The sequence below is a fragment of the Channa argus genome, chromosome 5 (assembly GCF_033026475.1).
Source record: "Channa argus isolate prfri chromosome 5, Channa argus male v1.0, whole genome shotgun sequence".
Classification (NCBI taxonomy): domain Eukaryota; kingdom Metazoa; phylum Chordata; class Actinopteri; order Anabantiformes; family Channidae; genus Channa; species Channa argus.
In genome coordinates, this window is record NC_090201.1 from 14,683,437 (window position 1) to 14,886,716 (window position 203,280).

At 39.0% G+C, this 203,280-nt stretch overlaps 16 protein-coding genes across 29 annotated transcripts; 8 read left to right on the forward strand and 8 right to left on the reverse strand.

The window, feature by feature from the left end:
• Positions 1 to 271: 271 nt before the first annotated feature.
• On the forward strand, positions 272 to 14,673 carry LOC137127795 (sodium-dependent neutral amino acid transporter SLC6A17-like). 2 transcript variants are annotated; one of them, XM_067505203.1, is made up of 12 exons: positions 272 to 662; positions 3,007 to 3,466; positions 5,458 to 5,615; positions 6,332 to 6,458; positions 7,550 to 7,731; positions 7,824 to 7,934; positions 8,039 to 8,280; positions 8,496 to 8,688; positions 8,768 to 8,960; positions 9,167 to 9,326; positions 9,447 to 9,609; positions 10,807 to 14,673. In XM_067505203.1, exons 2-12 carry the CDS (start codon positions 3,184 to 3,186, stop codon positions 11,212 to 11,214), a joined length of 2,220 nt encoding a protein of 739 aa, XP_067361304.1. In that variant the 5' UTR covers positions 272 to 662; positions 3,007 to 3,183; the 3' UTR covers positions 11,215 to 14,673. The 2 variants fall into 2 exon arrangements, with proteins under 2 accessions (XP_067361304.1, XP_067361305.1); XM_067505204.1 differs by having other exon boundaries at positions 3,014 to 3,466.
• Positions 14,674 to 14,950: 277 nt separating this feature from the next.
• On the reverse strand, positions 14,951 to 18,932 carry LOC137127796 (tripartite motif-containing protein 16-like protein). The gene is made up of 6 exons (XM_067505205.1): positions 18,406 to 18,932; positions 17,912 to 18,007; positions 17,590 to 17,823; positions 16,386 to 16,551; positions 16,048 to 16,119; positions 14,951 to 15,957 (listed from the first exon to the last, which is right to left on the reverse strand). The coding sequence occupies exons 1-6, from the start codon at positions 18,880 to 18,882 to the stop codon at positions 15,416 to 15,418; spliced, it is 1,587 nt and encodes a 528-aa protein (XP_067361306.1). The 5' UTR covers positions 18,883 to 18,932; the 3' UTR covers positions 14,951 to 15,415.
• Positions 18,933 to 21,089: 2,157 nt separating this feature from the next.
• On the reverse strand, positions 21,090 to 30,319 carry strip1 (striatin interacting protein 1). The gene is made up of 20 exons (XM_067505428.1): positions 30,186 to 30,319; positions 29,075 to 29,144; positions 28,866 to 28,940; positions 28,602 to 28,736; positions 28,375 to 28,495; positions 27,946 to 28,121; positions 27,729 to 27,856; positions 27,419 to 27,601; positions 26,589 to 26,809; positions 26,278 to 26,343; positions 26,088 to 26,151; positions 25,906 to 25,977; positions 25,603 to 25,677; positions 24,890 to 24,987; positions 24,276 to 24,402; positions 24,023 to 24,123; positions 23,862 to 23,928; positions 23,666 to 23,770; positions 23,379 to 23,583; positions 21,090 to 21,707 (listed from the first exon to the last, which is right to left on the reverse strand). The coding sequence occupies exons 1-20, from the start codon at positions 30,297 to 30,299 to the stop codon at positions 21,460 to 21,462; spliced, it is 2,451 nt and encodes an 816-aa protein (XP_067361529.1). The 5' UTR covers positions 30,300 to 30,319; the 3' UTR covers positions 21,090 to 21,459.
• A 1,473-nt stretch (positions 30,320 to 31,792) lies between these two features.
• On the reverse strand, positions 31,793 to 43,317 carry LOC137127666 (S-adenosylhomocysteine hydrolase-like protein 1). 3 transcript variants are annotated; one of them, XM_067504964.1, is made up of 18 exons: positions 43,198 to 43,317; positions 42,789 to 42,992; positions 40,370 to 40,481; positions 39,974 to 40,117; positions 39,614 to 39,714; positions 39,233 to 39,335; positions 38,183 to 38,277; positions 37,869 to 37,975; positions 37,664 to 37,780; positions 36,990 to 37,053; positions 36,607 to 36,695; positions 36,310 to 36,380; positions 36,030 to 36,124; positions 35,758 to 35,856; positions 35,290 to 35,358; positions 34,822 to 34,900; positions 34,495 to 34,615; positions 31,793 to 34,273 (listed from the first exon to the last, which is right to left on the reverse strand). In XM_067504964.1, the coding sequence occupies exons 2-18, from the start codon at positions 42,966 to 42,968 to the stop codon at positions 34,267 to 34,269; spliced, it is 1,653 nt and encodes a 550-aa protein (XP_067361065.1). In that variant the 5' UTR covers positions 42,969 to 42,992; positions 43,198 to 43,317; the 3' UTR covers positions 31,793 to 34,266. The 3 variants fall into 3 exon arrangements, with proteins under 3 accessions (XP_067361065.1, XP_067361066.1, XP_067361067.1); XM_067504965.1 differs by having other exon boundaries at positions 43,165 to 43,291; XM_067504966.1 differs by having other exon boundaries at positions 39,974 to 40,102; positions 42,789 to 43,273.
• A 4,376-nt stretch (positions 43,318 to 47,693) lies between these two features.
• Positions 47,694 to 51,504, forward strand: srsf3b (serine and arginine rich splicing factor 3b). Of its 2 annotated transcripts, XR_010914462.1 has the most exons (7): positions 47,694 to 47,841; positions 48,535 to 48,745; positions 48,844 to 48,984; positions 49,548 to 50,009; positions 50,804 to 50,842; positions 51,098 to 51,184; positions 51,386 to 51,504. XR_010914462.1 is itself a non-coding variant. In XM_067505214.1 (6 exons), the coding sequence occupies exons 2-6, from the start codon at positions 48,543 to 48,545 to the stop codon at positions 51,411 to 51,413; spliced, it is 498 nt and encodes a 165-aa protein (XP_067361315.1). In that variant the 5' UTR covers positions 47,694 to 47,841; positions 48,535 to 48,542; the 3' UTR covers positions 51,414 to 51,504. The 2 variants fall into 2 exon arrangements, 1 of the variants encoding a protein (XP_067361315.1); XM_067505214.1 differs by lacking the exon at positions 49,548 to 50,009.
• A 5,485-nt stretch (positions 51,505 to 56,989) lies between these two features.
• On the forward strand, positions 56,990 to 62,324 carry cdkn1a (cyclin dependent kinase inhibitor 1A). 2 transcript variants are annotated; one of them, XM_067505562.1, is made up of 3 exons: positions 56,990 to 57,238; positions 59,937 to 60,390; positions 60,476 to 62,324. In XM_067505562.1, the coding sequence occupies exons 2-3, from the start codon at positions 59,946 to 59,948 to the stop codon at positions 60,529 to 60,531; spliced, it is 501 nt and encodes a 166-aa protein (XP_067361663.1). In that variant the 5' UTR covers positions 56,990 to 57,238; positions 59,937 to 59,945; the 3' UTR covers positions 60,532 to 62,324. The 2 variants fall into 2 exon arrangements, with proteins under 2 accessions (XP_067361663.1, XP_067361662.1); XM_067505561.1 differs by lacking the exon at positions 56,990 to 57,238 and adding an exon at positions 57,299 to 59,399.
• A 1,222-nt stretch (positions 62,325 to 63,546) lies between these two features.
• Positions 63,547 to 68,913, forward strand: tmcc2 (transmembrane and coiled-coil domain family 2). Of its 3 annotated transcripts, XM_067505163.1 has the most exons (5): positions 63,547 to 63,853; positions 65,582 to 65,977; positions 66,294 to 66,910; positions 67,246 to 67,381; positions 67,928 to 68,913. In XM_067505163.1, exons 1-5 carry the CDS (start codon positions 63,851 to 63,853, stop codon positions 68,225 to 68,227), a joined length of 1,452 nt encoding a protein of 483 aa, XP_067361264.1. In that variant the 5' UTR covers positions 63,547 to 63,850; the 3' UTR covers positions 68,228 to 68,913. The 3 variants fall into 3 exon arrangements, with proteins under 3 accessions (XP_067361264.1, XP_067361265.1, XP_067361266.1); XM_067505164.1 differs by lacking the exon at positions 63,547 to 63,853 and having other exon boundaries at positions 65,841 to 65,977; positions 66,178 to 66,910; XM_067505165.1 differs by lacking the exon at positions 63,547 to 63,853 and having other exon boundaries at positions 65,850 to 65,977; positions 66,250 to 66,910.
• A 2,071-nt stretch (positions 68,914 to 70,984) lies between these two features.
• On the reverse strand, positions 70,985 to 78,270 carry usp49 (ubiquitin specific peptidase 49). Of its 2 annotated transcripts, none has more exons than XM_067505159.1 (7): positions 77,892 to 78,270; positions 76,278 to 76,392; positions 74,641 to 76,121; positions 74,080 to 74,287; positions 73,380 to 73,488; positions 72,983 to 73,188; positions 70,985 to 72,889 (listed from the first exon to the last, which is right to left on the reverse strand). In XM_067505159.1, the coding sequence occupies exons 3-7, from the start codon at positions 76,054 to 76,056 to the stop codon at positions 72,786 to 72,788; spliced, it is 2,043 nt and encodes a 680-aa protein (XP_067361260.1). In that variant the 5' UTR covers positions 76,057 to 76,121; positions 76,278 to 76,392; positions 77,892 to 78,270; the 3' UTR covers positions 70,985 to 72,785. The 2 variants fall into 2 exon arrangements, with proteins under 2 accessions (XP_067361260.1, XP_067361261.1); XM_067505160.1 differs by having other exon boundaries at positions 76,727 to 78,270.
• A 1,427-nt stretch (positions 78,271 to 79,697) lies between these two features.
• On the reverse strand, positions 79,698 to 82,500 carry med20 (mediator complex subunit 20). Of its 2 annotated transcripts, XM_067505167.1 has the most exons (4): positions 82,342 to 82,500; positions 81,939 to 82,084; positions 80,382 to 80,635; positions 79,711 to 80,297 (listed from the first exon to the last, which is right to left on the reverse strand). In XM_067505167.1, exons 1-4 carry the CDS (start codon positions 82,353 to 82,355, stop codon positions 80,076 to 80,078), a joined length of 636 nt encoding a protein of 211 aa, XP_067361268.1. In that variant the 5' UTR covers positions 82,356 to 82,500; the 3' UTR covers positions 79,711 to 80,075. The 2 variants fall into 2 exon arrangements, with proteins under 2 accessions (XP_067361269.1, XP_067361268.1); XM_067505168.1 differs by lacking the exon at positions 82,342 to 82,500 and having other exon boundaries at positions 79,698 to 80,297; positions 81,926 to 82,079.
• A 96-nt stretch (positions 82,501 to 82,596) lies between these two features.
• Positions 82,597 to 87,173, forward strand: bysl (bystin-like). Its single transcript, XM_067505166.1, has 7 exons — positions 82,597 to 82,979; positions 83,332 to 83,492; positions 83,595 to 83,729; positions 84,499 to 84,632; positions 84,742 to 84,902; positions 86,356 to 86,458; positions 86,621 to 87,173. The coding sequence occupies exons 1-7, from the start codon at positions 82,670 to 82,672 to the stop codon at positions 86,973 to 86,975; spliced, it is 1,359 nt and encodes a 452-aa protein (XP_067361267.1). The 5' UTR covers positions 82,597 to 82,669; the 3' UTR covers positions 86,976 to 87,173.
• Positions 87,174 to 87,319: 146 nt separating this feature from the next.
• ccnd3 (cyclin D3) lies at positions 87,320 to 91,566 on the forward strand. The gene is given in 6 exon segments (XM_067505170.1): positions 87,320 to 88,343; positions 88,421 to 88,636; positions 88,964 to 89,126; positions 90,596 to 90,738; positions 90,844 to 90,902; positions 90,904 to 91,566. Coding segments are annotated over 6 exon segments (921 nt in total). The 5' UTR covers positions 87,320 to 88,145; the 3' UTR covers positions 91,046 to 91,566.
• Positions 91,567 to 92,144: 578 nt separating this feature from the next.
• On the reverse strand, positions 92,145 to 100,798 carry nuak2 (NUAK family, SNF1-like kinase, 2). The gene is made up of 6 exons (XM_067505162.1): positions 100,327 to 100,798; positions 96,937 to 97,057; positions 96,198 to 96,349; positions 95,100 to 95,165; positions 94,509 to 94,761; positions 92,145 to 94,369 (listed from the first exon to the last, which is right to left on the reverse strand). Exons 1-6 carry the CDS (start codon positions 100,540 to 100,542, stop codon positions 93,321 to 93,323), a joined length of 1,857 nt encoding a protein of 618 aa, XP_067361263.1. The 5' UTR covers positions 100,543 to 100,798; the 3' UTR covers positions 92,145 to 93,320.
• Positions 100,799 to 104,576: 3,778 nt separating this feature from the next.
• On the forward strand, positions 104,577 to 126,340 carry dstyk (dual serine/threonine and tyrosine protein kinase). 2 transcript variants are annotated; one of them, XR_010914461.1, is made up of 15 exons: positions 104,577 to 105,672; positions 107,103 to 107,512; positions 112,919 to 113,425; positions 113,579 to 113,774; positions 116,080 to 116,318; positions 117,439 to 117,522; positions 117,622 to 117,798; positions 120,217 to 120,346; positions 120,561 to 120,717; positions 121,810 to 121,942; positions 122,219 to 122,332; positions 123,238 to 123,352; positions 123,664 to 123,798; positions 124,475 to 125,458; positions 125,691 to 126,340. XR_010914461.1 is itself a non-coding variant. In XM_067505158.1 (14 exons), the coding sequence occupies exons 1-14, from the start codon at positions 105,474 to 105,476 to the stop codon at positions 124,660 to 124,662; spliced, it is 2,784 nt and encodes a 927-aa protein (XP_067361259.1). In that variant the 5' UTR covers positions 104,577 to 105,473; the 3' UTR covers positions 124,663 to 126,340. The 2 variants fall into 2 exon arrangements, 1 of the variants encoding a protein (XP_067361259.1); XM_067505158.1 differs by having other exon boundaries at positions 124,475 to 126,340.
• A 2,650-nt stretch (positions 126,341 to 128,990) lies between these two features.
• On the reverse strand, positions 128,991 to 183,661 carry celsr2 (cadherin, EGF LAG seven-pass G-type receptor 2). Of its 4 annotated transcripts, none has more exons than XM_067505171.1 (34): positions 179,562 to 183,661; positions 163,661 to 164,368; positions 155,377 to 155,599; positions 151,070 to 151,185; positions 150,862 to 150,950; positions 145,222 to 145,379; positions 144,724 to 144,887; positions 144,316 to 144,441; positions 142,468 to 142,628; positions 141,866 to 142,045; positions 141,678 to 141,791; positions 141,030 to 141,186; positions 140,767 to 140,908; positions 140,538 to 140,658; positions 139,611 to 139,794; positions 139,412 to 139,513; positions 139,183 to 139,277; positions 138,330 to 138,539; positions 137,919 to 138,102; positions 137,301 to 137,619; positions 136,878 to 137,045; positions 136,659 to 136,782; positions 136,373 to 136,573; positions 136,115 to 136,289; positions 135,672 to 135,784; positions 135,226 to 135,308; positions 134,227 to 134,353; positions 134,026 to 134,136; positions 133,420 to 133,550; positions 133,253 to 133,338; positions 133,006 to 133,170; positions 132,502 to 132,717; positions 131,938 to 132,160; positions 128,991 to 131,010 (listed from the first exon to the last, which is right to left on the reverse strand). In XM_067505171.1, the coding sequence occupies exons 1-34, from the start codon at positions 183,085 to 183,087 to the stop codon at positions 130,983 to 130,985; spliced, it is 9,030 nt and encodes a 3,009-aa protein (XP_067361272.1). In that variant the 5' UTR covers positions 183,088 to 183,661; the 3' UTR covers positions 128,991 to 130,982. The 4 variants fall into 4 exon arrangements, with proteins under 4 accessions (XP_067361272.1, XP_067361274.1, XP_067361275.1 ...); XM_067505173.1 differs by having other exon boundaries at positions 128,991 to 130,754; positions 179,562 to 183,660; XM_067505174.1 differs by having other exon boundaries at positions 128,991 to 130,702; positions 179,562 to 183,659.
• A 1,615-nt stretch (positions 183,662 to 185,276) lies between these two features.
• On the reverse strand, positions 185,277 to 195,348 carry capzb (capping actin protein of muscle Z-line subunit beta). Its single transcript, XM_067504984.1, has 10 exons — positions 195,115 to 195,348; positions 191,215 to 191,304; positions 189,795 to 189,916; positions 188,984 to 189,097; positions 188,755 to 188,896; positions 187,831 to 187,968; positions 187,684 to 187,749; positions 187,389 to 187,465; positions 186,922 to 187,023; positions 185,277 to 186,347 (listed from the first exon to the last, which is right to left on the reverse strand). Exons 1-9 carry the CDS (start codon positions 195,115 to 195,117, stop codon positions 186,930 to 186,932), a joined length of 846 nt encoding a protein of 281 aa, XP_067361085.1. The 5' UTR covers positions 195,118 to 195,348; the 3' UTR covers positions 185,277 to 186,347; positions 186,922 to 186,929.
• Positions 195,349 to 196,627: 1,279 nt separating this feature from the next.
• LOC137128118 (MICOS complex subunit Mic10-like) lies at positions 196,628 to 202,383 on the forward strand. The gene is made up of 4 exons (XM_067505847.1): positions 196,628 to 196,908; positions 201,896 to 201,943; positions 202,037 to 202,146; positions 202,228 to 202,383. Exons 1-4 carry the CDS (start codon positions 196,848 to 196,850, stop codon positions 202,234 to 202,236), a joined length of 228 nt encoding a protein of 75 aa, XP_067361948.1. The 5' UTR covers positions 196,628 to 196,847; the 3' UTR covers positions 202,237 to 202,383.
• The last annotated feature ends 897 nt before the right edge of the window (positions 202,384 to 203,280 follow it).

The window sequence follows — 203,280 nt, forward strand, 5'->3', positions numbered from 1 at the left end:
CCCATACTGGAATTGTGTTTAAGACGATAATTTGCAGCCAGTGGTTATTTACAACATCTTAAACAGCATGTGGGAATTCAGACCTGTCCTTTTATATCAGGATTTAGTCTGTTCGGTTAAATGATACAACCTGTTTCACCTCTACACAATTTTGAGAAGAAAGTTGTTGTTTTTTTAATTAATGAATTGTTGCGTGTTTATCTTCCACTATCCTGATAGGCCTGTGCAGAGTGGCTTCAATTTTTAATCAGTTGAGAAACGAATGACGAAAGTCGCGTCAGACAATCACTTCCTCAGGTAGGAGTGGATGACCTTGACAAATCCGCGCAGTTTTGCTTTCGTTTTTTCCCTCAGTATCCCTCCACCCCGTGCATAGATGCTGTGAGTCTCAAACAACAGTAAGTGAGTGACGAGTGATAATGTGGCGTTGCTGAAAATGAGCAGCACTTTGTGAGTCACGGCGCGCCCGGACTCTCCACCCTGCATGTCAATGGAAGAGAAAGCAGCATGTGATGCTCCGTCCTCCAGTGTCCTGTGAGCGCTCAGCCCGTACCACACCGACAACCAGGAGCTGCCTAGCGGATGTCTCCAGGACTGTCTGCAGATGTTTTCTGACAGCAGACCAAACCGTGGACATCGTTGACCGCCTCTAAAACCTCACGGTGAGAAAGAAATTATTTTAATCATTCCTCCACTTGGCACTTTCTCGTTGGTATCACCTTGAGACTGTTTAGTCCTGCAGAAGTTCACAGCCAGCTTAAAAGAGTTTGGATCGCTCTGTTTTAAGTCTTTAAAACATACATGAGGGTATTTTAAATGATGTAGAATTGACATAATGGACCAAAATGTGCTGTAGCTTACACAGAGGTCAGGAATTAATCACATTTGACCTTGATTGTACGTTAAAAAGCAACATCACTCACCAGAGGCCACATAGTGAACTATCAACATCACTACCAGATGTGTCAGCTGATGTTAATGATGAGTGATCCGTGTTGTGGTGTTGATAATTTAGGTCACTCCAAAGCGTTCATAGCCTGCAACTGCTCTCAACAGCTGTATAGATAGTAAACTGTTGTTTATGATAAAAAGCTTTTAATTTGGTGTGCCAGTGCTTTTAATGCAGTCTAAAATTGAATAAAGTGCTGTTGTCAGTAAAATGAGCAATGATTTAACTGTGAAAGTCCTATGAGCTAATTTGTCGTCATTTCTGTTGTGAAACAATAGATTAAGCACAGACACACAGTCCAAACAGAGCCACAGGCCCAATAACCAATTAATAAAGGAGTTTGGACATTTAAACAAGACTGATTACTGAAGCTTATACTGTACCTGCTGTTTTCTGTCCTTTTAGTTTGCCACATGTTATATTGTGTCACTGGAAAAGTGAAAATCTCTCCAGCTATTCAAATATAACCAACAGAAACATATTAAATGGGGATTCCTGTGTGTTTCTGACCGGACAAACATTGAAGTGTGAACATGTGTGGATCGTTCAAAGTGGATAAGGCCATTTGTGGGCTTGCTTGTGTTAGTAAGTTTATAGTGTGGAATAAGATTGAGTGAATGGGAATTTTTAGTTAAAATATGCATGTATGGCAACAATAATACAAGTGTGATACTTATTTGAGACATAAGCCTTCAGTGTTCTCTTATCCTTTGCTGTGTTGAATGCAGGATCCCTGAATGGTTCTGATTTATAATCAATATAGGAATGTAAGGTAGAATTTTACACAATTTATAGGTTATTAATAAAATGATACCACAATCAAACTGGGAGAAAATGACCACTGAAAGTCTTTTTCCAGTCATGGAAAACATGCCTTTGCAGTTGTATGAAATTGCTCAATACAGTCAGATTTAGCATGGATTATTGCATCACAGGCTCATCTTGACAGGCACAGAGGAGGAAATCTGTTGTAGGATTAGAAATAAATACACAAGAAAAGCAAATGTACATCCTGAGTACCTTTATGAGAATGATAGCTTTCTTGTGACCAGTTAAGTTTGGGTGGTGATGATAGTTGCTGAGATTCTGCTGAGAGTAACCAATTTCCAGGCTGAGGTAAGCAGCAAGTGCTGTGACGATGAAGGCTCGTGTGGATCAGTGCTGTTGCATCACACTCAATTTGCAGCTTCTTTATATAACTCCATTTGTTTCCTCCACCCAAAAATCGTATCCATCTGTTATTACTGGACTTTGGTGACCAATCAACTCTTGTGATAAACACTTTTCTGTTCCTTTTTTCTGCCCTCCAACATTTGCATTTTAGCATTTTAGTGCAAGGCAGATTTTTATAATGGAGTAAAGCATCACTCAATAAGTGATGAGCCTATAAGGGGAGTTCTGACGACACACGACGGCACTTCATCCAAGTTATCATGTTCACTTCCTCCATTAGGTTTGGTAGGAACCAACCACTCACTGAAAGAGGGGTGAGGGTGGATGTTGCTGTAAGGCTTCAGAGGATTAGGGGATTTACATGAAAAAAGCTTCACTGAAGTTAAGCTTTGCAGAACAGGGAAATAAAATAAAACAATTTGCAGGATTGGGATTTTTTTTTTAAATCAAAACATTGCATGAGAGATAAAATATCACAATAGCTTTTCTAGTTAGTTGTCAGTGTGCAAAAAGTCCATGCTCAAGTTTAAACAAAAAAAAACAATTAGTTGTAAACCCACAGTTGTGACAAATGGTCTCCTGTCTTTATGTTAAAATTGTTCATGACTCTGCAGAGGCACAACTGTGTGTTACAATCCAGTGTGTTAGGATCCTAACCAAGCACTAAATTACAAATAAGCGTGTCAGCGATTGTGTGAAGTGTTATTTAAAGCTGCAGCTGGAAAAAGGAATCTTGCTGTACATGAAATAAGAATTCTTAATGACAGATTTTTATTTACCAGATAGACTTCTTTGTGTCAAGTTATAAAGCATTGTTAAATTTTCATGTTGATAACAACCTTGAAATGCATTATTGCGTTTGACCTTTGTTTTTTCTGATGTAGGACTCAGGCCAAGATCTGAAATCCAACTGTCACTCTGCAGTATCCACGTTACAGCTACATCCATCGACCTCTTCTCCACCCTCTGCCTCCATCACTTCTTTGTGTTCCTCCCAGTCTCTTTCGTGCTCTATCTTTCACTCTCCAACCCCGCCCCCTTCCCAACCCTCAGCCTCCCTCATGCCCAAGAACAGCAAGGTGACGCAGCGTGAGCAGAGCCATGAGCACGTCACAGAGTCGGTGGCTGACCTGCTCGCACACGAGGAGCCGCTCGACTACAAGAGCAGCTCCCTGAATGTTGGAGGGGCTGTGGGGAAGAAAGTCCCACAGATAGAGGTGCCTGAAAATGATGGACGCCCTGCCTGGAACAGCAAACTGCAGTACATCTTGGCCCAGGTGGGCTTTTCTGTGGGCCTGGGCAACGTGTGGCGCTTTCCTTACCTGTGCCAAAAGAACGGAGGAGGTGAGTTGGAAACAAAGCCCACAAGTTGAGCTAAAGTCAAACATTGATGCTGTTGCTTAATTTTAACTTGCCCTTAGAGGGAAGATACCTCCATGACTTTATGTCAACAAATACAGAAAGCAAAAACTGAAATTAGTTGTATTTCATCTTTTTCACTCCACATTCTTTTTTCTTTGTCCAAACCTGGCTCCTACATTGATAGTTCAGGCAGAGTTTCAGGCCTGTTAAGCTAGTAGTAATATGTCCTTAAACCACGAACAGAGATGAGTAGCAGGCAGTAGTGGTCCTGCTTTTTTCTGACTCCACACATTAAGCTATTTTTAGTTTTCAAACTTGTAGTCAAAACCTCAGGCAACACAGGAATACATTACAACAGTGATGGCAATTGACCAGAATTCCACTTACATATAGTAGTCATATGCACTACATTTGTTTTAGCATAGCAGAATCAGATCTCAGCCAAAAAAAGGGTAATCTAAGATAAGATTAAAAAAAGAGAAACTACACCTCTTAGATTTAGACTAGTTTACCTAAAGTGGTATGTAAAAGTAATTTTATCCACAATTTTGTCCACTGGCTTAAGAATAACAATCTGCAGTCTGTCCATCATTACAGGCATTTACAGCCTATGACACAAAGGGCAAAACATTAATTCTTTCACTGGAAACGTTGAGAAAGTACGTGTATAATAATATTCCATGTTATTGTTCCTGTTATCAAAATAAACTAATTAAAAACCTTCAAAATTACTTACATCCTACCTCCATTCAGTATAAGCCTACAGAATTGTCAAGAGAGCAGCTGTATTGTGCAGAAAGCAGGCTAGCTAAATATAGCTGCTCTATTGATTACTAGAGGCGGCAGAGCAGGCCAGGTTCAACCGATGCCCTGGTGAAAAGAAAAGAGCTGGATAAAAAGTGAATGTAACTCTATAGTTGTGAGGTTTTGTTTCGTTACAGGTGCATGTAGAAGCTGAGGTGTATGCAGTGTAAAGCTGCACTCACTGTACGATAAAATATCCTTGTCATCGAGGATTAAGACCTGTGAGACCCCTTCTATTGGTCCAAGTGTTTTCAGCTTTACTGCCCAGGTCTGATCACTGCATTTATTTGATTTATTGCCTATAGATGAAACTTACTGACAGGAGACTATACATGATCTGGCGAGTGGCCGTTTATAACTGTAATTTGCAGATACATTAAAAGTGTATGTTGTGTGGGGCTTTTTCCTGTGTCAGCTTCGCTCTCGTTTCTTCTGCCTCACTCACTCATCACGCCTTTGTCTTTTCTCTGTTAACATTCTTTGCAGGTCTTTACTGTTGTTTTTCTGTCGTACGTATCAATCTATCCCTGGCTCCAGTTTAAATACCCAGTGATGGAGTGAAGCTGATTTGAGGATCTTTAAATTTCACTATCGGCTCTATTTCAGGCTTCTTGATGTAGCCATTTGCCCCTCCTGCTCTTTCCGCCTCATTAATCCACCCACCATCAAATGTAGTTTCAGTATGCTGAATGCTTTCAGTATATTAATAGCAGTACATATTTGCCTGCTATAAGTCCTTATATCCTGGATGATGACTCACCCTATGCACATAAAAAACCTCATGATTACCCCTCTATGGATTAAGCTCCAAAGACACAATTTTAGACTTCCATGCAAATAAAATAAAATTCAAAGAATATCAAGGGAGCAGTGATCTTTACATTATCAAAGAGATGAGTGGCTAGTTGGGTAACTATACTCTATCTCACTCAATTAACATATTCCATTTTGCAATGTAAACAGTTTCCAAACTGTTATTATTTCACAGCTGTTGCAAGTATTAAAACAAAAACTGATAAGAAGCCTTTTTAAAACTCATACTTTTTTTTATGTTTTAGCAAACATAAAAATTTGATGTAGGCATCTTTACACATACAGTTCAGAACATAATCTGTACCATCTAATAACATTGTAGTGTAAAAGCTTAACTTTACCTACCTGTTTTTTAGGTGCCTATCTGGTTCCCTACTTCATCCTCCTCCTCCTCATCGGCATCCCCCTCTTCTTCTTGGAGCTGGCGGTGGGTCAGAAAATCAGACGTGGGAGCATTGGGGTGTGGAACTATGTCTGTCCCCGTCTAGGTGGAATAGGGGTTTCCAGTCTGATGGTGAGGAAAATTTGATCCTTTTATTCTTTGCCATCTCTATAGCTGCAAGACTAACATATATATTTACATATATACTTTATGTTGTGCACTGTTAAGGGCTTTAATAGCACCTCAGAAATGTAGTTTGATAGAAGCACAGTGGAGAGCAAAACTGTGGGTCATCTGATAACAATCAGAGGTTGTGCCGGGGGAAAAGCTGTCAAAGCCTGCGGTTAAACAGAAGCACACCCGCTGAATGTGCAGTGGTGTAATGATAAAACAAAAAGTAAGGTCTGTGTAATTTATGAAGGTGTCTTCTTTTCCTCACAAGCAAACATATCCGTGTATTTATTTAGTTATCCTGAACAAAGAAAATATTCCATAATTTCTTGAGAGTTAAATACAATAACTCGAGTTGCCACACTGCCCCAATCTCTGAGAGTATGGAAGGTACACTCCAGTGAGAGGTAGACTTTGTTTAGAGATCCACAGCTGGAACAGAAGTAGCTATAAATATCTCTGTGAAGATCACTGCTGAAAAGAGAGCACTTTAATTATTCATGCTTTCCTCAACCGTATTTAGCTTCTGAATGTCCTGGCTGGCATGATTGCTCACAAGACTGACATGCACAATGAGTACTGCCTCAATGGTCTATGAACTGTATCTATCTATCTATCTATCTATCTATATATCTATATATCTATCTATATATCTATATATCTATCTATCTTTACAGGTGTGTGGCTTTGTGGGGCTGTACTACAATGTGATCATTGGTTGGAGCATCTTTTACTTCTTCCAGTCCTTCCAATATCCTCTGCCATGGAGCGACTGCCCAATCAGGAAGAATGGCACACTTGCTAGTGAGTGACCCTGAAAACTAATCAATAGCTTTCAGTAATACAGGGGATGGTACATAGGTAATTGTTAAAGTCAAAGGGATGTAAATATGTAAAATAATGAATATCGGCATCAGTACAGTTATGTTGCTAATACAGTGATACAGTATTTTTTTCAATAATATTTTTTTCAGTGCAAAACGCACTTGCCCATTGGTTCCAATGGTTTTCACCATACCAGGAAAATCCACTGTCGTAATTTTTATTCAAGCATGTATTTTGTTTCTAGACCATTACAGTAAGTGATTCATGATAAAGAGCAATTTCTGTTTGTTTCTTCACTTCGACTCAACTAGATAATTCAAATATATTCTAATAGACAAATAGTGAAAGTGCACACACTCAAGATTATGATATCTAAAACAGTATCCATATGGTCTGCTATAGCAGAATGTGTAAGGTTCTTGCAGTAATTCCTCGATGGAGCACCATGCTCCAGTATAAGGTTTGCTTTACATAAGGCCGGTAGCCTCCATCTACATTGACACACCTCAGCATATCAATAAAACTGTGTTACAGTTATTTGCTCACAACTTTCTATCATGACTTCACAGACATAATCCAGAATAAAACCCTTTGGTGTTTATTTGATTAGTGGTGATAATGACATAACCCCAGCAGGGTGGGTATGGCTCAGCCATTCTGGGCATGTTGCTGGCAGAAAGATGAGGAGCAAAGATTTAGACTCTCAGACTGAAGGGCACTAATGTTGAAGGACAGCAGCAGTTTGCCTCTTGTAGGTCTTGTAGATCTTGTGTGACAAAGCAATACGATGAAGGCAGACAACAATTTATAAACAATTAAATTAACAGAGGCCATGTCAAATCGGCAGATTTAATTTGTCATACCTCTATGTATCTGGTTTGACTGTAACTCAGATGAAAACTGAGATAGTGACCCTGAGAAAACAGTCTTCATTTTGTTATTTTTCTCCTCCAGTCCTGCACCATCGTCGTCTTTGTGACACTGAAACTTTGCTGCTGCGTCTTCACACACATTTGTTTTCTTTAATTCTCATTACCCACCAATAAAGTCCCATCTCCATCTGTCTGCAGTTGTGGAGCCGGAGTGTGACAAAAGCTCAGCTACAACCTATTTCTGGTACCGTCAGACTTTAAACACAACCAGCACAATTGCAGAGAGCGGCGGCCTTAATGTCAAAATGACCCTGTCCTTGCTAGTGGCCTGGATCATTGTCTGCCTTGCGGTCATTAAGGGAATCACCTCCTCCGGGAAGGTAGTGGAGAGAATGAAACTCAAATGGAAAAATTTCATGAGAGAAAAATATGAAGAAGATGACCAGTGTCCTTTCCCTTCCCTCACTTACAGGTGATGTACTTCAGCTCTCTTTTCCCCTACGTGGTGCTCTTCTGTTTCCTGGTTCGGGGTTTAATGCTAAAGGGATCTGTGGATGGCATTGCTCACATGTTCACTCCCAAGGTGACACTGAAGGATTTTCATTCACCTAGATATTTTCTAATGAAACATCCATGCTGGAAAATACCTAATAAATATGTAATTGTGACTCTAATTGTGTCTCACAGTTGGAGAAGATGTTGGAGCCCCAGGTGTGGAGGGAGGCAGCCACCCAAGTCTTCTTTGCCCTGGGTCTCGGTTTTGGAGGAGTCATAGCTTTCTCCAGTTACAATAAGATAGACAATAACTGTCACTTTGATGCCGTGCTTGTCTCTTTTATCAATTTCTTCACCTCCATTCTGGCCACTCTAGTGGTATTCGCTGTGCTGGGCTTTAAGGCCAACATCATGAATGAAAAGTGTGTTGTAGAGTAAGTTCAACACTTGCAGAACCTGTTTCTCTTAAAGCATAATTTACATTGTGCCACATATGGACTGTAAACTTTTAACAAAAACCAAAATACAAAGTGGCACTTTGTTCTACCAAGAAATGTTTTTTCAGTAATTTCACATCATGCACAATAACACAGTGGTTTCAGTAGCTGAAGCACTCTCACAGTAACATCTTTGGCTTTTTTTGTTCCAGGAATGCTGAAAAGATCCTTGGATACCTCAAGTCAAATGTCCTGAGTCATGATCTCATTCCTCCACATGTGAACTTCTCGCATCTCACCACATCAGACTATGCTGAGATGTATGGGGTCATCAAGGCGGTCAAGGAGGGAAGCTTTGCTCAGCTAGGTCTGGATCCTTGTGTCCTGGAGGACGAGCTCAACAAGGTGAGTTTTCCATCACCTACTCTGTAAATTACACCTCAGTGTGTCACCTAACGCAACTTCCTTGAACGCCTCCTTGCAGGCTGTCCAGGGCACAGGTCTGGCCTTTATCGCCTTCACAGAAGCCATGACCCATTTCCCAGCATCCCCGTTCTGGTCAGTCATGTTCTTCTTCATGCTCATCAACCTCGGTCTGGGCAGTATGATTGGCACCATGACTGGCATCACTACACCCATCCTTGATGCCTACAAGATCCAGAAGGAGCTTTTGACAGGTAATCTCCTCCACTAACTCTTTGGGTCTGGCCACTATGTGCCTGTACAGGTTGAAACTTTTTACTCAGCAATCAAAAAATATCAAAGCACATTGGAAGACAGGCTGAATGAGGCCTATTATATAATACTGCACAAAGCACAAAACAGTGAGAAGAAACAAATCAGCACAGTGGCGATAACATCATTTCCATTTTCTTTTTGTCAGTGTGTTGCTGCATTGTGGCCTTCCTATGTGGCCTGTTGTTTGTTCAGCGCTCAGGGAATTACTTTGTCACCATGTTCGATGACTATTCCGCTGGCCTGCCTCTCACTGTAGTGGTCATCCTGGAAAATCTGTCCGTTGCCTGGATTTACGGCACTAAAAGGTAAATGTATCTGTAGGTCAGCTGTCTGTGTGTGCATGTCTTTGCATATGTGTGGGACTTCAATTCATCATTTTAAAATATATAATGTATTTAATTTTTCTGCTGTTGCTTGTCCATCAGGTTCACGCGGGACCTGGAGGACATGTTGGGTTTCCGACCATGTGTAATCTATTTTTACCTGTGGAAGTACGTGTCCCCTCTCTGTCTCATCATTCTCATCTCAGCTTCTATCATAGAGCTGGCTGTCAGCCCACCAGGATACAACGCCTGGGTTCAAGAGCTGGTTAGTTATTTTCTGTGTGTGCGTGTGTGTGTGTGTGTGCGCGCGCACTTGTATTTGTTACTTAGATAGTGCGAAAATAATTTTTTTCTAACTAACGTTTTGGTAGATTGAGGACATTATGTTGGTCATAACAAATTTGAAGGCCTGTTTGAGGGTATAAGACTTGGTTTTAGGGTTAGAGTTATAACTGGGTTGGTTTGTCTGTGTCAAAATACTGCAATTAACATCTTTCTTAAGTAAAAGTAAAAACATTGATCTAGTATTATTAGCAAAATATCTTAAATAAAGTGCTAACACAGAGTTGCCCCTGTCAGGGTCATATTACAATAGAAAATAATTTATATTACTAATAGGTTAAGATCTAATATGCGTTACAAAGTTACAATGTTATTGCCAGCTTAAAGATTGCTAATTAAATTACTAATTAAACAGAAAGTGTTGCTTTGTCTGACTGGTCAGAAGGATATGTCAAAACATTTGAATATCTCTGCACTGCTACCAGTGCTGATCTGCTGTTCATACTGGCCATGAATTGATCCACAGTCTTCATCCACAGTCTTGTTCTGTTCAAAAAAGTATTCAAATGTGTATTTAATGTTAATCTGAGGCAGCAGCAGTCTAGTTATATGAAGTTAGTTCTGAATCTATGCAATGGTTCACTGCTGAGCTGTAATGAAAGGAAAGTAACCAAAAGAGAGAGCTTTGGAATATATGAATTAAAGGTGAAGAATTAAAATAAATCTATACACCATGTACATTGTAAGCATTATAGGAAGGGTTCTCTTCCCTGTAAGAATTAGTCTGTGTGGGCACAAGACTGGAGTTATAAAGAAGGAAAATTGTGAACCTTTTATTTAAGTACAATACTTGAGTTATATATGATTTTTGAATTTTATTGTCAAAGATTTTTTTTTTTGCATAGAGATAGAAATAAAGTTGTGATTTTAGAATACATAAATCCAGTTGACCCCAATTGCGTGAATTTAATTGACATTTATTCAAATGTTGAAGTATATTTTATCACAGCAAACAAACCCTAAAGAATTATGATTCATGTGTCTCCCTGTACACACAGGAATGTATTCATTTCCATCTCGAAAGATTTTTTAAATCTTTATTTACTTACTTTTTTGGTTGAAATTTTTATTTTCTTCCTAAACCCCACTTTCTCACTACATTCTCTTCATGTATCTGCAGGCTCAGGAACGCTTCCAGAGCTACCCTCCCTGGGCACTTGCTATGTGCTTTGCTCTCATCATAGTGGCCATGCTTCCACTCCCTGTTGTCTTCATCACACGTCACTTCAACCTGATGTCAGACGGCTCCAACAAGCTGTCTGTTTCTTACCGTAAATCCATGATGAAGGACATGTCTAATCTGGAGGAGCAGGACGAGGGCAGATTTATCCTCGGCACCAAGCCCGGGGAGGCCCCGTCATCAGTTCCAGCACGCAGAGCTTACCTCACTCCTGGAGGGAACAAACCCCTGGACCCCAACTCCCTGTCTCCAAACATCTGCTATGGTACAAGCTACCAAAATGCTGCCATCAGTCCCACCACGCCAACTACCCCACCCTCACCTATCACACCAGAGTCTGACTCTTGACTGCTATTCACACACACTCTGATTCCCCCTTATGTAGCACACTTTATTTTTCAGTATTGAATCCACCACCGGGGGTCACTGCAGCACCAAGAATCTACCTGAGCTCAGACTTCCCAATGCAACACCAAGGAACCTTCTGCAAAGATGTCCAAAATGGTTCAGTACCAGTAGGCAACATGGAAAAAAGTGTCAACTGGCAGGAGACAAAAAAATTTACTACTCAAACACTGGAATCAGGGTGAGATAGACAGTTAAACACTGCACATCTGTAACAATTGTGTATTTTAAATCACAGGGTTAAGATCAAGTTCTGTGATCTGCTTTACTTGGCCTTAGTATAAGGATCCTCAGCACACAGAGTCCTCCACAGTATAATGCACATCCCTGTCTGCACGGTGCAGGAGATCCGAACAAAAGATTGTAGTGGAGCCACTGTGGCTCTGCTGTGTGAACAGGAGCGGTGCCCCAGAACTGAACGTGAGATTAATTACTTTAAAACCTGTCTAGTGTCTGTATCGCTGCCCTCCACAACAATACTGTGTGTTAAAATTGTGCAGTTATTACATATTATGCAGTAAATTCAGTGTGTACATGTCAGCACTGAGCAAAGACATGCACCTTGGTTCTGCTGCTCTGAACCACAAATCACTTCTCATCATGTAGACTTGTTTCCATGGGACTCTGTGTGTGTAATATGTAAGGCTGCTCTATAGACACTCATTAATGTTTAGTAGAGACCCAAATCTAAGTCCCCCTGTGTTTTGAGCGTAGGCAGTATTATGTTTGTTCATTCTGTAGTAATGAGCAATATAGTAATATAGAATAATACAGTTTTTGGTACTTAGAAAAGAACAAATCCACAGCATCATCATTCATCAGGCACACTATAAAACTGTGCAGTAGAAATCACTTATTTCAGTTTCTGCACCAAAGAGTAAAGAGAAGACAACAAAGTACTTGAAATCTGCATATTTCTACGACAGAATGATCCACTGGGTTTGTATCAAAAGTGAAACTGTAGTGACAGGAAGCACAGACTGTTCATGTCTTATTTTCTTCTTTTATGCTTCTGACAAGAATGACAATGCTACAAAAGCACAGAAGAGATTTTACACAATTAATGTGCACAAGCAAACACTAATCCAAGTAGGAGACCTATACTTTTTATGCACATATAGAATTGAAACAACACAACAAGTAAGCAGTACATTATTTACATTGAAGCACAAGCTCCAACATTGCACAGTATGTTTACTATAGACCAATTAATATAATAATTATAAAACATAAAATTCAAAAACACAACAAAAGATATGTACAGTAATGGCATTTCAGACTTATCAGCTAAAGTGATAATATCAGCTTCTGTTTGTCTAATGCACAAGTAAAATACGTACAAACACAGGCTTAAGAGCACACACTGTTTCTATATATTTTTGAATTAATTACCTTCTTCAAACAGAAAGTAACACTAACGCAACCGTATGGCATCAGGGTTGATTTGTGATGAAGGCTTCTGACTCCTGGTTAAACTTCGGCAAAAAAAAGCTAGTGGAAATTCTGAACTGTTAGACCTGTTAGATGGACTTTTGTTTAAACTGAATTGTTGTCGTCTACATCTTAAAAGAAGCTTAAGTTCATGTTGCACTGAAGAGGATGCTTTTATTTATTTGTTAACCACATTATACAAAGCCATTGTGTTAAGGCGTAAATGGATCGTATCTATCTTCCTGTACATTTGCCATTTAGGCGCGATAAACAAACATTTGAACATGACCCATACAGTATGTATGTATACTGTAATTTTATCTTTTGTGGTGTTAATTGGAATTGTATGTTCCAAAACCTGTCTACGTTGTAGTTTGTGTGTCTCTTTGCTGGCAGGTGGAGGTAATGTGAGAGCTCGGTTAAGCACTGAACAAGCAGCAGCTGGTTCTCTGTCGTGTTTATGGGAGGAGCTGTGTGTCCTGGCTGCACCTTATGTTAGGTGATGTCCACTTACCCGTCTCCACTTTGGGCTTACTGCTCTAGTTGTTGTTAGCCACACTGGGAGTTTCCCATTTATATTTCTGTATATCCAGCTTTACCCTTTTAAAATAGATTCTTCCATCTCATACTTACTGTAGTTACCAGTATTTCACATTTAGATAGCATAAACATTTAAGTTCATAATTAAGTTGAGTTTTCTGGAGGTCCATATATATCTGACAGGTGTAGCTGTGAGTCTGTTGTTGTTGTAAATTTTATAGTTATACATATTATGTACTAAATAGAACGACACAGTATATTGAGCCCTCACGTCTTTAGCACTGGGAAGGTAAAGCATGGGAATCCCTACTTACAGTCCCTCCTCTCCAGAACTGTAGCTGTCTGTTCAGGTTAAGTGAGGCAATATATATAATATATATGTATTGTTTTACATGCACATTTAAAATCTGGAGTGTTTTTGCATATGCAGCTATTGTTTTTGTGCACAGCTAAGACTTCGATTGACTCAAATTCAACCGAACAGGAACTGCTGTTAGTTTTGAGTGTGGAGGCTTCAGTGAAGAAACTGTAATGTGAAGTGATTACATAGGTTTTATGGGGGCTTCTAAGGTGATATATTTTTGAATATCTTCTGCTGCAATACTTTAACTTGAATTCAGACTTTTCCAATGTTCATGGTGTCCTCACACCTTTACAGTGTAAGAGTAAGCCTGAGAAGCGCATTCATCTGGCGCCACATGTAGGTCAAAATTGATTCTTTCTCATTAATAGTAGATGTAAGAGTAGTAATATTGTTCAAGTTATGCAAAGATTCAGAAATGTTTTCTGCTGTATAAATGATGTCTTCTAGTGTGGCTAAAACATTAGGACTTGTTTTTGTTTCTTGTGTTCGTTACATTTCTGTTTGCCAGGTACGTCCAGCTGAGAGCCTACACATCTCCCTGTTGTATGTCTGTAAATAAAATTGTGTATCCAAATTATTTTAAAGATATTTTATTTATGTAAAATGTTTTAATGTCTTAAACAGTTTTAGCTGCAAATGTAACAACGAAAGTAATAATGAATGTGAACAATGCACTTTTTCACTAGGACAGCAAAAATGTTATTTGTTTACTTCTCATACTAGTAAATGAAATGATATTGAAGCAATATGGTGTAATTTAAACTGCAGACTGTTGGTGGCTGGAAGAAAAGTAGAAAAGCCTCACCTCAATGTCAGTAGCAATGAAACAGCCCCTTTGTAATCAAAGGGACATTATATTTCTTACAAATGCTGGAGTAGGTGTGTGTGTGTGTGTGTGTGTGTATTCCTTCTAACCTGTGGGTGCTGGGCCTTACTGAGCACACATTTAGAAATGTTCCTTTACAGCGTCTCTCCGTCCTCATTGGTAGAATGATTGTATAATACTGAACATTATTGTAAAACATTGTGAACATCACCAAACTATTAATAATAAATAGTAGACAAGATGTTTGTCTGGATTTTTTATAATTATCTCAAATCTGAGACTGGCCAGTTTTAAACTCCACAAAACAGCATTGTTGTACTGAAACTTATTTTTCACAGTATTTTTAGCCATGCTAGAAATATCTGATGATTGCTTGGTTCTTTTAAAACTGAAATATCTCACCTATGTTATTGCTGAGAAATGGGAAACATTCATCATCAAAGCTCAGAACATTATATCACGTCCCTTCAGGTTGATTAGATCAAGCACCATCTTCAGGTCAAAGTGTTATAGATATATTACTCCACAATACATGTGTTTTTTTATTAAAAAATGAACCACAATTATTCATCAAATTTTCTTCAAAATAAAAAAGGTTTCAGTTGTAGCTTTACAGTTTGAACACCCTGTATTATAGCAGTAACATTAAAAAACAGGCAGAAGATGTCCAAAGTAATATCCGGTTTTAAATAATGTGTAGCACATGTACAAATGGTTATCCAAAGGGGCCCCCAGGGGCCTGCAATTGTACTGTATGTTGTTTAGAGGTTCCATTCTCATAAGTCCAGTTTACATGAATAAATTTGTCTTATTAAGTTTTTCAAACACTAAACATCTAAGCAGATGTAGCACCAAAACTGTTGCATTTTATAAACTATTTTGTAACTACACATGTAACTGAGCCTAAAACAGAAGTCTTTATTTTTTCATTTGACTTAAAATATCAACAGCAAAACTCTGTATAGAGGTTGGGCCCTTTATGGTTAATCCTGTCTCAAATCACAAATCCTGATGCAACTTTTCTCTCCGAGCCAGAAGCCTGGATACAGTGACTCTGTGAACTTGGCCTTAACCATGTAAAGAAACTTCATACTGTCTGACACCTCATAGAATGACAGAGTTCCCTCTTTGAACTTCAGGTAGATCCCAATCTTGGGATGACTGGGGGATGTGGTGAGCTGGACACTTGTATTGTTGTTACTCACAGAGTAATTTTTGGACCGATCAAGACTCCAGGAGATAGCATTTCCTCCAAAAGCTGACATTTTATTGCGGGTTTTCCTGTCTATAGTTTTGTAGGCAAGAGCAATCTCTACCTTGTCCCCTTCCACCTCTATCTCATAGTAGCAGCGCTCGGCCTCCAGTCCCTCCCTGCACAGCACCTGCCTTCGATGCACAAACCTCTCCGGGTAACGAATACTTGGACACTTAGACACCTGGGGTCTCATCGTCACCTCTTTGTCTCCTTCAGAAACAACCAAGTCCTCGTGAGCTGTGGCAGGGTTCAGAGTGAGCTCACATGCATCTGAGACCAAAAAGAAAAAAGATAAAAATCTCTGTAGAAAATACAGTTAGTTAAAAGTGCCATTAGTCTGGTGCACGAGATAAAACTCACACTGCAGGAACTGTGCTCTAGTTTCTGGCTCCACATTCTGTTCAGTCACAGCGCAGTTCACTTCAGGGAGACCTAAGAAAAAACATAAGAGCATCTTTAAATGTCAATACTGAAGGATGACGCTGACGCTGAAGGTGCCCATCTGCGTTGGTGATTGATGCTCAGAGCTTTCAGTGTATTTAGTTAGAAACTACAGCGCTTCAGTATTTGTGTCATTCTGTGTGTCCTTTTCTTCTGTGTGTAGCACTCCTCTCCTGCTGATTCCTTCTGCTCTTTGCAGATAGCTATAACACATAACTACAGAGACAAGATTTCTATATATTAGCAAAAATACATACCAGTTTGACAGATTGAAGCAAATTCTTTGTCACAAAATTCCTTCAGCTGATTCCCAAGTTGTTCCACATCTCTCTTTGTTAACTCAAAGGGGAGAAGTGGATCCTCTAAAACTTGAAATTGATGAAGATGGTCTGCTTCACAGGAGACCTGTAATGAAGGCCATTGCTGCGAGGAAAGAGACAGCGGATGGATTTACCAGTCTAAGGTTTTTAAACCATGCCACAGTTCTTCTTACACTATAGTACTCCTAGAGGGACAGGAAGTCATAAAGGGGTCAATGCTGTAATTAGTCACATTGTTTAATCATGCCAAGATCATATCTTCTACTAATACTGGGAGAGTCTCAGCTTTTCTCAAAGGTAATTTCTGTGTGTGCGCACACAGAAAACAGATGCGCCTTCTACTGTTGCGCTCTAACCTACACTAAAAAACCCGTAAGAAAGTTACCGTTTTTCATTCGTGTCCTCACACATCAAGGAAAGTGAAAGCAAACAGGATCCACCTGAACACATTCTGACTTCTACAGCAAAGAGTGTATACTTTGGAAAAATTAAAAAGGTTTTATATTTTTACTTTTCACTTTGTCATAATGTCTTGACTGATGAGCAAAAATGGAAATTTTATGAACATGAAATTATATTTTTAGCACACAGTATTGTGCTAAAAGTTAAGGTCTGATTACTATATATACACAGCGGATCATTGTCCGCATGTTGACTTGGCACAGTTTTTACACCGGATGCCCTTGCGATGCCCTGACGCGACCCTGCCCAATTTCTGCCCAAAACTGATTCAACTTTATCTTGTGGCACAATATCTTCATTCTCCAGATAAGAGAATAGAAATACGAAGGAACTAAATTGCCCCCTATCACACATACTATGCTCCTCCGCAAGAGAGGAAGAAAAGGTCAGTGTGTTCACACACAGGGTGCTCTGATAGTGAGACAGATCAGCCATTAGAAGAAAAACACTTGGGCGTTTGTGTCCTACCCACAGACCATAAAAGCCTTCTCCATGCCACAAACAATACCTGAGAAATACTGTCCACCTAACTGTCTTTTACTTAAAAAATAAAACATATACCATCCATGCTACAGGTGCTGCTGGTGATTCCAACCTTTTTGTATTTAGACAGTTTGGTCAGAGACTGTATTAAATTTCTTTTAAGCAGATTTCACTTTACATTGATTTTATCACTCACTTGCAGGAAATCGACATCGCTCTTAGTCTTTGCTAAACAATCCAGTTCAGCATCTGTCTTCTTCATCACCTTCATCTTGGCCTCCAGAGCCTGAAGAGTGACCTGAACATGAGCTGCAGCAGCCGCCTCCTGGGCTTCAATGAGATTTTTCACTGACAGGTAGTGTTCCTGAAGGGAATCTATGACATTGACCACAACGCTTTCACAGGAGTCCTTTGTTTGTTTGGCCTCTTCCTGTTTTGAGTTGCAGTTTAGAGATCAATGTTGTGTTAATATCTGGGATATTATGTAAAAATAACATGCAGACACAAGTCCTGCTTACCGGAATCTGTTCGAAGATCTTCTCTGCGTTATTCCGTATTTTTTCTTGTTGCTGGAGAATCTCCTTGAATTTTCCCTGCATCTTCTGCAGCTCGACCTTTAGAGTAGTGTGTGGATAGACAATGGTTTCAGTGGTTGTTAGTAAGACAAGCAGCAGTTATCCTGTGTGTACCTACTGAAGTAAAACCTCGGCCTAATTTGGTGGACTCTGTCTGGTATTTTTAAGTTTATCAATGCTAACTGATAAATTATGTTTTCCTGGTAAGAAAAGCTGGAAGTCATGTTCTTGTTGTGTTAGAGCCATGCTGAGAAATGCTTCCATTTTACGTGTATAGGGCAGGTCCCTCTCAGGGCAAATCACAAATTCTGCAGAAGCTGTCCACACCCAGTGAATAATTGCTAACATATGACAGGTTAGCAGCTGACAAAGTTTCCTATCTGAGTGACAAACTTTTGAAAAAATGTCAGAAATTACACTATTTCTGTCTCACATACCTGTTTTCTCTCCCGCTCAATTTCCACACGGGCAGTTCGGTGTCGTTGATGCTTATCTAAAGCACACATTGCACAGATGATCAGCTCATCTGTGCAGCAGTAAACATCCAGGGGCCAGTTGTGCCTCTCACAAATGGTTCCTGGTGTCCCCGTCTTTGTACAACTCCGGAATCTCTTCAAATCCTTCAGGGAGGCTCTTAAATCCTGCTGCTTTCTCTTCTTACTGAGATTCTGTGTGTCTTTTACCAACTGATCCAGAGTTGTGTTCCTGATCAGTGGAGGTTTGAAAGGAAATATAGCAAGACATTCAGGGCAGCTGTACTGAAAGTTACGACTCTCATTTTGATTCCAGGAATCCTCAATACACCTCATGCAGAAGTTGTGTCCACAGGGAACAGTCACAGGAGTCCTGAGGAGCTCGTTGCAGATTCGACAGCAGAGGTGATTAATCGTCACAGGGATAAAAGGCTCTGCCATGTCTGTGTGGAGAAAGATGAGCCAACAGCAGGTTTTGTTTCGTTTCCTGACTTGCAGGTCTGTGTGTGGTTTCTTGATGTCATAGTGGGTGTAACTAAAATATTTGAAAAGGTTTCAAAAATGAGAGGGAACAAAAAGGAAACTATGGTCGAGTGGTACTGTAGTACCGTGTGTATGAAATTACATCCTGCAGTCAGGGTGGGAGTAGGTAGTTGATGTTCATTTGAAAACCAGATTTATTTTGTTACCTGTTGATTTCTCTGAGAGGAGCTCTTAGTTTTTGTCCTTGTACATCATTCTTACAACCTGAAATGTGTCCTTAGCAACAAAAACACATAGTACATTTTGTAATATCTTTTTGACAGGACCTCATAACATTACCATTTTACCATGGTGAGAATTTTTATTAGTACCAAACCTCGATAACTGCATCCTGTAACCCAATACTCTAACTTACTCTCTGGGCAGTGAAAACTGTTTTCAGGTTTCACACCAAACAACAGAACCAGCACTTAATCCAAAATCACCAAAAGACATAAGAAACCACACAGAATGTCTTCTCAGACCTGTAAACACCATGGCACAGAACACAGACCCTGCCACCTTTGGCCTATAGAGACTAACATTAAACTATTCCTAATCCAAGTTTGACCACTGAAACAGCCCTTTAAAGTTCTGAGGACCAGCCAAATTTTCCACAACTGATTCAACTCTTCTTATAAAAATATTTTTTTTAATCCTCACTTAGTACAAATATACAAACAATAATACACCTAGCCAATAACCCCAATCCTCCCAACTGAATACCTAACGTATGACCAAGTCTTAACCTTCTTAAGGCTTACAATAATGTGAGGACTGTCAAACCATTCTTCATACAAACCCACGCAGCAAATGTTCCAAAAACAAAGGAGAACAAAAAAGAAAGTAAATGTAGTTTATACCATTTGATATTAGGCTAACATGTGTATAACATTTCTAGACTCACAGAACTGAGACTGAGAAGAGAAGTCTAAAATGTTGCACACAGACTAGCAGGCCGAGGGATACAAAACATGGAGTTTTAATTTAAAGAAAAAAAAAAAGAAAACAGGCATACAGACAGCTCAAGTTCAAAGTGGGCGATACCAAGCAGGAACTGGAGATAAACTAGAGTCATGAACAATCTCCACATCAGAGTTTAAATAACGAGTCTGGAAGGTAGTATACGGAGGCAGAGTTCCAGAGTATCCCGCAACAGATCCAGGGAACAGGGATGGCAAAATCCAGACGGCTAAGAAAGTCCAGAGAAACAAACAGGATAAAAGTCCAGTCTACAGAAAACCAGGTAAATCAGGAAAACCAGTATACTAGAGACCAAAAGTTATACAACCCACTTACACATACATTAGTATGCACATATACTCTTTATGCACAATGTCATCAAATAGACAAAATTTTACAATGATATATAATGATTATACATAACACAGCGTGCAGCAAAATTGCTATGCTATGCAAAATTGCAATGTGCAAATGCTGTACTCCAGGCAGGGGATATTTGCTGCATGTCAGACCTCTTATTTTCTGTCTGTGTCTCTATTACAACTTTCAAATTTAAAAAATGTAAGGGTAAAAACATCAAGAGAATAATCTTTCATTGCAGTATAATTTTATTACAGTATATAGGTCAATGGAAAACAAAGAAAAAGCTGTGATAAATAAGTTTCACAATTTACATGTATTCTCATCAAAAAAAACAAAAAACAGATAGACAAAAGGTAGAAAAAAAGTCATTTTTTATAAGCTTTAGTTCAAAACAATTTTGATGCAACACAGTTGAACCAACTTTTTCTCACAACAAATGAAGATACTCTTTATGTAGAAATTCAAGTCTGTAGGTTCATGTATGGTTTTCTCAATGGTCCCAGGGCAAAGGTGTACAGGCAGCAATCATGTGAGCAAATGCAAAAAATAAAAAGAAAATCATTTCACTTATAATTAAGAGTGATACATGTCTCCACCCCATTCCTTTCATTCCTCTTAACCCAAGGAATGTCGCATGTGTCTTAAAATGTTGGGACCTTCAATGTATTCTAAATAAATGTCTTTACACTTAAGACTGAACAAACTAAGATTTAGTGCCTCTGGTTTAAAGTGACCGATCTTCCATACAGCTACAGAAGAGCAAACACCTGTAAACGTATAATAAGGGTAAAGTCCATAAATGAAATTAGCAATTTATTATTATTCACATATTTGATTAAAAGTCAGAGAAAAGTCTCAGTGACTCAAATTAAAACAATGCGAAATTTCATAAAGGCAAAAGTTCACCAGATAAAGCATTTAGTTGGAGCCCTGGTCAAACTGTTAAACCACAGCTGCAAATCTGTAGTGATGAAACATCTAACACCTGGAATTGCAGAGTAAAATCCATCCATCATCGTCAGTCTGTGTAAAATATGTAAAATAATGCTTTCATCAGAGTTTCATCAGTGACAGCATGCTTAGCTTTTTTTCTGAGCTCCTGATTCTCAAAGTTTTATCTTAAAAAAACAAAAACAAAACAAAAAAAAACATGACAACAGTTGCTGCTTCTCACTGTAGCAGTTCTTCCCAGGAAATAGGTTTGGAGAAGACCTCCCGCTCTAGCCAAATGTCATAGTTCCTTTGGAAGTCCTCAGGCAGATCAACCCGCTGCCCCAAAACACTTTGCAGACAGTTGTCCACAGGCAGGAAATCTGGGTTGCTGTGGCTCTTATCGTAACGGCGGCCGTTGAAGCGTTCAATGTTGGCACGCAGGGCGCACTCCTCGGCCTGGAAATCCCAGGGACGAGCATCCAGATCTGAGACACACGGGATAATATTTAGTGCACTTTGGTGAGATGATAATACTGATAATGATAAATACTCAGAATACTTAGAATAAATACAATAAATACTTAGAACATAAAGAAAAATCTGGACTTTGTATAGTCTTTCTGTGGAGCTTTACCTCATTCGAAACAGTTTTCAAATCCCATACTGACATTTAATTTGTTCTGTGCAGTGTTTATTCTTTTATTATGTGCAGATGTCTACCATTTGAATTATCAATACAGCGTATGTTCTTTCGATTCAAATCAATTAGTTACTAGGTTCACAGTCTTGCATTGAAAAACATAATTTCATGTAGTCAAAATGTGTTATCAGATGCCCTTTGTCAAAATGAATATACTAGGGAAAAAAATAGTTCCCATACCTTACAGGAAAAGTAAGAGTCTCATTGTCCTACTGACAATGGAGCAAAACATTGAGAACCCTGACTTACACAATGCTAATAGAATGCATTATTGTATCAGGGTAGACTTTTTCATTGACATTAGGATTGTGAGGCACTCTCAGTTTCCCTCGTCTTCTTCTTTTCCTTTCAGCTGTTCCCTTTCAGGGGTCGCCACAGCGAATCATGTGCCTCCATCTAAAACTGTCCTCTGCATCCTCTTCCTACACACCAGCTAACTTCATGTCGTCTCTCACTACATCCATAAATCTCCTCTTTGGTCTTCCTCTAGACCTCCTGCCTGGCAGCTCCAACCTCAGCATCCTTCTAACGATTTCTCAGTGTCCCTCTTGTACTGATTTTTATTTATTTGTCCCGTGAGTTCAGGTTTGCCACAGCGGATCATTGTCCTCATGTTGATTTGGCACAGTTTTTACACCAGATGCACCCCCCAATACAACCATCCCCAATTTCTACCGGGTTGGGACCAACACTGCACAGCTGGGAATGGGCTGTTGGGGGTTCAGTGTCATGCCCAGCAACACTTCGACATATAACCAGGACCGGGGATCGAACCACTGACTCTGTGGTCCGTGGACGACAACTGAGCTACAGCCACACCACATGTGCTATACAAATACATACACTTTGCCTTGACTTTTTTAAACTATAGTGTTTGTATAACCTGTTTAAGGAATTTTTAGATTTAGGAATGCTGGTTAGAGCCAAATCAATTGAGAAATCTTTAAAACCCATCCACTGTACTCTAAATCACTGTAAAATATATTCTTATAAGGGGGATTTTAGTTTTTCCTCTTTTCTTTCTCCAGGCTGACTCTCTACACAGACAAGACTACTTCCCCACCTCACATAAATATTAGTCAACACACTAAATTAAAATTCACTTGTCATGTCCATGTTAACAGGTATGGCAAAGGCACTGTACGAAAACTAAAATTAAAAAATGCTACTGGGATGGTTTCCATCCAACATTTTAATAATGATGTCAAATAAAACAAATATTTTAAGTGAGAGTAGATGACAGAAATAAGAAACAGAAAATAGTTAAAAGGAGCTAAATAAAGGTTTTGCTTGGCTAAGGTGGAAATAATGTATCAATAAAAGCAAAATACAACAAAGGTAACAGAATTTTGGTGTACCTGGAATAATTAATTGATAATTATAAATTTGTAACTCAACAAAATGTTTTTATTAGCATTACTTTTGAAATATGGTAATGTCCAAAGTTAGCACTCACCATTTCCATAAGCCCAGTCATCATTGAGACGGTGACGGACCTTCTGGTAGATGGCAGACATGGTCTTCATGTTGCTCTTTCTCCACTGACGTCCTAGGTATTTGGTCTGCACTTTCAGCAGCTTGAGGACATAGAGCTGCATCATGGCTTGTTTGACTTTCAATGCTCTCTTCAGGATGGGGGCTGACTTAAACACCACCAACATCTAGTAGAGACAAGATCATTTAGAGATATTCCCTTATATTCTATATTTCTTACAGGGTAAATTTAATGTGGCTTGCTATTACCATTGTTCTTGAGTGTTTCCACTTGGTCAGTTTGTTAAGAATCCTCAGCAGGTTAATACAGGAAAAAAGATTCCTCCAACAAAACTGATTGTTGTCTCCTGCTTCCTGTAACAGAGAAATTAAGTTTGACATCAGCGGTCACAGCAGCACTAACTTGTGACTAAAACAATCAATAAACTTCTGACAGAAAACTTACCAAACTCTCTGCAGTTAACTCTGGAAGCTCATGCACCACACAGTATGGAAAGTCAAGCACTGAAATGCTATTTGTGAAAGAAATTGACCAGTAAATAAAGGTAACTGAACTCGCTGTATTGCAGACATAAAGTTTGTTATTCATAAGGGGGCTGACAGTACCTATTTTTAGCTGTAATGTACGACATAATGTTCTGGTTGAAGAACTTCAGAATGAGGGGGATGCAGTTGGCAAACACCAGGTGTTGAGCCATGTATTCAAACTATAACACAAACACAGATCATTGTTTTGTTAAAAAGGAGAAAAAACCCTAAACCAAACTGAAAAATTGTTCCTATATAGTATTTATGGAAATAACTAATACAGTTAGGTATAACACTGAACTTTCAGTTAATAGGTGAGTGATGTGTGTACCTGATAGATGTGGTTAAGTTTGAAATGTTTCAAAAGTAGCAGCAAGATGGCAGAGATGGCCTTCACAATGATCTCTTTGTGTCGATTGACATCTACTCCAAGTTTCATGCTTTGCAACACTGTGGTCCTGCAAGATAAGACAGAGATCAGTACGGCTTCACATTCCTACAGAAACCTCAGGGAACAACTAGGTCAAGTCAGGTCAGACAATCTCTACTTCTAATTAACAATGAATTAAACACCATTTACTGCTTGCAAACCAGAATCTTGGCTTCACAGTATTAGTTTCTGTAGGAGTTCGTGGCTACATCACGAAAGTAGAGGTATGTATTCTTCTCCTGCTGTTTCATTTAAAGGAAAAGTGAAATGTTTTTAGGTAAAAATGATCTGCTGACAAACTACATCAGGATAACCGCACTACTTAAAATTTAACATAATCATATTTGAAACAACTTCCAGTAACAAAACCTGTAGACCTGCTCTCACTGTAAGGCATGTACCAGTAACACTTTTCCAGATCAGATATTAATATAACTGTAACATTGTTACTAAAAATAAAATATTTTCCTGGTTTAAAACAATGTTACACTGGAGGAAGAAGTTGCATCACTTACGGCATCTCCTCTGGCAACACGTCTGCAAGGATATTGATAGAGTCTGTTTTGGCTTTGGATGTGGGAGCTGCAGCGAGCAGGATCTTCAGCAGAGCAATCTGACATTACAAAAGACACACCGTACATCCGTTACCAAAACAGTGTTACAGAGAACTCACATCTAACTTAGGAGGTTACAGTCAGATGTTAAAAAAACAACAAACAAGGCAAAAAATAAAAACACATGACATTATTTATGTTATAGAAATTCCTGTCTTTCTGCCTTTGCTTTTTCAGTAATGATTAGATAATAACAGATCTTTAACCTCTGGAGTGTCAGATGTTTTTTATAATTTTAAAAGTTACCAACATTCAATTGACTTGCATTAAGTTTTTAATATTTAATAGCCAAGGCCACAATGACAATTTTCCAAGGCTTCCAATAGTAGGCTAAACTTAGTATTAAGAGATACTGTATGAACCACACATGTATGAACCACGGCTGGACAATAGACATATTTCATTCTTAGGTCTTTTTCATTTGTTCCTGGTTAGAATGATTATAAGTCACAATGTAAAATGAGACAGTGAATACACTCAAATTTTTTAGTGAAATATGCTAAATGTGACTGTATTTTACAAGTGAGTGAAATATCAAACTGTATGTATTAATCTACATCAGTGTAAAATTAACCATTCTTGACATTATTTAACCCATCCCTGGATGCACTGACCATGTACTGAGGCAAACTGGGCAGAATTCCCTGATAGAGCAACTCAGTGGCACACATCTCCACCTCCTCTTCACCCTAGAGATGAAGAAGCAGAAGAAAAATATTTTTACCAAAGCATCTAAAGATAGTTTTGTAAACCGTCTGGTATACACCATAATAAAGAAATAATTTAGAAACGTGTTCATTTCTACATTTTACAAAATATTACAATAGTCGTATGTGATTCCTAACTTAAAACCATCTAATTTACAACAAACTATTAAATTTAATTATTAAAAGTAGGTGATTTTTGTCTGCACTCACGCCAGATAGAGGGGTTTTCTGGAACTCTTCCTCCTTTGCTATCTGTGTCTCAGCTATGGAGACATATTTGTGCTGAAATAAAATTAATAAAGATTAATCAACTGAAGTCCAGGAGCACAACAGATAAGCAAAATACTGAAGATATTCTCTAGAGTAAAAACAAGATAACTGAAATCCTACACCTGTTTTAAGGTTTTGATGCTCTCATGAATTGGCCTCGGCAATCCAACCACTGTATCTGTATCACTTTAAGACATGCACAAAAGAGCCATTAATTATTTAAGCACACATAAAACATTAATAGGTTTTGTTGTTTAGTGTAAAAAATAGTATCTGTTATGTAAATTTTGCTTACAGCCAGCAAAAACGTACCTCCCAAGCGTGTAACCAATGAATTTACTTCTACTTGATTCCAGAAAATTTTCAATGTCCTTTTCTCTGTTGGAGCAAAATTAAAGTAAAAAACAAAATAGAACCAAACTAAAACGCAATCATCAATCAAAACCTGACATCCCCAAAATGCTTATTGTAGATTTTGGTAGACAAGTAAATAACTATTCAATTATTTTCCCAAAATTTACATTTTCAAGTTCAATAACAAGGTACATAATTACATAAAAAGATACATATTTTTACCAATTTAGAAGTCATTACAATACATATCCAGTCAGTTTAATGGGTACCTGACTTTAGGAGCCCAGGGAAGGCCTTTAGGGAAGGACACCCTCTCGGATGGAGGGTGAGGAATTTGTGGAGGCATCACCTCATCCCTCTCTAGGGGGAATGTCTCTGTTTCTATAGAGTTGTCATTGTCATCATTGTCATCCTCATCCTCACGAGAGTCATCAGCTTTATAAGGATCCTTTTCATTGAAAGCATCTAGGTTGTCCTGCTTTATCAGTGCCTGTATAAGACACAAGAAAATGTCATATTGTGTACTGAGCTTACTATATGTAAGAACTCTAACAATACACTTAAAAAAGTGGAAATACTTAGTCAAAAATAATACAAAAAGGTGAGTCACTGAATTTATTTATTTTTTGTCCTTTCTGCTTATCCCGTGAGTTCAGTGTCGTCACAGCAGATCATTGTCCGCATGTTGATTTGGCATAGTTTTTACACTGGATGCCCTTCCTGACGCAACCCACCCCAATTTCTACCGGGTTTGGACCGGCACTGCACAGCTGGGGATGGGAATGGGCTGTTAGGGGTTCAGTGTCTTTCCCAGAGACACTTCGACATATAGGATCGGCTCACTGACCCTGTGGTCCGTGGACGACTGGCCTTACCAACCGAGCTACAGCCACTCCACTGAGCTACAGCTTCCCGGAGTCACTGAATACTGATGATTCTAATATTGAAATTGACTGCTCAGAGAACTTTTCAATTCCTTTATTCACACTAAGGAAGAAATGATTGGATTGACGTTATTATTTTGCATCTCTAGCAGACAGGGGATGAGCTATAGTCATAGCCAGGGTGATGTGTCTCTGGTAGCTGCACTAATGCCTACCTTATGTTCACGGCGTGCCCGTTTTTGTTGCTGCTCTATGAGGTCAGATGCAGATGCAGGAGGAGAAGCTGCCCTCATACTCCGAATGACTCGTATGCTATCCTCTGGGAGAGGTGGGAGACCCAGTTCCTCACGCTTACAAACCTTTATGCTTTGCAGCTCCTCAAACCCTCCTAGTGTAAACTGAACATAGAACACAGTGGGATAAGTGGGGTTTGTGTCTCATCATCACCAGATATGACTTTTTTGCTGTAGGACAATGTGAGGACAATTAGAGTTCAAACAAATGAAAGATGTAGATTTCTCTCACCATTATGCTTTTCCACAACAGTAATAACACCTTCTTCATTGGAAAATGGGGGGCATGACCACTGCAGAACTTGGTAACCATACCAAAGAGCATCACAGAAACAGGCTCATTGTTTAACAGAGAAGATCCTGTGTTAAAGAATACAGCTAAATTAGATTACGCAGGATGACCATCGTTTGGCTTTATGTCTACTGCATGACAAAAGATGAACATTTACCCAATTCTGTTCTGAAAGTTTCCCTAATTATTTTCCATTCAGGCCTGTCCGCTGGGTCATCCTGCTGTATTGTTTCCACCATCAGGTACATTATGTTAAGCAGCACTCGAAGATCTGTGCTATCCGCAAGGGAGATTGCTGGCTTCCTCACAGCACTGCTACATGCAGCGCTGTTTCTGAAAGACAGAAAATGTACCATTTAATACTTTATTCTTCACAAAGAAAAGATGCCTTGCAAAGCCAACCAACATTTTTTGTTATTTTCTTCACCATAGTTTGGTAAATATAAAGCTGCTCTCAATCAAATCTAGCATTGCCTGTCACGTGTTTAAATTGTAACAATTTTGAACATCAATAAATGGTTTTTATACTACAATTTTCCAATTGCAGTGTACTCCTGCAAGTGGAGAAAGCAGATGAAGTGCATACTCAATCTCCATGTTAAGCAGTTCCACCAGGGCAGAGAATGTCCCCACATCCAACAGCAGAAAAATGTTGTATCTCATCCAGTGCTGCACCTCGGCCTCAGAGCTGCACTCTGCAAACGTGCCTATAGAGAAAAACTAATATAATTAACCTCCTTTTTCAATGCCAGTTCTTGGCCGATTTCTTTCTCTGTGAAGTCATTTAGTTTAGAGCCAGTGATGTAGACTGACCTTGAGCCATGTAAAGAATGGCTCTAGCAACCTTCAGCCTCTTCTCCCGAGCAATCACCTCAAGGCTGTCCAGCAGGCGCATGGCATGAGCTCTGTGCTGAGCTGCATCAAGCTCGGTCCACTTCTTGTCAGAGACTAAAGCAGAGAGGAGTTGAAGATAATAAACACTAAATAGATAGAACGTTCTTTATCTTAACATGTGATAAATTCTTTATGATTAAATAATTAAGATCTCACTTAATGTGAGTTAATTTGGCTACATACCATGTGTTCTGAATTCCTCCTCAAAGCACTTCCTGTTGAGAGCAAACTCTGGTCCTTCAGTATAACTGTACAGCTCTGGAAAAAGCAAACACAATAAATGATCATAACTCAGACTGCCCATTTGTGAATGTCATGCAAAACAAATAGGAACAAATAGGAAGTAGTATCAGTATCCCTGGAACAAAATATGACAAAATATGACTACACACCTGAGAGCTCTGCAGCCCACTTGTCTGTATCAGCATATCCAAACTCTAGATCTGGAGACTCAGATAACCCCTGTCAAAAAGCAGGTATTACGTTAGAATAATAACCTGTCTAAAAAAAACATTTATGGATTACACAAAGATCTACAAAACAAAACCTATTGTATAATGTTTTATACATAGATAAGCTTAATGGGTGAGGTAGCACAACATCCTCAACAAAAAATAAAACCAAACATATTTTCAGACTTGCCCATACACATATAGCCATTAGTAACGATAACAGAGACAATATACACAATAATGTTTACTACAGAATAAATAGTCTATAAGAACGTGTCACAGCAAAGCCTGTGAGTTAACATTTTCCATCTCTTTTCCAATTTTCATTTTTCCCTCATCTGATTTTATTCCTCAGAAGAGGGAATTTCAGCAAACTACCTACTGATTAGTTAATGTCAAGTAGCACTGATAAATCCTTTTGAACCACATTTTGTAGTACAATAATTTTAAGTGAGACTGTAATGTCTTAAGGAAAACGTCTTGTTTTGTGTTTATTTGGGGTTAACGTTATTTACCATTTACATGACTATTTACCATTTACAAAACCTAGAACTGATCTGACAACAATTCAATATTTATCAGTCATTGACATTGATTTCAATGTCGTTGATGAAGGGTCCATGGCACTAATATCTATAGTGAAATACATTACAATACCAGGCAGATACATTATGAAAATATGTTAAATAGGACCTGACAAATTTAGCATTTAGTTTCCTGACAGACAGCTGAGTCTGGCCTGTGACAAGCTAAGCTAGCCACTAGCATGCAACACTGATGTTCCATACTTTACAAGTAAAAGCTAAACTACTGAAAAAACACTGCACAACTTTAGGAGCATTTATATATACGTTAATGTTGGAATTTATATAAAAAAATAAACATTTTTCAAAACCCAAGTTATTGCTGTAGGTTTACGAGTCTTGATAGAAATAATCGCTAGCTAATTACATTAGCTTTAAACCTCTAACAGCAACAGAAAACCTTTATCTGCTGATGGTTCGCTGAAAACTCATGCAGAAAACAAATCGCGGATCTTTTGCTTACATACCTCTGAATCTTTTCTTGGGTTGCGAGCAAACTCGCCCCTGCTTTTGTTCGGTATCATAGCTCTCTGTTTATTGTTTACAGGTAGCCCACTACCGTTTCCACCGACATCCATCATTTTTAGGCGCAGTGAAATCTCGCGAGAGTTAGTCTGTGAGAATTCCTATGCGCTGTCTGCCCATATGAAAAAGTCACATCTATAATCTCACTTTCTGAGTACTACTATCTAGAAAGACAAATTCATGCATGTATTGTTATAACGTATTTTTACTATAACATTTTCATAATCTCTCTTCAATGTTTTAGCAAAGTTGTTTGTTTCCTTCCCTATTTAAAAAAATTTTAAGATTTTTCAAGGTCACCAGGGTCAACCTTTAAATACTTTGTGGTGTCAGATAATGTTATGTCTTGCATAAGATCATCATCGTGCATATTCTCATATTTCCTACTAAAATACTAAAATTACAATATATAGCATAATTACCACAAACTAACCTTAAATCTGAATCTAAAAGCTTGCAATAGTCACCCGCTTTACCCAACTGGTAATTTAGCCATGATTATATGCAATACTTCACTTGTAACATGTAAGTCATAAGCAATGTATTGCATAATTGTGTCTGTCAAAATTAAGGCATTTTCATAGTTAAACAGGAGTTTTTAAAAGTTAAACATGAAATTGTATTCTTTAAATGAAATATAGTGGTTAATATATCAGGTGGCAGATACGTACAATTGCTCATATCACACCAATCCTTAAATTATTGCACTGGCTTCCTGTATGCCTAAGGATAGTTTTTAAAATTTTATAAACGGTTTATAAAGGAGTTAATGTTCTTGGGTCTAAATATATTTCTGACTTACTCTTAAATTATGAAACTCCAAGACATTTGACATCAACTGGGAAGGGCCTTGTTGTTCCCAGGATCAGAACCAAGCAAGGTGCAGCAGCTTTTAGTTTCTTTGCCCTACAACAATGGAATAAGTTGCTTGAATATCTGAAGTCTGCTTGAACTGTTGACAATAACTCCACTGTTTACTATAGTGTTACTTTTTAGCTATTTTATATCTTGGTTTTATTGTAAATCACCTTGAGTTGTCTGTCTGTCTGAAAGGCACTATATAAATAAACCTTACCTTAACTAAGATGTACCCATCTACTAATTTGTGCTACTTTTACATTATTGGAATATTTCAAGATAAAGTCGTTTTGCTTTCATTTTACGCTGAAAATGTACTAAAGGTGATCAAAATATATAAGGTGGTTAGATTACCTCCACCACCAGCAGCTGCTGCTGCTGCTCTTGTTCCACAAGTCACAACAGTAACTTCTGTTTTAATTTCTGTTCATTTTTTTCTTCAACTGAAACATTTCTATTCTGTATTTTTCATCTTTGCTGAACACATCTGGATTTGATTATTCATAATTAATACAGTTAGCTGAACTTGTGCTTCTGCACTTTAAGTTAATTTCACGGTAAACAACTTGAAATAGTACATTACTTGAGTATTGCTTTTGTGTACTTTTCACATCTGGAAAAAAACAGACGTACTTTATATCTAATATATTATTTACAGACAACTCCAATTAATACCAGCAACAGTATAAACTACCAAATGACAGTGGCATGTTTATTAACTTCAATCTGACAAGAGTCCATTTCTTTTCTTTAGTAATAACAAAATCGTAAAAAAGTTAAAACTAGAGTAAAATGGCTGTTATTATTAGATAAACCAAGAGGGATTGCTTACAAAAGCCATTTGCTATAATGGAAGGTCTTTTGAAAGTTATTACAATGTATCATTGTTACAAGAATTACAACTGTAAAGAAATCATACATACAATTCATCTAAATGGTATATTACAACACCATAATGCCTACTATCATTTAAAATGGTAAAACAGTTACAGGATTGCCTACTAGATTAATGTAACAAAGATTTAATTCTCAACCATATTCTCAACCAGAACTAAAATGCTTTTGAAAGAAAACTCAGATTTGCTGCATATCACTGTATATTTCAGAACCACCACGTTGGGCATTACCATACACGGAGAAAAACAGTTGTACATGTGAATATAAATTACCAAGTGAGTCACAAGGCACTTTCAAATGACCAGTCACCATGGTTACAGCACTCATCTTGCTGACACTGATGTCCTCACTGAAAGTCCTTGGCTGTAAAGCCCTTAAAGTTGCTAGCGCAAAAATGAACACACTTCATAGTAGAATACTCGGGTACTCTATGTACCAAAAAAACAAAATAATAATTAAACTCTGTAAAAGCAATAAAAAATTACCTGCAACTGTTGATGGAATTTAAGTTTTGTATAAGTACTGAATACATGATGAGCAACACCTTTAGAAGGTAACAAGATGCCTAACCCTTGGCAGGGACAGTAATACCACCAAATGTTTGTGACAAGATCAGCCTATGGACCACCAAAATAAAATACAGCATGTATAAATGTATTAAAGAATTACGTTCAGAAAGACAAAACAACCACCTGTAAACAATATAGTTTACATTTGAAAAATAATAACTCAGTTCTTCCAATGTGCTCTGTAATTTAAAAAGTCCCACTTTATACTTAATGTATATTGAATTTGTGCATTGAATAAACATAAAAAAGTGTCTTTGCCTTTTGAACAACCACATACATAAAATTAACACATCAGTTTGGAAAATGTATGGACAATAAAGTGTATCCACATCTAGGCACAAAACATTATGGATTTAGTTTTACTCCTCTGTACTCTAGTTTAAAATTTTATATATATATATATATATATATAGACTCATCAAACTCTACATAGGTAAACATAATAGATGGTGGAGATCATAGAAAATTAATATTTTATAACACTAACTTTACACTTCTATTGTAAATAGTAATTTCATGAGAATGACAGTGAGGTGAGACATAGAAACTATGATCAAATAGTGCAGATCTGGTACAAATATATTCAAAAATAATCTAATATATTAGGATGCTCTGAGGGAAAGGTACTGTTTTTAACAGACACAAAAAGGTCATAAAATGAACACATTTAAAAAAAAATAAATACAAAGCTCTCTTCTTATGCTCGCCATTGTCAAAACATACTTAAGATCTTTGCTTCCCATATCTGCTGAATGTTGTAAGTAATGGCAATGGTAGTACAGATGTAATTCTGTGATTTGTGGATGGAATGTATTGGGTGACTGAGTACTGTTACATTAAAACTTAAAATGTAAAATCTGCATTAAGCTATTTTTTCTTATCCCTGGGGGGTAAAAAGTCTCCAAACAATGTCAGAAATACAATCAGCTTAATCAATTTGTTATGGCTCATTTTAAAGCAAACTTAAACATCCAGCAGGTATACAGTGACATTTAATTTGTCAATTTTGGATACCTGAGTAATTCCAAATATAAAACATGTAGTCTAGTATTCCCTGACCTTTTAGTTGTGATTAAGCCCAGCTACTCAGGAGAAAAGCAGTGGGAGACTGACTTCCTTCACCAGCCAAGAGTTTATATCTGTCTAAGCTTCTTTGCTGAAAATGAGTGTTGGAAAGGAAAGCAGTAGACCCAAAGCAATGACTTAGAAGTGTCTATAAAGCTTTGTGGGTTTGGCATTTGAAGTGTTCCTTAATCATTTCACTGAGGATTTTGATCTAATATTTATATCAAGTATTAATTAAGGATGGTTCAACGGATTTCACAACTAACCATTAACATTTAACCATTCCCTCTCACAGTCATTTGGCACAATAAATGGATATATTATTCAATATCTATCTATTCTAATATATCCTAGCAGTCAGCATGTGAGAAAACAGTTGCAACAGGAAATAAAAATCTTATCAGACAACAGGTGTAAGCGCTGACACCAACTTGAAATACTATAGCCAGCTCGGTGTACAATCAGTAGAAAGTAGCAAATGCAAGCAAAACTTGGTGTAATCAGTAAAACATGACTAAATATATACTGTGCAACCTGTAAATACACTATACATAAATCTTTCTTTTGTCTTAGTATCAGATCCAGTTGGGTACCGTCCATGTACAGGTGGTGCTGAGGTGTGGCTTCTTGCAGTCTAATACCTGTGAACACAAATAACAGTGTGTACATGAAAAGGTTTCTGGTTATATGATTGTCGGCCTAAAATAAGCATTGTTAAGATTTATTAACAAGATGTTCAAATGTGTGATCGGCATTGTTTATTTTTAATAGTATAGGTGTAACAATTATTGTTTATTCAACAAATATTCCAGTGATTATTTGCTAATGAATACAATTTATATTAAAAAGCATAGACTTGTACCTGTAGTAGTTGGGTTTAAAAGGACCGTTCTTGTTAAGGCCCAGGTATTTTGCCTGCTCATCAGTAAGCTCTGTCAGGTGGGCATCAAAAGTAGCCAAATGGAGACTGGCAACATATTCATCTGAAATACACAGATGTGATTGCAGTGACTAAGATATCGGAGTGACTGAGATATCAACCTATGTCTGCCAGGCAGAACTAAGCTGTCACCAGAGAACATGAGACAGGTCAGTAAATAAGAGCTTCAATTTCCATCTTACCCTATATTTTCAAAGTTTTGTATAAAAACTACAAATACTACAAATCAAGGAAAAGTCTAATCCTCACCCATCTTCTTGGGAAGCAGGTAAACATCCTGTTTGTAACGCCCCTCAGGAGCATTGTACAGCTCTATAAGGGCCAGGGCCTGAAAACAAACGTTTAACAAATGGATGCACATGATCAATTTCATTAACAGAAATAAATACAAACCCAAACTTCTGATTATAGTGACAATTCATTCTAATTCAATCTATGATCACAATTTTCATGTAGCAAATGCACTGTATACTATGACAACCCATAACATCATCCACATTAAGGTATTAGTTTTATATTATTAAAACAAGCTCAGCTCTGGAACCTTCTGTTATTTATTTTATACTAATGTCATTTCCAGATCAGAGCATAAGCTTATCGGACAGGATGGAAAAGTCATTACAGCAAATAAAAAACCCTATACACTATGTCATCTAAAGTGGCCTACAGAAACTACTGTGTGCCATTAGCTGCTATCAACATGCAACACAATGTTACCTGAGTGGTGGCTGTGATGGACAAAACAAAGGTAGGGACAGTAGAACAGCTGAGGTTAAGGAGACGTCCCTGTGTTTAAAAAGAAAAACCAAACATGTTACGAATAACATGGTAATGTCCAAGCAAACCTTGTATATCAACATGCTGCTGTGTTTTCCACAAGCCAGAGATATTGGTCAGTCATTCAGTTTTGTTAAACTTCAGTGGCCTGAAGGGGATGTTATAGGTTTTTACTAAGCACTGACAAATCAATAGTGGGTTTATAATAAAAATGTAGCTTAAACAAAATGTGTTTTATTTTAGTTGCAAAAAAGCGCATTCACATCAAGCACACCATCACCAAATTGTGTTCCAATAATGACACTGAACAAAGTTATTAAAATGATACTAAAGCACTGAGATCATATTTTATTACACACACATAAAACTGTATTTTGTATTATGATTAAGGTATGTGCACGCAGTCACCTCAGCTAGAAGTATAACTCTCTTGCCATCAGGCCAAATGACATGATCCACCTGAGACCGCACTCTCTCCCAAGTCAGCTCAGGGGTCCGAAGACTTGCCTTGAAGAGAGGAGAATATCAGTTACCCTCGTCATTATGAAATTTTAACAAGATATGACTGGCCTGTCTCTAAGAAGTCTTTAAAATTACTTGAATGTACACTGGTAAGAACTGAAGCTTCATAAATATACAGGAAACCAGCATTAGACGTAACTATTTTAACACTATCTTACCACATCAATTTCAGTATTGGAGTGGCCCATGTTGCAGACAATAGAGCCATTTTTCATTCGGTCCAGCTGGTCTCTGGTCACCACGTTCTTATTCCCTATACAGACATAATAATTTAGCTTTAATCAGTATTATCTACCACACAGTAGGAAAAATGAGTCCAGATTTCACAAAAGCCATGCAAAAGTTTGTGAATAAGACATGAACAGACATGAACAGTATTCTGTAGGTTGTATGGCTATAGAACATAACAGTGTAAAGCATGGATTTTATTTGGGTTACCAGTGCATGTGATGATGACATCAACCTGCCGAATGACCTCATTCAGCTTGACGACCCTGAATCCATCCATGCTGTTTATACAAAAGAGAGAACTTCAGCATTCAGACTCAGCGAGGACAGTGAAAAACAAAAAAAGGTGTGAGTTTCACCTCTTATGTAACAATATTTTGTTAAATAATTCACAAAACATTTTTTCTGGCAAGCTTGAGCAACAAAGAGATGTTGTTATCCCTGCTGCCAATTTACATATGTAAACACATTCAGCAAGGAGATCATCTCAGTTCTTGCTGTCCTCACCAGGCCTGCAGGGCACAGATGGGATCAATCTCTGTAACATAAACAATGGCTCCCAGAGCTTTCAGAGCAGCACAGCAACCTTTTCCAACCTGCAAAGACAAAATAATATGCTGTCTGACTAGCAATGTTACATAACTTGATAACAATGTCCTTCAAATGCTTATGAAGGTCAATGTGTATTTAAACAAACCAACTTAATACAAAACTATGCCTCCTAGTCTAATCTAGTATATCTTAATCTTAACTGTATAGAAACGGTCATACAAAGACATTCCATGGACTCTAAAGCTTGTCAATTGTGTTATGGCTATTAGCATTTCATTATCATTTTATATGTCTTCACAGCTATATGGTTAAGATTAGTGTGGTAAGCAGTATCTCACCTCACCATACCCGCATACAACCACCTGTTTGCCTCCAAACATGACATCTGTAGTTCTCTTCAAACTAGAGAGCGGAGACATAAGATGAGCACAAATTTATGAAAGTGAAGAATTGCCATCTGTTTCTGTACAACTCCCCAATCTGGCATGTGTATGTAACAGAGAAGTAAAATATTTTTGGATGACACATTCAGGAGGAAAGGAGAAGTTGCAAAACTTTTTTTCTGAACCACTAAAATTTGCAAATTGTAATGATTTGCATTTTTAAAAAATGTTTTTAAATGACACAAGTGAGTAAGTGGTGTGCAGACTTCTCAAAATCTACTAGAAGAACAAACAATGATATTCTACTGTTTACCTTGTAGGAAAGTTTAAGGTGAATTCTAGGAACCTAAACAGGAAAGCCTAGTTTGCAGCTAAACCAGTATTTTTTATTTGGAGCGTGTAAATAGGTTTTATTTAATTTTAATCCTCGTGTCAACAGTATCTGAGTGTCTTAACTCCATTTTCATGATACAAGGAATAGCCTTTGTTGGATGTTATAGTCCTTTCAAACCTTTTAAGTTACTGTCCAATAAACAAACCGTTTGTAATCCTAGTTTTGAAAAATAGGATGTACTTTGTTCTTGTTGAGCTTTCCAACAATCAAATATCTCAAGCTTAAACTTACTCACCCATCCAGAATGGATTCTCTGCAACAGTACAGGTTATCAAACTTCTGCTTAGTCACAGAGTCATTTACATTCATTGCTGGCACACACAGTTTTCCAGCTTTTGACAGCTGATACAACCTAAAAAAAAAGGCAAAAACGTTTCACTTCGTGTTGATGTGTAACCAAACATTAATAAGCAGTGTATACTATTTAGGTAATATACTACCTGTGTACCCCAGTGACACTCTCCTCTACAATGCCCCTGATCTTCTTAAAAACATTGGGGTATTTCTTGTACATCCAGTGTGTCAAGTCCCCTCCATCATCAAGGATCTAAAGATACAAGTATAAATTAGATTTATTTAAAGATGGGTCTTATTTCTATTTGAAAAAAAGCCATAAAAATGTATTATGAGATATAATTTGACAGGAATAGTCAGGAATAGTATTATAGGCATTTGTTTGTCTACATTATTCATGTATTCATGTACATTATTCTATTCATGTAGTGCGGCAGATACTGATCCCTGAGAAACATACCATGTTAGGCTGCCAACCTTCAGTGTTCACACAGCGGTCAATACACCACCAGAAGTCATCCTCAGACTCCCCCTTCCAGGCAAAGACAGCCACACCTAAAAACATAACAATTGGGTGATATGTTCACAAATCTTACATCAACAACCAAATGGTTATTTGGTCTATTAGACTAATGAACATGACAGTGTTCTCTTTGTCCCAAAAAACAGAAACTACATTAGAGTTGATATGATGCCATTACATAAACATTTTATATATTCTACATAAACCTAGAGCTTCAGGGTATTCGTACATAATTTAGTAATGTTCATGAGATAATGTGAACATTAGCAGACATTTTTGCTTTTGATAGACTTCAACGAAAACGTATGTTCTTCCTGATAAAATCACTCAGCATGTACCTAACTGTCCACAGCAATAAGTTACTGAACAATAGATAAGAACTAAATCCTCCACAAAAATGCAAGATCTCCACCAAACCACCCTTAAATCTGTTATAAGCCCTTCAGCTTGTCAGATCATTAAACGTTTACTGTGAAGATTTAATACATACTTAGGCCATCACATAGCAACCACATACAAAGGGCTTAAGTTATACTGTTCCTTCACTAAATGGCAAATCTAATGTTCTCATTATCTCTGCAAGACTAGTTTTACATTAATTTATTTGACATTGTATTTCAAATAAACATTTACTAATAGTACCTTTGGTTCTGAAAGACACAACGCTAACCTGGCAAAGTAAAAAACACTATTTTATTGTTTTTAATCATGTGAAACTAAAATACTAATAATTTCCACAGGAAACAAAAAAGTATCAATTCCTATGGGGATAGGTCGAATACAGAGAAAGAATTTCATTGTAACATGTATGTGGAGCATGTATATGTGCTCAATAACTATAAAAGTTGTTCTCCTTCTTCTTCTATTACCTGTATACAACCAAACAAGAAATATCTCCAGGGTTTTACCAGCACATATTGGAAAGCTGGTAAAATCAGTAATGTTCTTTGAGCTCCTAAATTAATGTTGAGCATCTCTATTCCTTACCTGTCTCAGACAATGCAGCAGCCACTTCATTTTGTGTAGAGTATATGTTACAGGCAGTCCAGCGGCACTGAGCCCCAAGAGCCGCCAGCGTCTCAATCAACACCTGAAAACACAAACGTAAGCAACAGGTAAAAAGGAAAATTGGAAGGTAAAAAAAAGTTATTCACATTGGAAGAATTTGCGTATTTATTTTCATATAGGTATGTCTTATTTTAGAATTTATCCTACAGGACGTTGGGTAAAGTTAGACAAAATGCCATAAGCAGTGCCGGCTCTGTAATTAAAATTAACCTAAAATCTTATCTCATCTTGATTAAGAGCCACTACCAAACTGCAGCCTTTGCTTGGGTGTTGAAGCTCAAAGTCAGAGAGAAATCTTACTGCAGTCTGGGCAGTGATATGAGTGCAGCCCACAATTTTGGCACCTGCCAATGGTTTCTCACTCTGTGCTCTCTTCCTGAGTGAGATTAGCGCTGACATATCTGAACACAAGGGAACATAAAAAGGAATGCGTGGGAAGACGACTAAGCAAACGGTGAAAAAGAACCTCACAAAATGTTTTACTTCTTGCTAGAATACAATTACTGAATAAAATCAAAGAGAAAGATTAGCAGATTTCTTATATAAAATAAGATGATAAAATCAGTCTGTATTATTTGGTTTTCTAAATATACCTGCTTAAATTTAAGAAAGCATGACAGATGTATTTTAGACAAACTGAAATAATCCCCTGGGCTTTACCTTGTTCTGCAATTTCAATCTCACGTCTGCCAAATTCTGCCTGTTTGATGTTCTTAACACAGAAGTCACTACTGCCCTTGGAGTTGACCTGTGTTTTATCCCGTGGTGAAGTTTCATCATCAGAGCTATCTGTATAGGAGGCAGCTTTAAAGGGAATAATGTTATCCCCCCAACCCCCCCAAAAAAATAAATCACCAAATTACAAACATTATGATAAAAGATTGACTGAGCTTTTGAACAGATGTACCTCTATGTTACTTCTTTTTAAGACACTACAGTTTGATGAAGACTAGAACTGGTCATATATATATTAGCAGACTACAACCTTTAAAGAACATCAAATTTCTGCAGATAAACTAAACTTCAGCGCACACATTTGCTGCCTGTGCTTCTTACCAGAGCTATAGCTGTCTGTGGATGACTGAGAGATGGAGCGGGACAAGGAACGACGGCCTGCTTTGGTGGGGAACCTGCTGAACTCCTGTTTGTCATCCACAAACTGGATTTGCTAAAGCAAACAAAAGCAGTGTTAAACATTGAGTATATTGAGTACCTTCATTCAACATTTAAAATGAAGTAATTTTAGACTGATACAGGTCTGGCTTTAAAAGTATGTCTGTTGTGTAGCTCATATTGTGATTTAGCTGGAGGATGGATATCGTTTAATTAAAAAAATAACTATTCTTTGCACAAAAATTGAATTTTTCTTGTTTTATCTTACTGATACTGATTTAGCCTTGACTGGATTTCAGTGGGGTGGAAGGAAGAAAAAAGAAGTTCTTTGCTTAAAAACACTTTGGCAACATTCTAATCTTATTGAAACTGGTAAGCATGCTTTAATGTACTGCCATAAAAGGTCCGGCTACAGTCCAACACACATTACGCAATTAAGATTGACGTTCCAAAATTAAGCCGCCCTAGCCAAATTTTAGTTTGGAGGACCATCTGACTTTTATTTGTGTAACAATTGTGAGCATCCTTCAAGTTTACAGTGGCTGTTTTGCTAACTAAAACGACTTATAAGAGCAACTGTGAATCTTGAAGCAGGTAGTTAGCAGTTTTGTTATTCCACAGTACTTAGTTTAATAGATTTAATTTCATTTTGAATTAGCAGTGATAATTAGCAGTAAGCTGTATTACAGCATGGTACTGTAGTGCTGTGTAAGGGGTTTTTACTATTTCTGTCTGCTGCAGTCTCATAACCTACTTATTTTTTATTTTTCATGAGTAGGTAATTCTCAGATAAATCCAAGCCAGATTCTGTATCTGTAAGAGAATTTGTGTTTTTGTTTTGTTGACCAGGCTTTATGTCTCATCAGCTAAATTTTTAACAAGAAACCTTTTGTTAGGATTCTCTATGTGTTAAATTTAGCTGCCTGTCCTCTAAATGCTGTGGACAGGCAGATGTATGAACAGCAGATGTTTTAACACTGATCTTGTTTCTCTTTTTCCAGATTTTGAACTTGGTTTTAACCACTGTTGCTTTTGCTGTCACCATAACCTCACACCCAAGTCCAGTCATTTTAAGCTTGCAACTTGACTTAGCCATCAAAGCCTAAATATTAACTACATGACAAAATTCCTGAACTAAACATCTGTAACCTAGTAGGTTAACATGAGTTAATATTTCTGTTAAAAGAAAACAGTTTATAAATCACATGGACCCAAAATGCAGTTTATTTTCTACCATGAGGAAAGGAAACACGCTGAAGATGCTTTGGTCCTGAATTAAGAGATGAAAGTAGCCCTTACCAGAATTTGTGAGTATTTTTCCTTGTTGTTTCTTAAAAACATTATCACAAATTAAATCATATGTACAGTGTCTGTCTATTGTTCACTAGTGGAGAAGCTCAGGTTGATCAAATTGTGGATCTATTGTTTTGGATTTGCGGTCTGTAAAAACATTAGTGTACATATTGTACTCATAATAGGATCAAACAAAAATAACTGTAAAACTGTATGACAATGACCTGATTGCTGCTGTTAATATTTGGCAATGGCATATCTGTTGATATGTGCCCATGTCAGTACTTCCCAAAAGCCTAGTGAGAACAGCTGATTTTATTCCAGCAATACAACTTTATCTTTACCCACAAAACATTTAAACATTTGTGGGTCATACTGTGCAATCTAATAGCTGTTGATGTGAAACATCTGCTAAGAGTGAAACATTGCATTTGACAGGTGCCTGGCCATGGTGGAGCAGAGGGATTATAATGTAAAAAAGAATTTCAGTATGCCTTTTGTTCAAAACAGGTTTTTTCTTTTGTCCACTCCATCTGTGCAAAAATGTTCCATTCCATGACTTAAGTTGAAACTTTTCCTTGTTCCTTCAGACAGTCCACTGTATTGTGTTAGCTCAGTCAGGGGTTTATCAACTTAAACATATTAAGTAAACTATGTAGTGAGCAGTGAGTATTGTAGGCTTGGAACACGATCTAATTACTATCTGTGATCAGTAAACCTTTGTTGATGTACTGGTATGGTTAGAAGGTGCATTTTGCTTTAAATCTGCAGAATTTTAATTTTTCCTTTAGCTTACATGTTGGCCGTAACATTTTCCTACAGACTGAATTCTGCAAGACACTTCATAAAAATGGATAGTAATAGTATAAGCATAAATCTGCATAAATTCTAGAGGCAACTACATCTGACCCTATGCCACCCAGCGACAAGCAGTAACAAAAATAGTGCATCGAATGATGTGCGTGTGCTACAGTAATGATAAAAAATAAAAGCAGTGTATACATTTTCCAAGGTATCGCCTATAATGTCTTCTACGGTTCCGTTTTGCAGAGACTTTGCGAAGTCCTACCTTTTTAACTGGTTTGTGCGTGGGCACAGCGCTGACGACGGGCGACAGGTCCCCCATGTTCATTTCGCTGTTCTTGCTTACAGTCATCACTGAGTATTTTTCCGCTACGTTTTCGCTGTCTTTCACCTCCTTACTAGCCTGCTTCACCTCCAACTTCGCCTCCACGATCGGGGCTGACATGTTTCCGTGGCTGTCTAACGTTACCTGGACAGAAACAGAACAACCGTTGAGTCTTCTCCGGTTGTCAAGTCAAAGGCTAATTGCTTCGTGCTAGCTAGCTAACGTTAGTGTGCAGCAGCGAGCGGAAAAGATGCTTTGAAATTAAGTACGTGTAAAACAGTCAAGCGCAAAAATTAAGAAGCTGTGTTTGTTCTACTTGTATTTGGCGGTGACGAATGTCGTTATTTGCCTGTTACGCTGCGTAGAGTTCAGCGGTGTTGTTTCCCTGCTGTCTCAGCTGTCACCTGGCTGAGTAACTTTGTGGGCGGTAACTGACAGACTGAGGGGCGGTGAATGATGCGTTCAGGGTAAAACGCGAGAACTATGAAGTATACGGGTTTCAGTCTGTTCTAAAAGCAGACACACAAATGCAAAATTTTCTAGTTGCTAATTGTGTCCACCCTTTTACCACTTTATATCTAAGTAAACTTGCCAGACCAAAATCTAATACAATAAAGGGCACAATTTGTGGATCACTGCTTAATCTGCTGTTTTGGCAGTTATTAATGAATGTGTTTTGTCTTAATAATCTTGCATCAACGATCAATGTGTATTTTTTAAATAGTCCTGGTAATTCCAGTTTGACATTATAAAAAGAGGAAGTAAGGTTTGAATGCTTTTATTTTTATGACACTCTCTTTGCATCATTTTCCTTCAGCTGTGAAAAAGGCTTATTGCGTTGGAAAGTAATTATTGTCTGCTTTTTTTCATACATACATCTTGGAGTGCGATAAAATTAGTCATTATCAAATGTGATTGCTCAAAACCCATGGTTGGATATGACTACTGAGCTTAAAAAAGGAGAGCTCGCAGTTGTTATAAATGCAACAGCAAGTTCATAGAAGCCTCCTTCAGCACACATGATCCTTTTTTAATGGTTCGAGATTGCACAATCAATGCATCTATCATGATCCTCAATGTTTCTTGTAATGATACAGAATGGCTGTGGAAGCAGATAATATATAAGATACAATCTTGACTGTCAATGACGATTTATTATAATTTATTTGTTCCTCTATAAATGTGTAAATGCATTTGTTTCAGTGACAATCTCACATGGTTTCTCCTCAGTGGAATTTAGTATACTCAAAACCGCCTCACCGGCATTTTAAAGGGGCAAAAACCCTGATGCTCAGTAACCTGAACACAAATTCAAAAAAGAGAATAATGCATGCTGGTAAGTTGCATTATCATGTTAGTAGGTATAACATAACAAACATACTCATATAATTATACAACCTCAAACGAAATGGTGTGCACAGATGTGTTTAGTGAGAAATAGGTTCTGAGTTGTGTTTGATGTGTGTGACCGAAAAATATGTTTCAGTTAGTTCAATTGACCAAGATAACCTGGTAAGTGGCACATAGACCATCCATCATTCAGGGTATAACTATATACCCTGTTGACAGCATTTTAATCCTGGGATGCATTCACACTTTCAGAATAAATGTTACCACTATTTACAAACATGAACACATACAGATGTAGAGTAGACAAGAGCTGCAGTAATTAGTCAATTACCCAATAACCCAACTACTGTTAGTTGCAGTCCTAAAGGTCAGTTCTGAGTTAGTTTCAAGCAAAGAGGTACATAAGTCAATTATCCTTTATGTTGATGCTAATTTTTCAGTTCCACAGTCAGGGTGAGTATGTTTATAGAACTCTATAGAGTTGTTGTGATTTTCTGGAAGGACTTATTGAAATGTGGCATATTTGATATCAACAGACATACCTGCTGTACTTGTGAGGCACCAATTGCAATGATTTGATAGCATCACAAACTCTGTCCGTACTGGTGCTCTATGCAAATACAGGGGTTATATCGAGAGCCAGATTTTTAATTCTACATCACATGACTATTCCCCTGGCTGTATCTTTAGGTTACAGTAATATAAGAGTAAATACCCTTAGCCATTCAGACTACCTGTAAACAACAAATATGCTAAGTGAATATGCAACAGTTTAGAAATTAAGTTTACTAATGTAAAATTATAGACTTGGACAGAGCTATGAGCAAACTGCTATGGTTGCTGTGTCAAAAGTAGACAATGGGTCTAAAATGAGTGACCAGAAGACTTTGTCTTGGTAGAATAAAGGTCAATCTCACTATAAGTGTATAATTATGTTTGCTGATGATTCAGTGATCGTGTCACTTTCCAGAAAGTGATCTTGGCCCAGTGGTCGACGATTTTAGTGAATGGTGCCAACGTTCATGTTTAAAAATAAATACTTCAAAAGCTGACCATTGACTTTCAAAGGAAACCTTTACCTGCTTCCATTTGCATCTATGGTCAGGCTGTCGAAGTTGTGCAACAGTACAAATATTTAGGGACAATTATTGATGATACATTTATGAAAAATGTTTTCTTGTTTTATTAAATACATTTTAACATGTTCTTTTATCTCCTGGTATGGGTCTCTTAACTTAAACATTTTTGAAAAAGGTTTGGAGAACATCTTGAGGCTGTGCAATAACATTGCTGGCATTAACCTTAATGAACTTGCCACTTTATACAAAACCGGAGCTTTGAAGAAAGCACAGGCAATAATGGCAAATGATAACTGCATATTTTTTGCAGAACATAAGCTGTTGCCATCTGCTCAAAGACTTTCCTTGCCAGGACAAATATATTTTGTAAACAATTTGTCCTGGCTTACACTGTTCTCTTGAATAGCATTACATGACTCCTTCAAGCTCACCTTGTTTGTGATGTTTTTATTATGGACTATAATTGGTAAATGGCTTATATAGCACTTTTATCCAAAGCACTTTACAATTTTGCTTCTTATTCACCCATTCACACACAAACTCACACAATGATGGCAGTGGCTGACATGCAAGGTGCTCACCTGACCCAATGGGAGCAACTTGGGGTTTAGTGTCTTGCCCAAGGACACTTCGACACATAGCCATCAAGGGCCAGGAATCTACCCACTTACCCTGTGGTCCGTAGATGACTTTCATTACCAACTGAGTTACATCTGCCCTGACTGTTTTCGTGTGTGTGGTTATATGGTTCCTTATATATTGCTTACAGTTGGCTGCAAGATACATTGTCAGATGGCGATTTACCTAGACTTTGACCTTGAAAAAACATGTTTTTAACCTATTTTTTAGCTTGGTAAAGTTTGGGATAAGCACACTTTACAGCATCTAGTGGAAGAATAGTGTAATGCTCCTTTGTTTTTAATGACCTTTTAAGTAATTGAACTGGGTGAAGCTTCTGGTTTTGTCTATTACATTTGTACATTTTTATTACATCACTGATTGATTTGAACTTTGTTAGTTTTACCTTCTTTCCTTTACTGTTGTTCAACAGTTTGTATAAACCAATTAATTGAATAAAGTTTTGGAGGGGTGAGAAAAAACTAAGCTAGTGTGTAGCTTACTTCTGTTTGGTAATTTCCACATTATACTTTCTCCGAGATTGGAGGTCTAAAGTGCACTTTACTCTGTCAATAGTGTAAACAAATTTCTAATAAAGCTATTCTCTTTTTACAGGCTAATTTATCTGGGCACATACATCTCCCCAAACTTTTCATATGGAAAAAAAAATCGCATATTGTACATATTTGTAAATCACATAAATCCAGTAACTTGAATATTAAACAAGTAGGTCAGGTTTAACAGTAAGGGAAATTATCAAATACGTGGTCGTCTTACCCCTAAAGAATATTTTGTTTTTTGGAGTAATCCCTGGAGGATTAAACATGCACTTTACTTACCTATATTTTTTCAAAATTCATACACCCTTTCTCGGAAATAGCAATATGCTTTCTTGGTGTCCTTGACAACAGCAGAAATGACAGAGACCAATTATATCTCTTTTATTTTACTTATGGCCATGTCTCATATTCATAAAAGTAAATTTCCTGACGTTAACCTTTTTTGGTCAGGAAAAAACTACAACCCCAATTCAAACAAATGTTGGGACGATGTGTAAAACGTAAATAAAAACAGAACGCAATGGTTTGCAAATCTCATCAACCCATATATTATTCACAATTATTATTCACAATAGAACATTTGTGTGGCTGAGGACAGTTGAAAATATTATTCCCAACAGTTTTTAACGAATGCAGATACTTCTGAAACTGTTTATTTAAGGTAAGCATGAAAAGATGATTCACATTCACTCATCGTTTTTGCAGCAACTTTACTATAATTTGCAAAGTACACAGCATTACCAGGGAAAGTGCAAACTCTAATGCCGAGAACCGGCAGATCACATGACTGTCTCATTTCTTCCCCCCACTGCTTTATTGAACAAATATCAAAGTACAAACAAAACCGGTGGTTTGTGACAAAGAATATCAGAACATCTCATTTCTTTAAAGTGGAATCCCCTCCGTTCCTCTCTCTTCTGCGCATCGTTTTATCGCAAATATGAGGATAGAGGGTAAACTTTAAGGAAGGACCCACAGACCAGTGTTACTCGATCCGTACTTCCTACCCAAAATGTGTTAAACGCATGTGGTTTTGATCATGCTTCCCGGTTCAGACCTTCAGCCTTTCGTTTGAAGTTATCAGTAAAAATGCTTGAATATTTTAGAAACGTCTTACACCAAATGGTTTGATAGCAACATATCTGCTTTATCAAATCCTCTTAGTAGATTATTACATTTTCTGGGCATAGTGATACGGGATATTTTGGGGGAAATTTTATAAACACACACACAGCAACTTACCCCACCCCCACGGGAGCAGCATCCTGGTTGCCGTACCACGAAATTCATTTACCCTCACGCCATTTTCCATCGAGTATTGAGAGGAACAAACCAAGGAACCTTGAGAAGCACGAATAGATTAAACAGTGGATTCCAAAAAACAAGGTGACTAAATTTTGCATAATTTGTTTTAGTAAAACTCTGTTATGGTCATGCATGTGATGTTTCGCCACATTTACTTAATTTATAGTTTAATCTAGCGATACGTGGTTGCTAACTAAAATGCTACACCCTACTAGGCCTCGGAAGCCGACAGCCATTTTAGCTACCGCTAAATGGCTAACGTTATTGGTTATCATTACTTAGCTTCCAAGCGTTAAAAGTCACACAGCAAACGGCAGTTAAATCTGGCACACAGGTAGCAGTTTAGGACTGGGTAAAACGTTACCATATCACATTTGAGTTAAGGTTCGAACCACCGACCCTGCATTCGCTGCCATGCTAAACAATGTTAAGCTAATGTTAGCGTGGCGCTAACGTCACCCTGTGAATCAGAAAAAAGTAGGCGAGACTTCTTTGCAATAATTTTCTAGAATTTAATGTGGTTGTGCTTCTTAATTAATGGGGTTACGTTATGTCAAACCGATAATGTTTTAACATGGTAACATTTAGTTAGTTTTGTCAAAGAACGTAACTTTGTGTAACACGTGTTGTTGAAAGCCCAGCATTGACCACAATTGGGTAAACATGTTAGCATTAGTTTTACATGTATTCCCAAATACAACTAATATATTTCTCTCTCCTTATTTAATATCTTAACTCTTTTTTTATTTGTTTTTATCTCTGTCAATGTTTCAGGCCCAGTCATGCATCGTGACTGTCCACTTGACTGCAAGGTCTATGTTGGAAACTTGGGCAACAATGGAAACAAAACAGAGTTAGAAAGGGCATTTGGCTACTATGGACCTCTCCGCAGTGTTTGGGTCGCGAGGAATCCCCCAGGCTTTGCTTTTGTAGAATTTGAAGATCCCAGAGATGCAACTGATGCAGTACGTGAGCTCGATGGAAGGTAAGACGAAATAAAATCTTGGGATACATTGACGAAAATTAAATAAGTGGGCTTTGATCTGCACAATATAAAATAGCTAATTATGCTTGTTGTGTTAGAACACTGTGTGGTTGCCGGGTGCGGGTAGAGCTGTCCACTGGTGAGAAGCGCAGCCGTACTCGTGGTGCTCCTCCTTCGTGGAACCGGCGTCCTCGAGACAGAGATGACTACAGGCGTCGTAGCCCACCACCCAGGCGAAGGTGAACTTGATGTTGTTGTTGTTGCTGCTGAACTTCTTTGACAGTGGCCATTTGAGACAAACATGTTACCTATATGGTGCTATATGCCTCCTTTGTGACCTGTTTTATTCCATTCTCCACGGTATATTTCCTTGTAATTATGTTTCTCCAGTGTAGAGCTTTTTTAAAGGTTTTTCGTCTGCTTATCATACTTCCGTCTCTAATATCTAAGACCTTTGGTGTCATCCTCATTGACATTATTGATCATTTTATTTAGGGACCCGCACAAAAACATTTATACCCAAATGACATAATACCTGGAAATACTATATCTACTAGTATAATTAGACTGGGTTATGAAGTGAGGCCTAATCGGTGTTCAAGAATATTTGTGTACCTTTGCCGTGCACTCTATGGGTGTTTCTACATTTGAAGTGCTTTAAAATGGAAAATACAAGTAAAATAATCCTAGGTAATCTTTGTGTCAAAAGTATGATCTGTTTTGGTGGAAAGTACCAAATGTGATGCTTTTTTTTTTCTTTTTGTTTGAGGATGCTTTTTTATTTTTCATCTTTATTAATAAGAATGAACCCGTTGCAGAGCCACCACCATGCCTCTTCTCACCACCCTCTGAGTCAATCAACTAGCCCTCTTTCAGCATCATGTGACTGCTGACCATCGTGCCCCAATCAGCTTGGCTGGTGCTGTCACATGACCCAGGCATGGCCAGTCGACAGGTTGCACCAGCCCATTGGTTCCTCAGCATGCCGTTCTCAACTTCCTCCTTCAACCTTAACCCATACGGCAGCGGCCCACCTCACATTCCCGACCAATCAGCGTATTACGTTCCCAAATGTCTACAACCTACCAGCAGCAGCCTTCGGCTAACCAATTAAAGCAGGAAAAAAGCCACAGCCAGCCCCCATCTGCCTGCCACCTAATCACCTTGCAGCATCTGGCCAGTCCCATTCAGCCAATTCTACCTACCCGACCGACAGTCTGCCTCCCTTTCGTCATATCTAGCTTGTTGAAAACCAAAAATACTAGTAAGTTTTCCTGCTTCATTCAGTACACTGCTGATAACAGTTTTGAAAGTGAAGAGACAGCTGGGTAGGAAAGGGTTTATTTTCTTTCATTATTTAAATTGTAAGGTTGTAATTTTGTTCTCCACCAATACTATAAATCATTGTTTCAAAGGGAAATGGTCAGCATCAAATGTCTGGAACACAATTCCAGAGATTTCGATTAGAGATTATCATCTGGTATATCTTGGGGCTCTAAACAGAAATATGAAGTCGCACGAATTAAAACTCCTCAACCCTCCAAAAAATGTCAAATATTTTTGTTTGCTGTATGGTTGGTTTTAGCACATCTTTCAAGTCTTTACTAGCCTCCATTTCCTTATTCTCTCCCTTGAAGTGCAGTGGACTAGTTGTATACAGATGGTGGCCTGTGTGTTTTTATTTTCACATCAGGGCCAGTTGACAAGTTTTAAGGTTAAATTAAGCGAGTTTAGATGCAACATATTTGTGCTTTACATTTACAAACTGGGATTAAATTCATATTGGTGACTGTATTTAAAGGTTTGAGGTGGTACTGTGGAGAAGGTGAGAGCATCTGACATCTTATGCATTAGTTCAATTGCCTTACATTTTCTGATTGAGAAGTTTTTCTGGAAAAAAAACATCTGTCTTTCATGTCTACTTTGAGTTACAGAGATAGACAAAGGGCTGTGTTGAAGGAGGCCCATGTAAGAAAAGGATTAAAATAGCAAGGCTCTACCGGGGGATAAAGTAAATCAGTCTTCGCCATTAACACTTCTTGTATTTTTGCTGCACAGATCCCCTCGCAGGAGAAGCTTCAGCCGCAGTCGTAGCAGGTATTTTAGCTTTTACCCTTATTTCCACATACTGAAAACAGTTCAACCCCAAAGCTTGGATTAAATTTAATATTTTGGAGAGTATCATAAGTTTTATTACTATCATAAAATGGTTATATGTAGTGCTGAATGTTTACATGCTGTATACTAAGAAATGTTTAAGAATAGATCTTGCATCTGGTTTACAAACAATTGGTGTATTGGTGAATAACATTGAAACACTCATCATTCAGTGGGATGTTTTTGTTTTTCCAGGTCTTTCTCCAGGGACAGGAAGAGAGAGAGGTCCCTCTCCCGGGACAGGAACCACAAACCTTCAAGATCTTTCTCTCGATCAAGGAGGTGCTGTTAACCCCTAGAGCTGTCTTAGAATTATTTGATAACATGTTAAATATAGTTGCTTATGTGATTCATCAGTATTACAACTGTACATTCTTTGTACTTGGGGTTTCGCTTCTGTTTTTAAAACTTATGTGTAGTCTGGGCAGGGTTTGTTTTTTGCAATACTTTCTGACTGTAATCATTTTTTTCCCTTTCCTACAGCCGCTCCAGGTCAAATGAGAGAAGATAAAGGAAACATCTGTCAAGTGTAAAGGGAGCTGAAGATGAACGGTTGCACATATGATAGATTTTTTTTTTTTTTTTTTTTTTTTTTTTTTAAATAATTAACACACAATCAAATGTTTAGTGAACCCCTCTTATGGTAATTTTCAAATACATCTGGTGGATGTGTGCAGGAGTGATTCCTCACCTAAATCACATCCGTTTTGTCAGCCCTGAAAGAATTGTGACACCCAGCATTCCAGTTCACTAGGTAATGTCTTAGGAGCTTTGTTTTTGTCAATGAATGTACTGTGTAGTTTGACATAGTGTGAGTAGTTTTCTTATATTCATTGTGTAAATGCCAGCATTTTTTTAAAAATGAAGTTTTGGGAAGTTGTGTATTAAAGTCCCTCTTTTCAATAGCCTGTAAAGCCAACCAGTTTTCAACATGCAACTTCCTTTATACTGAAGGTGTTTCCATCTGATAATAGTTGATGGTTTGTAATAAAGGCACCCTCATCCAAGATGCAAAACCATAGCGTAGATTTAAAAATAATAATCACATCAGATTTTTTTTTTTTTTTGTCTGTAGAGTTTTCCATTAGTTTTATTTGTTAGATACTATGTGAAATTATCTAAATTAAAAATAATGGTTGGTTAAAAAACTTCTTTGTTTGTATTTTAATCAAGAAATAAAAAGGTTTTGTATTGTCACAAATACCAAGGTTATCCTTGAGGGAACTCCAGACATTGAACCACGTCTTTGGAACTGTTCACATTTAACACAAATCCACCTTTTTAAGTAGTAGTTTACTTTCATTTTACTACTATTTTGACAAGTAGTGCCTTTTTATTAATTTTGCCAATGTAAAAATGGCAATGTCCAGTTTTTAGGCCATGTTAGGTCATAGACTTGTCAGGGTTTAGGGGGGGATGTGAATGTATTAATTTTGGTTATAATGACCAAACTTCGGGTCTACATAGTATTATATTTTGTGTAACATGCAGGCTATTAGTATCAATTTTGGTGTAGACATTAAAAAAAAAAAGCAAAAACGATTGATACAGGCTTTTGGTGTTTAAAAAACAATTGTAATTTTAACAATTTAGAAAGTAGCTATACACAACTTAAATGTCAACATTAATCAAAGTCTTACAGTGGTCAAGGTTATTATTTATATTTTAATTCCTAGTTTTGACTCTTAAGAAACGTAAGAAAAGTCTGATAGATGTCGCTTTATAATGCTAATGTGTCTCACTTGTCGCCCAAGAAAACCTGTCTGCAAACACGTACTGCTGGAAATCAAGGAGTCAGAAAAGTGATTTGGCAAGTTCATGCCTCTGATTATTGAAGAAAATTCCTTCCTATTTTGTCATATGATGTCCGGTATAAGATCGTTATGTAATGCAGTTGACTGAGAGTTTAACCCTTTGACCAGAACAGGTCGGAGATAAGACAAATCAAATAAGTGGGTCCTTGTGCTTCTGATAAAGGTACATAGTGTGAAGCCTTTAGAATCAGTTTTTTTTTTTTTAACTATTATAATTTAGTACGACATTATCCACCTATGTCGCACCAGTTTTTACATTTACAGCTGTAGGTCTTTTTTGTTCCTACAGCAATTTGTAACAGCTACTGCTCTACCGTGGTCCGGTAACTTTCTCGGTCACACCCCGAACAGACTCATGGCTCACGCACACAGTCCACGTGAACCGGCATCAGATGGGAACATGGTGCTCTTAAATCTGCGCGCGCTTTTTCAAGAGTTACTCAAACTCGTCTGACGTCATAGAAGTGATGATTCATGGTGTCCATGGAGACGGGCCTCACTCTGCAGGAACCCGCTGGAATCCACAGAGGGCCCTCCGTTCGTCCACCCACTGGTATGTAACAGGCCCACCGAGATCAGGAGGACGTAAATAATGACAGGGACACACACAGGCGCATTTGGTAATTTTGATTTAAATCTATATAAAGTTTGTGGGTTAGTCCAGAATTAAACTGGTGCTTAAACAGTTAACCCACATACAGTGTATCTAGAGATTATTTGTCTTTTATATTTGTCTTCTTCTCTTACATTATTTGGTGTCTGACTGTGATTATTCATAATATTTAATAAGTAAATTATATATTATTTTTAGATTGTATTGTATATTTGTATATGTATTGTATATTTATATATGTATATTTATATGGCTATTACACAAATTATTAAGTGTGAAAAGTTAGAATAAAGTAAGAAGCTTGGTCAGGTAATATATAGTCTCTCTATAAGTTTGTCCGAGCAAAATACTGAACCCCCAAAAGCCCATCCTCAGAGTCAGAACATATAATGTAAACCGATCAGCCACAACATTAAATCTGTTTTAAAGTGCTGGTGGGCAGAGGTTAGCATGAGATTAAGGTTACATTGGCCACGATCAACAGGTGCCAGAAGAACGCAGTACACTGCAACTTACTCTGTATGGGGCTGCATGCCCATGTTGATCCCTGTCCAGCAGAGTATTTAAACCACCAGGTGATATTAATATAATGACTGATTGTGTGCAAAAAAAGTTATAGATTTGCGTTTTTTAAATATTCCCTTGATGGATTATGTATACCTTTTGCTGGGACTGTGTGTAGAAACCTTTTTTTATAATATAAAAATATGTGTTTTTTATTAAACTATACCACAATTTTTCTAGTCAAGCTTCTAAGGTAAGTAAGGCCTCTGTGATCTTTAGAATATTGTTTTTCCCTTTGATGACTTCTGATTCATACTATATTGTGTACACACTGCCCCAAAATGCCATGTGCTACAGTTATGAGCTGTACCTTATGTAACCATACTTGTGGGTAATAAATCTGTATGAAGATAACTGCTTGATGAAATTTATTTCACTTAATATTTAACTAAGTGGCTGATTAGGGTAGCAGGGTGATGCAGTGGTTAGCGCTGTGGCTTCACAGCCAGAAAATCCCTGGTTAGAGCTGGCTGGGCTTTTCCATGTGGAGCTTGCATGTTCTCCCCATGCTTGTGGGGGTTTCCTCCAGGTACTCTGGCTTCCTCCCACTGTCCAAAGATATGCATGTTAGATTTTGTGACTCCCAATTGCCTGTTGGTGTGAGTGGCTGTCTGTGTATGTCTTTCTCGGTGTTGACCCTGAGATAGACTGGCGACCTATCCAGAGTGCACCCGCCTCTCCTCCAATGACAACTGGCCTCTGTGACCCTACACAGGATAATGAATGGATGGAACTAGCCATTTATTACTTTGCCCCATTAGGCACCATATATGACAAAGTGGATGCAGAAGGGGAGCCTAAATAAGATGAAGCATTTAATGAGTACAAACATTTGATATATTACATTGATGGGAGGCAGAGAGCCTCTGGACTAAGCAGCTGCCTCAGAGCTGAGGTAGATAATAAAGTATCTACTCAACTGTAAAAATGTAGAGCCTTAAATGGTGACTTTATTTCAACTTGCTTTAGTGGCTTTAACTTGAAAATTGGTGAAGTTGCCTTTTAAGTTATAGTCATACAGCTGCTGCTCAGTCAAAAATAGCATGTTTCATTGTACTTTATTAGCTTCAGCATAAATCACTGTGCCATGACATGCTCATTGTAACCAACTTTCAAATCTGAGTATGTTCTCTTCTTTCCTGCTCATCTCCTACTCACAGAAGACTCACTGGTGTCAGATCAGTTGAGCCTTTATGCATTGCATCTTACAGCTGTGGCTCTTGTTGTTGACTTGCTGAGAACTAGGCTGAAGGGCAGAGTGATGGTGTTGGGAAGCATGAGGAGGTGTTTCTTAGCCGACTTTTTGCTGAGATAAATCTCACTGCCCCAAAAACAACAGAAGTGGGTGGAACGGATTGTTGTCCCAGTGTGGAAAGACAGCATTTTAAGAGACTTGTTATAGTGACTTATGGTACGTTTTTCATGTGCAGAGAGTTGGGTTACAATGGCCTTATTGGCAGGTATTGAGGAAATTGCAAGGTGAACTAAATTAGACCCAAATCTGATGTACTGTCATTAGGACTCTATTGATCTCTTTGCAAGTGGCTGAAGTTCTTGCATTTTATTAACATTTTTTGTTTACTTTTTTTCTAGAATATAGGGGGCTTGCTTTAGCTACCCATGCACAATTACCATTGTGAGATATTTGTACTTACAGGAGTATTTGGATTGTAAGTATGTTGTATACTTCCACAATACTACATTTTAGAGGAAATGTTGAAAAACATCAGTGCCTTTATTTAAGACATTTACACTAGTTCCTTTACAAATTAAGTTTGTACAAACAAAACATATTCATCATATTTTTTCTTAAATAAAGGTACATAAGTATCACTTGCAAAATACTAAACCTTTTGTAGCTGCTGGTTAAGGTGAAGCAAGTGTCAACAATTTATTAGATAATCATGTTTTATAATCAGTCATATACTACAATTAACTTTGACACCATGTAAAGTAACAAAATGGACACAAGTACACACTCAATACTGACCTAAAAAGTCAGTACATGCTCTGAAATTTACTTTAAGTACAAAGGTACAAGTACAAGACATTCTGGGCATGACTTCACCTGAGTTTTTGATTAGAAAAATGAGTATTTGATATTAAATGCTGTCAATAACATCTTTGTGCAAGTCTGGTCCAGATGTTTATATACAGATTTGGGTGATTAATCCATAATAACTCATAATTTATTGGTTAATAAAAGTAACTGTACCTAAAGCTGACACATATACATATTACAAATATATTTCCGTCTTTACTGTAGTGTACAAATAAAAGCAAAATATTATATACGATATATAGCTGGCTGCAAGAACTGTATATATATTATATATACCATATACCAATAGTGTTAAAAAAGGTAATTACAATTTTTTTGCCAACATGATATTTAATGTATCCAAATATTCCCTGTAAATGCAATTTCACTTCAAAGGAATGCAACTTCCACCTAACCTAATAACTATGTGCATTCAGCTAGTACAAATATTCTTAAGTAAATAAGATATTCCAAAATATTCTTAAGTAAATATTCAGAAGTAACACAAAATGGGTATTTTTTAAAACGTTATATTAGAATCATGAAAATTACAAAATGCATCCCCCTTAATGAAAATTTCATTTTAATTTCTGATAAACTAACCCTTTTACTAATATTTACTTACATTATATTTAATCAAATATATTCTTAATTTTACTTTTTTAACTTGTCAAAGTAGGGGATACAGACTTTTGCACCAAACTTTACATGTACTTCAGCGCCTTAGTACCTTTACTACCTTTAAAGTAGTAGTTACTTTATCCTCAGTTACAGTTATTTTTCTCCACTGTGTCAAAATAAACAGAAACTGAAATAGTGTCTGGAATTATGAAACCCAGTAGATCTGCTGGAGCTGGCGGCCACTGTGAAGGTGTAACCGGGATACTGCACAGTCATCTCCTGTCGTCTGACATGCGCACTGGCAGCCAGGCGTGGGGAGGGTGGGCCGAGCCGCTCTACACTATGCTAGAATTTCCTATCTACCACAGCCAACCCTCACGTGTGCTCATGTGTTTACCGGGCGAAATCCACGTGTGAGCGTGCAGACCCCGCCCAGAGGAGGATCCCCGCACATCGGAGTTAACAAAAGCCAGTGTTCACGTATGTGGAAAGACTTGAAGAAATTACCAAGGTGTAACCCAATATTTTGTTCTATTTATTCGAAAGGCAGGGTTATATAACATCAGTTTTTACATCCGAGCTGGTGGGAAATCGGAAACAACGAGAGTTCGACCAAACAGACGAACATCCAACAGGTCTATAATAAGGAGGGTTTTATTGGATTGTACTGCTGTCATCTTAATGTAAGTAAAATGAGTCCGAAGTGATGCTTTAAATATATGTATTTTATTCATGTGTTTTGTCTGAGGTAAATGTCTGTAGCCTGTAATAGTAAGTCACTCGTAGAAAAGCTGGCATAACGTTATAGTAGTGTTGTTCTGCCAGTCTAACATGGATGGAGGTGTCTACAGCAGCACCTTCTTTTTCCACCTGATTTGGGATCGTGTTGATCGTTCCTTTCAGTTTTTCTTGTTTCATTTTATCATTCAAACCTTAAACGATCGCACAAGCTTGTTAAGTTGTATTTATCTGCCTGTGTGTTGTGTATGTGTGTGTGGTGACGGTGAGAAAGCAACAAGCAGTGACAGCCCAGTTTGACGGCTCGACACGAGCTCTGGTCTCACGTGTGCTGGGATAGTAAACTGGGCAGGATGTCGGAGCCGGACCCGAAGCACCCGCTGCTCATGTAGGAGTCGCTCTCCCGCCACAGGCTTGAATTTCTCCTCCCTCCCTCCACCTCCCTATGACGTCGTTAAACGCGTGAGGCTGGGGGTGGAAGTCCTTGTTGTGACACTGCAGCGCTTCAAAAACTACTGTACCGATTCACCCCAAAATAGAAGAGTTTTTAAATGTGATTTTCTACAAACTTACTACCAATTAAGACTATCCCCCCATCTGAACTTTATTCAGGTCCATAGTTAGGTAACAGCTCGTAAGGGAGGGGACAGAAAAACTAACTAATGATCATTGTTCAATTTATCTCTGTCACCCATTGTACCTGGTGAAATGACCCTAAAAAAACGTGACCTCAGAGACTCCTTCATCCTTTCAGAACAGTGTCTGTCACACTGTGAAAAGTTGCTAAAGTTTTACTTGACCAAGCTTCTTATTTTTCACACTTAATAATTTGTGTAATAGCCATAAAAAGGAATACATCTAATAATACATCTATATATATAGTCTACCTATTCATTAAATATTATGAATAATCATATTCAGACACCAATAATGTTAAGGAGACAAGACAAAAATTTTGACATCAGTCTAAAAATGAAATAATACAACTTGTTAACAGTTTATCTGTAATTGTTGTTGATGTTTTTTCATTTATTCGCATTACGTTTAAACTTTTAGGTTATGTGTTATTTTCCTTCGGTTTTGTGGAGCTAAGAATTTGTGAACTTAACTCAATCTTTCTGCTCTGTGCTGTATGGCTGCAGCCAAGTTAGATGATGGAGTAAGAGCTCTTTTACCAGACAAGGACCCACATTTACACGTTTATTATTTACTTTAATCTACAGGGGTCCATCTGGAGAATATGTTTTACTGTTGTTTAGAACTATTAGAACCACATTAGAACATTAGAACCACCTCTACATCTTCACCACCCACTCTGACCTCAACAATAAACACTTTCAACTCAAAAACTGATAAATTATAACCTTGTAAAAGTAGGATTCTTGGCAGACCTGCTGTATTAGACTGAATGATGGGGCCAATGTGTGTAGATGTGAGTTTGATATGATTGTTGCCAGAGCTGCTTCACTGTATTCTGTATGGTCCTGCCAAATCCTAATAGAACAGATTCTCCGCAGTTATAAAATGCAACAGAAAACTCCATTATTGACCTTTATTATTACAGTAATTAAAATGGCCTCTCCTCTCCTTCAGCAATTTAGTTGTATATTTAGGGTGGTCTGTTGAATGTTCCCTGAAATGGCAATCCTGCCCCGCCCTTCCTTGATGTCTGTAAGGGCTTATTATTCTCCTGGGACATGGCCTATTCCTTCCTGTAGTATGTACAGTCGTGTGCCACATCTGTGTGACCCTGACAGTAGTTTGGATCATGGTGCATTTTGATGTGATCAATGGATGTATAAATCCTACATCTTTGTTCTGATCTTTGTTAAGGGAATACCTCGTTCTGGGAGGTTTGTGTGTTGCCCTGTTGACCGTCTGTTGTCGGTCTGACAGTGCCACTTAGTGGTCATTTTGTGTGTCTGCATATGTTCAGATGTCCTCTGCTGAAGACTTGTCCTTACATGTCTGCGTAAGATTATGTCCAGGCATGTACCAGTGATTCACATTGTGAGTCACAGACTTGTTATAAAGAGCTCTCCAGTGACACCAGTCTGAGATGTTTTGCTGTGTTCACTGAGGAAGCTTGAACTGGTTAGGACAATGGTAAGCCAAATGCTACTTTTAAACTTGTATGCATGATAGAAGTAAAATCTATCATATTCAGCTTGTGGTGGGTGTTTTTATGGATTGGAATTTAATTATGTTCCAAATATTAGAATTAAATTGGTGATTTCAGAGATTTCAGTGATTAAGTTTAACTGTGTATAATTAAATCATTATTTTATGTCTGAGAATTAGAGCTGCAAAAATGAGTTGACTAATTAATAGGCAAATTAATTGTTTTCTGCTTTAAAGATGTGAGGATTTGCTTGGGATCTGGCACATATGATAATAAAACAAAATATTTTGGGCTTGAAAAAACTAATAGATCTCTTGCCTATGGGAAATTACAAAAAAAGGCTATTTTCTTGTTTCATATGGGTCATTAATCTGTTAGTTAAGGAAATAATTGTCAGATGAATCAGTGAAACAGCTCAGTTGCTTGTGAGAACTGTCACCATCATTGTTTCAGCTGAAAATTATACTCTGAAGAAGCAGTTTTTTAAACTAACCGCCGGTCTCCTCTCTTGTGTCCTACAGAGTAGAACGATGGCTACTCACGGTCGGATCCTGAGTGTCTTGAAGAAGGGCCCTGCTCGACGAAACCTGTTCGGTCCAGTCGACAGAGAGCAGCTGCAGGTGGAGTACCAGAATGCCCTGCAGAAAGACCTGGAGGAGGCTTCACAGCGCTGGGGCTTTGACTTCATCTTGGATAAACCTCTGGAGAGCAGCGATTTCCAGTGGGAGGGTATTTCAGGAACCAAGGTTCCCCTGCTATACAGATCACATGTGCTTTATAGGGGAGATGCAAAAGGTCAGAGGGTGGCAGAGGCAACAGTTAACCCTACGCAAGGAAGGGCTGAGACATCACAGAGTGAGAAGGAGAATGTCCCACATACACCAGAAAGGTGTTTGCTCAACCTGGAGAACCTGGAGAAAACACCAGAGAAAGGAGAGAATGCAGGAGTGAAGAGGAAGCAGACAAATCTGACAGGTACATATTCAAATCGCACAAACAAAAGGAGTGGTAATTTTATGTTTATTAGCACAAGCTGATTCTCCTATTTTTTCCCCAACAGATTTCTATCAGGCTAAAAGAAGAGTAGTTTGGATGCCACGCAAATCTGGAGAGTGATTTTTGGTGCAGTTTACTGCAAAGGTGCAGATGTTCCAAGAGAAACACACAGACAGTACTACACTCAGGAATACTAAGCTATGCACAGACTCTGCCCGATCACTCATCGGGGGTCTCATACTCATTGTGAATCAGATGAAAACAGAAGAGACCTCGCCTATATGTTATTACTTTAAGTTTAATTAGGGTACTGTATTCAATCTGTGGGGGTTGGCAGTTTTCCCATTGGTATAAAGGGAAAATTTGAGCGGAGAAGATTAATATTAATCTCTCAAATCTGTGGATTAATACTTATTTGGATCAAGTGAATGTCAAAGTGTTAACTGACATTTCCTACTGTGTGTTCTACAGTGCTGAAAATGTCTCTACTTTGTAGGGACTGTGTAACTCTTGCAGAATGGAGATAAGATGGACGAACACATTCATGTACATCCTTGATACAGATCTCAAAATGGCTATGACAAAACTGCAGAATGACTGACTATGGTAGGATGAAGCCCTATGGCTCCTTTTGTTCACATCCACCAGTTTTTCTGCAAGGATGATGGCTAGGAGTGTTACACTTTATGAATCCAGCTGCACAGTCATGTTTTTTCTACCATCATGTACGCGCAGGAATTCAGATTTCCTGTACACGCAGTTGCTTTGCTTAGATTATGAATGACAGAAGTGCCATTATGTTCTTTGCTATCAATCTGAAGATTGACTTTCAAACCAAATCCAAACAAGTGCCCTTTCCAGACTCTGAGATGTAAACAGCTCCAGTAATGTATGTTAGGAATGTAGCACCCTGTCTTTGGAACACTTAAAAACACTTATGTTGAGGTTTATTTAGATATATATCGGATATTTATTGATAGAGTTTAATACAGCACTGTTAAGTAGCATAATCCAAAAAAATTTTCAGTATTGCACATACACTACATCTAATCTGTATTAATTATTTGAAGCTCAATAAAGGCAAACTAAAAGAAAGTGGTCTTATAAGCAAATGTTTTATGTTTTAAGCTAAAGCTACATGCTGTATTTTTTTGTTTGTTTTTTTTTTGTTCTGAAGCATAGTGCAATTCAACAATGTGTTTATTGTTTGCCTCAAAAAAAATAGTATGTTCTTTCTTGACACTTATTTATGTCTATGCTGGCAGATTGAGCTGCTATGGGTAATCTGAAAGGTTGTCAAACAGCATCACTGTAATCTCACTGTAATGTCTTTACAAAGGACAGTTTTGAAATGTTAACCCTTGAAAGTACAATGCTATTCAAATAACAGCATTACCCCAAACAATGAATGCACTTCTGTTTATAGATGCTTGTGCACAGGTCCTACGTGTTGTTTAGTGTTAAAAGATGCAAAGATCCTTATTTATTGTCAAATACTACACCTTGTATTAATGTAGTTTTCCATTAATTATTATAAGAATTAAAAATTCCAATAAAATGTTAAAAGAAAAATTCCTCTGGTTGTTTTATTGTGGTCTTTAGTGTTTCACTATTTTTTTAAAATTCTTTTTATTCAGTCATATTTTTGATTACTTTGACTCAAACACAGAGGTGGAAGTATGGTAACTTTTATTTTGAATGGAAACAGGGATGTGCATTTTTAATGGGAATACAGGTCCAGTATATTTATGCATGTGCGTAGCAAAACGGCTAAAAGTTGATTGGAACCATACACACTACTATGTTATAATGTATAGTTGTAGCTGGTCAACATTGATGTAATTTTAACTGTTTTATAGTTTTACATATATATGTATATTATTGTTCTGAAAAGTAAAAGTGCAAGTACATTATACTGTAAATGTATGTATAGAAAAGCTTTGTAATAAGTTACTAATATATATTTACTATGTATAAGTGTAACATATATGTTATGGTAAATGGTCGGCCTTTATATAGCGCTTTTCTACCTATTGGCACTCAAAGCACTTTTCAATGCTTCTTATTCATCTATTCGCACTCACAATCACACACACCGATGCGGGAGCTGCTATGCAGCTGGCCAACACTCACCTGGAGAAACTTTGGGTTCAATGTCTTGCTCAAAAGGACACTTTGAGGAGGAGGTGGGGATTGAACCAACAACTGTGACATTGGTGGCCTACCTCTCTACCTTCCTGCGCCACGGCCGCCCCTGCAGTCCTCTTATGTAGAAACAAATACGATATTTGCCTCTGGGATGTAGCCAAGCTGGAGTATACATTTGTATAAAATGGAAGTAGTCAAGGACAGTACAATCACTCTGCCACCAGCATTTAGGGCTATCACCAATCAACACACAGGAGACCAACAGAGGCAAATCATCAACAGGTAAAGTGCGTTAACAAATGGGTTCAGGCCACCAGTGAGTGAGTATGAATTAAATCAACAACTGAATCACAGGATAATTAATGTGCACGAAATAGATACTTCCACCATCACCATGATCCCTGTAACTTATTTTGGATGGCCATGGATGACACAGTATTGATTTCCTCTCTGAAACATATTTTAGGTTTGTTTTTGAGAAGGTGATGAAAGCTTGTTTTCATCTGTTTAATGGCTATCCCTACACAAACACACACATAAAAACAAGTGCAAAGAGACATGAAGTTGGGTGCACACAACTTTGAGTAGCCCTGAGTAGGTCTAACAATCCTCTGTTGTTGTGACAACATACTCTTTCTTTTGTTGTGAAGAGGAGAAAAAGCAAATTAAGAGAGTGAGTCACTATTCAGACAGACACTGTGTAGTTTGGCAGCACATCTGTGCAGCCGCACATCAGCAAACACTGGATGTATGTGTTCAGGTTTATGGGATAAAGGGCTCAGAGCAGCTCTACCACCGACTCTGCTGTGTTCTCTCCTCCCTCCCTCCCTGGATCTCTTGTGCTCTCAGCAGCACAGAGGTACCTGCACGCCTGCGCTAAGCTAAGCCCCCCCCAGCCCATTTTCGTCCATCATCTGTCCCCTAGCTCCCACGTCCATTATAAGGCTGGACAGCCAGCATTTGCATTTAGACTGAAAGAGAGAGGAAGAGTGGAGGGGAGAGAGAGTAAAACAGAGGGAGGCGGGGGGAGTTTATGACACAAAGAAGAGAGAGAGAGGAATAGATCAGAGCATTAGAGAGAGGGAGTGGGAGGCTGCAGATATCGATAGCATTAACAATGGAGCATTAGGATCCAGAGAGGTGATAGCCAGCCAGACAACGGCTGAGGGTAAAAATATTTGAGGAAAGGGGGTTCCTCCTCTTTGAGCACGGGGGGAGGAGGAGGAGGAGGAGGAAGATGGGCCTCGAACACAGACTTGCAATGGCACTGCAAAAATTGGATTAAAGCAGTATGGTAATGTTTATAATTTAATTTATTGCTGTGCTGCTTGTGTCTTATCCTCATGTGTCCACATCCTTGCTTGTTGACACCCATCAGCCGTCTCTTATGTCACAGTGTGTCTCTTGCCAACGGAGGAAGGTACAGGCATACCCTCCTCATGTTTTGTATGCCATAGACATCTGCCATCTCCATCCTCACCACAGTCCTGCTTCTCTTCCAACCTCCAGTAGCCTTTATTCATCACAGGGCATCACGCGTGCTTTTAAAAAAGTCAGCATTAGATGTGAGCATCATTGTAGCCATCACTCTCTGCTGTTCTCTTGTTTATATCTCTTTTCACTCGTCACTAGAGACTGCATCCATTCCTCGTACGAGCCATTGCCCTGCTACTGCATAAGCACCTCACTTTCTCTAACAGGATGAGGAAATTATTAACCACCAGGGATTGCAGTCATCTGTTTTTCTCTCCGTTACAATGTGTAACCTACTTTGTTTAAAAAAAAAAAAAAACACTGGCTCTTTCGCTTTGCTCTGGATGATATATAATAGAGCTTGTTCTCATTTCACACTGTCACGCAAATAGAATACAAATAAATCCTTGCACTATCCAGTCTAGAGAATTAGAGCAGTGGTATGAGATGTTTGGTGTCATGTGTCTGCCTAAGCTCATGTTAGCAGGGTGTGATTACAGTGTTTGGACGTCAGGCAGAGTCATTAAAAATCCCACCATCTGCCAAGCTTCACATATAGAAATAACACTGACCAGGGAATCCCCTCATGGATCCATGAGATGTCAGCACAGGATTATTGTTTATGTAGATTACAGTGTTGTGCTGTTTATTTTTATAATGAAGAAAATACAGACATTTAGCTGATGTCCAAATCAGATGAAAGGTTCTAGATCATGTATAAACAGACTTAGATAAATGAGGAGCACTTTACTGTTATTATTATCACTTGCTACACACCATCTTTGTTGTAAGTGTCCCACACAGCGTGATATTGCCTCCTATTGGGTTTCATAATGTATTTTCTGAGGAAAGAGGTTTTACAGTAACTTGGTCACAGTGAAGCTTGAGGTTGTGCAGGCCAGGAAGCAGTGTAATTATATATTATCTAATTAATGCATGATGGCCTTTCTGTACACTCTGTTGCCTGCACCAAATCAATTATAATCATTACAACAAAGTAACAAACTGCAAATGCTTTCATTTCATCATCAAGTGTTTACTGTTCCGTGTGATTCTACTTTCACCTAATAAGGTATATGGTTAACTGTGTATCTTAAGGGTCTGTAAGTATCTATTTCTATATCTTCTTTATTTACAAATCCACTAAGTGAACACTTTTTCTACAGTAATTTGGCTGTTGTTTAGATTGAAATTAAAGAGGTTTTCTTCAGGAGAAAAAGTTAAGAGCTACATATATCTGACAAATATAATTTTATGGAAAACAAGTAATCACAGAGGAGCTTGTCTATCATGGCATCATCCATTAACATTAAACCTACATTTACAATTATAATTTTCCTTGAATATTGTAGCCTGCTGATTTCTGAGTATAATGTTTAAAGAAATAAAAGACAAATAATTGCAGTCGGTCAAAGTTACCACGCTGGACAGTTTATGAGTCTCTCAAAATTGCTTGGCTTCAAAAATGATCACAATTCCAAATTTATTTGAAGTAGTTGTAGCATTCTTTCTGCCTGTGACTACATCCCATGTTCTCTCCTCCCATCAGCTGGACAAGAGCGAGGTGGCAACTCTAGGCCTACCCTCCACCACCAGCCATGGAGGCTCTGACAGCAACATCAGTGCCGATGGAGCAGGGGCTGCATCTGGGGTCACGGCAGGGGGTGCTGAGGGTTCGGGGGCAGGCGAGCCACAGCGCACACGTGTTGCACTGGAACACCTGCAGCAGAAGATCCTGAAGGTCACAGAGCAGATCCGCGTGGAGCAAGAGGCCCGCGATGACAACGTTGCAGAGTACCTGAAGTTGGCCCACAATGCAGATAAACAGCAGGCGTCAAGGATCAAGCAGGTGTTTGAGAAGAAGAATCAGAAATCAGCACAGACCATCGCACACTTGCACAAGAAACTAGAGCACTATCACAAGAAGCTAAAAGAGATAGAACAAGTAAGTGAGAAAGTGTGTGTATGTGCATGTGATATCATTAAATGTTGCTGTTTCTGCAGCATGACTGCTTTAAATAACCTGACTCAAACACATGTTCTATATTTGTGAGGGCAGTTGTGTGCAAATAGAGTGGTGATTCTAATATCCTAACACTTACTTAAACCAATGCATCATCCTGTGTCTCACCTAATTCTCTACAGGACCTGCTTTTCATCATCTATCTTCCTACAGTTCTGTCCCTTAAACCTAATCACCTCTCTCCTACCTCTAAGATCCTCCACTTCTCTACTTCCTCATTTCTCTTCCCTCTCTACAGAATGGACCAGCCCGGCAGCCTAAAGATGTCCTGCGGGACATGCAGCAGGGATTAAAAGATGTGGGGGCCAATGTTCGCGCTGGGATAAGTGGTTTTGGCGGTGGAGTGGTTGAAGGGGTGAAAGGTGGTGTATCTGCCCTCACTCACACAGCTGTGGTGTCCAAACCAAGAGAGTTTGCCAGTCTTATCAGGAACAAGTTTGGCAGTGCAGATAACATTGCTCACTTAAAGGACACGCTCGAGGATGGAGTCGGGGGCCACTCTGAAGACACCCCAACACCTCGTGCATTGAGTGGAAGTGCCACTCTGGTGTCCAGTCCCAAGTACGGCAGCGATGACGAGTGTTCCAGTGCCACATCCGGCTCTGGTGCAGGCAGTAATTCTGGTGGGGCAGGGGGAGGATGTGGGATGCTAGGGCCAACAATGGGGAGTCCCAGAATGGACGGGCACCACCACCACCACCATCACATGCACAGCTCTTGGGACTCTCTACTTGAGGGGCTGCAGGAAATTAAAGCCAGCCAGGCACACATGGAGGATGCTATTGAAGACATGAAGGGTCAGCTGCATAGTGACTACTCCTACATGACACAGTGCCTGCAAGAAGAGAGATACAGGTAGAGATCCCAAAAACTATTACTATTCCCGTGAAAGGCTAAAAGTATGTATTCTTTTAGTTAGCCAATCTTTTCTGCCCTCCTGTGACTTTCAGCACCACTCAAGATATAAATCTTTAATATCACAAATGAATTATTTCATTTTTGGAAAGTAGTCTCAGTAATTTATTTCTGAAATAGCTGGACATTGTATGATCACTCAAATAAGAGCAAAAAGAGTTTTTGGTGCCCTAGTGTTAATGCAGTGCTTCAAACAGTGACAAACACACTAACACACAGTTGAGTTTGATTTTATGAGCTTCAGAATATTTTGTATATTTGCACTGTATTTTCAGGTATGAGCGACTTGAAGAGCAGTTGAATGATTTAACAGAGTTGCACCAGAATGAAATGACCAACCTTAAACAGGAGCTTGCCAGCATGGAGGAAAAGGTGGCGTACCAGTCGTATGAAAGAGCGAGGGACATTCAGGTAAAAGTCTTTGAATTTACTTTAAACATTAAAGTGTACCTTCAGGTGTTTGAAAGTTTCAAACCTCTCTCAACTCGGATCACATCACTGATCAGATGCTTTTTGTGCTGCACCTGAAGCCTTACACTTGCAAAAAGGTGAAAGTTAAAACACTGGAAAAATGAAACAAACTATGAACCTTCTCCTAACTGATTACTGTTATTATTGTAACCATGATAACAAGGGTCTAGTAAGGTTCCATGGGCTGAATCTTTAAAACCCCTGACAACCTGGCTTCTGATCATAAGTGTTTCTCTTTAACATGAAATATTCATGACAAAAGAAGAAAAAGTTTTTTTTTTTTTTTAAATCTACTTCAGACCTTAACAGTCGAATCTCTTGGTTGTGACTGTGCAGTTGTAGTTTACCTAAATGTGACTGACAATAACCAAAATGCTGATTCTGAATCCTGACTAGTGCACAGATGTGACACCTAATTGTTCTTGCTTTTCTGGGCGTTTAATACAAGCTTTGAATCACAGTCTTTGTGTGGCTTTGTGTACACAGGAGGCCGTAGAGTCGTGCCTTACCCGCATCACCAAGCTGGAGCTGCAGCAGCAACAGCAGCAGGTTGTACAGTTGGAGGGAGTGGAGAACGCCAACGCTCGAGCTCTGCTGGGTAAACTCATTAATGTCATCCTGGCGCTCATGGCTGTACTGCTGGTCTTCGTCTCCACTTTAGCCAACTTTATCACCCCGCTGATGAAGACCCGAGCTCGGGTGGCCGCCACAATCCTGTTGACCTTGCTGCTGTTCGTCCTGTGGAAGCAGTGGGACTTTGTGGAGCTGTGGTTGCTGCCCAGCTGAATTCCCTGTGAGAAACTCCAGAGGGGACCAGAGCAGAGAGTCACAAGCTGGTTTCAACTCAGTGAGGAACATTAAAGGATTCAGAGCCTGAAATAGAATGAGACCCGCTGCTCTTGTTCCCTCTGAGTGTAAAGTGGGAGTACGAGGACAAAACATGGCACTTTTTGTTAAATACAAAATCGGGCCTGAATAGTTTTAAGAGCTGTTGACAGAGAAAAAAGACAAAAGACATCATCTCATCTCACCCGAATGTTTTGGTGTTGATGACCAATCATGGATTGCATTGCTGTCATCAAAAACTGCTTTTCTTGCAAGACAACTTTGGATGGTCTTCTTTAATTATTTATGATACATGAATTACTAGGACTAGATCAACATATGTCTGTAAAATGCAGATCATGTTTTTCCATAACCTTCACGTTGAAGCTATAGTTTATTTGAGATGAAACATTTTTTTCGGGAATGTGTTCATGCATGTCCTTATGTGTGCACTGAGTTGCATCTAGCTGGCATGAGTTAAAACTTAATTACAAAATGAATCTGATATAACTGTCATTTTGTTGTCAAAAATTCAGTGTGGATATGTTGTATCTCAGCTAATTGTCATCCCTTGTTTGTTTCACATCCCGATGTTAAGGGTTTTAGATGTATTTCTTTCTTTTTTCCTTATCTTGAAGTTAAAAGAAGTTAAAAAAATCTTAAACTCAGCATAATAATTCAATTATGTAAAATCTGTTTAGTCCATAACTGCTATTTCACAACCACTACTTTCAAACTGCTAATATCCAGTGTCCAATTAACTGGCATCTCAAATTGTATCCAAGTTTATATCCAGTTTGCAAAAAATATTGCTGTTTTATTAAACAACGTAAGAAATAAATGATTTCATATAATAGACTGATTTTGAAAACATATCTTTATGATCACTTATTAAGACCAGTGCTGGAATCAGACAGGGGCGAAAAAAATTCTAAAAGGCACCTGACACAAGCAAAGAACGACGATGTTGGATGATTTTTTTGGCCTTTGCTGTTTTACTGTGTTTGCTCTAGTCTTATTGTGGGGAAGCAGTAAAGGGCATGTTATTGTGTTTACTCTGCTATTAGGAACCTTACCTTACCATTTCTACTACAGGGGCACCTTAAAGAACACTTAATTGCATTAGCTTCACTGTGGGTTCACCTTATAGGGCACTTTTGCAGTATTTCTTTGTTCATGTGGGGCTGTCGACGCCCCCTGCTACCCACCAAATAGAAACAAGCATTATTTAAAATGAGTAGAGTTTAGATTATTTCGGGCAGCAGTGGTTAAGAGGTTAACACTGCCGCAACACGGCAAGAATCCAGTTCAAATCTACGTGCTGGCTGCGGCCTTTCTGTGTGAATTTTGTATGTTCTCCCTGTGCTTCCTCCAGGTACTCTGGTTCCCTCCTACAGTCAGAAGACATGTGGGTTAGGTTAACTGGTGACTGTAAAATTAACGTAGCAGTGAATGTGAGTGTGAATGGTTGTCTGTCTGTATGTCTGTGGGTTGGCCCTGAGATAGGCTGGTGACCTATCCAGGGGGTACCCTGCCTCTCATCCAGTGACAGCTGGAATAAGTGGTTAAAGACAACTAGTTGTTTTATTTCATAGCAAACTGAACGTGTATTTAGAATGTTACATTATTGCGTTTTTTCAAATTTTAGTCTAGACTAAAATTTAGTCTGAGCACACAAAGCTATCATTGTGCCTAATAAATGCTATTTTAAACTGAAACTATTGAGCTTGTCTCCAAATCAGCAAATACATTATATTTAAAACATGGGAACATCCTAAATGCAAACCTACTCACTTTGCTTTGCGTAGGTTTCCAACATTTACACATTTATAACCTCCTGCATTTTTAATACATACACTGATCAGCAAAAACATTAATACTGGTGGTCTTAACATTGTGGAGGACAAGGGTCAGTATGGCCGCTCTGAGCAGTCTGCAGCTACACAGCCCTATACACAGCAAAATCTGCAAAGATGGTAGAAGTACTCAAGAAAATGTGCAAATATTGGCCTTAAATTATCCACTACAAATACCACTTTAATAAAAATTTGACTCAATCAGATCAGTGTTGAGCTGCTTTATTATGGTTATCCCATAATATTTTTAATAAAAAAATCATAACATGTTTTTATAATAAAACCACCAGGTGGCATGTTTGGCTGATCCATGTATGTTAATGGGTAAATGAGTGAAGCTACACAAAAAATGCTAATAATTTGTATGAACTCTCTTTTGTATTCAAACTGTTATAGAGAAGCTAAGCACGAGTAACATTTTAAATGTGTTTTGTCTTTTTAATCATTACTGTCAGCCAAAACCCATTAACCATTACATTTATGACAGGTATTCTTACAGTACAAGACAGAACTCAAAGGGATCAGAGCTAGTGGCATGGCCACACCTGACCACTAAAAAGTAAGACATTCATCGTCATTAGATTGTTCCAACTTTTACAGAGTTCACAAATGTAATTTGCATTTGACTCATATCAAATACAGATTTTTCTTTAATAACTAGCAAATTCTAAAGACCTTGATAGAAACAGCAGAGTAGAAAAAAAACATTGTATAACAAGCTGAAGAATTCCTGAATTTATCTTAATTTCCTGTCAAGATGCAAGGTGTACAATATATTGCTTTCAGGTGCTCAACTCAAAATGGGTACCACAAGTCTCCCAAAAAACACATTCTTCAGTAATATAGTCTGCCCTGTCACTCATTTTCCATCCCCTGTAAAAAGGTTCAGTGTCTTAGACCCCGGTTCAGAATAGCCTAACCTTTAAACAACAGGGGGAGCTGCCATTTAAAGAAGGTACAGAGCTAAAAGATGCACAATCACAAAGATTGGACTAACAGCACAGGAGTGCTGTAGGAATGAGTCCTAAAACCCTGAAAATCAGATTGCCCTTTTGGTTACCTCATAGTGAAGTATATGGGTTTTTTTGAATGTGGTTTCGGTTAAATGCCTGAAAATATCTGTAGTAATATCGGTAGTAAACATAAGGTCAAGGATATCCAGGTTTTATTCCCAGATGTAAAATTCATCAGTAAATATCCCAATTGCACTGTTTTTGAGCATTCAAATCTCTTTAAAAAGATGTTTGGTAACAAGGGGGCTAAATGAGACTACAGAGATTGTCAGGAACAAGTCACGCTGAACATGAAGACTCCTCTACTTGGTAGTCTGTCTTTACAGCCTCATTGAGTTTATGACTGGTGCCCGTTAGTTCTGTCAAGTCACTATAAGTAGCAAGAAGTAAGTGCACAAGAGCAAATTACAAATTGGAATTTTAGGACTGGTAAAATAATTAGATCGAGGTATAGTACACTAATAGCCCTCTAACAGTTCTTACTTCTGGCATCATGTTTAAGCTTCAAAAATCCTAATAGTGGTTTTCCCCTGTGAAGGTTAGCTTGCTGAAACATCATAAACTTGTTTGTTTGATACAGAGCTTATTTTCTGCAATAATCCCAACACCAGCACCAAAAAATCCCATTGTCTTTTTATAGAGGGAACCAGGAAGATGCTAACGTACAGTATGGGTTGGCCTTCAAATTTACTTCATCCCTACGGCACTCTATAGCCCCTCCTCAAAAGCTCAGCTTTCCAACAATCATTATCAATCAAGTATCTTGAAGTCACACTTTTTGCTTCTTTTCATGGAAGTGAAACAGAATGGCTACAAAATAAACTAAAACAAAAACTACTCCTGTTTACTGAGAGCACACACCAAGGCCTCGTGCCTAAGACACAGTATCCAGTCACAGCAGTACAATTGAGGAGAGGACATGATGAAGTACAAATGACACAAGGATGAGTATTTAAAGTTTCCATAAGTGACATTTCACAATAATTAAAAAAGCTGAACAGGAGGCAACACAGAGTCTGGACTAGTCTCGTCTGTCACTAGACTCCTTTTTTTTCAATTGGATCTAAGCAACAATGTTTAAAGATGCACCTTTTACAATATTTAGTGCATTCAGATCTAATGTGAAGCGAAACACACATTATCAACATTACTGTGATAAAACACTTCAAACTCCAGAATATGTGTTGCCTGAATGTAAAATGCTGTCTCAGGAGAGCACCTGGTGGTTCCCAAAATCACAACAGACATGAGCCTGATTGTTCATAAAAACATGGACACACAACTTGGTGTTCAGCAGGACAGAGTCAGAGCTGCTCACACAGTCTTCGGGCCATAAACCAATATGCTGGTCCCACAGGCTGAGAAACCTGTGGCCTCATTTATGAAAATGTTTTAGATGTATTTTCCTTTTCGTTAAAATAAACAGCAAAAGTGCAACATGTAATACAACTACTTTCATCTTTCTCATATGGATTACACTGCTACAATTTTCACCTTAACACATGATGTCCTACTGGCCTCATTGCCATCTTTTTTTGGTAAATCATTTTAAAGTGATTATTTAATGATGTCTGGAAAAATATCAGAGAACTTTTTCATAAATGCAGCTTCAGGTTGCCATGTACAGGTCAACATCACAGCAAGAGGTACCTAGGCAGACCTCTGGGTATAGAAGAGAATATAGGCCTGAGTGTTGCACACTTCCTCCACGCTGCAAACCTTCATCTCAGAGTCATTACAATGGACCCAGAAACCTAAGGAGAAAAAAAAAACAGAGTCAAAATGTGTGTTAAAAATGCAACAGGCCATTATATGTTAATGTGAAACACATCTGGCCTCTGCCTCACCTCCTTCTGTATTGTAGCAGTATGCGGTGTAGTGCCCTGAGCCAAAGCCTTTACCATGATGCATAACCACAGCAGATAGATCGTAGGTGTAGCCTCCTCTGTGGACAGAGTGACCTGAGCCTGTGCAGCAGTATGGTTTGATGTTCAGAACCTGGTCAAAGGCCACATGGACGCTTATTTTCTCCCTATGGTTCCGCCCTGACCATCTGCCATATAAAAGCAAATAGTTAATGAACAATTATTTATAATCCTCACAATAAGAAATTTATTTTACGGCCTTAAATGACAGATGCAGATAGAAGACACAAGAATAAATAACACCCAGTTTATCAAATTATTTAAAAGTTATTTCAATACAATTAAACATTTAAAAAAATCTCAATGCAAATAAACTTGCCTGAAGCGTTTGAGGTGCAGCCGTAGAACCTGAGGTAAGCGAAAGATCAGAAGCTGCTTACATGCCTCTGACAGAACTAAGGGTTTATGGGATGATTTCCTTCTTCTCCCTGATAAACCACGAAATAATAAGATGTTAATATAAATAATATTTTAAATATGCTTAAATATGATATGTACGTGTGAATGTACAGAAGGCATTCAGTGCAAAACTATTGTACTATTGTAAGACTATAGAAAGAGAAGCATAGAAGTGAGAGCCCAGGAAGGGAGAAAATTGTTAAGGGTTAGAAACAAACTATTGCTAAGAACAATCTTTATATTTTTACTTTCACTGTACAGTCTGATAAAATACACAAATACATGTTAATGACACCAGCACTGCTCTGCACTGCACTTTTATCTGTGTTACATTTAAGAGCTGAGTATGTAAGTTTTAGGTCCTGTTTAGCTTAGACCGTTCAATTCTGTTTTGAGTAATGATTATATTGTATGTTCTGTCTTCAATAATAATTTTATCTTTAATCATGATACACAGAAATATATAAATCCAATGCTTATATTGGTAACAAACAAATGTGGTCTATATTTTATCCAGAATTGCGCACATCCAATTTAAAGTATTTAAACTGTTAGTGGTCCTGATGAATGGGTTTATAAAGCCTACTCTTTGCTTGCACTATATTAAACATTGCACTGACTGTTGCAGTGGTTGCAGGCATAGATGCTCCCTTCAAGAGCCTCCATCTCTGTAAACTTGGACAGCATCTCAGTCAGGGTGCAGCTGCGATGGTAAGCTGTAGAGCCTGAGCCTTTATCAATGCTGTGATATCGCTCTGGAAACTCCAAAGATAAATCCCAGAATGGCTCAACTGTGTTAGACTTGTGCTTACAGGACAAACACGTCACCTAAAAAACAGCAGCATAAGAAAAAAAAAAAAAATGGTGAGGAATTAGTCTTCATCTTTCACGGCACAGAAAATACTAAGTATTAGATCCAACAACATCAAAGTGCAGTTAATATAGTGTTACAGTGGAAAATTTAGTAGCCATTTGGCTTCACTCTTCATTGTGGTTTAAACACGGAGAAAAAAAACAAAAGCAGATTTAGGCTCTAGTATATATTAATCACAAGTCCAATTTAGAATACTCATAATAAAGATGTTTTTAACTGCACATTTATTATTAAATATTATCATAACTTTATCCAAAGTAATCATTCCAAAATAACTTAATTTTCACACGTATTGTGACTGTCTCACCTGGCTGAGTAGCTGTCCGTGAAAGATGGTGTTAAGAACCTTTAGCACTTGCTTGGATAGTTTCCTCTTTGTGATAGGGATAACAATTCTGCGCTTGGACCCCTCAGTGTCTAGCTCCTGCTGCACCTTGTCCAGGAGCTCACACAGGAACTCCTGGGCATCCTGCTGGTCATACCCACGGAAAGCTGGGATGAGGTTCCACACAGAGTGCAGCATAGCGAAAGGAGATACCAAAGCCCACCGGCCTGACCACATGACCCTGAAAAGTGTGTGTAATTCATGGCACAGAGACATCTGCTGGCGGGGGGAACAGCGAGGCTCATTGGACTGGACCAACTCAGGAGCCTGTGGGGAAGGCGGAACACTTTCTTTTTTGCCCACAGGCAAATTCCAACAGCCTGCCTTCCCCATACGTCCAAGAGGGCATCCTGACAGGGCTGTGTTACCACTGCTAACTACACCTCCAGTCACCCCCTTCATGCCCTGGGAGTGATTGGTTTTGGCCAGCAGCTCCTCAGTCTCACACAGGTCCAAAGTTAGAAAACACTCCCTGAATTTCTGCAGGTGGCTCAGCACTTGCAATATTGAGTTCATGTAGCATGTGTTCCCCAAGTTGCGCAGACCAGTGACACCTGGAGCGAGTCTCCGGCGGGTTACCGCATGTGTTGAGTAGTATCTCCTCAGCTTAGCAGGTCTGCCATTCTGAGGAGCCTTAGGAGACAGGGTTAGCAGGGAAGGCTTCTTGGGAGGAGGAGGAGGAGGAGGTAGGCGTTCTGGAGGGTCGCGAAATTTGCGAGGAATGAGTGTGATGGTTGAACGTGGCGCCTGAGTAAGAAGCCTAGCACTTTTTCTGGGAGGTACATTGCCAAGCTCTTCCATGAGTCTTCTTTTAACCTCTTTTTTTTTCCTTCTAGCTTCCTCAAGTTTCTCCTTGCGCTGATTCTGCAGGTCCTGATGTTTACTAATCCACATCTGAAACATCTTTCCTAGGAGTGCTTTCCTCCTGTGACGCAAGGCCAGCTGCATGGCAGGTTGAGGCCCACCTTCCCCAAACCAGGGGGTACACTCCCCTCCAGTCAAGGAGCGTAGTGAGCGTCTACCTGGGATCCGAACAGTAGAGAGTGCCCCTCTGAGAAGTTTGAGATCGCCCTCTGCATTATCATTGAGTACATAGTCTCCGCAGGCAAAGCAGAAAACATCCAGCTCACGCACCTCCATAGCCAGTGGGTGGTGTGACTCTTGAAAGTGTTTGAGGGAATGCTCCTCCATGAAACGTCCACAGGCCACATGAGAGCATTTGAGGCAGGCCCATACTGAATCGGTGGTGCTGCAGTCCACACAATGCCATTTTTGCGGATTAAGGATGGAATGGTCTTGGCCCAGACGAAGGCGTCCCACGTGTTTACAACGATCCATCTCTGCAGATATACATGTGGCCTCAGTGATAGGACACTTGTCCTGTAGCCAAGAAGAAACTCATCCTGAAGTAAGAGTTACAGAGGAAATTGTAAAGATTAAGATTTGATCACAGAATTAAGTAAAGGGCTAATAAATATGTGCTAGAATTATTATGGTGTAAAGTATACGGACAGTGCACTGTATAGAAAGTGACAGGATATTAAAAGGTATACTTATACCTTAAATGTAGTTTCCTTGATCAGGTTGGGGACAATACATCACAGCATCTGCAGAGACCTCACCACAGCCTGGTCACCCATGCCCACTGTCACCACCAGCACAAACACAACCATTCTGAGATAAAAGGATTTTAATTAATTAATTCATCATTAATCAAATTAATAAAGCATAGTCACATAATATCTCTTTTCTTCCTTACTAACAGGTATGATATTAAATAATGAAACAAGTGCAGCATTGACTGAGAAGACTGAGGATAATTAATTACATTTTTCTCCACACTGACAGTACCAGAATACACACTTTAAAAAGATATCCATTCACTCATGAACTCCTCCAACCTTTGTTTTCACATTTAGACTCGAGATTTAAACTGAATAAAGATAAACTGTACACCATGTGTAAAAATACTTGATGAATGTGAAACCTTGAGCATAACATTTCATACAATGCCTTTCTTCCCCTCTGTTTGTGTGTTAGGAGGGTTTTTCTTGTCTTCACTGAGAGCCTTGATTGAGTGGATGTTGTAAGAGAACAAGAACAAGAGTAGCCATCCTGAGTTCAGATTTTACATGGTGTACTATGAAATACATTTTATTTGTGAGCCCGCAAGATTAAAGTCTAATGTTTTTGTTTTGATTTTTAAATATGCCCCTCTCTTTGAAATACAATATATAGAACATTCACTTCTATATATATTACATACATTTTTTTTTTACTTCTATAGATATTTAACAATTACATCTACTAACACAAATGTGGAGATGAAGAGGAATATCATCCATGTAACTACATAACTCACCAGTGCAAGCCCTGTGCTACACAATTCTTCTTGTTTTCGTCTTTGTATAACTCAACCATTACTTTTACAACAAAATGTTTGTTTGACAGGGCCACTCACTGATGCCACTCGATGCAACAGCTTAGTTACATGCCCAATTCAAGGTGTGTTATTCAAGGTATGTTACTGAGGCGGGACGTTATCAGTGTGCTGATATTCACAAATGTTAGAAATCCCCGCTCTATGTGTCCATGTTTCAAAGGCGGCTCTGTGGCTCAGACCTGCTGGTTGTTATTGCCACGTTAAGCTACTCCACCATCACCATGTTCCGTCGGAACAAAGACCAGTTAGAGAGCCACTCTCTAGGAACATCCAGCAACTTTGTTGGTCTAAGGCAGCCCACCGAGGACCAAGTTCGCTAACCCCGCTACCTTCACCGCTAGCAGCAGAAACTCTGCATTGGGATGGTGGTGCCTAGCATTTCTCGCTGTCTTACCTAATAATGCACTTTATTAAACAAAGATGATTCTCCTGGTGCCAAGTAGCTAACGTTTGTGTTACTAGCTTGTCGTGGTAGCTAACCCTAGCCGTGCGGCTAACGCGTCTACTGAGGACAATCGAAGTTAACCTAACGGTTGTTGTTGGTCGCTAACGTTAACTAACGATGCTCGGCTTAGCTCGCTAGCCAACTGCGCCGTTAATCGGTTAAAAACTCCCTGGTGACATTCACAAAAAAAAGCCGGTTAGTGAAGTGGGCATGAATGCCGGGCCTCCTCTGTGCTCGTCAGTACATTGGTAACATCTGATAATGGGAAAAGCTAGGTAACGTTACCCTCGCCAACATCCATCCATCCGGTACACTCGGAGCTGTTGTTGTCCCCCTCACAGATTGAACAACCCAACTCTCAATCCGAGCCCAGACCCCGCTGCTCTCATTGGACTGGGGCTAAGCGGCAGCCGGGCTCCCATTGGCGGAAAGGCTGAACAACAGGCAGCAGGATGGACCGTCCGTCCGTCCACCCACCCAGGCCACATGGAACAATAACCGACCGCAAAGCAGGCAAAGAAGACAACTTCCCCCAAGCCTGTGACCCCAGTGTCTCTTAAAGCCCCGCCATGTGTCAGCCGATTTGTAATAATCTGTTCAAACACATAAGGGATATGGAGCAAAGTATTGATTCGTGCTGGTCCTGAAGCTGTCATGTGGAAGGTGCTTAATTCAAAATCCAGACTTGAGGTCTCTGCACTGTGATTCGATTAACACAGGCTGAAACTGGCGCCATTGCTGCAGTTTGTAAAATAAATTTTAAAAAATAAATATCTATATACCGATGTAGAAAGTTTTCTGTCTTTGCATTTTCCACAATTAATACTTGAGTTACTCAATATAATATCCCATATTAAAATTTAAAAATGTATTAATGTTATTAAACATGGAGACCATTTTTTTTCTTAACCTACGCAACTGTGCTGCAACTATTTTATCTCAATTTATTGTTTCATTTTTAAGCTTAACATTCGAGATTTTTGCATTTTTCTTCCTGTCTACAACTCTTATTTTGAATTGTTTAAAAATACAGTATTTCCCTCCTACTGTTTACTGTTGATAGTGTATGAAAACATAGTTGTCTTGAGTTTGTATACATACATAGTTTTCCTGTATCTGACAGCTCTTTGCCATTTAGTTCTACGTTCTGTCGAACTAGTTTTTCAAATCGTCTTTTCTTATTTATTCTAACTTGTCAAACTGCAGTTGTAGAATAACTACTCATATTTTGTCTTTGAGTAAATGCAATAACTGAACATAAACATACATTCTAGTAAATGTCCTCTGTTTACAATTGTACTTTTAATTTAATCATATCAGTCAAATATACTCTATGTATAAAACTATGCAGAATGGCTGGTCTTTGGTATATGTTTTGTTAGTGGGTGAATATTGTTGTTAAAATAATGAAAGAAGACTTCTGCATACCCATAATCACCCCCAAATCTGTTTTCACCTATTTTGCCAATTTAGACATTTTCTCAGGACAGTGTGGGTGTGCATAGCATAAACTTGTTTGACATCTTACTCATTCTTTTTCTCAGAAGACATTCTGACATGTCAATATGGGAAAATCAAAGGGGTAAATAATTAAAAAGTTGAATTCAATTTAATCTAAAAATTAATATAACAAAGCCATCATTAATATTACTGGTAAACCCTGTGCATTCCCTACAATAACAAGTTAAATGTTTCATGTGGTGTTGTAGATACTGATTGGTAAAATGGGTTCTCGTAAACGGAGCCTTTCAGGTTTCTGAAGACCTTGTGTACGATTCAGTGAGTTTTTCCTGTTTGAAACATTAAACCTAAAGATTTACTAACAATAAAAATCAATTATGTTTGATTTTACACTCAGGTAAAACTCTGGTTGTTGTAACATCTCTTGAGAAGGCTGTAACACCACCAGGACTGTTTCTTCCCCACTGCGGTCAGCCTGCTCCACAGCACCCATATCCCACCCAGATAACCCCCCAAAAATCACAGGCAGTCACTCTCACTTTTTCAAGTTGCACTACCTCACATTACACTCACTTTCTGTTCATAGCTTCCCATTTTATTTTTATTGTATTTATTCTCTCAGTGTATATACTTATTTGTTTTGCCACACCTTTGCATTTTAACTTTATATTCTAGGTTATGTGTATGCACCTGACACCAAGATAAATTCCTACTACTGTTAAGTGTTCTTAATTGTGCCTGGTTTTCTGATTCTGAAGATGATGATTTACAATGTCTGTACATTATGATTAAACATGCATTGTCACTGCAGATATAAACAGAGAGTCTCTTTATTACAAGATTATTTTATCAAATAGAAGGGTGTAAACCAATGTTCCAAAAGGGTTAAGAAGGCTCCAGGTTTTCAAAAATGCCTGGAGAGTAAAATGATCCATGGGACCAGAATTAAAGCAACATCAATACAAAACACAACAACAACAACCAGACCTCTTCGTTCCCACTGACAATTCAACGTACATTACTTCCGGCAATTTGTTGTTTGCGAAGTTTGTTGAACAACTCCAGGTATTGAGTCATGGTGTCAACACAGTCTGCTGCTGCAAATAGTCCTTCAGGCTTGGCAGCAAACACTGACGGCAGTTCAGGAACACTGGGGCCAAGAAAAGACTGCATGAACTCCTTCATGAGATTCCAGCAGTCCCCTGGCACCACACAGGGACAGTACTCCACCTGATGAAACAAACACACCAAGAGTTGATGCAGTTAAAGAGTGAGTACCTTCACTCCTTCTAAGATCAAAATTTGTTTGCATACCTCAACTGAAATCCCTCTGGCACTGGAGCTCATTGTGACAGTACCAACTTTTATCAAGAAATCACAGTAGCGATATCTTGAACCACGACACTCCACCTTGTGGCTCTTGGCATTCTGGAAGTGGCTTTTTAGCTTCACCATGAGGACGTCAAAGTTTGCATCAGCTATAAGGCAGGGTCCGCCTTCAAACAGAGCCAAGCAGCTCAAAGGAGTTTCAGAGTTGTGCATTACATATAAGAACTTGGAGGGCTGACCTGTAACAGACAGAAAAGGCTGATTATCAAAAGGTTTAATTTATTCCAGTACTGTATTTAAGTACAGTGCTCTCACTTTGGTGAGTAGCTTCACCATCTATAAGCCTTTAATACAATTAACAGCTGTACTTAATGCAGTTACAGTTGAATAGAAATGTTGCATCCCTTTCCTTTGAAACGGCATCAGAAGTAACATACAATATATCCCCCCCCCCCAAAAAAAATCAGCGAGCAATGTTCAACTGTGGGGGTGGTGTTCTTCTCCTTATAGGAAGAGTTTTTTTTCTTGCAACACTGTGTGTTGTATGTATGTTATGTATGAATAATTCAACTTTGGTCTCATCAGTCAACATGATCTTGTTCCAAAACTCACTTAACTTGACCCTTTTTGTTACTTCAGTTGATGAAGGAAAATTTATAGTTGCTGAATGTCCATTAAATAATATGTTAATGAAAAAAAAAAAAACAATCTTTGCTTTACACTTTTTGCTTTTATAAAGTAAGGCATGCAAAACCTTTCACTCAACCATACATTCTTTAAAAGATAATGTTTAGATCAGGGTAGCCCATACAAAACATCTGAGTGAATGTTGAATAGATGGTCATTGTACTATGATTAAGGCTGAAACAATTTTTTTAAATTGTGAAATTTGCCCATGACAATTTTCCAAAGCAAGTAAAATCTTCAAATTGCTAGTTTTGTTGTTTTAATATTCATATATTGCAGTGATAAGACTAGGAAGTGTCACATTCTTACATTTTCCATTTAACACCTGAAGATATGCATTACTGTATGAGCTTTACAAATAATTTGAAAGCTAATCCCAGAGCTAATCCTGTTTTAATAAACAACCTAAACAAGTGTCAGATGCAGACATACTGTATAATGTCCAGCTTGCATAGAATGAGAATGGGCATCAGTGAGGGGGTTACATTTTTAAAATGAGCAACATATTTAGATATTCAGTATTGTTTAATGAGAAGAGAAAATTAAAAACATTTAAAGGTTTTAAATGAGAAAATTTGACTGAGTGAAACCAGGAACACAGTTTATATTTCGAAGCAGAGTATTTTCAAATGTCTTAATGCATAATTTGATAGGCTCTTTAAGCCATGAACTGATCTGATGAACAGGTTATTGCATTCATTTGTTTGAATACATATAAACAGATACTTCTACTTGACATAGTGAAAGTAATAGTGCTGTAACCTAACATTTTTTCCAGTTCTCTCATTTAATATTATTTAATATTCATGTTACATGTTTGGATTCTATAAAAGCAAACTGACACTTAAATATTACCGCTGACATTTCCTGTGGCGTGGTATGTCTCGCAGTCCACACAGAAGCTTCCCTGCTTCACGGCACCCAGCTGCTCCAGCTTCTTGTGCAGGATGTCCACCGTCTGCTGCACACTTTTCCCCTCAGCCACAGGCACCTGGCAAACACTGCAGTGGAAACGAAAAATCGAATCACGTTAGAAAACATCAGCGTAATCGGGGACAGCTGCTTCAAAAGGTTGTTACGGGCATTTTACATGATAAGTGCTGCTGTTAAGAGGGAATCATGTGAATGGAACAGAACGATTCAAGTGGTTTGGGCGGATAACAGACAACAATTAGGCTATTCTTTATTATAGGGAATAGACTTTCAAATATAGTTAAATTTTTAAATATAGCTAAGAACTACAACATAGCCTTCTTACCAAGTGACCCCCATTGATATTTTGCCTCCAGTTGCAGTCGGGGCATTGGATTGAATCCTTCCGGGTGAAATAAATCGTCTTCCGGTAAAGTTAAATCAGCATAGATTAAAATTCAAGTACAGCCACCACACATTCTTGAAAAAAAAATGTGCTGATGGAAATTCATATAGTCCTCAAAGTAAAATAGTCAAATTTCAAATGGTCACCAAAAACGAGTGCGTATTCTCGCTAAAGGTAAAAAGAATAGATGCCAAGCGACGTCATGTACGTCACTTCCCCTGTTATGGCCTTTCACACGTGTTGAGCAAGTGACTGTTTACAAAATTGTATGATTTCAGACAATAACTTTACAAGTAGCTCCAGCTTCTATCAATTTATCGTGATGCCGAAAGTAAAAAAATCCAAAGGAGAAAAGAGCGGAGGAGCAATGCCGCTGGCTGACCAGATCCTGCAGGCGGATACAATCCGAGCCCGAGGCCGAATAAAGAGCAGGGACTCTCGGGCTGAAAACGAAGACACGTATGTAGACGAGCGACTGTCACGGAAGATCTTACAACAGGCCCGAATTCAACAAGAGGAACTGCAGACTGAATATGGCCTGGTACCAGAGAAGAAGAAAGCACCCATCACAGTTCTCGGTAAAAATCGATAGATGGGTGAATAGACTGTGGCAGTTTTTTGTTATAAGTTTCCATCTAGAGTCACGAGTGTTCACGGATAACGTAACACTGTTGTGTGTAGTTTGCATTTTAAAATGTATTATACATATCTAAAAAAATGTCTGAATGGTATGTAGACACTGGATTTTTCATTTTGGGAATTTTGATTTTACAGCCATGTACACCTATTGACCCTCTTGGGTGGCTCTAGGATTCAAAAGCAGCTGTGGGATTCCTGTCAATCTTCCATTGCACCCATATTTGTAGATGTGACCTTACAATGCGAGTGTGAACATTTATGAATCACATTTGCTTTGTGTTTACACTTTAGGCTCTGTTGCTGAGGATGCAGACTCCGATGAGGAATGGCCCGCTCTTGAAGAAGCAGGTACTGGGGACATCGATGTTGAGTGTGACACTGAGGTCGTCGTTGACCCTGAAGACGAGAAGGCCATCGAGATGTTCATGAATAAGAACCCTCCAGTGAGGCAAGTCAAAACACAGCCCTGTTGTCGTTTGAAAATGTTGATACACTGTGAGCTCAGTTTCGAATGCTTTGGTGTTTTGTTTTTTCCTGGTGACTCTTGTAGACAGACTTTGGCTGATATAATCATGGAGAAGATCACAGAGAAGCAGACAGAGGTGGGAACCGTGATGTCAGAGCTGTCAGGTCGTCCCATGCCACAGCTGGACCCAAGAGTAATTGAAGTGTACAGAGGTGTCAGTAAGGTGAGTTTTCAGGAAGCGCGCATATATCTATATCTATATATCTATATATCTATCTATCTATCTATCTATATCTATATATATATATATCAACATGCAACTGAAGGCCTGATTAAGTGGAAAAACATAACTAATTCAGATGACTTAAATAATGTGCTGTGGCCTAAAAGTAGTGTTCATCCCTAATTAGAGTTCAGAGATTTGAGTTGTGATGATTCTGGAAAGACATTTTCTTTTGTTGTTGCTCTTAATGCAGCGCCATATGTAGCTGGCTCGTGATTATTTGTATTTGATTTTACCAACCTGCCTGTTGATGATGTAAAGTGTATGAGCATTACTAGTGCACCAGTAGTTATCCAGGTTAATAGGGGGAACTGTCCTGCACAAATCCACAAATCCACGAATACTTGTAAACTCCACGTAGGCAACTATCAAGCAAGTGTTAGGAGTGTAGGAGAGTAGGTAAATAGTAGTTGTCCTTTCTGCTTCGGCTGTAGCTCAGTTGGTAAAGGCAGTCGTCCACAGACCACAGGATCAGTCGTTCGATCCCCAGCCCTGGCTATATGTCAAAGTGTCTCTGGGCAAGACACTGAACCCCTAACAGCCCATTCCCCTCCCCAGCTGTGCAGTCCAAGCCCGGTAGAAATTGGGGAGGGTAGCGTGAGGAAGGGCATCCGGCGTAAAAACTGTGCCAAATCAACATACGGACATGATCCGCTGTGGTGGGATAAGCCAAAAGGTCAAAAAAAACAATTCTGTTCTTTTGCTTCAGGTTCTTTCAAAATATCGCAGTGGTAAATTGCCAAAGGCTTTTAAAATAATCCCAGCCCTTTCGAACTGGGAGCAGGTTCTGTATTTGACTGAACCTGAGACGTGGACTGCAGCTGCCATGTACCAAGCAACGAGGTGGGCCTCCTTTTGGTTACAGTATTCATTTTTTCACTGACTGAATTATTATAATTTAATGCAGTACCAGATATAATAAATTAAGTGTTTTTTCTTGGATTTGTTATAGAATATTCTCCTCCAATCTCAAAGAACGAATGGCCCAGAGGTTTTACAACTTGGTACTGCTGCCCAGAGTACGGGATGATATTGCAGAGTACAAGCGACTCAACTTTCATCTCTATAGTGCCTTGAAGAAAGCCTTGTTCAAACCAGGAGCATGGTTTAAAGGTGAGACACAGAGTTAACAAAGTTTGGTTTTTCTTTACGGAGGTTAAATGGTAAGATTGATATATTTCCATTTCTGAATTATGTAGAGAGCTGGGGTCAGGGCATGTTTAGCCTAGCTTAGCATAAAGACTGAAGGCAGAAGGAAATGGACAGCTTGGCTTCCTCCAGTTTCCAGAATATTGCTGCAGAGAACTTAAAAGATATCTTATTGAAACTGTATGTCTTCTGCACCCATAGAAACAGACATTAATTTTTATTTCTTGTCATTTTAGTACCATATGAAATCATTATTAGTGTAATGTTTTTCAGAAGCATGGTTTAAGGAACTAGTTGAAATGCATCTTTATACATCTCTCCATTAAATGTTTTACCCACAGGTTATGATCGTTTTGGTTCCTACCTTTGACTGATTCTAACATTCACTTTCTGTGTTATCTACCCTGTTTTTCGCATCTCGCAATCAAGAAGCAAACAGTTCACTGTGCACGTAAATTTCTCATTACCAGTGGTCTAACTTAAGTAAAAGGACAAGAGCATTTGACAATAGAAGAAAACTATGCTTTCTTGGACATTGCAAATTTCAGCTCTATATTTAGAGATTTTACTTTCTGTTGTTACTGAGAGAGGAGTGTTAGTGTTCGATTTTAGTGAGCACAGTAATTAACATACAAAATCATCCCTTATTCAACTTATTATTTTTTCGCCAGTGATTCTTGAGTATCTTTTTTTGTTTAATCCCACCACCCCTCAGACCTTAAAAATTATTCTAGATTGAAGGGACTATTTTCCTCAAATACCTCTTGACCCATATTTTAAAACTACCACCAGTGTGGGGCCAGCTAGTGGCCAATAAGTGGCAGTGTTGCTACAAAATACAATGTGCTGTATACCACATACAGCATGAGTTACAGAGACAATTCTGAATAAGAATTTATTCTTGTATTATTGGGGTCAGTGCAATATACAGAAGAAATCCTTTAATTATATTCAAAAACTGAGTTTATTTAGTTTTTTCCATTTGATCAGTGCATCTGAAGTTTCTGAACTGTGTTTGTCAAAAACTAAAATTTGTCATTAACATTAACATAAAAGCAAGTGTAATAAAGCATTCCTGTTGGTATTTGACTATGCACTTGAATTGCAGAATAGTTTATTATCAAAAACTATCTGTTGGTATGTAAAATAGGTGACATTAAAGGTTTATGTAAAACTGTAATTTGTATTCAATTCAGTGAGAGTAAGATCAAGTATCTTGAGTTCCATATGATGAACACAGCATAACATAAGTGTGTGTGTGTGTGTGTGTTGTGTGTTTATTTTCTCTTAACTTTCACAAAGTCAAGATATGACAGCACCTGCTGGGTCATTTTTTGCTTTTCTTGTAATCCTTTGAAAGTGCTCTTCTGAATTGCTGGGGTAGTTTTTATTATTTTTTTTATCCTCTTTCACACAGGTATACTGCTTCCTCTTTGTGAATCTGGAACATGTACTCTCAGAGAAGCCATAATCATTGGGAGCATACTCACAAAGTGCTCAATCCCTGTGCTTCACTCCAGGTAGCGTTTTACTTCATTAGCACACACCTTATTGCTAAATGCAGGATTCTATAAGTTGTCTTGAAATCTTTATAATGAGAGGTTTTTGGCATATTATTAACGTAGTCAGAGTTGCATAACATGAATGGTTGAATAATATGCTCAATCATTCTTTCCTTTCAGCGCTGCAATGCTTAAGTTGGCAGAGATGGAGTACAATGGCGCCAACAGCATTTTCCTGCGACTCCTGCTTGACAAGAAATATGCCCTGCCTTTCCGTGTCCTAGATGCCTTGGCGGCCCACTTCCTTTCCTTCCGCAATGAAAAACGAGTGCTTCCTGTGTTGTGGCATCAGAGTTTACTCACCCTGGCTCAGCGCTACAAGGCTGACCTGGCTTCTGAACAGAAGGCTACACTGCTGGAGCTGCTCAAGATACAAACACACCCACATATATCAGCAGAGATTCGCAGAGAACTGCAAAACTCAGAGTCAAGGGATATCGAAATTGGGCTTCCTGTTACAGTTGAAATGGACTGAGGATTCAGTCTACTCCAGTACATCCTCCTCTGATTCATGATTTATTCGTCATTAAGGCAGTTTTGCCATTTCCTCATTATTCTTGCAGTGATGTGTATGGACAGTTTCAAAGATCACAGTTACTCCTTACAGTGTTGTAATTATGTTCTTTGCTTGGATGAATTTGCAAATTAAAAAAAACACATCATTATTGATGTAGATGTTGTAACTTCTTTCCAGTAATATTTTCCTGTAGTTGCAATGCAGGGATTGGTTGAGGATACAAAAGCTGGTTTTTGCACATGTGTTGTTTTAAAGGAACAATTTTGATTAAAAACACTGAATCCTTAAAAGTAAGTAGGCATTAATTTACTTCTCTGCTACTTATAAATCATGTTCATAACAATTTAGAACACATAGTAGATGTCACATGAAAAAAACTTTAAAGTAAAAATGTTTAATTAAATGTTAAAATTTATTCAAAGTTGCATGCGCGGCAACAAGAATTGCTGGTTGGCCATGTGACTTGACGTTGTGACTTCCCGTACCCCCAAGCTTTAGGAACTAACGTCCACCTAACTTGCCATTCTTATTTTACAAGGTTATAATTTCTTAGTTTTTAATTTGAAACTATCAGATGATTATTTTTGAGGTCATAGTGGGTGAGTCGTACATTATAATAAGAGCTGATTCTAATGTTTTCGTCTCCCTATTTAACATGAATGAGTGGGCAAAACATTAGAACCACCTCTAATAACTTTGGAACTTAAGAAAAAAAGTGTATAGTTTAAATGTAGTACTAAATGTTGTAGATGTAGTACATGTTATGTGAGCACAATAAGTAACTGCTTCAATAAAATTCAGCTTTACCCAAATATTGATCTTAAAATCTATTCAAAAATTCAAGTTCCAGTTTAGTTAGCGCTAACTTGGACCAAAGTAGGTTGACTGCGTATCGTTAGGTTCACGTTTATTGGTAATATTTAGAGATCTTTTTTGAGAGATCATGATTAAGTAATTTCTGTGGGAAACACGACAGCAGTTTGTGAGGTTCTAGTTAGTCGTTAGCTAGCTGAGGCAGCTAGGGTTAGCTAACGGTGTATCGATGTTTCATTGATATGTTTAAAATATCAAATGTATATGTATTTAGCTTCATCGAATAGATCTTATTGAAGACAGCGCAGCTATAAAATGGACCCAGATGCCACTCAGACGGAATACAATGTGGTTCTCCGGGCGGGTAGTGACCCTGCCGTGATCGGTGACATAAGGACCGTGCAGCACCTGACGGCCCAAGAGAAGAACTGCCAGGTGTCCTATTACTTTGGCACAGTCCAGAAAGAGGTGCAACCGTACATGAGGAGGCTGCTTGCAGTGTGGATGTTCGAGGTATGCAAATTAGAATGGCTGCCCCAAACTAAGTCGATTTTGCAAAGGTTCAGTTACAAAGGATGGCTCTCCTGCAGGTGTGTGAGGAGCAGAAGTGTGAGGAGGAGGTGTTTCCACTGGGTGTCCATTACCTGGACTGTTACCTGAGCCGCTTTACCGTTGACAAGTCCAACCTGCAGCTTTTAGGGACTGTTTGCATGTTCCTGGCCTCCAAAATGAGAGAAACTGTACCATTGACTGCCAACAAGCTTTGCATCTACACAGACAACGCCTTCTCAATCACAGACATTTTGGTACATCTCTTTTTAGCTTTATTTGAAATTGTATGTAACTGCTGGCATAAAAAGTGAAAATTTTAGGAGATTAGTAGATAAAGGGTGTAATTACTGATGATGACACACACACACAGCTAATATTATAGCCCACAGGGGATCACCGAGTCCTGGTTAACAAAGAACTACACTCAGATGTAGGTTAAACATTTATTTATGTTAATTTAATAAAATGTAAGAACATTAGTTTGGGAGGTTTTTCTCAGATGGTTGATATGACTATTTCTTACTGTTCCTGCAGTGAGATTTTGATTATAGATTGGTTTTAGTGGATTGTGTGTGTTACAGCATTGGGAGGTGGCAGTGGTCTCAAGGTTTGACTGGTGTCTGGCCTGTGTGCTACCCTCTGACTACCTGGAGCCAATTCTTCATGCTCTACCATTTGTTGAACCTTTCAAGCTTCAAAACATGCGCAGGCATGTTCACTCCTACATAGCTCTGGCTGCTATGGGTAAGTTGCATAACTTAGTAAGCAACACTCAAACATATTTTTTCAAAATAATATTTACCAGGAAATGACATGCACTGGGAGCAGATAAAACAATAAAAAAATATACAAACCCAATTCCAAAAAAGGTTGGGACATTTTCCTAAGGTCTAATAAAAACTAAAATATGTAATTTGTGTATTTGCTTAATTCTTTATTAGACTAAGGTAATAATTAGCATTTTGTAAATGTAATGAGTTTGGTACCTGCAACACACTCACATAACATTGGGACATAGGCAAAATATGACTGAAAATGTATTAAAATATTCAAGTAACACTATTCTGATTTGAAAATTAGCACATAGTAACAAACAAGGGTAACATTATTGGACATAAAAAGAGCATTCACCAAAGGCTCAGTCTTTACAAGCAAAAATGACTCACGACTTACCATTTTGTGCCAGACATTGTGAGAATAGAATTGTCAAATATCACTGTAGATCGCTGCATCCAGAAATGCAACCTGGAGCATGTTTCTACTGATGGAGAGGCTGTAGAAACATGTGATCAGACAAGTCGACATTTGAGCTTGTTTTGAGAAAAATAGGATGTTTGGAGAGAGATAGGATGTCATTTAAATGAGTTGTTTGGTGATTTTATCATTGCATGCACCTGAACAGAAGCAGCTGTATTATAATCACTTTTAATTAGATAACCTTTAATCTTTTACCAGTCAGTATTAAAACTAACTAGTGGAATTAAATGACCTTTTACAATGTGAAGAGTGGACACAAAGCAGCCATAACTTTGATTACGATGTGTCAGCATTTCATCTTGGAGACAGAGAGCTGTGTTTGTGTAATCCTGTATTGTCTCCTGTGAAAGACCTGCATCTGACTATTCAGCTGGTTGATTTCCCACGAATCTCTGCATTGATGCCCTAGGCAACAGGTCACAGGGATACAGCCATTTAATGCTGTTTTAGACAGACTATGACATAACAAGCCATAAAAATATGATAATTCCTGACTCCCAACATTGTAACCCATTCAAACCCAAAAGGTGTGTTAGCAGGGATTGAATGGCTGGCTTTTTGTCTGAGCATTTCTCCTACCTGAGGCAATTAGGATATTGTATCAGTTATCAGGTTTTGGGAAACGTCTGCTCTTGAGAACTTGCTATTGTCTTTCAGGGCGTGTCTATAGTGAGGACGTTGATCTAAGTGTTTATGATCTAACCTTCCCTGGCTTTCTCACTGTAGCATTAGTTTTTAGGTTACCATATCTCTGAGAGCTCAATACATTACAACTTAAAAAGACACTTGCAAATTAATAAAATACAACTTATAACGTAATTATACAGCACCTAGAAAAATGCTCCCTAGTGAGAAATGACAACAAAATACAGAGTTAGTGTTAGGCATACTAAGGAGATTATGTTTCTTATTTATTTCATTTTAATATAAAAATAATTTTTGTCTCTTATCCCCAGAATGCAGTTTTTCAGTGTTCTTGCCTTCTACTATTGCATGTGCCTGTATAAGCATTGCCATGCAGAAACTACAGTTACTGGACACTGCTGTCTCCTCTGAGACAGTGATAACGTTTTTGGCCACGCATTTAGCAATTGATCTGGTAAGGGTAATGTTTAACTGACACTTTCAGATATCTCTTTTGACTTTGCCCTGATAAAACAATCTGATGAATTTATAGTTGTTTTTTTAATCTGACCCTAAACAGAGCTCCGTCTTCCTCTGCTATGACAAGCTAGTCACTGTGTTGGAGCTCAGTCTGGCCTCCTGTTTGCAGATCCAGAGTGCACAGCTCATAGGTCAGCTACAGTCCTGCTGATGTTCAGGATGTACTGAAACCAGTAAGCCCACCTCAAGAAATTATTCTGGGAATTATTCTGGGATTATTCTGTGGTTTAGATCTAATTTAAAGACAATTTTGAAATTTTTTGCTTCTTGTTTTAATGTATTTTGCTGAAGCAGATTTAAAGAAATTATTCTTTTAAGCAACATTATACACTGCTGTGCTACTAATATTTTACATTTAATCCTATTAGCTAAATTTGAACATATGATTTGTTTAAGTATGTCTTTTGCCCTTATCTGGACTTATTATGATTGTGGTTTCCCTGTTAACTTTAAATTAATACTGGTACTACGACAAACATTTGTAGGTCGGTCAAAACACACATTAGCCAGCACGCTGTTCTTTGTAGATGTTTTTTTTAATAGATTTCTTTGACACAGTAACAACAACATGGCAGATCACGTGGCCAGATCAGTAAGCCAGTTACTTTGGCAAACAAGATTTTTGTTGCAGTCAAACCTGCATACCTACATCTTCTAGAACAAAAGGATGTCTAAAACACTCTAATGCACATTGAATTATACAAAAGATTGAAACAGAAACCATCAGGACCTGTCTTTTCAAAGGCTGAATGTATGTTTTCCCAGTGCCACACTTCACAAATAAAGGATCAGTTATGGTCAACAAGGAGTATGGCCCAGTCCTTGATACAATCTTTCAGATTACAGAAATGACAAGAACTTTCAGTTGAAATTACGGAATTTCTAGGTCACTTTTCTCTATAAACAGACTGTGTACTGTGCACTCACTTGTACAAGTTTTGCCGCACAACCTCTATACTCTAGTGATAGGTGACAAATAAGCTGTATGGATATCAAGATTTCAATGGTCTAAGAAAGTGCTATTACAGCCATTGACCTAATGGTGTAATTAAATGCCAGTGTGCCAATGAAATCAAATGACTACAATGTGCAGTATGAAATTTCATACAGAAACAAACAAAGCTAAAAGTAGAATGTTAACCATGTTTCTAGTTGTAAGCTTGTAGAATTAGTAGCATGCCAAAAAAGTACAGAAGAATCTGGAATAATTATAATTTTTTTTTAAAAAGTGTGAGATTGCTTTCTTGTTGACTGCCTTCTCTCTGACCAACAGGGGGGTATTTCATAAATGGCTCACCTTCTAATCCTACTTTGAGAAATACTATTCTACAAAAAAATTAAGTAGAGAATTATTAAAATCTAAATTTAAAAGATAAGACTTTGGCACCTTGACTGATTCTCAAAATTTTGTTGAAATATGAAACATTATACAGCAGTTAGCTAGCATTCTTCCTTCAAATACACAGCTGTTTTTCAGATTGTGACCTTGGGGGCGAACACAAACTGACTTAATGTGCCCCACCTTTTCTGTGAAACTGCAACCTACATAAAAGAGTCAATAGTGGACACCTGCACTCTTGTATCAGCTTAGGCCTCCATTCAAGAGCAGGTTCTACTGGTTACACTTGTCACTTGTGAGTCATATGATTATCCAAACCATGTGCAAACTTACACCAGGTAATTTCATGAAAAATAAAAAACAAAACAACAACAAAAAAACACCATAAAAATGCTCCAAGTAAAAATAACAACCATTGACACGTTGACATTCTGTGCTTTCAAAAGAAAAGCAAACAATTCCATTAACATTAGTTCTTTGGTATTCATGAAATGTCACTATCCCAACATCCTAAATATATTTAGTATAATGGCACAACATCTCAACTTTGAGCCCATGTGTTATTAGTATTATCTTAGAAAGTTGACAGATGATCAACCACCACAAAGCTAGAATCCAAATGAGCTGTTGTGTCCTTTCAACAATAAGACACTGTTCTAACTTTATAGACATTCTGCAGCTGTAAATTGGGCACTATAACAAAGATTCAAACAACATACCTACTGTGACTGTAAAAAGACTTATTTATAGTCACTGAAGATATATGTTGGAAAAACACTGACCAGTGTTTTGGTTTTAATTTTCTCATTAACTACACTCTTGATACAAAGCTCTCATGTTGAAAGTTGGAGCTCTTTGCTGACCAGTAGCAGCACTCTTTGCCTGAGAATCTTGAAATAGAAAATTTTCAGCTCCACTTAGTTGTACATAATTATTGTAAAACAAGGTTTATTCTCAGCCGGGTTTACATTCTGTACCAATAATCACCATCTAAAATACAATCTGATTTTTAAAAACAACTCTCCCCCTTTTTGGTGCTGTGATTCCTGAAGCTACACAAAATTACATAGTGTGCAGGTAATTCCACCTCCCATAATGCACTTAGGCATATCTTCAGGGGTTTACAATCAATTAAAAATTCTTAAAAAGCAATTCTTTAGTCAATTTCCTCTCTATATCTAGCTTGCTGCGGCGCTGCGAATAACCATGCCCTGTTTGTAAGCTTCTGTTACATTATCACAGTCAGTGATGGAAAAGGCACTATCAGCCACTCCAGACTTATAGCAGCTCCAGGGCCTCATCAACCCATCCCCAAGTATCCCATCTTCATGAATGTCTAGCAAGTTGTCAGCTGACACACATCCTCTCATGCTAGATTTGGATGGTTTATCAATTTGTGTTGTAGGTCCCACACGGTCTGGTAGATCCAGCTGGTCAAAAGACTCAGAAGACAGAATGCTGTCCTCACTGATGGCTCCATTCGGTCTTGAGCTTGCAACCCCATGGGGTAAAGAAGCAGCCAGCTGGTCTAGAGACCCAAATTCATGTAACCTACCCGAGGAGAATTTTCCATTACGTTTCAGGATGCCCTTCTTATAGGTTGGTGCTGAAGGGCACTCTTTAGTTTGTGGTACCCAACCAGAGTCGCTGCTCTCCGGAGAGGAGGAATAGTATCCTGACTCTTGCTCTGAGGGCTTCTTTAAAATACCTTTGCGTGGCAGCAATGTAGCTGTAGGGGGATTAGATGGTGCAGAGAAGCCCAAAATGTTTGAAGGCTCCACTCGGCCAGCAGCTGGGGTTTCACTCATCACTTTCTGTTTCAAACTGGTACGTCGCTTCAAAATACCCTTTGAGGGACGACTGTCTATTTGTCCTTCATGAGCTGTCTGGGAGACATTGTTTTCCTTCTGTGACCTTCGCAGAGAACACTGCCTAACTACCTCCCCTCCACCATTTTGTGACCGGAACAGACAGCGCATCTTTGAGCCGTTCTCAATTAAAGGCCTCGATGTGCGACGCAGCCAACTAGCAACACTTGCCCGCCCAGCAGGCTGTGATGCTGATGGAGAGACGGGTGAAGAGGTCTGTTCTACTGTACTGCTCTTTGCCTCGGATAGTAAAGGCTGCTGGTATCCCCAGTTGAGCCACCAATGTCCTGCAATCTCCTCTATTGTAGCTCTACGCTCTGGATTTACCATCAGCATCCAACGAATAAGGCCACATGCATCTGAGAAAAACAGGAAACAAAATATTATTTTTGTGCTTGTCAGAGTTAATTGACAGCATCACAAAAGAAGGTTTAAAACAAAGCATATAAAAAATAACACATTTCCCTTTAGAGTAAAGTTAAACTAAAGAAAACTCACCAGAGGGTTTACTAGGTTTACGATAGTTTCCAGTGCTAATCTGCTGGACCAATGTCTTGTGGTTGTTTCCATCAAATGGCATAGTGCCATGAACCATAGTGTATAACAACACACCAAGGGACCAAGTGTCCACCTCAGGCCCATGGTATGGACGTCCATTAACTATCTCAGGGGAAGCATACAGAGGGCTGCCACAAAAAGTTTGAAGATACTCATCACCATGGTAGAGGTTTGAAAGGCCAAAGTCTGCAATCTGCAAGAGAAAAGAATATATATCAAATAAAAGAATTCTGATCTCTTCTATCATCATTATTGGATTACCGTTTTCTATGGACTCTATTTTGTTCCCTTTGTTCATTTTAAATATGGTGGCCAAAACATTAAAATCACCTCCTGATATAATGCACTTCAGTACCACTCAGACCTCAAAATTAAACAGTAGAATTGTCACCTTTCTGACAGTTATAACTCAAAAACTGAGAAATTGTAACATTGTAAAAGTAGAATTCATGGCCAAGCTGCTGTATTGGATTGTTTAAGATTGTACAGGTCTACCTAATAAAGTGACTATGCCTGTTCCCTCACACATACCTTAACATTGCCTTTGCCATCTAGTAAAATATTCTCCAGTTTCAGGTCCCGGTGTACTATTCCATTCTAGAGGGGGAAAAACAAAGATATCAGGTTTGCATAACATTATACAGTATTTTACAATTCTAATTCCCAACCCCAGTCAGTATTCATCAGTTTATCCACGGTTGTCTATATTGTGCTAAAGGGTTAGTTTTATTGGGTTAGGACAAATTCTTCTCCCAAGTGTTTTTCCTGGTACGTCAGCTATGCTTCATTGTCCCTCGCTCTGCAGGGGGGCATGCCTTTGACTCAAGCAGGGTACGAATTGCTTTGGAAAGCAGGTCAGCTATGTCTTACTTATCGGCACTTGTTGCAGCAAACAGACACATTCCTTCTAAGGTTGTGTCATCCTGGACTCAGTTTAATGTTTCGTTAGTTGTTAATTTATTAAATAGTCATCAGCACTTAGAAAATGAAAGATTGATGGTTCACAAACTATAACAGGGCAAGTAACTCTTTATAAATGGTTAGTAAACAGTATTTAAAGACACTTTGAAAAGTGCTGAACAGCAAACAGTAAAATATAGTTATACTATATAGTTACATTTTTAAACGCACCATTCTGGACTTTGGGTACAGATGATTGTGTGTGTGTGTGTGTGTGTGTGTGTGTGTGTGTGTGTTTGCAGAGCCCTTCTGTTCCATCACACCCTCATTAAACTGTGAGACCATGCGTGTGTGTCTGTGTTGGGATTGCTGGCCTTTCACCCTGACGCTAGCTCTCTACAGACCAACTGTTCATTTTCCCCTACATCCTTCTCACAGGCTCCCTGTTCAGATCAGCAGGGTGACAGTGAATAATGCACGTTATGCAACTTTGGGGGGTGCCACTGCCATCGAAAAAAAAAAAAACATAGCTGAGCAGCTAGGGTAAGTGGGGCTCTGCATCATCATTTTTGACGTAGCAGCCAATGGTTAAGACTTGTCGGAGCTAATGTACTTTTCCCTATGTCCAGACTTATTAATACACACTGACAATTTCCCAATGGTTATACTTTTTGTGAACAACTTTATATGTTCTGTACAGAAGCCATGTATCAAGAAAGATTGCATTACCTGATGGCAGTAGTGCACAGCTGATACAATTTGTCTGAAGAAGTGCCTGGCCTCCTGATCAGAGATGTGTCTCTTGTCAGAGATATAGTCATACAGGTCCCCCCGGCTGGCATACTCCATCACAATCACAATCTTATCCTTGTTTTCAAACACTGAAAGACCAAATAACAGCAGAATTCATTTTAATAAATGATCGTTCAAAAAAAATAAATAAAAAATCAAAAAAATCAAATACATCATCTAAAATGTATGTCATTAAACCTTCACACTTATAAAAACCTGAAACCAGAACTGTGCAGAGCCTTTCACAGTTTTAAAATACAGTGTGTAACATAAAATAAATGTATCATCATTTAAAACTCATAGCATACACTGATTAACCAATCCCTGTGATAACTGAACTGCAAGCAAAAATGCACAGATATGGAGAAACACCAGCAATGTCCTTTTCATCCAGCATGGAGGGCACTCAAAGACACGAGGCTCTGCACATTATCCTGCAGCACTGGCAGGATACGGCAGGGTACCAATGCTTATGTAATCCAACATCGGTTTTCAGCACAAAGACTTGCGTGACCAAACTGAATCTCAAACAGGGACTTATTGAGACATGTCTTATTTTATGTAACACGTTTGACTCCACATGTGGCTCAGAGATTAAGTCACCTCTAAAAGATAAACAACAAAACTAAACCCAAACACACACAAAACCCCTGGTCAATAAATTTTTATACTGTACCTTCATATATGGTGATGATGTGCGGGTGGCAGAGTGAAGACATAATCTCAATTTCTCTGCGAATATGAACCAGATCTTGCTCATCCTTGATCTTCTCCTTTCTAATGGACTTTATGGCCACCTTAAAAAAAAAATAATAATATCTAAGTATTTGAAAAGTAAGATACATGTGAAAATGTTTCCAGGGAACAATCAGTAAAACAAATAATGGTGTCAAACAATTTACATTAAAGTGACACTGAACAGTTTAATTAAAAGCAGCAACTGTGGCCCCATGTGACAAATGCAGAATGATGGTAAATATTCCCATTGCATAGATTGTTTACACAATTAATATTTATCTAGCGTTTGCCAACATTTGCCACCATGAAGGCAAAACTCTTGAGCCTACTGAAATAAGCAATTGGGCGTTTAACTGCTTATTGATTCTATTTTTCAATCACAAGCGGGGGAATGTCTGAATGACTTTTACAAGTTGGAACAAAAACAGCACCTACACAGCTGTTGCAACTAATACATTTAGCACAACAAGGTAAATGCAAAAGAACTGCCTTTTGAAGCTCACCCTCTTGACAGAAAAAACATTGAGCAGTGAACTGAAAAGTCTGGTGTTTTTAATGATAAGGCAGAGGGAATACCCTAACAATCTAACGTCTGCAGTGATGTTTTTGAGGCCCATAGGATAAGCTATTTAAATGTAAATAGAATCTACTAGCATCACATCTAATCTTTTGACAAGTCTCTATTCATGTCTTTATGTCTATTTGAGGCTCAGATGCTTGGGATTCCTTTTGTGCACTGAGTGCGTCATCAGTCTACCCCAAGGTTGAAGGGTGTCATGAGGAACCAGATGGTACTGGTAGGGGTGTCTTTATTTCCTATCCAACCCTTAAGGAACAGGGAAATGAGTAAAGCATCAACTTATCATATCAGTTTCAACACTAGGCTGCCTTATATCATGAGTCAGTGTCTGGCCTGAATGCTCCCCCATGTCAGCACAGTATTCTCACCACACAGACCTTTTTCCTGATTCTGGTAAATGCGGTTTCCTGTGTTTGTTTGCATATCTGTCAGACGGGCATAAGTCACACTGATGATGACTTCACACCCCTGTGAGGTTAACTGTGTGTGTGTGTGTGTGTGTGTGTGTGTGTGTGTGTGTGTGTGTGTGTGTGTGTGTGTGTGCAGTTCCTGTTACTGTCAGAGTATTCCACGCAATAAGCACGGAGAAGTTGAAATCTTTGACATTTCACACAGACTTCATGAAAAATCCTGCTAAAAGCATATTTTTGCACATGTACCAGTTGCGCTGTCGCAAAACACAAACCTGAGGTGAGTTTGGCACCTAATACCTGCAAAGAATCACTTGTAGGTTATCCATGGTGTAGCAAACTAAACCAGATGGCCAAGCTAACGTTATCATGCTAATATGTGACCTGTCTAAAGTGTGAAGAAAATATTAGCTATATCAAAACTGATCTTCACATCCAACTGGATGCATTGACTGTTTTACCAATAAATCAATCATTTTCCTAGTTGCAATCCAATAATTTATTTTTTTTTTAATCTTTTTGGCCTCTCCTGTGAGTTCAGGGTCGCCACAGTTGATGGGGATGGGGGTTCAGTCTCTTGCCCAGCGACATTTCGACATTTGGTCGGGAAGAGCGGGGCACGAACCTTCGACCCTAACTTAGCCACAATAATAATACTATTAAATAAATAGTCTTGGTAAATACTATAAGCATATACTGCACATATGTTGCACATAATGCATAATATTAACCAATCATTTTTCCCAGATCCCCCCCACCTAAATAGGTTGTGTAATCAAACTTATGACAATGAGAACATCTGTAGTTCCACACCGCATGCAAGTTGAAGCCCTCTTTTGTGCTGTGTCACTCCCTGTTTCAAATTACTTATCTTTGTCCATTATGTTGTCAATACAAAGGTAGGCAGGTGAAAACAAAGCAAGCCTGACTGCCATTTGTTTGGTATGAAATTGCAACATAAATAAATAAAGATTAGCTAAAATGTATTGATTTATTTTTTTAGCATTTGAACATAAGTTAGTCACATGGACATCAGGTAGTTGTATGGGGGGATAAATCTTAGACAGCAACTTATATCCACTAAAAGCAGAGTGCATCAGCAGTAAGTCATGTCAGACAGAGTAGTGAGGAGATGGGTGTGTTGACAGGCCTGAATTAGTATCACAGCCTGTTTACTGCAGGTAAGGGAGGGGAATTCCTGACACTTCCGTGACTTCTAAGCACTTTCACTCATAACAAACATGATCTCTGCTTCACTTCCATGCCAAGTATCTATTATTTTAACAGTGACTTTATCTAAAACTGGTACACTGCTCTCGATGAACTTTTGGATTTTGATCATTTTCATGTTAAATTTCCTCATGAGTAAACCCTTTCCCTTCACACGAGTATCCATTATTTTTCAGATCTTAAAGTGACTGATTTAGAGAGGTGTTGAAGGTAATTTAGTCATCTGTTGTGTTTGGTGCTGATGTGTTGTATAACACAGTGCTTTAGTATTAGTTATATTTGTTTTATCCTTATTGATTGTAACATACAGGCACATAATGTAAAATACTTAAAAGCATTAATGAGATGATTGGATTGGAGTATGATGAAATCCTACAATCTACAAAGGGCACTGTCAGTTGTTTGTCAACTTCTCTACATCCCTTTAAGGAGGTTATCTCTATCTACTGTGCTTTGAATGCCTCCCATTTCCCCTTAGGTCATGGAGGACTGGAATCCACCTGAAAGGCTAGTTGCAATTTCCCCTTCTCTTGTCACCAGGAACAGAGAGAAACTTACCTAACTTTCCTGTCCAAATCTACCTCCTGGGACAAGTTTGCTCAACTTATCCCACGAAACACATTTTCCTTTATGCTTCCTTAACAGTAATAGGAGGTGATACTGTGAAACTAATTATGTAGTGGCACATTTGCAAAAATCAATCTATGCTTTTGTCTTTGTAAGTTTGGATTTATTGTTAACTGATCTTTAATTTTACTTGAGTAAAAATATCTTTTAAGAAATGTGTGAAAACGCAGTATCTTCCTAATTAAGTTTAAACAGGGTTTTATTAACACAAAAATAAGAGGAATAGCTTAAGCAATTCAACACTTCTTTTATTATTTATAATACGGTTCACCATATATACAAGGTGAATTTTATTGTAGCCATTACTAAAATCGAAAGTAGACTACCTGTAAGCAGACAGGAGTCCTCTAAAAATAGCACCTTAACTAAATAACAGGTGGCCAACAGGACAAGCAAACACACAGCCGTAATCAGCGACTGCAGATGTGGACACGGCGGATCACACTTTGATCCAACAGTAAAAGTTAATATTAATACTCACTAGTCCACCCGATCTCTCTCTGGCTTTCTTCACCTTCCCGTATGTTCCTTTGCCGAGCGTCTCCAGAAATTCGTACCTGTGCTTCAGGTTGTGTTTGTGGTGGTGTCTCTTCACGGCTTGCTTTTTTACTGGCACCTGACACGGAGTGTGGTCATCAGTCGAACCCCCTCCAGCAGACGGCCTGCAGCTTGACGAAAGCCGGACCAAGGCATCCATCCTGGCGAAATGACTCGTTGCTTATTTTCGGACACAGCTCCGGTTGATAAAATGCATCGGAGCTCCGGCTGTTGGAGCAAAGTTGCCTTCAAATATGCTCGGGTACAAGTCACATGAAAACAGTAAATAAAAGCCCCCGCGGCTGACTGAGGCTGACTGCTGTTTTTTTTTTTTAAGACAGGGAGCAAACAGTCACCCAGAACCCTGCAGCGTGCTTCTCGATCTCTTCTTGGTGCTGAGCTCAACTAAAATCAGGCGGAGGAGGTGGCACAGAGCGAGGCCGGACACGCTGCATCATCAGGGGGCGTTTCACAGGAGCGTTTGATTTGTAGCACTGGTCCATCACAGAGTGATAGACAGTGTTACGATGTTTGCCTGTGTATCCTATTTACTTTTCTTTAAGTCCAACGACATTTTATGAGGTCAGTAGTGTTTCAGAGCTATGTTGAGCATAGGCGTAAAAGTTAGTCCTTTTTGCTTGTTTAGCACCACAACGACCATTTGATTATCAAACTTTCGCTGACTAATTGTCTGTCCTCTACTGACTAATTTTGGTAGCTGTAACATTAATTGCAGGCCTATTTGTGGTGTGGCACTGGAAGACAGGTAAGTAAGTAAACCAAGTAGAGACACTGAATGCAGCTCCAGTTTTTTTGCTTTCGGTGTGCAAGAAGAAATAGATCAAGTGCAAAGCAAACAAAAAAATTAAAAGATAAAGGGTGGGACATGCAGCCCATCTTTAATATCACCTTGCAATACATATTCTTTATGGTTTCCAGTGAATACAAGTATGCAAATTTATGTCAGTGTATCCTTCTACTCCACCACAATTCAAAGGAAAAGTGGTTGAAACTGAGACATTTTATCATTTCATTGAAAATATTAGATCCTTTTGAATTTAATGCCAGCAACACATATAAAAAAAGTTGGAAGAAGGGCAACAAAAGGCTGGAAAAGTAATTGCTGCATTTTACATCCTCTCTTCTTTTAACAACTGTCTGTAAACATCTGGGGTGGAGGAGACCAGTTGCTGGATTTTTAGGAGAGGAATGTTGCCCCTTTCTTGTCTGGTGCAGGATTCTAGCTGCTAAACAGTCCTGAACCTTTGTAGGCTGATTATGATGTGCGAAATGTTTTCTATTGGTGAAACGTCTGGACTGCAGGCAGGCCAGTTCAGCACCCGGACTCTGGGAAGCCATGCTGTTGTGATGGATCCAGTATGTGATTTAGCATTGTCTTGTAGAAATATGCAAGGCCTTCCTTAAAAGAAGCGTTGTGTGGATGGGAGTATATGTTGCTCTAAAACCACTATGTACTTTTCAGCATTGATGGTGCCTTTCCAGATGTGTAAGCTGCCCACACCATAGACACTAATATGTCTTAGTTGGTAAAATGTCTTAGTTTCAACATCTGATATGTTGTTTATGTTCTATTGTGAATAAAATATGGTTTGATGACAGTAAAATGCAATGTATATGTGCAAGAATACTTGTACATACGTACTTGTACAGTTGTATAGTATTATCATACATACTTGTATGTAAGATAAAACTAGGTCTATAATCCCATCTACCACTTACAACACGTGCACTGTAATATTAATTTTATCATACGCAGCTGATGATGTCCATGACAAGGGGGGGTCATACCATGGTTCGAATGATTAAAGTATGTATTTTGGTAAATATAAAAAAAACATTAATTATTAACCGAAATAAGATCGTCTTTCAGGTTGTCCATTCAGGTGTTGCCACAGCAGAATGTCTTCTGCATGAAGACTTAGCATGAACTTTTACGTCCTGTCACAACCCCCCAATTTTTTTTGGAGTTGGGACCAGAACACCGGCACCAGAGTCCTCCTTGGTGGCTTGGTGGGGCAACACCTGGTGGGGTGGAATTCGAGCCCATGGTTTTCAACATCGTCAACCTAATACTCTACCACTGAGCCACCCGGCGCCCAGACATCTAAACCAAAATGAAAACAGAAAAAAATAGAAGATCAAAATGAAACAAGGGAATCTGCAAAGTGAAAGAGAGAGAAATGAGTCACCATTTCCACCAGACCCATGTAGTAGACCCAGGCAGTAATGAGCTATGTGATAATGAAGGGACTTGTTTTTCCAGCATGACATGATGAGAAAACATCTATTATTTTTAGGAACATTAAGATTTAAGCTTTAAGCCAGTTGGACGCTTCCCACACATTGTGTTTTATTTAACATCTTAAACCACCAGGAACAGCCTTTGTTTCTGCCATGAGATTTTCTGAGTAACATGCCAATAATTTATCACTCATGCATGTAGAGGAACACAAGTTCCAGGGAGCAGAGATATAGAAGGTGCAGGACTTTAAGTACATAGGGTCAACGGTTCAGAGTAATGGAGATTGTAAAAAAAAAAAAAGGTGAAGAGGTGTGTACAAGCAGGTTGAAATGGGTGGAAAAAAGTATCAGTTGTGTTGTGTGATAAAAGAGTATCAGTGAGAATAAAAGGAAAAGTGTTTAAGACGGTAGTGAGACCAGTGATGTTGTTTGGTTTAGAGACTGTGGGACTGAAGAAAAGACAGGAGGCAGAGCTGGAGGTAGCAGAGGTTAAGATGTTGAGGTTCTCTTTGGGAGTGACGAGGATGGACAAGATCAGGAATGAGGACATCAAAGGGACAGCTCATGTTAGTTGTTTCAGTGAGGCCAGATTGAGGTGGTTTGGACATGTTCAGAGTAGAGACTGTGAATATATCAGTAGAAGGATTTGAGGTTGGAGCTGCCAGGCAGGAGGTCTAGAGGAAGACCAAAGAGGAGATTTATGGATGTAGAGAGAGAGGACATGAAGTTAGTTGGTGTGAGAGAAGAAGATGCAGAAGATAAAGTTAGATGGATGCACATGACTCGCTGTGGCGAAACCTGAAAGGGATCAGCCGAAAGGAAAAAAAGAAGAAGAAGCATGGAGAGCAACACTATGCACAAAACAAACAATAAAATTAACAATGTAATTGTATCTGATTACAAACGTTACAATTGGTTAAAAAAATGTTATACAAATGTGTACTGGGAACAGAAGGAAATGCACAAAATCTTAGAAGTAAAGTGTACAAATGTAAAGAATAACATTCAGAAAAAATGCATTATGAAAATGAAATTATTGCAGGCCACATAAAGAAATCCTGATCTGTCTGACTCACTGTATCTGATGTATTGTATAAATATTATAAATGTATTTTATATTTATGAAATCAAACATTTAATTTACCTACAATAAAAATTGGCCAATCACAGTGAATGTAAAATGTGTAATTCTGTATGAATGCCAGGAGAGGGGGCTCAATAGTGGCACAGTGTTCTGACTTAGCGCCTCAAACTGTCTCTTTTTCTACCTCAACATAAGAGTATAGTGCCTGTCTAAAAAGCGTTTGTTATAAATAGGTAGTTGAAATTCAGTAGGTACATTTGCTGCAGTACTTAACTTACAATTTGGAGTTTTGTCTGTCTTTACCTGATTTATTTACAAATGTGGCTTTGTAAATGGAATTATGTCCCTTTGCACTTCTGGTTAAGATGGCAAGTGCATTTAATTGACCAAGCACCTGTACTTTGACCAGGGACAATAAATGTTAATCTAATCTAAATAAAGCTGTTTATAAAGTAATTAAAATGTGCTTCATCTTAACTACACGAAACAATATTTTGTATTGAGACATCAGTAATAACTTTTTTTACTTTAACTATATTTTCTGATTGTATTTAGCATATATACATACTTCTTCAACTCTTAATAAAATTTTGAGTACTTTTCCACCACTTATGAGCAAGAGTATTTAAAAATGCTCATTTTACAGAAAAATCAAGATATACACTAAGCCTGGGATTTGAGTGGTTAAGAAAATGTCTATTGGAAAAAGTATGGATGCATAATCTGTGCAAATCTTCCCGACCAAGCCTATGTCCACATACAATCTAGAAGTATTTGCACCATGTCTGTATAAAAGAGCCAACTGAAGGAATGTTCCTACATTTCCCAGATTGCAGTGCATGGTGACGAACCCCGCCTTCTCCTCTCTCCCAACTTTGGTGGAGTAGAGATTCTGTTTTGCAGCTATGTGATTTGGTTCGGACACACCTCGCCCTGCACCGCAACCACCATCACCAGAAGTAACAGTGACTCTTCTCTCGGTTTTTGTCACCCCTGAAAGGGAAAGCAGAAAGTGTTAGCTCTCTTTAAGCGGTGGTCGCTCTCCGGAGCGGAAGATGTCCGCTGGTTCCTCTGGGCCAGAGCCAGATTAGGAAAATCATAATACAAGGAGCGGCAATAGGAAAACGCGAAAAATTTCTCACGTTCTTGATTTCAACGTGGGCCCCTTCTTTTTAACGCGGATCTTGCCTTGCTGTAAACCTGAGTCCTGGGATGTAAAGATAAAAACTACGTTTTTGCTTGGTTGTTTTTTTGTTTTGTTTTGTTTTGTATTGCCAGGCCACGGCAAGAGGACGGACAGAGATGCCTTCAAGCTAGCAGCGCTAACGTCAGCTGGACCACAGCTAGCGGTTAGGACGCAAAACACCGATTAGCACTTCAGTGGTCCAATAATTCCTGGAAATTACTATTTTTATTTGAGAGGCTCGTCAGTTTACAGTCACTGGGGCGGTTGTAGAAACCCCTCCTAAACAAAATGCCTAAATATTGACGCTAACTTCACTGAAGTTACCCCGACGTTAAGCTAGCTAGCTGTGCTGGTAGGTTCAGTTTCATAAAGCGAAGTGCACGGACCTTAGCCACTGACACTGAAAGGACTGATGTCTGCCCAGCACTAATACACGGTAATGGTAAGGATATGTTAACAGTTAGTACGATTCTCAACTAAGAAGTTCAGATTGGGAGTGTGGCATAGTGTAAATAATAACAACCATAAAAAGGGTAAACACCAGCTGAATCTGACGACCATGGAGGGAAACGCTCAACAACAGAAAATGAGCCATTTAGCTCGTGAACTGACAAGGACATTTAACAGCTATAACAAGCACTCCAAAGAGCTTAACAAGAACCTCAAGGAGACTAATGCATTTTTCCGGGAAATAAGGCAGAATTACAGTAATGCTTGTGCATCAACTATGACCTCGACCTCAGCATCTCTCGAGGCAGGTAGGTTTGAGCGCATGCAACATGTCAGCATCCTTAACACAGCACTTTGATGTCAGTGTTTACGACATCCTAAATGATTTCCAACACGGTAAATACTTTCCACAGTTATACTTCTCCATCCTGTTGCTAAACAAACGAAAGAACTAACAAGTTACTTCTGCCAAGTGATTTCTACATCACACACTGAGAAAAATGCAATAATTAGTGTTATGGAAAGCCAAAGAGCTTAAAGAATTCTCTCAAAATCATGCGCAGAATTAGTGCAAATATGCTGAGATTTCTTTTTATTTGTCCAGTTTGGATTAATTCTACCTTGGGTGTGTGGTAATGACAAGGGGGCTTTCTTTTACACTGTAGATATAGAGTTTTGCTTTAGAGTCCATCTTTAAAATGATGGATCACATTTGTCCAATGCAGCTTCCCCGGAGAAATCCCCATTTTTCACTGCTCCATAAATCTCCACAGTACTGTAAGCTTTTTTCACCACATCATTCAAATACGCTTTTTTTTTGTTTTGTTACTTTTTTTGTTTTAAAACTGAACACTGATTAAACACAGCAGTGATGCTGATAAAATGTAATGCGTCACATGGGAAAAAAAAAAGTGGCTTGCTAGATCAGAGCTGGCCTCTGCACACAGAGGTCAAAATAATTTTCCTTAGTGTTGAATGAACAATCTGACAAACTGACAATTAGTTGACAAAAAATTTAAAACCATAAAAATGCCTTTCATGGACAAAGCCAAAGCATGTTTACTGGCATTTAGTTACCGGCTAACTAAATGCATTTCGCAAATGTCTACAGAAATGCATATAATTTGATGCAGCTGGATTATATACTGGGGTTTGTTCTGTAATCATGAGGTATATGTCAAGCATTAAAACTGCTTGGGCAGATTGATCTGAAGCAGTATGCTTTATTACAACAGATGAGGTCAAGAGGTACATGCTGAGAGAATGTTAGATTAGAGTAACAAGTACAGTAAAACCACATGTATACTTAAAAAAAAAATGCAGTGGTTTATGGTTAAAAAGTAGGCCATTGCTTCTTTCCCTTTTCTTTGTTATATAATTGTTTTAGACTGTGACTCAGCATCTATTATTCCATACGCTTAGTAACAGGGCTGAATTGGTTCTTCTGTGTGCGATCTGGATCTTAGTTCCAGATCAGAAAATAATAGCCCAAGGAATTATATGATAAAAAGTGTGTTAATATTTCTGTCATCGAACAGTGATCTACTTTATATTCTGAGAATGATGCTCACAGGATAACGTGTTCTTCAGTACTTTCTCTGTGTAGAGTCCTGTCCAAGAAATCCTGAAAAGCTCACCAATTCTAGGAGTTTTCAGTATTGCTTAGGGATGGTGATTACGATTTACATTTTCTCCTGTCAACATCATATGCCTTCTTTTGTTCTGTCTTTTCTTCCAGGTCAGCTCAGCTGCATTTCTTTCCCTAGCCATGAGGAAGAATTCCTATCCAATACAGTGGGTGCTGCCCCGTACATCCTCATACTGGGCCAGGACTGTTCTGCCCGCTACCAGCTGCTTAACTGCCTTTTAGGGGAGAGGCTTCTTCCTTTGGGCCCTGAGGCCGGCGAGCCCTGTGAAGGAGTCCAGGGGATTGTTTGCAAGAGGCGAAAACTGTGTTTCACACATGGGAGACAGACACGACTCAGTTTGGCACTGCCCGGCCAGTATGAGCTGGTGCACCAATTGGTTGCAAACTGTGGCCGCTGGGATACGGTGCCCCGGGAGGACTTGGAGATCCATGAGCAATGTGAGGACCCAGCACACAGACTAGCAGAGCTGGAGATCACCCTGCATCACCCACTGCTACAGGTAAGATTTGGATAACAATTGACCCATTTATCAGCATCAGCATTTATTAATGCTGACACTCTTACTCACAGCTTCTGGATAGATATAGTTGGGCCAAGTGACATAACCATCAATCTGTTATTTTACAGAAGATATATTATGAATGTGAGATAAGGCAGAAGCAGAGGCTTTATAGAAAAAGTCCTGTAGGGTTTTCTATTTTTTAGAAAACTCTTCAAACATGGACAGAGTTAGACTATGTTCAGATAAACTGTTCCCTGCATTAAAATAACAAGAGTTAGTGTTGTTTTATGTAATGATTAGACAGAGAAATATCAATGAGGTTTAAGTCTATAGGAGAGACAGTGAGTGTTTAAGTCCATTATACACCAAACCACAGCAGTGTTTCTTTTTTAATTGTGATCATTTTGAGGTAAATAGCAAAAATATAGTGTTCACATTACAGAGTAATCCACCAGGAATGTGAGCTCATGCGTACGTGATTTGGCAAATCACGCAGCACCCTGGTAGATGATTTTGCATTGCAAAAACAGTTTAACCAAATCCAACTTTTTCTCTGCATAAGGCTTCTTCATTTTGGTAAAGAAAACACAATTCTCCATAAAAATAAATTGCGGAAGCATTTGCTTGGATACTTGGTTGTACAGATAATGTGAAGTTAAAGTCACACCAGGTTAACTTTTAGGGCATGTTGTGAGATTTTCTCTGCCTTCCTTTGACCTTCAGTCATCATTTTGAAGGCATTGCCACTGTAGGTGAGTGCCGCTGCTATAGTGAGTAGAGGAGTGCTGCCCTATCTTTGTTAGTATGACAGTGCTTAAGGTAAACAAGTGGCAAAACTCAAAAGGGTGCTTGTGTCCCCCACAGTTAAAATGGTGAAATGTAACTTTACATCTTCTATAGTTAAAACTCTGAGCACGGCCTTATGTTAGTAACATGAAAGGTTGGTGTATTGACCCAGCCTCAGTATTTACACATTGCTTTGCTTCCATACCGATTGCTGAGCAGAGCAGATAATTTCTTGGTCATTGTTTTTCTTCACGTGAAATTCTTTTCAAGAAAACCTTATTTTCCAGTGTGTTTCACCTGCTTTTGTTAAAAACAGACTTGCAGGCTACTGTTGGAGTTATGTGATAAAGGGAATGATATTTGTCATGCTAGTGTTCAGTTATGGGTTGGAAATTGCAGTATCTTGTGGGAGTTAATTGCACTGTGTAAGAATTGTTATTTCTTATCATGTTTGACGCATGGAAATTAACCCCTTATTCTTTAGAACAAGGCCCTTTTGGCGAGCATCATACAGCCGCACAAACTAGGACTAGTTGTGCTTTAGGGCAGCCCACCCGCCCCATCCCCTTATGTAATGCAACTGGTCTGGTGCAATTCACATGACTAGGTCATGTAAAAAACATCCAAACCCTTTGCTCCGAACTTGCCAAGGCTATAAATGACTCTGGGGATATCGTTTAAACAATTTTTTTTTTGTTTTTCAGGGAGCCTAAATTGACATTTTATGTGTGCTGTGCTAATGTAAAATTCCTATTCACAACAGTTTTTTTCCAATTCAATATTAATTTCATCTTTCACGGATACTCTAATAAACATTGATTACATCTTTAGTGTACCGTATGTGTTTGATATGAAAGTCACAACAGTCAAATTGAAATGATGTAAATTCATATATGACTGTTATTATTTTTATGTTATTTCTTTTAAATTTATTATTGACTTTTTCAGCATTCACTAACTTAAAAAAAAACATTTTGTTTCTAGATCCACTAGTGTCTAACCTAAATAAAAAGTTTTTTAGCAAAAGCAAACAAGTAAATAAACAACTGGAAGGAAATCTAGCCAGGATTACTGATGGGAGTAAAGGCATTCATTTAACACCCTTGCTTAATTTCACATGTGACTGAACTTTGTGTGAGCTGCAATCACTTATTTGTGACACTTCAGAGGATCTCAGAGACTTAAATACCTGAGTTATTGTTTGCACTAATACAAAAATGACCACAGGCTAGAGACTAAATCACCCTTGTCATCTTAGATTAAGTTTATTTAAAAGTTAATGTCTTTTTTGTTTTTGTTTTTACTTTTTGCCCATGTGTAATGAAATATCTTCAACTTAAAGTAAACCTCATCAGCTAAGTGGTTAACAATTCTTTCACAAACAAGTTGGTGTTTTTTTTAGGTTTATGCTGAATGGATTAAGAGACTAATATGTTGAAGTAGGAGTAAGTGGTGGCACAGAATCTCTCTTCTTACTGTGGTATTCACACATTCCTGCCATAATCACAGCACCCTGCTCTAGAGGCCAGCAGATGACAACGAACTTACTAATTGGCTTCTTTTCATCCCCACGTTTTTCCACTTTGGATAACCACACAGTAATTATAAGGACATATCACCACATTTCTAAAATTCTTTTGAGGTGCCTATTCTGTTATCTTCATTGTCATGTTATGTTTCTACCAGAACCAATTCAGTTGGGGCAGTTTGCTTGTTAACACAGACCTGTGATGTTAGCTGTGGCCCTTAAAACATGCTAATGAAAAAAAACTCTTAATTGATTAAAATCCTATTTGTTTTGAATGTGCTACTTTGTAGATCTGTATCAGATTGCAGCAGTAATGCTAACTAATACTAATATGTGTACATATATTAAAAAAAACAATAGTATACATAAATTGGTAAATTCAGAATAGCTCACAGACATTTTTTGTTAATGGTTGTTGTTGAAAACAGGCTACGTTAAGGCAATCAAAACATTGTATTGCTTTTTTGGTTGTGAACAAATGCCTTCAGGCTATCTTTGTTCTAGCAAGTCTGCTCAGATGGGCTCTGCTCTTGTTTCTTGGAGACAGGACTGACTGTCTCCTTTGTGTGGCTGTTGGCCATTTCTGCCTCTTTTCTCTAGCTGTCCCTCTATCATGTCACCACCTCAAACTCTCTGAGAGTCTATATTTGTTTGTGCAGTTATTTATGAAAGGTTAAGCAAAGATTTGCACTTATGCTATTTTCTACCCTGTCACAGGCATTCCCAAGACCACCTCAAATATTTATGTGCCATCATGTGTTTAGAAATAGAAAGAGCGTGTGATACATGTGGATTTGGATTTTCTTGCTCTGGAGTTCTACCTTAAATTGATTTGATAAATGTGCTTCAGTTGTCTGAGCACTGGGAAAGGGATTTCTTAGGATATTTTTTCTAAATTACATAAAACACCCAAATGCTCTCAAAATTGAATCTGTTCATGTTGTCTGCTGATATTTTTTTATAAAAGATATATGAATATATCTTAATTGGATAATTTGATTTAGGATATTTTAGACACTATAAACAATCTGCGAACACTGATGTATTATTACATTTTTTTATGTAGGAAGAACTTGTTAGAAAACTGTTCCCTTTTTACACTGCTAGCAGACACTGAGAGAGATTAGTATTGGAGTATATTACAGTGCATCCACAAAGTATTCCCAGCGCTTAACTTTTTCCATGTTTTGTTATGTTACAGCCTTATTCCAAAATGGATTAAATTCATTGTTTTCCTCAAAGTTCTACAAACAATACCCTGTAATGACAACGTGAAAGAAGTTTGTTTGAAATCTTTGCAGATTTATTAAAAATAAAACCTGGAAAAATCCCTTCTACATAAGTATTTGTGCCATACACCTGTCTATATAAGATCCCACAGTTAACCCTGCGAGAGCACAAACCAAGCTATGAAGTCCAAGAATTGTCTGTAGACCTGCGAGACGTGATTGTATCGAGGCACGGATCTGGGGAAGGGTACAGAAACATTTCGGCACTATTGAAGATCCAATGAGCACAGTCCTTAAATAGAAGAAGTTTAGAACCACTAGGGCTCTCTCAAGAGTGCGTGGGCTGGCCAAACTGAGAGTTCAAAAGAGAGAAGGGTCTTAGTCAGGGAAGTGACCAAGAACCTGATGGTCACTCCAGCGTTTCTCTGTGGAGGCAGGAGAACCTTCCAGAAGAAGGGGGGAGGAAAGATTAATGAAGCAAAGTACAGAGACCTCCTTGATCATCACCTGTTTAAGAGTGCTCTCGACCTCAGACTGGGCGACGGTTCATCTTTCAACAGGAATGAAGAACAATGAAGAACACAGCGAAGATAACAAAGGAGTGGCTATGGGACAACTCTGTGAATGTCCTTGAGTGGCCCAGCCAGAGCCTAGACTTGAACCCAATTGGACATCTCTGGAGAGATCTGAAAATGGCTGTGCACAGACACTCCCCATCCAACCTGGTGGAGCTTGAGAGGAACTGTAAAGAAGAAATTGAGAAACTGCCTAAAAAGTGGGGTGCCAAGCTTGTAGCATCTTACTCAAAAATACTTTAGGCTGTAATTGGTGCTAAAGGTGCTTCAACAAAGTATGAAGCAAAGGCTTTGAATACTTATGCGATTTATTTATTTATTTTTTACTTTGCAAAGATTTCAAATAATCTTCTTTCACATTGTCAATATAAGGTATTGTTTTCAGGGACTTTGAGGAAAATAATGAATTTAATCAACTTTAAAATAAGGCTATAACATAACAAAATGTTGAAAAAGATAAGGGCTGGGAATACTTTTTGGATGCACTCTATTTTGAGTTGTGTTCATGGCAACTTGCTATGTGTAAGCCCTGAATTCCCTCTGTCTTCCTTCAGACATTGGCATCTACCATCTCCCTGGGGAAATATCAGGCTCTTTTGCAGCTAAATTATACCTATTTTTACTGCTAAATTTGTCTACTGTTTGGTCCTGAGCAGGTGGTATACAATAGGTTTATCTGAACTTTTTGCTGAACCTGACAAACACTAAGAGCTGTGAGCGTTAGATAAAAGCATAACTCACATCAGTTTTGAGGGGAGCTGCACAGTCGGGTAATTATGTTGCGTGGGTTTGTCACTACAAGCGACACTTTGCACATTGCATCTTATCCATCATACTTCCCTTATTATAAAAATAAAGATTAGTAGAGATAATTTCTTTTATATCATTTATTTTTAGGTAAGTGGCACAAAGCTTAACTAAAAACTGGCAAATACACTCACTGGCCACTTCATTGGGTACACATAATTCTACTATGTATTTTATTATTGAGCTCATAGTAGTTGGTGGAGGTATACTGGAGTACATATAAACATTTTAGAGCCCAATTTCAAATAAATGAGTGGGGGCAAAACTTGCAACTTTTTCTTTTCTTTTTTTTAAGATGTACCTTTCAACAACACCCACTATTCTCTCACCTTTTCGCCTTTCTGACTTGATTGCATTAGATTGTACATGTGTACCCAGTAAAGTGTAACTTATGGTGTATGTAGTATATAACAAGTTCTATATAAACCAGTTTGCTTATTAAAAAAGTAATTTTTTTTTCTTTGTGTTTTATCATCAGGAAACAAAGGTCATGGTGGCGCCTTGTCCCAGTGTCCAGCTAATAGAAGAAGCCCTGGAGGACTGCACTCTCAACGTGGTCCCTTTAATACTTTATAGCATCAACAAGGACACTCTAAGCACAGAGCAGGTAGCTGAGCTCTGGAAGGTCAAAGAAATGCTCTCCTTTCCCATCTGTTTTGTTCGTATTCCTGACACCAAACCAGCAGCCTCCCCAGAACCCAGCCACCGTGCAGAGAAGGAAAAAGATAGGGAGAAGAGCGCCCTTCATAAGCAGCTGCTCTCCCTTGGGTTAATATGTAGCCCGACAGGAAATTGCTCCTGTGGTGCCCCTACACAGATGCCCACCCCAGGTGCCAAGCCACAGAGTATGCTGGGAGAGACTTTTGAAAGACTGCATCGGTTGCTGGTGCCTTTTGCTCGTCAGGTGCTTCAAAACCAGCAAGTTGAGGCTGCCAACTTGCTCAATGGAGTACACTGTCGCTGTCTAGACCTTTTCATCAACCAGGTCAGAAGCTATGTAGCACTGTTCATCTTTATACCTGTTTTATTGCTCCCTACAGTCTTTATTAACTCTGCATGAGCTGCTTGGGCTCACAACCAGTATTTATCAGTTAAATCACCAACAGACTATTGTTCTTTCTGCTTTACTATGCTGCAGGCCTTTGATATGCAGAGGGACTTGCAGATTACGCCACGCAGGCTGGAATACACCCGTGAGAAGGAGGGTGAACTCTTCACCTCTCTTATGGCCATTGCTAACCGTAAACAGGAAGAGATGAAGGAGATGATTGTGGAGACCCTCAGCAGCATGAAAGATCAGTTGCTTGAAGATGCTGCCAACCTGGAGTTCACAGGTTAGTGAGCAAATACTTGTAATTGTGTGTGTGTGTGTGAGTGTGTGTGAGATCTATATCTATTGTGATTTGTGAAAAGCACAAATGTTACATGATAAAACAGAATTGATTCACACAGACAAAACTAGATACTCTTATTAAAACCTGGAAGACACAGCAGCAGACTGGTATTGAGAGAGAAGAATGTAAAGTCTGATCAAGTATTTTTATAACAAAACAGGGGTTTTGTTGTCATCACAACATGTCCTGGCATATGTTACATAAAGGCTGGAAAAACAAGAGTGGGAAGTACACAACAGAGATCAGCACAAAATGATTATTCTGTAAATTGCCCCAACACACATCTCCGTCTGTATATGTCCAATTTAATTAGCCTTTTTCCCCATTTTTTTTATTTGTTATGTCATTCTAATAAACTGATTTGTTTCCAAACTTGTGTTGTGAACTGGCATTGGAAAGCGCATATTGTGACATCAGCAGTAGTAGGTTCATTATGTGCTATATTGTTATGATGTGGTATGTATGATTCTTTATGATACATCTTTACTGCTATATTCTTTTCTTGGTATTCACGTTCCATTAAAAGCAATTAGTCCTCTGCATTAACACATCATTCATGCTACAGGGTTTTTCCCTACCAATGCCATTTGTTTTTGTGGAGCTCCTAAAGGCAAATAATCACAAAAAAGCCATTAGATAACATATCTGAATAATTGGAAAACTTCTTTTAATCAGCTGTGTGCAGCTAACTGTCTGTAGCCTTTGGTTGCCCACATGCACAGTTGGAGAAAGCAGATTTAAAAACTTGGTTATGCGTATACGTGCCAGAGTAATCGACGTTCTCCGACTGAAACCAGGTTTCCTTGATCCCCTACACCAATTTCTGAAACCAGCTTTCCTGTATACATGTCACTTAGGAAATCAGCTTTTCCCAGAAAGCCGACTGTAACCTAGTTACTTAAGTTCATTTAAATGGACTTAATGTAATCAACAGCTCATTGGGTATTTGGGATGGATCATTTTCTCACCTTGTAGTAAGTGGACTGATCAATTGTCTTTGTGCAGGGGATTTATATTAAGTGAGACTGCATATATATCTACGAAATACTTATACAAAAAAAAATAATATCCAGCTCTACTGGACAATCTATGAATTGTAAATATATCAGTTTACTTATTTGTTTACAGTTTACAGTTTTTACATGAACAAAGACTTATTCTAACTACTACTACTTCTACTTCTTCTTTCTTACTTGTTTACTTTCTCATTAGAATAATTAAAAATAAAATTGTCTGCACAACGTATGTGTATAAAACAATTCGTAGTGTGTTCCTTAGATAAATATTATAAGTTTAATTTCTAGGTTGTGCAAAATGTGATTTGCTGATTCAGTGGTTTCACACAAACAAATGTGACTTATTTAGGATGCCCTCACAATGCACTTCCATCTAATTAGAAAGAATTCCCTCCTTATTGAACAATATGGCTGACTCATAGTACCCAGAATCCCCAGCATTTAAATTGTTGGTTCTTAATAATATAGTATATGGTATGGTATGAGAGACTAAAGGGACAGTTGCCTTGACTTTATTGGCCAGGAGTTATACTTTTCTGTCTGAGTTGGTTAAACTCAGTGTTTTTACTATGTGAAACTCCAGTTGGACATGGCTGGACAGAGGCATGGCTGCTGGTTATAATCTGCCCATAAAGTTTGGCTGACAAAAGTCTCTCAAAGTTTTTTGTTTTCTGTTTTCCAGTTCCCCCTCTTGAGCATGCTCTAAGATGCAATTTTACTGTTACCTGGATGTTTACATAGTCAAACCTAACACATTGTTTTCTGATTTGTTTTACATTTTGTATATTGAAAATTATTAGAATTGTGTTTGACCACTGGGAGAAATGTACATCATGTCACAAAACACTGCTTTAAAACACAACATTAAATTCCACATAGTCAGTCCAAGTCTGTTTTATTTATAAAGAAAAACTATTTATCAAGAGCTTTTTTAAAAGAACCCTCTAATATATATTTTTGTGTGTTACAGATTAAAAGATTTTCTGAGAAAGAAAAGTTTGAACAAAATGAAGTTGGACAGCTTAAAGTCTGTAGGACATGTTTATTGTTTGTTAATGTTTTTCTTTCTAATCAAAATTTTCTTAGTAATAGAACAAAAATATGTTAGTAAAAAATCAATAGAATGCACTCTGTTTCCATAACCTTTGCCAAACCATATGCATACAAACACACACTACACATTAACCTAGAAAAACGTAAACATTAACCCTTTTTTTTTTCTTCTGCAGACATCATAGTAACGACTAATGGAGATCCTGTTACGTCGAAGGAGATCAAATCCTGCATCCACCAGATCCAGGAGCTGATAGTGGTTCGTTTGAATCAGGCTGTAGCAAATAAGCTGATAAGTTCTGTGGACTATCTGAGGGAGAGCTTTGTAGGAACTCTGGAGCGATGTCTGAACAGTCTGGAGAAGTCTAACAATGATTCTTCCGTATACAACATCACTTCCAATCACCTCAAACAGGTGGGCAGTCAGTGTGAATGGGTGTTTCTCTATTTGTGTTGGGCTGTGATTCACTTGAGACCTGTTCAGGTGTACCCCTCTCTTCCTGACCCTTAACAGGATAACATGGTTTAGATTTAAATAATTAGTGTGCTTGGTAACAAATGTTAATTCTAAGGGTACTTAAATGTGAGCAGTATGATAAATATTTACATATTTAAATGTATATCAATCTCTTTGCATTTAATATTAGTAAAGAATAAAATAATTGAGTGTTGTTGAACATGTCAGGTGACTTACCAGCTCTGTTCTCTCTCGCTGTTCAAGTGTTTAACCAGAAGTGTTGACTCTTTATGGTGGAAAAGCAAAAACAAAGGGGTCTGAGAAACATTTATTTATTAATAAAAGTAAAAATGGTTCTTTGACAAAAACGAGTGAGCTTCTGGCTACTCCACTTGGCTTTAGTTCTAGCAGCCTTTAGACCAGTAAATGTAGCCATATGGTTTTAGCCTTGTAGAAAGTACAAAGTAGAACACCAGTCAAGATTATATACTTTGTCAAACATTTGTTGTATGTAATTATTTCAGCTACAAGGGATAATGTTTGGAAAAAAAAAACAAATGAGAAAAAAAAACGTTTACATTCGAGTCAATTGGCGTATTAAATATAAATAAACCCTGATTTTTCTCTAAAATTACTTCAGAGAAGTTGTCAGACTATTCACCTCCTGTGTGTATAGTGTTTCAAAACTGGTTACATAGCTAGGGTTGTGCATTGACATAAAAAGTGCACTGTTGACTGAATTCACACATTTTTTTTTTTTTTTTGAGAACTAAACAATTCCATTTGCAAGAACTTGAAAGTGGGTGAACGTAAGCTGCAAATGTGCATTCAGAATGTGCTCTCTACACTCTGGTCACCAACCACCCCTCACTCATCTTACTTTGGAGTCTTCAGGGACTCTAAAGAGCATGGGTGAGCTGTGTTTAGCTACAAACATCCGCACAATTATTTTAAAATTATTTATTTTCTTTTTTCCCCCAATTTTTATAAAATCTGGTGCAGCCCTTGTAGACATCATTTATGTGTATATCAACTGAGTTTTTTTTTTAGATATACTTCCATTTCTCATTTGTTACAGTTATTAAACGCTGCCTATCATGTGGAGGTCACCTTTCATTCAGGATCCTCTGTCACACGACTCGTCTGGGAGCAAATTAAACAGGTTAGTGTCTCCTGTGCAAACACATAATGGTTTCAAATTTGATGAAGAAAGGTTATGTCTGCAGGGTATTTATCATTTAACTTTGTGACTTGCTCATAGATAATCCACAGGATAACATTTGTTAACCCTCCTGCCATCACTCCAGAGTGGAAGCGGAAAGTGGCCCAGGACGCAATAGAAAGTCTCAGTGCTGCCAAACTTGCCCGAAGCATCTGCTCCCAGTTTAGAACTCGCCTCAACAGCTCCCATGAGGCTTTTGCAGCATCGCTGCGCCAGGTTGAATACCCATCTCCTTTATTGCTCTTTTTTTTTTTTTTTTTTTTTTTGTTTTTTTTCTATTTCTTTTAATACAGCATCCTGTTCCAACCATGGTACCTACTTTTAACCAAAAACCTTTAAAGTGAAAATGAAAGTCTTTCACTAATGGTGATGGGAATGGCAACAACATAAAACACCAGACTGGTGCATGTGTTCAGTAGGCAGCTAGGATGAAGGACGTGTGTGAGACATGTTTTGTTACTTGTTACTTGTTTGATTCACTATGGCCATGATTGCCTGCTGATTTACCTCAATAATAGTTTGAAGGTTTCACACCTATTGTATCATTGGCTGGTGTGAACACTGTGGACAGGTATCCAAGAGACCTGGTCCTTTTTTCCCATTTATGATGTTAAGTAACTTTTAAGTAACACTTTCACTGTGTGGCACCTCTGTAATACATGTATTTACATTCCTGTAGACAGCTTTCACTCTTACCCAGGCAGTCTGCAGATCACAGTTTATTACTTGAATTGCTTTAACCTGTAAAACTCAATAAGCAAATAGCCATGACTTGCTCATTCAAGTCCCTGAGAAATCAGTTTCGGTCAAATTATTCTGATAAAAGAGAATTGGCTAGATGATGCCCCATGCAGTGTATGGCACATTTCCCCAACTCCTGACACAGTGTTAATACTGTGTTGGTGTATCCCATCTGCTGGGTTACAAAAAACTTTGCAAGCAATGCGGATAATGCGTGTGGAGATTGAATTTGATTCATCCCTTCTGACATGTGGATAAATGGTCCTGTTTACATAACCAGCTGATAAAGTGCTAAATGAATGAAGGAAGTCTATATATAATCCAATATAACCAAAATAATATGACTATGACGGTAATGGTATGTCATAGTCTAATGGTACTAATGGTATGTCAAAGCAGAATGTACCAAAACATTTTGCAAGGACGTAATAAGTGAAACGACTCTGAAATCAAAGTAAAATTGTTAGTGAAATATAAGTGATTGTGAAAGTTGAAGTGCTTGTCTACCTGCATGAGCGGAAAAAGCGGGGTTTATAATTTATTTATATTTTATGAAGAAAGAAAAGTCTTTTTAACATGTTGGGGCCAAGGCGATTTTGTCTCTTTGAGACCAGTTCTCCTGCTTTGGAAGAAACTCTTACACGTGCGACAGATGAGGCAGGAGTACATTAAAATTTTAAAACAAGCTTGTAGAGGTGCATTGATGAAGTGCTCCTGTTTATGCAAGACACCTCTGTGGAGCAGAGCCGACATTTTACCTGCAAATAAAAGTTCAAGTTAATTCATTCACAAATTAAATTAACACTCTGTCAGAAAAGAATTAGAACATAATTAACTCCGATGAAAAGTCAGTAAAGGGGAAACAGGGAAGGAAACTTTACCTTATTTGGTATAATAAGATTAAATTAATTCCAGACTTGGGAAAATATCCTTTTTCTCGATGGTTCCATAAAGATCAGTGGAGAGAGATATATACGAACGCACAATTTGGCGCTTCACTTCCTGACAACACAGCAGCTATCAGTCACGTGATTTTTCTCAAAGGGGTACACACAACTTTAAGGGGTTTTGCTTTTTGTGCTTGACACATGCACCAACGCTTCGGTGTTGTTTGACCCATCACTACTGACTACTACTTTCATTAACACTTATCCTAAGGCAGGTGATGGTAGTTAATGTTTTTTTTTTTTGTTCGGAAATATCTTCATTATATTTAGTTATTTCACTGACAGTGATTGAATGTAGTACAAACAGGCCATTCAAGTATGTTATTCTCGCACATTCCTTTTGGAAAGGCCAAAATAGTGAAGAGCATCTATAAATAATAGAGATAAAAGCTCTGGCCTGCAGTATGTTTGTATTCAGTTTGATCAGAAGGAGGTGTTTTAAATGTGAATGCAAATTACTTAATAATGCAAATTAATGTAAAGGCCTCCAGAACAAAAAAGTTTTTTTTTTTTTTTTTTTTTTTTTTGTCTTGTCATGAATATACAGCAATGTTTAGTTTTAAGTTAGTTTGGTTTATTATTTTGCACATAAAATACAGCATTAAAAAGACCAAATATGACTGGAGTGGTCAACAAATCAAAGGATTATACCTTGGTTCTCCCTAGACATGTAAGTGAAATTCAAGCAAACAAAACTCAAAAGTTTATCAGTTAGAAAATAAGAACAACAAAAAACGTAAAGATAAAAATCTATTTTAACAACAATCGTGGTCCAGTGCAAATATCTAAGAAAATTAAAAACATGACAACCTTTACACAAAAGGGCTCCTGACAAGACCTTTTAATATTGATGTTATATTTAAAACAAGCAAAATCTCTATTATTAAATCAAAACTTGTAATTTTGCAGCTGTTAATAATGAGATGTTATGTGTTTGTCTTTGTAGTTGGAGGAAGGGCACACAGGGCGTCTGGAGCGCACCGAGGACCTGTGGCTGCGTGTGAGAAAAGATCACGCCCCACGGCTGGCCCGCTTGTCTCTGGAGAGCCGCTCCCTGAGGGATGTTCTGCTGCATGGTGAGTCACTGCATAATCCTCTCACCATTGTTCACTCATTGGGGAACTTACAGGCTGCTCCTACATGTTGTAAAAATGTACTTTTGAATGTGTGAGTGAAACTAAGATTAAAGACCAATTCGCAAACTCTTAAATACAACATCTTCTAACTAGCAACTTCTGTTTTGATGTCTTTTCTTCTTTGTAAGAACTGACTGCATTTTCTTCCTGATAGGCAAGCCTAAGCTTGGGCGAGAGTTGGGTCGTGGCCAGTATGGAGTTGTGTACTTGTGTGACAGTTGGGGAGGACACTACCCATGTGCTTTGAAATCTGTGATACCACCAGATGATAAACACTGGAACGATCTGGCTTTAGAATTTCACTACACAAGGTGAGTTGGCTGCAGTGGTTACAAAAACCATCACAGACACAAATAAGTAAAAACTTTTCTCAACAAGGTGGAAAAGCGCAGGGTGTGTTGGGAAATTTTGAGCTTGAGCAGGTTTAGAAGCTGCTACATTTATCAAGAGCTGCAATCCTTTGACTGGAAATGACAGCTACCTTATAGAGGTCACACTCCACCCAGTTTATAGAAAGTAGTTTAACTAGTCAAGACTGGAGGCTGTTCGTTGGACACAATAACATGCTGTTTCTTCCAACATCGTGTTGATAACACTTGTCTGCAACAACTGTATTAAGTGTGGGGAATGCAGGACTCTATAGATTGGCAATGGCTTCCTTAATGTACACAAAAATTATTCAATTGTGATTTAAAGATATCTTGGTAAATATTTAATGATGTGACCTTTTTTCCCCTCTCTTTCGGTATATCCTGTTACAAGTCGCAACAGTGGATCTTGAACTTGCATCATTTAGATCTAGTTGAGTAATACATGTAAATGAATGCCATTAAACTTCCCTCAGACTTAATTAACATACTTAATCTCTGTTCTTCTAGCTGAAAAATGCCTCCAGATCACATCACTTGGAGGAACCTTCAATTCAGATTATGTCATCTCATTGCTTGTACTATGAAGTTTTAAATCCTGATCCACCTTCTTTTCCAGAGCTCCTCCAGATGACATAATCTGAACTTCTAATGATGAAAAACTCATCAGGGTTATGTCATCTGGAGTTTTTCAGCTAGAAGCAGAGAAATATTTTAATATAGGGAAGTCTGAGGGAAGTTTAAAAGTATTAATGTACATTTACACCTGAAACCAAAGCCGTAGAAAGCAAAACGAAAATTGGTGAAGTTGCCCTTTAATTTGGAACAGGTTTTTAAGCCTAATACCTATCCTAACACAACCATCTCCAGTTTGCTGGGCCTGTGGCCAACACTCAAAGTGAACTGGTTTGTTCCACCTAATGGCTGGGGCTTAGATTAGAAAGAATAGTAAGTTTAGTCTTTTGTCCAGGATTCATCTCCTGATTTTATGACGGTGTGAATGATAAATGATTTACTTTCCCCATGTTGCTTAAGGTCCCTGTCCAAGCATGAGCGGCTGGTTGACCTGCATGGGTCTGTCATTGATCACAACTACGGAGATGGCTCGAGCATCGCTGTGCTGCTCATCATGGAGCGATTGCACAGAGACCTCTATACAGGCTTGAAGGTGACTCAATAACACAGTGGCTGTGGTTTCATGCACTTAAGCAACCAGGGTACCAGGGGCAACCTGCACCTACCCTGATTTCACAAACCAGCTTTACTTTAGCATCCTTTACAGGACACTTCAGAAATCAACTTCCGGTTATTTAAGTCCATGTAAAAGCACAGTGAAAGAACTGTTATTGTCCACCCCCACCCCACCCCTCTAGCTCCAGTTCCAACAAACAGTTTAATCTTTTCTTCTCTCTGTTATGTCTTGTCCTTGTTTCATCTATGCCAGGCCGGTTTATCACTAAGGGAGAGACTTCAGATTGCTCTGGATGTCGTGGAGGGGATCCGCTTCCTGCATAGTCAGGGCCTCTTGCACAGAGATATAAAGCTAAAAAATGTTCTGGTAAGTGCTGGGCAACTAACAGAGTGTGTGGGGGTTTTCTATATGTGTGGTTTTACCAAGAAGCTGTGTATATCATATGCTAGTATAATATATAGTAGGGGTGGGAATCACAGGTTAACTTACGATACAATATAATCATAAGATATATCATTATTTTTCCAAGACAGTTCTTGCAGACTACATAGTGTTTAGCAACCTTCTTTTTTCATCACCATAAAATCCAAACTTTAGATTTAAACGACGCTGATGCGTCAGTGGTTAGCACAGCTCCGGTAAGCCCAAATTGCAAAAGGCCCCACTGTAGGTGTGTCACTTTAGACATTTTATGTGACTAAAACATATCGATAGGTGGCATCATAGTATCGATAACGTCTTGACGGCTGAAATGTTGTGAGAAATCGACAATGATTTTATTTTTTAAATATTATTTTTGTACTTCAACCTTCAAATATGTTAATGTGGCATATTGAATAAAATCAGAGTTTTTTTCTCTTTTATTTCTAATAGGAATCCATTAACTGGTACGAGTCAATAGCTACCTGGAAACAAAATCTAAACTTTACCTACATCCTTATCAACTCCAAACTTGTTTTACTCTTAATTTTAGATCACCATGCAAACAGTGTTTTTACCCAAGCAGCACAGTTCTCATTTGCAAAAAAACAAATTTCCCTTTCATTTTTAGTGATCTTGGCAATTGTAATTTTCACTACAGAAATTGGGGAACACACCTACTGTGCATTGTTAGAGGTTAAAAAAATTATAAAAGTAGGAGTAGCCACAAGACACATTTCAGCAACTGCTATTTTTAATCAATTAAAGCTATATTTTTATGATCTTTCTGTTATGCATTGTTTTTCTTTGCTGTCTTACCAAACAAGCTCTGGACTCTTTATTTTTTCCAGTTGGACAAACAAAATCGTGCAAAGATCACAGACCTCGGCTTCTGTAAACCAGAGGCCATGATGTCTGGTAGTATTGTTGGAACCCCCATCCACATGGCCCCAGAGTTGTTTACAGGTGGGTCATGCTGTCGTTAATTAGCATTTTAAAGAAAGAAACTGGTAGTGTCTAGAAAAAAAATAAACTAGGAGCTGAACAAGTATTTCTTTTATTTATTAATTATATATATATATATATATATATATATATATATATATATATATATATATATATATATATATATATATAAAAGAATGCAGCCTTGTTTAAATGGCCTCTAATGTATAGAATTATATTACAACAGGAATTTCTCCTTCTACCTTCAGTAAAATTCTACATAAATTTGTGGATTGTTCAGTCTTTTGTAATAATTTCTCTTCTCTTAACAGGAAAGTATGATAACTCTGTTGATGTCTATGCCTTTGGGATCCTTTTCTGGTATCTCTGCAGTGGTTCTGTAAAACTCCCAGAAGCCTTTGAGAGATGCTCCAGCAAGGACCAGCTCTGGAATAACGTAAAAAAAGGTATACAACACTATGCCCACATTCCCACCTTTAGTACATTTAATGCACACCAAGGACAAAACACATTGTTCTGTGTTTGCTTTTAGTTTAGGTGCGGTTTGTGTTCAGAGGCTTTTTTACAAACAAACCAATACCTGCACCTGTCAGCAGGCTGACAGTTTGCTCACTGATTGGACAGTTTGGACATATAATTGCACAATTATTAGTGTTTTAGATTTTTTTTTATTTATTTTTTGGCTGCAATACAATTAGTAAGACACAAACAGCACAACATAACATAATTTAACTGCATGTCACTCTCAATGTCAAACTGACCCATCTTACCTTACCATGGTTACGAGATGAGCTAGCATAAACACATTTGTATAAAGCTAAAGTCATGACATCATAACTAGGTTGTCGTCTGTTTAACTACCTTTTGTAACTCCTGTATTCTCTGCTTTCTGAAACCATCTATAGCACTTTAACATTGGGATTTTGAAAAAGATATTTTTACTCCTGGGAACGAACCTGAATGTTCCATCTTGCTTTGTCTCTCTGGGCAGATTTCTCACAAGAGAATGATTTATTACAGTTAAAAATTGAAAGCTAAAATCGGGCGGCAGTGGCTCAGTTGATAGAGTGGCTACCTTCCGACCATAGGGTCAGAGTTTTTTTTTTTTTTTATTTCCTGCAGGTTCCAGACCAGAGCGGCTGCCCAGCTTTGATGAGGAGTGCTGGCAGCTGATGGAGGCCTGCTGGAACGGGGACCCTTCTCAGAGGCCTCTGCTCGGTATTGTAGAGCCCAGCTTGAAAAGCATTATGGTCCGGCTTTGCAACTGTGGCTCCGAACAGAAGAGTGGCAACCTTGAGGACTCAAACTGAAAACACTCCAGACAAACTAACACGCGTGTGATAGGAATTCTAGTATTTTTGTTGTATTTATGAAGAATTAAGCTGAACAAAGAGCTCCTGAAGAACAGGTGAAAGATTTAAAAAAAAAAAAAAAGTCTGAGTTTTCCTTCTCATTTACAATTGTTGAATTTACATTATTTATGAGGAGTCGACCAGAAGTTTGCAAATATGTTTGTGTTTTATTGTTTGTGCTGTGTGTATTTGTATTCATACTCCTAAAAGCTTTTGCTGTGCTAATTGCTACTTGGCCATAGAATTGTTACTAGATGCAAATTGTTTTAAAAAGTTGCCCATTCCCAGTATTATGAAAATATATAAAAGATTAATTTTAGATTGTATTTAAACTGAACATTTCTGCATCTGTACAAATATGTTTTTTTTAATAAAATGATCTGTTACAACAAATTATATAAGCTAATGTAGGGTTATTACTGGGGATCATTTCAGGTAAACTTTTAACCGCATTCACTTTAAAAACTGTTTATCTGTTTCAATTTGGGGATTTAATTTTTCATTAATTTACAGATGAAACTGAATTATTTTTGTTTTCCATACTTTTTAATCATCTTACAACCCTTTTGTGGGGGTCAACTCCTATGTTGGTTATGATTGTCCTAAATTAGAAGAAATGGAAATGTTGCATTTTAGGAAATAATACAGTTTGTTGGTAAAGTAAATTCTGTTTAACTTGATAGTTAAAATGTATAAATGTATTATAACCTTATGATGCTTTGGTGAAGTTGGAGAGTTTCATCAGCTCTGCAGTGTAAGTGTGTTTTTTTTCTTTGTTTTGTTTTTAACATATCTAAATTTAATTATGTTGTTAATTGTTTGAGTAAGATATTTTACAGCTAATGTTTAGTTGTTCAATTCAGTTTGAGTGTTTGGTGAATATGGAAGTAATTATTAGTTGCAGCCCTAGTAGCACTGATGCCGCGGATTCCTTGTAAGACTTGTGTTGGTATAAATTAAGGCTTTTTTATGTGTCTGTCTTTTAGAACCGACTGATGATTAGAGGAAATACAGCAGAAAGTGTTGGGACCTTGTGAACCTGACAGATTGGTGAGAGGGTTAAAAAAAAAAAAAAAAAAAAAAAATCAGGTAAGCAATATTGGCACCACCTAGTGAGTTTTATCTTAAAAATCATTTTTGTGGAATCGGATGTTATTTGAAAAGAAGCTGTAGCTTGGGTTTTATCTTGGTTATCAATGGATATTATGACCACTCATGATGATGTTTGAAGGAATTGTAAAATGTGATAGAATAGTTTTTGATACTTTACACATTTGCATCCATATCTATTTTGGAAAGGATCTACTTCCTTTTGGCTAATGGCACTTTTTAAAATTAAAATTTAGAGTATGTGTAGGAATTTATAATTGACTAATAGTATACACCATAACTATGTAAATAAAATAAATACATTTATTGAAACAGATTTTTGATGAATTTAAAATATCATACATGTTTAACACTCGTTTACTGTGGTTGAATTTTCATCTGTTTTATAAATCTGTTGACTGCAGCCTGTGATTTGAGACTTTTTCTGAAGAATATTTAGACACAGTATCATTTTAATATATTTTAAGCTTTAAACTTCAGATGCCTCTTTGTCAAATCTCATTTGGCTAATAAATGGTAAATGGTCTGCACTTGTATAGCACTATGGGGCGCTGCTATGCAGCTGGCTAAGACTCACCGGGAGCAACTAAGTTGGGGTTCAGTAATAATTAAACAATTTCCAAAATTCTGTTATATTTATAGAAGTGATTACTGTATGCCTTTTGCAAATGTAATTGATTTACTTTTGCTGTAAAAGCCAGTTTCCAGCTTCTTCTTTTCCTTTCAGCTGTTCCCTTTCAGGGGGTCGCCACAGAGAATCATGTGCCTCCATCTAACCCTGTCCTCTGCATCCTGTTCTCTCACACCAACTAACTTCATGTCCTCTCTCTCTACATCCATAAATCTCCTCTTTGGTCTTCCTCTAGACCTCCTGCCTGGAAACTCCAACCTCAGCATCCTTCTACCAATATATTCACAGTGTCTCCGCTGAACATGTCCAAACCACCTCAATCTGGCCTCTCTGACACATCTAACATGAGCTGTCCCTCTGATGTCCTCATTCCTGATCCTGTCCATCCTGGTTACTCCGAAAGAGAACCTCAACATCTTAAACTCTGCTGTCTTTTCTTCAGTGCTACAGTCTCTAAGCCGAACAACATCACTGGTCTCAACACCGTCTTGAACACCTTTCCTTTCATTCTCGCTGATACTCTTTTATCACACAACACACCTGACACTTTTCTCCACCTGCTCCAACCTGCCTGCACTCGCCTCTTCTCCACACTCTGTTGCTCTGAACCGTTGACCCTAATTAAAGTCCTGCACCTTCTTCACCTCTGCTCCCTGTAACCTCACCGTTCCAAGTAGGTCCCTCTCATTCACACACATGTATTCTGTCTTGCTGCGACTAACCTTCATTCCTCTGTTTTCCAGAGCAAAACTCCAAATCTCTAGATTTTCCTCCACCTGCCCCCTGCTCTCACTACAAATCACAATGTCATCCGCAAAATGATAGTCCATGGAGTTTCCTGTCTAACCTCATCTGTCAGCTTGTCCATCACCAGAGCAAACAAGAAGGGGCTCACCTTGAACTCCTCTGTCCCACCTACAGCAAACCTCAGCACTGTCTTACAGCTCTCATACATGTCCTGCACCACTCTAACATTCTTCTCTGCCTCTCCAGACTTCCTCATACAATACCACAGCTCATCTCTCGGCACCCTGTCATACGCTTTCTCTAAATCTAAAAACACACAATGCAACTCCCTCTGTACTTCTCCATCAGCATCCTCAAAGCAAATATTTAGTCTGTTGGACTCTTTCTAGGCATGTAACCATATTGCTGCTCACCTCTGCCCTTAGCCTAGGTTCCACTACTCTTTCCCACAACTGCATTGTGTGGCTCATCAGCTTTATTCCTCTGTAGTTGCCACAGCTCTGCACATCTTCCTTGTTCTTAAAAATGGGCACCAGTACACTTCTCCTCCAGTCCTCAGCATCCTCTCACTCTCCAAGATCTTGTTAAACAAACTAGTCAGAAACTCAACTGCCACCTCTCTTAGACACTTCCAAACCTCCAAAGGTATGTCATCAGGACCAACTGCCTTTCCACTCTTCATCCTCTTCATCCCCCTTCTCCCTTCACCCTTACTAATCTTTGCTATTTCTGCTCCACACCAGTTGCCTCTTCTACTCTTCGTTCCCTTTCATTTTCCTCGTTCATCAACTCTTCAAAGTTCTCCTTCCATCTTCCCATCACACACCTGGCACCTGTCAATACATTTCCATCCTTATCTTTAATCACTCTAACCTGCTGCACATCCTTCCCATCTCTATCGCTTTGTCTGGCCAACCTGTGCAAATCCACGTCTCCCTCTTTAGTGTCCAACCTAACTTACAAGTCCTCATATGCTATTTGTTTGGCCTTTGCCACCTCTACCTTCACCTTACGCTGCATCTCCCTGTACTTCTGTCTACTCTCTTCAGTCCTCTGTCCCACTTCTTCTTAGCTAACCTCTTTCTCTGTACACACTCCTGAACTTCCTCGTTCTACCACCAAGTCTCCTTGTCCACTTTCCATTTTACACACACAGAGTACCCTCCTACCTGTCTCCCTGATCACATTAGCTGCAGTGGTCCAGTCATATAGAAGCACCTCCTGACAACCCATAGCCTGTCTCATCTCTTCCATGAAAACTACACGACATTCTTCCTTTTTCAACTTCCACCACTTCGTTGTCTGCTCTGCCTTTGTCCTCTTCATCTCCCTCACCACCATAGTCATTTTACACACGACCATCCTGTGTTATCTGGCTACAGTCTCCCCTACCAATACTTTGCAGTCACTGATTTCTTTCTGATTACAAGTCGACACAAGATGTAGTCCACCTTAGTGCTTCTACCTCCGGTCTTATGTCACCCTATGTTCCTGCCACTTCTGGAAGACAGTGTTCACTAAAGCCATTTCTATCCTCTCTGCAAAGTCTACCACCATCTGTCCTTCTGCATTTCTGTCCTGAAGACCAAACCTGCCCATCACATTCTCATCACCTCTGTTCCCTTCACCTACATGTCCATTAAAATCTGCACCAATCACCACTCTCTCACCTCTAGGGATGCTCTAAATCACTTCAACAGTCATTTTCCAGCATGGATCCTTAAGGTTGAGTTTGATATTATGTTTTGTAATGGTAGATTAATAGTTGAAAGTAGAAAGATAATTCCACTACTTAAACTACAGATGTCCCCTTTTATTTCCGGCATGGAATTTAGGTTAAAACATTTACAACATTGTTCCACATAAAACGTACCATTAATTTCCAAGACACTAAACCAATTCACTACAGCTTTTGAACTCAATGTATAATTTAAAACTTCATGTAGGAGCAGTGAATAAGGAAGTGTTGAGTTCTGTTGTGTTCAAAAACAGAAATACTAAGAGAACTTCTGGAACTTAAAATGGAGTGGCAGTTATTGCATAAAGTTTTGACATTTACATAATCACCAATATGTAAGTCGCATCATGTGAGGGGTTGCTGTGGAATTTTGTGACAGTGTCTTACATATGCACTTGTCTTTGTGCTGAGAGGAGCTTATCAGCTGCAGGTGTGTACTACTTGTTATAAAGACAAACTAAATTAAATTCATCCAAATCCAGAATAAACACTGAAATCTTGATACTAAATGTTTGCAGCTTTGTCAGGATGCATCTTGAGAGCAACAAATGGCTAAAATAAAAGTAAAGAACTAAAAATAAAGTGATATTTCTTGACTTGGCACAGATAAGAATTTAAGGTACGATAAAAATGGTATAAAATGGTGGTTTAATGAATAAAAACAAGAAGATATCACTGATGATTGACCTGGTAGGGTTGATTATTATGGCATGACATTTGCACATTAAATTCACATGGTTGGTAAAATTGGGTTTCACAAATATTCAGTGAAATCAATGTAATGTTATTTCTACAGTCAGGGATTGAATGTAACAGAAGTCCAAATATTCACTCACATTTAAAGATATTTTCTTGATTTATTTACATGCCACTCGGTACAGTAAAAAAAAATGGATTACAGCTCAAATAGTATTACAGCACAAATGTGCATGTATTTCATTATTTTACAAAAGACAAAACCTCTGTAGCTAATCTATAAAATACAGCTGTTAAGTCACAGAACTTGAATTTGTTCATTCAGATAAAACCATGAGAAACGAGAGCACTTTTAACGTCCATAAAAAAATGTGCTCTCAGTAATTTACAAAAAAAAATGTATCAAAAGTCTTTTGAGTCCTTTTTAGCTCTGTGTGTGTAGGTTTACCCTCTTGAAGGCCGAGCAGTCTCTCTGGAAGCATCCTTCATTAATGAGAAATAGCTTATATGGAGCATCCACAAACAGGCAGATACAGTGATTCTTCCCCGTTTTTGAGCTGTGGAATCTGTAATGAGCGTCTGAACGACCTGCACTCCCATGGCTATTGCCTCCTGGACTTTTTGTTCACCAAATTAACTATAAGTGTGAACTCCTCAAATGTCAGATTGGCAGTAACACAGACATTTACAAAGAAGTTATTCATGAATTTCCCTGAATGTTTACAAGTCTACAGCTAAATGACCCACCCCGAAAAACATTTCAAAACAAATTATATCTCCTGCAACAACAACAAAAAAAAAACTTACAAAAAAGTGCAATGCTTCAAGTATGTAAACAAAAATATTTCTTTAAAGGGAGAGTGAGACTCGTTCTGTTAGTGTGCATGAGCCTGGGCCAGTGCAGTGACTCCTGGGGTTTGGCACACGTATGAACACATCACTCACACAAACAACACACACTCCTTCAGAGGATCATGATGATGACCAGGAATTCCTTCTTTTCTAACTTTTGTTTTTAAAGGGGAAGTCCAGTGCTCCATGTTTGTAGTCAGCGTTGAGAAATTAGGCTTTACAACCTGCAAAGACACACCCTTCCATCAGCGCTGTCACATGGACGTGTTGCAGTGGCTGCTGGGAAAACAGGATGGTGTTTGGAGGAGGGTGAGTACAGGATTGATGGAGGGTAGTGTTTTTGAGACAAATGCAGCACACAAGAACACAAAAAGATATAAAAAAAAAATAAAAAATCATGAGGCAATGGAAAGAACACACTGGCTATGAGAGGTGACCGATGCTAAATGGATGCACCAATCTGAAGACAGTGATCCCGATTGTTTCTGAATGAGGATCAGAGCTTCATGAGATAAAATTAAAGAATAAAAATCTATGATTTTTGAAAAGAGAGAAGGGGCAAAGAAGGTTGATTAGTAAAATTTAGTACAATTTATATATTTTTACTGCTGCATTTAAGATATGGTTTTCAGAGACACATAAATAAACAGGTACATGATCGTGTCCTCACCAGACAGGGAGATCTGTTCCCAAAGCTTCAATTTTAGAGTGAACAATCCCTTTCTTCAAACGTGAATTGCAAACTAATCTACTGTAAAATCCAAACCTTTTACATTTTCTCTTCTAAACCTCTCAGCTTCTCCATTAAATTGCCCATTGTTGAGGCTGAGTACTGAGCATAACTGCTTGTTTTTAGACCCTTTATGTTTTAGAAATTGGGATGGAAGGATATCAGAATGTTTTGGCCGATTGGCTGAATAAATCACTATTTCCCGTTATTGTATAAATAAGTTATAGATCAATTAAAAGAAAAATTAACTACTGTACCATCTTATTATTTTGTTCTGACAGTAGATTTGCCCATTATGTGCTTTAAATGAAACACAGAGATGGGGCTGCATTAGGCACCACAAGGGATGTTAACTAAAACTAAAACGTGCTAAAAGGGTATTAAAAAAGCTCACCATTCATGTTGTGTTATCAAATCTCCAATCTACATTTATGTTCACCAATTGTTCCAAATAAATTATGCGGTTTTCATTAGGGTTGACGATGGGTGCTGTCTTCATTTGGCTTAACGTTAACAAGATAATCAGGTGGAAATGTGCCAGACTACAAACAATGTGAACAACAATCAATTGTACTTGGACACATACAGTCAGATGAAACACTAAATGACAACATACAGTGACAAAACTGGACACGTTCTCACTGATTGTGAGTTCAGTTCTACTCAAAACGTCTTTCCTACTAGTGTCCATTTATCTTTACTTGTGTCTTGGGTTGTGTTGATACTCACTCTGATCCTGACGAGTCTCCATCCACTGTCCCAGCTTTTATGCTCACGGCGACACCATTCAGATGTTCGGACAGGCCGGGTTTAGCCAGGCCGGCTCGACTGTCACTAGAGGAGGATCTTGATAGGGACGCTGTGCCTGGGGCATTTTCAAAGAGTTCGTTGTGGATTCTGCTGTGACAGTTCCTCTCTACGATTGGCGAGAGCTGCTTCTTCTTTAGGATCCCTGAGTTGGAGAAAAACACAATGTGAAAAAAAAAAAAACTAAATATAATTTTATATATATATATATATATATATATATATATATATATATATATATATATATATATATATATATATATATATATATATATATATATATATATATATATATATATATATATATATATATATATATATATATATATATATATATATATATATATATATATATATATATATATATATATGATTTTGTTTTTTGCAGTTTCACTGGTTAAAGGCAATTTTATCTATTTACTATCAAAGACAAATTCAATTTCAACAATATGGTTCTGAGGGTGTGAACTATGGGCTGAACTGCACCTTTGTGAGGGTGGGCAGCGAAGTTCGGTAGACTCGGCTGCAGCACCATCATGGTGTCCTGTGTCCGGCCGTCTGGTAACATCCGCGTGTCACGGCAAAGGCTCAGCTCAGGATTGGCCAGAGATTCCGTTTTCAGCCTGTCTGCACCTGTAAAGTCGCCATCACCATCTCCTCCTGTGTAATCCCCAGGCCAGTACATCTTAGTCAAACTGTTGTCTGAAAAACAATGAAGGGATAAAATGTAGGGATCTAAAGCCGTTTAATGCTATCATGTATTGAATAATTTGATAAAGAATAAACCAAAAACAGTAAAATGACATTGGGCCTCTCCTTTGATTAACAATGGTAAGCATTCAATATTTCTAATCAAATACTGTCCAAATATTTTAGGCACTTTAGATGTTCAGATTTCTATCATCACAAAACACCATCTGGAAGGCGCCTGTTTGCTTCAGAACACATACAAGTTACAAACTGTAGCGAAGTACAGGGGAACTTCAATACCATGTGCTAGTGGTCTCTTGGCGCCATTGGATGCCAGGTTTTCCCAACATTCTTCTGGGGGGAGGGGACCCTCCTCATCCTCGCTGTCAGATGAATGTGTGGAGGCATAAGAACCGCTCTGGTCGTCTTCTAGAGAGAGGTCACTGTCTGAGTCACTATCGTGATCTTCACAGACACAAAAAATAATTTTTAGAATACAAATCACTGCAGTTAAATGTAAAACACAGATATCGAACAAGGTAATTACCATCTAAATGCTCTTCAGTTTCATGGAAGAGGGACACGTGATCGTTCAAAGCAATGTGCGCCTGACTGTTTGTTACACCATCGTCCCTGAGAAGACACAAGAAATAAGTTCACAGCTGTCACTCAGTCACATAATGCAGCATTTTCATTGCTATGTTATTTTCTTACCGGAGGACAAATGGAACGTAGCTCTGCTGGCTCTTGCCGCTCTGCATGGTGCCGTTCAGAGAGACACTGGATTCTCCGAAGGGAAAGTGATACAGCCTATCATCAACGTAGTTTGTGTTGCATTTGTAGCCCTGTGAAAACACAGATGAGTTTGTTATTATACATTGAGTTCAAAAAGATGAGTTGTTACTGAGTTCATGTTCTTTTCTTGGTGTGTTTTTAACAGCTTGGACAAAAACGACTGTCTTTGAACATGAAAACTAAGATTGCTTCATTGTTGGTTTTGGTGTGTTTTCTTGTGCATTTGTTGACAGTTTGGCAGGTAGGTTTTTTTCTCTAGACTTGATAGTTTAGGCTTTTTATTGACATGTAACACCAAGGTTTGTTACATGAAAGTAGACTGCTGAAGTTTTTGGAGAACACCTACAATAATATATAATGTTAACTGACTGGTCTGGAGCATTATAGATGTGATGTGTGCAATTCACTAACAGCAGTATTAGTGTTTTTACAGAAGCACCTGAGATGTGATTGAAGCGGAGCTCTACATCTCAGAGGTGTCAGACTGAAGTGAGTATTTTCTCACAGTTTGCAGTAGGGACTTACTGAGGATTTGGACTTGATCATATGATCTGGACGCTTGCGGCTGCAGCAGTATTTCATGGCATTTGTTGCTTCCTTATTAAAGACGATGCGGAAGAAGAAAATAAAGGGTCCCTGAGGTTGGGCAACAGAAGAGAGACAAATGTCAGGACAAAATACAGAGTTGTCATTTTGGATGATTTCAGGGGGGATGGGAGAGCTCACCTGCACACAGTTGAACCCAGCGAACAGATAGTGGAAGATGATCATGTCACTGTTGACTGAGAGAAGTGCAAGAAAACACGTGACTGAAACCAGGAAGAGAATGCCACCTGCGGTCTTCAGGCCTGAGCTGCAGAATTACATGAGGGAGAACAAAAGAAGTTAAAAAGAAGCTGTCATGACCATTGTTATGCATTCAATGATGTGAGGATGTACGCTGGTGATAAAAGTGACCAGAATACACTGAAAACAACATCAGCAGTTCAATCAGAAACGCAGCTGAAGAGCTGTGACCACAAACCTGAGAACATACCGATCACAGAGAAAACTGGTGGGGTCACTAAACAACTCAGATGCTTTTTACTTTGCTGTGAAATGCACCTCACCAATAACTTGTTACTCTATACCTGCAGCTCTACACAGTCATCTACATTTAAAAAGCGCTGTTTTTCTATGTTGCCATGCATTGTGGGACAACAGTCTTAAAATTAGAAACTACTTTTGCCATTTTCTGTTACAAAATCAGTTCTTTTAATTTCCTCTGGCTGTCCTAGATATAACTGTATTTTGGTATATTAGAAAGGAATTAGACAGCAGCTCTTTCAGCAGCGCTGTGTCATGTTTTTCAGAAATTAGTCAGTTCAGCGGGATTACAAAAGTAAAAATGTACCGCTGTGGGGTACAGTACCATTCACTCCAGTCTAATTACCTATTTCGTATGTTATTCAGAGTCTTATTTAACACAATGATGTGTTTAGAGTCAAACTAACTATATGCCCTTGTGTTTATTAACCTGAGATTCTATATAATGCAATTCTGTCTCTCCAACTGGAATCAACAGGAGTGATTTCTGGATCAGACCAAGATGTTCTGATGTCACTATTATTAAATGCCGAAGGAAATGACTTCACCAACATCTTATAAATGGCTGAATTTTACTGGTATGTTTAGAAAACCACAGCATTTATGTTTAGGTTTGGATTTACATGTTGGGACACTCACACGCGAGCCTCTTTCTTTTCAATACTGTGGTGCCTCAGTGAGCAGGAGGCTCGGGATGACAGGATGTACAGGAAGATGTTCATCTGTGTAAAAAACATCAAACTGCATTATTACATGGCGTGAATTTGTGAAGAAGACATTAATCTTACTGTCAGAATATTTTCGGACTTTTATTCAGCTGCACCATCACAGTAAAGTGTGTTAAACCTGAAACAGTGATGTCATTCTCATTCTATTTTATTTATATAGCGCCAATTCACAACAAAGTCATTTAAAGGCACTTTACATAATGGCTGTACTGGTGTTTAACATACGGTACCACTCTGTTATGAGTTTAAAGGATTACCACATTACTATTTTGTGTTCAGAAGTGTTTAGAAAAGTAAAGTTGATGCTTTCTGTAGATGCTTGCATCATGTAAACCAGAAAGATTTGCAGCGACTCACCGATGCCACCATGGCGATGGGTCCAGCAAAGCTCCAGATGAGTGTGTCATACATTGACAGCCAACAAAAGTCTGGGTTTCCGTACCCTTCAGGATCCAGTCCAACTGCCAAACCTGGAGACCGACCCAGAAAGACAGACAGTAGCACCAAACTCGTCATGTTTCCAGTATATACAACGGGTCTTTTTTCCTTTTGTTGGCCAGTCAGGTGGCATAAAACAGCATGATTTGTAAAATCAATAACATTAAGTCTTCACTTTGACTTTTTCGTTATCAGACCAAAGGCTAACTGGACATAATTTTACTGGAAGTTGTTTCACACGTGTCGAGGTGCCAACAGCTCAAGTGTAACTAAACAATATGTAAGAATCTGATCAAAGTATTGGTTGTCAAAGTTAAGCCTTAATGTACTTTAGGTAACTGTTATAAAATGAGGGTTCAGACCTGTTATAAAGGCAGGCACTCCCCAACCAATCAGGTAGTAAAATCTCATAGGTCCATAGTTGATGTCTCTCACTTCACTGATCATGCGGTAGATATGCAGCCCCTCCAGGAAGAGCCAGGAGAATGTGCAAAGGTAGAAAAAGTGCAGCAGGATGGCAATGACTGTGCACAAAAACTACAGAGAGAGGGAACAGAGGGAAGGTTATGATGTATATAATGTTAGAATATAGGTAGAATATACAGGAAAAAATTGATTACCGGGTTGTCGGCCTGGTTAATGCCAAGGGTGAAGACGAGCTCAGAGAAGAAGAGAGCAGTGACTCCATTGTTGATTATACTTGTTTTGTTGCACTGCATGGCTCTCAGACAGAGGAGGAAGATCGTGGTAAGCAGGAGAAAGCCCAGCGTCACACCCACTGTGCTCCATGTTAGAATTTTAATCGGCAGGATCTCCCCGTTCTAATACAAACATTATTGGGTGACAGAAGTTTGAGTTATAATAATAAGTGACAACATCAGTGATGTCAGTGAATTTATCACTCACTTCTCTCCTGGAGATGTCCATGAGCACAGCAAAGCTGGTCATGTGATAACACTGACAGCTGATGTGGGTGCTGTTTCTAAAAACCACCTCGCAGCCCTTCGCTGACCAACCGCCAATGCCAGCCCTGATGTGAAACACAAGGACCAGAGCAGACAATGTGATGAGCATAGTGCAACTTCTTCAGTTTCATCACTACCTTGTGTGTGTTGTTATACTCACAGTATCGTGTGGTTCCAGAAGACACAGATGGGTTTGGAGCGCTCCTCAGTGGTGACCAGGCGGAACTGCACAGTGATAGGCTTGTCCAGTGTGTGCTGCAGCAGCTCGTCGTTGTCGTGCACTGTGATGCTCACCACAGGAGTGTTAATTACGGGACGCTTTGGAACTCTGAGAAAATCATATGTATCATTTTATAAAAATTAGTCTGAAGTTGAAACCAGCAATGAAATGTGGCCCTACAGTGTTCAGTCTGTCATCACCTCTTAGTTGGACCTAAAAGGGAAGATTGTCAGGGAAAATTAAACACCCCTGGTTCACAAGTGGCTCAGATATTTATTTCATATAATTTCTTCTCAGTTCTCAACAATGGCCCAAAACAATTGTTAAACAATTATCAGCAGTTTGCAGTTTGATTTTTCTCACCGCAGACTCCTCTTGTCAGGATCGTAGCTCTCTGGTAGCAGTGAGGCCAGGCTGTGGAAGATGATCACACTGGCGATGGCCTCCTCCTGGCTGACATCAGGGTGGCGTCTCTTCCGGTTAGCTGAACGATTCCTCAGCGATGACTCTGGGAAGACATCCAAGTGTCTGTGGCCTTTGGTGTCCACAGGTGGGTGGAAGACCGAATCAGGCAGCGTGACAGCCGTCTCCAGGTCCACAGGACGAGGGCCCCTCAGTGACTGGTACCGCGGGAGCTTGGCTCCAGCGAAATTCATTTTTTTCAGACGGTCAACAGAGATGACTGAGGAGAGCAATACACATGCAGAGTAAGAGCTTTGCTGAAAATGTGAACCTCCTGCACAACGAGCCCTGTAGCAGGAGTGGCAACGACCACTCACTTGTTACCGTTTCTATGAGTAAAACACAGAATCTCTAGGTACTGTTTTTAATATTATGTATCACTGTTTGTTATTTAATTATCTTTAAGGATTTACTGTACAATTTTGCAGCTATAAACATAATTTCAATATTTAACATTTAATTTTTACATTTCTGTGTCTTGTTCGTTTAAAAAGAGACCTCTGCTTTCTGTCCACTCACCTATATTTGGTGTGACAATGGTGAAGGGGCTCAGATACGTCTTCCTCATGTTCTGTGCCAGCGTATTTGCGTATTCTTCATAGTGGCGCAGCAGTGCTGCCGTGCCACCCTCCGTGTGCTGGATCAGCTCCCATTGGGGCCGAGTGTCTGGAGATAGGATGGCGCTGCCCACACGGACCAGATTCTGTTGGAAAACAGTGAGAGTTCCGTGTGACAGGATGCCACAGTGGAGAGTGAAATGAAGTGTGATGTGTTCCCCGCAGATACAACACGAAGGGCTGCGATGTCCCACCAGGCAAGATTGCCATAATGGTTCTGGACCAGTACTGTTTACTGCAGGAACTTAAACAATACATTGTTTTTATTTTCATGCTGTGTTCTGAATGTCAGAATCTGAAAGCGAGTGTTCACCTCAGTGAAATGGACGTCCTGCGTAGCTGTGAGGTTGAAGCCCTGCTGGTTGCACTCATGAAGCAGCAGACTCTGTGTGAGCCGATAAACTACTTTCACATCGCTGCCGTAGTATTTTTCTGTGTGCGAGGTGGCGTTGGCCAACATGGCTGTCGTCTGCTGAACCAGTCCAGAGTCCAGGAGGGATGTGTTACGGGACAACTTGTCAGACTGGAGGAAGAAAAAGGAAAAATAATAAATTTAGCAACTTCCAGATGCTTTATTAGCAAGACATAGCTTAGTCACTCAGTGGCAATATAATGCTTTATTTTACATGGCCAGTTATTTCTCAGAAACCTTCCCCATACTTTTTAAAAGTTAGCTTTTAAAGACTGCAAGAGTCAGAATACAAACCTCACTCAGCAGCAACACATTTTACTTAATTTCATTTTTTGTATTTGTCAATCATGGATGTACATAAGAAATAAGAAATGAAATGGCAACTATTTTCTGTGAAATTTATGGGAATACTTTTAGAAAATTAACTTTTAAATTAAGTGTTATCAAAATGTCTGCCTGTCCTGACAAAAATAACTCAATGCTTATTCAATGTTTTGCAATCTAAATATGTAAAGGCATTATTTTTTCCTAGAGGATGAGGATTGGCATGCTCACATGCTAAACCAAGATAAACAATATGCCTTCATGTAATTTACACCTTTGCACCATTGCATTAGCATTTAGTTCAACGTGTCCTCTCCCCACTCTAGATTTAACTCCTCATGTTTCCATCTTCCTGAATAAGGATGTTATTTTTGGAAATTGCAAAAATAACATGGTTACATTTTTAAACTCAGAGAGAGATGCTACACACCAGAGCTTTCAGCCTGCTGAAGATAACAGAGGTACAGTTGAAGAGATTGGGAAGAAGCCAGCCCTTGTGCTCATCGCAGTGTCGGATCGCTGTGCCTGAGCAGGAGGAGAGAGAGCTAGTGAGACAGAGGTAAGGAATTGACTGAAGGAGGAGAAAGAGCTTGAGGCAAGTTTTATAAATTTGCCATTATTATATGGTAATTTGATGAACTGCTGGAAAACCATCATACCGAGCGTTCCCTTGGGACAGGGAACTGCTGCAGGGAGACCAAACTTAGTCCTAGGCCACCAGATCCCAGCCTCAATGGCCTGAGGGCAGCTGTCATAGATTACTGAGGGAGATAATTAGTTAATATATCTGAAGCTATAATGAAGAGAGTTATATATTAAGCATTGCTGTAATGTGACAGTGAAATTAGGTATCCCTGCCTTCACAGCCATTAGGAGAAACTTCAGCAAACGGGTTGTCACAGCGGTCACACTGGCGTCCAATCACGCCGGGTTTACACTGACACTGGCCGCTCTCTCTGTCACACGCTCGGGAGAAAGAACCGACTGGGTAGCAGTCGCACAGCAGGCAGGTGTCGCTGCCTTCTGGACGGTAGTGGTTGTCCTGGAAACGTGATTAGAGAGAGCAAGTGCTGATCAGCTATTTTAAAATCTATTTTATACACTCAGGTGCATATTTCCATCCAAGAGCCACGAGAAGAAGCAGATGCTGGTTTAGAAACATCTGGAGTTTTTCAGTAATGCTCCCCACCAACACTGTCCTAGTCAGCAGTTGCCTCATCCTGTACTGCAGTAGATACTGACTGTAGGTAAGTCTCACAGTACAATCAATAAAGGAATGGCTAATAACTGTAAAATAATTAAGCTGTGGATTGTTAAAATGTTTGTAAAATCTACTTAAAGAAAAGGCTTAAAAAAGTAGATATCATCCATATCCATTCATCCCTCATCTGCTGCTTCCATTTTCCCCCCCCATTTAAGGGTGATTGGGGATTTTGTTCTTTTCTTATTTAAGGGTCTAAGGACAAAGGCTGGTGTATGTACACATAAAAGAAACACAAACAGCCTTATGTTAAGTAGGAGATTGCTTGTACAACTACTGAGTAAAATCAGTCACTGTACATCTAGTTACAGTCATCTCCTGATTAGATTAGAGTGTCTGCATATTCATAGGCAGACTAGACAGAATAGCTTGCCCTGTAGACTTTCTACAGTTATTGTGTAATATTCAACCTGATGTAAGTATATAGTGAGAAACTGAGAAATAGCTTTAGACATCCAGCATTAAATGCCCTCACCTTGTCTGTTACTGATTTATGAATGGGGGCTGCAGGTCAGCAAACTCACCTTACAGCGACACTCTCCACTGGTCTTGTTGCAGTCAGAATCAAAACCCTTGTCTGTCTGACAGTTACAGGGGCCGCAGGTTTTGTGGCCCCACCAACCTCTTGGACATGGCAAGTCAGTCCTGTGGAAACACACATTATCTGTTGAGTAACTGTTATTAGCAGAATGATGAAACATGCAGCACAGGAGGAACACACAAACAGTTTAACATAAAGGTGGAAAACTGTACTTTTTCTCGCAGTAATGGCCAAAATAGTTGCTGGGACAGTCACAGGTGTAACCATGAGAAGAAGTCAGCTTCCTGGTGCAGGTTGACTCGTGTTCACACGGGTTCACTGAGCATACATCAGTACAGTTGGTGCCATAGTAACCTGTTAAACAAAGTGAACAGTTGCTTTGCTAGTACATTATGGGTAGTTTCTGGTACACATTTCCCTAAAAACCTGTTGATCCATCACTGCTGATGGCTTCTGAACATGCATAAGAACTGACCAGCAAGGCAGGTGCAGGAGTAGCTGTCCCAGTCGTCACTGCAGTAGCTGTTGACAGGACACGGGTTGGAGCCACAGGGGTCGGGCACGCTGCAGCCGGGCTCAACATTTACCTTCCTAGCCTGGGACAAACTTAGAGTCCCACCAACACGCAGACCCTGCAAAGAAACAACCAAACACATGGATGCACAACACAACAATATATCTGTAGTTTCTCCAAGGTTCTGGAATATGCCATTTATTTGCATCAGTGAAAGTGAAAATTATCTCCCTGTTGCAGATCAACTGGAATGCTGCAGTAGCTGCTTCTTGTCTGAGGGAATTTTGTTTGTTTGTGTAGTGTAGCTGTGTTGCTGTACAATAAATCTTTTTAAACACTGAGGGATTTGCAAAGCCTTAGATTCAGATTTAAAAGTTGGTTAAGTATGGCTGAACAGTGACTGAAGTGTTTTTTTTTTTTTTTTATTTGTAGGCTACACACCTATTGTCATTTCTAATGACAATATTTCAACATGCAGTTAAAATGTGCTTTGCCTTGAGTTACAGCCACTGAAATTTATTTAAAACAACTATTACATGAAGCTTAAACATCTTAAACTATTAACCTGCATAAACACACCAGTGCTCAGCGTTTATAGGGGGAACAAACCTGTAAACAACCACGGAATCCGTGCTGAATTTTCCCATCAGGCCTTGCCAAACCACCAACACTCACAGTGTTAAGTTTGGACTCTTGCAACTTCCCGTCCACTTCCATAGTGGCCTGAAAGGTATGGAACAGACTTTAAAGCTGCAGTAACACAATAATTTCATTCATAGCAATTCACAGCAACTCACCAGATAGAGTCCGTGATCTAAAGACAGCACAGCTTTGTGATAGGTTGTTGCTCCTCCCAAACTGCTAATATCCAGCTGCAAGTGATGCCAGTCTCCATCGTTCACCAGTACTTCCTCCATGCGAGAGAGAGCAGAGTCTTCACCTCTGTGCAGGCCCATCAACACACTCCCACCACGAAGCTACAAAGGCCAAGAAAGAGCCAGAAAAAAAAGAAACAGCAGGAGGGGGATTGAACCAATGTAACCTAAACCAATACCCATGCAAGGCAGTGCAGAGGAGAAAAACACCAAGAATCAACCCTAAATTACATGATGAACGGGAACAACAACTTTCATGCTCACTGGATCTCAAATCTCATAAATACTGTATATTTACTGGTCAGCTCAATTAACGATCAACAAGAATAACCCATCTTCTAATGATAGTGGCTTGATGTTTCTGAGTATTGCATCATTTCAGTTGTTATAAAATTGTACATGAGTGGAACAATGCATGATGCAATTTGGCCTTAAGCTGGCTTAAAGAGACCAGAGTGCAGCCACCAAGAGTGTGTTTCCCAGTTCAGTGAGAAAATTATAAAACAACTGCATTTTGCTCTCACCTGCAGTGTCAGGTTGTGTTGTAGGCCAGACGCAATGTGCAGCAGGGTAGCACTGGCCTGACGTGTGCGGAACATGAGCTCTACATGCCAGGAGAAGTCTGCTGCCAGGTTGCTCCACTGCAACAGGCCGTTTCCCAGGAAACGCTGCGGGTTAGCCATTACTACAGCAAAATGATGGTAGGAAGCACATATAGTGTGAGGAGTAAGTAGGAGGCTGGAGAAAAACTGGAGTGATTCAGATAACTGAGGACAGACAGTTTCACAGTGGGTGACATGAGACACTGAATCATTAATGTCATCCAGTCCAGTCTGTTCTTTCTTGCTCATTCTATCAGATATTAGGACACTTCCGTAATCAGGCAAGCTTTTGTGTCTGTCTGAAATCAAATCTACTCTTACTTATACTCGTAGACACCTGCACTGAACAACAGCTTTTTAAAACCTGCTGTTTAACAGTCATCACAGTGAGACACTGAGGGAAAACAATCAAGTCAAGCATGTGTTTTTATGTCCGCTGACTGTGATTTTGATCTTAAATGTGGTGAACTATGTACATGCGTGCTGAGTTTGACATTAGAGGATTAGAGGACGAGACAAATCCATCTTCCTATTGTTTTAAAGTTTTAGACTGAACGAGCTGCTATAAAAGCCAACTGTATTTGTGATTTGGAACCATGATCCAGTCCAGTTCACATAACCTGAGAATGACCATTATAGTTAAGTATGAGACACCATGTGTTGTGCAGTTAAAAATTTAAGATTTGCACATTCATACATTCTAAATTTTTCATCAAGGGAGTAGAAGTAGATTAAATTTTAAGAACTTTTAACTAGTTAAAAAAAAAAGATATAAATTAATTATGCAAAGCTTAATATTTTTAATGGACATCAAATAAATCCAAATGACTACTCTAAATATTTTATTGTAGCAATGAAATGTCATTTTCACACAATTTTCAATGTATGTTTGTAGAAGAAGTCATGGTGTTTTTGCACTCATGCACTGACTTTAGGCTCCAAGAAAAGCTACAGTATATGGCTTCAGGCAGAAAACATCAGGCAGTGTCATTTTGGTCTTTTGTGTCACACAAAAAGACACAATGTGCCTGATGTGCAACAGTTTCCCTCTCATTAGCCTGTCTCCTTCCAAAGTGAACACCTGAATCACTCAGATCGAAATAATTGACCTGACACACTGTGGCTTTTGGTGGGAGAGAAGAGCCAGATGCAAACAGAGAAAACAGTGACACACTTTTATTCTAACAGTTTATCTCATCACCACCTTTGCCTTTACTTTATACACTCTATGCAGATAAGATATCCAGCTACCTATTTAGAACCAGTCTGCATTAAAAAAGAACAGACTTTTGTTAATTTTACTTAAAACTAAAAACAGTCACATACATGAGTAATTTCTCCTCTATGGTCTCTTCTCAAATTGCTGTCAACTATAAAGAAGCAGAGAAAACAGCTGCAGTTTATCAGGGGAAACAATAACTGACACTGGAGGACATGGGGCCAGAAACATTAGATACAGACTGTGTGTCTTCAAAAGTCAAAAAGCATTTAAGGTGAAACTGAGAAAATTCAACATCAAGCAGCTTAATTTTCTTAAGTGAAACAGAAAGATATGGCATTAAAACTAGTGTGGTCTTGTCACTGCATGTTTCTCTGTTAAAGTTTGCCCCTCTGCTTATTTAAACCTGGAGGACAGCTCAATGACAAGTTCTGTCGTAAGACACAATTAAGAGATCTCAGATCAAAACTACAAAAAAAATAAGAATAAAAAGGTGTGAGATCTCACTTCATATGTATATTCCCGTGCTCTTTTCTTTTCGACCCACTCACCTCTTTCACATGTTTGTCCTCCGAATCCAAGAGGACAATCACAACTGAATGAGCCCCACAGGTTTACACAGGTCCCTCCGTTCAGACACGGGTTATTGTTGCAGAAATGTCTTTTGGCAGAACATCCTAGAAGAGCAAGAGAACAACAGATCTTTCGGTTTAATTTTTCCTCCTTTATTACATCATCAAACTAGCAAAAACTTAGTATTAGTATTAAACTATTCATAGCAGACACAATGATCCTCTCCCACTGACTCTACATTCCTGCTGTGCTCATTATATATTTCAGTGTTATTTTCTCTTCTCTCACTTAGCCGCTCTACCTGTGAGCACAATTTGACAGCAAAACAGTCACAGGTTTATGAGATAAAGAAAAACAGCCAAACAGCACTTTAAAACTCTGCGGACCTGGCAGAGTTCCATTGTTAGCGATGAAGCTGGCCATGTCTATGAGCTGGTTGTCAATACGCAGATTCTTCATGCAGCCAACAAACTGCTGATTGAGAACGGGAAAATCTTCTGGAAGTTTGGGGACTCCTCCTAAGAGTAGTGGCCCGGTCAGGTCCAAAGATCTGACGACACAGAACCCACAAACATTTACTATATGCACTCGGCACCAAACAAATCAACAGCGAGGGGGGGGATCACATGAAATATTCATCACAGAGATGCAGTGTTATTTTTCACCTGGAGATGAAAACAGAATAAACATATTACACCCTGGAGATGTTGAACTTTATTTCCTAACAAGTTTACTCTCTCTTAATTAGCCTACTACAAAGACAGTTGTGAATCAAATTAGAGGATTCAATACAGAAGTAATGAAGGAAACTGTAAAGCAAAGAGAAAATTTTTGTTTATGAAATTCACCCTATAATGAGAATTATCTTCTGCAGATGTACTTACTTTTTGGATCCTGATTGGCTACCCTGAGCAGAGCAGGTGTAGTTTCCGATCATGTGGCCAAACCTCAGGGCCACAGAGGTGTCACAGTTGTCCACAGTCACTACGACAACCTTCTGGTCTGAAGGGCCCTGTGGCAGGCCAGCCTGGTTTAGGATCGGCTGTGCAGAAGAGACAAACTCAAGAAATTAAAGACAAATTATGGAGCGCCTTCCTTCAGAGAGATCCTGGTAAAAACCGCAAGGATTAAAAATGATAACGACTTATCACCATGACTCGATTAAAACATTTTGTTTTTATCAAAACAAACTCTGTGGCTCCTTGGTTCTTTCTTTACCAATACATTTTGTTTTTCATGTGTATGCAAAAAGATTTGAATTAGTGCAGCACAGCAGACACAGTATAAACAATTTGATTTGGATGGACAGATAAAAGAACTTTATTTTTCAGTGTGAGTGTTCAATAATAATTATATTCATTCTTAAAAGATTTGTTGGGGGAAAAAACAGAATCTGTATTTTTCACTTGCTTAAGTATTTTGGTCACTCAGCATTTATAATTTGAACACAGTAACTGGCTGTTGTGCAAATATCTCATTACTCTGAAATGCTGATTTTAACAAAGCAATAATCCATAAAGCAGCACAACAACTTCTGGTAATCTCAGCTTCAGTTGAGCGCTACATAACTTAATAACCCAGATTAAAACCTGGACATTTAAATCTGGAAAACAACAGCCAAATAAATTACTGTTGCATCACGCTCTGTTCAATCCTTGTTCGGCTCCAACTTACTGTTGTTGAGCGGTTTAATAATTCATCACATAACAGCATGAGCCAAAGGCAACGGCTGGCAAGCAAACACACACAGGCACGCACAGGAGAAGAGCTCTGCAGGACATCATCCCTGTCGACAAAGGATGTTCTTCAGTGGCTGAAAAATCAATGCTTTTGAAAAGGGGGGGACAACAAAAGGAGGAGGGGTCTGCGGGGGAGAGAATAATGATCCTGTCAATAAAAGGTTATGACCTCTTTTTACACTGGCCAGTTACTCTGAGGTCACATAGAGCTCATGTTAACCCTAAGTGTAGGTTCAAGCTGCTGTTGCAAGCTGAGAGCGAAGCTCACACAGAACTGACTGACTTGGGCACCTGCAGCAGAGGAGGGGCCAGTGAGCTGTCAGCTGGTCGGACAGGATTTAGCAGGAATTAGCTCTGCTCATGATAATAAGCAATGGCTCATTGCTGGTGGCTTGAGAACACACACAAGCTTTAGTTTTCCATGAGGTTAAACTAAAATAGATTATAATTACCTTACTGCTCGGATTTTATGAAGCCTTGTGTTTGCTGTCTGATCCCTTAATTAAAGTGTGCAGAAGAGACACCCAGCTACAGATAGACTCTAGATATTGTAAAATCTTCAGCAGCAGATTTATTACAACAAAAGATCTCTCATCTAGAAATACAGTAATGACAAACAGATTTTTAGCCAAAGGCACTACCACAATTTAATGTCTCTCACATATTTTTATCATTGAGTAGATGAAATCTCACTGACCCTTTATTAGGACAGGTCTATATTTGATGGTCTGCATGCGGTTACAATTAGGCACTCTCTTTGTGTCTTGTAATCACAGTTTGCAGAGTGGTAGTGAAATGAAAAAGAAACGACCAACAGTTACACTACACTATGTGTCTGTCTCTTCACACTAGCTCACCTAGAGGTCAACATTACTCTCTGAAAAAGAAACGTCAGTTCTCACTGTCCGCAGTTTTATATATATATATATATATATATATATATATATATATATATATATATATATATATATATATTTTTTTTTTTTAATATTACGCACAATAGAAGACAGCTTTACCGTACACCCCAGTGGAAAACTGTTTTTTAATGTAAAACTGAAAACTGCACGAGAACATGTGTAAAACAGCGAAACTGTCAGACTAAGGTGCTGCAGGGATTCTTTGATGTGTTAAGAAAATGCTTCTATGATGCTGATATGCTATAACATTACCACAATGTAAGTGTTTACCAGGTCCACCATCTTAATTTAACCTGCTAATAAGAACTAAGAACAAGGTAAAATTATTGAAATTTACCTATTATTTCAGCTTCAGCAGGCTGTAAACATCAGAATCAAACTTCACAGCGATCCATAAAATTGAGACATTTAATTCAAATCAAGGCTACTGGCCTTTTGCTGGCTCTTGAGGAAAAGAACAGCAAATCACAGAAAGAAAAAAGAAAAAAATTACCCTCTGGGGATCATGAAGCTGTGTATGAAATTTTAAAATACCAATTGGACATGGTAGACTTCAAAAATTTATTTGGGTTACACAGGTCCTTTTACTACACCTCCATGACAATTTTAGTCATGTAAGAAGATTAACTGATGTCTGTACTTTTTGAAGACATGATTTGTATTTTCAGAGTAGAAAAATATCCTACACGTTTTTCCTCAAAAAGAATAGATCCTGTTATTGAGCACTGTTCCCAGAGGAAGTCTTTTGTTTTTCACTGTGGATCTTGTCACTGCTCAGCACTGAAATGTTAAGCAGATGGAAACAGACAAAACGTGGCTTTTATTTTTCAGCTGATGTTCCTAGAGACCAATTTGTTACAAATTTGTTGATGATGGAACAAGCAAACACACCGTGTGAACTGCCAAAGGCGAAATCTTCCGACATGCTTTTTTCCACAGCTTTCCTTTTTCTGTGAAAGGTCTAAAACAGGCAGCGCTCCAGTTTGTAAGCTCCTTTCACTGACCTCTGCTGTCATCAGTCACGGCTGTTGACTGTGCAATAATGACTGTCTGTCACTATGTCTTTCTGCTGCACAAAAACCCCGTCCTGTCAACACTGATTGGAATGCACATATTTGCTCAGGACCACATTAAACACTGCTCCAATCTGCCGCTACAGGGGATTATGGGAATATGAGTTGTGCAGAAGGATCATGGCAGAAAGCAACACAAATATGGGATCTAAGATTGACTGAAAAAAACCATAGCAACAAGAGGGGTCAGCCCTGAAGCGCAGCATCTCCGTTCAAAGCCCAAGTCAACACTTCTCTCAGCTTTTCTTTACCCTCCTTTCGCTCCTCTCTTGCTCCACTTTTCTGTCCTCGATGGAGAACAGAGAGAGAGGCACCTTCCCCGGGGCCGCATCATTCACTGCCCATGGTCTCAAGGGAAGCAGAGCCAAACACAAAGGCAGCGGTCATTGCCATTCTCCACAGTCCCCCACCACCCTGAAAGCCACATTTCAATCTAAAATGTCCCCTCCCCACCTCACCCTGCCCCATCCCCTGCGGACAGGGACGGGCCAGAGTGGGCCACCGTTGGACACCTCAAGAGTGAGGAGCCGTGTTTCTACTTCAGAGGACTCACAGAGGAGGACAGGGCGGATTAATTCCGTGAACAATGTGGCTGCAGCTGGACACAATTAGCATGTCCATAACTAAAAGTCTGCCAAATATTGAATATAACGAATACATATACCTGGCTTCCAGGTTTAACCTACCTACCTATAAGTAATCAATCAATTATTTACATTTAGTCATTTGGCCTTTTTTTCAAAGCTTACAAGTTGCACTGACACACACCAGGAGTAACTTGGGGATCAGTGCCTTGCATATTAGGAAATAATGTAATTAGTTAAATCTCAATGCATAATCAGTTATTGAATGTAACTCATAGTTGCTTTATGTACTAATTTAAAGTATATGACACCAAATCATCTAGAGCCTTGTTACATAGTTACATGTTATTTCATTTGATTATGTTCAGTATGCTTTTAGAAATGTGAGGCTGTTTTTAATCAAGCTGGATATCAGATGGAAACTTCACACTGCTTGAATGATATCATCCTCCAACATACAGCACACTTTCAGATGTAAAATGCCTGATGGTCATTTGATTTTGACTTGGTACCAGAGCGACTATGTTGACAAAGAACAGACTAGTTTTTAGCCACAGGTCAACAAGATTCTCCCACTTCATTTCTGCTGGCTGAAATCTGACATGGCCACGTTATTATAGATGCTCAATGGAAATGTGCATAGTGGGGGTGTTGCCTGGCAACATCTTTATGATGCAAAGTGACTTCCTCAGACAAAAATGTCATATCCTGTGTGTTGGTCCTGGGTGGCAAAATACTGAGAGACCAGAGACAGGAGCTCCATTCAACTCCACTGATTGAGTTGTTGTGAAGTTCTTACAGTCAAAGTCAAAAAATATTCAATCTGAGCATATCTGGAAACAACATTGGCTTTCCACTGTCTGACATTCATTCATCAACCCCCCACCTCCACTGTCTGTCAATGTGTAGTTGGTGCATTGGCTCTCTTCCAGATCATCAGACTCTCAGCATCGAATCTTTAGTCTACCAGAACATCAGCGCTAAAGAGGCACAACAACAAAATTATGTAGCTCAGGCATTCCTCTCTGCACTCTGGTTTACACCCACTACAGTTAAGTCTAAAAGATGGTTCATGTCAGCGGCCAGTTATCACTGAAAACCTCTCTACATAGAAACTACAGTCTATACTGATGATGAGAGCAGCTCAGATAATAGCTACAATGAGAGGAAATTAACTTTTTTGTGCACTACCATCACTCTGATCAGTGACAACTACTGTGAATGCTCTTGCATGGAGTTGTTTCAGACTATTGATACCTCTCTGAATGGTGTCTATATAGTAAATATAAAGTTAGAATCAGTACCTAATTATCTAAACACTTCTGTGTTCAATCTATCTTTTCATTTAACTCTTGACAACCAGACAAATATTTCTCAAATATGTTGAACTACTGCTTTAACTGGCATGCACCAAATCACCATCAATCAGCAATCATGTTTAACTAGAAGCAAAGACTTATATCTCACTTGTGTTTTTACATGCAGAAATAGGGGGCGCCTAGTAGAGCATTGGGTTGAGATGCAGAAGGCTGCATGTGAGAGTTGCGGCAGTAAGGGCATCTGGCCTAAAAACTCACGCCAAATCAACGTGCTAAAACACATTCCACTGTGGCAACCCCTGAAGGGACAAGCCAAAAGCTGTTGATCATTTTTGATATTTACATGCAGAAGTGGAGGGGAATACACTTTCATTAGAGTTGAGACTCTAATGAAACAATTGTAAAGTGGTTAGCCCTGCTGCCTCATATTTAGAAGTTCCCCAGTTTAAAACCGTGGCCGGCAGTGACCTTTCAATGTGGAGTTTAAACGTTCTCCTTGTGTTTGCGTGGGTTTTCCTCGCACAGTCTAAAGACATGCACGTCAAGTTAATTGGTGACTCTAAATCACAGTAGGTTTGAGTGTGAACGCTTGTCTGTCAGCGTGTTTCTTTGTGTTGGCCCCAAGATAGACAGGTGACCTGCCCAGGGTGTACCCCACCTTTCTACCAATGAGAGTTGGGATAGGCTCCAACCCCTTGCCATCCTGAATAGCATAAGTGGTTACAGGTAAAGGACAGATCGACATTACACCGAGTCTTCAGAATAAAACATTTATGCTTGTTTGCCTTCTTAGCTTCAAAGGAATATTAAAGTAAATTAAAGCTCAAACCATATTTTTAAATACAATTTCTGCAAAATTCTCAGTGTTTAAAGCAGTGTAGCATTGTCATACCTTGTTGTAGTAGTTAACCTCCACCACATGCCACTGGCCATCGCTGACACCTCCGAGGATGTACGGTGAAACTGTGGTTTTGGTTTCACCTGGGAAACAGCCAAAGATGTGAATGACTGCACTGCACTTACTACAAATAATTTGTGAAATTAATTTAAACAAGCATTTAAAGAAGGATAATGGATAAATAAACTAGTAGATATTTTACCTGCAGAGAAAGTGAGCTGAATCTGCTCATTAATGATTTCCATGGCAATGAAGTCGTGTTTCTCATTGAAACGTCCATTGTAGAGCAACAAACCATTCGGCTCTTTGGTGGCGAATCTAAAAAAAATAATAATAAAAATTAAATAAACTACGTAATTCTGTTGTAATTCTGTTGTAATTCTGTTGTAATTCTGTTCACTGTTCATCAGTATTTTGATGCCGTCGTCAGTACAATGAACACAGGCACTGCAGTTTATTTTGAGTCGATCAGACAAACGTGTGATGAATTTCTTCCAGTACTGAAGAAGTTTTAATCTTTAGTAGATACTGTAACTAACTCAGCTGCACCACAAATAGGTAAATGTAAGAATTAAATGTATTATTTGTATTAAAGAGTCAGAAACTAGTTGATATGCCTGAGTTAAGATAGAATAAAGTAAATGAAAAAAATATTTTGTAAGTGGCTGGGTTGGTAGAATGGCTGCCTACCGACCACACACTGTCGGAGGTTCAGGCTCCGCTCTGCTCCTTGCCAAATGATAAGACCGTGTCATTTGGCATACTGATGTCAATAATCACAGACAAAGAAAGACAGAAAAAGAAAATGGGCAAATCTCTGGTTTAATATTTATTTATCTCTCTCTCTCTCCTCTCATACACAGAAATCTAGGGCAATGTCAAAGCAGCAGGATGAGGGAAAGCATTACAGCAAGTAAAGAACAAGCATACAGAAACAAGCATACAGTGACAGCTTCAAAATATATTTTCTCATGAAGACTGCAGACAACTGTCAGTGCCATAATCATATCCTGAGTTTCAGATTTCTGTTTGCATCTTCATAATAGAACCAAAGAGCTTAGTGCGATCAATCTTTGCATATTAATGTACACTTCAACATATGCACACACACGCAAAAACTAGGACCAGACAGCCTTACTCTATCTAGGATCAAAGCCTGTGGTGGAGCACATGGTTTAAAAATATCACAATTTACCTGTCAGCTGTGGTCTGTGGGCATAAATCTGATCCTGTGAAAATGGGTCACTGAGTTGTGTAGGAAAAAAAACCTAAACCTAAATCCAGCATAATACTACATTCATTCATTATCCATTCAACAGGGGACCCAACAACAAGTCTCCTGTGCATCTGCCAACAGAGGTGTGAGAGACCTGCTGGTGTTCATTACTCCATTAAGAAACAGCCTAATTTTTCCTGAAATACAAGTCTTTCTTAAGGGAAGCTTTACATCCTTTACATGCTCTCAGTGAAAATGAGCAGTGGCCCAACCCCCCCCATCTTTATTCTTCAGGGTTAGATCATATACTGTATATGATGCTGTTTGTGCAGTATTCTTGACCTGGAGAAGAGCCAGGGGGCACGGCACTGCTGACCTGCTTGCTAAGAGCAAGACAGCAATGTTAGTACAGTGGCCTGATTATAATAGCTGAGCTCGTAGATCCCAGATAGAGCACTAAGACAGCTGCTACACTTTCAGAAAAAAATACAGATCAGAATTATGATGCCAAGACAATTCCTCATAAGCATTTTCTTTGTATAGAATTTAAAAGGCTTCTCCACGTTGCCCCTTGAGACGTCTGAACAATGAGACTAATGTGAGTATTCAGCTGGAACTAACTGGCATCACTTCATGTCACATTAGGCACCCATCAGTAAAAATAACAACCAGTCAGCCCTTACTGTATGTAGGGAACCATGTCACGCAATTCTTACATGCTGCGATGCATACGACATGTAATAAATTATGCCATCAATAAGTTTAATATAAAGTTTAAAAATGGTGTAAAATTATGTATTTTATATGAACTGTTAGGAAAGGAGTCCATGAGGCTGAGATTTTTTATTTTTTTCAGGTTGGCAAATATTGTATAATATATATAACTGCACAATGATACATGATTGTGCAGTTATTCATGGATCCCAGAATATTAATTACTTTTAATACGAATTACTATTATTAGTCAAAATATTACATAAAAGCTTTAACACAAGGCTGAATTAGAGGCTGAGTAAAACAACACTAAAAAACTAAAGTTAAATCACAATGTACATATTTTAACATTTATTATTGCTTCCACTTTTACCACATATTTGTAGTAGGAAGATATATATGGTTTTAAAGAAGGAATGTAAATATAGCAGACATTACACCTGGGTGCATAATCAAATTCAGAATGATTCACTGCTCTAATGTCTGTGGAATCTTGCTCAACATGACTTAAACATCTTCAGGCACAGTTCAGTTTAAGAGATGCCGAGATATAAAAGGGCCCAACCGAAATACCATAATCTTAAAAGTGTTCATATCTATCAAGTGCCGATCCCATGATACTGAGCTTGTGAAATCTCAGCCTTAGTTGCAGAGCTCCAGAGCTGCAACTGTGATAGAAATAGAGCTAAAATTATCCATCAGTCTAACAAGATCCACATCCTGAGCTGTTCATCAAAACAGAGGCTCTTTCTGCTTGTCTATGCAGTTCAGGCTCAGGTAATGGGATCAGGTAACAGAGCCACTTGTAGACCTCACTGACCTCCAGCTCTCAGTATCGACACCTTTTACACATCAGCTACTTCACAGATTCTCTGACCTGCCAATGAAATGTAGACAGCTTTCATAACAGGTTTGAGCAGTTCTCCATCAAAAAAGGACTGCCATCTGAACCCCGTACAAAGAAAGGCTGGGTCCATAAAGCACAAGGGGGATATTAATTCCATCAGCAACCATGAGTGTTAGCCTCTGCCAAACACGTCTAAGGTGACAACAATGACAATAAGTAAAGGAAAACGCTGGAACATGTTCTCTGTGATGCCATCTGAGAGCCGATTCTTGTTGTCACTTGTTGTGACAGATATCAAACAGAACGGACGGCTTTTATCGTCGATTATATTTCATCACATGGATGATTCATGCAGATTTTTGGACCCGCTGTCTTTGCATGTGTTCAGCATTCACAGCCCATCTGCTCCCACTCCACAAACCACCACCAGCCACACCAGCTTCAGTTTCAGCCTCAGTATGTTGTACCTGCATAATAACTAATTTAGCAACACAGTGATGTCAGTATGTACAACAAAATCAAACCTTTCTTCTGGGAATTATGATCCTATAGACCTATGAGACAAGAACAATGAAAACTATGGGTTTAGCTGACTAAAGTTAATGTTGTTAAAAAGTAAAACTAGAACTAACACTATGTTTACAGGCATTGCCATAAGGTGAAATAACAACAAGATTAAGACTTTGCAAAAAGTAAAACTGACCCAAATTGCTTGTCTGCTTTTAAACTACTGTAATGAAAGTTACATGATGCAGCTTTATATTTTGTGCTGTGTGGAGAAGAGAAAGAGCCCTCAGCTCAAATCTTTGCTAAATGCTAATTATGGCAAGAGATAGCACCTCCAGCTCTCTCGAAACTGTCGACATTAGCAATTACGTTGCTGTTTGTGTTTCTCAAGTCAGAGAATAGTCTGAAAATTGTCTGAGACTTTTGAATCTTTTCCAAGGCTAGGAAAAATGAAGTGGTCAGTATTTAGTTTTTAACATCTCAGTATTAAACATATGACATGTTGTCACATAGGGTATAACTTTCCCTGACACTGATTTGTGATATTAAGATTTGATAAATTCGATTTTACTACTTTTACACTGCGCCTAAATATAACACCTCTTTCAAGATGACAGGGACTGTATTCCCAGCAGGGTTACAGAGAAAAATAAAAAGGTACTTTTCATTCAGGGACAAAAACTAAAACCTAAAGCTGAAATAAAAAGGTAAGCTCACTACAGAAAAATGACTAAAATGACCCTAAACGAAAGAACAGACATTGCTATTATACACAATGACTGCACACTCCTCTAACAATAGCCTCTGTCAAGCATCACCTTTATGGAGGCAGACTGTGCTAAAACAGAGGATGACTCAGACCCCCCACATCTTCATGTTCTGCAGGTCTTGTTTCCAGAAAACACAGTTCCTTGTGACAGTGAAACATGACAGACTACGGCACAATATGGACGCCTCTAACATACAATGGCTTTAAGCAGTGGTTTTGTCTTCATAGCATCAGTTTTATAAACTTCTGCTAAAGGGACTCTATGTAAGATAGCGGTTGTTCAATGATCCCATTACTGCTTTAAAACATTATTACGGTTACATAAACTGGAAGGAGGGGGCATACTTCAGTGGAGAGAGCATGCATGCAGAGGACATGGGGGTGGATAAAATGAGCATCACATACTACAAAAAGGCAGCTGATCCAGGTGAACTGCATGGTGGCAAAGGTGCTTACATGAGAGAGAGGGTGAAGTGAAAGCGCTGGCGGAGGCCCTTGAAGGTCAGGAAGGAGTGCGGGGGGAAGTTGCGTGTGGTCATCTCACAGTAGGGCTTCTCATACCCACCGGGTGGACACTCGCATTTAAAGCCTCCAACCAGCAAATTGACACATGTTCCTCCATTCTTGCAAACTCCTGGAGCACAGCGGCCAGAGCGGGAAGACAGCTCACAGCGCTCTCCTGGGCAGAAAGAGATGGATGGAAGAGGAGGAAAGAAATGAGAATTAATATTGTTTGTGACAAACAGCATGACCTCAGTCATCCCTGTGGATTCCACCTCAGGGAGTCCAGACTGTTGTATTGTTTGTGCCCTGTTTATGTACCTTTACTAAGTGTAACATCATCCACCTCATATTAGTGAGAACCATGAAAAATACAGCTGTTTCAGACGCACGACTAAATGAAAATCAAACTATACCGAAGTTTAAATTCACTTTTTATCTTAAAAATGAGGAAAAATTACTGTTTGCTTTTCAACTGTGTCTGCAGCTTCAGTCTTTCTGTTTCCTGTGTCACACCCAGCATGATTCGCCCTTCTCTCTCTGGGAATACAGCTGCAGTTTGTGCTGGGTTCATATTCAGTGGGACAACATAACTGGTTCCAAACAATGAGTTGGAAGTGTTTATGCATTCAGACTCTGAATCTGTCAAACAAAATATTTGCAGTTTCTGCAAACTGTGGTGGCTCATTCTATTTTTTTCCCACACTTTACAGATATTGATACAAATATTGAGTTCATTTTACATTGCAGCTAGAAGTAACATAAGTTGTTGTGTCCTGACTCTGTCCGAAATTGCGCTGCAATGCAAGCAGATTTACAGAAAGCCTCTTTCAAGGTGACTCTGTTTTGATCCTTTACATAATAAAGATTTGTCAAGCCTATATTAAATTACAGCCAAAGATAAGTTATGGTTTATAAATCAGGTTCTAAACAATTTTCTGAATGGGATTTTTGCCGTTTTCCTTAGTTGTCTATGACGTAAAACTAATTTTTTGGACAGTAAAAATACATATGTCGCGACTGATTTCTGGCAGTTTATAGATACAGCAATCAGTGCTTCCTGTAGTCAATAGTCCTGGGTTACACTAAATTCTGAGGGATAAGGCAAAGCAAAGGATCGATTGGTGTGATGGAGAAGAGCCGCGCAGCTCTGGTACATGAGAGAGGGACAGTGAGATGGTGACCCTCTTGTTTCTGTGCTCTGTGGTTCCTGCTCACATGCTTCATGCCGTTTGTCTAGAACCTCGGGACGGGAGGCTGCAGCAGTCGCTCAAGCGAGACTGCTTGCTCTCCCATGTGTGACCTGGAATTTCTGTCAGAGCCCCTCAGTCAGCGAAGACTTCCGCTGTGTGCAGCAATACTGTAACACTGCCACACACATTTTCATCCAACAACGCTGACACACAAGCCTTTTATTTACCCGGACTATTAATCACTTCATTCACAGTCCACTGAAAGCAAGTTTCTTTTTTTTGATGCCGTTGTCTGGATACGTCTATTCAAATCAAAGTCAAGGGTTCAAACAAGAGACGCTGGATGGGATTTTTAAGTTGCTGATAATGAACCTGAACATTCATCAACATAGATCATTTTGGACCACAGAGGCAAAGAAAGCACATTCAGAGGACAAACCTTAGCTACAACCAGCCACGCAAGTCTTATAGAAGGTTAAGTTATTACTTTAATGCTGAGAAATAATTAATTCGTGATTTCCAGCTAAGTGAACCTGTTGGCATGCTGTGGCTTAAATTTATCTGGTGTATAACTTCAATTGTTGTCTGTTTATGGGTAATTCCTCAGCTGAAATTTTGACCACTTGCTTTAAAAGAAAGAGGCAACAGAGTGTTGAAGCACAACCTTTTGTTATAGATTTACTAACTGTCGTGAATCTGTCATAAAGGTCAAGGTATTGCTGAATGTACCTGTTCAGAACAAAAGAAGACTCTTAACTGTTAGGTGACAGAACCTCAAACAAGTCCATCTGTCATCAAAAAGCAATTGCTTTTGCAGGATTTCTTAAAGTTATGTTAAGGATTAAAATCCTCAATTGTATAACTCTAATTCTAAGGGTCAAAGAGCCCTATTTGCCATTAGCAGAAGAGTGTGCTAACAACTACTACAGTATATCTCTGAAATTTGACAAATTAGATGGCGCCTTTTCTTTAATCTTTAATAACTTATTTTAAAAGACGATTGTGTAAAATCCTACTGTGAAAACTAAGAACTAGAACTTAAATACATTTTGTTAAGTGAGAAGTGCAACAATGCAGTGCAGTGGCATAAAAGTGAAATACAAGTATTTAAATAACAACAAAATTGTTGCATATTTGAAATAAAGCATAATTGCTGCTCCAGACTGTCATGTCCCTACTGATGCTTCCTGATGACAAACAGCTACTGCTGGCCAGCCGACTGAAGACTAAAGCCCCTCTGTGACTGTGCTGACTGTCTCGTTATTAATTCAGGATCTGGCTGTAGACAATAAGACTACCTGTTTCTTTAAGCTGGCCTAGGAGGCAAACATTGCATTAACAAACAGAACTGTAATAAACTGACACTATATGTTTTGCTGTGGAAAATGCAGTAAGTTCTGGTACAGGCTTAGATTTAGGTGTACCTCTCTACTGATACATGCACCTGATAAAATGCTTTTCAGTTTTCAGTTTATCCCAGCGGGTTGTCTCCACCACAGGTGCTCCTAAAGAGCAGCTTTAGGTTGCCAGGTGAGTGGCACAGTGGGGCAGGGATGGGTTCTCAGAGCCAATTCCACAAAATATCCTTATAAATAATTAAAACTTGTCATGTCTGCTCTATTTATGCTCTTCTATAAGTGCCCAGTACCAACAATCTGTTTGCTGCCAGCATGAATCATTAAAGCAGCTAATCTTACAAACGCCTCAGATATCCTGTTTTTATTTATACTGGAGGAAATGTTTCAGCACTGGGCTCTCATTTTATTATGTACATATATGTGCATAATGAATGTACTTTACTTAAAATTCACTGGAGAATGAAGTTTTTGCTGCCATTTACAACCAAACTCATCAGATCAAACTTTGCATATAAAATGAAAAGTAAGAGCATTTACTAAAGAAAAATCACACCAGGGAATAGAATTAAAAAATGTAACATCTCTGGCCACACATTTAGCAAAAATATATTGTTTTCCTCAAATACAAAATTAAAGGTGACTGCTTATCTAAATCCAGGATATGCAGCTCTATCGCTTTTCTGGTTCATCATAAATTGAATCCAGAGGACTACTTGTGACAAATAAGCCCAATAACCATGTGGCTTGCTGTTGCAGACAGTTGCAGTGAAACTCAACAACAGCTTGTAATCATCTATGTAAACAATCAAAAGAAGTGTTACTTATGATTAAACCTTACAAGAGAATTATCTAAAGGTGCTTTGGATGTGTGCACTGGCAATGTTTGCAAACTGTTCCTCTAACAGATGTTTCCTCAGAGATCTTAAACCTGAGCAGGTGTGTCTGCGCTGCTAGGCAACAGAAAAGGTAACAGATCATCGTTGCTCCTCCAGAGTGAAATGGAGTGGGTGGAACCCTGTGGACACACCAGAAATACTGATAGCACAATCCACTTTTACCATAGTAGAGACTCAGTTTGTTCAAACACAAAATATTCCTGTGATGATGAGAAACTCAGTGTGAGGATGTTCTAAGAACATCATTTAAAACAAGTTTTCAGGCAAATAATAAGATAAGTTAATCAATAATACAGTGACACACAAAACGGGCCTTGATTTGTTAAATAGAATTTATCTAGAAACTCAAATTTAACATAGAACCAGTACTTGCACAGAATAAATGCATCAGAAAGACAAGCACACCCTTTTAGCCATGCTATGGGTGTATGGACAGCAGTGCTGGTGGAGCTGTTCATCAATTGATTATGGGCCTGATTGCACTCTTTCTTCAACTACTGAAATAAATTGCTTTAGGATTTGGCTGCAACATAAACTGCTGTAACCTGGGTGATACTGGGTAAACATTTTAATTAGCACCATCAAATATTCTTTAGTCCCTTACTTAATGTAGGTTTATGAACAAACCACTGCCTATAACAAAAAAAGAAATTACATTGACCATATGATACAATATAGTAAAAATATAAAAAGGTGGAAGACTTTTATAGACACTGTAAATAACATTCCCTTCAGCCTCAGCTTTGTGTTTCGATTAACAACCCTTAGCATGCTAAGAAAGTGAACATGGTAACCATTACACGAGCTAAACATCAGCATGTTGTCATTAGGAGGATGTTATCCTCATAGAACCACCAGCTAACCTGTTACAAATGTGTTACAATTTATTCTGACAGTCAGTGCAGCCTGCAACAAAAGGATATCATATATACACACTACATAATTAAGGCACTGGAACACTCCAGTTTCTTTTCAACCACAGTCTGTGTGTCTGGCAACATTTTTCTATTCATGCTACAGCTCAGAAGCAAATTCTAGTGGCTCTCAGTGCTTAGCAGGTGTTAATTTTAAACACTGGTGTGAGGTGGTTTGAAAATGTGAGTGTGAACAACGAGCAGTTTTCATTCCAAAGCATCCCTGCACATTAAAAGCCCAACAAATGCACTTTTAATTATGGAATGAATTACCACAACGAAGAAAACCATCTTAACGGGTAAATTAGTTAGCTGGTGAATGATATTCACAAACAGATCTAAAATGATCTTTCAGTGATTTTCACATGGTCTTTGAAAAGGTTATGTGTTGTTCTTGCTATGTGTTATAAGAGAAATGTCTGAAAACTACAGGAAGACAACATCTTGTTGTTCAGTGTCTACGCAGTTACTCAGCCAAGCCAAATAATTTACTCTTCAACAGCAAAGATGATGGCGGTTATATATTTTTTCCCATTTTCTGTCCTGCTACCATCTGGCAACGCCTACGATCCAACAGTTCAGCCCACCACAACACACACACACACACACACACACACACACACACACACACACACACACACACACACAGAGAGAGAGAGAGAGAGCCCCGCCACAGTGTGAAGACTCACTGAAGCAGAAAAGTGGGAGTTGTAGTGGAAAAAAAAAATCAACTAAAACCTTCCTGGAATACACTGATGAAACAGTCTGGCAGTGCAGTCATCAACTATAGAATTATATTCACTCTGAGATAAATCAATCAGTTCTGCAAACTAGATCCAACAGCACATGGGTTCAAACCCCCATCATAATGCAGAAAACTGTCTTCGAAGCTGCTTTCAGTGTAACCAGATGAAAACATGCCCACTTCACCCACACATTCACTCTCTGTCAATTCACGTTAAAAGCACCTACAGTTCAGCTCCAACACCCACAGCTGAGCACAGGAATATGTAAGTGCTACTCAACCTGGACTCTCAGTGACTGAGCCCACACACTTAAATGCTGACACTATATGAGGCTCATAAACAGCTGCACAAACAGGTGAAGAAAAATCTTTTATTGTTTGACAATGAATAATGGAAGCTATGCCATTACTTAGAGCACGAAGATGACTCCCGAATTCTATTTTATGAGGAATAAAAAAAAAAACAACTTTCAATTGGCAGCACATGTAACAAGCAGATTTTACAAGTGGCCTTTCACCAACCATTTTAAGAAGTAAAAGCTATGTTTTTAAGTCTGTAAGGATTTTTTTTGTTAACTGAAAACCCATTAAATAACACAGCTATGCTTTTTGTCAATCATTCATCAAATAGTTACGGATGCTTTAACGAATTACCAAGAATATGCAACACAATATACATTATATAGCACTACAAACAATACTACTTCAAATGCTAAAAACATTGCACTATAAAGAAACATGATAAACCGACCAGCATATGTTTCAAAGGCAAAATTAAACTCTAAATTACATTAAAGAGTCAAGATTTGACCCACTTAACCTCTCATCAGAAACATGGGGCAACTTCCCTAATATTCATAATGTATAAATTAGCATGTTTTAGATTTCTTCCTCTTTCAACTCCCCTTTTTCCTTTAAATATAAACCCAGTGAGCAGGCAGTCTTTAACCCTTTGAGGATGTGAATAACATTTGCAAGCAGTTCACATTTTTGCTGCCAACAGTAATAAATTAATTCTTCTCAACATGCTTTGTGATTTTTTTTTCTTAGGTATTTTTACCACAGCAAATGTCACAGCCAGGGGACACTTTCCACCTGTAGCCATCTATAATGAATAATTTCCTTTCATTTACTGCACTCAGCGATACTACCCTTGACAGAGAGATTGTGTTTGTTTTTTTCATGGTAAAACATTCATCACAGAGTTAAGAACTTTCTGAAAATCCCCAGCCTCCATAACAAGCAGCAAAGAGGAAATAGAACTTGTTATATCATCAGCTCCCAATCTTTGGACGTTAACTTTAAACACTCCCACATCTCTGGGTGACATTTGAGTGTAGGTGGGAATAAGCATGGACAGGTTATTCAATGGCTGCAGCACACACAGAAAATAATATGACCAAAAATGCAGAAAAATGAAGAGATGGACCTTTGCGTCATTTAAAATACAGTATTCAATTTAGAGGTTTTCACATGCAACCTTAAACATGATCTGAAAGTAAACCAGAAGAAAAACTAACAACTAAATTAAAATGTGTGCAATCTATGTCTACGATTAACAAATATTTGTGGAAAGCATTTACAGGCATCTGTTTGATTAGCTTTGTGTCTTCTCTGGCTGACTGCAACAGGAAAAGTCAGATCAATAACTCATCACTCAACCTTCATTTGCAGAGCTACGGTCATCAGTGTACAGGACATTCCGCGTCTATAAAGAGCCAGATTCAATAAAAAGCTGAAGAGGAGAGTGAACAGCACCAATGTAGACTTTAAAGTTCCCATGGGATCTTTGCAAGGAGAAGAAATTAACATTTTGAAGGCTTTTGTGTCGACAGCCCTTTTCCCTTCTAGTAGTAGACACATTTGTCCAGCTAAACCTCATTAACTAAACAAGCATGGGAATCAAGGAGCTTTCATTTTATCATATCAAAACAAAAACACAACAGTAAAATGTGAGAAATTCAGAAAGTCTATCAAAAGAAAAGCTGAAAATCTTTACATGAATTAATAACCAGCGTACTACTGTAGTAATGCAAAACACAGCTTCACTGCCAAGCTAAGGCTACACTGACAGAGGCACACTATGAGCAACATGTGGAGTATATTATGTTTAAAATTAAACATAACTAGGGGGATTTTTCTCTATCTAATCTGAGATTAGAGCTGTTACACTGTTCAATCTGTAAAGCTCTTTGAAACGGACTTGTGATTTATTAAACTGAACCTGAGCTGGTTGAATAGGTTCCCTTTTTGTTAAATCTGAACTTCATATGTTGAAAACCAATCTGTTACTATATGTTCCATCCAGTTTGGCAAGACAAACATCGTTCCATAAACTGCAAACTAACGTGAAACTTCCTCATCTCTCATTCATCTCCATCCCATGATGTTGTTCTCCTGTTTATTTTTACTGGGCTGTGAGATGTGGTCACTGCAGGTAATTTACACATGCAAATAGAAGTCATTTAAAGCAGCTTTTATTTTATTATTATTATTTATTTTTATTTTTTTATATTTATAGACATTTAAAAAAAAACACACCAATTGTGATCTGAACATTACATGTCAGATCTACAACTACATACTAAAGTGATCCAGATCTGATTTTAAGAAGCCCAGTTTGTTGACATTTTCCTATAAATATATGATCTGAGTCAGTTAAGAAATTTGAATTTGGCTACAACATACAGTAGTCCTAATCATAGTTTAGGGTTTAGCTTAATGGCTTCCTGTGTAATGTTTTGCCAAAGACACAGATTAGTCCTCATACTTAAAACCTGTTGTCTATTCATGGTGAAAATACATAATATAATAGTAGCACAAGTATGTACGTATAAAATGAGCTAAGCAAGTAAAAAGGCCAACTATAAAACCTGCTATAGAGCAGAGGTTAATCTAAATTTATCTACAATAATTGCTGACAGTAAATCTGACTCCTGCTTTCATATGAAATCAGAGATTTACAAAAATCCCCACCAATTTTGATTTCATTTTTTAAAATGTTTCAGAATACTCCCTGACAAACAACTAATTGGGTTTACTGGCATTTGAGGCAATGAGATAAAACTGTAAAAAACACCAACAGCAACACTGTTTCAACTGTAATTAGTTTAGCTAAAATAAGAGCTCTCACCTGTGTAGTCCTCAAAGCATTCACATGTGTAGCCTCCCTCTCTGCTGCGACACACACCGTGGGCTCCACAGGGTTTAGAGTAGCAGAGGTCAATCTCCGTCTCACAGTAATCTCCTGTGAAGCCGGTAGGACAGCGGCAGCGCAGCCCAGCGATAGGATGGATAGGTCTGAACAGGATGGTGTCTGAAGCAACAAACGGAGCCAAGCTGTCAAACTTTAGCACGGACACACACTTCATGTAGTTCTCACAAGGCTCACGAAGGCAGATGTTGTCATCAAATGGCAGAACTTCCTGGGAAGAGATCTGAGCTAGAAGGCTGCGGTTCAGGTACAGCCTCTCCTGGAGCTCCTCTGAGCCAAAAAACTCCCCTCCTCCACTTTCAAGCACTCTCCCAGCTCTGTCTACACCGTGGCCCAGTCCTCCAGGCCGCAGGTGCCCTTCTCCTAACACAGGCACAGCCACAGACAGGCTGACGTTGAGGATGCGAGCGCTGACATCTGTGTCGTCCTGGATGTTAAAGATGACGACGTCCTCGCGTGCAGCAGACAGAACACGGGCCACGCCATCAAGAAACTGTGCAAGCAGTAAGGAGAGGAAGTGCTCCTGGGAGGTGTTGGCCAGTCTCAATGTGATACTATTGGACAGCATTTCATCTGTGATAATAGTGACCTGGAGAAGACACTGAGCTGACACCGAGTGGACACCGTCTGAAAAGACAGAAGGTCGTTAACATCAGAAAAATGGTACAACACAGCAGCATCTGGTGATACACAAATTATTCTCAAACACAAGGACGACAGGATGACCTTGCTTTACAGGACATGGATTGGAACAGGCTTGTGATGGCTGTAATGTAATGTAATGTGCTTCTGATATTAGTGATAGGGGACAGAATGAGCCTTCAGCCGTCTAAATTTCCCTCTTTGCATTACTGAACCTACACTACAGCTTGGTAAGTAGACCACAAGTGTTGAATTGAAAATGACATCGTTGAAAAAAGGGGGAATGATTACAGCAAAAAAAAAAACATGTTTCAATAATCCTAACAACATCTACTGAGCTTAGATAAACAGAGCAGCCTCTGTCCACTGATCGAAACAAAATATTCTCAACTCTAAAAAAAACTTTTAAAAAGCCAAAGTGGGTAGTTTTCTCTTCAAACCTTTCATGCTCAAAGTGAAGTGAAGTGAAGGAACACGTCACAAAGTAATTGTAGCTCACAGATGAGTGAATAATTCACAGTCTGAAGTGTCTATAAGACAATGTGGATACACAGACTACACCTGTTGGTGGATTAAGAACATTGTGGAGAAAACCGTAACTCACAATTAGTTATCTTTCAAAGTTGGGCTGAAGAATTAATCACAATTTTCATATCGCAAAAGCTGCAATTTTAATTAAAACATCTTTTTAAAACATGTTTCCTTTTTCAAATGCAACAGACTAAATACCTTGTAGTTCGCTGTCAAAAGTTCTGGGGAGCTTCACTGTCAGCATGACAGTAAATTACTTTTAAAATAAAAAAACAATCTAGTTCCATCCTATTTTGAATGACAAGGTAGTTTTATTTTCTAAAACACCCCTATCTACTATTGCTTTAAAAGATGAGTTGATTAACTTCAAAACAACAAGAAAAACTGAGTCACTAGTAATTGTAGCATCAGCACCTGCAGCAGCTGTGGCTAGGTTGAAGCAGCTGGTGGAGGATTCATGCAGCACCTGCTACTGTAACACTAGACTCATGTGTAAACAGAGCAACAGCATAGCTGTTACTTTACCTTAAAAATAGCTGAGAATAATGAAATACAACATAAAACAACTTTTTATTCATATTCTTGGTTCAGACGAAAAAGTTTTTCTCATTTGCCAAATCAGATAAAATATGTTGCCAAGACTAGGACAAAACAAGTTTATGTTTTCTTTCAATATATTCCAAGTTTCTAATCAGCAATTTCATGCTTATATTCACTGTTCACGCTTTCCTTTCTTTGTCCGGAAGCAGAGATGCTACTTCATTATACATGCTATACTGAATGCCTGAAGTCTCAGCTTCAACAGTCAAAGCATTTCTCAGCTCAGCAAATCTCTTGTCTCTTAGTTTGTTGTTTTGATACCAGATCCAATTAATGTTTTATCCTCTATACATTCAATTCTGACTGTGAATGCAGACATTAAGTGTTTCAAGTTTACTATTCTACAGGTCTTGACTGTACAATACATTAATTTGCGTGTTAGTCCTTTATTAACCAAGTGAGATTTTAAATGCATATGTAAATGAGGTAAATGATTCTGTATCATGCTGCATAATGGTCAGCCTTACGTGACTAATGCACCAAAACATGAACACTATGTACCTCTACTCATACTGACTAATGACTTTGCTCAACCTACTTTTTTTTGCTCATTTTTCCTACTGTAACATATTTACAATAAAATAAAAACTGCTTATCATCCAGTATCAGATGAAAGTCACTGACAGGAGCAGTGGGAGCAGTGCTCACTGAGGGGAGAAAATATAATGAAAACAGCCTCGATCCTCAAATGTCTAGGGACAAAGAACAAAGAACACACAGAAAAGCTGAGTATACTGGTAACAAGCACAAAACCTATGGATTTGTGTCTGCTGCAGCTCATAAGATGCTCCGAATCCAGTAGATAAACTCTGCAACAAATGTCAACTTAACTTTAATCATTCACTATTCTGACGAGTAAGAAACAATTGTGTCAGTCTAAATCATACTTCCCATTACTTCAACTTACATCCCAAATGATTACATACACAATTCATAAAAACTTCATTACAATTTGGAACCAGATGCAATTTAATTTTGTACTTTATCTGATTCCCATCTAATCCAGTTAATACATACATTACTTTTTCTCTTTTGCTTTCTATGTACACATAGAAGCACAACAACCTTAAGCTGAGACTGACTCCAGAGCTTTTTAATTATACAAAACCAAAAGGTTTTTGTTATTAGATGTGTACTACAATGCAAAAGAATTTTGTTAAACCCCAGCCATGATGGCAACAACTGGCCATTATAGAAAAATTAATGATGTGAATTTGCTTTAATTATTCAGGTTACCTTCAAGTGGGGTGCAACAACAGCACACACAGAGAGTAAATGGACTCAGTGGTGGTCACCCAATAACAGCAGGATCGCATTTGAAGAGTGTGTTTTATTCCTTATAAAACGTTGTTGCTTGTCTTGTGAAGATTACCTCATAGACTCAAGGTCACAAAGAGAGACCACTATCACCTCACCAGTGGCCTGCAGGTTTCCTTAGAGCTGACACAAAACAGTTTTAAATCAAATCAAATGTCTTTTAAACAGGCCTCGCCCACTCACTCCAAAGTAATCAATGGGACTCTTTGTTTGGGGCACCTGGGCGTAAGCCAGAGAGCAAAAACTGTGAGCAGAACTGACAGAAACAAACAGCGCTGAACCAAAGTTACCAGATCCTTGTTTGGCACTAGGCAAGTTTAAACAAGGAGTGCCAGGAAGGGGAGGGAGGAAAATGAGTAGGGGGAGATTTAGTGGTGGGGGGGGGTCATAGAGGAAGTGAAACAGAGAAGCATGTTTGACACAGCTTTAATCCTTCTGCTTTCAGTCAAGCACTTCCAGCACAGCACAGGGCCTTAATAGAGGAAGTGAGGGGAAAAAAACATCAAAGAAAAGACACAAGCAGGGTCGCTCATCTTATTCACACTATACTGTAAACACAAACACACACACACACACACACACCTGTGTACACGCGAAAACACATAAGAGGAGGAACATTAAGAGAACACAAAGGCAGAACAGATCATGACCTACACTCCAGTGTTTGAGGTCATGTTTGTTATTCATCAATATTTAAGACAATATTAAGCTTAATATTTAAGCTTGGAGGTCACAAACCCTCACACAAGAATCAAGATAAATATCTCCCAGAGCCAAAATCCCTAAATGTTCTGTTAATATCATAAAAAGGGGGCTTGGTAGCTCAGTGGTAGAGCATTAAATTGGGATGCAGAGAGACAGCGGGTTCGAAACCCACTCCACCAGGCGTGGCCACACCCAGCCACCAAGGGTGACCTGGATTTAGAAAAAAATAATAAAAAATGGGAGGGTTGTGGCAGGAATCAACGTGCAGAACACGATCCGCTGTGGCGACCCCTGCAGGGACAAAAAGAAAGCCGTTGATCTTTGTTCAGTTAATATCATAAAACACTTAAGAAATTTTGAGAAGCTGAAATCAGGAAATGGTTGGCATTTTCACTAAAACAAAGTAAATGATTTATTGCTAGAACATACATTTTTGATAACAAAGAAATAATTTTTATAACTGTGAGAGATCACAAAGGCTTTAACACAATGGCCCTGATGACTGAGATGTTTATAGTTACATCTAATGTTACGATCGGTCAGGTTTTAAAAGAGAAACAATAATTATTTCGGCACAGTAAATCATGATTATATTACACTGTAGATTAACATTTTACCTAGTGAGTTTGGGAAGTTTTTCCTCTCCACTGTTGCCTACGGCCTGCTCAAGGGGGTTTGATGGGTTCTCTCTATACATCTTTAAAGTCTTGACTTTATTCTGTAAAGTGCCTTTAGATGACTTTGTGAATTGGGGCTATATAAATAGAGTTGAAGTTGAAATAAAGTTAAATTGAAATTGAAAAATTTAGTCCTCTCATCCTGACAGGAACTCTATCACAACAATCTACCTTCTATCTTCGCCACTTTTCTCTTCACCCATTCTACTCATTTTATAACTCTGCAGCAGCTACAGTAGCCAGAAAAACACAACTTTCAGTGAAAAGAGGCTCTTAAAGGTTAGGGCATGTATAAGGACAGACATCTCCTTAATTACGTCCTCTGCCAATTCACATTCTTGGTTGGGATCTCAGGCACAAGTCCAGACGTAGATGCAGCGCTGGGAAACTGAGCGCGAGGAGAATCTGTCCTGAAAGGAACCAGACCATCCTTCAAAGAGGTCATTCTCCATGGAAGGATCCTCAGAGCAGGAATGGTGGGTAAGCGGAGAGGTTTAGGCCAAAAAGGAGGAAAAGACGGATGCATAGTCGGTAACAAGATGAGGTGCCAGGCCTGAAGTGTGACAGTGCTTTGAGCCCAGAGGTCGACCCCCTCTGGGCCTCTGGGTGCCAGGAATGCTCTCAGCTAAGAAGCGGCGCCAGGGAAAAGATTAAATACACACACTGTGGCGGCAGCACTGCCACAGTTGTGTACAGCATTGTGTGCGTGCGAAATGTGGGGACTGTTGTCATTTTAGAAACCTTGTAACTCTTTAATTTAAGTGAGTTTTGTGCTTCTAAATTGACCGATGGAAAAGGCATGAAAATCTTCAGAAAAAAAGATTAGAGGTTTTCACCTTTATGTGGAAGTTTCAATTAGCAGGGCAAAAGATCCAAGAAAAAAGACCAATAGTTACGTGAGGCATGTAAACAAGCCAGCTAACCATTATGTACATATAAGTCCTCACACACATCGACACAGAATATCAATTATCAGCTAGGAGGCTGGTTAGGGGAGATGTGCTTCTTTTTATCCTTCAAACATTAATGAAGCCCACTTTCTCTCTTTCAGGAGAACAACAAATTCTCCACTGACACAATGTTATTATATAGCCTTCACAAATTATGTGTTTGCTATGAAGAAACATATCGTGCACCGTTTAAACTTATACTAAGCCTCTTAGAAGCTGGGATAGCTGCACTACTGAGAGAAAGACAGCGACCAATTGAGGGAGCACAAATCTGTGAGGCTGGCCTAAGTAGACCACAAAGTTGACATCAGATCTCCCTGCTGAATCCCAGAAAATGTCAACAAGGTCACGGCGGATAAAGACCAAATTGCTGAGGACAGAGACATCAACCACAAGACCAAAGTAACCCCAGCCCTCAGAGATTCCCTGTTGCTGGTGAAATTTACCAGAATTGTTTTGCTTTGTCTGTGTATACAGCAGTGTTTTACACCGTGCACTGCCTCTTGTATTACATGTCTTACTACAACTGCTGACACCTGAGAAAGGCTGAAGAATGTTTGCTACTTTAGTTAGCAAGGACCGCGCCTATGAATTTACCAGGCGATTGATAGAGAGATGAAAAACACATTAGGGCCTCAATAAATATAACATTTATCATAATTACCTTTAAGCACTGATAAACAATCAACAGCTCCTAATTTTTAAATAAATTAGACAAAATTTATCAAGAGAACAGATATTTCCTGACACAGGGAACCGTTTCTGAAAACGGTTCCCTTACATTTTAGTGTGTGGGATGTAAAGACATTTTAGTTTTGAAGATTAGACTAAAAAGAAAAAACAAAACAAACAACCAGTTCATACATATCAAATTCTTAAATAAAACTGAACACTAACCGTACCCTATTCTGAAATACAGAGTACATATTGCTCCACTTTTATTACTGTTTTTTTCATTGACCACATTAAGCCTTTGTACTGCAGCCCTCTAGGATCTTCTCTGGAGCTAAAAGGGCACCTTTACTGATTTTGAACTTACTTCTTTTGGTATTAGTTTGGGTTCTACATGTACATAAATGCCATTAAACTTCCCATTGGCTTTCCTAAATTAAAATATCACTCTTCTAGCTGAAAAATGCCTTCAGATGACATAATTTGGCGAACCTTCAGTTCAGACTATGTCATCTTGTTGCTCTTACTATGGAGTTTGTAATCATGGTAAACCTCCTTTTCCAGAGCTCCCCCAGATGACATCATCTGAACTTCTAATGATGAAAAACTCCTCTGGATGACATCACCCCGATATGCTTTTAGCTAGAAGCGGGGAAATATTTTAATATTGTGAAGTCATAGCAAAGTTTAAAAGCAATAATGTACATTTATTTTCCCTGGGCACTGAAACTGTAAGAACAGCCATGTCTGTCCGGCATCTGAAGTGTGACCAGTAAAAAAAACATGTTAATGAGCTACTGTGCTGTGAAACTGTCAGAACTGTCATGTTTGTAGATTGCCGACGTACATAACACTGCCAAATCCACACAAGGTCGCAAAGAAAGACAACATGTCCTGCACACACACTAATTAAACAAATCGTACAGCCATGACCTGAGAGTACAGTCCCTGTGGGGCCAACAACAGGACACAGTTTAATTTAATTAGAATTAAATGCTCTGTCCTTGGAGCAGCTTGGAATCACATACATTAATTACAGTGACTCTGAATACAATCGTGTGGGAAAGAGTAGCGGAAGCTAGGCTAAGGGCAGAGATGAGCATTTGTGAGCAGCGGTTTCATGCCTAGAAAGAGAACAACAGATGCAGTATTTGCATTGTGTCTTCGTAGATTTAGAGAAAGTGTATGACAGGGTGCCAGGACATGTATGAGAGCTGTAAGACCATGGTGAGGTGCTGTAGTTGTGACAGAGGAGTTCAAGGTGGAGGTGGGTCTGCATCAAGGATCAGCTTTGAGCCCCTTCTTGTTTGCTCTGCTGATATTAAAGCTGACCGATGTGGTTAGACAGAAGTTTCCTTGGACTATGAAGTTTGCAGATGACATTGTGATCTGTAGTGAGAGCAGGGAACAGGTGGAGGAAAATCTAGAGAGGAATGAAGCTAAGACAGAATACATGTGTGTGAATGAGAGGGACCTACGTGGAACGGTGATGTTATAGGGAGCAGAGGTGAAGAAGGTGCAGGACTTTAATTCGGGTCAACGGTTCAGATCAACAGAGAGTGTGGAAAAGAGGTGAAGAGGCGAGTGCAAGCAGGTTGGAATGGGTATAGAAAAGTGTCAGGTGTGTCGTGTGATAAAAGAGTATTAGCAAGAATGAAAGGAAAGGTTTTGAAGACTGTGGTGAGACCAGTGATGTTGTTCAGCTTAGAGACAGTGGCACTGAAGAAAAGACAGGAGGCAGAGCTGGAGGTGGCAGAGTTTAAGATTTTGAGGTTCACTTTGGGAGTGACGAGGATGGACAGAATCAGGAATGAATACATCAGAGGGACAGCTCATGTTAGATGTTTCAGAGATAAAGTAAGAGAGGCCAGATTGAGGAGGTTTGGACATGTTCAGAAGAGAAACTGTGAATATGCTGATGTTGGAGCTGCCAGGCAGGAGGTCTAGAGGAAGACCAAAGAGGAGGTCTATGGATGTAGATATGAAGTTAGTTGGTGTGAGAGAACAGGATGCAGAGGACAGAGTTAGATGGAGGTATGATTCGCTGTGGCGACCCCTGAAAGGAATCAACCAAACAGAAAAAAAGAAGTAGAATTGCAGAGACCCTGCATAGTGTGTGTTTGAGAGACTCTGACTAATGTTTAACAGTTCAAGCTTTGGGCCTGCACAGCTAAGCTGTGTCATCACTTTGACACATTTATGGCCATCTTGAGACTCAACCATACAGGTGCTGAGAACTATCAACATGGCACTCACTGAACTGTAAATATGATCACATGTGAAATTAGACAAGGCTGAAACCCAAGAGACCAATGGAAACCCAACTGTCCCAACACACGGTTTAACCTTTAAAGGCAAAGTGCAGCTGGTGCATTTTCAAACTCAGACCACTGCCAAATCCAAAAATACAATTAAAACTGAACTTTCTTTCATGTAAGCCTTTGTTGCTTTGGGATCTTTGTGGTTTCATGGGAGGTGACTTCAGGTGGATATACATGAAGAGAAAGCTCTCAGCAGGATAGGCTTCATACCAAGCAGCAAGCAGAGGTTCAATAATCACCAGTGAAGAGGGAAGAGGAATGACTCGTTGGCAGGTGTTTATCATGATGTTTGAGCTCTGTGGCTCAGTGCTCACAGCATGTTTAAAATCGTCTACAATATGTTAGATCAAGCCTATCAGAGGTCTCCATCATCAGAACTAAGTGCACTCCACTCAGTGTTGATTTAATTTAAAAGCTGGATTCTCGAGTTTCTGTGATCAAAAGCGATGCAGTAATATGTGCCTGGGCAGTGGCCTGCTTGAATGAACCAGGGCTGAAATGTGAAACACCCTCATCTGCTACTTGAATGGAGACCGATGGCTGGCTGGGGGGGTGGAGGCCACACATTCAAAGGGAAGGACAGGTTTTTCATCTCATTAACCCGCTTTCTCCTCTTTTCCTGACCCCCCCATTAGACAAGCAATGGCAGAAGCTGAGTCCTCAGCACCACCACCTTACGTATAAAATGTTTTAGTCCTTAAGTACACTCACAGCAACCAATTCACAATAAACCCTCAGAAACCAAAACCAACCATCTACACAGTCAGACATTAACAGTAACATCAGTTAAACATTCTGAATTTCTTTTTGTGTGTGTTGAAATTACCCGTTAAAAAAACAAAACAAAAAACAAACAACATCTATTATTATCCAATTCAATTTAATCACATTTGTTGACTTCTACATTGTCTAGGGGGCTCAGACATCAAACAGGTTCACAAAGTTTCAGGAGCCAGCGACGCAAACCAAAGGACTTTTTATGCTCGACTTCTCAACTCACTTCACTCTGCTTTTGTGTTGCAAAACAGCCAAACTATGAAAACTAAACACAGCTGAATGCCAGCAGCTCCTGTAACAGAAACTCACCAATCTCACCCTCAAAAGAAGTGAATGGACAGCATGCTCAAACACCTACGCAGCAGTTTTGCCGTTTTCTGCATGTGAGCAGTGTTTAGGGCATTACATCAAGCAACACAAACTGCACTGAACATAATAAATTTCAATTATTAATTCCACTATCCATGTTTGTTTGAGTGCTCCTTTGTTTTAGAACCATAAAAAAATACAGGTTGAATTAATATTCATATGTCTCTGACATTGTTTGTAAAAAAAACAAAAAAACAAAATGGTTTAGAACATTACAGCAGTAATTTAACTTGCCGTTTTATCTTATTCCACAGAGGATTTAAGCCTGAGCGGTTAGAAAACAACAACACAACAACACCTAATTCCTCCAGATCCTGCGAGGTCAATAATGTAAACTGCTTGTGCAGCTCAATGTTAACCAAAGTATCTCAAACAAGTGCAGTCAGAGTAAACCCAAAATTTCTCAGCCAATTCTTCCATTCGGAGGAAAGCTGACTTTGCTGGGAAAAGGCCTTCCATATTTGCACACCCTGCCACAGCATCCCCTTTCCTGCTGTATCTGTAAACCACAAGAATGAATTCCACAAATTCTTCAACAGAAACGCAGCTTTAGACCCCCAGAAAAAAAGGTCTAAATTCCTCCAATCAGAAAATTTGCATATCAAAAGGAAAACTGCTGTTAGCAAAGCAGTAAAGAGACATTAGCATTCAGAAACGTGATCAAGCATAAGCCCATACCCGCGGTCAGTTGATAACTATAAGATACTCAACAAGAAGCATAAAAAGGATTGCTCAGTGACGATGCTTAACACAGATGAGACTCAAATCCTTTTATAACAGCTTTGACTTTAACATTTGAAAACTAACATGTATAAACTATATTTGGATCCACAAAACAGTTTGTTCAGATCAACAAATGCCCTGAAAGTGTAAATGAGCCACTTGCATCTAAATGAACTGTATAAATATTCAATCTTGCTCATCGCTCAGTGCCACCAAACTGTGAAAGCACAATCACACCACTGTCTTTGAGGAAATCATCTGTTCGGTTAGCCTGACGCCCTCCTGTCAGTATTAGTGCAAATTAGACTGTGAAGCCATGAAACATTTGAGACTCCTGCACGCCAAGGTTCACCACCTCTGCCAGTCACACCTTTTACTGTGGTGTCAAACGGAACTTTCACTCCAGATCTGAAGCATATGAAACCAGGTCACTGTGAAATCTCAGTCTGGCTCGATACTAACTGGGCTTACCGTAGCGTAAAGGTAATGGCGCGTTAAATAAACATAATCTGTCACATCACAGTGTGGGAAGCATGTACTGCAATGATGTCTGTGCACCAGTGGAGGACTGCAAATATTGTTACTACACAGGGAAAGAAAAAAATAATAGTAGCAAAAGTAAAAAGTACTTCACACTTCTTTTGACTGATGCGAAACAGCAGATGAACTCAACCCCTTCATCAACAACAACAAACACATACTACTTTCTATTTAAACCACATTTTTCTGTTAAATTTACTTAACTATTTTAAGATTTTTATGATTTTACACTTTTTCCATTTTTAGCCATTGTTTAAACACATTTAAATCACATTTGTCATCTAATTAATTTACCTATTATTTTATTTGAACCATGTAAGTAACGGATATGTTCAAATGTCATGTTTTTTGCCAAATCAATTCAACCATTACTCTTTTTTTCATGCTAATAAATTGTAATACAAAACACTTGTTTAATTAACTCAGTATCACATTTTGTAGTATCTGATACACTCCCAAGGTTTTCCACCTGGTGACTGTAACCCCTGGAGTACACCCAGTCACTATACTACAGGGTTCTGTACTAGGAAGATTTTTTTTTAGGTATCTCTGACAGGCCACATAGTACATAGGGTAACTCAGGCTAGAGGGACTCTCCTGAAGACAGCAGCATCAGGGCAAACAAGTGGACACAAAGACAGAGGAGGGCAACCCTAGACAGAGCCTGTTCCCATTGTCTGCTGGGATAGTGAGGACAATGCAGGACAGATATATGTAAGCATCACAAGGGCTGACCCCAGCAATGCACCAACCTTAATCCCAAACACGATTTCCCCCCCTAAGACACAGATGATGTCATCGTACACCCCCTACACCCACACCCTAACGCCACATCAGCTTCTCCGGACCTTCAATGCAACCAAGCGTAGAGAAGCGAGGCCCACGGGAGGATGTTTTGCCTCTGAGAAACCAGAAACTGGATACTCTCTGAGTGCATCTGTGTCACAAATCAAAGAGCTAAAAGATGACAGTATCATATCACAGTGTGTGTTAAACTCTTGGATGCTTTAAAAACAGAATGACCTCTGAATTCTGTCAAATGCAAGACTAGACTAGACAAAGCAGATGAAAAGTTTACATCTAAAGTCAGGTGTTGGCTGACTTGGTACGTGTCCTGTAAAAACGCTTGGGGGGGTGACAGGAAGCTGCAGGACAGGTCAATGAGTCGTGGAGCATTACAGGTCCAAAGAAGGCCTCACAAGCTTCATTGGAAAGAGGGAGAGGGGACAGTTGCTCTTTAGAACTTTATGTGCCTCCCCTACCCCCATCCTTGCTCCACAAAAGGGACCTTACCCCTCATCCCCACCCACAAGGAATTTCTCAGGCATTGCTGGGTTCACCATGACAACTGGGTGCTTAACAAAGCATTTCTCTTAGGCATTCTTCCTTTCACAGGGGAGTGGGGGGAGACAACAGTCAAAAGAGGGAGAGACACAGCGAGGGACTGAGAGGAGGGGGGAACAGTGGTAAAGAGAGAGGGTGGAGGAGCTTGAAATGATGGGAGGGAACAGTGGAGGTTGCAGGGGTGAGAGCCATAGACTGGGTAGATAGAAGAAAAATGGGTAATGGTGACAGGCAAACAAAAAGAGGGAAAAGAGAAACAGGATCAAGGTGATAGGTGATGTTAAAGGAATAAAAAAAGAAAAAAGAAACAGTGCTACAAACATTCCAAGCAAGTCTGCGAATGTGACAAACGCCAACCAGGGAGGGCAAGGAAGGCACCAAGAATAAAAGGAGAACATAATGGGGGACTCTGGTTGCACAAAACATGGGCGAGCATTGGCAAGCTGTGACTTTGAATCCTATGAATCAAGCGTGAGTCAAACAGGAATTTATCAACCATAAAGAACACAGAAATCCAAGGTAGGCTCTGTTTGAGTGAAATAATTATATGATGAAGGAGAAGCGTAAACAGTGCAATCCAGCTGCTGGAGGCCACACACACACACACACACACCTGCATCTTGATGGGCTCGTGTTACAGAACACAACCCCCTGAGGAAGTCCCTTCACAGACAGTTTGAATAGATGATAATGAAATTATGCCGTCTGTTAATGTTTTGGCTCTTGCCTATACAGTATCCATTAAAATTCCAGTCCTGTAGTTCTATCCTATGCAAGGATGGTGAGGAACAAGGACAAAGCCTGAAAAATGCATTCGACCATATTAAATTCTAATTTCTTATCTGTAGGCCTATCTGTCAAAAAAAAGCAATCTCTTAATTGTATCTTCAACAATACCATACAAAACAAGCTTAGAAAGGACCAAATAATCTTCAACAAAACTTTGCTCCAGTTGTTTTGCTGTTTGACCCACAGTCACTCCAGGGCCACACTTGAAACTTAAAAGTGACTAGAGAGAGAAAATATCCACTGTCCATGGTGTAATGTGAGCATCTGTACAACCTGCAGTGTGATGTGAGCTGAATCAAGCTGCCTACATTAGTCATGGAGGCGTGTGCGTCTGTTAAATTTCCGCATTGGTGTTTTCAAAGTGAGCAAAGGGGGCAGGCTTTGGTTCAGAATGTTATTAAAACCAGGACTCTGTGTCCTGTGTCCTGGTGGCATGTAAATTACAATTATTTATTTGCTCCTCTCACCTACAGGAGGGACAAAACTACAAAAGACCTGATAATCAAGATTACAAAAATAACAACATACTAAAAATGAAATATAATGAAGGATTAGTTACACTTTATATAAGAAAATTAACATGGATTTAAGGATGAAAGCAAAGCAGGGAAAATAAATCTCTACCATCTAATGCAAACATCTATTTATGCAAGCTCACGCTTGTCTGCGAACAGTAGTTCAGCCCCTGAGTGTGTTAACACTGCTCTGACAGATCGCAGGATAGAGATGCAGCAAATCTAATCCCACAAAATGACAACCTGCCTCTCGTCCTGCAGTGTGAACAGAAATCACTTCACGACACATAAATGCGATAAAGAATCAGATACCAGTATTGACCTCCCTCAGATCTAAATCAGCAGCATTTATAAACATCAATTTAATCAGAAATAAAGATTTTAATGAGCGTCTTTTTTACTGTAACCACTGCACTGGGTGATGTGAAAAGGCTACAAACAATCATCACTTTTCCTGCAAGAAAGAGTCAAGTAAACAGGTATGGTTGTTTGTAGCTTCTGGGATTTTTTTAAACTACTAAGGCCACACTTTTTCTTGAGGGAAAAATGTGTCCCCTGCAAAGCAGTGTGGCTCACTTATGGGTTTCTAACAGACTAAAATCGGAATCTGGTTTCACACAGTGAGCAGACGCAATTTGATGTTTGTAATTTTAGAAACATTAAGAAAATTTATCATTAAATAATCTACAGATAAAGGTTACTTTCCCAAAGCTAATGTTTGAAATGTAGCAAAGTCTAAGTAAACGTGAACGATTACATAATTTTCAGTGCTCAGAAACATTGTTAATCACAGCACAACAATACACAAAAGGGCTCATCAAAAATCGTCCATCAAAGTGGCCTCTTAAACAGCAGCATAAAGGGAAAGGTAATGGGAGCTTGGGAGGTCCCTGCACGGAGAAGCCTTTAAAAATTGGGGTCAGCAGCATCTGTAAGAGGAGCTCATCTTCCTACACATCTCCTCCTTGAACTGTCTAATGACATTCCTGTTCTCTTGCAGTACGACTGTATTTTCCTACTTATCTCATGTTGACACAACCATAACTTAAGCCTCCAGCTCTTCCCCCTCCATCGTTCTGCATCCCGTCTTAGACCTCTGTGTCATGCAGGGGTACTGACACATAAACCCCAGCAGGTGCAGTGGAGGCACTGGCTCTAATTGGTCTTTGGAGGAGTCACAGCTGTTGCCCCCAACCACAGCCCAGTATGAGCCCAAGCGCCTGCTCACCATTGTTCTCCAGAGAGGGAAAGCACAGCTTCAATGCATAATAACAACTGCCCACGCTAACCATACAGTCTCTGCTCCTCAACTCTGCATTAACCGATATAAAACCACTTAACCCCATCTGTCACCGAATATACATTCCCATGGACTCAGTCAGTCAAACGAAGGAAATCCTAGGATTCCTACCAGCTTTAATTCTTGTTGTATCTGATTTCATCCTTACGCTTGATGTCCAATCTCTTAATAGCGTTCCCAGATCTGTTTCCCTTTTCTCTTAGGCTGTGCCAAGGCCAAAGCAAGGTAGCTTTACAGCGGATCACACTGCTTCAAATAAGTTTCAACAGAAGTTTAACCCCCCACCCCATTCAGTAGCGGTGCAATTCAAGTTCATAATTTCATATAATTTGTGCTGGCTTGCAAAATTAAACGTCCAGGGAACCCAGGCAGTTTAGGACCTGCATGAAAGAAAACACCGGCAGTGGCAGAAGTTTTAAACCTCTGTGACCCTTCTTATTCCATTAAAAGCCCCCAAACAAAAAGAACAAACATTGATTCACATCTCGACCAACAAGACTGATTCATCAGCCTTAAACACTCTTGAGTTGGGAACACTGGAAACTCCAGCATATTAGCGTCTCTGTCAAATTAGACAAGAAACGACAAGCCAGTGAAACAGTGAATCAGGAATTTGAGTGTGTGTGTGTGTACACAATTATGGGGCATGATCACTTTACACAATGGAGTTCAGACAAACAGCTATTTAAATCTTACCAATAGACAATAGCTACAACAACATGTGTAAACAATAATTCTCATTAATGAAGGGTCTTAAAAAACAAAACAAAAAAAAAAGACAGAATTTAAAAGCTTAAATCTTATCAACTTGCCACAGTAAGTGACTTTTCTTGGGAGGGGGTAGCCGTAGTGTATATTAAATCCTCCTTCATGAATATTTCCATTATAAGGAAATCACTCTGGAATAGTGAAGTCAAGAGAGATATACTTTATTTATTATTTGGTGAAGTATAAATGAGATGAAAGGCAGAACATGATGAAAGAAATACAGTACATACACCTCAGTAAAACTGGATGAAATCTGCAATCGGTTATTTAATAGTCTCACCTGACACGGAGATCCTCATGGAGGCCTCCAGGGGCCGGTTGTTATCAAGGGCCTGGCTCAGCTGGATCTCCCCTGTGCTTTGGTTCAGGAGGACTAGGTTCAGCTCATTTCCCACCTCGAAGCTGTAGCGGAGATGATCTGACACATCAGGGTCATGGGCTGGGATGCGTCCAATCACTCCAGTGGGGAAGCTGTTCGCTTTGTCAGTCACGTAGTTGTTGAAGATGATCTGAAAGTTCTTGAGCAGAGGCACATTATCATTCTTGTCGATAAGTTTGATGTGGACTGTGGCACGGCTGACCAGAGGGGCAGAAGTGGCCTGGACAACAATCACATACTCCGATCTTGTCTCATAGTCCAGGTCTATTAGTGCTGTGAGCTCTCCAGAGAAGATGTCGAGCTGGAAAACCTCAGGGATGTTTCCCTCCACTATCTGATACATAATCTGTGCATTACTGCCTTCATCCGGATCTGTGGCTGATATATGTGCAACCACGAGGCCTATGGGGCTGTTTTCTTCCACCATGATATCAAACTCGTCTTTCTCAAACACAGGGGGGTTGTCATTCACATCTAAGATTGTTACTTGAATGCTTACTGGTGTTTTCAGAGCTGGAAGACCTTTATCTACAGCAAAAGCCTGCAGGCTGTAAACAGGTACATTTTCCCTGTCTAATCTGCGCAGTGTGCGAACAATGCCAGAGGTAGATTCAATTATGAAGTCTCCATCACCATCCTCCCCACCCTGGAATGTGTAGAAGACACGGCCATTGAGCCCAGAGTCTCGATCCGTGGCAGAAACCTGGACCACACTGGTGAACACCGGCACATCCTCCATCACAGAGCCCACATAGTGGTCTCGCAGGAAGCGGGGGGAATTATCATTGACGTCATTCACCAGTATTTCCAGGTAGGTGGTGTCAGACTTCTGTGGGATGCCGTTGTCACGTGCAGTGATGGCAAGAGTGTAGGAAACCTGGTCCTCATAATCCAGCTCCATCTGTGTGGTGACAGCTCCTGTGTCTGGGTCGATCTCAAACTGTGGGATGCTGTCATCCATAAAGTAGGTGATGCGTGCATTCTCACCTGTGTCTTCATCTGTGGCACTTATGACAACAACAGTGGTGCCCACTGGCCGGTCCTCATTAATGTTCACTGTGTAATGTGAGCTCTGAAACACGGGCCGATGTGTGTTGGCATCTGTGACATTAACAAACACTTTAGCAGTGTCAAAGCGAGTGCCGTCACTTGCAGTGACAGTGAGGACGTACTGCCGTTCCAGCTTATAGTCCAAAGGCAGGGCCAGCGTAATGAGCCCCCCGCCACTCTGACTCGTGATTGAGAATCTGTTACGTGTGTTTCCACTGGATATCTGATAGGTCACGACACTGTTGATGTCCTGGTCCACAGCCGACACAGTCACCACACTGGTCCCCACAGCTGCATCCTCATTCAGTCGCATGTAATATGCCTTTTGAGTAAACTCTGGGTTGTTGTCATTGACGTCTAGAATAGTCATGCTAATGCTGGCTGAGGAGGACATGACTGGGTAGCCGTGATCACGGGCCTCTACTCCAAAGTTATAAAAATCTACACTCTCCCTGTCCAGCTCGGCCACCACTATAATCCACCCTGTGCTGTTGTTGATGGTGAAAGGAAAGTTTGGTGTGGTTTCAGTGAGCCGATACTGTAGTCTGGAGTTGTCCCCAGAATCTGCATCCACCGCTTGGATGTGAATAATGGAGTAGCCCAGCGGCACGTTCTCCAACACGGTGGCCTGGAATGGAGTGCTGACAAAAATGGGGGCATTGTCATTGATGTCTAATACCTGCACAGTGACCAGGCCACTGATGTTGGATAGTGGTGGGCGTCCTCCATCCTGAGCTCTAATTCTCAGAGTGTATTCCTTATTTGCCTCATAATCCAGGTGACTCACCAGGTCCATTTTACCTGTCTGAGCATCAATATAAAACTGCCCCCTGGTGTTTCCACTCATAATGCTGAAGTGAACAACAGCGTTGCTCCCTCTGTCCTGATCTGTGGCGGTGACCTGCAGGATCTCCGTGTTAGGAGCCATGTCCTCTGGCACCTGGACCACATAGCGTTTCTCACTGAACTGGGGAGCATTATCGTTGTCATCCTCTACCACTATGTGAACAGTAGCCGTGGCACTGCGGGGCCCGGGGTCACGACCTTGGTCATTTGCTTCAACTAACAGCATATAAGACTCTACCTCCTCTCTGTCCACCATCCCTTTAGTACGGATCACGCCAGACCTCGAATCAATCTCAAACACATCATTTGAACCATTACTGTTGAGGATGTGGTAAAGGATGTTACCATTAACAGGTGCGTCTCCATCAGTGGCCCTCACGGTTAACACCTCATAGCCTATTTCTAAGTTCTCCCTGATGCTTTCTTTATAGTCCTGCTGCTCAAACACGGGGTCGTGATCATTTGTGTCACTGATTGTGATTGTGAGGGTGGCCATGGCTGTACGGCGGGGGGTGCCGTGGTCAACTGCAGTGACACGAAACACATGTGTGTCTTTTGTCTCCCGGTCCAGCACCTCTACTGTGGACACAGCACCACTGGCCGGGTCCACAGCAAAGAGATTGTTGGAACGGCTATCAAAAAGAGCTTCTATGAAATACTCCAGCCTGCCTGCCTCCCCTTCATCCACATCCACTGCTTTCAAAACAACTACAGGAGTCCCAGTTGGATTATTCTCTGCCACAGACACTTGGTACATTGGGGGCTGAAACTGTGGGCTGCTGTTGATGCTTCTTCTCCTTCTACTCACAATCCCTGAATCAGAATGAGCTGCCTTCTCTAACAGCTTCCCTAGGTGGTCCTGCCCAAAGGGGCCCTGTCCCACACGCCAGTGGATGGAGATAGGGCTGGTTTTAGCATTGAGCGCATTTTCCGTGAGCACATCGCAAAGTAAGTCTAGCTCTAGGAAGCTATCTTGCCTCCAGCACAGAGTCTTAGACACAAACAAGTTACCCTCTGAGAAGTAAAAGTCGCGGCTCTTGGCGACTCTGCAACGGATTGGGGAGCCGGGTAGTAAAGCTCCCAGTGGAAATAAAGCGGATCCTGCTGGATGGCAGCGTTGGTGGCTACACAAACTGAGTACCTCCATATCCCACCGAGGTTTTCTTTTGTGGATGTTTGAACAGTTCCTACCGTGAACATGCACGTCGTACAGGCTGGTGAGTAGGTGCCTGTAGCCGGAGTCTGTGCAGTCCTGCACAGTGTACACTGTGAAGGGGTTGGAGCGTTGGGGGGGGCACTTTATGGAGTCTGAAACAAACACAATGCCCGCCGCCGCGTCAGCCTCCAGAAACCGCTCCGTGAATTTAGGAGCGAGCACCTGATCCAAAGTGCACCGTGCGCCCCGCTGCACGCTGGCCACCACCGTCCTTGTCCCCGCATCCTCACTTATGTGAGCAGTGTAACAACCAGCCAGCGAAACCAGTTTGCACCACCAGAAAATGAACAACAAATTCCACTTAACGAAGCGCATCGTTCCTCAATGAGTGTCCGCCGTCTCTCCGACTGGGAATTTCTGCAGCTCTCGGTCCGTTAAAGTTTCAGTCTGTAAGTTTGTCTTTGTGGCGGAGCGGCCATGCTCTCAACGGGCACACTTCTGCACGGTCACTCCGGCTGATTTGAAGAGGTACAGCCGCAGTAACCTTGGTCGGAGCTTTTCTCTCTCACGTACACACTGCTCACACACCGGCAGTACAGCAGCACCAGTAGCAGCTACACCTCCGCTCCGTCCGTGCAACTCCACTTGAATGATAAAAATGGCTCCTGCTCCCACTGCGACTTGAGGCTCCTCATTATCATAAACGTGTGTGTGAGTGAGAGAGACAGAGAGAAACAACTCTCAGGGGTCGGACAACTTGATAAGACCGGATATACATAATAACGCCCAGAAAGTTTCATGTATTTATTGAAAACAAAGTCCCAAAAAATTAAACTGTGATTATATAACGTATTTTAGCGGACTACATATTTAATTAGATTTTTACATGCCTCTTAACTTATTTTCTGCACAGCCACCTGCAGTCACAGTGCTTCTGTCCAGTGATATTAGACACATTTGCTTCATGATGGGAGCACATAACCATGTCCAACTACCATTACCACATGTATGACAAGCACAGGTTCTAAGCAACTAAAGTAAATTTACTTTGCATTTGTTTTGCAGTTGAAGATTTTTAATTTAAAATGTATTTAACTGATAAAGGCCCGAGCACCTGTCACATAAAGATTTTAACCACATAAACTTTAGCTGTGTCCTTTTTGGCCATTATTTTTTACCATGGCTTTTCTTGGCCATAATTTTAAAATTTGAAAGTTAGTCAAATAAATCTGGAAAGGACTTGTATATTCGCTTTTTTCAACAGCCATTAATTAAAAATATATATGACTTTTTGAAATTCGTTCGGTGGAGTACTTAGGTAAACATAGTGGAATGTGCTTTAGTGTAACATCTGCACTTGTGTATTGATTGTGTACATCTGCCAGCTCTGATGACAAGTGATGAAGTTCTGACTTTTGTGTGTTCTTGTTCCAACACAAAACATGTTACTTTTTCAAATCTGCCAAAAGAGGCCATGTTTGTCTAATTTAATGAATTTCAATTCATCTGGGTTCAGATAATCCTCAGTTGTTGTGATCAGTTACTCTTTAAAAAGTGTCAGTGAAAAGCTAAATTTCAGGTAAAATTCGAGAAATGTACACAGGAGGGACAGGATGCATTTTAGCTCAGAGACTTTGGGGAAGCTCCGTCTCAGATCAGGAAGTCAGGGTCTCATTATTGGATGCAGATTACCGGACATCAGGTAAACTCACTATAGTACTTAACACCTGGAAGAAAACTAACAGACCTGCTCTCATTAAAGTTTACAACAGTTGTGAAATCTGATGTGCTATTTATCACTGACACCTAGTGGACAAACTGCAGTCACACCACAGCAGGAAGAAAGCTGTCAGCAGTCGACTCTCTGATCTTCATTACCAGAAGGATTTAACTAGCTCTCTGATTATTAAATGTTTCATTTTCCCAAAGGATTTTAATCTTTAATCTTCATCTTGCCTTAAAAGCTGAGGTTGAAAGTTCATTCTTGATCTTGAACTGCATCCTTCAAAGAGTTTGCTAAATTAGCTGCTCAAGAGTCGAACATGCTTGAGGTCAAAAAAGCAAAATGTTAAATAAATTATAGCAATTTGACTTACAATTTATAGGCACTTCAAAAGTGGCAGTAACATCATATATTTTACATGGATAAAACTTCCATAGAAAATTATTATTTAGGACATTTTCTTAGATGGATTTGTTTGAATATCTTCTTGTCTCTGCATCTTCCAAATGTAATAAACTTAAATAAAATAAGACAGACAACATCAGATTATTAGAGTTCAGGAAAACAATAAAAGGACACAGAGAAACAGTAGTCATGAGAGACATGACTATACAGCTGAAAATAATAACAATAGCAATAATAATCGACTGAGCTGATAAGTTTTATTTCCCATACTGCCAGGTGGATTAGCACCATGGACCTTCCAGCAGTGAGACAGCAACACTAACCACTCCACCACTGTGGACCAATCCCTTTCGCACCACGTCTGAAGTTATTTTATTTTTACCTGCACAGTGGAGCACATAAATAAGAAATGAAGAATAAACAATAAGAAAAGTAGTAACTTTTACTGTTTTTATTGTTGCTGGAGGCTCTAATACAATATGAATCTTAAGCTTTACAAAATAAAAACAAAAATACAACAAAAGATTCCCCTCCAAAATAGAAACAAAAGTTTCCACTGATGCACAAAGACAAGCTGTGACCCCCAACAAAGACATAGTAGGTGAGGAGAGAGAAGATCTGAATAATCTAAACAGAGGAGAAGCAAACTGTCATGTTTTACACTTTATATAGGGTTGGATTGATAAACTGGGTTTGATAATGACAGTCCATCCCCATGTTTGAGTCTACATTTCTGCTGACTGTCGCCCTACGCTCTCACACAGGCTCACATGCATGCAGAGAGATGTGGAATAAAGAACTGAAGTCCGCCTTTGTGTTCGCACTGTGTAAATCGCCCAGAAAAATGACAGTTATACATTGACAAATATATTCTATACAAATATATCAGGGGACATATCAAATATGTCAGAAAAAAAAAATGGGAGCAAGAAATAAACTTGATGTAATGACAGACCTGCCAAAAAACAACAGTCTGTGTCTGTTTCCTCATCACGGAAGAAGAGCACTGCTTAAGTAACTCATTTCAAACTTACTGTGGACACATCAGTCATAAGAACATCTGGGATTATTACTACAATGATCCTCACACTGTAAGATTATCATTAACCGTGGTAATACTATCATTATATTCATAACTTGGGAGAAAAGAGGCAGAAGATAGGGGTGAAGAGAGAGAGAGAGTGAATGGCTTCATGGCATATGACAAGGTGAATGAAAACAAAACCTGACAGAAAAAAAACCAAACAAAACAAAAACAAATAAAAGCTAAGCATTTTCTCCTTTTTTGTTTTTCCACAAATGAACAAGAATGGAGCATTGAAACAGGCATGGAGGGAGAGATGTAAAGAAACAGTGAAGAGGTGGCAGAGATGAGGCAGAGAGAGTGAGAAGAGACAGAAGAAAACACAAGTAGCAGCTCTAGCTGTTATGTTTGCGTTTGAGCGCCTCCATCAGGTCAACCTTCAGAGCCTCCTGCTTTGACTTGTCAGCCAGAGACTGAACACTCCTGTTTGGGACAGAAACAGAAAGAGGGGAGACTGTCAACCGCTGTTTGCAAGATCCAGTATCAAAGAGTGTCTGGAAATCTTTCCGCAGCAAGATGGAAACACATGGTCTGTAAGTTCACAAGAAAAGTTTAATTCTTATAAAAGTGTTAGTTACACACGCATCTGTGGAGAGAAGATGGTGAAAAAAGTATACATCATCACACCTTAAATGCTTACACACTGCACACATGGTACATTAATGTCAGGCAAAGTAAACCAATATTCATTTGTCATGCAGTTAACTTATTTGCTTTACGTCTTTACAATGACTTGTAGCATAACTCATATTTACCAAGTTATTTTCCTTTGATACGAGTTGCTACATACAGAATGAACGCACTATTTCAGTAAAACTCCTCTGGGCAACAAAGCACACACAAAAAATTAAATAAATAATTAAATAAACAAATAAGGGTTGGGGACTGCTTTAAATGTTCTGCCATGGTTAGTGTATTACTGTATCAGACAGATCGTCTGTCAAACGGTTAAAGGTTAAAAAATAAAAATAAAAAAATCCTTCATGCCAGCTTGTACCTCAGACCCTAGTCAATGAAGATCTGACGCTGGGTGAGGACCTGTGACAGCTCCTTCTGGAGCTGCCGGTATTTTTGGTTATCAGGTAAAGACTCAATAGATCTGAAGCACAGAGGACAGGTGACAGAGGGGACAGAGACTCATAAGAACGGCAGCAGAAAAGTGAAGTAAAAGGCAATTTAAATAAAAAAAAAAAAAGTAGAGGAGGCTGAAGAAAAAAGGAAAAAAAGCACTAAAAATATTGCCAGAAACAATTTTTAATTAAATCTTCAAACAAGAAAAGATAGATATTGATAAGAAAGGTAGGAAAATACCTATAGAACAGGTCAACAGATGGAGACACAGAGGTAAACCGTCTCTTGCGCTCAGTTAAACTGATGTGATATGATTAGATTTCTGCAGATGCTGCTAAACAACAGTGCTGTAAAATAAGACCAAAATCCACTATACAACTTAAATAGCATTACCTTAGGCCGTTGACAATGTCCTTGGTCTTCCCAAAGTAGATTTCATTCAGTGTGGAGCGAATCTTGTTCTCCATATCCTAGAACAATAATAGCACTCTTGACACAATTTTCTATTTGTTAACAACAACATTTGGAGGCTCTGCTATCTGAAGGTATTCAGGCTTTATGAAATATCACTAAACGTTTGTGTAGAAACACTGGTAATCAGAAAAAAAAACTGTACTGCAGATAAGAATAGGTATTCTGTGTAGGCAGTCAGGAAAAGCAAAAAGAGGATGCTGGGAACTATACTGACTTCAACGAGACGGCCAATGTTGGCGATGTGGGGTGAGGATTCTCCAACTGTCTCATCTTTTTCCATCTGTAGAAAGATAAAACGTGTTAAGAGATAATACAGGAAGAGACATCAGTTGTGTTTTTGCGTTTAGTTCACCGCCTGTACCTGTCTTGTAAGGCTGCCACCCAGGTTCATAGTTCCAGATCCAGTTTTAGTTGTCTGGAGCCACAGCATGACGGTGGAGGTGAGTTTGTAGTGAGCAGTACGGCCGCTGGACTTCTCCTGCTCACAATAATAGACAAACTAAATAAGATAATTTATATTAAACTAGAATTGAGGGGAGACTGTAACTCAGTTGGTAAGGCAGTCATTAACAGAACACAGGGTCAGTGGTTCGATGCCCGGTCCCGGCTATATGTCGAAGTGTACTGGGCAAGACACTGAACCCCATACAGCCCTTTCCCATCCCCAGCTGTGCAGTGGCGAAACTGCGCCAAATCAACATGCGGACAATGATTTGCTGTGGTGACTCTGAACTCATGTGATAAGCCAAAAGGACAATCAATCAATCAATAAATAAATAAATTTAAACTAGAATTTCTTTTAGACTGGACCAATGGATAGGAATTATAATGGTACCACTACTACTTGTACTACTCTACACAATTATAAAGAAATTTAAATTCAGGGAATTGTTTCCCTCATGAGTGAAACAATTCCCTGAGAGAATAAAAGAAATCCCTTCTCATCTTAAAATAAATTTTGTTATTTAATAATAGTTTCCCCCAGTTTATGTTTATGGGGGTGGGGAGACTATGCTATGTCTCTTGCTGAGTACTCTGGGATGCGCTTTTTAGACCCAGTCATGTTACTTACCTGTTGCCAATAACCTTATTAGTTGTTAGATGTTTCATCAGGTCTTTTGTCAGCATTACACAACTTAGCCAGTCCTTTTCTTTTTATATACATTATAAATAACATCCCAACTTTTCTGGAAATGGAGTTTAGTAATGATTCTGCGAAAAAAGTAAGATGACTGGGCCGGGGAAATATCAAACATTGAATGTCTTTATATCAGCCAATTCTCACCTGCACCTCCACCACATGGATGGAGTCCCAGCACCCTTTGATTTTCTTGGAACCATCCCCAGCCTTCTTGATGAGAATAACACCAGCAAAGCCATGATCCAAGTCCCAGAGGTACACAGAGGATACACCGCCCTCAAAGTACCTAAAAACACAAATGCACCCGTGGTCACAAGGGGGTGATATGACGGTTATTAAAATGTGTCGATGCTACTGCGTCACTAATACTCACAGATCTCTGTATTGGTCAAAGGCATTATTGGCTTCAACCTCGAGTTTCCTCAAACGAGCTGAAGGCATTGCTCCATCTTCGATGGGAGGTTCATACTTATTACTCCACGGGGATCTAATGTATTAAAGAGCAATACACAATTCAGTGTGTTACCATGTATCTAACTAAATGTTTAGCTGTTGTTACAGTTTAAACTTCTTAATCTAAACTATATGTAAAACTTTTTTGCAATATTGTCCTAATCTTTAATATTACACATGTACCTTTGTGACAATTACAGGAAAAGACACTTTCATGTTAAACATACCCTGACAGAGAACATGTTAAATGTGTCTTGCTAAGTTAGGGTGTTTATAGTATACTTATGAGATAAATACATTTTTGCCTGTGGCATACTAACCCATATCATAATAATAGCATGGGAAGAATTATAAAATTGTAACCACAAGGACTTAAGCTGGTTACAAAGTCATCTACAGTTTAATAACAACATCCAAAGTAATGCAACTAATTTATATTATGTGTCAATCTGTTGATTGTTCTAAATATGAAAAGAAACAAAAATCAAATAAACACCTGTCACACATTGCACTGAATAAGTGTGTTGTTTATTCTTTTAAGTTACATAATATAATTCACTTCACTGGTCTTAGCCAAGAAATCACAATCAATTTAAACCTATTTAAAAAAAACAAAAAACTTGGCTATATCTTTTATTTCAGTCACTTCCTGTGTCTTCCTTTCCCATGACTGACTGATTGATCATTATGTAGTTAAGGTTCCTTGTCTACAGTCCACTTATAAACTCGACCTGTAGGAGTCGCCGTCTCGGTTGTAATCACAGAGCAGATAGTCTTTTCCAACCACTTTGTCCCGGGCAATCTTCAGGGGCTGGTCCACAGAGGAGAGGAGGTCCTCACACAGGCTGGGTACCTGGGCACACAGAAAGTCAGGAAAAGCTCAACACATTAACAGCACAGAAACTGTAGCATATCTCAACTCTTACGTCCCCTGATTAGAAAGCAGTGTTGTTGATTTTGACTTCCTGCAGCAGAGATCAAACTGAAAAATGACCTCCTGGGACTGAAAAGAAAAACTAAAGAGCAAAACATGATGATTCTGACATTTGTTTACTTCCCTTTTAGGCCAAATATACATATCATATCCAATCACATTTCAGCTTCACTCAGTGGAGCTGAAATAAATAGCATGGGACACATACAGGATAAGAGGGTACAATTAACTTCTCACAGTCCGACATGGACCCTTCCTGTCCATATCGTTCTGCATCAGACCATAGACACAAAGGAGACCCTGTTTTCCTTTAAAAACCCACACCTGGCAGCCCAGCCCTGACTAGGATAGGAGTGGGGTGGGGGCACGTAATAAAATTCAGCATGATGAATGTGGCAAAGAAGAAAACAGAGACCAGAGTGGAAGAGGAGAAAGGCAAACAGGAAAAAAGGAAGTGTTTTCAAATGATTCTGGATTGCCAGGATGCTTGCGCAGAGATGCTGGAGTCTAAAAGTGCCTGGCAGCGTTGGTGATTGACAGCTGTGATAATAATCACTAACAACCAGTCAAGGAAAAATAAGTGAGGAGAGACAAATGCTCTGGAGGAGAGAGGTTAAAGGTGGGAAAAAGGGGGTTGAGCAGGTGGGTGTCCAGCTGGAAATGAAAGGATATGGCCACAACACTTGCAAAACCTGCAAACACTGGTAAATGTGTGATTTGATTTATGTCTGATTTAGCTTAATTTGCCAGACTCAAATGGCACTGTAGGAAGGAAATGAGAGATTAATTTACATCAAGATATTTTTAATAAGTTAACTCCTTAAGTGAGAATGTAAGGTAAAAGAACAACCTCTACCTTTTGCACAAAATAACATTATATGATTAAAAAAGCTACATCATACAGAAAAACTAACTTACATCAAAAAACCACATACATAACCACAAACGGCACAGACACATTTCTACTGCAGCCAAACAGGGCGCAACTCTCACTGCATAATGAGAATCTAATAAATGGTTTTTGCATTCAGAAAGTGTTAGCACAACTGCAACTTAAGCATATACTGTACAGTATGTTGGATAATGTGATATTAATTTTAGGCAAATAATAATAATAATAATAATATTCTCATTTTCATATTCTCAAATGAATACTCTTTTATTCTCATTGAATTTAATGTAATGAAATATGACAAAAAACAAAAACAAAGAATTACCAGGTCAATGAGGTCACTTAGGTTCTTCTCGATCTGCTGGGGAGGCAGACGCCTCATCAGGTCCAGAGCACAGTCCAGCTGCTGGTCATTCTAAAACATACACAACCAGCAAAGACAACTCTTGTTACACAGTACTATCAGATTAAAGACATTAAAGTATTACAACACAGCACTAGACACTTATTTAGACTGTTATATATTTGTTAAAGGTTAAAGAAAGTGTGTTAGGTTTTAAATTCTAGGTTTGTCTCAAAAACAGAAGCACACTGGCAGTTGAGCAGTTACAGTGCATGCCATGCAATTTCAGCATCCTGGGTTGCAGTCAAGCTGCAGATATTTGCTGTGTGTCATACCCATTCTCTCTGCATCCATGTTTTTAGTTTTTAAATCGTTGTGACATGAAAATTAATTCAGTAATGACAACATTTCCATGGTAACATGATCTTTTCAACAATAACAACACACACACACACACACACAGAGAGACAGAAAGAAATTATGATTGGCATTTAGAGAGACATGCGAGAACTACAACTATATTCTAACAATTTACAGGCATCTTACCATAGAATACTACCTACTTTCCTACAACCACTGAAGTAAACAGCCAGCAGAAGCAGCTATATTTAGGCATAATATTCATATTAACAATTCCATAATTAACACGGTGCTTAATACTTTAGTGGATTCTAACAGCCTGACAATGTCTCCTTTAACTCAGTTTCACTCTGTAAGAGGAATCTGACATTAGTGGCACAATGACTTTTTTGTATCATATCTAGGTAGTTTCTAACTAGTTCAGTGAAGATGACAATGAGCAGAAACATTTTTCAATAATTTTACATCCACTTTAACAAGATTTTAGTCACATTACATCTTTATACTGCTGTAGGTGATTGTAAACTTTAACTTCCAAATTAATAACTATAGTAATTTTTATTTGTGTCCATCACTGCAACTTAACAAGACAACACTATTCCATAAAAGACAAACTTTTACACTGAAACATTGTGAAACTTTTATATATGTCTTTACAAAGAACAAGGGCTGTGAAAGAGCCCAATGAGAGTGGCCTGCTACATTCTGTATGAGGGGAGTTTCTTTACAGGGAATTTTAAATGTTCATACAGAAAAATTCTGCTTGCACTGTGCCAATAAAAGCAGAACATTTCAAGCTCAGTGGACTTGATCCTGACACATCAACTGGGCATCTATGTATTAACTAGATGATGGTAAGAAGTTACCAAAGTATATGGTTATATTTTGTGTTAATTCATCATAAGATGCAACAGAAAGATTAAATCGATGCAGGGACTAAAAGAAGGTTTTGTAAAATCATAAGAAACAATGTGAATGTTTTATAAGATGTTAACTATAGCAATTTCATTTCTTCTTGGGGTTTAGTGTCTTCCCCAAAGATTTGGACACCAAGTGTTGAACCAGTGGCCTTGTGTCACATGTACAATCGTTCGACCAACTGAGCTATAGCTTGGCTACACGTTCAAGTTATTATTTCTTTTTGGTTTTCAGGTACCATTTTGTGAAGATTTCACTGACTTCTGTTGGTGACTTGAAGTCTGTATTTTAAATTTGACATGATTCAGACATGATTCTGTCGTGATTATAACAGTAAGTCAGTGCTGCAGTCATAGTAGGTCAGCAGAGGAGTGCTGCCTTACCATTTTCATATCTCCATCAAATATGAATGATTTAAACAAGTTTAAACAGAGTGCATACCTTAACAGATGGTGCCACTGCCCCCTGACAGCTAACAAGAGGTGATGTGATATGACTTCAGATTCTCTTTAAGCCACAGTTTCTGCAGCAAGAGTCGCTCAACCCTTGAGGATCCACATTTCTTTTTGTTTCATCCTGTATCTAACATTCCTTAAAAGATGTCTGCTCTTTTTTAGTCACTGTTTGTCTGTGGTCCCGCAGTTTTGGGATAAATAAGATGTAAAAGAAACTTTCTGCACACAGGCAAGACAATTATGTCTAAATTAAAAATGTCTTCATATGAAGAAAGCCACAGACAGCACAGAATAGACAGGACTGCAAAACATAGCGCACTTAGGAGAGGACAGACCAGCCAAAACATGAAACTCTAGGGAATGTGTAGGAAGTAAGTTAGTAGGTGCGTAACAGCAGAGGAACAAAACATGTTTTTTCAGCAAATCTTTTCAGGTTATTGGCTATGCAGCAATCATTTGGTCATTATCAGGCTTTCATTAAACTCACCTCACCTTGGCCTAAGTCCTACTGAGAAACCAGTCAAAAAACATTTCATAGGGAAATACTTTTATCTTCAGCAAAGTAGCTGACATAACTATTCTTCAACATCAATGGTAAATTACTTGCTGAGCTATGAGAAACACTTCTCTTCTGACATATGTATACTAATTTCTACTATTACGAAGAGAAACATGCTCACCAAAATTAGCTGCCAAAAAACAAAACAAAAAAAACAATGAATATAAAGAACAGTTTGCAGTGCTAATCCAAAACCCATAGGTAAACGTGAAGCTTTTGCATGGGAAATACTTCTGAATCACTTGCGTGACATCAAGATCTCCAGCAGCACACTAGCAATAATTTTCTAAAATGCCACAGTAATTTATTTGTTTCTTTTAGAAATCTGGAAAACCTTAGCTTTGACTTGTTTGTACAAATCTCCTCTTAAATGCATAAACTCAAAGTATACTGATGCATCTGATCCAAAGGACAATGACATATTATAAAGCAGCAGATTTCCTTTTCCATAAACATTTATTTTTTTAGGCAACCTGAAATGTATCAGGCATATCTACCAAGGCATTTATTCTGCTCAGAGGTGCTTTTTCCCTGTATTAAACTCTCACTCAGCTGATGAATCAGTCGGCTCCATCAGACACCTGTGCTCCTTGACGCTGTGTTTAACAGTGCTCTTGTCTCCATCTAAACACTAGCTCATACCAACAACCCCTGGTGTCAGGGCAGTGGTGAGGCTCAGCTAGCAGGATGGATGAGGTGAGGCCAGGGAGAGTGGGTGACTGCAGAGAAAAACCAGCTGCTTTCCACACCCCAAGCATAACACATGTGAAGGAAGCCATGTGAAGTACTACAGAGCTTTCATAAGTTGTGTAAAAGCCCGGGATGGTGCTCCATTATTCTAGAACTGTGCAAGTGAAAACTAATGTAAGGTACATCACCAATTACAGTAATGTCACTGCCAAGTAATGGTAACAGGTAAGGAAATATTTAAAATAACAACGAGTAACGAATATTTTCAGGTGTGATTTGTAGGCACCGTCAAAGTTTAACATTTCGCAGATAAAATAAAGGTAATAAAGCAATGATTGAATGTGCGAAGCAGGAAAACCTTGAGAAAGCTGACAAGTTGGGAACTTGCCATGGTTAGGAATAGGAGGAGCAAACGGTCTTAATTTAGCTACAGGCAACCCGGCGCTTGACTATTATAGCCTCAGAATGCGTGTCCACATGCTTGGAGGAGTGTATGTGTTTGTGTTATATAAGGAATCATCTCTAATACTATTCGTGAACTTGTGTCAAATCCAAAATATCCTGTGTTAACTTTATGGCTACAGGATATCCACCTTGGCTAACAGCTAGCCAGCAGCTAACTGGCTATAAGACACAGCGGCTAATTTAGCCACAAAGCTAATTCAGTTGTATCCGGTAATAAGAAGTTTGCAAGCAGATCATGTCAGACATGCAAGTGATTTATACACTTGCCCCCCTCTGCTGCTGGTGCTGATCCTCTCAGGTTACCCCCTAGCACCTCCACCTAGGGTTAGCCTAGCTTAGCACCCCCAGCCGTCAACTGTTAGCAGTAGCCAGCAGCCCCACCAAAACCGTCTCAGCCGTCCCCGTCTTCCCCACCAGCTTTGACGCGGCCCTTACCATGTCTGCGTCGTTCTCAGGGAGGCAGGGGGGCACAGTTTTACCGAAGGCTGTACACCTGAACTTTACTACGGTTTAACGAATCGCTCCTCTTGTCTCTTGTTGTTTTGATGATTTTTAGTCCCCCGCAGAAGATGTTTTGCTCGCCTCTCCCTCACTGAACCCAGCCCTATCAGCGAAATTCACTTCCTCAACCGGGCTACAGGAAGGAGGCTGCATTCAGAAAACAGGGCCCCGGTTGCATGTCCGGGTCACTCCGGGCTTTTTCTGCAGCAGCCAATAGCCGAGGAGCAAGAAAGGCATTGCCAAGTATGGAAAGAGAGGTGTGGTACGGTAAATATACAGTCAGAGAGGGCAGCACATACACAGATACACCGAGTTACGAGTTACTTGATTTACAAACCCACAACAGTTTGTCGTCGGCATTTTTAAAAATAACAAACTAAAAAAATCACTAGCCTATTACTGCTACTATCTATAGCACTACTTTTTTCAAATCCTTTTCATGCATGCATTTTTCTGATATATATAGTCTATTTTCGTAATTATAATTATTGATTACTTTAAAACTCGAGAAATGTTCTAAAAGAAATTACAAAAAAAATCAGTGACCATGAGAGAATATTGTATTTTATTCTAATTTTCACTTACTTACTATTATCATTTATTGTTTATTATGTAATATTGGTTTTGTCCAGTTTTTTTTTGTTTTTTGTCCTTTCGGATTATTCCCTGAGTTCAGGGTTTCCCCCAGGGGATCATTGTCCTCATTTGGCACAGTTTTTACGCCGGATGGACCTCCCCAATTTCTGCTTGGACCGGCACTGCACAGCTGGGGATGGGAAAGGGCTGCTGGGGGTACTGTGTCATGCGCAGACACTTCGACATATAGCCGGGACTGTGGATCAAACCACTGACCCTGTGGTCGTTGGACGACTTCCCTACCAACTTGGCTACAGCATAACCAGTATCATGTTATTATTATAACGATGCTTTGGTTTTATAATTCCTTATCTGCTTTGGTACATTTAAAAAAGGTAGTGTGCTGATCATTTGATGTGTTTTGTGGGATTGATAACAGCTGCTGTGTTTATTTGTAATCATGTTATTTGTAATTAATAAAAGCATTCCTTCATGTTTTAAGATATATAAAGGTAATGTATTATATGCTTCAGTTAAGTTATGTCTATGTGAACTGATAATTATTAGCATTGCTTATATTTATGGAGACAGCTATGATGAATGGTATTTTGTGGTGGATGTTTTTCTATATACAATTTTTGAAATAATGTTTCCCTGCATTGAATCTACATTCAATCATTTTGCAAATGCTTTTATACAAAGCGACTTACAAGTGAGGTACAAAGCAAGCAAAAAGTCTAAGTCAGAGAGAAAATGTTTCATTTTCCAGAGCCATAAGTGCAACATAGGAGCGAGAGATACTGGAAGTGTTAAATCGGACAGATAGGAAGTTGTAAAAAGCTACCAGTCCTGTAAAATCAACAAGCAACCCTGGTCACTGGTGCTCACTCTCGAGAATAAATGTGATTTTTCAGAGCTGAAACTCAAACGGTATCGTAGGGCAAGAAAAATACAATGGCTAAACTCAAATCCGCGGAAACAATGAACGACCGTGAGTCGATATTTTTGTTCTGCAAAGTTCACGCCTGGTCAGAGTTCAGAGTTCTCAATCTTCTCGCGATAATTTGCGGTGCTTCCCGATAGAAGAAAAGATGGTAGACGAACACGGGCGGAAATGGGACCGCTGCCTTGCTGAGACTGCCGTGAAAACAGGTCGGTATTTAGTTTGTTACAGTTAATTTAATTATTTAAACTTTCATATGTTCGTGGAAAATTTGCGACACAGTCATTTCAGGAGGAGATGTAATTCTTTGAGGATACTTGTCTGAAAATGAAGGAACAGTTTACTGAGGCCAAGTGTGAACTTGAATGAATAAATTCGGTCACAAATTCTGCATTTATAGAGAATTTAGACTCGAACGTGTAGGTATGTTATTTCACTAAAACTGACTGTAGAGAGTACAAAGACTATAGATTATTAATTAACAGGGGAACAGTATGGAGAGCATATCCAAACTTTAAAGGGATTAATCTATCTGAATTTGGTATTTTAAGTTAGTTTTTTTTCTACCAGGCTGTTTTTGTTTTATCTCTGTCCTTTTTATGTCACTCTGCAGGACCGAGCAAGCAGGCAAAAGCAAACGGGTGATTTTGAACAAAAAAGGGTTGTTATTTACCTCAAATATAAGAAAACAAATCACATAATATTGGGCTCATAAAAGGGGTCTACAAAACCAAACTGGATTCAACTGGAAATAATAAAATTATCTCTAAACAACTTACTAACAGACAAAGTAACCCGACTAAAACTAACCCACAGACTGAACACACAAGGGAACATATATAGGGCTGGTCAGACCCTTAAAGACATACCAGGGTTAACAGAAAAACTAAACCTCACAATTAACTTATACAGAAGAAAATATATCAATAAATCTATTGAATAAAAATAATTAGATATTATCCAAAACAATCTAGTTAGTCCAACTTCCTCTATTTAGATGTTCTGCTTTCTGGGGTGCATGTTTTTGCTCAGCTGAACATTTTGTCCCACTGGTACATAAATTATGATTAACTCAAGCAAAAATAAAGTGACTGTACAGAATTTAACTGTGCCCGCTACAAACAGAAACTAATGTACTGACAACTTATCAAACACACTGAATATACAAAAAGGAAATTACTTTTATTTATAATCTGTACAACAAACTGTGTTCAATGTACTAAATTACTCAATATAAATTTAAAAAAAGTAAAATGTGCAGTGCAGGTGGCTTACCAACATTTTACTGGACCGTGTGGCAGCAGGGGCAGCCATCACAGTCACCCAGAACAAAAATCACAATTTTCCAGTTCAGTTCAAACATAGTCCACAGTGGTGCTATGAAGGTCATAATTCACCCATAACTTTAGTTCCTGCCTTAATGGGCTTTGCAAAATGGCACTGGAAGCAATTGTTAACGTTTAGGTTTCATTGATATACTTTTTTAAAAATTAATCAAATTTAATTCCTGAAAAAATAAAATTTCAGAAGAAATAAAGTTTAATTCTGTCAACTGTGCTATGTGGTGTGATACTTTCTACTGGTTTTGTCATTATTCTCTAAATCTAAATGTTAGGTTGTTAACACTAAAATGAAAGGCCTGTAGATTTCATGGAGAGAAAATGTTTTGGCGTTGTATGCTACTGTGTAGTAACTATTATATAGTTACTATTGTTAGAGTTTCCAGCAACAGTTAAGCAGTTTTCTGGAAAATAGACCAGGGCTGTGATCCAGAAATAAAAAGACTCATTATTTAATTCATCAAAATCATTGGTAAGGTAAAATATTATCATGGCGCCAAGTGGATAAATACAAAATCAGTTGTGTTTTTTAAACTTGAATATCCACTGTTTTCCCATCCAGATAATAGTATGAAAAATCTTAAGCACATTCAGCTTTGAATTTATTGCCAAACCATCTGCCACTGGTTGAGTGACTGGGTTCCAGAGCCCTCGCTTCGCCAGACAGCACTTATGAAATATCAGGGTGTGTATTTAGAGTTAATCTAGGGTAATTTGTTCAGTATTGGTCCAGCACTCTAACACTAAAGCCCAAAAAATACTAATGACATCAGGTTTGGCAAAATGACAAATGTTTCTTGAAGGGAGAAAAAACATCTGCAGTATTGCAGCTCTTTGAGCTCAGTGTAGTAATTTACCAGCTGTGCCAATGTGTTTCTAGTAGCCAGATAAACTCTAGACCAAAGGTTTGGCTTAGGGGCTCATTTTGTAAGTTGATTTCCTTTTTTTTCTGGATCAATCTGGAAGATATCCTTTAGCCTCTTCTATGTAGTCTTGTCAGTATCTTGGTCAAATAACCACATGTACTATGCACTAACCTACGTAGTGTCACATGTAATGTGGTGATGCTATTGTGTATCTTACAGAGGTTATTTAATGCACTTATAAAATAAGAAAACTGCTACACTAGCAGTACTAACAAATATAAGTCTCAGAGATTTATTCAGTTCTAACCAATAAGTTGCAAATAAGAAAAGTGAAAAAATCACAAGGGAAGCAACTTGATTTGTCAAAGGGGAAACTTGAAACCTTTTGCACATTGATACTATATTGAGAGGATCAGTGGCATCCTCTTTGTAACAGAAAAAAAATGTTTATAGATTGTAATCTTTTTAATACTGCAATGGGTTGTATTGCTGTTTGCACCAGACTGTGGGTGGAGCTTTAAAATATTTGAAAAGCATAACCAAAAAAATGTCTCCAACCAACGCATGTTTGGCTAAGCATTAAAAGCATCAGCTACCAAATATATTTGTAGTTTTGTTTCTATTGCTGCATCAGCAAAAGTCATATCAGAATGATTACATTTACAGTTTGTCATTTGGCAAACACTTTATTCAAAGTGAATTACAAGAGGGGTACAAAGCAGTAAAAAAGTCTAAGTTAAGAAGACAATAAAGTAAAGTCCTATGAGAAGATTTGTTTCAGTTTCATGAGACACAAGTCTAAGATAAGAAAGGAAAAAAGAAAAGTGTTGTTTATTTTGGTTTAAATGTAGGAAGATGCAGAAGAGTTCCATGTAGAGGTAGCTCGTTCACCATTGTGGGACCACTGAGGTATGGAGTTTTGCTTGGGACTGCTTTGTTGTGTACTGATTACTATTTTGTTGGACCAGATATGACCAGTGCCCACACGAGCGGTTGGGTAGCCTATTTAGAAATGTAGGGGTTGATCTGTCTGATGCTGTAAAGGGCAAATCTACATGCCCATGAGATGAAGGAGGATTGGTCAGTAAAGTTCAGCTGTCCGCTGATGATGTCGATTGTCTATGATGACCCCCAGATTTCTGGCAGACTTTAGTGGGGACTGTCCATGTTTCTTCTTTCGACAAACCTTTTTTCCCTAGATCTTTGTACTTCAGCATCCCTGTTTTACCCTTTAGATAATGTGTATTGACCAGCACACAGCAACAATATTAACATGCTGGTACAGGGGGTTGTCATGCTAACGTCAGCTAATCAACACTAAACAAAAACTTCAGCACACTTTCAAATGTAATCATATTTCAAAATGTGAAGTTGGGGATCATCAAGTTACAAATTATACTGAGGGGGGTGTGAGAGTGTGTGCACCAATTTCATTTAACCAATCCAGATGTGGAGTCATTTCACTAAAAACACAAATGTCAAAATCTATAGTGGTGCTAGAGGAAAAGTCTGAGGATCACATACTTCAGTAGGAATCACCCTTTAATTTTAAGTATGGACTGTAAGTTCTTGACTGACAGACCATATTTGCCATGTGTAGAGCCATCCTGCTAGCGTGGTTAAAATGGTAAAGAATACTATTCAGTTGCAAGCAGAACTGCACAAATACATGTATATTAGTTTACAGAAGTGACTTTAGAAGTTACAGAAGTTCTCACATTAATTAAGATTATTGCTTTATATAAAGCTGAACAAATCCAAAGAGCATCCCCTCCAAACGATCAGAAACATAATTTGTTCTACAGAGAAATGTGCTGTAATTTCTCCCATTTTAAATTGCAAAGTTGGGCATTGACTTAGCTTGACTAAACCATATTCACTAAATCATTTTGATTGAACTTGAATCTTATTGGTGCCATTTGCTGAAAATATTTTAAATGATGAACAAATGAATAACAATACAATTAACCATCTCTGGACTTTATTTACTTTCAAACGTGCTGAGTATTTCCAGGCCTGTGGGTTATACATTTCATTTTACTCCAGCACAAATATTTGTGTTATAATCCATCCCCCTTAGAGATGTCCAGACAAAGAGAAAGGAAGCCAAAATGAGATGTTGATCTGCCCGCATATTGTGCCAAAGCTTTTACTGTGTTACTGTCAGTGGAAAGACAGAGTCTTTAAAAATGCTGTGGCTAAAGAGCAAAGACAGACTAAGGCTGCAACAAATGGAGACTCTTAAGTTTAAGGGAATCATGCTTGAAGTAGTTGAGAGGACAATGATTTATTGTTGATCAGTGCTGATAATGATGATATGAGGGATCTTTTGTGGTCTTGTTCGACATTCAAAAGTTGTGTAATAGGGAACAGTCTGAAGGTTCTGGTTCAGGCAAATCGGTCATGCTGCATAGCTCTCTGAATCCAATTAAGAGTCAGAGGGGCCCAAATGGCTGTTTTTATGTGTTTTCTGCTCTGGCTGGCTTGCTGCTGGGTGTGGTGTGGCCTGCAGCGAGGTGAAGTTTAACACACAAACACATTCCTCTTCAAGATCCCACCATGGTCTGCTGACTAACGACTTGGCCAACTTGTATCCCACTGACTTACCTGCGACTTGACAATACTGGGTCAGAACTTTGCTTACCTGCACGTGTGCACTCTTTGACCCATCACCTCTCCAGGCCTCTGCCTCTTAGACACCGTCTTTGGTCCTTTCAACCGAGCTCCCCTCTATTGTACCCCTTTTACTGTTTTCCTTTTTTCTTGGACATTTGAGCTCTTGCTGGTTTTTCTCTCCCTCTCTTTTCCTAATGAGTAGTGTCTTGCTAACCTGTGCTATTTACTAACTCTGGCATCAAGAGGCACCCTGCTGAACTCATTACAGTAGGTTTACATTACCAGCCAGATTTCGTATTGGATTAGAGCTGAACAACTGTTGTCAGATCATTTGGATGTAAATTTTAATCAAATCTTTTTTTTTTTCTCTGCAGTTACTGGGCTTGGTCTAGGCATTGTGTTTGCAGTTTTTTTCTTTAAACGTAAGTTGTCTTCATAAAAATAACCATGTAAATACAGATGTTTTTATAATTATTACTTTAAAATGGCATGTATTATGAATATTTCTACCCTAGGTCGCACATGGCCTGTCTCGTTTGGTTCAGGTTTGGGACTGGGCATGGGATATGCCAATTGCCAGCATGACTTCAGATCACCATACCTGATACATGGCCGCATGGTTAAGGTAAGGAGAGAGTCAAAATGTGTTGTCAGAGGTTTATGACAAACTAAAACACTATAAAACATTCTGTGTCTTACTTTTCAGGACAAGTAATGAAAGATTAAAGATGAAGATTATTTTCCAAAGACCTTCACATAAGTTATTCTGTTGTCCTTGTTGTTATGCTGCTTATTACTGGCCCAGCACTAATGTTCAATGATGCTGACAATGTATATTTAATAAAGCATTATGGAAAACGTTCCTTTTGCTGAGTTTTTCTGCATGCATGTTTGAGAAGAATGAAATGTGGTTTAGGGGTGGGATGTCATTTTGTGTGTTAATGAGCTGGGAGACTTGAACTCCTGCTGTTTTGGAATGAGGGCCAGGTTCAGCATCTGCAGCCCTGTAACAGAGTGGGAGGATGAAAAGTTGCACACAATGATGGAATAAAGGAAGCACAGTTGGTCAAGAAATAATTCTAGTATCAAGACTCTTTAACAGAAGGTTATCGTCCTATACATGGTATCAACAACCAGGTTTACTTTTCACAATGAGTGGGTAGATTCTTGTGATACCAAGGCAGGAAAGCAAACTAGACTTTGTCTTCACTTATCCATCAGTTAGACCCTACACAATGCTGTTTCAAATTGCATGTGCTGGATAAGATTGTTTGCTGACACTGTGACTGTTTTTATCACAGGGAGTTGAAAAAGCACACAAATTCTTATCAGATGGAATCTAATGTCTTATGTATTCACTGATCTGTTTGGCAAGATTGTTTTGAGTGTGATTGATCACTTATGTGCGGTTGCATGGGCCTGCTAAGAGAGAAGAGTGATTGTTTGTGTGAACATGTGCACACACACACACGTTTATCCAGCCCCCCGGTGAAGCAGAATCCATGGAATGCAGAAGAATGCCATTGCTGGACTGGAGCTCACTCTTATTACTAACAGGTGAGTTCTGCACTTTGCACGTCTGAACATAACATATGCTGCACAATTTTACATCAAAGAAAATACTGCTGCATGCAAACTTTTCACAAATTTTCCCTCTCCATCACAGAAAGTTTTTTTTTTCCAGCAGTATAAGAACATGCAGTGGCACTTCAAAGTTTGAATTTTCTGTGTCAATGTGACCTAAAACATAATTGTACAA

Bases quoted from the DNA above. Each gene is read 5' to 3' on its own strand.
- cdkn1a (XM_067505561.1), top strand. The intron at 60,391-60,475 runs GTACATATTCAA...TTTCCCCAACAG, and splicing joins GAAGCAGACAAATCTGACAG to ATTTCTATCAGGCTAAAAGA.
- celsr2 (XM_067505171.1), bottom strand. From the start codon at position 183,087: ATGCGCTTCGTTAAGTGGAATTTGTTGTTCATTTTCTGGTGGTGCAAA. The intron at 132,718-133,005 runs GTATTGAAGTTC...ATTGTTTTTCAG, and splicing joins CAAGAGACCACTAGCACATG to ACAACAGTTTGACTAAGATG. The intron at 131,011-131,937 runs GTGAGTATCAAC...CAAAAATCATAG, and splicing joins GGAGACTCGTCAGGATCAGA to ATTTTTATTCTTTAATTTTA.
- dstyk (XM_067505158.1), top strand. From the start codon at position 105,474: ATGGAGGGAAACGCTCAACAACAGAAAATGAGCCATTTAGCTCGTGAA. The intron at 120,347-120,560 runs GTGAGTCACTGC...TCTTCCTGATAG, and splicing joins GAGGGATGTTCTGCTGCATG to GCAAGCCTAAGCTTGGGCGA. The intron at 120,718-121,809 runs GTGAGTTGGCTG...ATGTTGCTTAAG, and splicing joins TTAGAATTTCACTACACAAG to GTCCCTGTCCAAGCATGAGC.
- LOC137127795 (XM_067505203.1), top strand. From the start codon at position 3,184: ATGCCCAAGAACAGCAAGGTGACGCAGCGTGAGCAGAGCCATGAGCAC. The intron at 6,459-7,549 runs GTGAGTGACCCT...ATCTGTCTGCAG, and splicing joins GAAGAATGGCACACTTGCTA to TTGTGGAGCCGGAGTGTGAC. The intron at 9,610-10,806 runs GTTAGTTATTTT...ATGTATCTGCAG, and splicing joins ACGCCTGGGTTCAAGAGCTG to GCTCAGGAACGCTTCCAGAG.
- usp49 (XM_067505159.1), bottom strand. From the start codon at position 76,056: ATGGATCGTTGTAAACACGTGGGACGCCTTCGTCTGGGCCAAGACCAT. The intron at 74,288-74,640 runs GTGAGACAGTCA...GCTGTTTTTTAG, and splicing joins ACGGACAGCTACTCAGCCAG to GTGACGTGTTTGTCCTGTAA. The intron at 73,189-73,379 runs GCAAGTTTATTT...TTTATATGGCAG, and splicing joins CTGCACCTCAAACGCTTCAG to ATGGTCAGGGCGGAACCATA.
- strip1 (XM_067505428.1), bottom strand. From the start codon at position 30,299: ATGATGGATGTCGGTGGAAACGGTAGTGGGCTACCTGTAAACAATAAA. The intron at 28,737-28,865 runs GTATGTAGCCAA...TCTCTGCTTTAG, and splicing joins GGAGGAATTCAGAACACATG to TCTCTGACAAGAAGTGGACC. The intron at 23,929-24,022 runs GTACTGTCAGCC...TTTCACAAATAG, and splicing joins TACATTACAGCTAAAAATAG to CATTTCAGTGCTTGACTTTC.
- LOC137127666 (XM_067504964.1), bottom strand. From the start codon at position 42,968: ATGTCAGCCCCGATCGTGGAGGCGAAGTTGGAGGTGAAGCAGGCTAGT. The intron at 40,118-40,369 runs GTAAGAAGCACA...TTCCCTTTAAAG, and splicing joins CACAGACAGCTATAGCTCTG to CTGCCTCCTATACAGATAGC. The intron at 37,976-38,182 runs GTATGTTTCTCA...TTGTATCTTTAG, and splicing joins AAGGTTGGCAGCCTAACATG to ATCCTTGATGATGGAGGGGA.
- LOC137127796 (XM_067505205.1), bottom strand. From the start codon at position 18,882: ATGGCAGAGCCTTTTATCCCTGTGACGATTAATCACCTCTGCTGTCGA. The intron at 17,824-17,911 runs GTAAGCAGGACT...AACTCAAAACAG, and splicing joins AGATCTTCGAACAGATTCCG to GAAGAGGCCAAACAAACAAA. The intron at 16,552-17,589 runs GTGAGTGATAAA...CTTTCCTCGCAG, and splicing joins GCGATGTCGATTTCCTGCAA to CAATGGCCTTCATTACAGGT.
- bysl (XM_067505166.1), top strand. From the start codon at position 82,670: ATGATTTCAGACAATAACTTTACAAGTAGCTCCAGCTTCTATCAATTT. The intron at 83,493-83,594 runs GTCAAAACACAG...TCTTGTAGACAG, and splicing joins AGAACCCTCCAGTGAGGCAA to ACTTTGGCTGATATAATCAT. The intron at 83,730-84,498 runs GTGAGTTTTCAG...CTTTTGCTTCAG, and splicing joins TGTACAGAGGTGTCAGTAAG to GTTCTTTCAAAATATCGCAG.
- med20 (XM_067505167.1), bottom strand. The intron at 80,636-81,938 runs GTAATATTTAAG...TGTCTGTTACAG, and splicing joins CGCCACAGGAAATGTCAGCG to GTCAGCCCTCCAAGTTCTTA. The intron at 80,298-80,381 runs GTATGCAAACAA...TTGTTTCATCAG, and splicing joins CCAGAGGGATTTCAGTTGAG to GTGGAGTACTGTCCCTGTGT.
- capzb (XM_067504984.1), bottom strand. The intron at 187,466-187,683 runs GTCAGTATAGTT...TTATTGTTCTAG, and splicing joins ACATTGGCCGTCTCGTTGAA to GATATGGAGAACAAGATTCG. The intron at 187,024-187,388 runs GTAATGCTATTT...TCTGTGCTTCAG, and splicing joins GACATTGTCAACGGCCTAAG to ATCTATTGAGTCTTTACCTG.
- srsf3b (XM_067505214.1), top strand. From the start codon at position 48,543: ATGCATCGTGACTGTCCACTTGACTGCAAGGTCTATGTTGGAAACTTG. The intron at 48,985-50,803 runs GTGAACTTGATG...TTTGCTGCACAG, and splicing joins AGCCCACCACCCAGGCGAAG to ATCCCCTCGCAGGAGAAGCT. The intron at 50,843-51,097 runs GTATTTTAGCTT...TTGTTTTTCCAG, and splicing joins TTCAGCCGCAGTCGTAGCAG to GTCTTTCTCCAGGGACAGGA.
- nuak2 (XM_067505162.1), bottom strand. From the start codon at position 100,542: ATGGATGCCTTGGTCCGGCTTTCGTCAAGCTGCAGGCCGTCTGCTGGA. The intron at 96,350-96,936 runs GTACAGTATAAA...TTGGTCTTTCAG, and splicing joins CATCATCACCATATATGAAG to TGTTTGAAAACAAGGATAAG. The intron at 94,370-94,508 runs GTGAGTTTTCTT...TGTTTTTCTCAG, and splicing joins TAAACCTAGTAAACCCTCTG to ATGCATGTGGCCTTATTCGT.
- LOC137128118 (XM_067505847.1), top strand. From the start codon at position 196,848: ATGGTAGACGAACACGGGCGGAAATGGGACCGCTGCCTTGCTGAGACT. The intron at 196,909-201,895 runs GTCGGTATTTAG...TTTTCTCTGCAG, and splicing joins TGAGACTGCCGTGAAAACAG to TTACTGGGCTTGGTCTAGGC. The intron at 201,944-202,036 runs GTAAGTTGTCTT...TTTCTACCCTAG, and splicing joins TGCAGTTTTTTTCTTTAAAC to GTCGCACATGGCCTGTCTCG.
- tmcc2 (XM_067505163.1), top strand. The intron at 65,978-66,293 runs GTAAGTGAGAAA...CCCTCTCTACAG, and splicing joins AGCTAAAAGAGATAGAACAA to AATGGACCAGCCCGGCAGCC. The intron at 66,911-67,245 runs GTAGAGATCCCA...CTGTATTTTCAG, and splicing joins CTGCAAGAAGAGAGATACAG to GTATGAGCGACTTGAAGAGC.